The sequence below is a fragment of the Silurus meridionalis genome, chromosome 8 (genome assembly GCF_014805685.1).
Source record: "Silurus meridionalis isolate SWU-2019-XX chromosome 8, ASM1480568v1, whole genome shotgun sequence".
NCBI lineage: Eukaryota > Metazoa > Chordata > Actinopteri > Siluriformes > Siluridae > Silurus > Silurus meridionalis.
In genome coordinates this window covers 3,208,357-3,428,393 of record NC_060891.1, presented here as the reverse complement: position 1 = coordinate 3,428,393, position 220,037 = coordinate 3,208,357, and the positions used below count along the sequence as shown (strand labels likewise).

Below are 220,037 nucleotides of genomic sequence, written 5' to 3'. Positions count from 1 at the left end.
GTTTGTTTTGAGGCCCATGACCCACTTTCCATGTGTTATAAGATCTACAGTGTACACAATATATTTACAACAGTGGACACCTGAGCATAAGGTTGGTATGTGCTTGTTAAACAGCCCATTCCACATTTAGTCCCTATTTACTCTTATGGGTTCCCAGTCTTCGAGGTTTTAGCACATGCTTGTGGAGATTCGTGCTCTTTCAACCACAAGGGTGTAGTAATATGATGTAGGTGACAGGAGGCCTGGGGTGCAGTCAGTGTTTACATTTCATACTAAAGGTGTTTAATAGGGTTGGATCATCTGCTTCAACCCATGTAACGCATATCTTCATAGAGCTGGCTTTGTAATGCACAGGTGTAATGTCGGGCTGGGACAGGTTTGAGTCTCCTAGTTCAAGTAAAGGAATAATTTTATGCGTTCACATCTATATCAGTTTGGAAAAAAACACATGGTGGGAAAAAAAAATCAGGTGTCCCAATACTTTGTGATACGTTTCAAAATCATTTTGTCCAGCTATGGTGCATTGTACTGATCTGATATTGCAAACAGTTCCAGTCGTTTGCTGTAAAGCTCTTTTCGTGTACTTACAGGGTGTGGTGAAGTCGTTTACTAGATAGTGAACAATAACTCCGCTATTGGGTGGCAAAAGAGGACGGGGATTAGATTTTCAGGTGTTTAGAACATGTCTCAGGAAGTTGTCTGAGTCATCCAGGTCATTCTATATGTTCTTTATTCTAATAGTAAACAGAGAATCACTCAGGGCCGATTGTAATGAAGTTATTTACAGGGCAGGAGCTCAGGAGAAAGTCTAGGTTCTTAACTGCATACAGAATATATTTTGTATATACATATGCATATAAAAAAATATAATGGCTATGTCTAATGTTTGAGCATTAGACAATTTAGACAGAGCTTAAATAGGTTTATATATATATATGGGAGAGAGAAAGAAATACGTGTAGTTCTTCCACAAACTGTTCCCATGCATCCCATGATAATGCTTCTTTGCACAAAGCGCTCCATGAACATATTCTTGGGTCGGAGTGGAAGATCTTGAGTGGTCTGCTATAGAGCTCTGACCTCAAACCTACTAGGATGAATTGGACTGCTGACTGCACCCCAGGCCTCCTCACATCAACGTCTCCTGGCTCCTGGCTTTACTAACACCCGTAAGCCTGAATTTGCACAAATCTTCAGAAAAACACCCCAAAATCTAGTGGAACATTTTCTCAGAAGAGTTGAGGTTTTTTTATAAACGCAAACAGAGACTACTGTAAATGTAGAATGGAAAGGAATGAGGAAATAGTTGTATTTTAGCCTCTCTCTCTCTCTCTCTCTCTCTCTCTCTCTCTCTCTCTCTCACATACACACACACACACACAAATTAATACTATTTAGACGAATGCTATAAAATCATACTTATATACAATGTACTGCAAATATGTATTTTAATGCAGTGTATATAAATCTAGGACATGCATTCATTCCTAGTTTCATGTCCTGCAGGGTTGCCAGGGTTCAGCCAAATCTTTCCAAAAACCACAAAAAGATCGATCACCATCCTCAAATTCTTTTTCTCAGGTCAGGATCCAACCTGGGACCCAAGTTCTCACCATTGTGTGCACACATTTCTGATTGCAGTATCTGTAACTGTATCCATACCACAATCCTCTCTTTTTCATCCTGATCTTAATTAGGTCCTACAGAGGGTTGGCCGGTGTGGGTGCAGGTTTTTATTCCCACCAAGCAAGTCCACACCGAATTCTTTCTGTTTATATCTAATGATTATCATTTGTAATGACTATCAGGTGTGGCCCTTGATTGGTTGGAATGAAAACCTGCAATTACGATGGCTCTTTGTGGATTGTGTACCCCTCTTCTGCAGATTAGCCATAACTGATATATTTATAGTACTTTTTTTTCTTTAATGGCCATTTTGTGAGATTAGATAGCTCAGTGGTTAAGATGTTGGACTTCTTATCAGAAGGTTGTGAGTTTAAATCTTGCTGCCAATGCTGGGCCCTTGAGCAAGGCCCTTAACCTTTAACTGCTCAGTTGTGTGAATGAGAGAACTGTAAGTCGCTCGAATAATGGGTTTCTCCCAAGTGCTGTAAACGTGATGCATTTTAATAATAGCCTTCCCTCTGCAAACCTGCTGGCTTATTCCACACCTAGTCCAATGTGATGTAAAAACAACAACTCTGGCAACTTTCTGGCTTTTTTTTTAATCAATCTATTGGTGGACATTGATGGCATTAAAACATAAAATAAATAAGTGACACAATCCCAAAATAGAAACGTGTTGCTGAGATCCAATTTAAGACTCATTACTGCATCATGTCGTATACACAGGAAATGGAAAAATAAGATAAATAAGGTTTTACGATGTTAGATAAAAATCTCTCTCCAAAAAAGTTGAGATTTCTATCAGGGCATTTTTACAATTTATGGAAAGAGTCTCCAGCTTCAGCTTAGTAAGTCTATAGAACAGCAGCAGAAGTTTTTGGTTTTTTTTGTAATAGTAAATTTTGGTGTGTCAATGCTTATTCTCTATCTAATCTTTCTATTTCTTACTATTTTTTAACCTAGTATATAATTTCAAGTTTCACCCCCAACCCCCCCACTCAGATGCAGTTTACTTTCTGCACCACTGATATGATGTCAGAGGAGCAACGCAGCCCTTTGGTGTTATGTGACTGGAGAACTAGCAGGGGTGTGGCAAACATTCAGGAACACACACACATGCACACCAAACCACTTCTCCACAACACACTGAGACCTACTCTGAAAAGCAGCAGTACACTGCTCCCAGCAGTTTCGTGCTCCTTAACAAGACCCGTTCCAAGATGAAAGCGTCTCGAGATGCCACCATATTCATAGACCTGAGCTTTCTTTCTCCTGAGGAGGAAGCCGTTATCCAGAAAGTCCTGCTTAGAGATGAGGATCTGAAAAAGCTCGAGATGGGACGTGTAAGGTGAGTCAGGTGCAGGTTTCTGGACCAAGATTAAACAAAATAATATATATTTTTTTGTTCGTTCTGGGTTGCGATTGGATTTTCATTGTGAGGTTTTTAAGACTTGAGTTGTCAGTATGGGAATTTTCTATTACTAGATGTTGAGATTCATGTTACAACATGCATCATTAGGAATTTTACCTGCATGCCAAGTTCAAGTGCAAAATGAAGCAATGTGTAGTTTTTGCTTGTTTTATCTGATTTTGTAGACAGTAACATATTACACTATATTACTCCTTAAGTACATTTACAAAAAATATTATCAAATATATTATAATTAACATATGACCACTGCTCCCTGTAGTCCAAGAGTCTATACGTAATAAAAGTCTTAATTTTACATTTTAAACCAATTTTCCCTTTAAAAACATTCAGAACTTCAAATTTTAAGCTACAACCACTATGGCTAATCTACAGATCGTACCATGCATAGCTGTGCTCGAGGCTTGTAAACAAAGCATCTGTAATCATTCTCCAGAATTATGTAACCAGAAATGATCTTAAATATAGTAAACAGAAGACTTAAAAGTTAAGAAAATGAAATGTCTAAATGCTGGAGCTCTTTATCTTTTACACTATATTTCATTCAATGAAAATACACTGCAAAGACAAGAGTTTGTGGATATCAGAGAATAAGATACAGTATGTGTTTCTTTTTGAGAATCTCATTCCACTTTCAGTCCTGATTTACTTAAGAACCTTCACTCCTCTGGAAGATGTCCCACAATATTTTGGAGTGTGATTGTAGAGATTTGTATAAGATTAATGAAGCCACAAGGGTATTAGTAAAGTCAGGTACTGATATAAGTGAAGTGAGGTGGCCTGGGGTGCAGTCAGTGTTCACATTCATCCCAAAGGTGTTTATTAAAGATTGAGACCTTCCACTCCAAACCACATAAAGCATATCTTCATGAAAGCTGGCTTTGTGCACAGGCACACCGTCATCCTGAAACTGGTTTGGATCTCCTAGTTAAAGTGGAGGGAAAATGTTATTCTGCTGCATTCAAATACACCCAATACACTTGTATCTATAACGATGTGGTAAGTTTTGGGATGAATTACATATGGCTGTAGAAATGAGGTGTCCCAATACTTTTGTCCATGTAGTGCGTATAAGTGGGTATACATTCAACTTGTTTTCCTGAGCAAAGTAAAAACAAGGTACTGAAATTCCAAATGCTTGATTATATAAAATGCAATCACATATAACAGAATTTACTTTGTCACCTCCATGTTTTTCATTTTCTGGAATGAAATGTTAATACTGTAATATTTCTCTTAAACTTGTTTGTTTGTAAGCATAGTTACACTAAACACAGTTTAAATCCAGTTGTTTTTACTTGTTTACTTCAGGAAGCTGAAAGAGTGTGTTCCAGACCCGAAGCAGCTGAAGGAGTTATCAGGAGAATGGTTTGAGGATCTTAAGTCAAAGCGGCATGGCCGCCAGCCACACGTCTCGGCCGTAGTCCGCTCCTCCATGAGATGGAAGAAATCATCAGGTATCTGAGATTTAGAAAGATTAATGCTTAACCTGTAGCATTGGTACCGATACTGTTTTAACCCACAGCTCTTTCAAATTCTATGTTTCAGGCCTAAAATAAAATATTTTAACTATTTCAGCAAAAATACAAGTACAAAAAGGATCCACAATTATAATGTTACATTTTAATTATATACATAAAAAAATTAATATTTCTAAAATGTATGCTTTATTTTATTTACTATTTTTAGTTTTGCTTTATTAATTTTATTTGAACTTTTTTGACTTTTATTTACTTTAAAAAAAAAAACTTTAGTTTTATTAGATTTTACCTTAACGTCATTTGTATTACTAATTTATTTCCCTTTTTTAATAGTTTTATTTAGTTATTTAATAAAGTCACAATACCGAATATTGAATGTGTCATGTCAATCCAAAAACACACACACAGTAAATGTGAATTATGATCATCCTTATAACATTAATTTTGGAAACTACTGTAGCCCATTGGGTTATTTTGGTAAATAAATACATACAAAGAAAAGTTGCTGCTTGTGTTTACAGGCCAAAGACCAAACCCCTTCCTAAAGATTTTGCCTGAGGAGAAAGCTGGAGAAAAGAATGAGACTCACCCAGAGTAAGGCGATATATTAATATATTTTTTGACCTTGTAATCTGCCTAGTAAGACGGAGAAACATCGAAACGCACCACCCACTGTAAACACACAGGGTGTGTGCGGTATTAATCATTTACACTGAAACTCAACACAGGCCACTAGTTCTGTACACAGTAAATACACTATATGAAGAAAAGTATTGGGACACCAAACATTTTTTGTGATTCTTCTATAAATATATGGTTTAATTGGGTTGGAGTGGAAGATATCCCACTTCAGGGCTCTGATCCTTAACCCTATTGAACACCTTTGGTATGAATTGAATGAATTGTAACCCAGGCGTCCTCGCCTACATCAGAACCTGACTTTAATAATGCCCTTGTGGCTAAATGAGAAATTAAAAACAATTTCTACAGGCACACTACAAAATCTAGTGAAACATCTTCCCAGAAGAGTGGAGATTATTATAACAGTAAATGGGATCTAAATGTGGAATGGGATGTTAAAATTTGCACAACCCAACAAACTTTTGTCTATATATTGTGTAGTATGTGTATCTTCTGATTGATTGCTTAAGCATTAAACTAATTCTTCTTCTTCCTCTTATTATTATTACTTTCTATCGTCTCGTTACTTGCAATATCACCTCAGGTTGTCTTCGCTGTACAGTTGATTTTCAAAGAATCCTGTTGTCAAACACTAAAAATTATTTTTTTATTTAAAAGACATTTCACTGACCCCCGATTGATTCACCCAGCTCTCAGTGTACAGGTTTGTCACACTTCTTTCATTTTATTTGCTGTACAGTCTTAACATTTTCTTTTAGCTATTTTTTTTTCTCCTGCTACATGTGCAGCAAGACAACGAGGATGAAGCGATCGTTTTGGAAGGTGAGTTACAGCATCTAATCAGCTGTATATATTTATTGTACATAGTTGATGTCCATAGTTGTTTTCAACTGCTGTGGAATAAAAGGCACTGATTCTTTTAATTACGTCTTAATCTTTTTTTAATCATCATTTACTTCTGTTTATCAAGTTATCGAAGCAGGAAATCAATCAGGAGCAAAACTCCAAGACCCAAAACTTCTTGTTGAGTCCCCAAAACTAGAAAAGGAGTTGAAGACTAAAGAAATCAACAAAGAGATATTAGATCCTAGAAGATCAGCACTGAAAGAAGACTGGGGTGTGGAGACCAGACCAAAGCAGACAACAAAAGATTTCGAGATACGATCTTTCAGCGATGCCCAGGAAACTTCGAATTGGGAAATACGTCAACTTGATGAGTCCGATCAACCCCAATCAAATGTTGTCTTAATAAGCTCAAAACAAAGAACAGAAATAGGATTTAAAGATAAGCAGAATGACCCGAAACCTGGAGTGCTGATGAATTCTGGATTTGGATTTGAAGAAGCAATCCAGTCTCCGATACCAAAGAGAAAATTTGGGGAAATCAGAAACATCACCAACAAGCGAACAACTCCAACACAGACGGAAGAGTTGGTCATAGATGTGAATATAAAAAACAATCCAGATGTTCTTGAGGATCTAAAAACAAGTCCAGTTAGCAATGTAAATGCACCCGGGTATGTTCATGTGGATCCAAAGAGTTTGGAAACAGAAAAGAGAGGAAAGGAAAGAGTTGTTGAGGAAATCATAGTCTCTGACTTCAAACAGAAATCTACAGAGAAAATAATCGTTGATATAGATGTGGACAAGAATCCAGATTTTCTTAAAGGTCCAGTTCATAATGCATCAAAATCTGCCCAAATGGATCCAGTACAGAATGGAAAGGAAAGAGTTATGGAAGAATTCATAGTGAGTGACTCTAAACAAAAATCTCCAACAAGACTGAAGGAACTGATTGTTGATTTCGATGTGGAAAAGAATCCAGATATTCTTGTAGGCCCAGATTATAATGTGAACACACCAAATATTCTCAAATTGAACCAAAGTTTGGATCCAGAACAAAAAGGAAAGGAAAGAGATGTTGAGGAAATTATAGTCGCTGACTTTAAACAAAGATCTTCAAAAAGGACAGAGGAAATTAATGTGAAAAAGGATCCAGGTCTTCTTGTAGGCCCAGTTTATAATATAAATGCACCAAAATCTCCCAATTTGGATCCAGATCAGAAAGGAAAAGAACGAATTTGTGAGGAAATTGTAGTCGCTGACTTTAAACAAAGATCTCCCAAAAGATCGAATGAACAGATTGTTGATTTCAAAGTGGAAAAGAATCCAGATATCCTGAAAACTCCAGTTAATAATGTAAACACACCAAAAATTGTCAAATTGAACCAGAATTTGGATCCAAAACAGAAAGAAAAGGAAAGAGCTGTTAAGGAAATCATTGTCACTGACTTTAAACGAAGATCTCCAACATGGACAGAGGAAATGAATGTTGATATAGATGTGAAAAAGGATCCAGATCTTCTTGTAGGCCCAGTTTATAATATAAATGCACCAAAATCTGCCAATTTGGATCCAGATCAGAAAGGAAAAGTTTTTGGGGAAATTGTAGTTGCTGACTTTAAACGAAGATCTCCAACAAGGACAGAGGAAATAAATGTGGAAAAAGAGCGAGAGTTTCTTCAAGACCCAGTTTATACTATAAATGTACCAAAATCTACCAATTCGGATCCAATTCTGAAAGGAACAGAACAAGTTGTTGAAGAAATCATAGTCGCTGACTTTAAACGAAGATCTCCAACAACATCGAAAGAACTAATTGTTGATTCTGATGTGGGACAGAATCCAGATATTCTTGAAGTATCAGTTAAAAGTAGAAACCTAGAAAGACATGTAAATTGGGACCAAAATGGAAAGGAAAAAGCTATAGAAGAAATCCTAGTCGACAACTTTAAGGGAAGATCTCCAACCAGGACGGAGGAACTGATCATTGATGTCAATGTGGAAGCAAAACCGGACATCTTTGAGGATATTAAGAACGGACCTGCTCCAAAGTCTGAAGTGGAGTCTGAAAGTGCTAAAAAAGTGGTGGAAGAAATCGGAGAAGTGGAACCAGAAGGTAGTTCTAGAGACCAGGAGGAGGATGAAGGTGGGATCTCTGACAGCGAAATTCTGGCTAGCGTGTACGCACGTGCCACTAGGCCCAAAATGGGTGTGTCGAAGATCCAGTTCGCACGAGATCCAGTTCAAAAGACTGCAGACGTGATTCCGACTATAGTAATCGTGCCGTCTGAATCTGAGGAGCCGAGCGAAATGGAGCGTAAGTGCTTACTCGGGCATTATTTCAAAGGGGAATACAAAAATACAAATAATTTTTCTCAATTATTTATAAGTATTTTATTGCCATGATTGTTTATATGCACACAAATAACAACAAAAAATGCATTTTAAAATGTAAATAAAAATTAGATGATAAAATAACAGTGACCAAATTGCAAGTTGTCAATGTAGGCCAAAAGTATATGGGTCTCTCTATGTGTCCACATCTTTATTTTCTTTCTTTGTTGTTCACTGAAGTGTTGTATACTGTACCGCTCCCTTCTTATATCCTCGAGATCACATTTCCCACCTATGCACAAGGTCTTTAGAGTTAAATTTCTGTACACTTTCTAACAATCCAGTGCTCTTGGCACTGACACACCCAGGTGCATTACCTTAACCACCTTTTTTCTTATGCCGTACCTCTTTAAGCGAGTTAACGGTATACTCCGTTCGGCTTTCACAGGAGTGAAGAAGGAAACTCCTGGCCCTGAAGTGCTTGTCGAGGTCACAAAACATGTCACGGATACCTGGGAGGTTTGTTTTTATTTTATTTTTGCACCTAGTAATAAAACTTTGAATGGGAAATTGGGTTGCCTCAAGTTCAAGTTCTCTAATCGGTTCTCCTACAGTGTTCTCCATTCAATAAGTTTGAACATTCGACCACTTCATGTTCATGAGATATGAAGCTGAAGAGTATATCAAAGGCGAGGGAAATTAAATATACATACAGTAAAATGCATAAAATATGGTATAGACATATACACATGGTTCATAAGAGAGTTGAGAAACACATACTCTAACCTACAGTACTATTTCTGAAAATATACAGTACATGTCATATGGTATCAGGAATCTGGAATCCTTTTTCTGTACATGTCCATACCATCTCAATCTTGTCTCCAAAATGTCCATGTGCTGTCAAATAAACTCATTTTTAATCCTGTATATCGTCGTCACTCCCAATAAAAATCTCAACATCTTCAGCTCTGCTACCTCCAGCTCCACCTCCTGTCTTTTACTCAATGCCACTGTCTCTAAACCATACAACATCGCAGGTCTCACCACAGTCCTATAAACTTTCCCTTTTACTCTCACAGATACTCTTCTACCACATCACTCCTGCTATCACTCTTCTCCACCCACTCCACCCTGCCTGCACTCTTTTCTTCACTTCTCTAACACACTCTCCATCACTTTGCACTGTTGCACCTCAGGTACCTGAACTCGTCCACCTTCTCCACCTCTTCTTCCTGCAACCGCACCACTCCACTGCCCTCTATCTCATTCACACACATGTACTCTGTTTTACTCCTACTGGCTTTCATTCCACTTCTTTCCAGCGCATATCTCCACCTCCCAGGCTCTTCTCAACCTGTAGGTTTAGGAAATGAATCCATAGCGATCAAATTAGGGAATTTGGTACGATGTGTTAGAAGGGTGTAAGGAATAAAGTTGGAATTGAATTATAGGATGGAATCAATCAATTTCTAATACATAAACTGAGAAATAGAAAATATACAGGAATATATACTAGAGAAATTGTTTTTTTTGTAAATATAACCCCTATTCAGGATGAAAGTGTGGACTCGGATGGGGACAGCAGCTCAGTTTCCAGCCAGGATTCAGATATATCTGGAAAAAGGGGCCAGCTTTCTGCTAGTACCCTTTCAGTCACAGAGGTGAGACACTTCCAGACAAGTTCTTAAGTTCTGCTTTAATCATCAAGGATTGTAGGATTGTAAGGTTCAGTCCATAAATCCATTGAGCTGTAAGTGTAGTAGATAAGTGCTAGATTGCTTCTCCTTCAAACCAATGCATGTTTTCTACAGATGAAAGTGTGTACATTATTCAGTCATGTGTGTTAAGTATGATGTACTGGTTGTCTTAGCGCACTGCCAGTTTGCTCAGTGTCTACAGCGATGCTGGCGACTTCAGGAACGTGGCGGTGCGTGGATCGGTGGAGTTCGCGATCATGTACAGTCCACTCGGAGAGCTCGTCATTATGGTGGAGCAATGTCAGGATCTGGCCATCGCAAACCTGGGCAAACAACGCACAGACCCGTGAGTCCATCAAAAGCAACTCGACCGCATGATGGCAGTCGATCGCTGATTATGATAATTGGCTAATTTCTTGTAGACAATGTTTAGACCAGCAACAACTTTTATTTTATTTGGTTATTTATTCAAACTGTATACTAATTATCTCTGAACACAATCAGTATTAAGGTGTATCTAAATACAATCTAGTGCTGTTGGTAAATTGATTCAGTCTGAGATATTGGCTGCATTTCAGATTCTTAGGGGTCCACATAAACTTCAGTTCAAGAACTACATATTGAACTAGATCCAAATAATCTGCATATAGGTCTATTCTTATGAACTGCCCTGACTTAAAATGAGCTGTAAGTGTAGCAGATGAGTGCTAGATCAGCTTATTCTTTAAACCATGGCAATGTTTACTACAGGACAGTTAATCTACTTCACAAGTGTTAGCAGTATTTTGTTCATTAGACACTGAGTAATGAAACTGTGTGATAGAATAGCCCAAATCGCATACATGCATTATAATTTGTCCTCATCTTAGTATGTAGACTACATTGTTATATTGTGAAGTGGCACCCTATATATATGTAATAAAATAATGGGATTTGCTGTCAAGTGCTAATTCTGAAAGTCCATTTGAAAACCTTTCACGGTAAATACTGTAACTTTCCCTGCATATATACTGGTGCTACTAGTAATGCATTCTGAAGCAAAATACAATAATGGAAAGGAATTTGGAAAACTTGACACAGAAAAGGCTAAAACTCTGTTTGCTGTGGCATTTGTGTCAGATATGTGAAGACATACCTCTACCCAGACAAGAGGAGCAAAAGGAAAACTTCCATCAAGAAACGTACAGTCAATCCAGTCTATGTGGAATCTTTGAGGGTACATTCTTTTATACCTATGTTTTTCGACATATACATTACTTTTAAAACAATACATCGCTCTGGATTTTAAGACACATCCAAATATGCTGTCTGATTTTATTTTTTTTTTTTTGGATTCTGTACACAGTACAAAGTAAAACGTGAAGAATTGCATGGAAAAATTCTGAATTTGTCTGTATGGCACAATGACTCCCGAGGTAGAAATGCCTTTTTAGGGCAGGTTGAAATAATTCTGAAGGACTGGGACTGGAAACATGAAACACTTACATGGTACAACCTCCAACCAAAGGTATGTAGGTCTTTTTCGTTCAGATTGTTATTTTTAATCCTTCATCCAGATCACACTGTAACATTAATACCCATGAATATTTTCCTCATTCAAGAATGCAGATAATCAGGAATCGCAGGAATGCCGTGGCATTTTATTCATCTCATTGAAATACATATCTCCAGAAGCTACAGGTAGTTCAAAATGAAACAATTCTTGATATCTACAGTGTATTATTATGTTGCAAATTGCAAAATAAGAAAGTAAAAGCTCATTCAAAACATTCAACTCTTTTTTGTTTTGTTTGAAACGTTTACATTTTTCCCAAAAATATATTTTTTTAAACTTCCATTTAAAATCCTCTATGTTTGTAACTAAGTAGCTTGAAACCGTAATGGTATCGCTGCATGGCGTCTCTGTAGGTGGTTCCAGAGTCAGCCGGCCTACAGGAGAGATTCATATCTGGCTTCGTGAGGCGAAAAATCTACGTCGTCTGAAAGCCCAAGGAGTCGACTCCTTTGTGAAGTGGTAAGTAGAAAAAAAAAGATTTCCATCTATTGAACAGTCGTGATTTGGTGTTTGCTTTCAATGCGTCTTCCGTCACAGTAGATGACGGACAGAAACCGAGTATGGTGTTTGTTTAAAGGGCAAATGCAAACACTGACCTTAATCTGTGGCATAAAATCATTCATGTTCAGTCTGCTGGAAGTGACTGGAATCGGGATGAAGGAGATTGAGAGCGTATTTTTAAAGCTGAGCTGCAACCTTCTCTTGCCTGAAATATATAGAACAAAAAGTATGTTGAATCTTATGAGTATTTTGTGAACAATTTGGTCATGATATGTCATGTGAGTGACACTAGACGCATGAAACTAGGCATCCTGATTAACTTACTGCTCATACTGTTGCACATCTGCCTCCTTATACTTACAGGACCTTAGAGACCCCCATCATTGGTTATTGTCATTATGATTGGTAAAACAACAGCAAAATTTACATGATGGTATATGCTCTCTCATCTTTCTCACAGAATAGAAATGAATATATATTATTAATGTAGATATTATAAAAGAATTCAAATGAATTTCATGCCATTAGTGTTATCTAATAAAAAAAATGTATGTTGAATGTAAGTTCACAAGACTGAGCGACGATTTTGACAAGCGCTATTCCAATTTTCCTCAAGAATAATTTTAAAATACTAAAATGTCGAACGCCTTTCAATCCTCCCGATTTTTATAAAGCAAGAAAAGGATTCAGTGGAACAATTTATTGATATTGGCGATTAATAAGGTGGACAGGATGTGACAATTTGACTGTATGACGGAATATATTTTGGTGAAATTTTTAAAATTAATAAATTAAAAAACAAATTTTTTTTAAAGTGTAACAAAAGAGAGATCCAGTCTATTGCTATTTTAATATTAATGATGGCTTTCAGTAATACTGGTACTGGTGTCTGCATCAAAGATACTGATCTTGAAAGTACTCAGAAAAAAAAACAATGCTACCGCCTGTCCCCAGAGAGTAGGTCAGATTGTAAAACTAATTTGCGTTATTTAGCTACATGTTACCAGACACGAGTAAAAGAGTCGTCAGAAGACCCGTGTGGTGAAGAAAACTCAGGACCCTGTGTACAACCACACCATGGTGTATGATGGCTTCAGAGTGGGCGAAGTGAGTGAGGCCTGCTGTGAACTCACTGTGTGGGACAACAACAAACTGTCCAATCAGTTCCTAGGAGGAGTGCGTCTCAGCCTCGGCACAGGTGAACACGCACTCAGACTTCTTTACTGCTTTCTTGCCATGATTACTATTCTCCAGCAGCAGCTCTGATTTCATATAAACATCTACGCACTTATTTTAAAAGGTTAATGTAAAGATTTGAATAGCAATCAAAATGTTTATTTAGGGAATGAGTCTCCAGTGTTATCAGGGCTTCTTTAGAATCAGTCTTCTTCCTCTTCTTTTTCCTCTGGCTAAGGTGTCCATGATACCTCATGATGTCAGTTTCCTCTGTTGAATCCTACTACAGATTTTTTTTTTGGCAAAACTAATTTTAATAATAAACCTTAGAAAATATGTTAAAACAACTTTAAATACTACAGATAGTTTGCTCGTAATAGTCCAATCAATTCGGTCCACAAAGAAAGTGATTGTGGATATCAGCAATCCATTTGCGCGCACACATGAACTGAGGCTATGCAACAATTTTTGTGACAGTGCCACCTATTGGGCAAAGGTTAAAAAGACATGCTTGAGATACTTTTAAATGCATTTTAACACCCTGCTGCCAAACTGGTTATCTCAGCCTTTTCTCCTACAGTCGGAGAATTCCTGTGTCTGTGGTCTCAACATCGAGTGTTGAATCCTTTCACATCCTCAGAGCAATTTAGTTTTGGTCATTTTTGCTCTTTGCTTTTCCTCCAGGCTTGAGCTACGGAAAGAAAGTCGACTGGATGGATTCGGAGAGTGAGGAAGTGGAAATCTGGAAAAAAATGATGGCTAATCCGAACAGCTGGGTCGAGGGAGGGCTTCCGTTAAGGTCTTCAATGACACCCAGGCATTGAGAGTAATCCCAAAGACCAGCGACAACTCCGAGCAGTTTGATGATTACTTTCCAGAGCGTTAATAAGCTGTTGATTGCATAAGCTTTATAAATGGTCCGATTTCCAGAAGGATTTCTGGAGATTTCATGTAAAATGGATTCATATGATACTGGATTTGTAAATATTTGCTAATTGCTGCAACTGTTTCCAACACAGCGACTATTGGATCTGATTTTATAGGAGGAATTCTAAATGAAATATACTTTTTTAGAGATTTTCTGCTTCGCTCACTGAAATGTTCTTGAATGTAGTCACAAATAAATCGGTGAAAGGTGGGACTGTGTCCAGCTGAATGATTTCCAAGCACCATGTTGATCATTAATCATGTGTGAGAGAGTGCACCAGCCTGCTTTCAGGAACACAACCCACAATTTATTTGTAGTGCTTTCAGTTTATCAGATTCTTTTCTGAATGAACAGTTGCTAAGCGACTGAAATTATTCTATTCTATAAAATGGCCATTAAACTAGTTTAACTGCGTACAGGAGATCACTCTGATTACCAGTCACCAGTTATACACTGCTTGGCCCAAAAAAAGTCACCACCTGGACTGAAATAATGGAATAGGCTAAGAGCCTTCCATTGGATAATTACTGCAGTGATCACTATCGTTCAGCAGGCAATACGTTTTTTAACCCCAACTAATGCAGTGCTTCTCATTGAGTGCAGAGCTTCTCATTTCCTAAACAATCTTGTCAGAAGATGTACCCTACGGTCATGTAAAAGAATACAGTTGCTCAAGCTACTCAAATTGAGCTAAGAACAGACCAATGTAGTATTAAAATGATTTCACACATGGATTGGCCAGTTTAGTTCAGACCTGAACCCTCCCTGATGATCTCTGGAATGTGCTGGAGAAGAATTTACACAGATCTGTCTCTCCCATCATTAGCACAAGATCATGGCAAAAAACAACAACTCTGGATGGAAATAAATGTTGTCACATTGATTAAGCAATGGGCGTCCGGGGAGGGATGGGGGGGGTCCTCGGACTTGCCCTGATTGTGTGTGTGTGTGTGTGTGTGTGTGTGTGTGTGTGTGTGTGCATAATGAAAATAGAACAATAATGCAGAATCGGTTGGTCATCTTTTTCCTTCTTTTTTCTTCCTTCCTTCCTTTTTTTACATTTATTATTATTAGTTTTTTCCCAATAAATAAAACACCATGCAGGCTGTGGAAGTCAATAATGCAAAAAGAAAATAAGAGAAAAATGACCACTTCCGCCTGTGCCATTTTCACGCACTTGTTTCGGTGGGTCTCAAATGATGCGGGGGATCCCCGGTGCGTGGGGGCTCCCGACACGCTGACTAGACGCTTACGTCATAAAGAGGTAAATAGAGCCTATAAATAGAGGCGCGCGCTGGAGAACGTAACAGAGCGCTGCGCTCTTCCAGGGTGTTAAGTTCCTTTGTATTCTTAAAAACCAACAGCATCAGCAGGACCAGTAATAATACTCGCATGGAGTTGTAGTGGTTGTATGAAAGCATAAATAGTAGTATGTATGTAATAGTTTTATTACTTAAAGCCAGGACTTGTGACTTTTTACTAATTTTTAGCGTAGTGTGTGTTAATAAAAAAGTGTAATAAACATTCTCCCATATTAATATTAAGACAATATGTGAGCTTCAGACTCGACATGTGCTTGTAATGCGCATGCGCGCCACACCGCCATAGGCTCCCTTAAGTTTTTTTTTAAAACTGTTTATTAGAAAATAAAACAATTCCTATTATTAGATAAATTACAGTGTTTACTATTATACTCTGGGCTAATTGATAACACGTTTAGCATTATAGCATACACGAGTCTCACCCCTACTGTTACATATGTGTACACTCAAACATAAAGGTTGAATATTTTGGAAACAGAAGAACAGTTTAATTAATTAAAATTGATAAAGAAAATGACCTTTAATATAATATTTGTTGCTGTTAGGCAACAAATATTATATTAAAGGTACCTTTACTACTACACCTGACCAGGTATTGTGTATATCTGTGTATATCCTTTTTTTGTTTAGCCCATGATGACATTTTTCATTTGTGAAAATGCAAAAAAAGATAAAGAATTTCATAAAAACAAAGGGAGGATTTTAAAAATAAAAATAAAATTAAAAAAAGTCTATTGTCGTGATTTAGTCTGAATTCGCACTATATATTTGTCATTAAAACTTAAACTAAAAGCAACAATAACTACATGATAAACTATTTCACCTTTAACTATTTAATAAAACTAAGATTGCAACTAAATCCAAAAAAATTATATATTAACACACTGCTGCCATTTTACCTGCTGCATCACTTTAATCTGCGTATCAGGAGTTAATTTCATGTTCTGTTTTCTTTATGCAGAAACATGTCTCGTAAACTAATGCCGCATATGGACAAATCAACGCGATTGCTGCTTTCTGCAAAGACGATGTTTCCAAGGGACAGCACCATGGCACAATGTGAACTAGAGGCCAAGCAGGTGTACAAACTGCTGCAGGAGGTACACTGGCAGAATAAAGAGAAGGTGGTGCATCTGTTGTGTCATGGTGTTCCGGGTCTGATCAACCTCACCGAGCCGAAAGATGGGATCAGTGCCTTGCACGTGGCTGCGTTGAACAATTATCTGGAGATGGCTCATCTTCTCCTGTCTCTAAAAGCTCACCCTGACATCCAGAACAAAAAGGGACAGAGTTCAATCATGATGGCTGCAGAACTGGGTCATGTCGAAATGGTGGAGCTTTTGGCAAGTAATGAAGCCAGCATGACCTTGGTAGACAATGAGGGCAAAGGTGCGCTTGGGATTTTTGCATTTATGTTATGTAATAATACTAATAATGTAATAAGAATAATATGTATTATTTGCATGTAGTTTGAACGTTATTAATTCCCTTCTTTGTGACTGTTGTTCCGTGCAGGTATACTGTTTTACTGCATCAGCCCTACAAAAATGCACGAGCAGATCCAGGAAATGATTATGAAGGGCAAAGTAAATGCCAACAACATCTCATTCACTGGGAGATCCGCATTCATGTTCGCCTGTGAACATGCGGAAGACTGTGAAAACCTCTGCCTCCAGCTCTTAGAGAAAGGAGCCAATCCCAACAGAGCTGATCTGGTTTGTCTTAACCTCCTCGCCCATTTAACCAAAGGATTGCGCTCAACTTTTAATATAATACTGATAATATGCGTGTTTTCCAGGTGACCGGGTGCACCGCTCTGATGGCAGCAACCAGATCAGGATCTGTCCCGGTGATGAGAGCAATCCTACAGAGAGGAGGAAACCCGAATGCGGTAGACAAACAACAACTGTCTGCCGCCCACATTGCAGCAGCCAAAGGATTTATTGAGGTAACAGAGGGTTTTTGTAAACGAGGGAAATATTTAGTACAACAGCATTACTGCGCTTACTATTATTATTATTATTATTATTATTATTATTATTACATCAGGTACATTCTAGTGTTAATATTACTATTTTAGGCCCTGATGCTGTTGTCAGCGTACTCGGCTGATTTTAACTGGACGTCGTCGCTTGGGGACACGCCATTGCATAAAGCTGCAGCTGAAGGCCACGAACAGTGCTGCAGGTTTTTGTTTCAGAGAGGTGTGTTACAGTTCGTTATATTATCAACTAAATTTCTGGAAATATTATTTTCAAAATTGATAAATTTGAAAGACGTAGCCACAGCATAGTCCTTTCCAAAATGATCTACAAATTAAAGTCTGGGTTCTAAGTGTTTCACATCGGCCTTTATATCAATGTATTTTTATTATCGTATGTCTTCTATTATCAGGATGCAATGTGATGAGGAAGAACTACCTGAACCTGCTTCCGAGTCAAGTGGCTAAACTCAACCGGTGCAAAGCTGCTATGAAAGAACTGTCAGACGCAGAGAAAGCCCTAAAATCAGTAAACTTCATACCGTTCATCAATCAGGCCCGACTACACGATTGGTCTTTTGAAAATGAAGCAGTGCTCAGGCTGGCCTTCAAATCTGTGGAACGGGCAGACTCTGTAATGTTAGCCGAGACGTTTGTGTCTGTCCTGAAGGATCATCACGCCCCTATCGATGACGACAGCCTTCAAACTGTCGTGGATGCTGTTGCCCAGAAAGTCTGGCGCGAAATCAATGTCGACAACTTCTTCTTGGGGCATGGTTTCCTGCCAAAACAATTCCAGCTCTCATCCTTCAACTATTCATCGATCAGAGGCACGAAGGGTATGGCGAAAGTTACTGAGAAAGTTGCAGAGAAAGTTACTGATATGATATTACCAAAGAAATTGGATTCCCATACATGTCCTGCTATGCATGAATATATTCTGGACCCATCTTCCTTCTTTGAGCCGAAGGACATTTATATCAGCGTCAGCGATTGTGTAAAAATGAACGACTTTGCGTCTCTGCACTTAGCATTCAGCCAGAATATCCCTGTGGACGTTAGAGATTGTTTTTACAAAACGCCTCTCATGGTTGCCTGTATCTGCGGGAACCAGCAGATGGTTTGCTTCCTCATCTCACATGGGTAAGGAGAACCACGGAATGGGATGGAATCATATCAGTGCTCTTACTACACTACAGTAGTGCTCTGTATGCAGCCACTTTTTAGTGTTGAACATAATAAAATCTGTGTTGCCAGGGCGAACGTGAATTGTTACGATCAGCTGAAGTGGACTAGCCTACATCACGCTTGCTTTGGCGGATACACCAATATTGTTAAACGGCTCCTCGACCACGGTGCTGTTGTAAACGCCATGACTACCAACAACGTGACACCGCTAATGAGGGCCATCGAAAGTTGCAACCCCAGCTGTGTGGATCTTCTCATCAAGTCCGGCGCAAACGTCATGGCCACAAACAAGCGCGGTACTTACTCAATTATCAGTATAGATCAGTTAAATGGAACCTGAATTGTATTTTTGACTAGCCTGTGCGTGTGTGTGTGTGTGTAGGACAAGATTGCATGATGCTTGCCCGGAGGTACGGAAATCCACAAATCCAATCTCTGATTAAAAATGCATTAGAAGAAGTACAGAAAGCGAAACCCAAAGCGAAAGCAGCACGTCCTGCAAAGAAGGTAATACTGACGGGCGAAAACAGATTCTCATGTTACACTATAATACACTGGACTATACTATACCACATTCTAGCACCCCATACTACACTATGCCATCACAAAGTATGTAAAATATCGGTTTAATTAGCAATTTAGCAAGAAATACTTTTCAACCCTTTAGAGTGTGTATATTGGTGGTATTTGGTTCACTAGTGCTAGTTTGGAAGATCTATAGTGTGAGAGCGTACTATTTCAGCATATACTTTAGTCTAGAAAGCCGGGCACGGCCTAGTGTTTCACATAGCAGTATAAGGCTTTGGTAAATAAGCTATGTGTTTTTTTTGGGTGTGTGTTTGTTTTTTGCAGAAGGATACGACTAAAAGTAAAAGAATGCCGGAGGAGTGTAAACAAGCTATAAATGTAAATGTCGCTTTAAACCCTGACGCTAGAAACTACTGCATTACCACCCCCTCTCAAACAGTGAGTAATTACTTCCTTATTTATTTACCCCACTCTATAATGTAAAAAAATACTATAGACCTCAAAAGTGTGTTCTAAAAGATGTTTTTATGACAGATTATGCATTCTGGGTCCAAGCAGGATAAACATTTGGATAGTACACAGTGAAGTGTATAGTGTAAGAGTGTAGTGTGTGATTTGTGTAGGTGTTTGTGAGATATATGTTAGTCCGCAAGACACACATTAACAAATGAAATCTATGAATTTCTAATGTATGAAATGTGTGTATTGTAGGTCTGGGGGGAGAGGGTTGTAGCAACCGCTAAACTAAAGCAGAGGATGTCAGAGAGGAAGGTCCGTTTTGCAGAGGACATGATGAAAATCTCAAATAATAATGACAATGGAAGAGTAAGACGCAGACACCAGTGTTTCCCGGAGCATCCATAACGTTGGAATGACTTCAAGGAAACACAGGCTTTCAGGCTCTTCAAAGACTCAGACTGCATCTGCAAGGAAGAAATGAGCTCTTCAGTTTTAAGAAGTTGGTCTCTTCCAGTTGTACCAGCAGTCTTGTTTTGAACACACTTCAGGAAACCCAGTCCCCAGTAAATAGTGCACCCACCCAGTCTGTATAATAAAGTTCACACATTCAACGTGTGCAACAATAAGACTACCTTCTGAATGCGACAAATTCATTAAGTCAGGCGGGTTCAGAATTCATTTACAGAATGAAATTAAACAGAATATACCTTTTTTAGAATATTCCAGACATCGTTCAATATTTAAATCCCTGCCGCCAAAATCATGGAAAGTGAAACTTAAATCTGTCACACAGTGGCTGGATTTAATTATCCATGGTAATAAAAATGTATTACAACTTTTTTATGTTTTTGTCATGTTATTAGACAAATATTGATTCTGAACTGCTCCAGATGATGTAGGTGCACAGTTGCGGTTGTAGTGTAGAAGTTTGAAACTTGATTTAGTAAAATGGTATTCACCATCCATATGCAAAATGCCTCTCTCGCTGTAATGCCACACGTTGCTATATTGCGTAATATTCAATATAATTCAATAATATTCAATATCATTTTTTAGAATTCATATTCTATAAATTCTTTTGAATATTATTGAATTATATCGAATATTTCGGTTGAATATTCAATATGAAGCAAAAAAAAAGATTTTATTTTATTAATTAGATTATTTAAAGAAGAAACACATTTCTGTGTTATAAAAGAAACAGTACACTTCAGGACATGTTGTCGAGGTAAAACAAGACAAAAGGTTTAATTTTCGAAAGTATGACGTAATTCAATTATGCAATCAAACAGAAACTCTGAAAGCGCTCCCCCTTGTGGACAATTTTTAGGAAACGTCCCTAGAGCAATTTAACTGTTGGACAGTGTTATTCTTTACTTTCCATCAGGCCAAAGTTATGGAAAGTTTTTAAAATAAATACTGGATAAAAAAATCAAACAGTCCATTTAAAATAGTACTGAACTTTATTACAAAAATAAATTATAATAAAAACAGTTTACTTTGCATTTACAGCATTTGGCAGAAGCCTTTATCCAGAGCAACTTACATTTATTTCATGCATACTACTGAGCAGTTGGGGGCCTTGCTCAGGGGCCCAGGAGTGGCATCTTGGTGTGGCTGGGATTTGAACTCATGACCAATGGATTCAAAGCCCAATGTCCAATGTAGAAACTATTTCTAATACAACTTCTACTGAATCTGATCATATATAACAAAGAATTCTGCTAAATAAAATCTACTTTTTTGAGATTTTCTGCTTCCTCATGAAAATGTTCTTAAAGGTACTCACTAATAAATCAGTGTAAGTGTTACTGTGTGCAGCTGAATGATTTCTGAGCACCATGTTAATTATTAATCGTGTGTGTGTGTGTGTGTGTGTGTGTGTGTGTGTGTGTGTGTGTGTGTAAGAGTGCACTAGCCTGCTTTCACAAACCCAACCCAGATTTAATGTGTAGTGCTTCAATTCTTTATCAGATTTCTTTTTTTATTAACTGTTGCTAAGCAACTGAAATGACTGATTCTATAAAACGACTTTAAACTATTTTACTTGCATCACTTTTATGTGATTAAACAGTCCTGAACTGTATTTTACTTTTCTTTGTGTTTGAATTTTTATTTATGAATTGTGTTTTTGATTCATGTTTTTAGTTTCCTTTTTTCAGTTTTTAGTTAGATTTTTTTTCTATTTTCCTCTTTAATCATGACCTTTATTTAAAATGATATTTTCTTTATATTTTTATTAATATTTGTTTTGTATATAAATATTTTTATGCATATATATATATATATATATATATATATATAGTTTTATTTGTTTTCTTTGATACTTTATTGTCAAATTTTGTGCTTAATGACTATTTTCTTATTTTTTTTTATTTTGACTTTATATTTATTTATTTATTTTTATATATTTCTTTTTTATATTATTTTTGAAATTCTATTTTTTATTTTTTTTATATTTGTTTTCTTTCCTGTATTTGATGTCCTTTTTTTACATTGCTTTTATGCCCTTGTTTTTTTTTATTATAAAATTCTATTACTTTCTTTCTTCTTTCCCTTCTTTTTTTTTCCAAGTTCTTCTTTTATGCTTTCCTTTTCCACTTTCCTTTTTTGTGTTTTTGTTGTGTCTTGCTTCTATCCTCCAGATGGTGCTCCATTCTCCAAAAACCTTCTCTAAAAAAAAAAAAAAATGTAAAAACTCTGGCAGTCTGAACACATGTACAACTACTTCATTTGGTTAACATAGAGTTGGAGTGTGTATGTGTGTGTGTAAGAGTGTGTGTGTGTCAGATGACCACAAACTTTTTCCATTGCGCCTCAAATCTTCCGAATAGATGGAAAGTGCCACATTTAGGCCTGCAGTCCATCAAAAACCTTCGACTTACACACTTTCCTTCATTCTTATCCCTTGAGCTCTGTTTTTATCATGATTTGAAGACCTTTTTGTTTCTCCTGACACAGAAAGAACCCTCAGGTAAGAGGAGAAAACTTTAGCGACACCAGAGCTTTTTCTTGAAGACAGATGAGTATGATTTGGTTCTGTGTTTTGTGTTTGGTGTATTTTTTTTTATCGAATGTGGTGTTTCATTGAGGCTGAAACTGTCTACTCGATTTTTGTAGAAACATAAGAAGATGGCTTGAGTCATTTTGTTAGCATTTGTTTGTCTTATTTTTAAAAGAGAACTTTAATATTTGACAGGACTAAAAAGAAGAAAGGAAAAATACCAAACATTAAAAAAACCCAATTGTTTAATTGATGAGGTGGTGCTGATTTTGGACCAGACGTCTGACGCCCTTGTTTTGGAACCATGGGTGACTGGAGCACCTTGGCGAAGCTGCTGGATAAGGTGCAGGTCTACTCGACGGCCGGAGGTAAACTCTGGCTCTCCGTCCTCTTCATCTTCCGCATCCTAGTGCTGGGGACGGCAGTGGAGTCGGCGTGGGGTGACGAGCAGTCGGCGTTTGAGTGCAACACGCAGCAGCCTGGCTGCGAAAATGTCTGCTACGACAAATCCTTTCCCATCTCGCACGTGCGCCTGTGGGTCCTGCAGATCATCTTCGTCTCGGTCCCGACGCTTCTTTACCTCGGCCACGTGCTCTTCCTCATGCACAAGGATGAGAAGCTGAAGGTGAAGGAGGAGAGGCTGAGGAAAGCCGAAAGGGAAGGAAGCAACGTCCATGCCCGCCTGCACAAAATCCAAGCCAAGAAGTTCAAGTACGGCTTGGAGGAACCCGGAAAAATCAAAATGCGTGGCGCCCTCTTTTATACCTACGTCATAAGCGTGGTGCTGAAATCCGTCTTCGAGGTGGCGTTCTTGCTCATCCAGTGGTACCTCTTCGGATTCCGTCTGGCCGCCGTGTACACGTGTGAGAGGTCCCCTTGCCCGCATAAAGTTGACTGCTTCCTGTCTCGTCCGACGGAGAAAACCGTCTTCATATTGTTCATGCTAGTGGTGTCGTTAATCTCGCTGGCTCTGAACGTCTTTGAGTTTTTCTACGCCATCTTCAAGAGGATGAAGGATCACTTCAGAGAGACAGAGAAGCTCCTGGACATGGAGAACTCCATCAGGCCATGCCCTAGAGAAGACCTTTCCAGCTACGGGTACCACTGCTCGGCTCCTGCGTCGAACCTCGGCTACAATTTGGACACGGCCGACAAATCCAACTCTTCGGACAACTTTGATAAGCAGGCCAACGAGCAGAACTGGACCAACTACAGCACGGAGCAGAATCAGCTCAACCAGAGGGATTATTGCCTGGCGCAGACGTTTGTCTATCCGCAAAAAATGACTCTGGGTAAAGACCTCTTACTTCTTAAACAGCTTGACCCTCGACCCCAGAGTCGGTCAAGCAGTCGTGCTCGGCCTGATGACCTGGACATCTAGGAGTTAAAAATTTTAGTCTCTGAATATACAAATACTCAAAATGTCCATGTTTCTTTGCGATGTGTTCCAAATACTGTGAGCAACTCGGTCCTCGATCTCGCTACAGGGACAAGGAGTTACCGCTTTTACAAGATATTCGCATCTTAAAGTATCCAATTCAAAAGAAATCAATTTGGACAGTTTCATGCAAATGTACTATATTTTTTTCCATGTAAGTACTTTTTTTTTTTGATATTGCCTCTGTATTATCTGCATTATCATCCTAGGCTTTAGTTCTTATATACAACACCTGTGATTTATACAATCTATGAAGAACCTTAAATGCTACATTTTCTTAAGTTAAGTATAAACCAAATGAAAGCCATTTAAAATGACTTTTTTTTTGGTATAAAGTCAGTAAAATGTTTCATTTTTGACCTCCACTTTAAAATTTTTGCTTTTCTACTTAAAAAGTTTTATTTTATTCAAAATTATTTAATACTGGAACATGCTGGATAATTTTACTGGAACCTAAGAGCAACAGCACCACCAAAGGTCATACGATGTATTTGCAGAAGAGTAAGAATTATTGTTAGGGGGAAGGAAGGCATAGAGCTGATTTCTTTCTAGCCCAGAATGTAGCATTATAGATTTGATCTTCATTATCATTTCATTACTGTAATACTTCGGTACTCGGCGGTATTTCGTTCCCGGAACATGTGACAAGTATTTTATTTAATGCAGTTCTGTACTATATAAGGAATAAAGAAAATGCATAAAGGTTCTTAAAAATTGCTAATTTAAATTGGCAAATTGTACAATGATTTTTTGACAGGCATAACAAGCAATCCTGTAATCAGGTACTGTATATAAAATAGCATTTAACTTCACTTTAAAGTGGTTTCGAAGGTTCACACTTTTTCTTTTGTTCCCTCAAAGAAACTACTATAGGTACTATGTAAATAGTAAATGCAATACTTAAATAGCTTTTTTTGCATTTCTGTACTTTAATGAAGTATTTCAATTTGGGAAGACTTTTACTTTAACTTCACTACATTTCAAAGTCAAATATTTAGCTTTTTACCAACTACAATTTGCAAAATTATAAAAACGTAACTGGTCAAGTACATAATATTCGATTTAAAGTACAAATTCAATGACAAAATTGTAGGTTTGGAGGATTTTTGAATCTGTAATGCTTTTAGAAACACTTAATGATACCATATCTACATATACATGTACCTATGTATATGTATAATTCCGTATTTTCGGCTTGGAGAACAGTATAGGGAATAAGCTCAAAGACTAGAACAGTCAGGTGTCCCAATACTTTTGCACGTAACGCCATGGTTTTGCGTGTGTGTGATGTGTGCAAATGTTTGTGTGCATGTGTGTGTTGTAAATACTTAAATACAGTTACATTTAAACTTTGTTAAGTCTGAAATGTACCTACTATTAGACACAAAGAATCTTTCATAAAGCTATTTTTATTTTTTTCCACTAAAGGAAGGCAGCCAGCTTTTCTTCTTCTGAAGCCAGTGTATAAAAAAACATCCACTGACCCTCACCGACTTTCTCTGCTGCAGTTCACTGCCAGTGGTGTTTAACGTGAGGATCATGGGACTGTTTCGCCATGGTTCAGGGTGCTTGTCTAGTGTGAACAATTTTTAATCGACAAAAGTGTCTCTTGTGAATCCAATATCCAAATCTGAAATGAAAAGGTCAAAGAAGTTTTCCCAGTGCTCAGAGTTTCATATTTATTCGTACAGCTAAATGGAAACATGTGTTTAACAAAACCCTGTCGACCACATGGGGCTTGTTTTAAAGAGGGGGGATAAGCATTTGAACTATGCGTTTAGATTTCAGTCAGTAGTACGTGAAAAATACGTTCTAGCAAAATCTCTGTCAACAAATTGCCTCAAGTACTTATGTGACATGAAGGAACCCACACAATTGTATTGGAAGTGTTTGGATGCTGTAAAATTAATTCCGTTCACAAGAAGACCCCAAACCTGTTCCAGCATGAATGTATTATATATGGAAAATTGTATTTGTGGAAATTTGATTATAAGATTGGTATGTGCTTTTTAAAAATACAATTCCACATTTAGTCCCCATTATAAGAACCTCCTCTCCTTTGGGAAGATGTTCCTCTAAATTGTGCTTGTGAAGATTTGTGCTTATTCAGCCACAAGGGTAGGACCTGATGTGGGTGAGGTGAGGAGGCCTGGGGTGTAGTCAGCATTCCAATCAATCCTAACAGTGTTTAATAGGGTTGAGGTCAAAGCTCTGTAGAAAGAGATCTTCCACTCCAAACCCACGTAAAGTATATCTTCATGGACCTGGCTTTGTGCACAAGGGCATTGCAATGCTTTAACACGTTTTCATTTCCTTTGCTTCCATGGTTTCCATGTTGGAACAGGTTTGGGAAATGTAATGCTATGAATTGCAAAGACATCCTATACAATCATGTCCATCTACATTGTGGTAAAAGTTGGGAAAGAACCACAAATGGCTGGAAAATTCAGATCTCCCAAAACTTTATACGTACAATATTCACGCCCACACTTTTTTTTTTGCCTTTCTTTTGATTTCTTTAAAAAGAAAAGAGCATGCCTTAAGAAATCTCTTATGACTTATGTACAGTTATTTCTGTTTGGGTTTCTTAATGATGCTTATTATTAAACAGAGTTTGCAGGACCTTCGGTCTTCTAATCTCCTTTGGGACTGCGTGGATGTTTAGCTAAATTTTGGGGAAAAGTCTCAGCTGCACCAAACTTGCTGAATGGCGAGTATAAAAAAAAGGGAAAAAATTGCTAAGGAAAGACTTGTGTTTTCATGTAATGTTGCATTTGGACTCGGAGTTCAGAGAGACTTTCTTCCGCTCCCTTTATTCTTCATGAACACAACATTTAGGATTTATAAATACTTAAGAAAGAGCTCGAATTAGATCTGGGCAGATTGCCAAAGCTGATAGATCAACATTTCTTTTATAAGCCGTGCAGCAGTATTTCATTTAACTAAACAGAATTTTTTATAGAATCAAACGCAATTGATTTTAATGTCTAGCAACAGTCAATATTAATTTTGTGATCTCAAAATTGTAAGAAAATCTGTTAAAATAACCATTCACTACAAGTCCAAATAGTGAGTTCAGTACTTTCGAGTGATGTAGAGGATATGACCTTAGTGAACAAGTGGGTATGACTGTGTGGAACACCTGAATAAAGCCTGCATGGAGTGGGTGGCGATCCCTTTTATGCCACCTGGTATGACCAATCCAATACAAGAATCTACCCAATGCCATACCTTCCAGCTAATTTTAAGACTCCTGAGGATGGACAGATGATGCTTGTGTTAAAGGTTTGGCTGATCTAGTGCAATCAACCTTTAGTAAAACCTATAAGAGTAGAAGGTGTGGGTTATGCTGCCTTAAAGTCTGAATCTTGAGGTCATTCTAGAAAACAAATATACAACTCGTTGTACAGGGCAAGCTATAACATTTTAGAAAGAACAGATAGTCAAACAAGTTGGTAGTAACTGATGCCTGGTGTTTTGAATGTGGTTACTCTGGTCTGAACCCTGGTTCAAGTCTAGATTTTATGCAGTCCTCATGGTGGAAGTGATGAAGGAGAGGAGGTCTTGCCAGAACTTGGTTTTATCTGGATCAATGTTAGGGTAAAATCCAGTGGTAACATGGTAGGAGTTTTGGACAAGAGAAAATCCAGGATCTTGTAGAGAAGGTTGGAAAGATTTTGTTAATCCTGGAAAAAGCTGGTGGCAAAGTCATCACGAGATGTCGAGATGAATAGGTTGAAGTTTATCAAGTGTTGACGTATAAAAATCTAATTGTGTGGATCAGATGTTGTGATGTTTCCTGAGCAGAACCTGTACAAAAGAAAAGAGCATTAAAAGAGGAGATCGGCATCGTTTTTTTTTCTATCTTTCCCCCAACTTTCTTTCAGCTGCTCTTAATTCTCTCTGATTGCTGCGTAGCACATGCAGAAAGGGTTTACAACCTTGCAGTTTACCATGTTTGGTGTGTTCAGAGGAAACATGGCATAAACCCAGAGAGAAATTATGGGCTTAAAACATTTACAACTAAATAGAAATCATGAATGCAGCCGCCTGTTTACCTGCATTTAACAGTTTGTCATGCGTTCTTGTATATAATGCCTGGGATTAGACAGCGTGAGGCGTTGCTCTGCAATTTCATTCGCATTGTTGATCAATTGATCGATATTAAATGTCAGTCCTCTTATCTGATACAACCAGTCATCATGAGGAACCATTATACAGGTTTAATGGTTTAAAGTGAAAAGTATTTCCTTTTGCAAAGCTAAGCCCAAAAGTCACACACATGCAGGATTGTTCCGTTTCCAAACTGTAACATTGCTGTTCAATCGTAGCCGGTCTTTTTGTCTTTTCCTTTTTGGCAGCGTGTAAATCACAGCCAGCCGGACATGCCATTCTAACTAGAAGCCTAATTGGAAACAGCACAGTCTGCTCCTGCGTGAGCATGCTTACACTTAGCACCGAACAAGCGCTTAAATATGGCGGATTGGACTGTGTCAAACTCGGCTAAATGACCCATATGTAATCCTGGTTGCTTTAATGTGTCTATAAATAGCTAGTTACAGTGTGGGCCCTGAATGAATTTGGATGTATATGTGGAAGGTAAAATAAACATCGATAGGCCAACATGTCATTTAGCTTTTGTAGTGTAACTGATTCCTAAACGTTTTATTCTTTTTTTTCCCTCAGTTTTTCTCTCAACACTGACAAAAGCATACTCTGCTGCCTTCGTGGCTTTTGGTTCTTGGAACAACTCATTCTCAGCGTTTAGAGAAATTCCTCGAAAGGTTCAAAGCATGGAGGGACGTCAGCGACGTGGATTATAGCGTCGTTAAAGTGAACTCGGTATTACCCTTGACTTTTAATACTTCTGGTTCACTTTTTAAAGGTGCAATAACCTTGTTTTAAACTATACGCACAAATAGCTTGGGTAATATTCGAACGTGAGAAAATAAATAGTGTCTCATGTGGCTGAGAAAATGTGTTTGGTCTGAATTAGCCTGTTTGTCTATTTTTACATGCGCCTTGTGTCAGTCTGGTGAATCTGGTAATGGTCCATATTAGGGATGAAACGATTCCTCAAGTAACGAGTAAATCGAATACAAAAAATCATCGAGGCCAATTATTATTTTAGTCTATTTAATTACACACGGAGCATTGTGTTTCCTCACGGACCCTTATTACTGATGCACCACCCACAAAACTCTCTGGATAAGTAAACACTGACGCTGCAGCATGGAAAATTGAGGAAATGGAAGAAAACGGCGAGGAGCGAAAAGAAGATGCATATAGAAGCCGGTTTTCGGCACATTTAATAAAAGTTTGCCTAATTACGATTTTTCTCTCGCAATTCTGACTTTTTTCTCGCAGTTCTGACTTATTTTCGGCCAATCAGGCAGCGTCACCCCCTCTGTGGTGGCAGAAAGTTTTACACATTGGAAATGAAATAGTCTACAATCAATAGATTCACGTAGTATCAAACTAATCCTCTGATCCCTGGAGAGAACTTAAAAATCAGCTCTGGAGGAGACCGATGAAGCAGACAAGCCTCATTCATACACCAACAGCTTCAAACTTCAAACTTTCATTGCAAGAAATAAACATGGAATTGCGAGAAAACAGTCGTAATTAGGCAAAGAAAGTGACGATAAAATTTCCAAAGTTTGGGATCATTTTAAATCAAAACATTAAAGAAAACATTGTACAGTGCGTTTACTTTTTTTTTTTTTTTTTTTTTTTTGAGTAATCTGAAATGTATATATATTTTATTTATGTTTTGGTGCAACATGGCAATTAAATGTACTAAATGGGTTTAGTTTTCACAGATATTCTTTTATTCTATGCAATTTCAACAATAAAATGTAAATTTTTCTAAAAAGAAAACAAGTTACTTGTTCATATTAGGAGACCCGTCTTATAATCTCTTGTATATTTAGTATTGCTCTTTAATAAAGAAAAAGTACTTCTTATCCGATTTCTCAATTAATCAGTGGAAAAATTAGTAGAATATTTGATTTCTAAAATAATGGCTAGCTACAGCCCTAGTCCAGATACTTTAACATGGTCAAGAACCAGGATGAAATGAAAATATAACCCTGATGTGGCATTTTCAAGTCTGTTAATATGTTATCAAAAGTGTCTGGCAGGACATGATAATAGCAGTGTTGTTCATGAACATTAAAAAAAGGTGCTTCTTACTTTGCATGTACATTACAGCACAATGAAATATTTACTTTGCATGTCCGAGCGCCCCCTGGAGTACAGAGCGTTAAAGGCCACCTCCATTCTTCTGGCAAGATGTTCCACTAGATTTCTGGAGGGAGATTTGTGCTTATTTAGCCACAAGAGTTTTAGGGTGCATCTCAGAGGTGTTCTTTTGTGTTAAAACACTAATGCATCCATCCAGCTAACTAAACTTTACTAGCCAAAGTACGTTCTAGATTCTGGTCTTTGTGCTTTGTGTATTTTTGGTAGGAATTAGAAAAGGTTTCAAATGCCACCTAATTAGCCATTATTGCTAAAGTGTCGATGAATCAATTAAAAAATATAGCTAGTAATAAACATCATGGTGGTGTGTTTTTCCCTCTTTACACTCTTCACACAGATTCACTGTTAATCTTATTTATCTGACTCAAGGTGGACGTAGTGTGTTTTCTCCTCATCAGCCTCAACTCTACTACTTTATCAGACCGTATCATCTGCATCAAAGTCCTCACCAGATATGAGAAAGTTATGAGAAATGAAAGATTTCGATACTAATCTGTGGTATGAAATGAGTTTGGCAGCTCTTGGTCAACACGTTTTTAACTCCTGAGATGATGAGGGTGAAGCGGTGTGTCATTGAATCATATTTTTTGGGGAAAGACTGACCTCTAGTGGATTTTAGACGCTATGTACAGTTAAAACAGATTATTTCTACTACCACTACTACTACTAAAATAATAAGAATAAGAATAAGAATAATAAAAATAATAAAAATAATAATAAGAAAGAAATTATAATAAAGTTTCATATAATAGTCTATATTTTAATTCTTATAGCTTGACATTTTCCCTTTTTTCACCCACAAGTCATGTATGTATTTGCAATTCAAATGTACACTCATTGCCCACTCTCATTAGTACATCAACCTATTATATCATTCTTATAAAACAATCTGAATAAATTCTGCTTATTCTTTGACACTTTTTCGTTTCTCACTGTACTCTCCGAGAGTCTTCTTCTTCTTCTTCTTCTTCTTCTTTCGGCTTCTCCCATTAGGGGGCGCCAAAGCGGATCATCCGTCTCCATACCCCTCTGTCCTCTACATCTGCCTCTTTTAAACCAACTATCTGCATGTCTTCCCTCACCACATCCATAAGCCTCCTTTTCCTCCTTCCTGGTGGCTCTATTCTCAGCATTCTTATACCAATAAACACTGCACTCTCTGAGAGTACAGACCCTTTTTTACCAGCAGGGGGCGACACTCCCCTATATACTATTCAGACCCGTGAAAGGATACATTTCGTCTGTTTTTTTATAAAATGCTGTGCTGTGTGTATGTAATATGAGTGCAGAATGTTAACTGTGTTGGAATAATTGAATACCAATATAATAAAAAAAATGCTATATAATAAAAACATACATATATACGTATAGATAGTTAATATTTGGGTAGTACAGATGTGTATGTAACTGTGTGTGTGTGTGTGTGTGTGTGTGTGTGTGTGTGTGTGTGTGTGTGTGTGTGTGTGTGTTTTACATTTAATTCACTCCCTCAATGTGTAGAATTGTCAATATTTTTTAAGACAAATCTTAAAAGCTTATCTAAAGGAAGTCTACTGCATAACATGTGGTGTGTGTGTGTGTGTGTGTGTGGGGGGTAAAACATGCTATTTTACCAAATTGCACTGTAAAAAAGTTTATTTTGGACTCTTTATCTTTATTTAATTTTTGTTTTAATAAGGAAAATTACAGCGATACAATTACAACCTCAGTCTTTGTCTGGCTTTTTTTTTTTAAGACATGCAACAATGTATATGCAATACAGTCAAGCCGTAAATGGATTAAAGAGGCTCGACACTTATTGGATTATTACAAATGCAGGTTCTCACCATATATCTAAGCCAATCGCTGCTTGTTGAATTCCTAAAACCGTCCAATCAGAGGCAGAGGGCTGTGGCTTGGCCTCCTGTGTAGTATTAATTACACTTGAGTTTTACAGTTTGTAGCCAGTCTCCTGTGTCTGAACCATCTGTGTGTGTGTTTGTATGCGTATGCTGGTGGACTCACTCTTAAACTCTCAACATGGTTGATGCTTTCTGTGCGACCTGGAAGCTGGTGGACAGCCAGAACTTTGATGAATACATGAAATCACTGGGTGAGTTCAAAATAATTTCCTAAACTTTGACAAAATTCATTTCTGATATAACTCATGATTTGAAAAAAGACCAGATGTTTTAAACAAATAAAAACAAAGAGCCTGGATGGATTATTAGATCTATTAGATTAGATTTTTCAATGATATGCACATTAATTAGTTTGAAATCTGAGTGGTTTCATAATTTATTAATTTCTCCAGGTGTTGGTTTTGCAACAAGACAAGTAGGAAATGTCACCAAACCCACCATCGTCATCAGTCATGAAGGAGACAAGGTCGTGATTAAAACACTGAGCACTTTCAAGAACACCGAGATCTCCTTCAAACTGGGAGAGGAGTTCGATGAAACTACTGCAGACGACAGGAATGTGAAGGTTTGTATGAGCATCACTTTGCACTGGTGTATTGAAGTTAAATTGGTGTAAAAAAAAAAAAATCTTATTTGTACTTTTACAATTCAGGTTACAGTAAAATCACAAATGTTACTTTTATGTGCATATAATAACATTACTTGGAAATATTCGTCAAACCAGTAAATTACACTGTACATGTTTGTGTGTCTGAACAGTCCACTGTAACTTTGGACGGAGACAAACTTGTGCATGTGCAGAAGTGGGACGGAAAGGAGACCAAGTTTGTCCGGGAAATCCAGGACGACAAAATGATCATGGTAAAAGAATAATTATATCATATACATTTTCAATATAGAATTTACAATGTAATTTATTTTTTCGTTTCTAAACACAAAGTGGGCGTGGTCAGTATAGGAGGGGTTTTATTTATATGTGAATTCTACAACTATGCTGATGGAAATATTATCTATCTATCTATCTATCTATCTATCTATCTATCTATCTATCTATCTATCTATCTATCTATCTATCTATCTATCTTGATAGATGTTGATATATTGTTGAAAAATCTATCAAGATAGATAGCTAGATAGATAGATAGATAGATAGATAGATAGATAGATAGATAGATAGATAGATAGATAGATAGATAGATAGATAGATAGATAGAGATAAAAAAGTTTGTCCATAACCATATCTCTTTTCAGATTTAAACACAAAGGGGGCGTGGCTCAATATATTTTTTCCCTATGAAAGTATGTATAGTATAAGGATGTAGTACGGTCTATAACATGCTACAGTAATAAAGCATAGTAAAGTATTGTACAGTTAATGACAATCTATAAATGAAGGTAAATAAGTGACATGTCTGCTGCAATTATTACATTTTTTTACTCTAAAAACATCTTCACTCGCCTTTCAGACTTTGACCTTCGAGGGTATCCAAGCCGTTCGCACCTACGAAAAGGCATAACGATACAACTCAAGGATGCTTCCTTGGCGTCTACTCCTGGCAACTTGACAATGTCCGAGCAGCATTACTATGTTTTTTTTTCAAGTATAAACCTAGACTGTCCCCATTTTAATTCATAGGACACTTTTTGTTTAACTGCTTTTTATATGAAACGTGTGAGTGATGAAGTTCTGAACATTAAACAGTTTTGTGTAAAACTGACTCAAATACAAACTTGACAATATCTGTTGGTTCTGCATTGTTTTTTTGTTTCCACAAAACCTACACATTACTACACATTACCTACACATTACTAGCTAATCTCACTCAGCTGCAAAAAATCACACTGGTGCTGTGGACAAGTAAAAAAAAACGTAAACATAAAATCTTAACAGTGTGCCACTATAACTACAGTTACATAATTTAAAATAAATTAATTCTTACTATTAGTAGTATTAATATTTAACATTTCATGGCAAGAAAAAAAATCCATGTTTCAACAACGTCGCAATGTGATCACGAAAGGATTTAGTCCTTGGAACTGGTGGTTCAGTGGTTTTGGACTTCTGATCTGAATGAGTTAAAATCTCAGCATCTCCACAAATGCTGGACCCTTAAACAAGGCATTTAACAGCTCAGGTGTATAAATGAGGTACTTCAAAGTCACTTCGGTTAACGGTGTATGCCAAATGCCATAAATGTAAATATAGTCATACACTGCCGCTCCCATACCAAGATTGATTTAGGTTTATTCAATTTCTATGCAAACTAAATAACTACCTTTAATATATTTAAGCCTTTTTTGTAGATTAGCTCATTCTGATATATACCTTGGAGTGGAATCTGGGTTGAGAAGTCTGTAAATTCTCACAGTTTGTACACTGGCACGTTCCTAATGCACAAGCACTTCCTGTGTGTTATATGATGCTATGAACAAACAACTTTGTTATTCTTGTTCTTATTATAAGTAATATTTTTCCTTCATTGAATCCGAACCAAAATCATATACATTTAAACAGAAATGTCAAACAGAAAAGGCAGGATAATTCTACATATTCTCTAATGATAATTCTGATAATTCGCAGATCATTATAAAATCTATTTACACAATGACCCCCTACTGATATTTTTGTGTAATTGCAGAACCTGATGTGGATTTCTGCATTGTAGCCCATTTAGCATAAGTTCTGGCATTTTGCTTTTTGTCCATTTTGAGATGCTTTTCTGTCCACCACAGTTGAATAGAGTGGTTTTCTGTATGACTGTAGCTTTGTGGTGTGCTTGAACCAGTTTGGCAATTATTCTCTGTTGTCCTTTACCAAGATGATGTTTCCATCTGCAGAAGTGCTACTTAGTGGATTCTAGAAAATATAGTTTGAAACTCACCGAGATCACATTGCATCACATCATTTTGATTATATATATATATATATATATATATATATATATATATATATATATATATATATATATACACACCGTATTTTTCGAACTATAAGCCGCTACTTTTTTACCACGATTTGAACCCCACGGCTAAAACAATGAAGTGGCTTATTTATGAAGTTTTCCTGGGTTTTTCCCGGTTTCACAAACTTTAAGCCAAAAAACTGAACCCCATAACATTAGACCAATGACTTTCTTGGTCGGCTACTGTTTAGATACAAGCCGTTGTAACGCGTTGAGTCTGGGTGAAGGGAGAGCTTGCTAACTCCAGTTGCAACAGAAATCATATAAGCACAGACAGGTTTCCAAAACTCGTGCTTTTTTATTTTTCTTGGCAACAGCGTTACGGGTTAGTCAAAGAAACTTAGAAATGAGCATCAGAAAATAATCAGGACATATTCCTCGGTCTTGCACACATGCAGTTATCCAGGAAAAATATAGCGGCAGCCTTTTCCCAAAATACTGCTATGCCCCTAAAGGAAGCGCAACATATTTCACCCGTTACACCGTGTAACAGACACTGTCTTTCGTAAAGCCTGTGTAAAGTTCACAAGTTTAAGTGTAGACACCTGTGGCTTATAGACAGGTGCGGCTTATTTATGTTCAAAATAAAAATCTTTAGTGGGTGCGCTTATATATGGGCGAGCTTTATAGTCCGGAAATTATGGTATATATATATATATATATATATATATATATATATATATATATATATATATATATATATATATATATATATATATATATAGTAGTACTATCAGTGCTACAATTTATTCTTTGATTAGATTTGCAATTCTGTGGTGTTTTTTGTTTATTCTTTTTTTTTTACACTGGAAAACTACATTTGCATTTCTGTTCCAGTGCTTCAATCACGCTTTAAAACCAGTCTGGACTTAGGCCTTTGTTTTGCACATTGGCAACTAATAATATAAACAGCTCCATGACCATTTAGTGTTAGTCAACTTTATCAACTATTGAGCGTGCTGAAAAGGGCAGTCTGGTAAAGGACAATCTGGCCTCTGTGCCATGCATCTTCTCTTGACATCTGGGAATATAAACTAAGTGTTTGTGCTCCTGGTGTGCACTCGGTTCAAGGGGAATGTCCTGGAGTAACCTTTGCTTGGCTACGAGGCATTTTATTTTGGCTTGAAGGTACAGAAATCACATAATCTCCATTACACAGAAGTGTCATTTAATTGATTTTGGCCACGTGGTTCATTGTATCTATAAAAGTCTAAATTAGTTTAAAAAAACGGGGCTCACATTTAATTTCTTCCAGCTCATAGACATTATTTATAAAAAAAAATGCACATTCATAAATTCAGGCCATCTAGAAACTAGAGATTGTGGTTATAAATATAAATAAACATAAAATGTATATCTATATCTATATATATGTATATATGTATAATATATATATATATATATATATATATATATATATATATATATATATATATATATATATTTATTCTGCCAATGTACATAAGATTTATAATACAAATTGATATTTATGTCATAATGTGTCAAAGTAAAAAAAAGAAAAAAGGATATATGACATGACATTTGTGTCAACTGGGAAGAGCTTAAAGTCTTTGTCTAAGGCTAAGTTTTGGATAATGTAGTATCCAAAACTTAGCCTTAGACAAAGACTTTAAGCTCTTCCCAGTTGACACAAATAAATAAATAGAGAAATACAGTACAACAAACATTTTCCTGTTATGCTTTTAATACTTTGAATCCTACAGTATTATTAAAACAGAAGGCGTCTTATAGTAGAAATATATGTAGAAAGAAAAAAGAATACTATGCTCACTAATATCAGCTCGTGTGTAATCTAACATTATGTGGTAATGTTTTATGTTTCTTGAAACCTGTTATGGCATTATGGAATGCAACTAATGTGCTGTGATCTCACAGCAGGATGCTAATTCATTCACAAAAGCACTGTCACTGAACTGGAAGATATTTGGTCTACAGGACCAATGCAGGCCCTCGAATGGGGCAGAACGGTTTACTACCCGTGTTAACGTCCTTTAAAACGATCTATCTGTTAACCCGAATATGAACCGAATATGTAAGTCGGATTAGCAAAGGACATGATTGGTTGTAACACAATGGCATGCTTTTGAAGCGACGCCAAACGAGCGCTCATGTCCTCTTTATTTATTCGGATGGCTTGATGTGGGGTTGAATGTTGGCGCCATAAACTGTGAGTGTGTCTCCATGCATGTTAAATACTCAGTAGTAAGACTTAGTCAATGTTTTCCCAAAATTTATTCATGCTTCTGTAATACCAAACTATATCCAGATAAAGCAGTTGTATTGTTACTCTCAAGCACCCATCTGGGAACAGTTATAACAATGTTGGAACTATAAGGAATGGACATTTTGTGCCACCCAGATGAGGATGGGGTCCATTTTGAGTCTGGTTCCTCTCAGTGTTTTTTTCTCAGACTATCTCAGGGAGAATTTTGTGTCATCATCACCACTTGATTACTCATTAGGGATAAATGTATATAGACATTTTATCCCAAAGTATTGTAATGCTGCATTGGAACAATGTCCATTGTTAAAATTGCTGTACAATTAAAACTGATCTGAAGTGGATGTGCATTAACAAAACAAGGACAATGTGACCAAAAATGAAGGAACCACATCACAAAACACATCGACAATGTTCAAATGGAACGGGTAGGTTTTATTTGAACATCACATTAGCAGAGCTGATTGGACACTTTGAAAAATAGTTAAGAAAATGAAGTACATGAATCAAGACATGGGAAGATGTAGCTCAGTGGTTAAAAAAAGAAAAAAGAAGGCAGCTTTATACTTCTCACATGTACTTTACAGCACAGTGAATTCTTTCTTCACATATCAAAGCAATGTTAGGAGCTGGGGTCAGATATGGTACAGCACCCCTAGGGCACTGAGGGTTAAGGGCCTTGCTCAGGGGCCCCAAAAGTCACAGCTTGGCATTGCTTGAACCCTGACCTTCTAAACAGTAACCCAGAGCCTTAACCACTGAGCCACCACTTACCCCCACAAGATGTGGGATTCCTGTGACCCTAACCTACCACTGGTGGGCCCTTGTGCAAGGCCATTAACCCTCCAATTCTCAGTTGTATGAATAAGATAATTGTAAATCACTCTGGATAAGGGATTCTGCTAAATGCATAAATGCAAGTGATTTATATCTTCTAAACAACCCACCTTCTTTTAAATGGGTTTGCAATGTTCCTCTGATTTTTAGGTGAAATTTCATTTTTATTATTAGGAAGAGACCTAGTGATAAATGTAATTTAGACATACTTTACTTGGAATCTAGACATAAAGGAAAATTTGTAAAATCCCTGTGCAAAGTGTTCACAAGTGAGAACAATCTTAAACTCCTAAAGTGTTTATGAGAATATTTAGTTTGCTGAATATCACAATAGCCAATCGAATTACTATGAAACATCTATGAAAGTCTTTCCATTCTTTTCAACTACAATCTTTGGCTTCTGTGCCAGCCATGAGAAATGCATGCCTTTCCATGGTCTTTTTTTTCTTTGCATCCCGCTGCTTTAACTTTAAGCCGATTTTGCCTCCTCTTTATGGACTGAGAGTAGCCCGTTGTCTTGCAGCCAATAAGCTTTAAGCATGAGTCTGACATCACTGTCAGATGATGCTCTCGCCAAGTGGCATGAAAGGAACGAGCCCCTTCTATTCTTTCTGAAAAGAAAAGAGTCAGTGGAGGTCTGGGAAAAAGCTCGGGCTGCTCCACGTTTGCCATGGGAACTCCTGACAGGGAAGGAAAACTATTTTCAGACGACAATGGACAGATTGTAGTTGGTCTGTGGTTCCAGCACTCAGAATGTGTGTGTCTGCAATGGGAAAGTCTTTAGTATAGTGGCACATATTATTACACCCAAGCTTGAAGTGATTGATGGGACTGATAATGAGGTTGAAAACAAGGTATTACAGAGCAGAGTTGTGATCACTTGATCAAACCACTGATTATTGTTTTTGGGTTTTTTTGCTTGAACAACTGAACAACATTCATGTTGCTTAGGAAAACAAGATATTAAGAATTTTCATTTCAGACAGTTTTAATAAGAAACACGAGGGCTGTCTGGAGTCCTACAGAATCAGAAAGCAATGTAGAAATTTCCAGAAGAACTGTGCAGAAATAAATGTGCCTAGCTGAAAGCTCTGCAGGTCTAAAGAGAGAAATTCACACTGAATGTTTGACATTTATTTATTATTTTTATTTTGTTCAATTTTGATTTATGTACTTCTACTACATTTGTATAACCAAGTATGTATGCATATGAGCACACTTTTTGTACATGGTGAGCATGATTATTTATTTATTTATTTATTTATTTATTTATTTATTTATTTGGTATTTTTACAAATCTTCATCAGTTTTGGTGAGCCTGTGCTGAATGTAGCCTTACATATCACTTCTTAACTGTCAGAAAAAACCTGTAATGTTTTGACACCACTATTTAACAGGTTGCGTAAACCTGAAATGCTTACCCCGGTTGTAAACAGTGTTAACAAATAATTTTGAACTAGTATGCCCATCATTATTTCATTTTAATCATCAATGATGTGTTGATCAGTTTCATTTACATTACATTTACATTATTTGCCATTATCCAAAGTGACTTAAAAAGATCTCATTCATACAGCTGAGAAACTGAGGATTAAGAGCCTTTGCTCAAGTGGGATTTGAGCTCACAACCTTCTGATCAGAACTCCAACATCTTAACCACTAAACTACCTTTGCAACAGTAGTACTCATTTGATGTTTTTTTTGACACCATTCTGTGTGAACCTTTTTTTAAATATAAAATACTTGAATTACTCGAAACAGCATGCCTGCTATGAGCAACCAGGCGACTTCCAAAGTGACTGAGATCACTTTTCCTTATTTTCTCTTTATTCTGTTGCTTTTTGTATCCATTTACAGAAGTCCATGACTTGTGTGTGCATAGATATTTACTCTGCCACATGTTTGGCTGATTGGATGATTAGCTACAGGTGCTCCAATTAAGGTGGCATGAGGTTGGATGCTGCAACTAACCATTAAAATCAACCTATGTACCTCTATAATCAACATTTTATTAATTTGCTTTATATTCCAAAGCAGGTCAGGATTTCATACACCACAGCACTGCAGGTAGCCTGAAAAAAAGATGGCGGCTAACCATGCATGAAAGAAAATGCTACAGAAACAGGTCAGAAACATGTCATTTTACATGTTTTATTACAAATTATAGATCTGAATGAAACTATAGAAATCTAGACACCAAACCAAGGGACAGTTTAATAAGGAATTGTTGCTGCCAGAGCTTTTTGCAAAGATGTGTGCAAGTGCTTAGCATGCTAATAATTTTTCCTCATGAAGCATCCTGTTTTGCATACCAATTAACTGGATCTAAAAACACAGTATATATTTTTATATATATAATTCTTGATGCACAAAGAAAGAACAATTAAATTAACTAGTACCCAATTAACCTTTACGTTATTAATATTTTTAACTAATTACGTTTTATTGGTAATTTTTATTATTTTTAAATATCCATTTTGCATTTAAAATGCTGTGTACTGTCGCCACCTGCTGGTAATAAAGTTTTGTTACAAGTTGGTTTAAAATGGATGAAAATAATTTATAGAAATGTGTAAATGAAATATAGTTTAAAATAACGTACAAATACATAATTACATAGCAACTATCAACTAATTAGTTTGAATTCTACTATATATTACATTTATGCACTTAGTGGACACTTTGTCAAGTATATACATTGTCTATATATAAATATGGATATCTACAGTATTTCACAAAAGTGAGTACACCCCTCACATTTGAGCAAATATTTTAGAATATATATTCTCAAGGGACAATTCTATAGAAATTAATCTTGGATATAATGTCAGATAAAAGAAAAAATGATGAGAAACAATTAACTAGACATATACACTCAGTGACCATGTTATCAGGAGACACTTGTACACCAGCTATATTGAAATCATAACTCTGTATGTTTCGAAGTATTTATAACTGTTTATTAAGAGTAGATATCAGGCAAGACTTGTGAAATATGTACAGCATTTATAAACAGAACTTGTGCAGAAAATAATGACATAAATGCTGAAACATGATTTTAACAATCGATATATTTTAAATTTATAAATGTAGGTTGTGCAATTTTAATGTTTTAATGTTATATTTATAATAAGTATATTCATTTGTTAACTGTTAAATCAATTCCATAAACAGTGCATATTTTATTTCCTGAACATCAATAAAACAATAATATTTGTTATATATATTTTAGACCCATATCGATTTTTTTTTTCCTCAAATTCCCACAAAAAAAATAATTAGGTCCACTTATAGACCTACTTGTTCTTTTAGTTTGTGAAATAAATCGAGCAACTCAGCTTTAACAATGATGTGATTACCACACCACTGCAAATAAAAAAAGAAAAAGAAACACAAGAACAACAGGAGCTGTGGGTCCCCAGACACCACATTAAGATCCAGTGGGTTTTTCTAATCTAACAGCAAACTGCACTTGTATAATTAATGTTACATTCATTATTGATTGCATGTCATTCACTAGTTCATTTGATCAGGCTAGATTATAAATTTAGTTTGACACAAAGCAGCAAACACACCTCATGCACTTCTCTCCAATATCGGGAAAAATAAGAAACACAAACTCCACTGTTATTGTTATACAGTGTACCGAATTTGTTGAGAATGTGAAACGTCAAACAAAGCTTGGCGATAAACACCACGCCTTAATCATGCACTGTATTTTACAGCTCACATCACTAATATTGGCACTTTTGGTAAATATGAACAAAAGAATCATATTTAGAAATAAAGAAATAAAAAAAATTAAATAAAATAAATATTCTGCTTTCATAGATATCAAACATATAAACATAACCAACTTGTTCGAATTCATAGGGTGCCAATAATTGTGCATCACATACATTTCAATTCAAACTTTTCACAACCTTCTTTGCTCAGTTGCCAGTATTACTTCATTTCACTGTACACCTTCTATGTACACCATCATCATCATCATCATCATCATCATCATCACTGTGGCCCTTCCTTTTAAATAGTTTGTTTAAATGTAAAAAAAAAAGAAAGAAAGGGAAAAGAAATGCACCAAAAATATTTACCATTTCATGTGTGCCTTTTTTTTCTCAAGTACACAGTAAAGACAAAAACAATTCACAAACGTCTCAGTAAACGAATTCAGTTGTTATCTGAATCTAAGACTGTGTACGTTATAATAGATTCCGACATATTCAGCAAAATATATGCTGCGTTTATAAACTCAGCCAAATTACACCAATAATTCATATACAATCTCGTCACAATGTTCTGTATTTATAACTACATTTACCAATAATACCACAATCGATTTCTTTTTATAAAAATATGTATCTGTACCAAGCAGAATTTCTGATTAGACATTTCACTTAACAAAGATCTTAAATCAGTTGTTATACAAATATATCCTTCAGCTTACTGATATTCTGGTGATGTAAGTGTCTGTTAAAATCAGGTTTTAATACACTTGAAATCAGTTGTTAAAATCAGCCGGTGATTGTACCAGAATATTAAATCAATCAAAAACAAAAACAAACAAAAAAACATATGCACTCAAAGAGAAAAAAAAATGTATTGGGGAATTAGTCCATGTTTTAATGATACATTGACTAGTTCCTAAAAGAGCGCATGGGTGTCTTCTTTGGTTTCTGGTCAGTTTGGACCGAATGCTTGAAAATATTGGTTATCAGCACAATATTCATCGTAGAAATAACATTGACACAAAATGCTTGAAAAATGCAATTGAGTCAGTTATAATGTTCAGTTTGGTCGGTTAAACTGTTTTATATATATATATATATATATAATGCTTAGTACCAAGCTGAACCCGGCAAGGTACCGCATTTGTTGCTCAGTCATGTTGAGTACAGATATAACGTCTGTAGATATTCTTAGTAATAGTGAATTAGCAAGAATTAGCAAAGATTTGCAGATCTTTTCAATGCACTACACAGGAAAAGTCAGTGCTGTGTGCCAAAACCAATAGTAACGGTGTGGATAATGAACTTCCCACCACAGTGCTGTCAAATTCTCAATTCTAATTTGACAGTAGGTGTCTCATTATTTCCCATACCAGCATTTCTGACTTCCTTTCAAAACGTGTATATCCGCATACTCGACTCGTTTTATTCGTTTTACAGTAACAAATAAAAGGTTTTCCACCATAGGAAAGTCCTCAGCGTTGAGGAATATATATTTATATATATATATATATATATTTTTTTTTTTATTAATAAAGTGTCAATCTTCATTAGAGTAAAATAAATGTATATAGCTACAATACAGTATTAATAGCAACTAGTTTTGATTTAATTTAACATCTACATTGAAATGTATTTCTGTAGAACTTGCTATTTATTAAAATATTTTATCACTTCGGAAATTTCTGTTGTGAAATAAAAGGAATAAAAGTTTTGGTTAAGGCTGTCATGAGAAAAAATATCAAGTTAGTATATAATTTTTTTTTACCATAACAGCACACCTTGTTGTATTTTGTTCATTTGCATTATACCATATGCAGACTCACGTATTTCTAATGTAACACATCGGTTTTACTTTTGTTACTAGGACTTTGTTTAGGACTAGAACTCGAATCACAGCTTTGTGATTAAATTGTCTGATTAATAAATAATGATGGCTCTGGATGGCCTTATGAATTCAACAAATCTTCTAAGAAAATCTAATATCAAGGTCCCATAATCGTAAGAATATCCGTAAGAATTTACTAACTGATGTGAATAGCTAGGAATAAGGCGAATAATGTACAATAATACAAATTATAAAAATCCAGCTACAAAGATTCAATTGGGAACATCAGCATTTATCAAACTTTAAACATTACATTTACACCAAATTTACACTGACACTTTTCAGACAACTTGGTGGATATCACTAATCCACTCTTAAGTTGCGGTTCACTGATTTTACCTTTGGTGGCTGCAACTTATTTGTTACATAATCATTGGAAATATATTTCATCCATCATTTTGATAAAATGTAGCCGAAAGTTATGGCACTCGATCAAAATGAGGCACGGCTACAATGTACGTCCGGGTATTAAAACCTCGTCTTTGAACACAGTGCAAAGTTTTCTGTGGCCAAGCGAGTGTTTTTTTTCCTCCTTGTCACCATCGTTGTCTTCAGAGCTTTCATGGACACACAGTTCTGCTTCCGTTTAAGACTCACATTCAGTGTAAAAAACGTGAAACAGGACAAGCTGTTTGCTTTGAACTACTTCTATAGAACGCGACGCAGTTTCCATATTGACAAAACCTAACACTTAAAAAGTCTATAGTCTATAAACTTCGCTAAAACAAGGCACACGATTAGACCTTAAATGGAATTTCCTGTAATGTCCCGTTTTTTGAAAGCTCATCTAGTTCTTTAAACCCCCTCAACTTCAACATGGAAGAGGAACCATGTATAAGTAACCTTTGAAGGTTGTTGTGTAGATCACAGTCAAAGTTTCAAACATGGTGTTGCAGGTGACCCTCATAAGAAAGGTGGTGAAAATGGGAAGAAGGGATACTGGATGTCGTATTCATCCACGTAGAAACACTGAAAGTAGGGGACTTCTTCTAAAAATGAAGTGTTAAAATATTATTATTAAAGTAATAGAAATGCTTTCCGGCATAGACAAATCAGTAGACCAGGACAAGTTGAGAAATTTTGACCTTAAAGGATCACCACCAAAAAATCCATTTTAATACGTGTAACATTTTATCCAAATCAGATCTAAACATCTAAATCTTAAAATGACTTTATTTATCGTGTCCTATAAATACTAAAATGTGTAGACTTAAACACTGTTTCTTGAAAATTACTATTTAAAATGTCTTCTGTGATCCTTTAGCTAAATATGAATCTTGTTAATTAGCCTGTTGCAATCTTGCTAATTAGCCTCATATCACAAAAATTTGCTAGCTACTGACAAATTTGTGACACTGCATGTACACGTGTTAATTATTAGTATGAATGTTACTATAAACTGTTCTTTTAAAGGCTAGCACATGTGCTAAAAAAAAAAATTGCTAGACTGGATTGCTAGCGTTAAAACACAACGACTGTTTTGTACCACAAGTGAGACTGAACCATTTGATAAAAATGGAATGAATAAATAAGTAAATAAATACATTACCCTCTTCTGCTGGCTCAGGAGCCTTGGTCACCTCAGGTTCAGGTTCTAATAAAAAAATAAATAATAATTATATAGTGAATACATTTTATTGGTTTATTAGTGATTAATAATCTTCATTAAATCGAATAAATTTTTACATTTAAATAAATGATGCATAAACAATGCATAGAGCGTTGATATGATTTACCTTTTATTTCCTTCTCCTCAGGTAATATTACCTCAGTGGGTTTTTCTACAGTAAAAAAAGACAAATGTCACTGAAGATCTATTAAAAATAATATAATAATAATAATAATAATAATAATAATAATAATACAATAATAATAATAATAATAATAATAATAATAGTTAATGAATGAGTCAGTGCATAATATCATTATTCAATAATTTATATCATAATTCTAATTTTTATTTATTTATTTTAATTTTTTTTTACCTTTTTCTTGAAGCTTCTTCACTGGGGTGATTTTCTCTTTTAGAATTTCTTGTATTAGGAAAGAGATTTACAAAAATATAATTTCAAATATTTCCAAAATCAAAACCGAGAAGAAAGTGTAATTTGGTGGAATCCGGAAGAATATCTTTTATGACAATTGTTTGTTCAAAATAATGGGTAAATCTACCTTTCTTTTTAGGTTCAAGCCTGACCCTTTCTTCAGGAGCTTGTTTTTCTAGAACAAAACAGGGTTACTAAGCAGCAGATTATTTGATTTGAGCAAAAATAATTGAGATGACCTCTAACTACTAGTTTCTTTTAAACTAATTTCTTTAGTTAATAAATCCCATAAAATAAAATATTTTTATTATGTGAAATCACTTCTCAACAAAACCAAAACAAACCAATGTATAATGGTTTTAATGGTTATAAAAGGAATTGTCTTGTATTTTAATGGAAGCTGTAATACCGTAACTTTGTGCTACTTTGCTATTGATACCATAAAAAAAAAAAAAAAACAACACCTATGGCAACAACAGAAATTCTTATAAAAGAAAGCCAAATTGAAATGTGAAAAAGAAACAGAAACACTTAAGTTCACCAGTGTGCATCTTCTTATTGTTGAACTCCCAAAAATCTCCAAACGTTACTACGTTATATTTATCGTTACTACTACTACCAGAGAGTGTAAATAACATGGCTACCTTTCTTTGCAAACGCCGTTTTAGTGATGTTCTTTAGCACCCGCTCTGTACAGAAGGAAACTTCTTATCAGTTTTGTTTAATCTACAATTCACCACAACGTCTTTCACACCTGTTCATGTTTCATTATCCATACCTTTCTTCACAGTGGTTGCTTTAGTAATGTTCTTCAGTACCTCACGTCCTGAAAGAGGCAAAACAATTCATAAAGTACAAATTAGACGAACGGAGATTTGCATTTAGATTTTTGAGATTACATTGTACCTTTAACCACTGTAGATATTTTAAGCTTCTCTTTCAAGAGTCCACGTCCTGTAAGAAAATATATACATTATATAGCTTCCTTAAATTTGAGAGAATGCAATGATCACAGATGCAGGCATTCAAAAAATTATTTTTTAAAGAAAAACTACGGTAAGGAAATATTTTTGCCAAATATGTATCTTTGTATGTTGATGCATTATTACATAGCATGTAGCTTTTAAATGGAAGCCAATACATGCAAATATATTTACAACACATTTCAGAGGGATATTCAATTAACATAATTATAATGTCATCCAAACCAAGCATAACCTAAACTAATCAATTTGGCTCTTCAAATAAATTAAAGAATATACTTGTATCCATTTTATTAAAGCAACATTAAGTGTTTCCAATTAGCTTAAAAAACACAAATTATCTGTTGTGAGACTTTCCTGTGGTGGAAAAATGTCAAAGATGATTTACAACATTAGATAACATTAAATTCATTGATAAATGTATATTTAAAAAGATTGTCGTACATTTAAATAATGATCCAGTGTAATTATTGATGAATTGCTGTGTGAATGTCTGTAGATTGTGTTATTTATTAGTAGCATAAAAAATTTGTTTTTGTAGAAATGTTATGTGGTTCATTTTCATAGGTATAAAAAGTTGCCTTTAGTGTGATTAATTTATTTACACTAACCTTTCTTCATCACTGCAGGTTTGGCTTTCTCCTTGAATTCTTGAAGCTCTGCAGTAGGCAAAAAATCAAATAAAAAATGTTCAGAAATCTAATTGTTTCAATCATCAATTTATAACTATAAAACATTTTATTAGAAGCACCAGATACTGACTGTAGAATGATTTCATGCAATAATCTAATCTAATCCATAATTAATGGATACCAATACGAATCCATTCATATCCTGTGTAAGTATTCAGAAATAACTATTGTATATGGAAATACGTGATGTACTAAAAATGTTTTTTGAAACCTTTGAGCGTTTGATTGTCCATCCGTAATTGATCAATTTGGCTTTGAGTGACCTCCAGATCGGTTCTTATCTCACCGATATCTTTCCTCAATAAATCCAAAATGCTTAATTTTTGGTTGATGGCTTTTAGGAGCTCCACTTCCATGGCGATATCTAAGAAAATAGTTAAACAAATTTCATTTCCAATAGTTCATATGTTTATCTGAATATTCAAACTCCATACTGCATCAATTAAGTCATTAAAACAGTGTATAACTTTTGATCACATCAAGATTAGTTTAATTAGTGTCTACATCTGACCTGATCATCTTACTGCAACAAAATATCTAAGAATTTAATGAATGAATTAGCAAGAAAAGCTAAAAACATAGAATGGTACCTTTGGCACTGGGATACACCACAGGGATCGTTTTTTCTTTAGCAACTTGTGGCTCTGTCAGAGAGAAAATATTACTTAACCTGCTGATGCAGGACTTTTTTCATTCTATTTTATTCTATATTAATTATCTTGTCTTCTCTTATTGCGTTTGATCAAAATTTGTTTGCTTGACAGACGAGTGAGTGCATTCACAATAAAATTAAATAAAATTAAATATGAGCAATAAAAACACTAATACCTTTTTTAACTGGCTTGACTTTTGCCTTTGCTACTTCTTCTGCTTCTGGATAAAAAAATTAGAACATTTGTACAGTAATTCTTAAAAAAAAAAAAAAAAAAGACTATATACTGAGTATATACTGAGTTTATAAAAATACCTTTTTTAGATGGAATTGGTTTTGCTTTCTCCTTTATAGCTGCAACAACTGTAAGAATTTTTTTTATAATATTATATATAATTATTGTATGTAATAGTGAACTTTGTAGAAAAAACTCTTGTTTTCATGCATAACATAATACAATGCAGGTTGAAGGTACAACAATTATATAAAAGCACCATAGACAAATACTCTAGGTGAACATGGAAAGCTTCATGTTGTATAGACTGCTTTTAGAAAGAAAGCTTCATGTTGTTTAGACTGCTGAGTCAACATTTATTGTATGTTTAATAAGGTCTTTCCATTCCATTTCCCCTCTTACAAATTTGTCATCTTCAATGATAAAATATCTAAAATTAAAATGTGATATTATAATAATACCTTTCTTCACTGGGACCTCTTCTTTGACCACTTTTGCCTCTAAAAATTAAAAGAACATTTTGGAATTAACATCTTTGCAGTACAAAGTAAGACGTAGGTGGCATAAGTATGTATCTTATGCCCATACAAGCCAAGAATTCAAAAATTTACATTCATAAAGCTCCAAACAAGGGTCAAATCCAGGATCAAGGTTTTACAAATCCTGGTGATGAATGAAAAGGTCTGGAATGACACTACAAAACAACTGACTCAGTGGTTAAGCCTTTGGGCTACTTATGAAACGGTTTAAACCACTACTGGTAAATGCCAAAGTTGGGTACTTAAAAACAACTATTAACACTCAGTTTCTTAGTTGTATTAAATTAAAATTTCAAGCACACAATTATAGAGGATGTTACAGTTTTCCTTTACTGGAGGGGGTCCAAACTTATTCCATCTCAACAATCGCCATTAAATAAAGCAAGCACCAAAAAGACATGATTTGCCAAGTTTGTGGAGTGGAAGAACTTAAGTGGCCTGCAGAGAGCCCTGAGTCCACCAAACCTTTTGGGGAAAGGATAAATCTGGGTTTGATGCACATATGGGCTAACTGGTTAGGTGTCTACAAATATTTAGCCATATAGTGTTTTAACATATTCTCATTTAAGGCTGCTGGAACATTGATAATGTACAAAGGCCATTTGTGCAGTAAAGTCAACATTTGAAGGTCTCCATGCATTAACTACTAAACCAGGCATTAATCCACAATTCTTTTTTGTTCATTTAGATAAGAATTTGTTTATCCTTACTTGGGGGATAGTCCAAGGTTTATTGTGAGGTTCTTATTGGAAATAATTTCATTGCAAACTTAGTTCTCAACAAGAATGGACATTATAGAAAATTTAAAATACCTTTCTTAGGAGAAGGCACAAATTTGGCCTTCTCTTTTGGAGCAAGTTCTGGTTTTGCCTTCCATTTGGGAACAGGTGTTTGTTTTGCCTTCTCTTTTGAAGCAAGTTCAGATGTTGCCTTCTCTTTTGGAACAGTTTTGGTTGTTACTATTTCTTTTGGAGGAGGTTCGGTTTTTGCCTTTTCTTTTCTTGCAGGTTCTGGTTTTAGCTTCACTTTTGTAGCTAATTCAGCTTTAGGCATTCCAATTGTCTTCTCTTTCGGAACGGGTGCTGGTTTTGCCCTTTCTTTGGAAACAGGTGCTGGTTTTGCCTTCTCTTTGGGAACAGGTGCTGCTTTTGCCCTAATTTTGGGAACAGGTACTGGTTTTGCCTCCTCTTTGGGAACAGGTACTGGTTTTACCTTCTCTTTGGGAACAGGCGTTGGTTTTGCTTCCTCTTTGGAAACTGCTACTGGTTTTACCTTCTCTTTAGGAACAGATGCTGATTTTGCATCCTTTTTGAAAACAGGTACTGGTTTTGCCTTCTCTTTGGGAACAAGAACTGGTTTTGCCTTCTCTTTGGGAACTGCTACTTGTTTAACGTTCTCTATGGGAACTGGTACTGGTTTTGCTGTCTCTCTGGAAACTGCTACTTGTTTTACCTTTGCTTTGGGAACAGGTACTGATTTTGCCTTCTCTTTGGAAACTGATACTTGTTTTACCTTCTCTTTGGGAACTGTTACTGGTTTTGCCTTTTCTTTGAGAACTGCTACTGGTTTTGCCTCCTCTTTGGGAACAGGTACTGGTTTTATCTTATCTTTGGGAACAGGTCTTGGTTTTGCCTCCTCTTTGGAAACTGCTACTGGTTTTACCTTCTCTTTGGGAACTGGTACTGGTTTCGCCTTCTCTTTGAGAATAGTTGCTGGTTTTACCTCTTCTTTGGAAACAGGAACTGGTTTTACCTTGTCTTTGGGAACAGGTACTGGTTTTGCTGCAAGTGGTTTTACCTTCTCTTTAAGAACGGGTACTGGTTTTGCCTTCTCTTTGAGAACTGGCACTGGTTTTGCCTTCTCTTTGGGAATATGTGCTGGTTTTGCCTTCTTTTCAGAAACAGGTGCTGGTTTTGCCCTCTCTTTGGGAACAGGTGCTGGTTTTGCCTTCTCTTTATGAACTGGTACTGGTTTTGCCTCCTTTTTGGGTACAGGTGTTGGTTTTGCCTTCTCTTTGAGAACAGGTGCTGGTTTTACCGTCTCTTTGGAAACAGGTGCTGGTTTTACCTTCTCTTTGGGAACAGGTGCTGGTTTTGCCTTCTTTTCATGAACAGGTGCTGGTTTCGCCTTATCTTTGGGAACAGGTGCTGGTTTTACCTTCTCTTTGGGAACAGGTACTGGTTTTGCCTCCTCTTTGTGTACAGGTGCTGGTTTTGCCTTCTCTTTGGGAACTTGTACTGGTTTTGCCTCCTCCTTGGGTACAGGTGCTGGTTTTACCTTCTTTTTGGGAACTTGTACTAATTTTGCCTCCTCTTTGGGTACAGGTGCTGGTTTTACCGTCTCTTTGGGAACAGGTGCTGGTTTTGCCTTCTTTTTGGTAATTGGTAATGGTTTTGCTTCCTCTTTGGGAACAGGTACTGGTTTTGCCTTATCTTTGGGTACAGGTGTTGGTTTTACCTCCTCTTTGGAAACAGGTGTTGGTTTTACCTTCTCTTTGGGAACAGGTGCTGGTTTTACCTTCTCTTTGGGAACAGGTACTGGTTTTGCCTCCTCTTTGAGAACAGGTGCTGGTTTTACCTTCTCTTTGGGAACAGGTACTGGTTTTGCCTCCTCTTTGAGAACAGGTGCTGGTTTTACCTTCTCTTCGGGAACAGGCGTTGGTTTTACCTTCTCTTTGGGAACTGGTACTGGTTTTGCCTTCTCTTTGGGAACAGGTGTTGGTTTTGCCTGCTCTTTGGAAACTGGTATTGGTTTTGCCTCCACTTTGAGAACAGTTGCTGGTTTTACTTCCTCTTTGGGAACAGGTGCAGGTTTTGCCTTCTCTTTTGGAACAGGCACTGGTTTTGCCTCCTCTTTGGGTACAGGTGTGGGTTTTGCCTTATCTTTGGGAACTTGTACTGGTTTTACCTTCTCTTTGGGAACAGGTGCTGGTTTTACCTTCTCTTTGGGAAGAGGTGTTGGTTTTACCTTCTCTTTGGGAACAGGTACTGATTTTGCCTCCCCTTTTGGAACTGGTACTGGTTTTGCCTTCTCTTTGGAAACAGGTACTGGTTTTGCCTGCTCTTTGGAAACTGGTATTGGTTTTGCCTCCATTTTGGGAACAGTTGCTGGTTTTACTTTTTCTTTGGGAACAGGTGCAGGTTTTGCCTTCTCTTTTGGAACAGGCACTGGTTTTGCCTCCTCTTTGAGTACAGGTGTGGGTTTTGCCTTATCTTTGGGAACTTTTACTGGTTTTACCTTCTCTTTGGAAACAGGTGCTGGTTTTACCTTCTCTTTGGGAACAGGTACTGGTTTTGCCTCCTCTTTGAGAACAGGTGCTGGTTTTACCTTCTCTTTGGGAACAGGTACTGGTTTTGCCTCCTCTTTGAGAACAGGTGCTGGTTTTACCTTCTCTTCGGGAACAGGCGTTGGTTTTACCTTCTCTTTGGGAACTGGTACTGGTTTTGCCTTCTCTTTGGGAACAGGTGTTGGTTTTGCCTGCTCTTTGGAAACTGGTATTGGTTTTGCCTCCACTTTGAGAACAGTTGCTGGTTTTACTTCCTCTTTGGGAACAGGTGCAGGTTTTGCCTTCTCTTTTGGAACAGGCACTGGTTTTGCCTCCTCTTTGGGTACAGGTGTGGGTTTTGCCTTATCTTTGGGAACTTGTACTGGTTTTACCTTCTCTTTGGGAACAGGTGCTGGTTTTACCTTCTCTTTGGGAAGAGGTGTTGGTTTTACCTTATCTTTGGGAACTTGTACGGGTTTTGCCTCCTCTTTGGGAACAGGTGCTGGTTTTGCCTTTTCTTTTGGTACAGGTGTTGGTTTTACCTTCCCTCTGGGAACTGGTACTGGTTTTACCTTTTCTTTTGGAGCAGGTTCAGGTTTTGCCTCCTTTTTAGGAACAGGTGCTGGTTTTGCCTCCTCTTTGGAAACATGTGCTGGTTTTACCTCCTCTTTTAGAACAGGCACAGGTTTTGCCTCCTCTTTGGGTACAGGTGTTGGTTTTGACTTCTCTTTGGGAACTTGTACTGGTTTTACTTTCTCTTTGAGAACAGGTGCTGATTTTACCTTCTCTTTGGTAAGAGGTGTTGGTTTTACCTTCTTTTTGGAAAGCTGTACTGGTTTTGCCTCCTCTTTGGAAACAGGTACTGGTTTTACCTCTTCTTTGGGTACAGGTGTTGGTTTTGCCTCCTCTTTGGGTACAGGTGTGGGTTTTACCTCCTCTTTGGGAACTTGTACTGGTTTTACCTTCTCTTTGGGGAAGGGTTCTGGTTTTTCCTTCTCTTTGGGAACAGTTACTGGTTTTGCCTCCTCTTTAGAAACAGGTGCTGGTTTTGCCTCTTCTTTGGAAACCAGAACTGATTTCACCTTCTCTTTGGGAACTGGTACTGGTTTTGCCTTTTCTTTGGGAACAGGTGCTGGTTTCGCCCTCTCTTTGGGAACTGGTGCTGGTTTTACCTTCTCTTTGGAAAGAGGTGTTGGTTTTACCTTCTCTTTGGGAACTGTTACTGGTTTTGCCCCCTCTTTTGGAACAGGTACTGGTTCTTTTGGTACAGGTGTTGTTTTTACCTTCCCTTTGGGAACAGGTGCTGGTTTTGCCTCCTCTTCAGGAACAGGTGCTGGTTTTGTCTCCTCTTTTGAAACTGGCACGGGTTTTGCCTTTTCTTTGGGAACAGGTGCTAATTTAGCCTTTTCTTTGGACACTGGTACTGGCTTTGCCTCCTCTTTAGGAACTGGTACTGGTTTTGCCTCCTCTTTTGGAACTGGCACTGGTTTTGCCTCCTCTTTGGGAACAGGTGCAAATTTTTCCTTCTCTTTGGACACTGGTACTGGCTTTGCCTGTTCTTTGGGAACTGGTACTGGTTTTACCTTCTCTTTTGGAGCAGGTTCAGGTTTTGCCTCCTTTTTAGGAACTGGTGCTGGTTTTGCCTCCTCTTTGGAAACAGATGCTGGTTTTGCCTCCCCTTGGGGAACTGTGACTGGTTTTGCCTCCTGTTTACGAACCGGTACTGGTTTTGCCTTCTCTTTGGGGACAGATGCTGGTTTTGCCTCCTCTTTGGGAACAGGTGCTGGTTTTGCCTCCTGTTTGGGAACAGGTGTTGGTTTTGCTTCCTCTTTGGAAACTGGTACTGGTTTTAGTTCCTCTTTGGAAACTGGTGCTTGTACTGGTTTTGCTTCCTCTTTGTGAACTGCTACTTGTTTTTCCTCCTCTTTGGGAACAGGTGCTTGTTTTGCCTCTGTTTTGGCAACAGGTGCTGGTTTTACTTCCTCTTTGGAAACTGGTACTGGTTTTACTTCCTCTTTGGTAATTGGTACTGGTTTTGCTTTCTCTTTGGAAACTGGTACTGGTTTTGCCTGCTCTTTGGGAACAGCTGCTGGTTTTGCCTTTTCTATGGGGACAGGTGATGGTTTTGCCTTTTCTATGGGGACAGGTGCTGGTTTTGCACTCTCTTTGGGTAGGGGTACTGGTTTCGCCTTCTCTTTTGGAGCAGGTTCAGGTTTGAGTTTCTCTTTTGGTGCAGGTGATGGTTTTGCCTTTTCTTTGGGAACAAGTTCTGGTTTTGCCTTCCCTTTTGGAGCATGTACTGGTTTTGCCTTCTCTTTTGTAGCAGGCTCTTTTTTGGCTTTCTCTTTTGGAGCAGGCTCAGGTTTTACCTTCTCTTTTTGAGCAGGTTCTGATTTGGCTGTCTCTTTTGGAACATGTTCTCGTCTGCCCTTCACTTTTGGAACAGGCTCTAATTTGACTTTCTCTTCTGGAGCAGGCTCATGTTTTACCTTCTCTTTTGGAGCAGGTTCCTGTTTGGCCTTCTTTTTTGGAACATGATCTGGTCTGCCCTTCTCTTTTGGAGTAGGTTCAGGTTTTGCTTTTTCTTTTGAAGCAAGTTCTGGTTTTTCTTTTTCTTTTGGAGGAGTTTTGGGTGTTACCGCTTCTTTTGGGGCAGGTTCAGGTTTAGCTTCCTCTTTTGGAGCAGGTTGTGTTTTTACCTTCTCTTTTAGAGCAGGTTCAGTTTTAGATTCCTCTTTTGGAGCAGGTTCTATTTTAACCTTCTCCTTTGGAAAAGGTTTAGGTTGTACCTTCTGTTTTTGAATAGGCTCAGGTTTGGCCTTCTCTTTTGGAGTATGTTTGGGTTTGGCCTGTTCTTTTGGAGAAGGTTCGGGCTTTACCTTCTCTTTTGAAACAGTTTCATGTTGTGCCTTCTCTTTTGGAACAGGTTCAGGTTTGGCTTTCTCTTTTGAAAGAGCTTCAGGCTTTGCTTTTTCATCTGTGAAAGGTTTGGGTTTCTCAGTTGGAGCAGAATCTAGTTTTTCTCTCTCTTTTAAAATAGGTTCAAGTTTGACCTTCTTTTTTGGAACAGTTTTATGTGTTACCTTCTCTTCTGGAACGAGTTTGACTTTTTCTTTTGTAGTAGGTAAAAGTTTTACCTTTTCTTTTGTAGTAGTTTCAGGTTTTGCCTTCTTTGGAGTAGGTGCAGGTTCCGCTTTCTCTTTTGAGGCTGGTTTGGCTTTAGCCTCCTCTTTCGGAAGAGATTCAGGTTTTACCTTCTCTTTTGGAGCAGGTTCAGGTTTGACCCTCTCTTTTGGAAGAGCTTTTGGTTTTGTCCCGTCTTTTGGAGTAGGTTCAGGTTTTGCCTTCTCTTTTGGAACAGGTTCTGGCTTTATCTTTTCTTTTGGAGCAGTTTCAGGTTTTGCTTTCTTCTCTGGAGAAGGTACAAGTGTTGCCTTCTTTTGTGGACCAGGTTCTGTTTTTACCAGTTCTTTTGGAACAGGTTCATGTTTGACTTTTTCCTTTGGTGCAACGTCAGGTTTTGTCACTGTTTTAGAAGAAAGATCTAATTTTACACTCTTTATTGGACTATGTTCCACTTTTGCCTCTTTTTTCGGAGCAGGTCCTGGTTTGGCCCTTTCTTTTGGAGCAGCTATATGTTCTGCAAAATATTCACATCCTTAAAACAGTCGTTTAAATTGATTTGATAAGTTGATTTTTTTTTTTCATCTGCTAATCATCTACTTCCTAACTACAAGAATGAAAAAGAATGAAAATAACTAATAATACTGTTCTTTTAAGGAGGTTCATGTTTTATGCCTTTTGTAAGAACACAGGACGAATTATGGAATTCAGCTTAAAGCTTCTGCTCACTCTTTAAACATTAGCTGGCATTCCCTATTAAAAAATGAAAGAATATAAAAAAAAAAACATAATACCTAATTCTTGAGGAGTTTCAGGTTTTGCCTTCACTTTTGGATCTGGTTTATGTTTCATTAAAATAAAAATCAATGTTTTAAACTGGTTTATGTATGTTCAATATCAGGGTTTTTATAAAGGTTCAGGTTTTGTATTTTCTTTTAGAGAAGGTTCTGCTGCTACAAAAAAAGACAAAGGTTTTTGATTGGAAATTTGAAAATTGAGAATTGGATTGTTTATTAATTTATTAAGCTGTTTTTTTCTACTTACTGAAGAAGTTCTGAGTTGATCAAAATGTCTGGTGTTTAAGTTTCCTTGCCACTGCTAGGCACTTGAGTAAGGATGATCATAATGATTATAAATTTTATCCAAGATTGTCTCCAGTAATAGGTAAAGCTATAACTTTATTGTTTCCAATGTGGGAAAGTTTTCAGATTAGAGTTGCTATTGTCCAAGGTGCATGCATGTCCACAGATTGACTTATTTTTTTGTTCATGTGTATAGTTATAGTTTTAGCAGAACTGATTAATTTGCATCTACTTTTTATACTATAAACCTTACAAATTCCTTATAGCAAACATTTTTCAAAGGGGACAAACATTAAACATTTTGTCAAATGAGTATTTAAAACGTATTTTGAATACATTAATACCTTTTTTCACAATGAGCGGTTCTGCTTTCTCAATGGCGAGTTTTACACCTGCAGCACATGAAAGAATCAATAAAAGTATTAGTGCATGTCATAATGACCAACAGGACTAAAGATTAATTTGAATAAAAAACTAATATATTATGACATGAGAGAGCCATTAAAAATGTGTACATACCTTTCATTTTAACATTAACCTTCTTATCCAAGTCTTCAGCTTCTGCATGAAATAAGAACAAAGATTCAAACTAGATGAATTCAGAGCATAAAGTAGTTGACTTTGTGTTTGTGTGTGTCTACCAGGGTGTATTTTCACAAAGTTTTGTCTACTCAATCCAATCAAATTAACCAATTGATCAAACCGCAGAATATCAATTACTGTTTATCAGTAAACTATTTATTCTTATTTTTTTCCCCTTTTTTTTATTCCTAGATTTTTTCAAGTATCTTAAGTTTGACAAATATATATTTTTTAAACTTATATAAATGTGCATTTAAAAATGGGTGAATTTTGGCTGAGATTTTAGAAATAAAATAGAAAGTCTACATTTTTATTATTTTGGAATGCAGACACATTAATGGAGGGGTATTTGTAAAAATAAATACTCTAAAAGAACATATGATTAGTGTAAGATTGACAATTTATTATATACCATTTTATATTAGATTTAGCATTGTGGTTCTTACCTTTAATTTCTGCAATCTTGCTTATGTTTACTTCAGGCTTTTCTTTTAGTTCCATCATTTCCTTAATCAACTCTTCTTTCGTCTTCTCTTTTTCTTCATCTTTCTTCATTTGTTTCTCTCTTTCTTCTACAGCCTTTTCTTCTCGCATTTCTAGAAGAACGCACAAGTTTTCAGAATCACTGTCAGAAGTTGTTCCCACATTGTGTAAGCATAAAGTTAAGGTAAATAAATGACCTTGAATTGCTTTGTAGACTTCCTCTTGAGCTCTTTTCTCTATCGCAATTCTTTCTTGCTCTAGAACTAAAATTCACACACAAGTAGGATAGATGAGAAAGATGTTTTTACAAGGCACCTGAAATGGAGAAGTGTGTGATTTCTATATTGCTGAAATTCTTTGTATACAAAAAACAGAATAGACAGGAGGCTTTAACAAGGTTTTCTTTCATTTGAACAATAAGATTTGGAGCGGGATGAAAAACAATTATAGTAACAAAAATAACTGGGATTTGAAAAATGTAATAAAAAGAATATTTTATATATTGAAAATATTTCAATAAATCATTAAAATATAAATGATAATTATTTGTTTTCATTCATGACAAAGTGCAAAAATGGAAATATTATAATTAAAATAATATAAAATACAATAATTTTGAAAATTAGACACAACTAAAAAAACTGAAAAAATGTTTACTTAGAAATCTGCTAATTAACTAATAAACTTACTATTAAATAAATCATACAATTAAGTCTGGTATTTAGTTCTTGTAATAATAATTTATCTCCAAGATTCACATGTAAAATGTTTTAAATTATTGTGGATAATAATGATGAAAAAAAGTCCAAATTAATTGAAATTAATAATAAACAGACATAAATTAAATACTGTAGAAAACTGATATGGTAATTTCTTTTTTTATATTATCTCAGTCAGTGTTAATGCCATGAAAAATAGCACTTGGGGACAAAATTTTAAATAAAACTCTGTAACAGGTGACATATAAAGAGGGTATATAGATTAAATATATATATATATATATATATACATACACACACACCATTTTCTGAAATGGTATATATACTATAGCAATGCATTCATATATCTATTAATATAATGGTGCTAATGGTGCAAGAAAACATGAAAATGAACATTTGTTTAAAATGCATAAAAGGCAGAAACATTTGGAATACAATGAGTGTTGATACTAAAAAGTATATTCCATTATAACAAACAATGTTATGGAGGACAAACTGTATATTTTATATGTTCCAATTTTGTTTTGCATCCTAACACATCAACACAACAATCAATTTACAGCCCAGGTGTTAAAATACAAAAATACATCTCATCTAGACCAGATATATGAATAAATGTATAAAAATGTACTCCTTTTTGAGGTAAATCGTTTACCAAGGTAAAGCAAGGTTGAAATAAATTATACTTTGTAATATGTTATTCTGAGAATTTTTAGGAAACACAAACAAATCAATACAATTGAAACATCCATCTAAATAAGTTTTGACTTATTACTTCCTGTTTCTTAACAAAAATGAAACTGATTCAAATGATAAAATAAACACGTTTATACCTTTTTTATTCTCTTCTTGAAGCTCATCATTGGTTTCCTTTGTCGTTGTTTTTTGCATTACGTGATCTCTTTTGGCTGGTTGTCTCTTTATATCATTGTTGTTATTATTTACATCGTCGCTCTGAATAAAATGGTCCTCTGTATGAAACTGAGCACGGACTGCATTATCGTATGAGTCTACAATTTGGGGATCTGCACTTTTATCTTTCTTTGCTTTCTCAAACTGATACTCATTCCCCTCCATAATCTCATCTTCCTTTAATTTTGATACTACTGTCTCAGAACCATGTAGAGATGATTCAGTAGTTGCTAAACCCTGAACAACCGTCTCAGTATAAGCCTCCATTTTAGTTTCTTCATCCGTGTCTTTTGTAGGAAGCCATGCTGAGTTGATTGGTTTCTCTTTATCAACATCCAAAGAAACATTAACTGATTCCTTGCTAACTGTTTCCATGCCAAGGCTCTCGGACAAAGGTGCACTTGTTTTGGATTGGTCTTCATCAGTGTTTTTGGGTGAAAGTGGTTTTAACTCTTCAACATTTAAAACAACAGATTCTGCCATAATTGCACTATCTAAGAATGTGTCACCAGTTTTCGTATGGTCTTCATCACTCGGATTCGTCGCAGTATCAGGTAATTTTGGTGGTTCTTCACTACCACTGACACCAGAAACAGTCTCAACTTGTTTCATGGTTTCCTCCTCTGCATTTGAATCTGTGGTTTCACCATTTTGGTCTATTTCAGTTTCTTTTTGCACAGTATCAGAATTTTTTTCGAAAGTTTCAAGTAGTTCTTGTTTTACGGTAGGTTGTAATGTTTCCTTCTTGACATATGAAACTGCTTGTTCAACAAATTCCTGTGGGTTTAACATAGTGGCCTCTGAGAAAGTGTCCTCAGCTTTTGTTTGATCTTCTTCTGTCTTCTGGGTTGCACTTGATTGCATTGGTTCCTCTTCATCAATGACATCAAAAACATCAATATTTTTGACTGATTCCTCCTCATCAATAGCCTCTGATTGAGCGTCTATTTCAGTTTGAACTTTGGAATCCACTGTGGATGTTGATTTTATTGCTTCTTCTTTATCATCATAATTATTAACATTCTCCTCTGTGGAAATGCTGTCTGTTTGAGTTTGGTGTTCATCGATTTTCTCATTTTCTTCTTTATCATTCAGAGAAGCACTGACGGTCTCAACCTCCTGATCTGTTATATCTACCACTTCACCAATAGCATCAGGAATATCCTCGATGTCTTTGTCCAATTCAACTTCATCCGAGTCCATTTCCTCAGGATGTATGACTTCTTCCTTTACTCCAGAAGCCTTCTTGTCATCCATGTCATCAGCAACACCTTTCATAGTCTCCACTGGATCTTTATTGCTCACTGTATCCAGTGATTCTGTCAAGATGACATCATCATCATCTTCTCCAAGTGCCTTCATTTGTTCCTTCACATCTGTAGTCTCAAAGTCTTTTGTGTCCCATTGGGCGATATCAGCAATCTCCTCTTCCAGAAGCTTGCGTTTGAGACTAAGATAGGCTGCATCCCTTTTCCTGCTCAGCATCTCTGCAACTGTTTCACGAAGCCATTTTTGTGTAGTTATAAATTTTATAAAAATCATGGATGAGGTGCAACGTAACCCAGACTCATGCAATAAGTTGTAGGACGTTCAACAAGCACGGACAAGTAGGTCGAATTGAATTTGGACAAATCTAGTTATAGTATAAAGAACTGTTACAGTCTGTTACAGTGTAAATGAACTGGGAATGAAAACTAACATGTTTTAGAAATGAATGAATGTACAACACATCTTGAATTATTCAAAAAAGAAATTGTTAGTGTTGGAAAATTACTGCAGTAACAATAGGAATAAAACACCTCAGAACATACTGTTATTGGAAAATGAATCCTGATAGATTAGCACCTCTGCTTCAGCACACTGTTGGTGGATATTCTCCTATAATGACACACCAAAGCTAATGGCACACAGCAGTTTTTATTATTTCATCTTGGGCTAAATGCTCTCAGGGAAAGGCCATGCCTAGATGAATTACATCTTTCAGTTACGCTTCTCTAATGATGAAGCTGTTGGTGTTAACTCCTGGTGCTGTTTCATTCAATTTCTCATTTCTTCTTCGGTTTGTCAAAACTGGGTGACAAAATAACCCTATTACATAAACCTCATTCACAAATCTTCCATTAAGCTCAGGCTATCTCACTTTGTATAGATCTGGAACCGTATGTTACTTTGCTTATAGTGATTTTTTTAAAAGAAATTTTAATTTAAAGCACTGATGAAACTGATCAAAAACTCCCCGTGTGTTTAAGCATCTAAAAAACACACACCTTCTCTCCAGCTAATCCCAATCACAGTTGGTGATATTAATAAAAAAACCAAATGAAATCACAGCAATATTCTAGAATCTCAAATCGAATTGTTTCAATGGTGTTTACACTAATGCCCTTGTTCCAGTACGCTATTGTTTCTAGAATAACAAAAGGAAAACATATGGTCGTTGATTCGGGGTGTCTCTCTATAAGGAGATGTTTAATGATCAATTTAGAAAGGATTTACAGCCCAGGTGTTAAGGGTAAGTTTATCCTGCTCTAGGGACATTCCACAACATTAAATCTAAGTATAACGGAATTAAAAAATGCACGCTGCTGGTATAAGTGGAATAAACGACTTCGGGATGTGCCGTTACTGACAAATCGTTAACCACCCCAATCGCTGATTAGTTTCCTTTAACAGTATGCTGCTTTGTGTTTTATTCCTTGTTTAAGTAAAAGTGACAAGTTGGATGTTATAATGCATTTAAAAGGGTTAAACATTTCCAGTATGTACATTTTGACCCCAATTTAACAAATCCAACTCAATCTCACCTTCTGTTTATTCCAATTTATAGGAAACTACTTGGCTAAAACTTACATTTGTGGCTCAGTAACATTTACACTATATAAACAAATGTATTGGGACACCTGACTTTTCTAGGCATATGTGGTTCTTTACTAAACTGTTACCACAAAATTGGATGCACACAATTCTATATTCTATAGAAACATTCAATTTTCCATTAACTTGAACTAGGTGGCATGGTGGCATGTGCACAAAGCCAACTCCATGATCATATACTTTACATGGGTTGAAGTGGAAGGTCTTGAGTGGTCTGCTATAGAGCTCTGACCTCAACCCTACTGAATACCTTTGGGATGAATGGGAACACTGACGGCACCCCAGGCCTCCTCACCTCACCTACATCACTACCGTCTTTACTAATACCATTGTGGCTGAATGGCTCACAAGTACACTCCAAAATCTAGTGGAAGATCTTTCCAGAAGAGAGGAGGGTTTTAGAGCAGCAAATGGGGACTAAATGTGGAATGGGATGTTCAGAAAACACATTCCAAACTTGTGCTCAGGTGTCCACAATCCTTTGCCTATATAGTGTATAGGAATTGTGGGAATAAAATTATTTTCTTACACCTGTTTTCCTATAAACTATTGTTTACAGCTCAGTTTACATGAATTTCTACATATTTTTAACTGTGAGACCGAGTTGGAAAATTCTGTCAAACTTGAGTGAAAAAGTGATAATCAGAAAAGGAAGTCAAAAAGGCAAGGCATTTTACAAGGATATGTTTATTTTTTATATAGGATTTTTTTTTTTTTACATGCACAACCATTACAGATGTATATTAGACACGATCGAAAGGATTCACACTTTTAAAATCAAATGTAGTTTATTTTTTTCCAGCAAAATACCGTTTATGAAGTACAGTGCAGAAATAGAATCACAATCGAAAAAACAACACACTGTTACTTTAGGAACATTTTCATTTTTCCATGCACCATTAGGATTTATTATATATTTATTTACACATATTTTTGTTTAGCTTCTCATTTTTGTATGCTGTCCTGACAGAAACTAGAGATTTTCATTTTTTTATTGTAGATTGAATTAAATTGTGTTCATGCACGTTATTCATGCGGATTTTCGTTGGCAGTGCAGTCTTTTGACAGGCATTTAGGTTTTGGTTTGTTCTCCCAATTCAGGTAAATTTGAAAAACATTTTCTAAAAATGTATTCGTAATGTGGAATGTTACTAACCTTTTTCCTTTGGTGGTAGAAATTCTCCTGTGAAAAAATTCATGTGGGGAAGTAAAAAAAAAAAAAAAAAGTTAAATCGCAAATTGAAAAGAATTGCAGTTTTATACAGTTGAACATTCAAAACACATTGCTTTTTTTGTTAAATATAAATAAATTGTTGCTTGTTATTTCTAAGTAGTGAACTAGTCAACTGACATCACAATTTTATATTATTTTTACTAACAACAACTAAAATTTGTCAAAAATTAAAATGACAACTATCAGGACCATGAATTTCATTACTTGTGTTGGCCACTAGAGGCCCTCAGTGTTTCCACCCATGTGATTTTGGTCCCCACTGTCTGTTGTTAATTATGTTATTGTGTCTCACTCGTTGTATGTTTTTAAGTTGCTCTGAGTTTGGAGTTGTGTTGTTACTGTTCACTGCATCCCCATTTGAAATCTGTCTGAAAAAAACAATGCTTGTTCAGGCTACATGGTTAAAAAGGACGCACTGGTTCTATATGAAATGTGTTTTGTTGGACAAAATGGTGTCTCACGTGGCATTATCAATTCTGGTGCAGTCAGCAGTGAAGCTCATGTTCGCTTTAACAAAGTTCTTGTGCTGTTTGCAGCCTTCCTTGTCTAGAGGGTGCGAAATCTAAACAAAGGTCTGTGCAACCCCTAGTTTATACCTCAATGGTGATTTATATAATGTCTGTCCATCAATACTAACCTTTTCTCCTGATCACATGTGGCATCTCGTCTAAACACAAAAACAATGAGTGAGATAAAGACACCAAAACCTCGAGCCAACATTTTAACACACACACACACTCATACTCCCGTATATATATGTATATATATATGATTTACTAAGCCTGTTTACATACCTTTATTTTCCATTAAGATATTAGAGAGATATGCTAAAAACATATCCCTTCTGTCAGAGAATTCCTCCACTGTGTCTGTGACGACTTTCATAGGATCAAATTTAATGTCAGAAACAACGCCTGAGGAAAAAACAAAAACAGAAACAGCTTCAAAACGTGTCTTAGCTTTCTTATTTATTATAAACCCATATACGCTTCATCATGGTCATACCTTTATCCCCAGAGAACAGGTTGGACACATGTGTAACAATGTTTTGGGCTCGTTCAAGAACATCGCTGGCGAATTCCATGGGACTTGTGCGTGTTTTAGGGATCCAAACTATGAAAGACACGCTCAGTTCACCTGATTGTGTATTTTTAGTACATTTTTTTTTTTTTTAAGTGCAGCGTTTTGTTTTAATAGCATTTAGTTGGTTTTAAGCACATACACTTGTATTTATGACCCTGAAAAAAAACTCAGGGGAGAGAAAATGTGCACTAGACAAGCACAGAGAATTACTGAATCACATCACCACAAATGAAGTTGAATTAAATAATAATTCAGTCTTATTACTGCAATCCCAGTGCTTCTACATACATACACTGATAATATCTGACAGCAATTTCATCAATATTATTTTTTGTCTGTCTTTAACCCTCATGTAATTCACAAATGTAGTCGCAAAAGTCAAGTTTATTTCTATAGCGCTTTTCACAACAGACATTGTCTCAAAGCAGCTTTACAGAAATTAACAGTCAAGGTGAATGATGTGTGTTTATCCCTGATGAGCAGCCGTGGTGACTGTGGCAAGGAAAAACTCCCTTAGATGTTATGAGGAAGAAACCTTGAGAGGACTCAAAAGGGGAACCTCATCCCCATTTGGGTGACATCAAGAGTTTGATCATAAATCTTTCAACAGTACAGAACACTGGAGAGTGAAAACTAACATGAGCACTGGAGTATAAGATTATAAGTAATGTTCTTTCTACAGTCTTATACAGTCTTTATGGTTATAAAACTAGGATCAACATTTGTGATCATCACAGATCCAGCATCAGCTTCTCCATGCCAGAGCCTTTAAACACTCCAGGAGGTCCAATGTCAAAAACTCCACACATGTAGTGGGATCCAATTAGCACTGGTACGTCTCTAGATGGTTCGGGATGTTTGCGAGTACGGCATCTACTTCTTCAAAGGTCCATAATGTTCAAAAAGGCATTCCAACAAATTATTATGAAGCAGGAGTATACTTGTATCATGCTTGCTCAGGACCCTGGACTTGTCATTGTGTGTGTTGGCCACTAGAGCCCTCCTTGTTTTCCCAACAAGGTCCTATTTCAGTTGGTTCCCCCTTCTTCAGGAGATATTTCACCTCATCGATTTTCATTTCTTATTTGGATTTAACCCCCGTCTCATTCACCACTTTCTTGTTTTTTGCAGACCTAAGTTAAAATTCTGTTCCAGACAGCATGATGTCGAAATTACTGTGAATTTTCTGTGTTTTCATACAAACTTCAGGCTTTTTTTTCTTAATCAGACGACAATGACCCTGTATGACCCTGTTTTCCATTGGAAAAATGTCACTACTCTGTCGCAAAATAACTTGTTGATAATTGGTTTATTGAATGATTGACACTTTCTGTTTTATGGCAGTTTCCTATTCATGTTCGTAATGTACTGTTATTTAAGGTTATTGTGATATAGCGTTCCGTATCTATGCTTTAATTACCACATGACTCACACACAGATGCATTCTATATCAAACAGAACAAGGTTCACGTACCTTCAAACCCTTTGAACATTCCCATGAAAGAGCTCAGGTTGACCTTGACTATGTCTGAAATGTACACAGCTGCTTCAGCGACCATTTTCAGAGGACCGATGATTACAACATCCAACAGTTCTAAGCAGAACAGAGAGGAAATATATATGGTTGGAGTAATGTATACAGCTTGTATAGAACTCAAACTGAATATACAAATTTGCCAGTTTATAAGGTATGGAGAAGCTAATAAGCCAGCAGCTTTCTAAAGCCCTTTCAGGTTTTCTTGTTTCCTCACATTTTTTTTCTCTTTGTCTGGACAAAACTGACATGCCATTTGAGCTTTGGACATTAAATAAGGGCTAAAATCAACTGTCCTATTGAGCAGAGGTATAACCAGATGTTCAAATGGCAAAACAAAAAACTCATAGAGGATGAATGGAGAATAAGACAAGGGTGTAGCAGCTCAGGTGTTGTTCGGCTCACATGCTCCTATCAAATGTTCTCTCAAGAGAGTAGACGTGATTTATATACATATAACATTTTGGGAAGTTTTATCCTAATTATCTGGAAAATCCTGTTATTACAGCCGTATAGACATAATGCTCCTCCCCCCTCCCATATCCCACACCAGTGACATGAACATGACTGGCATGTCCAAGTGTTTGGCTTGGTCCAGAGAATCTGGAAATCCCATTTGGGAATTGTATTGTGGAATTTCCCGCCAGGTTTCGCAATACATACTAATGTAAAATGAGTCTAGAAGAGCAAACGGAGACGGTGTTTAGATTTATTATCTGCAAAGGAACTCTTCGACACCTAACTAGCCCCGGATTAGTAACGCGTTAACAAAAAAGTACACACGTGTACTTCCCCTACTGACCGGCAAGCACAGCTGGACGTTGGTGTCGGATTTTACACAAGGAAGCACCATTTAGGTTTACTACAAAACTTGTACACTCAATTTATTGCATTCCAGTTTTTTAGTTTAGAGCTTCACTTTAATATTTTTCTTTTGCAAGTATTCACAAACTTGTACCATAGTAGATCATGATCAGGATGAACCCTGTCCCATTATGCTGCAATAAACCAGGTCTTCAAGCTAAAATGTATTATATATATATATATATATATATATATATATATATATATATATATATATATATATATATATATATATATAAAATACATTTTAGCAAGGTCTGTCAAAATTAACACGCTAATAAAGTGTTAATGCAAATTCATTGTAACGGCACTTTTTTTAAATTGGGCGATTAATGCAGCACACAATTTCTGTTTGACCATTTTTAAAAAGATATATAAATAAATAAATATAAGAGGCGAAATTCAAACCTTCAACACAACACACAGTTATTCACGGCATCCCTTTTTTTTACTCAGATATAAAAAAAATTATAAACTCCACCAACATTAAGTTTATAATCACACAGCATTTGTTTTACTGATGCGCCAAGTCTCAATTCAAGCACCAAATCCGCCATGATGCGCACATCCGGCAATTAAAGCCGTCCGTGTGGAAACATAGCAAAAGCTCCGTTTGGTGTCTTGATGATTTACATTATTTATAACAGCATAATTACATTTGCATAATTACAAAAACATTTACAAAAATAGTTTTTCTTCATGCTCTATGTTGAGTTTGGTTTTACTAATAATAATAATAATAATAATAATAATAATAATAATAATAATAATATATAATAATAATATAACATCCATATTTGTCCATGTTGATTAGAGTATTAAAAACTTGAAAAGTATTAATTTAATGTACATTTAGAACAATGGTTATGTTGCAATTAAATATATTAATCAACTGACAGCCATATATATATATATATATATATATATATATATATATATATATATATATATATATATATATATATATATATATATTAATATTTCTACAAGGGTCTTCATGTTAGAACACAAAGTAAGTTAAGAATGCACAGATTTCATATTTAATTTCAACAAGCATTAATGAGAGTTCTTATTTTTTTGATAGTTCATGGCAGAGGGTTTTTCTTTTCCCTGCAGTAATCTGTAATGCTGAGTTACCTTCAAACATGTGGAATAAATATTCAGCCAGACTCCTAACCCAGTCATTCATTTCATCTAATAGATCACCTCCAGGTTTCAGGTAAGAAGCAATTCCTTCAGTTTCTGTGGCGAAACAAGTGGAAATTATTACATTTTTAAAGTATAAACGTTGCTTAGGGTTAAATAATTGATGTTGGACTAACATGATTATAAAGGTGGCCAATCCTATGTCCAAATACTTTACCATGTGTTCCTAACAGAAACGACATCGAGGCATCGGCCCACTGGTTAACGGCAGCCGTCGGATCCGTGATTACAGTAGGAAGGTATTCTGCGATTCAGAAATATATAAAAAAGATTTTTTCAATTGTCATTTTTTACATTTTCATTATACCTATAAAGCCTGCATTTGAGGTGATTTAAACTTACCATGTGCATTATTATAAATGTCATTTAAGTTGCTCATTTTGTCTGAAAATCCCTCAACAGCTTCGTTCACCGCTGTCATGGGATCTGAACTTATGTGCTGTAAATCTATAAAACACGATAAAACACGAAATCATGATTTCTAATTATCGACTACTATCTCAGAGCCACACGTAGGCGTGCCGTAGATACTTACGGGTCAGCTGCTCGTCACTCACAAAGTCGAACATGAAAATTCCAGCTGCTGACCAGGAGATTAGAAGAGCAATAATGATCAGCCACTGTGTAGGACGCGTTAAGACCCTCATGAAGCCGTGGTTTACGACCCCAGGAGGTGTCAAGTGCACACCTTCTTGATTATGGACGTCCATAGTGATGGGACCTGCTCCAGAATCTACAGTGCAGTAGGATAAGAGAAGTAGAAAATAATGGACTGTAGAGAATTTCAGTAATTTTGCTCATAAATTTCTTTCAGTCAAAATATTCTGGAATTTTACACCTCCTGTCTCCCTCTATGTTCTAGCTTAATTCTTCCAGGTTACTTTCTGTTTTTTAAAGTATACAAAGGCTTAAACTCTAATTAATAACTCCAAGACCTTGAATTTTCATCATTTGCCCTGTGATCTCTAATTGAATCAAGGGAACAATAAAAGAGGAGTCTTTTTGGATTAAGGATGCACAGTAATGCAGGTGAGCCTATGGTATAAATGCTCAGAATTTCTCCAATTTTACAATTTATAACAAAAAATATATCAAATCTAATTAAATCTTAACATTATTATGCCTTGCAAGGTAACGAGTGAGGAAAAGGAGTGATAAGAGGTACAATTCAAGAAATAAGGACCAACCCGAGTCATTGCGATTTAGATTTGCGAAGTTTCGCCATTCCCGGCGATGTTCACTCTGATTGCCATTACTGTGTCTGGACACTTACCCTGCACAACTGTAGACAGTATTGTGTCTAACAATGTTACCAATACAAGAGTTTGGATTTTTGGATTAATCCCTGATCATTTTCCAAGTCTTGAACATTATAAATTGTATACAACTGGTAATACAGATAAGACTTTTTCCTTCTGTAAGTTCTGTAAGCTTGTGATATGTTGTTTAGAGAGTGATGAGAGAGGCTTCAGATTCTACAGCCAATCATTAATAGCCTAAGTGTCTGGGCGTCCTGCCAATCTGACTCATATGGTACACATCTGTTAATTTATAGAGAAGAGGACAGTTAGTGCTCTTCTCCAAGAACATCAAACTCATTGATGTATTGTTTTCATGCAGTAACCATGGAGGTGCTGGTGGTGTAGTTAGTCGGCAGAAAGGGACACTGGCTAAAGCGATTATTGTGCCAGTAATGTACATTGTAGAAATCCACATATCATCATCACCGTGGCTGTGTGCATGAACTGGGGTGAATTTTCAGTAAAAAAACTTTACTAGCTATACCTTATAAACCTGGAAGACTCAAGTGTAAATTGATGTAAATATCTGGCCAAAGGATCGCCACACCAATGTCACATTGATTTAATAGTGTACTGTTTGCACTACTTGATTGTGTTTGGGGAGATCAGAAATGTATTATTACAATTAAACACACTACAAAACTTCATCAATTCCAGCTCAGCTAGAGATGAAGAAAAGAGTCACCAAATGTAACCTTATGTAGTGGACAAAATGAAACCTGGAACACTTGTTACCAGAGCAAGGTAAGAACCGGGATGAGTTGTTCTTTCAGATATTTCACTGAGAACTCACAATGAGTCTGGAGTGAGGTGGGTATTTTTTTTGTATCTGACTGCCTGTGAGCACTCTCACAACCAGTATACAGCATTCAGGCTGAAAAGCCTTGAGGTCAGTATGCAGCGAGATTGTCAAGAGCTCTCATTAAATCCCTCAGTGCAATGTAATAGATTAGTGACCAAATGCACTCCAGCCAGTACAGATTACCCATGATGCTTTGCAGTGCATGTAGAAACATGGATGGTTATGATTATTTCTGGCTGCTCATACACTGTAATTCTTATCCTGTTTATAACAATGTGCTTCTTCTAATGAAAGCTTTTCAGCACAACTTTTTTACAGAGACCCATAAGGCACCATTGAATTGGTGATGGGTTTTTAAGAAGTAGTTTACCGAGAACTTATAGAAGTAATCTCCAGTGTCAGCAATTTGTACCAGCAGAAGATTTCAGAAGAGTTTTCCTCCATGGGAAAGTCTTCATTTTGGTAAACAAAAGGGGGGGAGGGTGCCTGGCTGGTGAAGATAGGTGCTTGAAGTTCAGATTACACCACCCTTAAATGCCAAAGAAAGTCCGAATGACTCATCAGAAGTTATTTTTCCTAAACGTACTAGTCTATTTATTTCAAATGACTCGCCTCGGAATGAGCCAGCTCTAAGTGTAGGCCACATATTTCACACTTCTCAAATGTGCAGTCCAGAAACTATCTTTGGTATCATCTCGAACTTTCCAACTGTAAATGGATTTGGGTAAAAAAATATTTTTCTTTGTGATAGGTTGAGATAACTAGACTATTTTAAACACTGGGTCAAAACAGTAACCAGATCCTACAAGAGTGTTCTATTACATTTCTGTCCTTTTTTCCATGAACGTGGCACACACTACAGTGGGCTACTCTTCTGGAGGCTGTGTGTTTAAATCCCAGCACCACTGAGCTGCTGTTTGTCAAGATCCTTAACCCTCAGCTGTATTTGGTCTGACTTGTGAGTCTATTTGGATCATTATCTAATACAAATTACATGTATTAGATGACATGTTTTACTTTAAGGCCATGCCCCATCCCTGAAGTGTTCTACACCACAAACTAATTTTGTTCTAAATAGATTGTCATGTTACTGCATGTGAATCAAAGGCAAAATTAATGCAAGTTATTATTACCTAATGTTAGACAGCTTTGATACTGGAGACTCCTTCCAAAAAATGTTATGTAGACCTCTTTCAGAGAAAGCTTCAAGAATAGAACAGAGCTGTGGTATGATAGCCGTGTATGTAAATGCTATCTATCTATCTATCTATCTATCTATCATCTATCTATCTATCTATCTATCTATCTATCTATCTATCTATCTATCTATCTATCTATCTATCTATCTATCATCTATTTGTTACTATTAATGCCATGTGCTATATATATTATACGTGCTATCAAATCGTATTACATCATAAAAAAACCCAAACACATACAATGTGTATAGATGATACACACACTTTTCTTCAACTAAAATATGCATAAATAGAAATGAATAACGCAATACCTTCAGTTTCATTTGTCATAATGCGACCTGCTGTAGAAGCTTGTGCTGACCCTGTCCTGTCCCGTTGCGGTGGTTCCACCTGTTTGATGTTAATGCTGCCCGGCTTGTTAGTCCCCCCATACAATCCACAGTTGGAACCTCATTAAGCAAATCCAACGGACAAAAACAAAATAAAACCTTTAATTTTCCAAAGTATATGCGGTGAGCATGGTGAAGGGCAGTGTGGTTGAGATGGTGCAGGGAGGAACTCCGAGGAGGCACTGAGGTCCAGTTAAACAGGCAGGCAGCACACGCACTCAATAATAATTTCAGAAGGGTAATTGGCACCTCACATGGCCATGGGGGCAAGAAAACATGCGCTAGAGAAGCAAGGTAACCTTATCCACCACAGCCACTGGTTATTCTTAGCCGGTGCTCCTTCCACCTGCTGCACATGGCCTTGCCTTTTTAGGCTGCAGGGGGGTTTGGGGGGTCTGACCTCGTCGGCCATGATGATGTGATGATATGAAGCGTATCCCTAGTTTTCCATGTGTCATCCCTGTATATGTGGTTTATTGAAAATAGAGGCTCAGGTTTTTCTTCATTTCATCGCAAAAACTCAAATATTAGACACTAAAATTATATTTATTATGTGTTTCTACTACAGTATTCCACTATATTTAAAATAGTAATAAAAATCTATATAATGAACCTTAAAATATCCATAATATATACATTTCAAAAACTGTGCCCACCTTACACCACATTTAGTCCCCATTTGCTGCTATAATAACCTCAAAACTCTTCTGGGAATTTTGGAGATTTTGGAGTGTGCTTGTGGAGATTGTAGGTGAGGTGAGGAGGGTGCAGTCAGTGTTACAATTCATCCCAAAGGTGTTCAGTAGGGATGAAGTCAGTGCTCTATAGCAAGCCACTTAAGATCATGCTGGTTTGGACTCCTAGATCGATTTTACACAATTGTATACAATTGTGTGCTTTCATTTTGTGGTAAAGGTTTGTGGAAGAACCACACGTGGCTGGAAAAGTCAAAGATTCCAATATTTTTGTTCAAATAGTGTGTTTGTGTATACATATATAAATTTTCCTATACAAATAAATCTGGAGTTTACTTATAAATCTCTATGACAAATGAAAAGGTGGGTCCCCATAAATCGGGATGAACCTTATGGGGGAAAAGGTCCTGATAAACCACCCGTAGCAGTATAGGTGTGTGTGTACACTTAGATAAATATTTCCTATATAAATAACTCTAAATATATTATACAATATCTACAAGCTTTAGAAGGAAAGCAAATTGGAGCATCTCATGTACAGTATATATATCAGCCCTCCTCTGGCCATTGGTTGTATTACTAAAGATATTCCAGCAAGACCAGGGCTGAAAACATGTAAAAAATTAAAGATTCCACTGAGATGTCCTGCTGGAGATAAAGCTGATTTGCTCTGTTAGGGTTTAATTATAGATTATGCTTTACCTCACATAGAATTGTGTTTATATTTATATATTTTTTGCTGTATTTAGTCAGGGCCTCTCAAAGTTACTTCTTCATTCTATCTCAGAGTTTTTTTTTTCCACTGCCATCACTAGCTTGCTCATTAGGTATATACTTAATAAATTATAGGCACCAAACTTCCTATTGTTAAAAGTGCAACCTCCATTAGATGGGAATCAGTCATCGTGAATGTGAGAGGAATACAAGTGCTAAAGTAAATATAAATTAAGAAAAAATAAAAATAATTATATATATATATTTTTTTATTTACTTTATTTGTACTATGTAAAAATGTTTTAATGTAAGTAGTCACTCTTCTCGACCTACGACCTGATGGACTTACGAGCCCTATCTACCTCGCAAGTTGGGGTCTCCCTGTGTGTGTATATATATATATAGAGAGAGAGAGAGAGAGAGAGAGAGAGAGAGAGTATAATATATAATACAACACTAACTAAATTAACACTGAAACTGGAGGCTCCTTAACTCTATGAATGTTAAATAGCCATGTATCTGAACAAGTGTATTAATCCCAACTTGTCAATTTGCCTAATCAGCAGCATTTGACCAATCAGATTTGGGAATCCGTGCGCTGTGGTATAACAAATAAAAATCCCGAACGAAACCTAATTTTAGAAAATGTAAAAAAAAATAATAAAAAATCCAAAGAAATGGGCTTGGGTATGAGTCTTTATTCTACAAATATTTGTGCCCGACTGAAACAAAACAATTAAATAATAATAAAAAATGTCTATGAATTACTTCAAATGGATTACTAGAAAAAAGAGATAAACGGGTGAAAATAATGGGGTCGAAGTTGGAGCCTGTGTTTAAACAGCTTACTATGGTGCACACGATCCTATAGAAAAAGAACCTTCACAAGATATCCGAGTAAAGGCTGGAATGAAAACGAGGTGAAATTGGTCCTGTTGGTTCCGCCTGATAGACGAGAGCTGTGAGGGTGTTGATTGAGGTTAAATGCGGTCCAGAGATGAAAGTTTTTTTGTAGATCAGCGATAGAAATTCGAACCAGAAAAAAAGCTCAGCTTAGAGTTAATAATTTTTTTCCTTACTTACTTATGTTAAATCATAGCACTTTTTTTTTTACGCTTCTTAATGACAATAAATGATGTTAGCCATTTTTATTTTTATTTGATCATCTTCAATCGCTAGAGAGAGAGAGAGAGATGCAGGTATAGTCAAGCATAATGCCCACACAGCCTGATTACTATATCGATGCTTAGTTTCTTCTATCATTAATCCAAAGTGACTAAATAGAAAATGTACTAGCAAGAAAAAAAAAAAAAAGAATAAAAAAATTAAACTAAATGGAGACACAGAGAGCATTTTGCTAAAATCAGGTGCAAATAATAAAGCTGAGCAGAGTCACCAGTGCACACACACACACACACACACACACACACACACACACACACACACACACACACACACGAGAGAGTTTCCTTCGGTGAAAAAATTCACAAGTGTCAGTAACGCTAGCTACTGTATGTGCAGCTCAAACGGATTTCTCAAAGTTAAACAAAGAGGGTGTGCCATTAATGGAATAAATAATCAAGAGAGTCCCAGACGTTTTTAAAACAAGGCCATTTCCAGAATCAGTCGTCTTGTTTCAGCCTCGAGATTCAGACTTATTTCTCTGAGCAAAATATATTTCAAAATAAAACCTAAAAATAAAACCCTAAAATAAAATAAAAAGCATTATAAAAAGTAATAAAGCCTAAAACAGGGGTAAGTAAACACGATCATATTTACACTACATACAAACAGGCCATCCGTTACCCTTCATTCTTAGTTTTTTTTTTTTTCTCAGACACTCGTATGATGTTCTCCGAAATATGGTTTGGCTTTAGTGAATTTACACGTTTAAAGTGGCACGTCCTGTTTTTAATGGAAGATGATTCGAAATACTGGATCGAAATGGCAACGAATCTGGAAGCTTTAATCATCGTACGTGCATCGTATCGTCGTTCGGGTCGGTGTGTGTCGCGGGCAATGCGTTTTTCCTCTCGAGTTCTAAGGAGGTTTTCAGTCGTCCAGGTGATTTTTTTTCTTCTTCTATAATGTCTAACAGCGTTAAGAGGTCAAAATGACCGGATTTGTGTTCTAATCTGCGAGACTAAAGCACAAATACGCTCGCTTGATCTCTCAAGCTCTCGCTTGTTTGTTTGCGGTTTAGAGGTTGTCCCCTGGTTGGTACTGGGGCTCCGTGGCAGTGAAGTAGTCCTCCAAAAACGCCTGCAGGTACTCAAACGTGGGTCTTTCCTCGGGGTCTCGCTTCCAGCACTGCAGCATGAGCTCGTGCAGAGAGATCGGACAGTCCTGAGGGCACGGCATCCTGTAGCCACGCTCCACCTGCTCTAAAACCTCCCGGTTATTCATCCCTAAAAAAAAAAAAAGTAAGTGTATAGTAAGTGTACAAAGCATGAAAATGGAAAAACCCTTTCTATTGTTTTCTGTTTCATTTACAAGCTTACCCGCTGAATCATGTCCTATATAAGAGTCATTCTGCTTTATATCTCACCTGGATATGGCACGCGTCCTTTGGTCACCAATTCCGTCAACAGTATTCCAAATGACCACACGTCTGATTTAATGGTGAACCGGCCGTACAGCGCGGCCTCGGGGGCCGTCCATTTAATGGGGAACTTGGCACCTAAAACAAAATGCAGGTGTAAGATTGCAGCCTGAGCTTGTCTGCTCTACTCGTATTACAGTATGAGAAGGTGAAATCCAATGTAATGTACTGTTTAGAGACCACAGTGTTGTCTCTTAATGACTAACAACTGATACTGACTCAGCACACTCGGTAAGACTAGTCCTATTACTACTGCTGCTGCTTTTACTACTGTTACAACTACGATTCCTACATCTACACATATTACTACTGCTTTTACTAGTACCACTACTTCTTTTACTACTACGTCTCATACATCTACACCTATTACCACTACTTCTATTATTACTGCTTCTCCTACTTCTACACATATTACTACTGCTTCTACTAGTACTACTACTTCTATTACTGCTACTTCTCCTACTTCTACTACTACTACTACTTCTACCACTACTACTACTACTTCTATTACTGCTACTTCTCCTACTTCTACTAGTACTACTACTTCTACTACTTCTATTACTGCTACTTCTCCTACTTCTACTAGTACTACGACTTCTATTATTACTGCTTCTCGTAATTCTACACCTATTACCACTGCTTCTACTAGTAATACTACTTCTATTACTACTGCTTCTCCTACTTCTACTACTACTACTACCAGTACTTCTATTACTACTACTTATACTACTGCTTCTACTAGTAATACTACATCTCCTACTTCTACACATTACTACTGCTTCTACTAGTACCACTACTTCTATTACTACTACGTCTCCTACATCTACACCTATTACCACTGCTTCTACTAGTACTACTACTCCTATTATTACTACTTCTCCTACTTCTACTACTTCTATTACTGCTACTCCCACTTCTACACATTACTACTGCTGCTGCTTTTACTACTGTTACAACCACGATTCCTACATCTACACATATTACTACTGCTTCTCCTATTTCTACCCATATTACTACAGCTTTTACTAGTACCACTACTTCTATTACTACTGCTTCTACTAGTAATACTACTTCTATTACTACTGCTTCTACTAGTAATACTACTTCTATTACTACTGCTTCTACTAGTACTACTACTTCTATTACTACTACTTATACTACTGCTTCTCCCACTTCTACACATATTACTACTGCTTCTCCTACTTCTACTACTACTACTACTACTTCTATTACTGCTACTCCCACTTCTACTACTACTACTCTATTACTACTGCTTTTACTAGTACCACTACTTCTATTACTACTACTATTGCTATTAACACCACTGCTATAACTGTGGCTACTGCTGCTGCTACATTACTATGAAATGCTGAGAATAAAATGCCATTAGCCTCCGAACAGAAGTGTTCAATGCATTTGTTGTTCCTGGGAGTTCCAGCACCTGCTAGACTGATAGTACTATATATGCCCTTTCCTCCTTTCACTCACCTTGTCTAGCTGTGTATTCATTATCCTCTATCAGCCTGGCCAGGCCAAAGTCTGCGATCTTGCATACTAAACTGTCGCCCACGAGGATGTTGGCTGATCTCAGATCTCTGTGGATGTAATTCATTCTCTCGATGTAAGCCATGCCTGCAGCCACCTGCAAGACACCACCACGCATTCTTGGTATTCGATATCGCCGAATAGTTTTATCATCGAAGGTAGATTTGAGAGACGTTTTTCCTACCTGAGCTGCCATGTCTACAAGGTTTGGTAATTTCAGGCTCCGTCCTTCACCGTCCTTCAAAAAGTCCAGCAGACTCCCTGAAAATTTCATTTCATGGGATATCAAACATTTGGGATGAGAAATTTGTCACAGGTCAAACAAACCACAAATATTCATGTGTTCTACTTACTAGTGTGTTAATATAACAGACCCCATTTCACCACAGGGAAATATTATAGGAAAATATTTACTATTATGTTATAAAGATTGTAATATTTTTAATTATTATTCATTTTGAAAGGTTGTTTATTTCCAATATTGCCTGATTCTGAAGAGTTTTATATCACAACTAGCAGTGTATTCATTAAGGAACGATGTCATTGCTTTTTATCCATTTATAGCTACATTTAATGTTGTGGACAAAATGTTTTTGCAATTTTTTTTTTTTTGCAATTTCTTGTTAATATGATAAAAGCTGACTGTTGTGGAAATGTTTCAATGATTCTTTTTATTAGTTGTCTGTTTTTTCCTAATGTATAATAGGAATTTCACTTTCCCATCAAACAAATTATGTAAATAGAAATGCAGTTAAATTAAATAATGATTTTTGTTCTCTTTACCTTTGCCCATATATTCTGTAACGATGTAAATGGGCTCTTCAGAGACAACAGCGTATAGCTGTACTAGCTTGTCATGTCTCAGCTTCTTCATGATTTGAGCTTCCTCCAGGAATGACTCAGGGGACATGGTGCCTGGTTTCAAGGTCTTCACCGCCACTTTCGTGGTGCCGTTCCAAGTACCTGCAAATTTTTTGCAAAATCTGAGAAACAAGCCACTGTCTAACACAGACGAATAAAAATCCTCTTCTGGTCTGATGCATTAAAATGGCAAGGAATAAATCAGCAGTAATTCGCATCGACGGTATTTAAATGGACTGGGGCTTCAAAGATTAATCTGAATCCTGGATTAAACCAGTCAGAAGAGATTATCCACTGATGAATCTTTCTCAGCCTGGATTGAACCTATCGAGAATAATTACTACTCACCCATCCAGACCTCTCCGAACTGACCATTCCCCAAGCGCTTGATGAGCTGAAGCGACTCTCTTGGGATTTCCCACACGTCTTTGGTTTTGACGGACAAATCAGCAAGGCGAGGCATGCCTTTATGGCAGGGGACTATCAATCGACAGCATAGTCCCGCAGCCCTCGCTGTGAACGCAAACACAAAATGATGGCATGCTGTTAGAAATGTCACCGCGATATCCACGACAATGGCTGCTCTGTTTGCTTTTTTTCCCCACATACCACTCATTAAGTTACAGGTAATTAAATAGCGTATTTGGTCATTTGACACTGATTTACCAGAATAATGGTGAACAAGCTGTTGCAAAGTCTCAAACTGAGCCCGGGTGGTGATGTAGTAGCCTCCGTTGTCAAGCTTACGGATCTTATAGTGTTTCACATGATCGCCCTTAACGTCATCCCAGTCCTGTATGGATAAGGAATACGCTCCTGAAAGAGACAAAGGGATAGAACAAGATATCAGAGTAGGTCGATTATACAAAAGGTCTAGAACGATGTGTTTCTCCAAAGCACCAGTAACAAAACTCAGCTAAATGATGCTAGAAAATATGGACTACAAACTGGAAGATGGTGTGCTCAAATTTAAGCACTGCCAAGGTGGCATTGGTTTCTTGCATAAGACCTTTGATGCTTAACTATTAAGTTTTGGAATAAAGTGCGAGCCAAATCAGCAACTTTCAAAGAGACCTTCCACTGCCACTTTGCGTCGGTTGAACATATTGGATCTGTTTACGTCAACCTCCACCTTGTCTACAACGCTGCACCCAACCCCCAACTTGGCAACCTCAACGATGTCTCTGTTATGCTAATAATGTAATACAGACCACTGCTAAAAGCATGCCAAACCGGTTCTGAAACTAGTGGGAACCTAGCCTCAAGGCACTGTTTTGAGCTCCACTCTGGTATCTCCACCAACATAGAAGAGTAAACACATCTAACCTCACAAAACAGTGTATGTGTTTTGGCCCTGGAGGTAAATATGCGGCTTGAATTGGTGGCTCAAAGGTAAGCCTCTGGTTTACTGATAAAAGTTGGCCAAGCACCGCCAAGCTGTCAAGGGCACCGGATCATGGCTGTCCCTGCGCTCTGACCCTGACTTCTTAACAAACTGAGATACGCGAAGAAATATTGAGCTCTAATCTTATACTCTTCTGCCCCAGTATATCAAAAAACCAAATTGCCCAAATGCATGGAAATTCCAAGACCTTCCTGAATGGAAGTGATTACACCAGTCCAGATTGGCAGTACCTCCAATTCTAACCTCTTAATACCAGTAACCCTCAGGACTGTGTGTTCAGTCAGCAGTTGTCACTCTGCTGACTCACGAATGTGCTGCAAAGCACAAATACATCATCGATTTCTCTGATGACAATTCAGTCGTAGCCTTGTGAGTAATAACAAAAGTCAGCATTCCTGAAGGGAGTTACGGCAGCTCAAGGAAAATGTTTTGTCCATAGTTGCACAATTTTCTTGTTTTTGTGTTTGTTTGTATATTGCAGAAAACACCTTCTGCACCCTACAGACCACTTTCTCATTTTCTGTTGAAGGTGAGGAAAGAAAAAATTCAATAAATTCTACGGGAGGACTTTAACAAGCGTCCTAAGCATGAAGCTCACTGGTATAAAAACCAGTAGTGGATATTACGACATTTTGTACTCTAACTACCTACCCTTTGGGACAAAAAACACACCTGGCACTTCCCACATAGGTTTGCAAAGGGCAGGAAATTTCCTGTACATTTCCAGGAACTTTCTATGGGAATTTTGGGGAATTAATTAGAAATTTGGTGAAATGTATTTAAACTGTATTATATACAAACAGTTTTACATACAATCTTACCACAGACATTTTTGTGTGAGTCACAATGCATGTAGAAGGCATGGCCTCATTAGCCCCCATGGTATAAATTCAACTGAAATTGCTAGTAATCTGGATGTTTAAACCAAGATTATCCAGCAAGTTAAGATTTAATTCCCATATTTCCACTTAATTCCCATGGCATGTCTCCAGCCTTGAAAGTTCTCGAATTTTGCAACCCTGATCCCACCACCACTATTCTGCCCTATGTAATCCAATGTAGAATGCACAGTCTATTTACCTTTAGTGGTTTCACTTTCCCTGATGAGAAAAGTCCCCCGAGGGTTTCCATTAGACAGCAGCTGCCTCTCTGCATCCTTACGGCCAAGTTTCCCAAAGTACCAGCTGCAACGACAAAGCGGGAACGTCGAAGGAATACACTATTACCTTGGGAAATGCCATAAACGTCTATACAGGTTTTTATCATTTATCCAGAACGGGTCTGAAACTAGACCCAGTTTGCTATAGAGGTTACACTTCAAGGTGCATTATGGGTATTCTGTACCCATTTTGGATGCTAGTGAAATGCACAGTACATTCTTAACTATAATAGAATAAAAAAAAACAGATTCTCAAAATAGTGCCCTATGCTGCGAACAAGTGGTTAGGGCTTTTTTCAGAGCATACGAATTGAACTTACTCTTCGGCTTGGATCGAATCTACTGGAGCCACGTAATTGCTGGGTATGTATCCTGTTCCACCTGTAGTGAGGGAGCGAGCCTCCCACCAGTCTCCTTCCCTGTTAGGACAGCAAAAGAAACACAAATTACAGTATAAATATACTGGATATCAGAAAGATTCTATGGTCCGCGCTCACCAGACTGTGTACGTCAGGGTAGAGTTGTTGACCAGGAGAATAAACAATAAACTGTTCATGTTTAGGGTGTAACACAATCTGCGCTAGCCACACGGCACTTATTTCTCGTTCAGAATAAAATAAGAGAGTTCTCAGAATAGCAGAAAATCTAAATTAAGATTCATATACCAGCTAAATGTGAAGTCATCCTCAATAAGAAATAATGTAAAAAAAATTTTTTCATCTGTTTAAATTTTACATGGGGAATAGCAATTTTAAGGCAATTTTCCTTCTATGTTTTCTTTTCATTTGTGGAAACGTACAAATGGTGGAATGCCGTTCTACTCACGTGCTGTTGAGAATTTGGAATTTTTCTCCTTTCCGAAAACTGAGATCATCCTCCGTCCTCGCCTCGTAATCATAAAGTGCTACAAAGAGTGTAACTCCTGCAGATGTCAATGAAAAATACGAGATGTATATAAAAAAAAGACATTATATGGTGAAAGTTTCTGACCAATTAGAACTCAACATCCCTGTAGCATAATGATGCCTATTAATAGGTGTCCTGGGCGTGTGCCAGGGGACGCAATAACACAATACCTGCATTTATTAGCATATAATTCTTACAACGAAAAAAAAATTCATAATACTATGCGTATGATGAAATTGTCGAGCAATACGTTCACGACGTGAAAATTTGTCTCATCGTGAAAAAAACAAAGTGTAGTCCAAGATCCTTATAAAAAAAAATCACCTGTTCCACCACGTGAGCGCAGAGTTCCCGAGTGCGACGAGCTGTTCACGCCGCCGAACACCGTCACTGTGTTCTGACTGACAGGCGCGTGGAAGTTGTTGTAGTTGGGGATGGCGGTGACCCCAAAGCTGGGGTAGTGTTGGGGTGTTGGGTTGGCCCCATAGCGGTACCCAGCGTGCTGAGACACACTCGTCTCTCTCTCATCTGTCAGTTTAGTTGCCTCTTTGTCCTTACATTGTACACAGCCCATTATCTAGATTCTGATTGGAGGAGAGTGAAATCATGAACTGTAACCTGTGCTAGAGTTATGAATGTAGCTATGAATGTATGAATTGTACAGAAAACAACAATATGGTGTGGATATTAAACATTCCACATTGCAAAATTTTACCTAACATAGTTATTATTATTATTATATCAACGAATGAAAAGTTTTCTTCTGATCGCCTCAAAATTGGTGATGAATATTGCAAACAAAGTGATGCTGAAATCTCCCTTTTCCAATTCCCGCAATATTTTACACTGATTTCGAGAGACATCAATTTTCCTGAACTGGTGTCCAGTAGGGTTGAGGTTAGAGCTCTATAGCGGGTCTCCTAAGATCATGCTGGAATAGGTTTACGACCTCTAGGTCTAGTGAATTGAACATTTCATGCTACCACATCCAGATTATTGTGTACAATTGTGTGCCTCCATTTTGTGGAAAAATAAGCGGAATATGGCTGCAATGTGTTGAATTTCATTTTTAATGCTTACATTTCATACAGAATTAATGGCACTTTTTCTGCAATACTCTTAAATCTTTCATATTTGAAAAACTGTGTGTAATAATTTCAGGAACGTGAACGGATTCCCGTAGATGTAAAGCATTAAATTCACATCCAGACCTAAATAGTGACGTTTCATAATAGCCTGCTCTGTATATTTTTGATAAATAAGGATCACAGGCATAAGTAGGTAAAGCACGCTTTAAGACTATTTCTCTCACCAAGCCGCAGAATAATATACGACCTGATACAGATGTGGTTTCAGGTACAACGCCGAGACTCCAGTGTCTGCACTGGTCTACATTTGGTTCCTCTATGAATAAAATCAACCAGATGTGCGAGGCATTTTCAGAACATATCGAAGTTATGAATTTAGAACACAGGCGCAGGCTACGCCACCACTCTAGCTGTTACTATCGTCGCACTGCTCTTAAAAAAAAAGGCGTCGTCACTGAGACTCAGTCGAGCCTCTGATGGCACAGACGGGTGGAAAAGGGACACATAAGCACACAGCAAGAAAGAAAAAACGCAAACAGATGTCTATTAGACATACCGCGGCGAGCACTGGGGCACCACAGCCGAGTATTTGCATTCCATTCAATTAAAGATGGAGTAAGAACATCGACGATTGGCTCCTCTCAAATACCCAGGCCTGAGAAGGAAAATAATAATACAGTGGGTTTGTTTAATTCTTTATGCACATGTGGACCAAAAAAAAATACAGCCAGCTTAATATACAAGACAGCTCAATAATTAATAAAATAATCAGACAATGTTATAAACATGTTATAAACATAATATACTTGTTATATTAATATCGTATTGAAATAGTTTCAAGCTTGAAACACATTTGAAAATACAGACACAACGTTTATATTTTTGACAGACGTAACAGTGTGTCTTGTTTACACTTTGTGTCAGTGAAAACAATGTTTTTCTCGGAAAAGGCGGGAGAAATGACAAAAACCTGTAAGCAAGGAACGCAAGTTTGACTCCGACGACGTCGGCTGGTTGTCGTTTAGCAAACAATAGGACCGAGCTAGTACTCCTGCTAGCATTAATCATGGAATGAATTGGGGTCTGTGATTTCTTTCGATTTTGGAAATGAATATCTCGGGAAACAGCTTGTAATCAATGGCACCATTAGTCGAATTGTTTGCTTTTCACCTTCTCTCTAGAGCTTGATCCGATTTCTCAGCGTTATTCCCGAGGTGTTTCACAAGCTGCGACATTCCGTATCGTCAACACCAACATTTTTGCATTTTCCGTACGGATGGACGTATTAATCAGGTTGAAAATACTGTTTACATAGACACGGTTATTGTTTTTAAAAATGAAACAGCTGTGTTGTTAAAAATCATACAAGTTATACCAGTGGGCGGGGCTTCGGTTCCACATCAAATTGTGCTTATTTCAAGATTTGTCACAAATAGTTTTATAAAGAATTTTATACAATGGTTATACATTTATAATGACATCATGGCTATTTAGTTGTAGCAAACCTGCATTCTTCTCACAAAGTATTTTTCAACGTAAATATGCAAATCTTCTTCGGCTGCTCCCGTTATGGGTCGCCACAGTGGATTATCAACGTGGATATGCAAATGATTTGGCTTTAAGATTAATAGATATTAGTAGGATTGTTTTCTTACAGGTTTGTGTCAATCTAAATTTGTGTAAATAGGAAATGTTTTTAACATCCTACCACACCAAGGTGGTCCAACCACACCTTATGCTGAAATGTAATAACTGAAGTACTTGTTATTACTATAATTATTATTATTTTTACTATTATTATTATACAAAACAAAAAAAGAACGTATTATTCAAGATTTTTTGTCAGATTCAATTTAATGTCTGCAATTATATTTATAATCATGGATCCTTCATGACAGTCACTTGCCCTTCAAGAGAAACGCTGACTTGACCTTCACCGATAGTGTGAATATTTTTATTATTAAAAATAAACAATAAATTATGGATGAAATTCTTCATTCCTATCACTCCGGAATTTCCAGATGAGATTCTGAAAAAAACAATGATACAAATTCCACGTTTGTCAGGTGTCTTGATATCATATAAAATCTGGATTAGAAGCTTTTGTGCTTCTTTCAAATGAGGATCTAAAAATAGTTTATGGTTCATGAGGTCAGGTAGGAATAACGAGTGGCTAAATTTAATTCTTTTGCCGCGTGGTATAACGACGGAGTGCAGGATGTTCTGTCTGAAAGTACAAAAATTATAGCACGTATATCAAAACTTTAATTTGCACTCGTCTGAAGAACCGGCTTTCTGTCTTACTTTCTCATTTCGTTATAAAAACACACGTTTTGATTTGGCTGTAAAAATAGTAACGAGCTTTTTCTTCTTTGTACACGATCACAGTTTGTGGTATTTAAGTGAACTCCTATACACTCTCTCAAACTGTAGCCTTGTAGTAGCTCTGCGTAGCTTTCGTTCGAATCGATTCGACAATCTGTGATTCATTTCAGCGACCCTTCGAGAATATTTTCTGTCAGACTACACATGAGACAGAACCCCTCACCAAAATCCTGCCTGATGGAGCGTTGATGCATTGTCTATGTCAGAGTACATAATGAAGATCCTGTGATGATAGACACGTGGATAAATTGTTTACGTTCTGCTTACAATTGCCGTGATCGCATTTCGAGGTATGCGTATTTGTTTTCTATATGTAGTCCTCCTGTAACGTTTGCACAATTTAAAGCCTGGTTTCTATTAATTGGCTATAAGCAGCGTTTACATGGCGAGATGTTCAGCTGAATTGTGATCGATGCCAGGACTTTTACTGTCACATTGGCAGTAAATATCACCATTTTGGTACTACAGTTTCACATTGACACTAAAAAGGGTCTTGTTGGAACTTCACAGTGTTACATGGTATTGTCATATTGGCACTAAATTGTGTCTCATTGGTACTAAATACAGTTACTTTGAAACAAAATATTGTCTAATGGGCACTTGACAATGACACTGGCACTAAATAGTGTGTCATTGATACTAGAAATTGTTAATTTGGCATGAAATATTGTCACATTGGCACTAAATAGTGGCTAATGTGTACTAAATTTAATAGTATTGCCAACATCAAAATGGCACTATATATATATATATATATATATATATATATATATATATATATATATATATATATATATATATAATCAAATTGGCACTAGATTGTGTCGCATTGGTACTAAACAACATCACTTGCACTATATATATTTATATATCAACAATTTGTTACTAAATAGTGTCACATTGGTACTAGACAAAACATTCTGGCATTAAATTGTGTCACATTGGTACTAAACTATACTATACTATACTATACTATACTATAGATAGATAGATAGATAGATAGATAGATAGATAGATAGATAGATAGATAGATAGATAGATAGATAGATAGATATCACTAATTTGGCACTAAATTGTGTCACATTGGTACTAAACCACATACTTGCACTAGATAGTGTCACATTGGTACTAGACAAAACATTCTGGCATTAAATTGTGTCACATTGGTACTAAACTATACTATATATAGATAGATAGATAGATAGATAGATAGATAGATAGATAGATAGATAGATAGATAGATAGATAGATATAGATATCAATCACTACTTTGGCACTAGATTGTGTCACATTGGTAATAAACAACATCACTTGCACTATATATATTTATATATCAACAATTTGTCACTAAATAGTGTCACATTGGTACTAGACAAAACATTCTGTCAATTTGTCACTAAATTGTGTCACATTGGTACTAAACTATACTATACCATATATATCTCACCAATTTGGCACTAAATTGTGTCCCAACAGTACTAAACCACATACTGGCACTAGATTGTGTCGCACTGGTACTAAACAACACCACTTGCACTATATATATTTATATATCAACAATTTCTACTAAATAGTGTCACATTGGTACTAAACTATACTATATATCACCAATTTGGCACTAAATTGTGTCACAACGGTACTAAACAACATATTAGCACTCAATGGTGTCTTGTTAGTAATTGACATTACATTGGCATATAAATATCGTCATATTTTAAACACTCGGCTCACAACCAACTAATTATTTTACACTGCGCAAATATTTGTCTGAAATATTTTTGTTTCCAATATCCACAATTTTGACATGAAGGATAGAAACCAAAGATCCTCGAGCGATACGACAATGTAATATGGATACTGAGATATGGTCTATTTCGTCTTGTGTACATTTTTCAATCATATAAATCCTGATATGAGCTGATTTTATTCTTTTCTACTTTTAGATTACTGCGGTATTGTTTCATAAATATTGTGGTACATATCATGGGACGTATAAATATTGTGGTACATATCATGGGACGTATAAATATTGTGGTACATATCATGGGACGTATTATGATGTGGTACATATCATGGGACGTTTTATGATGTGACATTTGCGTGGAATAATCTCCAAGCCGTCCTCTAAATGTGTATTCTCCTACCTAATGTTCAGATTTAAGGATGGAAAAAAGCCAATGTTGAGTTGTTGCACCAGCAGCAGGCCTTTCAATCCTGCAGCCCAGTACACATCATCACAACACACTTCCTCCAAGAGATGTGCACAACACATGAATAATGTTTGGTGTGGTGTAGTGTCCAGCTCTGTTTATTTCCAGAGCACAAAAAGTAGACTGTCCTTATCAACCATCACCATCATGATCATCTACAATGCATGCACACTGATTCACACAAAGCACTGTGTGTAGCCTATATACGTGCTTAAATATGTATATAGAAAGCATGCAATTATGGGGTTTTGAAAAAAGAGAGACATTGTGCGCATTTCTGAGGCTTTTGTACGTCTAAAAACAGACGCTCAGTGCCATGCAGGCAGGGACACAGAGGCCTTTTTCTTTGCGATTGTCTCCCACATGAGGCCATTTCTGCTGCGCATCAATCCGTGCTGCAAAGACGATCAGGCATCTCTCTAACAGCGTTCTCCAGCGAGCACCATTTTCCTCCAAAACACGATCAGGGAGATCTATTCTACACCACAACACCCAGATGCAATGCACAGACCATCTAAATAACAAATATCTCGATCACCATGCTGGGCTTTAATTCATTTCAACGTGACGCCCGTATTTCCCTGCACCAAACACACACACACACACACACACACACACACACACACACACGCACGCACGCACGCGCGCGCGCGCGCTTACCAGGACAACGATCTCGTTCACTCCTGCGTAGAATCAACAAGAGGTGAGGATTTATTATGTGTTTTTCTCTGCCGTTATATTTCGGTTATTTCCATCGGGTTTCCGGAGTGGTAAAAAAATAAATAAATAAAACCAGATAAATATCACACCGCAGCCTGTGAACGCGCTCTTGGGGCTGCTCCCCGTCGCCGAAATGGAACAGACGTCGGCGAGGAGACCGAGGCTGTGATTGACGTACACTTCAGCCAATCAGATCCCGAGCGCGCTCTGCGTCGCCGCCCCGTCGGGCTCCGCCCCATTTTCTGCTTAGTCCCTCCCTCCCTGCTATTACGCATGCTAATGCTGGAGTCACGAAGAGGCGCGCGCGTGTGTGTGTGTGTGTGTGTGTGTGTGTGTGTGTGTGTGTGTTTTGTTTTGTGCTTAAAAAAATAGGCCTAATGTCGCCATTTTGTGCAGAAAAATAATAAATAATAATAAAGGATTATCCGAGATGCTGCTGTAAAACCTTGAGCTGGAAACTAGCGCAAAAAATAGATCTTTGGTCGCCATGGCAACCCCCATACCCATATAATATATATAATGATGATGATGATGATGATGATGATAATAATAATAATAGAGCTCATTGTAATTGTGTATGTATATATATATATATATATATATATATATATATATATATATATATAATTTTCAATATTGCATATTAATTAAGACATCCAAACTATGTTAGAACCAAAAGTCTCAGATTTGAACTCATCAGACCAAATGACAGTTTTCCATTGATCTAATGTCCATTCATTGGTTCTTGGCCCAAGCAAGTTTCTTCTACTTGTTCTTATGAAGTAATTGTTTCTTTGCCACAAGTCAACCATAAATGCCTGACTCACTGAATAGGGGATATTAATATATCTGCCACTTGAACTGCAGAAATCATTTTTGTAAATTAGCGGTTTCTAAATATGGTGATTCTAATTAACATATCTTCTGCAGCAGAGGTAGCTCTTGGTTTTCCTTTCCCATGACTGCCCTAATGAGAGCCTGTTGCAGCACATGTTTTGGAGACTGAACTTGGGATACATTTAAAACTCTTGAGATTTTTCCGATCTTCATGTTCATGATGAACCGTCTTTTCTCTTTACTTAACTGAGTAACTTTCCATAATATGAATTTTGATAATATAGATACAGTTGTAGTAGCACAAACAGGGCTGTTGACTCTGTACTCACCCTTTTCTTCGCACAAGACAACTGATGGTCTAAAGCACATTAATAAGGCAAGAAATGTCACAAATCAACTCATAAGCAGGTGAATTAAATACCATTCTCTGTGATTCTTCCTCGTGAATCTGGTGAGAGAATGTCATGAATGTGTAATGCATTTTTCAAAAATTAATGGAGCTACTTTGGACAGTCTAGAATAGAAAACATATGATGGGTTGTTTATCACGTTTTTGTTTACTACATAATCCCATACATGTTCTATCATAGTTTGGGTATCTATCTATCTATCTATCTATCTATCTATCTATCTATCTATCTATCTATCTATCTATCTATCTGTCTGTCTGTCTGTCTGTCTGTCTGTCTGTCTGTCTGTCTGTCTGTCTGTCTGTCTGTGCCTCTGTCTGTCTGTCTGTCTGTCTGTCTGTCTGTCTGTCTGTCTGTTTATTTATTTATATCACGTCAAGTCAAACCAAAGGCTTTATTGTCATTTCAACCATATACAGTGCAGTACACAGTTAAATGAAACAACATCCCCCCAGGACCATGGTGCTACATCAGACAACATAAATTAACAAAAAGGAACACAGACCTACACAAACTCAAAACTAACAACATAAAGTTGTTAGTTTAGTGCAAATGAAAAGAGACAACATAAGAAGACAGTAAACACAGTGATTGTCAATAAAGTGGTCACTGCGACACTGTGGTTCAGTTTATTTCAATTAATTTGAATTTAGTATAGCATTTTTCACAATGGACAGTGTACAAAAGCAGGTTTACAAATTTTATATTTTTATAATCTAATCTATCTATCTATCTATCTATCTATCTATCTATCTATCTATCTATCTATCTATCTATCTATCTATCTATCTATCTATCTATCATCAGTGACAGCTAATGCATAGTTGCTACAATATAAAGACAAAAGTATTTGGACACGTGATTTTTCCAGCCATTTGTGGTTCTTCTCGAAGTCTTTACCACAAAATCAGATGCACACATTTGTATAGGATGTCTTTGGATGTGGCAGAATAAAATTTTCTCTTCTCTCCAAACCTGTTCGAGCAAGACAATGCCCATGTACACAAAGCCAGCTCCATGAAGATCTGCTTTACATGGGTTGGAGTGAACGATCTTCAGTGGCCTGTTATACAGCTCTGACCTCCACCCTGCTCAACACCTTTGGTATAAATTGGAACACTGACTGCACCTCAAGCAGCATCATTCAGGAATTCGGTCAACAAACCATGGATGTTTTGCTGCACATACTATAGACAGTTTAAAAAAGCTAATGTGTCTCAAAAACATGGCACTGGATTTGGTGCAGGAAACCGGATTACATGAGGGAAAACGGGCAATCAAATCAAATCAAATCAAATCAAATTTTATTTGTCACATACACATACATACAGAGTACGACATGCAGTGAAATGCTTTATACGACAATATTTTACACATGCTGGGTGAAAGTGTGATTTGTAGTATAATATTAATGTTAAATTGTAAAACATACAACTGAAAGATCTATCTATCTATCTATCTATCTATCTATCTATCTATCTATCTATCTATAGGATATATATATATATATATATATATATATATATATATATATATATATATATATATATGTTGTATTATTAATTATTTGTGTGTAATTGAAATATAAACGTTATAAGTGAACCCTATCACTAGTTGCTTTCTCCTCCGCCCCCTTTACTTCCAAACCCCGCCCTCTTTGAAAACGCGACTTTCGATTGGTCGATGCCGCTTCTCTATACGGTGACGTCATTTTCGGGCGTTGTACCCCGCATCTCATTAAGAAAAGCAGCAATTTTCATTAGCTTTTTATTTTTTATCCCTTATATATACATCTCTCTCTCTCTCGCTGCTGTGCAATTATTTTCGGAAATATTTATTTACTACTCCGTGTGAACTCCAGGACCGGGTTGTTGTTTTGATTTTTTGGTGTCTGTAGTTGAAGAAAGGAGAAGAAAAAAACGAAGCAGAAGGCGATCGCGCTCTTTGTTCGTTCATTCATTCGGGGTTTCTTTGTTGCGCGTGAATATATTTTTTTCCCCACTCGGTGAAAGCATGGGAGCTCAAGCGGCTAAAAACGGCGCAAAAGAAGAAACCGCCGTGGAAAAGGCGAACGGACAGGTAATAAACCACTCAGTGGAGGAAAAATAAATAAACACACTAATATGCGCTAAATGTGTAGATCTTAGAACTGTGTGGGCGATGGGAGGGAAGAGAAGGGAAGCAGCATCCTTCCAAGACTATTGGGGTGGGAAATGAACAAAGACTCAATCACAAAAATATTATATGAAAACAAATTTTAAGCATGGGTTGTAAGATTCTTGTTTTTCCAAGAAATTCTCCATGCACGTGCATGTATGCGTGTATTCTTTATTCCCTTATTAATTCTAACGTGCATGCTTGGTGCGCCTATTTTTTAAATAAAAACAAGCTCAAATACAGGTTGTGTGTAGTATGCATCCATTTTTCCCTATCAAACAAACGCCTTTTCTCTCTGAGCATGATTATTGGAGAAGCAGAAGAAAGAGGGAAAACAGCTCCAGTGCTTTTGTTAAGGCGTCGCGCGCTGCTTGGCGTCGCGCGTGAGCCATGAAAGCACCACGCCTTGCCTTCATTCAGGATTGAAGCCCAGCTGCGAAATGAAAGAAGGATTTTGTGTTTAATTATAGGGAGGAAATGTTGCATACATTTTTTTTATATCTTGTGCAAGCCACAGGTTTGTGCTGGATCATTGTAGGACAATGCATTTGTCGATGATGTCTGGATTTTTTCTCTCTCCACCCCCCCAACCCTCCATCTTGCATGCATTCCCAATCCAGACATCAGGAGCTTCCATCCAGACACTATTTCACCCACGTGGCGAGCAGTGCAAATGCATTTGCAAGCCTATTTGGATAAGAAAATACTCGAGGTCTACTGAATTCATGAATCATTAAGAGATGATTTAGAAAAAGAGGAGTGATTATGATCTGTTCTTTTCACGGTTTAAACATGGAGGGTCCATGGGGGTTGGGGGTGGTGGTGGTGGTGTTAATTCTAGGGTTATATCAGCATTTGAATTGCATCATGGAGATCTTCAAGGAATCCTGATTGTTTGTACAATTGTAATCTTGCACATTTTATGTTTCTTTTATTATTTGTATAATGTAAATGTTTTATTGCCTCAGATGATCCTGATCAAGCCAGTCTGTCCTCCTGTGCCTTACTTGATAATTAGGGCTCATGGAGCAACCATTTGTTGCAACACAATCCCTCGAGGAATCTCATGGGCTCTAGTGGAGTAGCATTTTAAAGAACTTGTGATTGATTTTTTTTTTTTCACTGAAATACATCGCAAATCAAAATTCTACCCAAAATATGACGTATGGATCGACAGAGAGCGGACTTTACAGATGGTTGGATTGTACTTGCAGATTAATCGACCGATAGCTATTAAAATAGATACTGGATAAAAAATAGACACAACACTAATATGTAAAATAGTACCGAACTTTATTCCAAAAATGAAATGAAATAAATATATTAATTATATTAAATATTAAGGACAATAAAATGCATGCATTCAACTGAAATACTTCAAATAAATAGGAACAACTGAACTGAATAAAAAAACACTTCAGATAAACAGCTCGTACTGTATAATGCAACCCGGAAAAACTACCTGTATTGATTTTTTCAGGTATTTCAAGCAATCGGCAAAACCAATGAATCAGTCAATCTCTAGTTGGAAGTACAGTGACTGCAGTTTGTCTTTCTCATGGTTTTGGGTCATTATTATTTTAGAGGCATTTTAGCAGCTCCAGTTGGAAAGAAGCGTTCAGGAGTGCGTGGTTTGATTAGTCAGTTCTGACTTGATGTATGTAGGCAGGTAGAGCACAGAAGTCTTCCAACCAGGAGGCTTTGAAAGAACCGGTTTATAGTGTATAAATGTGAAAACATCTTATGGGCATCTACTTTTTCTTTCTAGGAAAACGGGCACGCCAAGACAAACGGTAATGCCTCACCCACGGCTGACGGAGCCGCCGAGGAGGTCCAGGTCAACGGCAAACAACTGGCTGAAGGTGAGGTAAAACCTGAAGATGGAGCAGCCGAAAAGCCGCCAGAGGAAGGGGCCACGGAGAGCTCTCCGGTAGCAAACGGCGAGGACTCGAGCAAACCGGAAGAGAACGGCTCTGCGTCCGGCAGCAGCGAGCCTGCTAAGCAGAAGAAGCGGTTTTCCTTTAAGAAACCGTTCAAACTCAGCGGCTTCTCATTTAAGAAGAGCGCCAAGAAGGAAGCTGAGCCCGAGGAGGCAGCTGCTCCGGCTGAGGAAGGCAAAGACAAAGCTGAATCCGAAGAGGCCAAGCCAGAGGCGTCCGAAGGAGAGAACGAAGAAGCAGCCGAGGGGGCCAAAGCCGATCAGCCGAGCGGGGACGAGGAGAAAAAAACGAGCGAAGAGGAAAAGCCCGAGACGCCTGCAGAAGAGAAACCGGCGAAGCAGCAGCAGCAGCAGCTGAAGACCCAGCGCCAACCGCAGCGCCGGCTGAGACCTCAGACGCTCAACCTGCTGTTGCTGCTGCCGAAGAGTAACAAGATAAACCAGTTGATGATGGCTTTTTAATGAAGTAATAAGGAGCTGAACCACTGAGGCTTTTTTGTACAAAAAAAAGCACCACCAATGACCTTTCGAAGTTGTCTAAACATCCCCTCCCCCCACACGCCTACATTATTCCATCCACTTCTCCTCCATCCGATGTCTCTGTGGTGCTCCAAGGAAGGATCTCTGATTGTAGCATGAAAGGCACCGTGCTTCAATTCCTACAACTGTGTTTGTTACAGTATTGCGTGTGTGATGTGTGCTTATGTGTGTGATGCAGTATTTTTTTTTTTTTTTCTTTTTTTTTTCCGGCTTTCATACCTGTAAACCTTTTTAGGAATTTGCAATGTTAGTTGAAGTATTTGGTGCCATATTATTTAGGTTTTTTTTTTCCTTTCCAGTGTGTTCTAGGAAAGCGGTGCTACCAAAAAGCAGACGAGGCGAGTAGACGAGTCACAAATCGAATCGCGGTCCTTTTACGCGTTCCGAATGGTTGCTCGGATATTACACCAGCAGCACCGCTCCCATCCGGCCACACTGCGTGCTTGTATAGGCTTCGTCATGTCTTTAATCTTTTTAAAAAACTTTTTTCCAGTCCTGTAGGTAAAGTCTGACCCTCTGCTAACCCTGCTGTAGATCCAACATGTTGACCTGTGATGACTAATAGTTAGTATTTTTCTTTTTCTTTTTTTTTTTTCTTTTTTAGATTGTTTCTTGTTTTTCTTACAAAGCTGTGCAAGTATATATAGAAGTTGCCAGTGCAATCAAATAGATTACAGTTTGCTGTAAATACTCAAGGTCTGACACTACCTGGTTTTTAAAAAGGAATGTAACTTTGCATACAGAAGTATGAGTTCAACTTCAACGGGCACAAAAACAAATAAAGGATTCAAATGAACAAGTGTGTTTGTCCTATTTCTCTCTATTTCATCAACACCCCCCCCCCAATGAAGTTTTGCACAAAAAGAATCATTTGAAAGAATCATTTATAATTAAGTCGTATCAAAAGCTCACTTCGACCTTAAAAGCAAAAATAGAGTTAAAAAAAAAAAAAGACAGGCCTGCTTAAATCAGCTACAGCTCCTATAATTATAAAATATTAAAAAAATATAGGGGGGAGGGTATTCAATTAAAGTTCATCAGAGAATTATACAACATAATTCACTTCAATTTAAATTTGTGGATTTGTCCCAGGTGAGCAAGCCTTGGCGATTGTGGTAAGTAAAAATTTAATTTATTGGTATGAGGAAGAAACCTTGAGAGGAACCAAAAGGTGAACCCATCCAAAGACACCAAGAGTGTAAATATAAATAATTAAAACAATTAACACACTGAAAAATCAGTTCAGCAGAACATCAGTGAAGAATTACAAACAAGAAGGTGCAAAATAACTATACAACGGTTGTTGATGTTCTTTTGTTTTTTTTTGCATATGGGATATTGGGAGCAGAACAGGATAATGGACATGGCTTTGGCCAAGTAAAAAGTAAATAAACAAATACAATTTATATAGATTTGAATTCAAGATGCCCCCACCAGGGCCCATGGGCCAAAGTTGGCCTTGTGGTTGAAATAACACAAATTTCCAGAAGTACAACATCTAAAGGAACATCCTCCTGGAGGAGTGGAGGTCATTATAATAGCAAATGGGCAGTAAATGTGGAAGGGGATCAGAAATCTATACATAGTTTAGTCTATAGCATTTAATATATATACATACACATGCTGCAGCGCCACCATGTGGTGGTAATTGAGTCAGCATAGTTAAGCTGATATATATGAGATATATTCAGGGGCAAGACACTGGGTAATGACCACCAGACAACCAACAGCTTGTATAAAGAACAGCTATTAACATACATTTCAAAATTCCAAATCTTAAAAAAATAAATAAATTAATTGCAATCATAAGGGCGGTTAAATAAGCTGGCAGAAATGCATAAATAGAAAGATTTACGAGGCCAAAGAGGACAAAAAATTCTGTATAACTAACTACGAGCCAAACCAGTGTTTTTGAACTAGGTCTTTATTATTAAGGTAACCACTTTATTATTTTTGTGACATTCCAAATCATATTAATGGATGCAATCTTAAAGGTCCAGAATGCATTGCAGCTGTATGTTGACGCTCTTAAATGGTAACCCTGGAGACGTTGGTGTTTTATTGTTTCTTTATTTTACTCTAACACACCCAGTTCAACCAGATAAATAAGGGTTTTTTTTTGTCTCTGGCAAATGTTGTGTTTTCCTGTGAGGAAGGAAAACAGAACACCCCACAGTCCATGGGTCAAGTGCATGAACCCTGTTGGTTGATGTTTCATTTTTAGATTGTCTTTCACTTTTTCCTTACTCATTGTGGACGTAATTTTGTAATTTAGGGTTTACGTCTTTTAGTCGTAATTTAAACCGAGGTGCTGATAAATCACTGGAATAGTAGTTTCCTGTACAAAACCAATGTCCTAAGTTTCTAAGAATAAATGCAATGACTGCAGACACAGCTGGGATTTCTTTTTTAGTCTTCCTGCCGTAAAGACATTTTTAAAACCTGCCATTTCTATGCCCCTGAATTAACCACACATCTCAGCTCGAGACCACAAGAAGGGTGTGTTTTCATACAATATTTCTGTTTCGCTGTTGTGCATTAAACATGCCTTCTGGCTGCTAACCTAGGGTCATCTCATGCTTGTGGCTTTCGTTTTGGTTGGCTGGTACCAAGGCTTTGGCTGTGGTCACAAAACTGTGAAAATCGAATTGGTTTAGATTGGAATACCTCTACCTTTTTTTAATTCTTCCCACCCCCGGGGTCTTCCAACTCAGCCGCATGATAGCAGTGTCTTACGGTTCCTGTGGCTTGTGGCCTCCACATGCATTGGTTAAACTCCACCCAGCAGCTTCTGTTTAACTGTCTGTCCAACCAATAACTTTTTTATCATGCTTACCAAGCAACACTCCCCACATCTTTCCAAATATTTGGTATATTCACATACACTCAACCCAAAGCCAGAAAACGTGTAAACTCTAACACACCAACATACAGTTAACTCTGCATTTGGGTTATGAAAAGTCCAGGTTAATGTTAAATTCGATTATTAAATTGTCAAAAGTTTATACATGCAGTTGGAATAAACATCTTGGCTGTTTTTCTGTGTAAAATGTATGTTAATTCATTCATTCATTAATAATTACACTAGTCAGTCAGAGGGCACAGAGGAAGCTGATTTCTTGAATGAATTTTTGAGAAGTTGGAAGAATCTGGAGAACCCACAGAAACCCACAATGACCCAAATCAACACAACAAACCAAATATCTTTAAGACAGTTTATTTTCATCGTTATGGTTTACAAAGTACAGGTAGGATTTAATGCACAACATTTGGATGTCTTGTAGGCTTTGTAATAATCAGTATGTTCCTTTCACAATTTAAGTCAAGAGCAAATAAGTCAGGAATTTTATTCTTTTTGTTTAATTGACAAAGAAAACCAAAAAATAAGAGGTTAAAAAATGTATAAAAATGAAAATCAATGTTTTAAATTTGAAAACAAAAAAAGAACACAAAATATGGTCAGGACATGTAATAATTATTGAACTTCACATAATTTCTTTACTCTAAAAGCAAATAAAGATGACTTTTTATGCATTTAACTGCCTTTATGTCCCTGATAGCCTTATTTCTTATGCCCTTCTTTTTGGCCCCCACTGCTTGGGATTTTCAAGTCAAGATACTTCTATTTCTCAATACCAAAGAAAAAACAGTTTGAACGTTTTTGTTTGTGAGAAATAGTAACAAGGTTTAAACGTTATTGTATGGTTGGTTGACTGCATCACGTGGAAGCAATCAAGAAACCACTGAAAGTGCAGTGGACATTTTCAGCAGCAAAGACACCATTTGCATCATCATTATGGATCTGGACATAAACAGTGTCCTGCTCATTAAGCTGAAGGACAGAACTACCAGACATCTGATCCAGGAAGCCCTTGTTGTACTCATCATAAGTGAACATAATTGGGTTTTCATTTTTGTACAGTGCCACCAACGCATTAGCTCCATTTACGTGCATGCTGTATGAGAAGTAATACACTCCAGGAACCTGGCAGGTAAAGATGCCTGTCTCAGGATCATAATGATTCTCACCATTGTAGATAATATGGTCAAATTTAATAGGGCTACCAGCTGGGGGATAAGGTGTTGTAGTTAAGGCACTAAAGGCAGACATTGGGGACTTCATAAAAGGCTCACTGACAAAAGTTCCCTTTGTTTCTGCAATAATAACCTCACCAGGAGGACCAGGTGGGCCAGGAGGGCCAGCTGGTCCAGGTTCACCATCGGCACCATCTGATCCAGGAAGTCCTGGTGGACCTTGAGGTCCAGGAATTCCTTTAGCAGCAAGACCTGCAGGGCCAGGTGTGCCAGGAAGACCAGGGTGACCTTTAGCTCCTGTTGCACCTGGTGGACCAGCAGGGCCAGTAGCTCCTCTTGCCCCTGGGGCACCTTCAGGCCCTGTTTCACCAGCTGGCCCAGTATTTCCTGTATGACCCTTAGGTCCAACAGGTCCAGTTGCACCTGGAGCACCAGTTGCACCTGCCTCACCAGTTTCCCCTTTGCTACCTGGAGCACCTGTAGGTCCCCTTTGGCCTTGTGGCCCTGTTGCACCTGGGTATCCTTGTTTGCCATCACCTCCCGGTGCCCCCTGATCTCCCTTATGTCCCTTAAAGCCTTGAGGACCAATTGGACCTGTTTCGCCCTTTTCACCTGTAGCTCCTTTCTCACCTGGGAAACCTCTGGGACCCTGAGAACCAGCTGGACCCACTGGGCCAGTTGCACCTGTGTATCCTGTTGGTCCCCTTGCACCTGGCTCACCTTTCTGACCGGTTGCACCAGGGCTACCTACAGGACCTGTATCACCCTTTGAACCGGAAGCACCTGGGTTACCATATCCTGGACTACCAGGAGCACCAGGAGCACCAGTCGCTCCCTGAGGACCTTTATGTCCCATAGGACCTGGCAATCCTGGAGCACCATTTTCACCTGGTTTACCTGGCATTCCAACTCCAGGAGCTCCAGTGTGGCCTTTTGGTCCAGTTGGTCCCATAGGACCGGGTTCTCCATCACGACCAGGTGAACCTCCCTTACCTGGCTCACCTGGGTAGCCAGGTTTACCGGGTTTACCTACACCAGGCTGACCAGGTGCACCTACAGGTCCCATAGGTCCAGTTGCACCAGTCTCACCTGCTGGCCCTTGAATGCCAATACCTCTGTCTCCTTTTTGTCCTGGGGCACCAGGAATACCTGGATGTCCCTTAGCACCTGGCTCTCCTTGGACCCATTGATCCAGGCAAACCAGCTGCTCCAGGTTTGCCAGTAGACGATAGACCTGCAGGCCCAGGACTGCCAGAAGGTCCAGGAGCACCCCTTGGTCCCTGAGGACCAGGTGCACCAGTATCTCCCTTAGGTCCAGGTGCACCATCTGCACCTGGTTTGCCTGGTCCACCTGGAGTGCCTGGCTTTCCAGGTGCTGAGTATCCAGCAGGTCCAGGCTGCCCAGGTGGTCCCTGGGGCCCTGGAAGTCCTTCACCATTCTGGCCAGGGGGTCCGGGAGGTCCTGGAGGTCCAGCTTCACCTGGCTCACCTGGAATACCAGGCTCTCCAGCTACAGAAACCACTGTAAGAAAAATGAAGGTATCTCAGTGTGTATCAAATGGACAATCCAAGCATTACAATACAATTTAATTCCTAATGCAGCCCCCAATCATTTCGCCAATTCTGGTGTATTTTTAATATAATCTTTGTACTTTGGTGTTTGAAAATCTTCCAACTTCCAATCCACACCATTCCAAGTCTGGTGCTGCCCCTTTCCTGCACATAGTATTGTTTTTTACTTTTCCTACTCCCATTAAACCAAATTTAATAATTCAGCTATTTTGAGCAGGGAGTTATGAGGAAAAATGTGCAGGGACAGGGGGTACTCCAGGACCAGGGTTGGAAATCTGTGGACTGGTGTGTTTAAATTAAAGGCACTCCAGAGATCATGCATCAGTTTGAAATGGACAAGGGTTTATATATTTTTATATATACAAACCCTTCAACAAACATGCAGAGGAAGACATTGGTTAAATAGTATTAGAATACTTATGTCTGTCTTTCAGCTTGATGCTTATATCCTATTTATAGGATCAGTAAGGCTTGGATTAATGTTTAACTTTAATGCTAGCATTTTTACAGTTTTTCAGAAATATTATGACTGGGATTCAGGTTCCCAGCCTTGCTTTTACATTTGGCTTATCAATCTTGAGGAGAGGTTATGCAGGAGGGTTCCTGAACCATGCTAAGCTGGGCATTTGTATGAAGAATAAGAAGACACTGCATAGCTTTTCGAAATTGAAGGCTAAATTTGCGGAAAGTGCATTTAAATGTCTTTGCACTGTTAAATTGATGGAAAGGTTGCATGGTCATAATGAAGCCTGAAACATCATCAAATTGCATTTGAAAATTGAATTCAGATATCAACCGAATACCTTTCCGAGAGCTTTAGAGAACTTTGCTTGCTATGTAAACTGCAATGCTAGTTTCAGTGTTTTTAGCACTGTGTAGAACTCTATAACTTGCACCATCTCACACTGGAAATTCACAAATAATACAATGACTTTTTCTTACACCCTCCAGCATCCACTTGTTTCAACAAATTATATCAGACTGTATTTATAATGTGGGATGATGAAATTGTGGGCTCATGTTTTTATAAGTGCCTTGATGTGGTCACGTCCACTGGTGTGCTAACTACATCAGTCCCTGTGTCATTCTGACCAAAACAGCTGTGCGAGGTCTCGACAATGACACACCCTGGCAAATTGTTTTTCAACATGTGAAAAGTGAGGTGTTCCAGAGTGCAAGTTGTTCATAGAGTTCTAAAGTTGCTTATCCTGACCCTCTGACACACCATGTGCATTTTATACACCACAAATCCGAAGAGTTAGCCTTCATCCTGTCACCCTAGAGTTCAGATTCTGAGCTGAATTGAACACACCTGCTTAATTAATCTAGTTAATGAACACATTTCTTTAGTTCATGGCACTTCAGAAAGCCAGTAGAAACATCTCCAGGTTGGTAATCACAATTGTATTTCATACAATGATTATTTGGTGGAAATTTGCACATTATTTTATTCAAATATAGCAACCTATATTGTATGAAATGTGCAATTTAAATGGAATACATTAATATTATTATTATTGTATTAATCCTGTTGTAAAGTCAGATACATTTCTAACAGAAAATGTGCAAAAAAAATGCAAGGAATAAAAAAAAAAAGTGAGGGAGAGAGAAAAAGGAATATTATGTTCATTATTGTTCTGATGCAAGATTGAACTCTGCATTAAAACTGTTAAAGCTTAAAAACACACAGAATCTGTGCAGAAATCCTTCAGTATTCAGAAAACATAAAGCACAAGAGTGTTGTGTTAAATGTTAAAGAAATATGCAATATTTGTATGTAATATATGCCCTTCAGAATACTATAAAACATGCAACACATTTCTTACTGAGCTAAAGCTCACAATGTGCCAATATTCTGAACAGTAGTCAAGACAACCCTCAGCATTCATTGGTCAAATTAGTGGGTGGCTGTAGCCAATCGCTGGAAGACGCTCGCCACTTGAACTCGCAAATACCTTGTGCTCTGTATAATGCATGTGTTTGCTACGTAAAACAAATCGAAGCTATCACTTACCATGACTTTTCACGGCATAAGGGGCCTTCACCACTTTCTTCACCATGTATCTCTCGCCATGGCCGGCAACCAGGGCCACCAGGAGAAGGAGAAAGCTTGCTACTCGTAGGTCCATTTTCTGAGGTTAAATCTGTGTGGTGATGGGTAGAGAGTCGAGTTAGATGAGGATCATAGATTACGATGACAATGTTTCAAAACCAAGAAGACTATGATGAGTAATATAACCAAAAAACTGAAAAAATTTAATGTTTAAAGTTTTTAGCACAATTTTTCCTCAAAAATGTTTTCGGACAACATTTAAAGCATAAACCAATATACTTTGAAAAGCTAAGTTTCTTAAAGTCTGGCTCAGTTACACAAAAAGAGAGAAAGAGAGATAGATAGAGATACATACTGGCATACTTGGGTTCCAAATAAATAAAGTTAGCACCACTGCAGCTCCTACTGCTGTATATCCTCTTAAGACAAGCACCTTAGAGCATCTGCTGCTCTCCTGCTCAGTGACCAGGGTTTTTATACAGTATGTGGCCCATGTCTCATTAAAAAGCACCCACCGCACGAGTCCCTCCTCCTCTCAGGCTCCACTGTAATTAAGACACCGATCTGCCCAATCTCGGCATGGCACTTCATGATGCCTGTTTGCTTTCGAGACCCATGATTAGTTTCCACTTATTACTAAAAGACTGCTGAGCAAAATGTGTGCATAAAGTTTATATATAAAGTCTGTATTTTATGTGTTATGTGTTATTTTATATTATATAATATATATATATATATTAAACATTTGTTTTTTTAATGTCCTAAGTCTTTTGTGAACGAAGAAGAGTAAGATTGAGATAAATGAAATATCATGATAAAAGACAATCACTTATAAAGAAAGCTTGAATGTATGAAACGAAAGATAAAGCATTTTACTGCACAATTTGCAGAAATGATAAATGATAGATCTAAAATGATACTTTCATGTTCCATGCTTTAGACATAAATGCTTTTCTCAACACATTTATATTGAATATTTTTGGAAACGTATTTTTGCGAATTACATCTAAAGTGTTCGTTTTGTTTAGTTTTTTTAAAAAGGTGTTGACAACCCATACATTATCCAAACATTTCCAATTTCATCCCTGTCCTCTAAATAAACTTTTCCCCTGTATTGACCGTCTGGCCCACTTCAATTCCCCCCCACCCCACAAGAAGCCAAACAAAAACACGCAGGTTTCGAGCTGGAGCAAGAAGCTGCGTCTGACTTTTCATTTTTGCGACAATCGCGATTAAACCTAATAAACCCGCTGACCGTCGGTCAACACACGTCGCTTTCTTTTCGTCCCGTCTTGGACGACACTTTTGCTCTGGGTTTGTGTGTATGAGGCATAGTGAGGCCTTTATTAAACCGACTATTTTTGGCTTTAGTAGTTTATAGTGTAGTACTTGTGTATTTTTTGAAAGTGCTTCTCCCTAGAAGCAGCTAGTAAAAGATATAAACAGATTGTCTGGAACATACATCTGCCTTTGAGGGCCGTGTAAAGAAGTTGTATTACAGATGTCCACCAGGGGGCGCACGTTAGGAGGCGTGAGCAGGCGCTCTCAGCATTTTCTTTTTCTTTTGCAGGCTGCTTAACTCCATAAATCAGTCATATTTTATTACATTTCAAACTGATGCATGATCTCTGGAGTGCCTTTAATGTCTTTTTAACCTTTATGTAGAACACACACATCAGTAACAAGTAAAATGATTGAGGCATGTAGAGTGTAAATCTTGTCACACATAAGAGATACAAACTTCGCCTTCTTCATCTGAGTGACTTTTTTTCGTGTCCTGGATGATAAAGTGGAGGGAAAAGAAATCTTCCACAGGGTGTGTGGAAGTTCCCTGTTCTTCAGATGATGGAGAATTTCTGTACCACAGGGGTATTATTAACCACCCCTAGACACATTTCAGCATCCACAATTTTTAGAATTAGACTCAATCAAGTGTAATTTTCCAAAGCGCCGTCTCAACACACTGTGTAGTTATGTAATATAAATAGACTCGTAAGTATTGTTCGAGCACGTTCAGCCCGTGCAACGAGCTCGCGGACATTTCTCTCGCACACCGTAACGCTGCTTGATAATGAGGAGACAGGAGACAGCGGGGAATCAAATTGCTTAAAAGCTTGGAATAGCAGCTGCATCGAGTGCATGATTACAACTTGGGTGTCAGTGCCTGATTTCTGCCATATGAGATTTTTCGTTTTCCTTATTTTTTTTCATCTCACGTGTGCATTGTCTATTATGCAACGCTTGGATCATCTCTGCCTGCAAACCTGCTTCTTTTTTAACTATCTTTGTGTTTACAACCCACAACGGAGGCTCAAGACTCAAAATGCTACTAACATTTAGTTTAATGATAGAGCAGGACCGGGTGGAGCCTGGGCCCTCTTTTCTTTTTTTCAGGATAAAAGCTGTGAAATAAAAAAAAAAAACTAAACAACAACAACAAAAAACCCTAAACAGCTTGTTTTTCAGTGAGCTAAAACGTACTTCTCTCTTTCTCTGCAGATGGAAAATGTGGAGCATCTTTTTATCAAGCATTTCTTTTAATTAAAAATGGAAGTTGCAGCTCAGTGCTTAGGGGTCAAATCTCCGCACAACTGCTGGCCCCTTGAGCAAAGCTCTTCACGATCAACCACTCGGCTGTATAATTAATACACTTGTGAGTTGCTCTGGATTAAAAATATCTGCCATAAATATAACTGGTATTAGGCACGCTATGCTACTTTTTAATTTTTTTTAAAATGGCATGCAAAATGTGAACAACAAAAAAAAAAAAAAATCAAAGCTGTGAACGCTTTGCCATTGCATAAAACAAGCTAACTGTGTAGTTAGGAGTGGTGTATGTGGATGTGCTGAAGTCATTACTGCTCCCGAGCTCTTTGTTGTGGCCGCCATCCTCTTTTATAATAACCATTAGAGGTCACAGTAATTGTCAGCATAGATGTGCAGATAGATTTTACTGCATACTATCTAAAGCTATCACATCAGGGCCGTAAATAGGAACCAGACATTAAGATGAAGTAAAACTGTATATGTTGATTTATTTAGAAAAAAACACACATCAGGGATAAAACGAGAAAAGTTTGGAATATGGCACAGGATGGAATATTGGTATGAGTTGACAGTGATAAAGAACCCAGACAACAAATCCAACGAGTTCTGGTTTATTACCGCATTGGAATGGTGGTAGCCGAACTCAACCTTGATGAGCGCGTATTTCCAGCAAGTTATAGACCAAAATTTGCAGTTGGGACACTTTTGGCTCGAATTAAAAATGCTTCAGAATCATTGGAGACGCTTGGTTGCTTTCGGGAGCTTTTTTTGGTTTAAGTTACAAATTCCAGAGAAAGCGAAAATATGCTGGTTCGCAATTAACTTGGTATTGCGACCACTGATTCGGTGCCCGTGAACCGAAAAATCATTTAAGGATTTTCTGGTCTTCTGTCTGAAAAAACACTTCCCTGTGAAGTAGAGTTCCTCCAGGCCAACAGGTAAATTTGTACACATAAACATCACCGGTAATATTGTGTGTGTTTGTGTGTGTCTTAAAATTTGTTAAAAGTGGTTAAAATTTTTTTTACTAAAAGTGTGGAACCCAAGATCAACGCAATGCCCAAACACAACCCAGCATATTCAAGATTTCAAAGGTTTGGTCCATAATCTCAATGTACCTCATCATCAATGTCAACATTACATGAATTAAACCTTAATCTGGCCACTTTTGGTTTGTAAGACAACCAAAACAGCAAATGGTTGCAATTTCATTGGCACTTAATGGTTGGTTGTGGGAACACCAAATGTATTCATCTTGCCTATCCAAGGGAACCCATAAAGGCTTTGCGTAGAAGCCACAACATGTTTTTTCCCTAACTGGAAGGCCTTTCCAAAAAGACAGCCAGAATACCATTAAATGGTTGTAAGGTTTAATATTAGTGGCCACATTAAGGTCATTCATGGTACCATCAAACATATTATGGGTCAAAAGTTTCACAACGCACTTGCTATTAACCGGTGGCTAACAGTAACGAAGTAAATGTAATTTGTTACTGTACTTAAGCAGCTTTTTTGTGTATCTGTACTTTTCTGAAATATTTTATATTTTTTATATTTAGGGAGACTTTTACTTTAACTTCAGTCCATTTCAAAGTCAAACTACATTGTGCGAAATCATTTTTTTTTTAGTTTACATTTAAGTTGTCTACTTAAGGGATCCCATCAATGTTCTATTTAAAATCCTAAAACAGCTCTTCAGTTAAATACTTGAAGGTTCTAGACTTCTGAGCCCATAACTGCCATTTGTGGTAACACCAAGCAGAGTTGTTAATATCTGAATTTCTAACAATGCTTTCTATCAAAGGGTTTCAGGTTAATGCATTTTGAAAGCTATGAACTTTTAACCAACTCAAAGAAATCCTTTTAAAGAGCCTGGAACTATGAAAACATATATGGTCTGATGTTGGACATCATGCAGAAATCATTTATTTTGTGCTGTGTGTATCATTGTGTATCATTTTTAATAACTGAATTATTTACCATTTGAAATATCGATGCATATCAAGTGCTGTGTACCAAAATGTTAGAAGCTTTATGCAAATACAAAGTAAAAAAAAACAATTAGCATGTCCAAGAATCCAAGGATTTAATCCAATTCAAGAACCTTGTACTGCTACGTTGTGCACAAAATCTGTTTGATAATACAGTAATAATTGAATTTAATCATCCGCAAAATAACTTTAAATTGAAGACTATTTGGAGCTAACGTGCTGTCCTTTAATAACATAATTATCAAAGTTACAATTAAAGCTTTGTCAAAGTTATAATCCAGAAAATCTACAGTATATGCTAGGGTTAACTAAGAGTAATTTAGCTACAGTGATGCTAGATCTATCCTGCTAGTTAATCTATATTTTTGTAGCAATGTAGCAAAATATTAACAAAAACTGTGTCAAGGATGACCCTAACATCTAAGAACTGAGACCTGACAGGGACAGCCACAAAGTCCAAACGCTAAGAAGCTGCCACCTACATATTGAAGGCACTCATTCATTTGAAAATACCAATTACCACTAGAGTCAATGTATTTTTTTCTTTTTTTTCCTCATAAATCCTGGATGGATTAGCATAAACCTTGAGTCAAATGTGCTCCAACAACCGAACGGTTTCCTGACAATCTACATGGTTATCTCAAACTTCTGCTTCAGTAACAACTAATTTATTGTTGGGACTACCGGGACAAGGCTCCTGACAATTCCTGTTAGTTCTATACCTATATATAAATTGTATATTTCTTTCCTGACTAGTGTGTGATTTAAGCGCTGGATGGAAAACCAGATCAGTCATGCTAATTTTGTATTTCAGGACCCATGCATAGATATTTCTGTTTTTTGCTTGCCGGTAAGCACAATCTCCCACACCCAAAAAGAGTACAAGTTGTAATTTCTGGTTAATGCAAGACGCAGCAGGCGCAGCGAGTTTGTGCTAAAGATATCTCATCTAGATTGGGAAACAAATTTAAGCTTTCAATAAACTCACTTCACCACTAAGAGCTGGTTTGAGTTTTATGAATGGAAGGGTGCACGGTCCCCTCTCAAACTGATTGTTGGGGAAATTACAGGGTCATATCTAGAAATGTATCCGGAAGTGAAGACTGTCTCAGGGGTGGTATTCATGAGCAGAGGATGTGTAACCCCTAATGTACCCCTCATTACATTTAGTCATGCATCATGGGTAAAATGATAGCCGTGAACCGTATGGTGACGCTCTAACTGTGTACTAACTCGTGCACTAACCGTGCATGTAGTTGTTAAAATCAGTAATGACTGTTTGGTTGAATGCTGAAGAACCAAAACATTGAGGCAATCGCGCAACAAAAAAGAGAGCTGCTGAGCAAACAGACCGGCTGATCTTAATGAGGCAACTGTGAAAGATTGAAAGGTTCATTTAAAAGCCTTCTATAAACAAAGGTGTGTCAAGATATCATACCTTGCAAGATCTCATTCTATTCTGGTGTGAGGTGTTGACCATTACGAAGTGCTTTCTTTGTAGTCTATGTGCCTGTGTCTTTAGTAAACAGCTTGTTGTCCATGATTTCCCCTTCATTTTATGACAAAATGACAGCCCATTGAATCAACACTAAATAAACATGGCGTGTAAATAAACAGTAGAATGAAATTACTTTCTTCACAGATCCTAGCTTGAGGTCAGTGTACAAGGTCAGCCATGATGCAGCTTCACTAGAGGGCCTTGTTTAGGTGCCCAACACTGAGAGGGACTTGAACCCCACAACCTTCTAAACATTAAATGCCTGATTCATAAAAGCTTTTTAAATTCCCTTTGCTATGAATGATCTGAACATTAAGAGTAAGAGTGGCTTAAATCCATACAAGCGTCTTAGATTCTTCCTGTGGTAAATGATATGAAAGTTGCATTCAACTAACCATTGCCATAACTGTAACCCCAAGAAACACTGTGGATCTTGATTACTTTAGAATCGAGTATAGACCAACCTGGTGTAGCTCTAAGTATCTGTGTAGATCTTTGACACCACGGAGAGTGAAGCAATCTGTGAAGTTACTTTCTTTACCAATCCTAGATTGAGGTCAGAGTACAGGGTCATCCATGATGCAGCATCAATAGAGCACCTTTTTTTAAGTGCCCAACACTGAGAGGGACTTGAACCCCACAACCTTCTGATCATTAAATGCCTGATTCATAAAAGCTTTTTAGATTCCCTTTGCTATGAATGATCAGAAAGGTGCATCAAACTAAGCACTTGTATAGGTGAAATGTTGAGATCTGCGATTGTTGTTCACTGACTTACACGACCTTGAAACTTTTAGTGTAAAGGTTATGTGCAAAATTACCTGATGGATACAACTGCAAATATTTAGATAGCTCAAAGCTGCTTTTCATTTAAATTGGACTAAGAGTGTCAGAATGTGAAAGGCACAATCTGGCAACCCTGAGAGAAATGCATGGAGTTAATTTAAGTAATGCAGTGGAGTGTTTAACCTTCAGAAAAGGGCAAAGCAAATACTTTGTGGCTTCAAAACATCTGTCTTTTAAAAGATAAAAGTGGCTATGACATCGAGATTTGGTGGATGTGAATGATGTGTAAAGCCAATAAAAATATTAGAAAGTATTTTTGAATTGTAATATATGTCACCTGTTATACAAGTAGATAAATAGTTGGTTAGATAAGAGCATAATGGTGAGTGCACTTCCTTCACACCTCGACCCAATGGGTTTGCATCCCATGGATGGATGGATGGATGGATGGATGGATGGATAGATAGATTCCAAAACCCTTTTCCAAAACCTATAGTGAATCTAATTTTAAAACAAAATTTCTTACCACAATTGCCTATTCACAGTGAGTCTTACATCGACATGTAATATGTATGTTAATGCAGAGGGCGAGAAAAGATAGTCATAGACTGTGCTAATCTAAAACCTTGGCATTACCAATCAAATGAAAAAGAAGTCTTCAGAGTTTTGAGTTATCTCTGTAATTTCACTTTGTGCTAGTGTTGCACTTAGGCAACCACAACTGAATATGTGTTCGCCATTCAGATCCACAATTAAGACTTTCCAGTTCTTAGCACACAATAATTAGAGCGTCATTTCTGAGCTTTCGGTCTCATCTATAGCAGTGATGGCACTTATGGTTATGGTAAATCGTAGTAACCCATTTTGGGATTCGACCTTGGATTTGATATACTGCTGCATGCATCTATTTTAACCCTGGATGAGTTTAATTGCTGTAACAGCAGCCTCAGCAGGTTTAGATCTGAAAGTCAGCACATCGGCGATTTTCCTTCAAAGGGTTGCTTTGACTACAAATGATGGATGTGCTTTTGTTTTAGTCCATATAAAAATTCAATCGTCTAAATACTAAGCTTTTTTTGGGGGTTTTGCTTTCGAGCCATTAAGGCCAATGGACATTTAGAAAAAAAAAAAAGCACTCACCCTATTATGTTATTGGACAATAGTGAATTTGAATCCCACATTGTCAACCACCACAGGGATGGATTTAATGTCTCCACCATGAATCAGAGCAGTAAAGACCATGGGCTTCTGTATTATCGTGCATGCAGAAGAGGCCAATTAGCAACTTTTGGGTGCCCTGTGACATAGATAAGCAGCAAGCTAGCTAGCTAGCCAGATAGATAGAAAGACCTCCAGATGTTCCACTAGATTTTTTAGTTTGCTTGTGGAGATTTGTGCTCATTCAGCCACAAGGGTGTTACTAAAGTCAGATACTGATGTAGGTGAGGTGTGAAGGCCTGGTGTGCAGTCAGCAATCACATTCATCCCAAAGGTGTTGAATTTGGTTGATTTCAGGGTTGTATAGCTGGCTACTTAAAATCTTTCACTCCAAACCATATAAAGCCTGTCTTCGTGTGCACAGGTGCACTTCATATTATATCTTCATGGAGCTGGCTTGTCATGCTGGAACAGGTTTGGGTCTCCTAGTTTAATGGAAAAGAATTTCATTTTAGCATTTCCAAAGACATTCTATGCAATCGTGTGCTTCCAAATTTGTGGTAACAGTTTGAGGAAGAAGTACATTTGGCTGGAAAAGTCATGTCCCAATACTTTTGTCTATTTAGTATAGTATGGGGTAAGACAGACAGACAGACAGGCAGTCAGACAAATAGACAGAGATAGATAGATAGATAGATAGATAGATAGATAGATAGATAGATAGATAGATAGATAGATAGATAGATAGATAGATAGACAGAGAGACAGACAGACAGACAGACAGACAGATCTCATTGCCATTACCCTTTCCAAAACCTATAGTGATAGAGCATTTTGGTTTTCTGCTGTCATCCATGTGTGTATGGGTGAGACAAATTTAACATCTTGTACATGAGAAGAAGCTCTGTTTTTTTGGCAGACACCTCGGCTATTTGTACTGATGTTTATAAATTTAAAACGAGGCCATTTTGTGGCAAAACATCGAGATTTTGTGGGCAAATGTTGGGTAAAAAAGGAAACTCAAACAATTTACTAGACTTTTCCTCCCAGCAGCTTTGGCCCGGCTTTTAGTATATATTCAACAATTGGTGGTAGAAATAAAACTCCAGACTTCCTTTGTTAGTGACATTCCAACCAAAAACAGACAATTGCAGACAAATCGCCTTTAAAACATTTTCTCTCTCGCTCTGTTTCATTTTCGGCACCTCAAAGCTTTCAGGGGCCCGAAAATGCAGCCTTGCACTAACAGAGAATTCTTTGTGTTTATCTGTTTACAAGTCAAACCAATGGGCTTGATTCCAAAAACCTTCAACAAGTTTAGATGTCGGTCTCCCTCGTGACCACTTGAGAGAATTAAACCGCTCTTGTGTACAAGTTGCTTTCAAAACATGTCAGTCGCACTGAAACCACATATCAATCACGATATGGATTTTTTTCCCGATTGTATCAGAGTCGGGATCTTCAGTGTGTGCTATCATGAAGTGTTAGTGCTATGAATAGATCTTGTGGCCTGCTCTGAGGGAAAAGCCAGAGGAAACACATCATTTTGATTCTTTTTTTGTGTAAGGTGGAGAAAAGAAATGATGTGAGAGTAAGGGTGGGATGATTTATTGAGATGAGAAAGTCTGGATTGGAAATCCAAAACAAAATAATTGATTCAATTCATTTTATTTGTATAGTGATTTTAACAATGAACATTGTCCCAAAGCAGCTTTACACAGATAATGTGGTGATAAAAATGAATACGTTTTTTTAATCTCTTTATAAGAGTAAGTTTGTCTCTGATGAGCAAGCCGGTGGCGACTGATTGCGACTGTGGATGCCTGTGGAGAGTTTGGAGCACATCAGTCCTGATAAATAATCACAGCTGGTCTTGGTATTGATTGATAGACACAGTACAGAACCATGGAAGAGTTGCTGCCAGGTCGCAAAAATGTTTTTAGGGAAAATGTCTATAGAAATAAAATTGTGGTGTTGTGCATTTTGCCCTTTAAGATCTACTATCTCTTATAAATTTTTCACATTTTTCTTTAATTATTTTGTAATTTTTTTTGTTGTTATTGCATGCAATTGCACTTTCCACTGATTTTTACACTGCCCAGGGCCTTTATATTTATTTGTTGTACTTACTCAACAGTTTATGCAAATTTTTTCACTGCCATAACCTTTACATTTATTTCCTGTACATTAATCGTAGTATATTACAAGCTGTACATAGACTCTATTGCTAAAAGTTTGCATCTCCTAGTTCAAGTGAAGATAAAATGTCATGATACTGCATCCAAAGACACCCTGTACAATTGTTTGCCTTCAGATTTGCGATAATAATTTGGGAACGTTTGGAAAGTCCGGTGTCCCAATACTTTTGACCATATAGTGTATATTTACATATCTATCTATCTATCTATCTATCTATCTATCTATCTATCTATCTATCTATCTATCTATCTATCTATCTGAATCAAAAACCTACGTGGATCTAGTGAGTTAGTCATTTTAAAACGTCATTGCACAAACTACACGCTTTCAAAAAAGAATTTTTTCCTCACAGCCATACATCATGTACGCTCTTTAACCCGAGTTGAGGTTGGCAATTAAACGAAATTATAATGAAATTAACCAAATTATATATTCTATAATTTGGGAAGCTGCTGTAATCTATACATTCACCCTCCATTATCTTTGAGGCTCCTTGACATTTGTGTAAAACACCCTTTTTTTCCAAATTAAAGGACAGCACTGGGCTGGAGCCTGAGATTATGAGCTCTGAGTGTGTGTCTGTGTGTGTGTTTTGTTTTTTTTTTGACAGAAAACTGCCCAGTCTTCACATTCTACATATGAGATCACCAAGATCAATGTCACGCTCAAATGTTCCTTGGGCACAGTCAAGTCAAGTCAAGTTTATTTCTATTGCACTTTTCACAACAGACATTGTCTCAAAGCAGCTTTACAGAAATCAACAGTCAAGGTGAACGGTGTGTGTTTATCCCTGATGAGCAGCCGTGGCGACTGTGGCAAGGAAAAACTCCCTTAGATGTTATGAGGAAGAAACCTTGAGAGGAACCAGACTCAAAAGGGGAACCCATTCTCATTTGGGTGACATCAAGAGTTTGATCATAAATCTTTCAACAATACAGAACACTGGAGAGAGAACTAACATGAGCACTGGAGTATAAGATTATAAGTGATGTTCTTTCTGCAGTCTTATACAGTCTTTATGGTTAGTAGCTCCTAGTTTTATGAGCTCAACATTTGTGATCATCACAGATCAAGCATCAGCTTCTCCATGCCAGAACCTTTAAACACTCCAGGAGGTCTAATGTCAAAACCACACATGTAGCGGGATCCAATTGGCACTGGTACATCTCTAGATGGTTCGGGATGTTTGCGAGTTCGGCATCTACTTCTTCAAAGCACAGTGAGCTGGTGGAATGAAAGTCCAAAATATAAGAATGATTATAAAATGTATAAATCTGTTGAATGGAGACACGTACAAAATCCATAAACCTTATATACTGGAATAAGATAATATACTGGACATACTAGAATAACTAAGACATACTGGAATGGCAATACTTGAAAACCTAAACCATACTGCATTGGCCATACTGCTAGCCAAACTGGAATATTAGCCAAACTGGAATGACCCTATTAAAAGAGCCATAGTGGAAAAGCTAAAGCTATAATTAAGTGGATAAACTGTAGAGCATGTACTGCTTTATTTCACTTATAAATGCAACTTAACAATATTCAATAACAAATGTACATTTATTATAGAGCATGCTATCTATACTAAACAATACTTCAGTCGAAAACTTCTCCTGTTTCCTTCTCTTGAATTTTGATCATTTAAAAAAATGATGCTTGTCGTGCAGAAAAGTCCAGAAAACATCAAGCTACAGCTTTACAGTTAAATAAACGCTGACACCCAAAACTCCACGGTGACTAAAAATACATAATAAGCAACTCTATCCATAAAAAAAAACTAAACAAAACAAAAAATGTACCGCATCAGCTACACTTTTTTTTTTTGTGCAATGTTTCATTAGTGCTTTCTTTATAAAATATGTTTATGACTCTGGAAATGATAAACTATTAAAATATTATACCTGTGAAATTCCTTGGTACCAGAACTAGAAAAAATTAATGAACACCCTCTGACTAATCAGAATCAGGAGATCAACAATGCTGTGGAATATGTAAGTGATAATTCACAGCTCGGACCTCGACCTATCGATTAAAATCACTATATTCACTATATCAGTCGGCCGCCACACAAAAATCCTCCATTTATCTCAGTACTTTGGTTAGAAAATGCTTATAATAGCTTTCTCACTCTGTATGGTACTGGAACTGAATGTTACTATGGTTATAGTCTTTTTTTAAATGCAGTGCATTCATTTATAACACGATTAAACAAACTGTTGTATAAATGAGTTAATTGTTAAGTTGCTCTGGATGAGGGTGTCTGCCAAAATGCTGTAATTGCTCTTGCATAACACATCATATAATGAACGTGTCTTTGTTTTCACTGATAGTTTGGAGCTTCGAAAAAGTTTTTATGCACTTTGAGAGATTTAATTCGGTTTCACAACCAAAACGATTTACAAGCCAAGATAAAACTACAGGCTTTAATTTTTCCACCCAGCCAATGGGGAAGACTAAGTGTCTCTGCTACTAGTCTATGAGGAACAGTAGATAGTAAGATGCAGAAACGAGCATTATAACACCTTTAAATCTTAGCCAGCTTTTGGGTTAAATAGTTAGGAATGTAATTTTCAGATTGCATTGATATGTTGTATAAAAACCAAAACTTTCTACAAATATTACTGGAAGCTGAATAATGCAGTTTCTCACAGCACTTTCTCAACATTTTTTTTTTAATTTCTTGTTGTTTTTCATGTTGTGAGACATTTACATTTGCGGCATTTGGCAGACGCCCTTATCCAGAGCGACTTACAACTGAGCAGGGATGGTTTTAGGGCTTTGCTCAAGGGCCCAGCAGTGGCAGCTTGGTGGTGGTGGTGGGATTTGAACCTGTGACCTTCCGATCCAAAGTCAAATGCCTTAACCACTGAGCTACCACCTCCCCACCACCACATTCCACCACCACATTCACTAAACAAGTTCCTGTAACCATTTTACACACATTTCAATAACTAGAAATATTCCCTCTCTAGACACGTTCAAATTAGGAAAGTGGAAAAACATTCGGACATAGCAGAGGTGTAACACTGACTGTAAAATCTACTTTCTTCTTAGAAGTTTTTAGTTTATAGGAACAAAAGTATTAGGACACCTGAAGTTTCCAGCCATGTTTTTTTTTACCAAAACATCACCACAAAGTTGGAAGCACACAATTGTCTTTGGATTCGCATGAAATTTTCCCTTCACCTAAACTTTTAGACCCAAACCTGTTTCAGCATGACACTGTGCACAAAACCAGCCCCATGAAGATATGGGTTGGACTGGAAGTTCTTGAGAGCCTGCTATAGAGCTCTGACCTCTATTGAATACCTTTGGGATGAATTGGAACGCACCCCAGGCCTTTTCACCATAACTACATTAGCACAAAATCTAGTAGGTCATCTTCCCAGAAGAGTGGACATAACTATAATAGCAAATGGGGACGAAATGAGGAAATGGATGTTCAAAAAGCACAACGATCTTATAGTCAGGTGTCCACAAACCTTTTGTGTATATACAGTACGTCAAAATCAACTTTCTTTAAACTGTCTACGAGTGTATTGTATATAAAAAAACAGGCTGTGTGAAAATATAAATGTAAATGTGTAACTTTCACAGTTCTTCAGTCTCAAATTAAGCCCATCTGCAGCGAGGCCGACGGACGATTTCCCTGGTTTAACACGCGCATCTGTAGAGTTTGGCAGCGTCGAGTATCTAATTACTGTATGTGTGACGTTAGGTTTGTAAGAACTTGATTGTAACTCAGACGGCGTTAAGTCTGTAATCATGAAAGCTACGTTCCATATGGCTTTAATCCTCATATTTACTGCCATGCGACTAACGTTGAATGACTGGCATTAAGTGGGTAAAGACACATCAAACACAGCAGCTTCGACTCGTAATGAAGTTTTCTCTTAAACAGAAAGACACAGTTATTCCTGCTTAAGGGTTTAAGGAACGATTCCGGCCTAAGTTTAAGCACTGAGACAAATCTGTCTAGAATGAGCGAAGGTTTAACGATAAATTGCGCATGTGCCCCTTGAAGTATTGAAAGAAAAAAAGAAAAAAAAAAAAGATCTGCACTTGCTGCTTATGCCGCTACCCCGTCTGAAGCAGACACACCTCCGAGAAAAGAACCGCAAAGTGCCTGTAATAGAGCAGAAATAAAGCCACAGTGTGGATATAGCAGCCCTCATGAGTCAGCAGCAAAGACTTGGACTTGCTCCCGGAACGACGAATGAGGCGTAGTAAAGGAGAGCTTGTATACTACTCTCAGGTCTGCTAGTTCAAGGTGCAGCATTCTGGGGCGAAATGCCTATAAATGTTTAAAAGCAAAAAAAAAAATTACTCAATTGTCAAGAGTGAGAAGTTATTCTGGACATCATTTAAACCTTATCTGGTGTTTCTGAGTGCCTAAGGAGCAGTTCATTAAGTTAATAGCACTTAAGTATCTCGTTCTAGATGACTTAAAGTCAAGCGCAGAACAGCAAGCCTGTTCCTATGTCTATATTTACCTGCTCCCTTGGTACGTATATTTGGATCAAGAAAGGGTCATTTGGAAATATTCATAAGCGCTTTCAGGAAAGCTGCATACACTTTCTGTGGTGGTTTTATTTTCCATCTGGCGTTTAGCAGGACTGAGAATAGCACAATCTAACACTTGCATTTATCTGTACTGTACCATTATATACACTATATGGACAAAAGTTTATAAACACCTGACCATAAGATTTGTGCTTTTTGTACATCCACATTTATTCCCCATTTGCTGTTATAATAACCTTCACTTTTCTAAAACTTTTCTAGATTTTGCTTGTGGAGATTTGTGTGAGATTCATTCAGCTACACGGATGTTAGTAAAGTCAGATACTGATGTAGGTGAGTTGAGGAGGCCTGGGATCTTCCAATCCAACCCATGTAAAGCTTATCTTCACGACGTTTTGTGCACAAAGGCATTGTGATGCTGAAACACTTTTGGGTCTCCGAGTTCAAGTGAAGGGAAAATGTCATGCTACAAAACTCAAACATATTCTGTACAATTGTGTGCATTCACGTTTGTGGTAACAGTTTGGAGAAAAACCTGACTGAAAAGGTGAAAAATCAGCTGCCCAGAAAAATCCCTTACACTGGGATAATTTGATCATTTCTATTGAGGTCTAAACTAAAAACTACAGACTTTTCTCTTGTGTGTGATCTCAATTTAAACAAATCTTTTATACAGTATGACTCTGGACTAATGAGTCCGGAGTCATATAGTCATATACAGTACTGCTAAAACTGGGGGAGTTGTAGCGCAGTCGTGAAGGCTTTGGGTTACTGATTTGAAGGTCGAGGGTTCAAGTCCCATTATCGCCAATTTGACACATTTGGGCCCTTGAGCAAGGCCCTTAACCTTAACCTGCTTCAAGGGCTCTGACCCCCAGCTTCCTAACATTGTTAAAAAAAATGTCTGACGAGTAAAAAAACATTCTCTAAGCAACTTTGGTACATCGTTCTGGATGAGTGTGTCTGCTAAAGTTGACTCAGAGAGCGAATTGTGAGAGTTTTTGTGTTTTTTTTGTGTTTGTGTTGATATTGCTGATTGTTACTGCGAAAAGCCCAATAGGTTTTGTAGAGACACTTTTTAGAGTCTTTTGATCCAAATCTTTCTAAGTTTCTGAGTGTGTAAATGAATCCTTTCTGTTTTGCATCATTTGTCCTTGGCTGGTCTTTTTGGAATACAATAAAAAGAAAAATTGCATAGGTAGACGTGTTGGTGGGAGTTTGATTCTGCTCAAATGAAATCAAGATTCAGCATCAATTTAAAAATCTAAACCAAGATTGCTTTTGATTGCTCTAATTCGCATTTTATTTCATACTTAAAATGTATGAATACAAATATCTAGCTAGTTGATTTTTTTCCAAAAGTATTCATGATCAGGAATCCTGATATTTCTTCAAGAATGTCTGATTAACTACCACTTTATCATTATCAGTATCAAATATATTTTCTCATATTTTCTCTTATTTTCTTTTATTTTTCATATTCTCTCATATTTTCTCATTTTTTTAATATAGTCCCTTTTATCTAATGCACACTTTTCTGAGTAGCAAATCAGGTTTATGTTTCACTGCAAGTTGTATTCTGTATATAACTATGTTTTGCCAAATAAAAAATCTTGAATCGTTTTGAATTTTGAAGGTCCTGCAAATGGAGTTCCAACCAGTTTCTTTGGATTCTTGAATTTTCCCTAAGAATCAAGCACATATCAAAAAATGGATTTGTGACTCCTAATTTCCTAGAGTATGATCGAGTGAAGTGAACCAATCAAACCAAAGTCAAGATTCTGAAGCTTTGCTACCTAGAAATGTACTTAAATAATCAGATAACAAGTACTCAGTTGCCTGTGAGCAGAGCTTCAGAGCTTGAGTGTATGAAGAAGCCTATTATTATAATAGGAAGATTTGTGTCTGGAAATTGCACCTCATAGACACGTTGCATTCAGTGTCTGAGGAATAAATGAAACAATTGCATGGTAGTTGCAACATCAAGTAGAAAACAATACAAGGCAGCCATGCAGTCAGCAGTAAAGCTGCAGAATATTTGTCTTGCATGTAACTCTCTCCAATGACGTGTTTGTCGCTGTGTTCTGTGACAGATGGTAAAGTGCAACTTGTAAAAACCTACTTTTTTACACCAGACATTACTTACCACACACCCTATTTGATTACATTCATCTCTTAAAACAAGGCAAAAATGCTTGCTTGGTGTTTGGTGATTCCTTGTTTTCATAGCAACACCCTACATCTGATCACCCTACACAACCACGCCCCATGTGGACTTTCACCCAGTCAAAATTCACCTGAAGTCATGCTTCCTCGCCAAAATGCACTGTTAAAATTAAGTCTGAACAACTTGCTGTGGTTGCACTGTGTTTTTTTTTTTTGTTCCAGTGGAACGTTATGCGCAAAGCAGACGAATTCATCCCAAATAGGATCCCCGGAGAAAACCCACATGGTTGCATAAACAAACCGAGAACTTCTAACAAAGTTTCTAATGTAGCATGTCGACAAGAAATCAGCAACTCGCTATGAGTCAGGGTGTTAATCACGGTTAGTTCGGCTTGGGTTCTTTCCAGGGTGATTTACACCCTACTTTTCCTGTCCTCCATTGCAAAGTCTTGCAATTTTGCCTACAGAGAAATGAAGAGAAAAAACTTTCATTGGCTGGTAAATCAGAACAGGCTAATAAGAATAAACTGTTTCTATGGTAACGGTAAAGCTGCTTTGAATTGGTACTGTTACTGCTAGTTGTCGAATCTACCTAATAACACTAGATCAGGTGACTTTTATAGGTGCACTTGTTTTGCTAAGCTAGCAATTATATTATGTGGTAGACACCCACTTATCCAGAGCGACTCACAATTTCAGGATTTATACACCTGACATCTTTGTGATACCAGGATTTGAACTCATGACCTAAGTTCACCATAAACATTGGTCTACCACTTCAATGTTACCATAGAAACAGTCTATTCTTAGCAGGCTTTTCTGGTTTACCTCAGAACACATCTGGAAAAAAACCTGACACCTAAATTACATACTACCTTATAAAGGTGGACGCTATTCTTACTCCAGATTTACATCCATGTTCAGTTTAGAATGTAGCTCTGACAGAAGAGAGGCTGCTCACCAGCAAAGGGTGTGATCTTGGTACTTTAGGCTTGTCATGATGAGGGTTTGGCTACTAAAAGCCCTCATTGTTCCTTCATGTGAATTTCCCTTTCTGTGTGTTAATAGTGTCATTGACGCCACCTGTGTCTCATTCCTGGCGTGTATTTAAAGCTACCTCTACGCTAATCCGGATCAATATGAAAACGGCGTTTTTATCTAAAAAAGCTTACACACTATCATTTTCAGTCGTTCGCCAAAAGTTGCTCGTCCTCACTGAACGTCTGAAAACGCTTAAGTTCCTGCACTGCGCATGAGCAAAATGTAAGATGCTTCGACCTGCCTCATTTTTGTCTCTTGCTTTTTTTAAAATGCGTTTTTCTAGAGCCTCTGTTTTCTACAATGAGAAAATAGCGTTTTTAAAAGTATCCACTTTGGAGAGCGTTTTCAATAAGCTACGTTTTTGTTGACTGAAAACGCCATAACAGTGTTGAGTAAAACGTTTTCAAACAAAAGCGTATTAGTGTGGACATGGCCTACGATGCTTTGGTGGTTTGTTGTGCTCTTGGCTTTCTAGTCTTATTCTTTCTAGGCCTTTTTCTTGCTTGATTGTTGACTGTGGATCTTTTTCTTCAAGGAAATATTTTACATAGTGATTTCTATTTGTTATATTTTGCTAGATATCTCAACAAAACTCCATGGATCACTTTCCCAGAGTTTTTATTTTTTAATTTGGATTTTTATGAATGTTTTTGGTTTGGATTATGGCTTTGAAAATTGAGTTTACCTCCATCTTTGGTTCAAGGATAGAGTGGCTGACTTTTATGCCACAGGCCTGAGTTTCCATCCTGGCCTTCACACTCTGCCATTCCAGTTTGGTTCACTGAATGTGAGTCCGTTGTAAAGCACATTATTTTGATCTAAAGTCTTGCCAAACATTTTGCGCATTCCAAGCCTTCTTATTCTCCTGTAATGTTTGTTCATTTGCCCATTCTCCTGGTTTTGGCCTTTGGATCATACTCTGGCTGGTTTGCGCTGTGATTTCCTGTTTTATAACCACAGCCTGCTTCATAACTGTCTTTTTTTTTTTTTAATGCTGATGCAGTATTTTGTATGAAAAAATATCTCTCGGTGTCTGAATTGTTATTATTATTTGTCACATACATTACAGCTTGCTCAGAAGCTGGGAGCAGCCATGATACAGCACCCCTGGAGCACAGAGAATTAAGGGCCTTGCTCAAGGGCCCAAGAGTTGCAGCTTAAAGCTGCAAGAGCTTGGTGCTTGAAACCCTAAATCCCGAGTTGCTGTTTTTTTGTCATTCAAAACTTTGTTTCAAATAAAATTCATGGTTTGATTCATGGTCCATGTCAAATTTCATCTGCAATGAATTCTTCTGCTTAACATTCCTGCAACCCCAAACAGGAAAAACAGAAAATCGGATTTAAACAATAAATGAATAAACAGATTATTGTCTAATTTCCAGGTTGATTCTTTTCCGTAATGATTAAATGTTATAGACCATTTCAATTCCTTATGAAATACACTTTATAGACAAAAGTTTGTGGATACCAGACCATAATATTGGTATGCGTTTTTGATCATCCCATTCCACATTTAGTCCTCATTTGTTCTGGGAAGGTGTTCCACTAGATTTTGGAGTATGCTTGTGGAGATCTGTGTGAGATTCATTCAGCCACAAGGGTGTTAGTAAAGTCGGCTACTGATGAAGGTGAGGTGAGAAGACCTGGGGTGCAATCAGCGTTTCAATTCAATAGGGCTGAGGTCAGTGCTCTTTAGTAGGCCACTCAAGATCTTCCTCTCCAGCCCATGTAAATCATATCTGTAGGGAGCTGAAACATGCTGGAACAGGTTTGGATCTCCTAGTTCAAGTTTGTGGTAACAGTTTGGGGAAAACCATGTATGGCTTGAGAATTCAGGCATCTCAGTACCTTTGTCTATATAGTGTATATCAACCGTTATTGAAATACTGTTATTGAAAAATGAATCCTCATTGGGAGAGCAGCTATTGAGAGGAAACATCTCATTCCTCTTGTTGTGAATGAAAAAGGGTGACACTGCTCACACTGTTCAGGAAGCCGGCAGGGCAGCTGTGTGTGTATATTTGGTGAGTAAGTGTGTCCACGCTGTGGCTTTACTCCACACGCTATTCTGCAGGAGCCTGCGGTCTCGTCCCACCCCCCTCGTGTCTGCCGTGGTTTGCGCTCTTGCACTCCCCTGGTGGTGTGTGTTTTCCCCAAAACCAAAGGTAAAGAAAGCCGTGGAAATGACAGTGTTGCCTCTGGGGCAAAAAATAGCCGTGTTTTTTGATCATTCTCACAGCTATTTGTGCACGTGTTTATTCCTTTCCGTCTATAGAATTAGTCGCTTTAGGCAAACCGGGAATTAAAGTACGGTTCTGTCTTTAAGAACCCATCCGCTAACTTGCCATTATCGCAAGCCAAGGGTCGTAAATTACGACCGTCCTCCAAGACTGCACGACCAAAAAATGCGTCATAGGAGACACACTGCAATCACGTGCGGCCGCTTTGTTAAAAATGGACGAGACACGCTTCATCCTATAGTTCCCATGCCCATCTTAATATAGTGATATGAGTGATATGGTGCCAGGGTTTGTCTTACGGCCCCAATGCTGTCTTTGATTTAATTATACACTTTTTTTTAGTTTGTGCTTTGAAGCAGGGATACACAAAAAGTGTGCATCAGATAAAAAGACATTTGTATCACAATGCATCATTTTTGAACATATTTGCACTGGTAAAACTCTATTTATTTATATATAATTATTAGTAGATGCACTATACTTTTATTATATACAACGTATACAATAATTTGTAACCATCTTTTAATATGTAAATTGATTTCTCCTTGCTAAATAGTTTCTCGAGCGCCTTCTCTCAGCACCACTTTTGCTACGTGAATATGACGTGCTACAACACTACGGAGACCGAGGCGTGTCCTGAGGGTCATGTAGAATGCAGATTAACATGGCAGCAGCAGAGCTGCATCTTCCTGGAGACTGAACAGGAAAAAAGCGTCTGGTTTGATTAAAATCTTTTATTTTTTTGCCCTACTAAGGCCTGTGAAAGGGCCATGCGTTAGAAGTTAGAAGATACTTAAGTAAATTAATGAATTACTGTCTGTCTAAACCAAAGAAATAAAACAAAAATAAAGAAATCTTTACCATATTAAATTGCATAACATCATATATTTTCTATTGCACCGTGTTGCATTGAATCGGGTTGTGTTGAATCGAATTGAACTCGGATTGCACTGCATCTTAGTAGGGGTGAATCTGCATTTTTTTCCTTTTTATTATTAAATTGAGCACCCTAATACTGTGTATGAAAATAAACTGGATTACCTTCAGTAGGTTGCAGTAGGTTTAAAGCTAGCTATATATCCAAACTACACACACACACACGCCTCTAAAACTAATATGCCCCACTGTTTGTACTGCACCTCATTGCGGTCCTCAGAAACACGACCAGTTCCATTTCAGGTCCCCCCTTTTTTCTGTCGTCTGGTATTAAAATAAATCAGAAACAAGCTTAGGAGTGAACACTTCACAATTTGTCTGCTTTATATATTTAGCAAAGCGAAGGTTCTTGTTTTTCCCATTGCTTCTGTCTGTGGCTTAGATATTTATAAAAATTAAAAAAAAGAAGCATGTCTGCTCCGCTACCATAATTTTGTTCTCGTTTCGCATCTTTCGTGTTTCCTCAAATGTTAAATGACCATCTGTGGAGACGCCTGTTAAAGATTCGAAGAAACTTCTTTAATTCACATCGATCTCTGTTGGAGGCGATGATGAGAGTAGGTTTGCAGGTCACGGAAGGTGAAGATGTTTTTATCAGGAGTGTGTTTACTCATGAACAAGAATGTTGCATTGGGTGTGGGTTTTTTTTAAGTTCATAATAATCTTAATTTTTACATTAATATTTCGTTAAATAGCAATAATTTATTGCAAAAGTCATAGATCAAGTTTATTTATTGTTATGCTTCCTGTTGTAGTCCTGTCTCGGCTTCTTGTTCTTTCTTCGGCCTCTTACCCATTGTGTTCACCTGTACTGTGTTAGCTTTCAATAGCTTTAATCTGTTAAAACCCTGTTTTATCTGTTGTGTTGTGTTTTATTTTTAGTGTGATTTATATATGATCAGAGACGTCAAACAAAATGGATAAGCGTCGATTTTCTTGCAGGACAATCACATATTGAATCAAATTAAAACTGATTTTTTTCTTGGGAACCCACAATCAAATGATAAATATCTAAAATGATGTGCAAACGTTACCACGACGCGAGACCGGCAGCGACTGTCCTAAACAAAATCACAGTGGCTTTTCATTTTCTCAGAGTGTTTGGAAATGCTTCCAGGCTCTTAGTCACTGTAGCCAGTGGTGCGTTTCCTGTGTGACTCAGTAAAAAGAAAAGAGGACCATTAGTGGCCTGGAGAAGAGCCTGCTGGATGGACAGACCTCAAAACGAGACAGGTGTGGTGAAGGGAAGGGGTGATTCTAACCCTAACCCTAACCCAGCCTTGATGAGTCTAATTGACATCCATCCAATCCAGCTCATCCACTGCATATAGTATACACTTCATATTGACTCTTGGTTGAATTCTCCTGTTACACAGTGCCATTACTTTTGTTGGCATTTTTTATTGGTCTTAAATTTGGCAGGATGGGGTTGGGTACAGGACAATGACAAACAAACAAACACGACAGTGGCATGAAGCCAAATCTATATGACAGGTGATCAGCACACACCAGCAAAGGGTGTGATCTTGGTACTTTAGGCTTGTCATGATGAGGGTTTGGCTACTAAAAGCCCTCATTGATCCTTCATGTGAATTTCCCTTTCTGTGTGTTAATTGTGTCATTGACGCCACCTGTGTCTCATTCCTGGCGTGTATTTAAAGCTACCTCTACGCTAATCCGGATCAATATGAAAACGGCGTTTTGGCATTCTGGTGTTTTGTTGGCATTTTTTATTGGTCTTAAATTTGGCAGGATGGGGTTGGGTACAGGACAATGACAAACAAACAAACACGACAGTGGCATGAAGCCGAATCTATATGACAGGTGATCAGCACTCAGGGCGCTTGTGATGCATTTTTTCACGTTCAGAATTCATTAATGAAATCTAAAGGATTGTAGGCAAGATTTTTCAACTTGACAGAATTCTTGACAATAATCCATGTATAACTGAATAAATGATTGTTCCGTGATTTTTAGAATAAAAATACTGATAATTGAACAATGGAAATTCTTGTGTAAATGTCACTTTGAATGAACTATGAATAAATATGTTAGTATACGTCTTAAAAAATGAGACCCAGTGATTGTCCAATCAGAAATCAGCACAGCCCCAGATAAATCAGTCTGAAGCCCAACTCCTCAGTCTCAGAAGAAAGAGTAGTTTTCTTTTATTTTCTACTGGAAATAAAAGTAATACTTAACTTTCTACTTTATCTTCTAAGCAAATCATCACAAAATCACAAAATTCATGTACAGGAAACATAATTGAGTAGTTTATTGAGAGTAATTGAGTTATTTTATTACGTGACTCTGACAGATGCTGCACAATGCAACTGATGAGGTTTTTTTGGTACAAATATTGACATTATTGTTACAATAAATATGGGAGTCACGTGACTGGAAAGTAGGAAAAACTGTAACAACACGGACCAGAAAATATAAAAGGTGAGCTACTCATTTTGTTTATTATAATTTGTCCTTAGCTTAATATATATTCATTATTGGAACTATATTTAAAGTTCATGTATGTAGACGTGTTGGGGGATCTGCTTATTGAACATGTAACATTTGATATTACTTCTGATCAAAGGAACGAACTGAACTAAATGACTCAAAAAAAGATTTGTTCATTCTGATGAAATCGATTCGAAGAACCAGGTCACTACAATGATCCGATCTTCACATCACTAATACTTACGATGTTCTACCATGTTCTAGACTGCATGCACATCTTAAAGATGCATCGTTTATCACAGAACTTTTTATCATTTGCTTAAATGGGTCCAAAGTGGACATTTCATCCTGCAAAAAAAGACCAATGCTGTTCGAATTTAAATTCCAGGTTTGGATGTTGGATTGGAAATATGGTGGATCACATTTGACATTGTGAAGCTTTTTAATGCTGCACGTTGCGTAATTAAACGAATAGAGAAAATTGATACATTTCCTTTTTTTGCGTGTTTGAAACTGTTTTTAATATTAAATCAAAAAAGAAATGATGACATTGATTCCTTTTTTTGTTTTTTTGAATTACAAAAAATACAACGAATACAACGATTGAAGGCAACATACACTGATCCACCACACACACACAAAAATCAGATACAGTGTTTAAAAAAAACCCTGAAGGAACCCTGAAAGATAAGCAGTAAAAAAATTCCTCTATGCTTATAATAGTTGCCGATCTGCTGGAGGAACAGATACTGTAAACAAACGAATACAGCCTCCATTCGGTTGGCAAAATAAGCTGTGTTTTAGTTTATTTGGTCCTTTAATACACTGGTCCGAATGATGCACAATAAAATGAAAACACCAGGGTTGGAATAAAAACCGCTAGTTAACGTTCATATTTGTGTACACTAAGAGCTGTTGCATAATTATTGAATCCGCATGGTCAGTAGAACATTCCTGGATGGCCGAGTTTGACAGATTTTTCTTTTTTTTATGGAATATAGAAAAGGTCAGAATACTGATGTGGCTTTCTATAATGACTCTACAGAAGAAATAAAACTAGCTAACATTACCACAGGCTACGCAACTCATCCCTGGACACCTGGGGAGACATTTTTGTGGGATTTTGAATTTATTTTGCTGTTTTATATTTATATTGCCGTTTTTGCACTTATAAAATGTGGACTGAGATATTATACATGTCTATAGTCTAGCTCATAATTTAGCTCAGGCAGTGTTTTCAGTGGCTTTGGGGAAGATTTTTCTCCACACAATGACCCATGGTATGCTGCATTTCTTTCTTTAAGTAAGTTCCATTAAACATTAAAAAAGGGAAACCCAGCAAACAAAATAATGAACAAATACACAGGAATTGCATGCGTTATTTTTGTGTAACAGCCTAGCTCTGCGATCGCAGTATATTCAGGGAAAATAGGCGTTAATTGTTAGGGCATGTGCAGCTTGGCATGGTCAATGGGCTGCAAAGGAAAACATACAAGTGCAGATTTTTTGTTCACCCCTTCAGCTTCAGCTCACTGCAGACAAAGGAAAGCTCGACATACCATCGAGTGTGCATTTATATAAACTTTTTGCAGCGTTAATTATTTTTTCTTCTTTTCGTTTTAGTAATTTTAACCCTAACCCAAAATCAGCATCAAACTCCACTACCCAGAATGCACCATGGCCAACAAACAGGGCCATTACAGCCTACTGTAAAACTAAAACTTTCTTTCGGCTTCTCCCGTTAGGGGTTGCCACAGCGGATCCTCCGCACGTTTGATTTGGCACATGTTTTTACGCTGGATGCCCTTCCTAACGCAACCCTCCCCAATTTATCCGGGCTTGGGACCGGCACTGAAAGTGGCTGGGGATGGTTCCTTGACCGGGAATCGAACCCGGGTCGCAGCGGTGGGAGCGCTGCATCTTAACCACTAGACCACACTGTATGAATCCAAAAACACACACTCCATGTTCATTTTACACACATTTACTGATTGTTATTATTCATTGCAAAGCTTTGTGCAGTGTTGTGTATTCACCTGATGAACTAAATTCTGGTTTGTATCCTCTGATTGGTTCGTGTTCATGGACATGAATTTCCCTTTTTTTTGTGTTACTCAGGCATAGGATCATGGGTAATGCTGTCCGAAATGCCAAAGGTAATCTATATTTCCCCATTCAGAAATTATACGGTTAGTGTTAGGGTAAGGGTTATACTGTAATAAATGTGTGTGTCTCTAATAAACACAGTCTCCTTAATTAACCAGGAGAACATATTTACTATATTCTGACTAGAAGGAACCACTGACAATGGCGGAGGCACCAAAAATACTTCCTATTGAAATACATTGCATTGAAAGTCATCCTCAGGGGCACGGAAAAATACGGAAATTCATGTCACTGAACATCGAAGATTTTATTTGCATTTTTTGGTCGGAGGCAGAGGGCAAATCCACAGGGACATGTGGAGAACAATATCAGACTCCCGAGCTGTGAGGCAGCCATGCTTCGGTTCTTATTTCTTCCATACCAGACAAAAAATATACTTGCTTTAACAAAATCCTCCAGTACAGCTTTATAACCAGTTTATGTATTACTTATTAAAGGCTTTGTCCTCAGTAGTTTATTTTATATGCATGTGGTAAACTTTTGCAGTACAGTTTCAGCAAAGGATACAAACTGACACCCATTTTTACGAGCTGTTGTTTGTACTGTAGCAGTGTGTGTGAACAAGTTCCCCAGTAGACCAGCGCTGAAATTCAGGCCCAGTGAACGGCCTCCCGCAAGAATGGCACACCCGGGTTCTGTCCATCCTGACCATTCCTTGTGTTGCTTCCATCTGTAGGTGTGAGAAGCGTTAACGTTGTTGATAAACGCAGGACAGATGGAAATTGCTCAGCATTTTCAAAATTATTTGCTGATGGCTGTCCACAAAAGCACCTCAGAAAGAGGATACTTGTTATAAACTATAAACAGATTATTCAAAAGTTTTTTTATTTAATATATAATCATTTGCAATGAACTAAATAAATGTTGCATTTCTTACCAAATAGGGAGCAGAAAACTAATGTCCTCCTTACCCAGGCATGTCTCTGTCTGAGGTTGTCCATCCTGACTAGACTCTTCTCCAGGCCTTTCATCCTCCTGTCATGTGTCATCGCTCTCACTGCCTCGCACAGGAAACGCATGATCAGCTGCATGGACCAGGAGCCAGGAAGCACTTCCAATACCCAGAGTAGATTAAAAGCGGTAGCGTTTTGGTTCAGGAGATCCACCGCCATAGAAAAGTGAGGTCCGGATTCGAGGTAAACCTGAAGCAACCAGCTGAAGAGCTGCTGCATGAAGTCCCGGTTTCGTCCAGCAGAGGTCCTCCAGCAGTAATTTTCTGCTGCTTTGTCATCTCGTTCTTCATCGACAAGAAGCCGCAGGGCCTTTTTGTGTTCCCCGATTCTCCCGAGCACGATCGCTTTCTCAACATGGAGCACAGATGACTGTATTTTGGCTGCAGTGTAAATACACCAAGACATTAATTATGTAAAAGGCTGCGGGAGAGAGATGTGATTTAGGATTTTATGATTTTTGAGTTCAGAATCATTGAGTTCTGAAAATCTGTATTGTTTAGAGCTGAAGCAGAGACAAATCTCAATTTTCTGTTAAATTCTTAAATCTGACTAATCAGAAGATGTTAAATAAGTAAGGAGTAATGCTTTATATTGTACAATTACAAAAAAAACACACTGGTGTCGTGAGATGCAGCCTGACACGAGGGAAGGAATTGAGAATTGAGGGAAGGAGTCTCAAGTGTCAACATTTTCTAACAGTCAGAGGTTTTTAGCGAAAGGTGACTTTCGGGATATTTAACCTTGGAATTTTTTTTTTTTTTTTTTGGTAATTAGATCGGCATGTTTTGTTGTGGCTGTTGTTTTTTCACCTATCATTCATGTCATAGACTGTCTGCAAGACAAGGTAGTTCATCTACAGTAATATCACATGTCGTCGTAATAGTACCAAAAAACCCCCCAGAAGATTAGCTCTTCAGAAGATTTGCTAGCGGTGAAAAAACCTAATGACTGATTTGTTTTTTAACGCTGTTTATTTAAGAAAAACAGTCTACTTTGGAGTGGAAACTCCAAATTCGTTTTTGGACTTCCTATAACACCAATGCACCAAGCATTTTATTCCAACTTGCAGCTAATTTTATGGTAAATCACCACATAATTTGGCAAAGTGGACCCCAAAACACTACATAGGCAAATGTTTGTTGGCACCTGACCATAATGTGCTTATTGAACATCCTACACATTTAGTGCCCATTTACTGTTAGAAAAACCTCCTAGGAAGATTAGTTTTTGTGGAGATTTGTGCTCATTCAGCCACAAGGGTGTTAGTAAAGTCAGGTACTGATGTAGATGAGATGAGGAAGCCTGGGGTGCAGTCAGCGTTCACATTCATCCCCAAAGTAGTTCAGTCAGTTTGAGTAGAGCTCTATAGCTCAGGTCACTAAAGATCTTTCACTCCAATATATATCCAAAATAGTATTTTTATAGAGGTGGCTTTATGCGCAGGAATATACAAGCGTATATACAAAAGTTTGCCCCTAATTCTGTGGTAAATGTTGGTGGAAAAATCACATATGACTGAAAAATTCAAGTGTCCATAAAAATACTTTTGTCCATATAGTGTAAGATCCCAGTATATAGAAAAAGTCTAAAGACTAAAAAGGAATAAACCAAGAAATTACAGCCTCCATTAGCTTATTATCGAACTCATGGTTTGAGTTTTTCCCTGCTTTCCCCACTTTTATTTAATAATGGTGCAACCTGATCTCTACCTTTTATAAAATTAGACAAATGACGTGATCATGGGGCGAAGCTTTCATGGACTTGACTATAAGTAACCCTGCTCATGTGCATAGAAACATCCTGAACACTTTATTTCAATTGATTCACAATTCACTGACTTGTTGATTAAAATGTCAGGTAAAAAATGCCATAGTGATTACATTCAAACCTATTTAAAATGTAAATATGTAGTCTGGCTCGATGAGACCTTACTAAATAATGAGCAGAAGGGCAGACCTTCTTCAGCAGTTCTGTAGCAGTGATAAGTCTAAGGTGTCTGTGTACCGTATACAGATTCAGCGTCATAGAACGAGGATTGCCACAGGAACTGCTGCATTTTTTCCCTTATTTCCTCCATGTTTGTGTCATGATTCTGCATCTCTCGGTCAGGTTGAAGGATCAGAGCAGCGTATGTGTTGGCCAGCAGAGTGTGGTGTTTCTCCATCTAGGCAAAGAGCAGGTCTTGAAGAATATGATGCAATAATTTTTTAATTTTGAAAAAAGAAAAACAGGTAGAGTGTTTATTTTCTCTGGAACAACAACTCAGGTTAAACATGTTAGACACCAATCTGGAAATGTGTCTTTTTATAGGACAAAAGTTTGGGGACACATCAAAATGTAGTCCCCATTTGCTGTTATATTAACCTCCACTAGCATTTGCAGTGTGCTAATGCAGATTTGTGGTCATTCAGCCAAAAAGGCGTTAGTAAAGTCAGGAACTACGTAGGTGCCAGCGTTTGCATTCATCTTAAACATATTCAGTAGGGTTGAGGTCACAGTTCCTCTCAGGCCTCTCAAGATCATCCGTTTCCAAATACGCAAAGTATATCTTCATGAAGCTAGCTTTGTGCACAAGGGCATTGTCATGCCAGAACATGTTTGTTTTCAATTGTAATGTAAAATGTAATGTTTCCACATCCAAAGACATCCTGCACAATGTTGTGCCTCCATCTTTGTTTTTACAGATTGGAAAAGACACCAGATATGGCTGGAAAAGTCAGGTGTCCCAATACTTTTGCCCATAAAGCATATATAAGTTTATCAGTACACAATATTTAACCACAGTAGCTAACTGAGCTGCCATTCCATTTCTATTCACCATCTTATTTCCTGTTTCGCAGCGTTTGTGTACGAGTAAATGTACAAACCTGACTTTGCTGCTCGTTGATCAAAAAATCCAAATAGGAAACTAAAGCAACTGGATAATTCATTAAAATGGAAAGCACTTCTTGGGGTTTAAATGTGCCTTGGTCGCCTGGATTTCTCTCTGTGAAGATTAATACCCCGACCTGTATAATAAAAACAGGAATAAATACTTTAGGCTATGACATAAGTGCTATATATTGTAATATAATCCTTTGATTTTTTCTTCAAGGCTATACATGAAAGTGAACCTCAGATTTTAACTGTACTCTGCATTCCAACTAGTGTATATGTGTGTGTGTGTGTGTGTGTGTGTGTGTGTGTGTGTGTGTGTGTGTGTGTGTGTGTGTGTGTGCTTGTGTTAGAATATACTTTCCTTTTGGTCTTTTTGAAGAGCCCACTCTATAAACTTCATGATGATAGATTTCTCTTTCAACTGTGAGAGAGTTTTTACAATGTGCAGAAGAACATTTGGCTCAGAGGAGTCCACACTGTCATCATCCACCATCCACACCCAGGTCTGGCAGAATTACAGGCTTGGTTTTTAGATTTGTTTCAGTAAATTCTGCACTATATTATTAATATTTATATATACATTTTTTATTAGTAGTAATATTTTCTTGTGATTTTAATTGTTTATATTCATTTCATGCATTAGAGTCTTTCATCCTTATATGCAGAGTATTCAAATGCCATTCTTTACTGCCCTGATCTAATTTTTAACATTTGTTTGGTCCACCCACACCTTATCCACTCTAATTAAATGCCATGCTTTACCACTTTACTTGTACTTCGGCTCTTTCACATTACATTACCCAATGTGCATGCATCCAGTGCCTAAGCTCACACATTTGCTCTGTCTTGATTCACTACTTTCCACTTCCCTGGTCCTTGTTGCCTTGGTCTAGCTTTTAACACTGCTTTTGCCCAAACCTACCCACTGCCATTGTCACCCCTTCACATAGCCCTAGCCCTCTTCTTGCCACCATATTGGTTGACTCCTTTTGCTGCAGTTGCTTCGGTTCTTCCTTTCTCATGGCTCTGTTTTGCCCCATAGTAATTGCACAATTCGGTCACTCCTACCCCAGACCCCATCCCAACTGCATGTGTCAACTCAATACCCTGGTTCACATTTTCCTACTGTCATACTTACACCTTCTATGTTGCCTTGCTTAACCATGTTCTATATCTCTCCCTATGCCACTCTTGCACACTACCCTTTTCCACTATGCTGGTCCACTTTTCCCCACTCCTCTGGTCCACAATTTTTACTTCCCATTAGCACCTCCTGCCATGATCCACCATTCCCTCATGACCCCTTCTGTTTTACCCAGTGGTGGACAAAGTACACAAACCATGTACTTGAGTAAAGAAGAGATAACCTTGGTAAAATATTACTCCAATAAATATGTCCCTAAAAAAGTGTCCCTTTAAACTTTCCTTTTAGTCAAAGAACAAAAGTATTTGCCTTCAAATGTACTTAAACATCCAAAGTACTATGATTTATTATGGCTATAATGTTCCTGTTATCATTTTTATCACAAGATTTTTTGCTTAATCAACTCAGTTTGTGTGAAAAGACTCTGTTACTTTGTGCACACCAAACTATTAATAGAATGATATTAATGAGTCAAAAATAGGGCCCACATTTCTCTCATAATGAACTGATGCTGAACTGTATGCTGGTGATAAGTGCTGTAGATACGACCAAGCGCCAAACAATACAAGTTGTTCAAAACAGAGCATGCGCTCCACCCTGATTGGTGGCTTCTTCCCTGATCCTCCCTACCCCTCCTTTTTCCCAGTGCTCTGGTCAACCTTCCCCACCAGCCTTGCCATCATGCCCACTGTTTTGGTTACATGTTCAACCATAGATAACATAGATATTGATATTTCACAGTCAAAACCACACCTAAGCAATGCATGTTCATATTAGCAAGGGCACAACAAAGTTACATACTATACACATTTGCTAATACAAATATAACTATACAGGTGAGAGGAATTATTGAGAAATCTCAGTTTACTGAATTACAGACCTGAATTGCATCTAAATGTTGACCCTTGCTTTGATAGAGCAGTCCGATGGCGAAAAATCTGTAACATAAAATACAGTGATGGTTAAAAGCTAGTCCTGAGATGCTATTTCCAATTAAATAATTTCAGCTGAGAACCTTTTCTGATGTTTCAGATCTGGCACGCACATCTCCAGCACACAATCATTATGACAAGACACAAGCTGGTTCAGGTTATCAAAATATCCGAGCGTTAAGTAAACTTTAAGCAGGGTAGTATCGATGTCCTGAAGGAAGTTTTGGCCCAGATCGGTCCTCCGGATCGCATTTAAATAAAGGCACAGGAAGATCAGATACTTCTGAAACTCTGGCTGGGCTTCATTATTCAGCTTCTCCATGTCTTTAGCATTGCTTACGGTTGGAGGCTGAGGTTTAAAGCCGTCACTGATGACAGTCATGCCTGGGTAAAGGCTAATGAGTTCCCTTGGGTCCAAATCACCTTTACTGAGAAAAACAACATGTTTTTAGAGAAATTTAGAAATTCTGAATTGCAAATGCAGAAAATATTCATTGGGTAAGAGGGAAAAAACAACATTACATGAAAAGTTCTTTGGCCTCGAGAAACGCTTCTCTGTAAAAATTAATCCATCCGGAGGTACAAATTATACTGCTGTGGAGATTCTATGAGTAAAATATTAGAAAGAAATTAAACATTAAAATTCTGCAAACCTTTTATTAAACACATCAAAGATACCAATCATAAGGTTATAAGTCTGTGATCTGCATGAGACCAATTTAGCATTGGTAATGGTCCGGGGTTAAAGAGAAATTCATCAGGTTCAGGGAGGAAATTCAGAAAAATAAGTGTAATTGTACAACAGGGGCATTTAGATGTTTCTCCCTGGAGTTCTGAACCACCAAATATCTGTAAGAATTAAAATGACTGAGAAAATGAATAGATAATATGGCGGATTGTTGACATTTTACAGACAAAATTGTAGTATTCCACATATCTTACCTTTTTCAAAAGTAACCCTAACCCTACTTTTTTCATTTATTTGGCGTTTTTCTATCCAAAAGCTTGATCATAATCAGTAGTGATCTCTAGACCGTATCATTAATGTGGTAAGAGCAGAAAGATCGTAAAGCAGGCCATTTTTCTTCAGTTTTATGTGATAGCAACATCTAGTGTTCAAACCAGGATAGACAGACCATAACGTTTGAACACAACAAAATATTGGAGCTTGAACACTTTACTTTGGGAATTTTCCAGCCAGATGTGTTTTATCTCGAGCTGTTACTACAAAGTTGGAGGCACACAATTGTCTTCGGATGCAGTAGCATTAAATTTCTTCACTTGAACTAGGAGACTTAAACCTGTTTCAGCATGACAATGCCCTTTTAAAAATCCAGCTCCATGAACATATGGTTTACATGGGTTGGAGTGGAAGATCTTGAGTAGTCTGCTCTAGAGCTCTGACCTCAAGTGATTTTTACAAGCATTTTAAAAATGTACCTAGTATTTTTATTTTGAACTAGTCTAGTTGGCCTTAATCAATCTGCTGATTGCCCTATATGTTGACGTTTGTTCATTTTGGCTGACTTTTTTGAATTCCATAATAAAGCCCTGCGCTTCAACACAAACGTTATCAGTGCCTGCCACATTGCAGGTACTGAGTTAGAATCAGAATGTGAATTGGTGGGATTTGTTATTAAAACTTTCAACCATAGAACCTTTACTACTTCAGGTGATATTTTGGAAGACACTAAAGGTTGTACTCACTCAAAAAGACAAGAGTAATTACACAATATTTTCAGCAACTATCTTTAAGCTGGCTAGTGAATTTAAAACTGTATAAAAAAATGATATTAATAAAACATTAGATGCTTAGCTAGAACTTACAGTGTCCTAGCTACTGTAGCCCTAGCCTAGCCTGATGTAAGCTAGCCTTATGTAAGCAGTGGCTGAAGCTGTTTTTTTTTTTCTTTTTGTTTGTTTTTTGCATTATTGTTTAAAACATCTATACATTTCTAAATAAGTGTGTGAATTTTTTAATCAGTTTGCAAATCTTGCGTGATTAGCATTGGGCTGTGGCTAGCTCATTTGAGGTAGAAACAGAAAGGCTAGCTAGTCGTGCCAATTTTCTTGCTAATATTGCTAGTATATAGGTATAATTCAATACCAAATTTATATTTTTTAATAATGGGTGAGCTGATGAATGAAAAGTCTCAGACACTGGAATGTCTTTAGGTCAGAGCGCATCAAACATTGAACTTTTCTTCTGACTTTTTTCCTCAAGGAAGTGAGAGAGGGAGGAAAATAGAGGCCGGTAAAGTGATGACTATTTATAGCTGCTGTAACGTACGTGTTAAAACAAACTGAACATTCTGCAGTATTTCATACCGAACACATTTTTGATGTGTAAGCAACTCTTTTATTACTACCATATTCCTATAATAAGATTACAATCCATTCATTCTTTCATTTTCTTTTGGTTTTCTGCTGCTTATACCGCTGCAGCTCCTGCTTTCTCGTCCATGTGACACCCTTGTCACAAAGATATAAAAAAAAAAAGAAAGAAAGTGATGAACTAGCTGACGAACTTAGTCCTGTAATCCTGCAATCCGAATGTGTTCTATTACTTGAAGGCATATCCGCAGGGGGAATTAAATCTCTGCATTTCTTGTTTCCAAGAATCTATTTATAGGCAGCTCAAAAAAGCAGATACAGCATATATTTTACACAAAATCTGTTCCTGTCTGTTAATCCTGATGATGATGATGATGATGGTGGTGGTGGTGGTGGTGGTGTTGGTTATAATGATGATGTTGCATAAGGTCTAGGAACTGGGGTTACATAAGTTGACCATTTTGTAGAATATCTATTTTTCTCTCATTATTTTTTCTTCACGGTTTTCTATCTGTCCCCTATTCTATTTGTTTGTTTGTTTCCTAGAATGAGAACCAGCCAAAAAACACTTATATAACATATATTTTACATGACTGCAGCAGGGTCTGTAATCCTAATGATGATGCTGATGACAACAATCGTGTATAAACTGTACATGTGGTGACCATTTTGTGCTCTTTATTTATTCATTTCTTTGTTTCCTTAATGTATCTATTTATTTATTTAGTTAATTAGTTATTTAGTGAGCTAGCTAGTTAGCTAGAATTTTCCCCGCCCATTTACGTATTTATTTTTGTTTACTTTAATTATTTATTTTCATGTCTATGTATTTATTTATTAGTTTGTTTGTGTTGACTTGTTTATTTATTTGAGATTTTTGCTGTAATTTTTTTTTTTTTTTTTCGGTCATGTCAGGTGAAATTATTAGAAGATGAGTGGATTACAGCTGACTTACATACATCCTAAAAGGATGAGGATTAAAGCCGGCCTGTTCCTGGCTCTGTCATCACTTTTTTTTTCCCTTTAAATGTTATTTTTTACCTTGTAAGAGTCTTCAGGCAGAATAGACTGAACTCCTTCCAGCAGCGTGTGTGCTTCGTTCACTCGCTCAAGTTCGAGCAGCTTTCGGATTTGAACCTCCAGTGGACTCTGTGACAGACGGTGAATCTCCCTCTCCTCGACTACAAACACGGCGTCTATACAGAGTGAGAGGTGAAAAACTAGTCATGCTGTACAAATCACAGAGGAATTTAGAAACGTTTCACTACTGCATACTTAACAGTTAATTTTCAGGAGCTCAACAAAAAAAAATGACCAAAACAAAAAAATTGCTAGAAAAAAGACTGTGAAAACAAAATACTAGTATATTGAAATGAAACAATCTTATATTTGGAACTAGACAGATCTTCCATCTAACATAACTATCTATACAGTAAAATCTATACTATATGGAGTAAACGAGGGTAAATTTAGTTTAGAGTTACTATCAGGTAAGAATTAGCCCTTGAGGATCAGCACTGTGGAGGTTTGTAGCGTAAAATACATGTTGTTTGAAGGCTGCTGCTGTAACCAATCAGATTTCAGGTTTTGGGGCCATCTAGCAGGCATACAATAACCGACATGTTCACATTTCTTTGATTAGATGGTCAAAATTACATTATATTATTGCTAAGAGGTTGATCAGGTCAGAGGTGAGACTGTAACCTGTGGTGGAGAGGAGCGATTTGGCGCTGTTTAGGGGAACGGTTTGTTTGAGCTGCTGGTCCAACATGCTGTAGGCTTGGATCGATTTACTTTGCAGCACCAACACATATGGGAAGTGAACTACTGCATCCAATACTCCATCAGGAAACGGCACAGGAGGACGCTGGGATATACCACTATTCATCACAAACATGCCTGCACACACACACACACACACATACATACATATATACATAAAAGATTGGTTTGAGTTTTTTTTATTAATATTAATGTATTAATAGTAGTAATATTTCTCATTATATTTTCGAAATATCTTAAAAGACTTTTTGCAATCATTTTCAAATGATTTTCCCCAATGATGACATTTGGAAATGGTGTTAATTCCAGTTGGAATTTTGAACACCGTGCAGAGCCTCACCCAAGTTCCCTGGGCAGTTGAGAAGAAACTCTCCTTTCACGCTCTCCTTCGCGAGAACATTTTGCCTTCTCAGGTTATGTGTGAAAAGTTCGAGAACGCTCTGAGTCTGATAATCCTGGAGGATGTATCTGTCACTCGTGGCTATGCACAGGCAAGTCCCACGCACAGCCAAAGCCACAGGGTCCTGAGCCAGAGCCACGTTCCCTACACACTCCCATCTGTCAACACACACCTTGTATATGCTCAATGCTCGCCGTTTGGTGGAGGCAGTGAAGAGCTGTACGGAAACCTGCTGCGCGTGAACCACGGGTTCACCAAGGCGAAACAGAGAAACGTTCTGGAGCTTCTTCAGGGCTGCTATGGGCTCCAGAGAGAACATGTTTAACGCCGTGATGGAGCTGTCCCAAAGCACAAGGAGGTGGTTTAGGACTGGGACTGCTTTCAGCTGGCTGATTTCTCCACCTCGGCCCATCTGTCTCTTTCTTACCTCTCGCAGCGTCGGATGATCTCCCATTCCGTTCCTCGAACTCGGTGCGAAAAGCTGCAGGACTCCATCTTTACTCCCGATGTACAAGTTGTCACAGGACCACTCTATGCACTGAATAACAAACTTATCTTTTCCTTTGGCAGCCGCCACCTTTTCGAACACCAGCGAGGAGCTATAGACGTCCATCTGTGTGTTTTTTCCTCAGTTTAAAAAAACGTTTTCTGAACACTTGAACTTCAAGTCCCAGCTTGTATGAGCTGAGAAATACTTCTCCGACCTCTAAAGTTGTGTCTGACTTTTCTGTGAGCATATTTTGACCCTGCCATGTGACTCATCCTGAGAGGAAGCTAGTGTCAGCACTTTATAGGCTCTCAGAGCAGAACACTGTGTGTACATTAACTCCAGGAAACAGCTTTAAAATCAGACTGCACTTCTATATAATGTAATGTTTAACCAATGTCACATATAAATCATAAAATATTATAAATTTGTTGGGATGAGAGAAATAGTTGCCCCATTGTGAACAACAGTGAGAGGTGATTAAGATGTTGGATCATTTTCAATGGCATGCGTGAATGTAGAATTAAAACTACTAATATAAAATTATACATTTATTCTTTGGCCTAAAAAGGGGGTCACAAAAATTTGTTTAACCATTATTTGTTTTAATTATATTTGTAAATTAATATATAAATGTTAGGTGACTACTAGACTCAAACTCCATTTCCCATTGGACACTGTGGCCTTCAAACCTGAACTCCATTTCCCAATTCACATGTGGTTACCAGGAAATAGGTACTGTAATAATAAAAAGGTATTTAATTCTCGTAGCTGTACATAAAATTTAAAAAATCCAAAATGCTAGACTGCCGTTAAAAACGTTAACAGGAAGTGGCAGCGCTCAGTTGATTACCAAGCCTTTATTTTGTATTTTAGGGTATATCTGTAGGAGAATACTGAGGATGGAGCCACCAGGAAGGAGGAAACCAAGAAGAGGTTTATGGATGTTGTAAAGGAAGACATGCAGGTAGTTGGTTTGAAAGATGCAGATGTAGAGGACAGGGGGGTTTGGAGAAGGAGGATCCGCTGTGGCGACCCATAATGGGAGCAGCCGAAAGAAGAAGAAGAAGAAGACTTGACTGTAAGGAGGATTAGTCCAAATGTGACATTTTTGGGTCTAACAAGAACTTCTGTAAGACAAAGAACATGAGAAAAAATGTTTGCAGACTGCCTTACCCCTAGTGAAGTAGACAGTGGAAGCACAATGGTTTGGGGTTGTTTTGAAGGAGGGAAGGTTGGAGACGTTTTTCTGGGTTAAAGGAACCAACATGGCTATTATTCCATACTTCAACACCATGCAATTCCGTCTTGACTGTGGCTCATTGGAACTTCTTCAATGAATCCTCATCGCACCATAATGATTCAAGTAAGGTTTTTTTATTGTGCAGATTTTACATACTCACAAGGGACCACTCAATTCAAACAAACAAACAAAAAATAACTGTTTATTTGAGTATGGCATAAACGTCAATGGTTTTGCACATTCAATTTCTATTTGCTGTCATTTCAGATCAAAATATCACTACTAAGCAATTTCTATTCAAACGTAAAACTGTAAAAAAACATTAAAAACCAGCTGAATCAAAGGACGTTCCACGGGCTTAGGGTCAAAGTTCAGTTTTTGAGGTCGTCACTCCTCCAAATCTCATAGGGATTATAGTAATTATCTTTATGATGATCTCTAGTTTACATCTCCATGTACAAAAAATACATTCTTTTTCTAAAGTATAAATTTTTTTTCACTTATTGGACAAATGTACTGTATTGGGACAGTTTTCCAGCCATATGTGGTTCCTCCCCGAACTGTTGCCACAAAATTGAAGGCACCAAATCACATAAAATGTCTTGACGTGGTGGCATAAAATTTTTCCTTCTACTTAAACCAGGAGACCCAAACCTGACAGAGGCCAACGCTATGAAGATATGCTTTACATGCTTTGGAGTGAAAGATCTTGAATGGCCTGCTATAGAGCTCTGATCTCAACCCTACTAAAACACTGACTGCATCCTAGGAATACTCACTCTACATCATTGTGGCTGAATGAGCACAAATGACCCCAAGCACACTGCAAAAGTCTAGAGGAACATCCTCCCAGTAGAGAGGAGGTTGTTATAACATCAAATGGGGACTAAATGTGGAATGGTGAGGTGTCCACAAACTGAGTGTAGCAAAAAATTCATTAGAAACCTTGATTTCTTTCTTCAAATAACTCAAATTAGACAAAGTTGCTGAAAAAGGAACCTTAACATTAATTAGAAACGGAAATGTCACACCACATGCAAGATTTACACCTGGAGATACACAGGTTCTATTTGTAAAACTAATCCAAACAGGGCTTAAAAACAGCAATGAAACCCAACAGCATTCAAACACTGAAGACATGCAAAACACTGAGAATCACAGATCAAAAAACTGTTTTGCTTTGATTTTTTTGATTTTTTTCCCAGTCTTTCGCAAAATCACTTCTCGCGTCCACAGTCAGTGCACAGGATGTCGTCGCGGTGTGTTAGGAAACCGCGGCCTACAAGCGACACAGAGCACTGCATGCATGTAAAACACTCGCTGTGCCATTGACGCTCCTCGAATGAGACATACTTCGCTCCTGCCAGACCTGAAACACATAAAGCGCATCGTTTATCCAAATGAAATTTCTTTATTCGCCGATACATGGTCTCCCATTGTATGGGCTTCAGTTACATTCCAATAAATGTGGGGGGAAAAACATTTTCATGTTATATTTATATTGAGCAGAAAAAAAATCTGGCAAACTAGAAATGATGAAATATGGGTCCTAGGAAACTAGGTTGCTAGGAGACACGGGATCTAGGTAACACAAAATAATATGAGAAGTATGGAACTGTGGAGAAGGTAAGAATTAGGAACTCTGGGAAATAAAGGAATGCATGACATTCCAGAAAGAACAAGGGAAGTAATGATATTAGATGTAATGATAAAGTGATATTAGGAGGGCTTTGGAGATTCATTTGAAGAGACACTACATGGAGAAAAGTTTGTGGGCACCTGACCAAAAGATTGGCTTTTTAAACATCCCATTCCATATTTAGTCTGCATTTGCTGTTATAATGATCTTTTGGGAAGATGTTCTCCTAGATTTCCTTCCACACAAGGTCACACCTGGGGTGCAGTCAGCGTTCCAATTTATCCCAAAGGTGTTCAATATAGTTAAGGTCAGACCTCTATAGCAGGCCACTCAAGATCTTCTACTTCAACCCATGTAAAGCAGATATCATGGGCATTGTGACGATGGAACAGTTTTGGGTCTCCTAGTTCATGCTAAGGGAAAAATTTTATGCTATCCAAAGACGTCCTGTACAATTGTTTGCCAATTTTGTGGTACCAGTTTTGTGAAAAACCAAATATGACTGTAAAAGTCAGGTGTCATAGTACTTTTGTCCATATAGTGTATATGTAAATTATATTTTTTAGACTTACTAGTTATAGGTTTGGTGCATCCGACGCATTTCTTAGCATACAGGTTGCTGAAGCACTCCAGACAGTAGGGGTAGTTCTCTCGGGAGGTAAAGCGTTGCCCCGCCAGTTGTCTCTTACATCCGATGCAAGTGAAACATTCACGGTGCCACGGCTTATCGTTGTAGGTCACCCCTCCAGTAGTAATGGCCTTCAGAGACAAAAATAATAATAATGATAATATAGCTTAAAACAAATTACTTCCATTCCCTCATTATCAGAGGTCACGATCACTGAATTGCCATCCTGATCTTTTTGTCTGCAATACCGAGATATTTGCTACTATTTTTTGGATATACAGAAATGATTCGCTACAGACCAGGGGTCTTCAGTTTTATCTACAAAGGTCTTGCACTCATGCTTAAACACGTGGAATCAAGTTAGTAAGCTCCTGGTTGGTAGGAATGAAAGATTGAAGATATTTACATTACATATGCACTCATCGAAAATACAGCCTTGCAGCTTGGTTAGTCTGTGTTCAACCAAGGTTGCCAGATTTTCGCACAATTTTCATCCCAGGTACAACTCAAAAACCCACACAAAATGCTTGAAACTAGAGTAAAAATGGAATAGGGGATTGGAAATGGGAAACTCTATTTTATAGCCTTTAAAAGAAAAAATAAAGGGATGTTTATCGTCCCTGGCATTATTAATCCCCATTTCCCTGTCACAATCTCACATATTCTACAATATGTATATGTATACAATGTATACAATTTGATTCTAAATTTATTTATATACATCTGTAGAAGAATGCTAAGGATGGAGCACCTAGGAAGGAGGAAAAGAGGAAGGTTCTTGGTTTTAGGATCTTGGTGGTCAATTTGGCATAAATAATACTATATTGGCAACCCTGTTATCAGCTGTCTGAAAATTCTCGAAATGTTAATTTAGTGTGCACTGGTTCTGTGTGTGGTGCAGTACCCATTTTTGACCACTAGAAATAATCTGCAATGCAATTATAACTCTAAGTAGATAAGTGGGGTAGTAAATCGCTGAAGGATATTTATTTTAAATGCAATCTTTCTTTTAGAAGTTTGTGTGAAAGTGGTGCTCAATGTCTAAAGTGCACTCCTCACAGAATCTTGATTCAATTTGATTTTAAAATAGAGATATCAAATTCTAATGGAGGCTAGCATCACTCACTTTCTTGCAGGAGCAGCACTGGTAGGCGAACTGCTTCTCAAAACAGGGGACGCAGAAGTAGCTGCTATCTTTGGGGATGAAGGACTTGGTTCCTATCGGCTGCTGGCAGCGCTGACACAGAAAGCAGGTCTCGTGCCAGCTGTTCCCCTTGTACTCCATTTTCCGTGAGCCTGAAAAACAGTGAAGACAAACAGGAACGATATTATTACCGGGTCCCAGGACACACTTGCTTCTTCTAATCACCAGTACTTGCACTCTCGTGTTTATTCTCGATACTCATCCTGTTGTTCTGCAAAGTGCTTACTGTCTCATTACCCACAATGCCTTGAGTGATTAGCGAATTGTGATCGAACTTGTCCTTTCACAGCAACACCATCTGTTTAATTGTGTGTTTTGGGTTCTTTGGATTAGCCTAATATGCCAGAGAGCGCTATTTTAGTTCGATTTATTTTCCCACATTGATTAATGAGACGTGCAAAAGCGGGTGTGGCATTTTAAAAAGCGTGTCCATTTTTACCTTCAGGAGACCCCAGATTTGTGGGAATGCTAATGGTCATTTGCCATCCTGGAATATGTATGTGAATGCTTTTGAATTGAATTTAAACTTTTTTTTTTAAAGCACCATTTTCGCCCTCTTATAATGCGGCTACTTGCAAGCCTTTACAAGCTATGATTTGTGAAAAAACTGTGTATTTTTGTATCCTTTTATTGTTACATTTAGAGATGTAACCTTGTTTGTGTGTTTGTCCTACCAGGCAGGATTGTTTTTGTGCAGTTCGTGCATTTAGCCGAGTACTCGTTCGAGTAGCACTCGGTGCACAGCAGAAGGTCGTCTTTAACAGCGAACGCTTTCTCCGCTAAAGAGCGGTTGCATTTTCCGCACTTGAAGCAGTTCTCGTGCCAGTGGCGATCCTTGTAGGACAGATCCTGACATGTAACGACAAAAAATCATTGATTAGCTTTAAAAAAAATAATTGTGCTGTCTTTTTTACATGTATATATTTTTACTAGTAAAATGAGAAACGACACCTTTTGCTAAGTGTTTTCTTTAACCAGCTAATGTACTTCGGTGGTTCGCAGTTAGCAGACAATGCAGTTAACTGCTAACTTACAAATTCAATATCAACTAATTTAGTAGCTTAGCATGTATTCTTGTATTAGCATCTCTTGTATTCTTTTGCTTATCCAACAGTGATATTTGCAGTGAATGATTGTGCGCAATTTCTGGTCAACTTCCTGCAAAACCTTTGACCTTTGTGACTAGACTTTATAGAACCATTCCCATTCCTTACCTTGTTGTTGCACCCGATCGGTAAGGAACAACCCTCGCAACAGTTTGCAAAGAGGTTCTCGTAACACTTGGTGCAGTATTGGGTGTCCTCTTTTAGGATGTACTTCTTTCCCAGCAGTGAGTCTTTACAGTAATGGCAGTCGAATCGTTCGGTAGACATTGCTGTTTACAAAGAGCGGACATTATGCACCGTTCCAGCAAAATTGTAATTCTATATTCAATATAATTGCATGCTTTTTTTTTTTACCAGGCAGTTACTTAGGTGTACTCCAACATATAATAACACAGAAAGGACACTAACTGCGTTATACAGTACCTTCTGTGATGTTCTATGTTTCTTCTGCTCTGTGTGGAGTGTGTGGTGTCCAGGCGTTCGGGTGGATAGTCCGAGATTAATGAGATGCATTGAAAAGAGCTTCTATAAATACTGTCCCTTTATTAGCGGAAATCTCTGGGGACGGCGAGCATGCTGCACATGTCCACACCTTTTATGGGAGTTCTCTAAGAACCCCCTCTGTGTCTCGTACCTCTACGCATGACTCTGCTCTTTCTGTGCAAAATCACTTGAAACAAATCTACCCATCGAGCATTAACAGCATTACCTTCTACAGAAATTTGAGCTACAGGAGCTTATCTGTTGGACGGACCACACAGTCCAGCCTTCGCTCCCCACGTGCATCAATGAGCCTCGGCTGCCCATGACCCTGTCGCCGGTTCACCACTGTTCCTTCTTCGGAGCACTTTTAAAAGATACCGACCACTGCAGAACGGGAACATCCGACAAAAACTGCAGTTTTGGAGATTCTCTGACCAGGATGCCTAGTCATCAAAATATGGCCCTGGTCAAACTCGCTCAAATTCTTACAAAAGTATTAAGTATGTGGTCCTTCTCCAAACTGTTACCACAAACTTGGAGACCCACACTTGTACAGGATGTGTTAGGATGCTGTAACATTGCATTTACCTTTTACTTGAACTAGGAGTGAACCAAATCTGCTCCAGAATGCCCCTGGGCACAAAGCCAGCTTCTTCAGAATATGCTGTACATGGGTTGGAGTGAAAGATCTTGAGATCGACCACAACCCTACTGAACCACCCTACTTTGGAATGAATGTGAACGCTAAATGCACGCCAGGCCTCCTCACCTAATCAGTACCTGTCTTTACTAACACTCTTGTGGCTGAGTAAGCACAAATATCCACAAGCACACATTTCAAAATCTAGTGGAACATCTTCACAAAATAGTGGAGGTTCTTATAACAGCAAAGAGGAACTAAATTGTGGCATTATGGTTCAAAATCATATACCATTATCCATACATTTTGTCCCTGTAATGGGTGTTTTTTTTTACTATTATCATTTCCAACTATCCAATGGAAAGCGACACTACTGTGCTGCAAACATGCCAACCAGAAAAGAAACATCTAAGAGAAGATTTTTCCAGCACAGAAACCATGAAAAAGCAGAGGACATAAAAGAAATAGAGCAGATGGAACAAGGCTGTCATGCCATATGAGGTTGCTCTGTATTCCTGTGTGTTTCAGACAGAAAAAAAAACATGTTCAACCACAAGCCTAGACAACAAAAAAAACTGAGCATGATGCCATTGTGTAACAAGCAGTGAGTTATGAAACACTACCCTGATTATCTATATATCTGGAAGTATTTGTTCATAAATTGTTTGCATATGCATTTATACAAGAAATGGGGCATTGAATTAAAGTTTCATTTCGTACTGAAAAACACAAAACAATTAGATAAGATAAGAAAAGATATACGTTTATTCGTCCCACAGTGGGGAAATTACAGCAGTGTTACAGCAGCAAAGGAAAGAAATGTGCAAATATATAAAAAGTAGAGACATGATACAAGTTTATACATCACAGTGTATAAATACAAAAGAAAAAGGAACCACCAATAAAGTAGTTACGCTTCCGTTGTGTGCGTGCGTGTGCGTGTGTGTGTGTGTGTGTGTGTGTGTGTGTGTGTGTGTGTGTGTGCAGTGTTATGTAGCTAAAATGGTAATATGGCTGAGCTGCATGTAGCATATTTCACAGCTCTTTCACTGTTAAGTTGTCATTTGGTCATTTTCGCTCGTGTGTGCTCGAATGTGACAGGATTTTGTTGTTGTTGTTGTTGTTGTTGCTTGGTTTGGTTGCTAAACATTTACGAATGACTACATAACAAAGACATTCTCAAAAATAAGGCCCACATTATTATCGCTATATGTGCTAATGGTTTATAATAAACATTTTTCAATCAAAATCTACAGTAATGATTTCTAGCACCACTACCTCATGGAAGGTATTTGTAGCAACAGATAATGTATTGCCCCACCTTGGTGCAATTGGTACACTTGTATCGGCTTTAAAATTTGTCTCTGCTGTTTTAGATTTGACCCATAATGGCCTAGTTGTTAAATCTGCTCTGTGATATGGTCACCAATAGTGGAAACCAAAGTGAAAGCCTTATCTTGCTGTCAAGGTACACAATCTCTTTTACCTCAGGGTCACTATCAGAGACCATTATGGCTCCTGTAGGAATGGGAAAAAATCCACTATTAGTGACCTGGAAAACAATAAGTAGTCTATAGATTTTTTTTATCTCAGCATGGAAAACAATTATACACCTGTTTAACAAATCCAATATATTTGTCTGGGGGCAATAATGCAATTGTATAGCAGGTCTTTGGCTATGGTAATATTTAATTTATCCCTCACAGGAACTAGGTGACCAAAACCTGTTCCAGCATGACGATGCCCCTGTAGACAAAGCCAGCTCAATGAATATATAATATACATGGTTTGTATTGGAAGATCTTGAGTATCCTGCTAAACAGAAGTTTCCTCACACCTATTGAACATCTTTAGGATGAACTGAAACACTGCACCCTCACCTCACCCACATCAGCACCTGACTTAACTAACATTCTTGTAGCTGAATGAATCTCACTTATAATATGGAATGGGATGTTCAATTTTCTGATCAGGTGTCCACAAAATTTCGTCCCATATAGTTTGCTTATAACTTTTGAAGCACACTATTTAGACAATGAAGCATCTCTCTCGTGTTGCTTCTTGGTTTAATGCCCTCATACTCAAGCTTCATTTTTGACCGTTTTTCCAGAACTTGTGAACTTGTTTTGCTAAAGCCTCTATGATCTTCATGATATGGTATGTTCATCTGATCTCTAACAAACTCTAAGGCCTTTCAGGAACAACTGTAGGCCATTTGACGAACTGCTTGACTCCGTTCCAGTCTGCTAGCAGTTGGTTGCAGAACTAATTTTACTTCTGAAGTTTCACAGCAATAGAGATGAATATTTACACCAACATCTTTTACTTTATTTCTCAAAAAGGGGTTGAATACTGTACAAAGGCAAGACAGCGAGGCGCTTAGAAGATCAACAGCCGTCCCACTTTTCCTTTCTTATGCATAACAACGTAGCTGGAACAACAGCCACATAAAAAAAAAAAGAATTATGAAAGCCTTGAGATGGTCATTGTCTTTTTTGCACCAATATTTTGTCCTGTAAACATATAAACAATTTTTAAGTTTATTTTTATAGCACTTTTCACAATGGACATTGTCTCAAAGCAGCATTAAAGAATTTAATAAATAAAGGGAATGATATTTTTATCCCTGATAAGCAAACCTGGGGTGATCGTGGCAAGGAAAGGCTCCCTTAGATGTTATGAGGAAGAAACCTTGAGAGGAACCAGACTCAAAAGGGGAACCCAACCTCCAGGAGTGTGATTATAAGTCTTAAAAACAATACAAAACACTGGAGGGTGACAACTTCCATGAGTACCGGAGTGTGAGATTTTGAGTAATGTCCTTTCTACAGTCTTATACAGTTCGTTGACTGGAACCCGATCGGTTCCCGCTCTATTTGATGCAGATATCTGACATTTTGATAGCACAGTGTCCTCAGACACTCGATGCCCGTCTGTGCCTGGAGGCGGTCGCTAAAGGCTTAGCGCGATGCGGTGCCAAGCGTCGAGTGCATGCCAGGCGTCTTACTATCCACTGACATTGCTTCGGCTTGGCTGAGCATCAGCTGAACGGAGATGCGAACTAATTCGCCATCACCAGATTTCCGAGAGAGAAAGAAAGAAAGCGGGAGAGATAGAAATGCAGGAAATCTGCAGCAACGGCTGAATCAACATGGCTTCATTAAATAGTATCATGGAAAAGAGCATAAATGTCATTCTCGCTGTAATTAAGACAGAGCTAATTATGGCATTTACAAGCTGTTTGGTGTTTTTTTTTTTCCAAAGCGGTTTGAATAATATAAAACTAATTAAAAAACAACTATGAATACTTCAACTCGGAGAAGAACCGTTTTCCGAAAGGCAAAAATAACTCAAGGGAAGAGCGGCATGATAGATTTCACAACTTAAATCGATCACGTCTGCTCTCTGAGAGGTCATTTTCTTTATTTTTCTTCTAAATACTAGATCCTTTGTTAAATATCGGATTCCTCCTGCATCTCATTGCTTTTTCGTCTGCCAAGTGTTAACACGGCCTGCCGTGTTTGTGAAGTGTGCGCACACTCGTATCCATCGTCACTCGTGATTTTAGCTCCCGCTAGTCATGCAGTTGCCACCCGATTAATCTGCGTCAGTGGATTATAGCTACTGTCACAATAAACAAATGTACACAGTCAGAGTTGCTAGGCATTGCTGAGATGGATCTGTAGTACTTACCATTGTCATTGTGTGTGTGTGTGTGTGTGTGTGTGTGTGTGTGTGTGTGTGTCTAAAAATATCAGCATTTCGAAGTAACTCCAGTTCTTCAAACAAGGGCTTATGTCTTGCTTGTTTCCGCCCACTTGACTTATATCCTTTACGATGTCATAAATATAACTCTAATCTAAATTATAATCATCTTTAAGTGCATTATTGGAATGTTAAAAAAGATTATACTGTAACTATTCTTTAAATTATTCGTGATAAAAATGTGGATAGGATTCAATAGCAGTGTCTAAGTGCAAATCGTAGACGTTTGTGGATGCGTTTTGGAAGCATTTCATTTTCCCTTTACTTGAACTAGGAGACCCTGAAGACTCCATGAAAATATGCTTTCAATGAGCTGGAGTGGAAGATCTTAAGTGGTCTGCTAGTGAGCTTGGACCTCAACCCTACTGAACACCTTTGGGACGAATTGAAACTGCATCCAAACCTCGTCACCTCACGTACATCAGAACCTGACTCCTGTGAATGAGCACAAATCTCCACAAAAATCTAGTGGAACATCTTCCCAGAAGTGTTGAGTTGATTATAAGATTAAATGTGGAATGGGATGGTTAAAATGCATGAATCTTATGCTCAGGTGTCCACCAACTTTTGTCCATATATGCTGCAGTTATAACAAACATAACCAGCACAATAAACTAGGAATAATAGAAAATACAAACTAAAACTAAGCTTATTTGCTCTTTGTGCTGTATCATGCAACACTAAATACATTTAGAAGGATTCGGAGAGATTCATAGTTTTTCTCATGATGTTTAGGATTTGAACATGAGCATAATAGAATTCTCTGTAGGACTGTAGAAGAAAAGGTCTGGATGAGCAAATGGGCAGCAAGATGTCAAGATGATGCAAGCCAACTCTGGTGCAGTTTGGATCAAATGTGGAGGAGGAATTGCAAATATGGCAGATTGATCAAAGTATTTTGAGAATTTAATTGTCACTCTTCACCAGTAGGTGGCATGACATTTGTTGCATAGTTTACGGACAGTCCCGAAGAGAACGTTTTTGTTAGCGTGCAAAGTCTTTTTTTGCGATACAGTCTTATTTCCTGTTTGGTATGTTGGTCTATTACAAGAAAACCAAATATTTTGTACACATACAACAGAATATATTTTAGACATTTTCACCAGACAGTTTTACGAGCTGCGATAAACAAACCTAGCCAGATGAAGGACAGCAAAATAACCGGGACAAAAAGAACACCAGTTCAGTGCTTGGATTTATAATGAAATATAATACAAAATTACATTGTTCTTCTTTGGTAAAGAGCAGCACAGTTTAAAATATATATAATCATGCATGCTGTGCATGTGCTAGCTGTTCTATTGACACCATGGCATATTAGAACAAGCATTTATGCATATAAATAAACCTGCAATTTGGACTATTGTGAGCTGCAAATAATACCTTCTGACCAATCAGGACTAAGTATTCTGTAGCTTTTATAAATATACATTTAAAAACACTGTATTCAACCCATGCAGCTATTTGTTTGCCTCTGGGTTTTGAAAAAAATGTCTGGTTTGGTTTATAAAGTTTCAATGAAGGTCAAGCAGCTGAAAAAAATGCAAACTGCTTCTTTAACACTTACATGCATGAGTGTAAATGGTCCAAGGTTTTCTGATTTACGCCTATTAAACTTAGGCTCAAAGATGCACTAGTCCACCAACACAACAGCCTCTTCAACATGCCAGAATGAACTGAATAAATAATCGTACAAAATCATGTTACAAAAGGAGAAGAATTATTAGAATTGAATTAAAGTAAACAATTTTAGATAAATAAATACAAATATTCAGAGCTTACTGTGATTTGATTCACCTCAGTCTCAAAGTTTTGGGAATTTTGCTCTTTTCGGACTGAAAATGAGGACACAGTGATAAAAAGTCGCTCACAGGCAGTAGATGAGGACAAGGGCAGAGCCTTAATGACATTTTCGACAAAGGTGGAAAATGTAATCAGTAATGATCATTGCAATTAAAATATAGTGGAGTAAAATGTACATCTATTGAACCCTAAATGTGGTTGAGTAGAGTAAAAGTTGCTTATATCTTTGATACTCCAAAAAATGACTTAAGTACAGGAACGAAGTACATTTACTCAAATGTACTCAAATACACCACTCAAATACACCACAGCTTATATGTGAGATAGTATTTAAAAGGCATTTTCCCCCCCTTCAATAACCACATGAAACTGAGAAAAATTTAATGATAGTGATGAATAAACATTTTTTAATTTTATTATATACGTATTAACATTTTTACCCATGTTGACTACCTTATGCATATTAAGTGACACATTACATAAAACTGTTTATCTCGTTCCTCAACCGTTCCCTGGGTATTAAAAGAGCTAAAAAAAAACATGAACAAGGATGCAGAAATGAGGTCAAGTTTGCAAGAGAAATTCTTGGGGAAAAAGGGAATATTGGTTTGTGGCTTGGGCTGTTATCATTTGAGATCTCTTCATCTCAAGAGACATGAAAGGAAGAGATCTCTAGTTTCATCACCATTTCAAAGAACGAAATGTGTCTCTCAGTGTTGGACCGAATAAAGAAATCTGATGAATTAGCAGATTTTTTTTTTCTTCCGATGACAATTATTTGAGCGACACTAATGCATCAGATTCTACGGTCTGATTATGTGCAAAATGAGCAGCGTTTCACAGTTTAACATGTCCAACAGCTGCTTAAGCAGGTGCTGACAACATAAATGAAGAGCCATTGGATTGAGATCGGGTGACCGGACCGACACAATCCGCTCGCTCAAAGTCGGGTAATGGCTTTAGCCGGCCATCTGGAACGGGATACGCTCAGGAGAGATGAACACAAGGAGGCACAGTAGGAAAAAAGAATATGATCTTGCAGAGAGAGTAAAAACCCTTCAGAGACTCTGGAGAAACCATCCAGACCCCCTGAGAGCTGCTCATACAGAGAGTGTGGGACAGTGACAGGAGAAGCTGGGATCATCAGTGATGAGTGTGTGACCTCTGATGAATAGAACAGGGTTTAGGTTGGGCATGCGCTTGTGTGTAGCTTTATATACAGCACACACAAACAAGGATATTTATTTATACCCAGTTATACACCTTTTCATTTCAATACATTTTTATTTGTATAGCGCTTTTAGCAAAGAACATGGTCTTAAAGCAGCCATGACTTTTTGAAACTCTTGAAAAACAAATCTTTAATGAATAAATTCATCTGGACTGAAAACAGATATGTTCCGCTTTACGGTTTTAAGTGCGTAAATGTGTATGTCCTTTGTGTACTTGTGTATTTTTCCATCCGGGGTGTATTTCCGCTTCAACACCCAACACTCCCAGAATAGGAAAGCTGACTGGGACGGTACATGGTGTATTTATTTATGCCTGTTATTTATCAAGGGTGCCAATAATTTTAGACCTTTTCTAGTGAGGTCAAAACCAATCCAAGAGAGTAGTTGAGGGCTAAGGGTAATTACACCATGGAAGATATGCAAGGGTAGAAAGAATACACTGACTCGAGATGAAGGTAATAATTACTATCTGTAAAAGTGCAGTGTTCAGTGCAGGAAATTATGCGCATATAAGAGTAAACAAGATGTTGGGTCACCCTGGCAACGTAAAGCACACACACGGCTAATCTGAAAAACGTTTTTATTGTGTTCTAACTAATTAAATAAGCTATGAATTAAACACTGCCTCTATTTATCAATAGAACACTTAACCATAAGATTGTTGTGTGTTTTGGACATCCCATTCCACATTTAATCCCCATTCTGAGTTATAATAACCTCCTCTCTCCTGAGAAGATGTTCCACTAGATTTTGAAATGTACTTGTGGAGCCACAAAAGTGTCCTGGTCGGATACTAAAGTAGGTGAGGTTAAGGAAGCCTGGGATTCAGTCTGTGTTTCAATTCATCCCAAAGGTGTTCGATAGGGTTGAGGTCAGAGCTCTATAGAGCAGGGGTCACCAACATGGTGCCCGCGGGCCTTTTCTAATAATAGTTCACCACAGATGCAGCTCACTGGTAAGTGGCGCTAATATTTTTTGTTGCTATTCGTTTTTAAATCTGTCACGGATAGACCAAGAGTGGGAAACCAGAATATGGTTAAACACCTTGCCTTTATTTAGTCTAAACATATACAAGGCAGAGGCAGAAGTACAAACCGGAGAGACCTTATAAGGGGGAAAGGTAATGGGGAACAGGTGTAGGTGATTTAGAGCAGGGAGAGGCTGAGTGAGAGTTAGAGCCTTGGAGGGAGGCATTAATCGGTACCCAAAAAGTAGCTCTCAGTTTCAAAAAGGTTGGTGACCCCTGATATAGAGTATCTTCATAGGTGTTGGCTCACGAGTTGTAATTTGTTGCTTGTTTTCATGCTAGTAAAGCAGGTAAAAATGGATAAAATGAATGAATTGGTTCGGGGTGCCAATCTGCGTCCACTGATTTATTTGAACTTGATCTTGGAATTGTTAAGATTTGCACATTCTTTTAATTGGCTTACAGTCTTTCAGGTTTAGAAGGTTGCAGTATGATAAACTGAAAGCTAACATGAACTGATAGCGGTGCAGGATTATGGTCCTGGATTAGGTTTCTCAAATGCTACTGCACTAGCACATCACATGACTTTTCTGGACCTGTTTCAGATTGACAATGTTTAGCACTTAACACCCTTATCTTTCAGTGCGCTGTTTGTCTTTTACTTGTCGTCAGTTTTTTTTGTTTTGTTTCTTGTCATACACATTTCTTTGGCATGTAGTTTCAGTGGAAAAAAACAATGCAAAAAAAAAATAAATTGGAACCAGTAAGTTGGGACTCCACTTCCCACAGAGTCCAACATGTTTACTGTCACTTCTATACTTCAAGTTTTTGATCAAAGATCACCCTGTAAGTAAGAATTTCAGAGGTTCATACAGTACACCAGGATTTTGCTTGGCTCCAAATGCCAGAGTATCACCAGCTCCTCAGGTCCTCAGCAAACAGCCGCGGAATTTGGCTGTTAGCATGGCGATATTGTCTCCTTGGTGCAGTTTGTCAGCTTACAGTGTATGTGTCGAGCTATTTATACCAGCCGAAAAAGCGCACAGCTCATCGCAGGATTTCAGACCGTGCTGTTTCAATGCTCAGCACCTCTGATCTCCTGCACATAAACACCTTTGAATTATTTTTAGAGATCGCTAAAACCTCTCCAGACGTTTGTCGGTCACCGAAAAGTGACACCTCAGAGGGCGCACGGCTCAGATCGATTTTGATTATCGTGTTCTACTTCAGTGAGGCTGAATTAAGTGAAGTGAGCAACGCAGCGCTGTGTTTCTATTATCGAATCGTTTCTATAGTAACAGCATACTGCACAAAGGGATGTGAATAGATTTTTATAAAGTCTCAAGTGGCAGCCGGAGTATCCTCTGAATTGCTTTTGGATCTTCTGCATTGTATTATTACTTAAGCAAAAGTGCATTCAGATTTGGGTCACATGTGTTTAAATGTCTGTATGCACCAATGTAATTTTGTTTTACAATTTTACACAAACCGGATTTTCTTGCCTATAATTAACCTGAAAATAGAAAATGGGATAGTAATGTGGAGCGCAATTAGAAATAATGTGTTTTTTCCTTGATGTGATATAGTTAACATTAAATCAAAAGATAAAGTTGAAGCCAAACAATAATACTTGAGGAAGCCCCAACCCTGTTCCAGCATGGCAATGCCCCCGTGCACAAAGCCAGCTCCATGAAAATATAGTACACATGGGTTGGAGTGGATGATCTTCAGTGGCCTGTTTCCTGAATTGGAACTCTGACTGCCCTCTAGGCCTCCCCACCTCACCTACATTAGTACCTGAGTTATGTATGTATATATCTAATGTAATGCATAATATAATTTCAAGTTGTGTATATGTGTGTGCTTACATTGCCACGTAATGTATTTACACGAAATGCAATGTCACACAATTTAAATTTGACTTTTTTTTTATTTTCAGGACACTAACAGACATCAGACATCTAAATCATTTGGCAAATCATGTTTTGGTAAAATATCTTGCCATGAACAGTTCAGAAAAATCTGTCTAGTTGCACATGTTGAATGCATAATGCATAGAGAAACACTCTGTACGTGGTATATTATGCAGCATGGGCACTCAATTGACACACACACACACACACACACACACACACACACACACAATTATCACACTCTCGAAGAAAAGACAGTTTGTTAAAGGGAACCAAGACCTCAAAGAGAGAACTAGATTGAGTGTAGAGAAAAAGAAAAGCAGGGCGATACAGTAAAAAAAAGCAGTAACATCCTTGTTTTCACAGAATTGTTTTTTCCTCAAACACAAGACCAGATATAATTTTTTTTCCAGATCACATCACTGCTGGGGTTTCCTTTGAGCCAGCGTTCGAGCTCAGCAGGTGCAGTAATAAATAAAGCCTGTCCTGAATCCATTCACATTTTACTCAAGATTAATATTTTGCTCGAGAAAGATGTCCAATCAGCTTTCATGATCGAACTGATCTTCTCCGCTTTACAGTCAGTTTCAGTGCATGTGTTTGTGCTCAGAGCATCCATCAGCTGCATGCTTGACCACTTCACACTCCTTGCATGAGTGCTAGGCAAAATCACATTTATTCTCTATATAAAACTTTGTACATTTGTATTGTGCACTATATATATATATATATATATGTGTGTGTGTGAGTGTAAAACAAGTGTAACCTTTTATTTCAAAGAAAGGTCTTGCATCGAATTGACATTAAATCACAAAATACAGACACAAAAACGGACACCATAAGCAACTGCACTGTTAAAAACACATCGGTTTGAAACAAAGTAAAAAAAAAATGGCAGTAAGAGAACAGTGTAATGAGGTTATGAAACCAAATGTGCATCCAAAAATATGTGGGGTTGAAACTCTTTACATCTGCGTTGGTCTGCGCTCTATCTCTGGCTCGTATAATGTGTGTGTGTGTGTGTGTGTGTGTGTGTGTGTGTGTGTGTGTGTGTGTGTGTGTGTGTGTGTGTGTGTGGGTGATTCCATGATTAGGCTGCCATTTGTTTCTTACTAATATTACATTGGCCATGGTTTAGATAAATAATATACAATAAAATGCAGGTTTAACCGTTCTAGTCCAACAAAACTGTATTTTTGCCTGTCTCGGTCCAACAAAAGCGTTTTTACCCTTTTACATGGCAACGGGTTTTTGTTTATTTTAGGCCAATAAAATAGAATTTTTACAAATGCCAACCAAATAAAAAGGACTTTTACCTATTTTATGCATTTCTTTGCATAACAAAACTGTATTTCAGCTAATTGCAGGTCAATGCAACTAAATGTTTGTCTATACTAGCTCAACAAAACTGTATTTATGCCAATCTCAGCATAACAAAATTATTCCAGCATAACAAAACTGCCAATTCCAGAGCAATACAAATATTTTGCCCATCCTCTTCATAATTGCATCCTCTTCAAATTTCATTTTTGCAAACCTCTGCCAAACAAAACTGCATTTCTGCAAACCTCTGCCAAACAAAACTGCATTTTTGCAAACCTCTGCCAAACAAAACTGCATTTTTGCTTACTCCAGTGCGCTATATCTATATTTCACCTTGTAATTATTTAATCATGACTTTAAAAAAAATGCATTTTGCATTATGTATGAATCTCATGCACACCCTTTTCCATGAATGATCCATCACAGGTTATACAAATGTTCGAGTTTTATCTAACTGTGTTACCTGCTAAATCGTTTGGAACATTCCAATAAGTCACATGTTCAACAGGAAGTCATCACCTGAGTTTCCTGAAGATCAGGACAAAAAGTAAGTCTCATTCTTGTGATATTGACTGATGTGGCAGCTTTGAAGAGTACAATCGTGTTAATCAGATCGGATTAGATTAGATTAAAATTTTTCTGTCTCACAAGTCCTATCATTAACACCTTCATGGGTGATAGTTTCAATGATAGATAAAAGCAAGCAAAAATGCAGCCAGAAACCATAGTAAAAACAGAATCCTTGCCTGAGATTGGTTTAAAACAGTTGGTAGAATAATTAAATGCATGTGTTTTATATCCAGTGTTAAAAAAGGACCACCACCATCATGGAATCTCCAATTAACAGTGAACCAAAATGAGTCGAAAACAAAGCGCAGCGCTCGAGTAATGCTCAAGCATTCGTATGATATTCCTTCCTCAATTAATTATACAGTACTTGGTAGATTACACTTATGCAAAAATAGCCATTCACTGCAAAAGTAGAACACACAAGAAAAAAATTTATAAATTAAGGGGAAAGCTTTGGCACTGAACACATTTGCTAGCATTTATGAACAGAGCAGTAAAGAGCTACACTTATTTCTTCATAAGAACATTATCTACAATAAAAAAAAAAGTCCACAGAGTTAATGATCCCTCAAAAAAAAAAAAAAAAAAAAACACAGGGCCTCATATAATAAAGTGTGCAATCCAACACACGTGCATACATTTGCATAATGTGTTTGTGCTCTTCATTTCACATTTTTCATTCTGCTCGAAAAAAACAGAAAGAACAAGCACAGCTTTTGAATCAAGAGTGTGCTAATGGAACGGCGTGATCGTATACAGTGATATAAATAGATCTAAAATGCTACAAAAAAATTGATAACAGTGCATCGAACTGTCGATTGCCAAATGTTTCTTTCTCACGTTTTGTTGCAGGCTGATTATTGATATATACTTATTTTCATTTGAGAAACTATAGAATTATATCGATGAAATTCATATCTATCACTCAAGGCCAATACACTGATTCATCTGGCGTTCGACTTTTTCATTGAACTATTAAAATGTGCATCAATTGTTGATTGATTTTGTCCTGATGATAGAGGCGAGCTATATATTTAGCCACGATTCCATCCCTTTTAGCATCCTGTGGTTTGCGGCTCAGTGTTCAGGGAGTGGACAGAACGATATGCCAAAATAGACAAAAAATTTGGAAAACAGTAGATTGGTAGATTGGTTGCATCATGGTAGCTGCACAACCCTTAATGTTGACGGTGATATTTAGACGTATCGTTAATTTCACACATTTACATGTTAATGGAGACGTAGCATAAATTGGCCATATGTCACATGGGCACATATAGCACTCTACAAATGACATGATACTCAACAAAAGGTCAATTGGACGGTGTTTAATACTGTCCTGTTTGAAAATAAAACCGTAGTTTGTCCTCTACTTTTAACCAATAAATGAATCACAAAGTAAAAAAAGCTGGTGTGGCTGAACGTCATTTTCAAATAAGCGCATTAATCGGTCAGTTACATCACAGGACTTTAATATTCAGATCTGTCTTTTGTTCCCTGTACATGTGCATATTCCTGCGCTTCAGCTGCTACCCCCTGCAAGGTACGACATTAGCTAGCTCAGTTTTATAACTAGCTGACTGGAAGTCAGTAAGCTAGCTCATTAGAAGCTGTAGCTAATAGATAAAAGTCGAAATAGAGAATGGCTGGTTTTTATTTTAGTGTAGAATTAGTTGCCGAATAGAATTTATTTCTTGCCTAGCTAGCATTTGCTGCGGTGCTGCTAGCAATAAACTCCTTGTGCTTGTTGTTATGTTTCGAAAGTGTTTTCAGGTTAGCTGTATTGTAGAAAGCGTAGTCTTGAAATGACACAGACAACTTTTGATATTGCTATTATGATATTTTGATATCATAGTCATCAGATATGAGAGTAAAACTGGTCTCTGGGTCTTATGACATTGTTACACTTATTATTTCAAAGAAATTTGAATATTAGACCTTTTGGATGTGTATGATATGTGTATGTGTTCACATACATACATACATACAGACCTTTAAGCTTTTCTGTAAAATTCCCGCAAAAGATCCTGAAAAGTAACTCGATTTCAGTCACTACACTATAAACTGCGAAGGACAAACACGTACACGATTCATAGGTCTGTAAAACACTGCCTACTTGACATACACCGATATCTACACTATACCGTACTGAAATAAATAATACACGACTATATCCTATTCGACACATCATTTCTCCCGCCGGAGTCGTTTACGATTCGGTGAGTTGGATGTGAGACGAAGTGGAATAACGACTTGAAACAAATCACCAAATGTGATAAATAAGGCATTAAGAAAACAAACCGGTCCACCGCGAGGGTTTATCACATAATAAAATATGTTTTCTGCATTCATTCAAAATGAATAAATATGGAAAGTGCTCAGCATGACTATCAAAATAAATTAATTCAACCGCTTCATTTGTTTTTTTTGTTCCTTCTTTTTTTTTTTTTTTTTTTTTTTTTACAAAAATAAACCAGAGCTGTCTAATCAGATCATGCCACTCCTCATTCGGGGTGGCTTTACCATATTTTCCGGACAATAAGCTTCACTTACTAATGTATGAATGACGGACATACCTGAAATTCTGCGGGTGCCAAATTAGCAAGCCAATTATATTTTCATTATTGTGAATACATTGTTTTTGAAATGGACCTTTAATAATATTCAACAACACTTTGTGTTAATCCAGTTGCACAATCTGAGCTGTTTTGCTTTGGCTCTGATCTCTTTAGTGTCTAAAAATATATCTTGCATTACACTAATTTGACAATGGATATAAAGGTTGTAAACGGCAATAGAATCCTTCATAGTTTAAAATATCAGTGATATGATTGTGATTTTTGGTCGCACAATAGTCGTGCAATGTATTGATGTTACAAGACGAGGTTCTGCTTTTTTCAGCATTGGTCATATTACACAAATTTGGTCCGAAATTTATGACATTTTTGCTCGCCAGCCTGTGGTCATAACGTCACTGTAACAGCTGCTGAGGCAACACCGTCTCGCGGCTTCTCGTGATTCAGTCACCAACTTCATTCTATTGGTTCGTGTTCATAGACACGAATTTTTCCATGTGATTTAGCATGACTACCTCAGTTGCTATGGAGATGGTGCCAGACAAAGCCAGTCATGTAGCTAAAGCAATCAAAACAAAGATAAAATTCAGCAAATAAGACACTAAAATGTTAACAAATTCTCTCAATAACAGAGGTTATTTGCGTCCGTCTAGTGTCCTGATATACGCTTAACCGCAAGGTAACTGATTATGCCCACACAATACTGCAGTTGATATTCTGACATGTTTAGTGCAGCAGGCAGTAAGATTACAAAACATGCCATATAGTCAGTTTGTTAAAAAAATAATCAAACGATATAATCAATTAGTTTTTTTGTAAAAAGGAAAAAATTTCTGGTTGTTTAACCTAATTGTCTGACAGGAAACTATGATAAATGATCAAGTATGAACAAAACCTCAGGCTAGTAATATCCCACCCCTACTAATAACTACCCCTGATAAGCACAAATCAAAACCTTATCCAGGTCTATTATAGAAATTTTCCAATTTTGGCACCTAAAAAAATAACAGATGGCAGTTTGTTGTATTCGTTTTGCTTATTAAAGGGGAAACAATGTGTCTTATAGCCTGGAAAATATGGTATCAACCTTATTTCGCTCTTATTTCACTCTCGACCAATGAACACATTACCCGATTTAACCCCAGTACCATTTGTCGAGGTTATTAAAAGCTTTGTACTCGTTGTGTCTTCTGACATAATCACACGCAAGACAAGTGTGTTCAGCCCAGAAGTAGGCTTTCTTTACCTTGAAGTGTTTACGCCAGTCAAAGTACCTCAAGTATTTTTCCTCATTCTTGTCCAGAAATAAAAGGTATTCAGCCAGCTCTTTGGGGGACGAGAAGTCATCCACGTGGATAAAAGCATCGCCCTCGACGAAATTCTGATAATTCTCTCTAGGTGGGCCCAAAACTACTGGCACTGTGCCGACTGAGAGGGGGTTGTAGAGTTTCTCCGTGATGTAGTCCTTGTGAATCGAGTTCTCAAACGCCAAGTAGAACTTGCAGCTTGCGATGGTGGGGAAATAGTCCTGGTCCGATATGTACTCGCCGAACGCCTGGCCATAGGCGTGGATCTCCACGTGCTTGTACAGTTCGTTATAGTACTTCACTCGGACATGCTCCGGGTTCCAGTTGCTTACTATCCAGCAGATCAACTTGCTCTTGCTCGGGGGCACGAAACCTTCCTCGCCTTGCGAGGCGACAATGGCGCCGTAAGGCACTTCGATATCAGCATCCTGGCGGTAATTCAGGGTCAGGTTGAACAGGTTCTCGATGCCGGGTAACTGGGATGAATGCGAGGGTGACTCGAGGTTCATCCAGATCCATTTTTGCAGAGGAGGTCGATACGCTGGCGGCATATTCGACAGATCAGTGCTGATGTCCCTGTGGTGGATGACGACTGCATCGGATTTGTTGTAAAGGTTGCGGTCAGCAGTTATGAAACAATTGTCTATACTGAACAGGGAGCTGCACACGTTCAGGTCATAGGTTTCCCCAAACGGCCAGAGCCAGACGAGCACCGTGGTCTGGTTCTGCTCACTTCTGTTGGACAGGAGACTCTTTACTCGAGCCGTGGATGTTTCCGACTCAACCGGGCCTGATAACCAGCTAGTGGACGGCTTGAAGTACATCAAAAATAGAGTCACAAAACAGCCCAGTAAGAAGGTGCCAATCAGGAGCGGTCGCAGGATTCTGTGTGTAGGTGCAGATGGCATACTCTGGCCTTTAAAAAAAGAAAAACGAAATGAAATTAATATTGAAAATGTTGTGGTAAATAAGAAATGAGCAAATAAAAACTGTTTACCTGGTAGTTTTGCAGTCATTCAGAAATACTTTTGCAAAGCAGGTGCTTCAGCCGATTATTTCCTTTCTAACAGTAACAAAGCAAAATGTAGCTAGGGAGAGTTTGAAGCTTCATTTGGCCCAGTCTTGGAAAAGGTGTGTAAAGTTCTCTCAGTGTAGGTCTCTATTGAAAACGTGACACAAAAGTACACCATCAAATAGTTAACTTAGACTTAGACTAAACACATCATTTATTTAATAAATATACATATATGTATACAGACACCTGTTTATGAAAGGGCAATGTGTTAGAAGGTCCGTCTGAACCGAAAAAATAAAAGCGAACCATCTGTACCTTATTAAATTGCATAGCCTCATATTTTTTCCATTGAATCGCATTATGTTGAATCAAATCAAAAACGGATTACACCACATTTTGTCATAATTGGGGTGAATCACGTCAGTAGCCACTTCATATGTATCTTGAATATATCGTATCGTTGGCGATGCATCGAGATGCGAATCGGATCGGCTTCAGTTACAGAGATGCACATCCCTAACATATAGTGAAATGGCACACAATATGGCGCAATTACACCGTTTCGCCCATTTTGTTTTGGTCACAAGGCATTTGCTTTCAGCACTACCGCCCCCCCAAGCACTGGCTCCAGGGGTAGGTCTTTTCAGCCCTATGGGGCTGTGTACAAGATGCCCCCATAGCCAGTTAGACCATGAAGATTTTGGGCCAGAACCAAAATCTGATAGAGTGAATGTATCTTACATTTGACTCAGCTGTAGTTAAGGATAAATTAGTCTAGACTGACCCTCAGTGGATGCCACAAACGGATATCTTTCGTGCGCTTTTTTTGGCCACAATCTTCAGACTCCTGAAGGCTGCAACCCTGATGGCTCTCTGCAATTCCATACATATTGGTTTGCAAAAGCAATACAAGTGTTCACTAAAAGTCCACACAGAAAACTTAACCATATTAAGGATAATACATGAATCTATGGTGAATAACATGAAGAATACAACAAGCTCTGGATGAATTGGCTCCCAACCATCAGTGATTTGTATTTTCTTTCTAATATCAAGGACTGTTATCTCTTAATTCCTTATATATTACATACATAACCCTGCTTGTGTCTATTTGCACAGTGCGTCCTGGATCTGCTGTGTTACTCTGTGATTCTCAATATTTCCTTGCACATCAAGATGGGTGACAATGAAAAGGGTTTTCACTTGAGTAAATGGGAATACTGCCATCTTCAGGAAACCCTGACAGCTTGCACTGTTCAATGACATCAATGCATTTCCAAAATATATGGAATATATCGAATAAATGATGCTTCATATTGTCCATGGCTTGTTTCAGGTCTAATATATTTAGCTTGGTTTTGTCAGGAGCTTAATTTTGCTTCCAATGCAGCAGACATTGACAGACACAAAAAAATTTAAGATTAGCGTGCAAGACTTTGAACCTCAAAAACCACAGTCTGTGCCTGTGCATCAGACTGTTCCGTTTACTGAAATACAGCGTTGTGATACATCCTGTTTTATTGCTTAATGCACACACACACACACACACACACACACACACACACACACACACACACAAAAGTAGCCAGTGTGACATTGGTAATCCTTGCCCACTCTGTTTTTTTGCACTTGTCTAAGTAGTGAAACCTGATTTGGTACGGTTCCGTGCATTATTAAATGCTTTACAGCTCAGCGTGCTTGTAAAGAATTATGTGTTGCCATAGCCTTCACTTCGATTCGAACCAGACCGGCCAATTAATTTCCCTCTGACCTCCTTCATCAACGAGGTGTTGATGCCATCAGCTGCAGGACTGACTCACTGGGGGTATTTTGGTTTGTGTGTTTGTTTTTCCCCAACATTATGGATACTGTAGGTTTTTTTGATAAAAATCAGCTGGTTTTGAATTACACAAATCAGTCACCAGCAACCATACCACCTCATTGTTTTCTCCTCCATCTGATGTTTGATATGAGCAACAACTCAAGCACTTCACCTGTACTGAATCTACATGAAGCCATGCATTGCACTGCAGATGATCAACTCAAATCAAATGATTGCAAATGTATTAAGGAATAATAATTCAATTTGCATTGATGCTGTACACGTCTCCCTTTCAGACTAAACAGTAACTAAGCCTGCTTGCATCAAGTGCACCAGGATTCACTAGTGTTAAAGAAAGCAAGAAAATCAACCCTGCTGATTGTATTGTAAATGCATAATTTTGTGTGTGTGTGTGTGTGTGTGTGTGTGTGTGTGTGTGTGTGTGTGTGGGGTGCATGCAGTATACTCACGTGAGTTTTTTTTTTATTTTTTTTTATGTTTGGTTTTTTTTGGGGGGGGCAGGGGGAAAATTGACAGAAGAGCATGATAGCGACTGCATTTCATTTCATTACACTGAGTGCATGAACCATTTCATTAGCCAACCCTCACATTGTTAGAAGAAAAGCGATTATGATCTTCTGAGAAGGTAGCGCGTGCACGGGGGGATATTTTCTACTCTACAACGCAAATATTATATATAATTCATATATTATATATAATTCATTTGTAAAGATTTACATCTCTTTCAAAAAAAAAAAAAAACCAAACAAACAAGGTCGCGTCTTCACGTGCGCGTTTTCTATTTGCGACATGAACAAATAATTATTATTATAATAATAATAATACTGTTACTATTAATAATGGGCGCAAAACCTCTACTCACCATCGCATTGGATTGTGTCTGAATGAAAGCCTAAAGGAGGAAAAGGAGCAGTAGAGGCTGCAGCATCATCATCATCATCATCATCCGTCCATTTCCATCTCTGCGGCTCTCTCCCACACAGCGCGCGCATGCGAGTGAGAACTCAGGCGAGGTGGATTAACGGTGCATACCCTCATCCAGCATCTCCAAGCCATGCTCTTCCCCTGCCTCTCCGAGCAGGACATGTGGACTGTGATGCACAGACATGTCGCTGTCGATGCGTCTATGGGGGGAGGGAGGGGAGGGTGTCGGGGGTTGTGCCTCTGCCTTTGGTGCGCGGTTGTTTGTGTCTTTATGGTGTCCAATGCGGCTCTCTGAAGATGCGTTCTCATGCAGAATTTAAAGGGGGAAAAAAAAATGGAACACACCAACACAAGGTATCATAAAAATGCTGATATTCTATCATTTCCATTAACTAAAGTCCTTTAGAAGCTGATACACACTATATTGGTATATATGAGTTGCTCGTTTTTAGAAAACCAAGCACCAATGGTGCCTCCTATTGTTAAACCTGCTTATTATTCTACCTAGGATGTCTCGCAAGCCTTGGTAGAAGCCTAGGTACAGGTACAGCCTATGTACAGCAACCATAGTTCCTCCAAATCTAGGTGGGTCTAGGGCAGGGGTCACCTACATGGTGCTCCAGGTCGCCCGCAAGGACCACATGAGGAGTCTAAATATAGCTGTTTCCTACTTTGTTAAATCATTGTTGATAATTATTATGAGAAATCATTAACATGATCAGTGTCTTCACATAGATGAATATCAATAATTATTAATAATAACATAATAAAAGGTCAATTGATCAAATTTGTTATTTCAGATCAAACTGAAAACTGTGTGTATCAAACTGGTGGTCCTTCACATTAATCAGTACCCAAGAAGTAGCTCTCAGTTTCAAAACGGTTCGTGACCCCTGGTCTTAGCGCCTTAGCGCCACCACTGGTACAAATTTTGGCCATAATTTATAAGCACTTTATGGCCATAACCTTGAAACCAGGTACACCAAATTAAGAAGCCCAATGTCCTAGTGCCAAATTTAGAAGTACTGTACATTTATGGTCATATATTTTAAGCCAGGTACACCTAATTGAAAAGCCCAATGCCCTAATGCCACCACTGGTCCAAGTTTGGCACCTAATTTTAAAGTAAATGTTATGGTCATAACCTTTGAACCAGGTACAACAAATTGAAAAGCCTGGCTTCCAGGATCTATGCACACTATGACATCAACTTTTGTCTAATTATTTATATTATTCTTTAAATAAGGTTTGCCTTTTTAGGATTTCTGCCATCTTGGATTTTCCCCCATTCTCCTTCCTGCCACAAATTCTTTCCAATCATCACCAAATTGGGCACATGCCATCTTCTCAGTGAGCCTCACAAAAGTTCAAAAAGGTTTGGATAATCCAAAAGGGCCAACAAATGATGATTATCGTAATCATTACTATTCAACACCACACATTACCTGGTCACAATCACCACATTCTTGAAGGATTTATGCACCAACAGAGGACAGGAAATAAGAATTTGGTCATTTCTATGTCTGCTCTGAATACAAGCCCTGGCGGTTCTTTAGTACTATTCCCCAGTTACTTTGTGACCGTCTTTTCTGGGTCTGCTGCTTAAAAATAATTACAGGTCACTGTTCAAGTGCAGCATTACTCATAAAATAAACATAATACAGCAGAGATGTTTTGTTGAAGTCTCTTGAAAAGCTGCATTGTTTTCCATTCAAATGCCAGTACTATTTGGGCTATTTGGGCGAAAATATAATCAATATTCTGCCATTTTCTTATCATAATTGTTTGCCTGCATGAGAACTGAATGGTATTGGATTGAATGGTCTCTTATTTAGGATAGAACAAATACATTATATTTAAAATTCTTGAAATAATACATAATGGTTTTGAGCTAATGGAATAAATGCAGTTTGAGCATTATTATTATTATTATTATTATTATTATCATTATTATTTCCACATTTTCTGGTAAGAATGTGCAGAATTGAATAGAAACTTTATGCATTTATGAGCCTTGCCTACTTATGTGGTGGCATTGTATTGTTTACTTTTCATTAAAAAAAAACCCAAATGCATTAAAAGTATTTTTTGAATTAATTAATGACATTAATGAATTCATTTTTCCTGGTCAGGGTCATGAAAAATCCTCTAAACTCAAGCGAAAACATCGTGGACACCACGTGGCACTCGCATATTACAATGGAAATTCGCATTACAGAGTAAGACACTTTGTTTTAACCAAATAATCCCTTTATTGCAGCCCTCAAAGCCGGCGAGATGGACCTTAGAATGACCACCACAGTATTTGTAGGGTGTAGTCTCGTTTGATTGGTTCTCAGGAATTAAAATGCCGTATTTTATTGATTAGGATGACAAATCAACGAGAATACCCGGTGGTAACTAATACACTCCATCTGTATCTATCTATATGTATCAATTCTTATCCAATGAGGACTGTGGCTACCCTTTAAGCTTTACAAACATTTCTATTCACACACACATTTCTAATATAAACTTTTTTCTCATGTTAAATAATAATGTTTACACACTTAATATAATTTATATTCAGAAACTTTAACACTGTCTGGACAAAGGTTTGTGGACACCTATAACAGGCTACTCAAAATCAATTCCACTCCAACCCATGGAAATCATATCTTCATTAAGCTCACTTTGTGAATAGAGTCATTGTCATGCTGGAACATGCAGCACATTTGGTGTAAAAGTTTGAGGAAGAACCACATATGGATGGAAAAGTCATGCGTGCCAATACTTTTGTCCATATAGTGCATTTTGGCCTGTCCACCTACTGGGAAAATCCATGCAAACATTAGAGAGAATAGACAGTAACCTGAACTCAGGATCGAACTGTGGACTGTGGAGCTGTAATGCAGTGAGTGAGTGCTGTGCCAATACATAATGATTTATTTATTTATTTATTTACAGGCTTTATTGGATTAAATTCAAACACACACATTAAATATTCAGCTGTATCTAATACAATCTAAGAAAAATATTCCTGAACAATGTTAGCACTTCTGGTGTGTTACAGATGGAAGGTACACCAGATAATATTCTGTAGCTAGATAATGCCACGACTTTCCTATTCAAGTCATTTTAGACTTTGACACAAGCAATGATTTCAGGGACCAGAGACGTTTTTAACGTTACATTATTATCCTCAAATCAGCTCTGTCCACTGTCTTTTGTAATTTGCTCTGCTCATATGTAGTACTGAAACATTGTGGGTTGACAAGTGTCAGAAACTCACATAGAGAACGACCTAGTTTTATCAACGTCTGCTTCTCCTTCCTCAAATGTAGGAAAGGAAAGAAAGAAAAAAGGTGCACAGTCAGCTGTCTCATCTCTGCGTATCGGCATCACAGCTACATGACGACAGGTGAAAATGAGCCCACAGTCATTTGTGAAATGAAGCTGATTGCATTTGTGCTTCATTTGAATTATTTATTTATTTATTTTACTAAACAGAGTAAAGGACTTTAGCTGATGCTGACCAGTGTGAAATGTGGTTTTCTCTACTAATGCTGTGAAAATTTTGAGGAAGCTCATTCGACTTTACCATAATCACATGAAATCTTCCTCGTGTCTTTATCTTGTGGACACCAGACCACAAGATTCATACTTTTAAAACATCCTTTCTCACATTTAGACTCCATGTGCTGTTATAATAAGCTCCATTCTTGTTATTTACAGCTTTGGCTAGCTAGTTATCAAGCTAGGCTAGAGCTAGCTAGCATACTGTCGGCTCTGTCCAAGCAGCTAATGTTTTAGCTATACAACTTTTCCGGCAGTGTTTTAAATTTGCCACCTCAACTACATCTATTTTGTTTTTCAAAAACGTGCCTTTTTATAAGCAATGGAATAATGACTTCCTGAGTCTTTTTTTTTTTAAGAAGTACAACTTTTAGTGACCTCCAAAACATTGTGTAGAGCTAGGCTTTTAGTGAAAAGGTTTACTAGCAAATCTAAGCAATACTTGAACTGATTCCAACTAAATACTTGCTTGGTGAAATTCATAAATAGGGTTTAGTCAAATCAAATTAAATTTTGTGTGTGTATCAGTGTAGTTCCTTCATGCTGAGGAGTCTGATGACTTGTGGGAAAAAACTGTTACACAGTCCGGATGTGAGACCCGAATGCTTCTGTACCTCTATCCAGACGGCAGGAGAGTGAAGAGTGTGGGAGTTAGGGGTGTCATCAACCACAATTCTGGTGGCTTTACGGATGCAGCGTGTGATGTAAATGTCAATGATGGAAGAACGCGAGACAATGATTATCTTTTCAGACGTCCTCACTATCCGCTGTAGGGTTCCCAAACCAGGCGGTGAAGCAGTTGCTCAGGATACTTTCAATGGTCCTTCTGTAGAAGGTTGTAAAGACTGTAAGATCTTTACGATGTGAATACAAGGTATACGTGACAATACTATCTGGGCTAGCTATGGTTTACTATGTGTTATTAACAAATAGGCAATCATTTTACCTCAGGTTTTGTCCAGAGTGTATATATACTTGTCTGTTTCCTGCATTAAACCAATGTGTGCTGTGTGTTCCTTCCTAATATCAGTCAGGACACCACGGGCTTCGTAGAGCACATCGGAGACCTCTTCTAAACCTCTATGAATTCATTTTAGTTCGGGCATTATAAAAAGTCAACATGATAGGCTAAATAGGATTGCTCAATATAACTAATACATACCAGGTATATAATGACTGTGTGTACCCTTTTCTATTCAAATTCACTAAAGAAATATCCAATTTGAAAAATCTCATTAGATTTCGAATGCCATTGTATAGAATGGGACAGGCTCTGGAGGCGTAAAAGTCAGTAAATCTTCTTTTAATGATTGCAACACATGTCTTAATGCTGCAGTATGTAAGCACTATTGTCTACTATGATTGGGATTCACTTTCTGTGGTTATGCACCATTCTGCTTATTTAATCTCACAGCTCTTTCATTGATTCTGCTTCCGCATGACCTTCTATTGAGTTTTGTGGGCTACTGCATGCATTTACTGTGTCATCATGAGTACTGTGTCCATGTGAGTATGAAGAGTTTCCAAAACTTGTGTATATTCAGAGAAACAATTTTCAGCCTGTTTGGACTCCGGAATCCAGGAATAAATGTTAAAATGCTAAAATGTTTTTCGCTTTGATTCGCTGCCTGAGGCTTTTGTTTGACAGACTGACATGATTTTTTTTTCTTCCAAAAAAGATGCCAAAGGTAAGGTAAGATACGCTATGCAGACAAAAGTATTGGGACAGCTGATATTTCCATCCGTATGCGGTTCTTCTACAAACTGTTCCCACAAAGCCGAAGGGACACAATTGTATTTCTTTGGATGCGCTAGAATGAAATTTCCACTTGAATTGAATTAGGAGACCCAAACCTGTTCCAGCATGACAATGCTCCTGTGCACCAGCCAGCTCTATGAATACATGCTTTACATTGGTTGGAGTGGAGGATCTTCAGCTATAAAGCTTAAAACCCATTGAATACCTTTGGGATGAATTGGAATGCTGACTGCATTCTACCCTCCCCAGGCCTCCTCACCTCACAAATGTGGCTAAATAAATCTCACACAGATCTCCACACACACTCCAAAATCAAGCGAAACATCTTCCCTGAAGAGTGGCGTTTATTATAACATCAAATCAAGTGTGAAATGAAAGTTTTCAGAACGCACATAACAATCATATGGTCAAGTGTCCACAAATTTTTGTCTAAATAATGTAGAAGCCTAAACAAAACATCTGCATGTCATCTTTTTATTATTATTATATTTAGATTTCTGTACATCAAGTCTATTATTGAGGAGGAAAACATTTCTGACCTCCAAATCCTGGTCCCATATGAATCTTTCATCTAAAGTGTTGAATAATCAGACAATCACAGAGTGAGCGATCTTTACTTTCACAACTGGAATCAACAACGATGTTTATGTTTGTTTGTTATACAGAAGGCTATTTTTTTCTCATTTCATTAAGGACGTCTGACAGACATCTGCTGAGAGTGACATCACCATCCATTGACTTAACCCAAGCGGGATGGCTGAATACTTGGCGAAGTTCTGTGTAAATATTTAGCGTTTCTTTTTTTCCAAGTGAGTCAGCGCAGCCATTTCTCCTGCTCTTGATGGAATTTCTCCGCCCACCTGCGTGTAATGTCTAAATACAAAGTCGGCTTGTAGGGAAGATAATCCAGGTAAGCGTTTTGCCTCTCATTTTCGGAATGGCCGTTTCGATCTGAGTCCCTTCGTGCCACTCGTTGAACGATGTCACAGAGACGATCTGGGGCTTGGTGTCCAGCGCCGCTTTCAGGGACGTCTCGTAATACTTCCCGTTGATGCGGTTCCGCTTGTTCTGCCCGTTCCAGGGCCGGATGCTGGTGTCGATGTAGCCTGGACCTACGCTGGGGATGAAAATCAAACTGTTCTGATCACAGAAAGCCTTAATGGACTTCCAGTTACTTTGAGAGGAACCGTAGGAAAAGCTGTTAGTCGCGAAGTAGGTGTAGACGCCATCGAAGCCGGCAGCCAGGATTTCGGATTTATGTTTTTCCTCCACGAGCAGGCCGATGAAGATGCTATCGTACGGGGTGTTTCTGATGCTGGTCTTCCCAGTGCTCTTGAGCAGCTGTGCCCAGATTTTTGGACTTTGCAAGTAGGAGTCATAAATGTAGAACAAGGGTAGAAGCTTTCCAGTGCTCGACTTGTATCTGAAAAAAGCAGGATGCTCTCCGTACCTGTGTGCAGAAATCGTACATCGTAACGTCATAACACTAAATCATTCTGGTGGATTTTCATATGTGCAGGTGCTACGAATCAGACTCTGGTATACAAATCGCATCATTTCTAATAGCCAGTGATTAACATTATTACCATAAAATTGTTCAATTCAGTTAAATTCACGTGTAAAGCACTTTGCCTTAATGCACAGCGTCACAAAGGAGCTCTGTTTTGAACTTGTTTTGATTGGCGCTTGCTAGTATTTACTCAGCACGAACCTACAGTTCAGCCTTTTCAGTATGTTATATTTTTGTGTTTCTCTAAAATCAGTGCTTTTCCTCTCTATGTCTAGGCGGCCAGAATAATTTTCTGCTCCTTCAGACTTTCATGTGGGAAAAAAATACAAAATCCGAACTTCAGCTGAACCTGCACATCCCCTGCTGCTTCCTTCATCCAACTCTTCAAAGCGGAAAACCCGTGTCTGTAAAACAGAACCTGCGTATAACCCACAGCAGCCCACACATGACCACATGTCTGGTAGCGCACCTGCAATTTATGCAAAAAAGAAACCCCAAATCTGAAGCAAACAAACTGTAAACCCCTTTACCACGTACCAGTGTCTAATATATTCAACTTCACATGCCTCACTCTGTTCTTCACTAACTTGGATTGTATTTTGGTCCAATTACTAAAACCCTGTATCCCGTTTTATCATCAAACGTCCTGTGGTTCAATTCCATTACCTCGACTGACTCCTGATTAAAGGCACATAGATCTCAAAGGGCTTCCATTTTGATTTTGCATAAGCTGCTATTGATTTGTTTGGCTCAGCGCCTGAGAATCGTTTAAACGGAGTTTCGTTTTTTGTGCATTTTGCATGATCGCTGCTGGTTTCGTTGATTTACTTTGCGTTTCTCCAACCCTGGGAATCTGCCTGCAATTCTGAACCTTAATCATCTACATTATTACGACTATCTCATGTAAAACTGGCCTGCTGAAAATAAATAAATAAATGGAGATCTATGAAATGTCGCGGCTCAGTGGTTAAAATGATCGGAAGGTCATGAGTTCCAATCCCTGAATCACCAAACTGCCACTGCTGCTTCGACCAATCGGAGCTCGTTTGGGACAGCAGCCGGCGAGTGCACTTGCGTGTAGGGAGGACAGGGTGATTCGAGATTTGACCCACAATAAATAACAACAATTAGATTTAAGGAAGCTTTTTGATTAGTAATCCTTTATGTTCCTTTATTAATCTTTACTTTTCTTTATACTTCATTATTTTCCTTCATCATCCTTTTTTTTTCTTTTTCCTTTCTTTTCCTTTTTTTCTCTTTATATTCCTTTTTCTTTATTTCCCTTTATTATCCTTTATTTTCCTTAGCATCCTTTATTTTTCCTTTCTTATCTATTATCCTCATTTATTATCATTTATTTTCCTTCATTATCCTTTATTTATTTATTCCCCCTTATTTTTCTTTATCTCCCTACAATTATCCTTTATTTTCATGATTATCCTTTATTTTTCCCTTTATATTCCTTTATTTTTCTTTATCTCAAATCATTATCCTTTATTTTCATTCATTATCCTTTCTTTTCTTTTTTCTTCATATTCCTTTCTTTTTCTTTATATTTCTTTCTTTTTCCTTTTTTTATCCTTTATTTTACTTTCTTTTTCTAAGCTTGTTTGAGACGGTCAGAATGCTTCACCTCCTGGTTTTTGAAGTAATACGTGAGTGAAGATAAACCAGAACGGACCAGACCGGATCGGACCAGACCAGACCAGACCGGACCAGACCAGACCAGACCAGACCAGACCAGATATGCAGGATTAAAAAAAAGGGTTTGAAAATAAAGTCTGTGTCGTTGATACTCACTTCTCAATAATGTATTTGATATTTTCAAACATATTCTTGTCATTGCGTTCCTGGTATGGCTCGATATGAAAAACCACCTGAAAACAGAAAAAAAAAATGAACCGCATTTTCTTTTCTTTCTTTAAAAAAAAACAAAAAAAAAAACGTCCTACCTTCACTTTGTATTTCGCAGCTACTTCCAGAATCAAAGGCACAATGTTTTCGGTCGGTTCGCCGTTCTCGTCCTTCATGCCAGGTGGGTACCAGGACACCGCAAGAACACCTGAAACGCAAACGTCAAAACAATACAAAGCGCTGACACTGGAGACTCCTTCCATCAATGCTACAGGTTGTTCGATCTTACCGATGGCTGCTGTCCGTAACTGCTGCATATGAACCTCGATAACGGAAGGGTCCCGAGAGCTGTATGCCCCCAGGGCCGGGTAAAAATTGGCGCCGATGTCGTCCGGAGGCTCGTGCGTCCCTGTCGCGTAATTCTGCGCTACATTGGCGTTCCAGTGTGGCAGAAGCGGATGATTCCAGTGAATGTACTTCCCGTCGAAGCGAGGGTTCCCGTACCACGTGTAGTAAAAGACGTGCACGTTGTAGTTCGGAGGAGGAAGATCTTGATCTTGAGAAGTTTTACGAAACACGCTTACAACCTTCTCCTGCCAGATCTTTTTGATCACGCTGGGCTCTGGCAGGGCGTCGACCTGCACATCTTCCTGCCTTTCTTGAGGAAAGATTTCGAGTCCAAAGCCACCACCTGAGATCCTGTCTTCTGGAGACAGGAGTTTCAGAACGACCAGGATGAAGAGGGACAACGCAGACAGGGCCAGGCATATTTTGCGGCGAAATCGCGTCATTCTCCGGAGAACCAGGCCTGTTCCACAGACAGGGGCTCGGTCAGGAGGTCTGCGCTAATTCTGACATCTGTGTCTTCAAGTCTTTGCTCGGTCATTATGCTGCATCCTTGGGAAACAGAAGAACAGTGGGCTAATTTCCATGTGCCATTGGCAACTCATTTTTGCATACAGTATGCCTTCGCTGAAACATTTGTTTAACCAGCGAGACGAGATTTTAACACATTCTCATCAGTGTTCTTTCATTATTCACAGCCGAATATCGGCATTTAACATTACTTTATAGTGCCTTGTAAATATCTACTTTCTCTCTGCTGTGATATCGCCCTGATGTCTTTTCCTCATCGTCTCTGACGAATCTGTTCGAACTTTTCCAAAAAAATGTATCAGCAGTAACACACCACTGAGGGGTGACATGAAGAACACTGGGTGGGGGTACTGTATTATATAGCAGCTGAACAGTCAGATCTCAAGGAAGATCTCAAGGAAGGAAGGAAAAGGACAGGAGAAAGAATGGTAAAGAGAGAAATTAAAATTAAAGAAGGAAGGATGGATAAGAAAGGAACAAAAAATAAGTCAGGAATGAAGGAGTGAACAAATAAAAGAAAAAAAAAGAAGGATGGAAAAGAAAAAGAAGGAAGGAAGAAACGAGTGAAAAGGAGAAGGAAGGAACATACAAACAAAGGGGGGAACAAGGAAAAAGAATGGAAGGAAGGAGGAAATGAAAGAAGAAGGAAGGAAAAGGTGAGAAGGAAGTGCAAGGAATGAACAAACAATAAGATGAAAAATAAGGAGGAAGGGGAAAAAGAAAGGAGGAAAGGAAAATGAAAGAAGGGAGGAATAAGGAAAGAAACAAAAGAAGAGGAAGAAAAAGTAAAGAAGGAAGTGAAAGGAAAGAACGAATAAAGAAAGTAATGAAAAATAAGGAAGAGACAAAGATTGGAAAAGAAAGGAAGGACAGATGGATGGATGGATTTAAGTAACTACTGTCATTGGACAAATGGATGAGTGTAAAGACTTGAACAACTCCAAGGACAAAGTGTGATGGTTTGACGATGCGTGTTCTTCTCTCTGAGCAGTGATTAGCGTCAACTGGAAGGACAACCAGTGAACCGACACCGAACCGACACCAGGATGAACATCATCATGGACTCCCAGGGTTCATTATATACATTTAAAATGCAAATATCATCTGAAGAACAGTAACCGTGTGAGTTTATTAAACTGTTGTTTCGGCTTGGCTGATAATTAAGCATGTACACAGATACATTTAATAATAATTAATAAGCAATAAATAACAGTAAGAGTACCTTCAGTTACATTGCGGTATGTGAATCTGATGTCAGTATTATTAAGCGTTTACCCGGAAGTGTCAGACCCTGAATCCAAATCAGCTGCAAATTCCACATCAAGGGCACTAAATAGTCTACAACAGCCATCGTTATATAAACCAACAAGTGCACTTGAGCGTAGGGAGGACGGGTCGATTTGAGTTCCGACTCACAATAAACAACAATACGCTGAATAAGGCTGAATCTGATTTAAAGACCCTTTGGTATCCTTTATAGTCGCTTGTTTGAAAAAAAAATATTTAAAAAATCTACAAAAATTATTTCTTTTATATGCCATAAATGAAATATTATTTGAAATAATTATAAATAATATCAAATATATAATAAATATAAATTTCCGTATATTCAAATTCGGTATAAAAACGTGTAGATATTAACGATCAGGCACATAAAGAGCTACCTAACTTGCTGATTTAGGGGTGTGCGGTGGGGCTTCGATTCCTGGAGTCGATTCCTGGAGTCGATTCCATAAACTAAAATTTCCTGTTCCAAAATAATATTGATATTCTTTATGTTTAACATCAGTAATGGTTTGGATAAAGTAGATTAGTTAAAAAAGTTTAACTGGGTAAGAATAAAGCAACGTGTTTTATGACTTTTGGTCATAAAAATGTTTTTTTTTTCCTGTATTTCTCTTGAATTTCTATTATTTTTACCCCCTATTTTTTCTTTCTTTTCTTTTTTTATTTAATTTACTTTATTTATCTTTTCCCCCTGTTCACTTTAAGGTTGCTGATTTGGTGCTTATGAAGCACTTATTACCCTCAGTAAATAAATAACTTACTGCCCAGTGTATACATTTAAATCCTTTTTTTTTATTAATCAAAACCCAAAAACGCAATCAAAGCATTTTATTGCAAATCCTATTCAAATCCAATGGCAAGGTGAACTAGGTCTATAACTAGTATTATTCATTTAAAGTACAGTGTGTGTGTGTGTTTCAGTTCAGTTCAGTACATCGTATGCTGCTGCTTGTGCCTGTTGCTTGTAGTTTTAAATATTCTTACGATTTTGTCGTATTGCTCTCGTCATCGTAACGTTCAGTTCTGTCAGGCTGCTTTTGCGACAGTGCCCTGTTTTACAAATCAAATCGATGCTAGGAATTAACACTTTTACTGATTTGACTGAGCTACAAATTTGCAGAAGTTGTCAGACCATCTACAGAGGTATCAGCTGGCCATTTCTAAAACACCAGTACAACAATATGGAGAATGCTTTGTTTTTGCTCTTTTGCATAAATACATGATATACATTGTGTTCAGGTTGGAATGGAAGAACTCAAGTGTCCTACACTTGGCCTCCTTAACCCCATTGAACACCTTTGAGAGGAACTGGAATGCAAACTGAACCCAAGACCTCCTCATCCAATATTCAACCTTATTATTGTCCTTGTAGCAACACGGCTACACTAAAAAGCCTTCCAGATGAGATTGGAACTGCCAGTCTGGGACTAAACTTGGACCTGGGCAAGAAAAATCCAGACCAGTTTCCAACACACCCGTTTGTGTTGTTTTTAGTCTCTATATCTTTGGCTGGGTTTTTTTTTATTTTTTTTATCATGTTCTGCATGGCAGACCCTAAACACAAGAGTGTGTTTAAGGCATTTTTATTTATTTCAAATCACTGACTCACTGCAGATTGGAGTTTATTTCTGTCGATTCTTGGAGGATGGAGAGGCAGATGTGAGCGTTGCCATGGTAATAGGCATGGAGAATATCTTCTCAAATATTTCTTACCAAAAGTCTTTGGCAGAACACACACACACACACACACACACACACACACACACACACATACATACATTTAATTGGATTCATCGTCTCTTAACTGCTCTTTTATCTTTTTTTTTTCATTCTGATCAGTGATGAAGGCTGACCAGTTTTATCCAAGAAAGATAATTTCCATTATTGTGTTTATTTTCAGATTGGTGAGCAGCACGGTGAAACCCATTACAATTCTCAACTCTGAACCTTTCGATAACGTGCCTCCCTAGTGGTCAGAGGAGATTCCTGATCAGAGAGTATCCACTCAATTTTGTGTATATAAAAATAACCTTCTAAAACCATTCTTCTTTTCATTGTAAAGTCATTTAGCAAGTGCATGGGTTTTGGAGTTGTGGTTGTTGAAAGATTTTTTGATCATTTGAAAGATCAAAACAGGATAAGTGCTAAACCTCCAGCATGAAGAGCTGAAACCAGGCTATCATCTCATCTTCCAATGAACATGTTGTTTTGTTTGTGTGTGCATGTTTGATTTTTGTTGAGTTTTTCCGTTATGTAGAAAACACTGCAAAAAACTTTCAACCACAATTTTCTGTGATCGAGGAGCACCATTACCTCACCGTTTTATAGCAGAAGAGCAAAATTAAACAAGCAAACTAGAGAAAATCACAGTAACAGATGTAAAATCTGAACATCCCAACTCAAAACATGATCACTACCTAATAAAAAGATATAGCCTTAACCCTCTGAGCTACCAGAGATGACAGAGTTAACTGCTTTTTTTGGGGGGAGACCCAAATGACACCAACAAACTTCCATTGAAAACATTTAAAGTGTCCACTGCTTATGTCCCAAACTTACAACATGCACCCTAGAGGTACAGCTATCTTTATAAGACATAGTATCCTAAAACAATGTAGTATAATCAATGGCTCAGTTGTAAAGCTTTCTCTTTATAACCCTTAGCTGCCTGGTTCAAGTCTGACCGGTTCAAGGGGTCTGTTTCTGTGTACTGACTACTGGTCAAAGGTGGGAAGTAACGGAGTACAAATACTTTGTTACTGTACTTAAGTAGATTTTTTTGGTATCAGTACTTTACTCCACAATTTATTTTTCAAACGACTTTTTACATTTACTCATTAAACTGCCTGTGTCAGACCACAGGCAGGACATCTACGGCACGCGGTGCAGGACCAGAGCCAGGAAAATTGTGAAGGACCTCAGCCATCCCAACAATGGACTCTTTTCTCTGTTGTGTTCGGGAAACGCTTCCGCTCCCTGAAGGCGAACACAGAGAGAATGAGGAGGAGCTTCTTCCCGCAGGCCATTCGGTGTTTAAACCAGGAAACACCCAGGATCTAAAAACTGGCCCACTCTCTCCATCATCACCCTTTTTCCCCTGCACAATCACACTTTTCGTGCTACGGCACATTATACACTGGACTTGCACAGCACAGTGCACTTTACATTTCATATTTTCTTTTTCATATTTATTTCATATTTTTTTATATTCTTATTTTTATACCACACCATTCCGACAAGGACACTTTACACCACACCTTACTGCACACGGACACTCATGGACAATCAAAAACCATGCCTAACTTGTTTACTGTTGTTTACTGGTTAACTGCACACTGCCATAAACATTTTCTGTGTACATTTTCTGTGTATGTGTATATATATGTATATATGTATATGTATGTATATATACATATATATTTGTATATCTTTATATCTTTATTTATCTGCCTTCTTTTTCTTATTATATTTTTCTTTAAATTTTGTTATTATATTTATATTTTTATTCTCCTTTTTACCCTATTTTATTCCCTCATGCCGGACCGTCGTTAAAAGCATTTCACTGCATGTCGTACCCTGTATTTGCGGCATTTAGCATTTGTATGTATGTGTATGTGACAAATAAAATTTGATTTGATTTGATTTGATTTGATTTGAATTTTTACACAAATATCTGTACTTTTTACTTCTTAAATTTTCAAAAACAGACTCGTTACTTTAGTTTTAATCCATTGATTTGGTGAAATATTTTTTTTATTTTCACTGTGCGCCGATTTCAGCCAAACAACCGATTTCCTGTCATTGCGTCTTTTTCAATCCACTCATTTAGTAAATGATAGATCATTAAGAGTCGCTCGGGATAAACACTTCCAACAGGAAGTGGCTATATCTCGCTATCTTTGTCTCTCTATTTTCTCTATCTAATTGTCTCTGTGTCTCTTTTAGTAAATGTCTCTGCCTCACTGTATATGTCTCTCTCTTGCTGTCTCTCTATTTGTTTCTCACTCTTTCTAAAGCTGTGTCTGTGTCTCTTTGTCTTTGTTTCTTTCTTTCCTGCTTATTTACATGTCTAACATAGTTTTGAGTTTTGAAGTAATGCCTTTAGTGATCTATGTGGAAAGACTTCCCTGGTTTGATTCTTACCTCTAGTTTTATATTGAACATTATAAGAAGTTTTTAAAAACAGAACAATAAAAGGTCATTAAAATTGGTTGCTGGTAAATCATGGTATATCAGTGGTGCAGGTTTTGGTGATTTGGTTCTTGTACCTGAGTCACTTCTCATAGACTTTGAGTAACTGAGAGAATGTACAGAAAGGAGAGGTTTTGACCCTCTACCATCATGATCTAAGAGAAAACAGTGGTCTCTTAACTATAGAAAAACCAAGAGTCCAATAAGCAAAGCCTTGTTTGCCTCCCCTGTGGTAGTGTAGTGGTTAGTGATGCGGCCTCTGCTATCTGACTCACCCGGTTCAATTCCTACCCCTTAGCTTTCCTTTAAATTGTTTAAAAAGTTTTATTAAAGAACCAAAAAGAGCCTAAAAATCAGGTTCTTGCAGGAGATCCTGTGGCTCAATTGGAAGAGCTTTACCTCTGGGTTGAGAGGTTGCCGGTTCAAACCCCGGCCAGGGCTCAAAGTTAAGAGTGTGGAAGGTTCCAGTGACCATAGTAAGGAAGGTGTCAGAAATGGCTGCACGGAAGGTCGGATGTGGACAGTTTCAGAGGGCGAATCCTAAACCAGGGGGGCAATATTCAGGCGTCTGCCCCCCTGGCATCTGAGAAGCTGAAAAGAAGGGGTTATGAAGCAAAAACATCCAAAAAAGTTTCAACATAGGCTCCAGCCAAAAAAATTTATATACTTAAACTTCTTTTCCCCTTAAATGCAAAACACTTATTTACCTATTTTGAGGCTGTAACCAAGCAGATCTTCACAGCCTTTGCTCAACCACTCCATTGCTCACCCACTCCATTGCTCACCACACACTAATTTCCACACAATTTATCCAGTGTAAGGACAAGCCAGATTTGAACCAGCAACCTCTGAGCTCAGAGGCAAGGCTTTTACCACAAAGCCATCAAGTCCCACAAGTCACCTTCTTTTTTTGGGGGGTTTTATCCTTCGTTTCATGCTTCAAAGCAAGAAATTCAGACCAGAAAGAAACACAGAAAGCAGGATTCGAACCCTGAACCAGTCTTAACCCACTGAACCATCCAGAAGGACAGGCTGCAGTAATTGTTTTGAGCAGGTCTATCTTTTTTTAAAACCATCAACGCAAGACTATAATGCTAAAGACTTAGGAAGTAAACCGATATCGTGAAAAGCAGGGACAATGCAGGATTTGAACCCTGATTCATGCCATTAGCGAGGCACCAGCATTAACCCACTGAACCATCAGGAAGGACAAGCTGAGAAGCTTGTTTAGAGCAGGTCTATCTTTCTTTTTAACCCATCAAAACAAGAACATAAAGATGTAGGTATCAGGAATTTAACCTACCTCATGACTAGCAGACAGAAAGCCAGGTTTGAACCCTGACCACCAACATTAGCAAAGTACCAGTCTTAACCCACTAAGCCATCAGGAAAAAACAGGATGGGAAGCTTGATAAGAACAGGTCTATCTTTCTTTTCAAACCATCAACACAAGAATTTAACGCTAAAGAAAGATGTAGGAAGCGAATACAGATGTAAGGAGCACAAGTTGAACCCACATTGTAAATAGCAGGAAAATAGTAGGATTCGAACTAAGATCCACCACCAGCGAGATACCAAGATTAACCCACTGAACCATCAGTGAAGACAGGCTAGGAAGCTTGTTTAGAGCAGGTCTATCTTTCTTTTCAACCCATTAAAAACAAAATATATCACTAAAGAAAAATGTAGGAAGTGAATCCTGATCGTGACTGGTAGGCAGAAGGCAGGATTCGAACCCTGAACCCCACCAAAAGCACGACACCTGATTTAACCCACTGAACCATCAGGGAAGAGAGGCTGGGAAGCATGTTTAGAGCAGGTCTATCTACCTTTAAACCATAAACACAAGAATATAAAGCTAAAGAAAGCAGGAACATAACCAACATCGCAACTAGCAGACAGAAAGCAGGATTCAAACCCTGATCCTCACCATCAGCAAGTCACCAGCCTTAATCCGATGACCCATGGAAGAGATCAGACTGGGATGCCTGTTTAGATGAGGCACAAGCCTTAAACCACTGAGCGACCACTGCTGAAAACATGTGTGCTTTTTGGAGGGTTCATACTTTGTTTCATGCCAGCGCAGTAAGAAAGAAGGCATGTAGGACTGGCGTTGAAACCTTATCACCAGCATGGACTACAGGCTTGTTCAGGCACAAGCCTTAACCCACTGAGCTACCACAGAAGTGCTTTTTTATTTTTTTTTTTTTTTTTGGTGGAGTTATCTTTCATCAAAGACCAGGAAATCAAGAAATTAATCCAACACAGAAAGGACAGAATTTCAGAGTGGACAAGGTCCAGAAGTTTTATTTACCAACACAGCAACCAGCTCGACCAGGAATCCAACTCTCAAACTCATCCTCGTGGGGACTCTGACATTAACCCACTAGGCTATCACATCTATCTATCTATCTAATATGATGTAAATCTGAGGGTTAGGTGTTGTTTATTAGTATTATCACCAAAAAATAGAACAATCAAAGGTTCTCTAAAAGCAAAGCTGCGTTCGAGGTCCTGTGGTTCAACAGGATGAACGATGCCCTTGGATTGAGAGGTTGCTGATTCAAATCCATAGCTGTGTATATACAGGATATCATAGGAAACACTGTTCTGAAAGGACGATTGATGAAGCAGCTATACACTGAATGGTAGATGAGTTAAATAATTGCCTGGACGAATGCTAAAAGATGTTTTTAATGGTAACTTGAAAGAAGGGCACAATATGTGAGTGATTCTCCAGAGGTGTGATTAGAAGCAGAGTTTTGACTTATTTTTGTACATATTTAGACACAGCACCTATTCCTTTTCAAACCTCATACCCATTACATCACAGCCTTTGAGCAGAGGTTCACTTTTCAGACTCCTGTTCACCCAGCCAGTCTTCTCTCCCCACTGAGAGACACCATATCCATTTGATTCCCCAACACATACCCATTCCTTGTGTGGGGTTGTAAAGCAGTAGCTTCACTAGCTTTCATCCACCATTAACACCCGTTCACCACACCATTCCATACTTCAAGGAACGCAACCAACGTATGGACATGCCAGATTCAAACCAACAACCTCTAAGCTTAGAGTCAAGTATTTTACCACAAAGCCACCCAAGTACATCTTTTCTTGGTGAGTTTTATCTTTTTTTTAAAAACCAGCTGACCAGGAAATTGTTGATATAGAAAGAGAGAAGCTTGAATACCAGCAAAATTGGGACATGAAACATACTTCCCAGCCACCAGAATGCAACAAGCTTTTGTTGCATTTTGTCTGACAGCATTAGCCTTATTTTTTATGAGGTTTATATTTCATTATTATACTACTATCACTTAAGAAAGACCAGGTATGAAGGAGTAATGCAACAACTCAGGTCAAATCCTGAAAACTAAATTGATCAATGCACTTGAACCAAGGTTCAGGGCTGAGACCGGTGTAGATGTTTAACTCATTGAGCCATTAATTTAGTTTTAAACACCCCGCTGTTTGATTGGATGCAAATGCTTACTTATCTTGATTTAACAGCTTGAATTTTTAAATCAGGAAACACTTGATCAGTGGTTCCTGAGATGCAGCCTTACTTCCTGTGTGGTGTTTCACTATTAGATTTAGGCACATCATTTCAAGTATTAAAATTTTTTTGTGATGTTGAACTGCTCTGGGATAAACGGGATCGTAAATAAATCTCTATTAATAAGCATCTTTGCCACATTTTACAGGAGGCACGGCAAAGTATTTTAGCTGAATACTTTTATTTCAGTTGGAGAAACAAACTGTCCGGATACCGAGAGCATGTAAAGCTGTTCTTCATGCTAAAGGAGGATTTTCATTGAAAATAAAGTTTAACATCTGAACATTTATATATATTTGTTTGATCATGGTAAGACATGCACTTGTCCCTAAAAAGCGATAAAAGACTTCATGTTTCCAAACTTTTGACAGGCCCTGTATAAGGGAAGAAAAAAAAGAAAGTTAGTTCAGTTCTTGGCCAGAAGGTGGCACAATCACAAAACAGCTTTGGTCCATTCTGAGCATGCGCTTGTATATAATAATTGTGATGATACATACATAGATGCATTTCTGAAGAACACAATCACACTGTTTATTTTTTTTATTATTATTATTGATCAGCACTTTACAAAAGAATGGTTTTGAATATTGAAATTCCTTCAATACCTTTCATTCAAACAGCCTGAACGTGATGTGAGCCAAATCTGATGATGAAGATTTGAAGCAAAATAGCATTAGTTATTAGCAGTAAGCGTTTCTAACATTTTATCAGCATGCAAAGTTGTTTCGGATGCTCACATCCTATGTGGTGGCTTTGCTTTTTGTCAGCTTTATTGTCCTGAGGATTTGTGAGAGTTTGAGTTTGGCATATGTAGCGACTTTAGATAAAATCCCAAATGGTGGAAATTGATGTCATATTGTGTTTAACTGATTTCGACCATGGAAATGCAGGAATGTCAGGCTTTTGGACACACGATTCAAGTTCTGACCACAAACTTGCTTCCAAATTAGTCTAAAATGTGACCAAATGGTGGCGCTACAGCATAAGAAGTACTTGGTCTAAATGTTCCTCAGACCCTTTCCAAGCAGTCTTACAAATTTTAAACCCTTTTTACCAGACGGTTCTATGGTCCGCCTGATTCATCCCAGCCTAGAAGATGAAGAAGCAAAATCAGAATAAGAAGAAAACAAAAAGAATAGAATTCCCAAAGCTTTCAGGATCATTATCGCCAACAATGACCGCATTCTGCATTCAAAACAATAATCATTTATCTCGTTTTCAAGCAAAGCCATTGGTCAATTACACAAAATGTGGTTAGCGGGTATTTAAATGATATTTACTATATGATTCACTTCGAGAGTATTTATTTATTTTTGTCATGAAATAGAAAAAAGGATCAAAGAATGCACTTTTCTTACTTTCCATGATCTTCAGGAAATCTGGTTTATTTACTTCCTGTTGTATTCCTGACTTTTGGAATATTCCATATATTTACTATGGGTACAATTGTTTATGTAATGATTCTAGTGAACCTCGGGGAACGTTTTTTCATTACTTGACGTATTAGGACGTTTTATCGTTATAATTATAATGATAATATTTTAATAAATACTGTATATTCCTTCATTTATTTATCAGGTTACTTTAAAGGACACTTTGCCTCGAATCTAAACAAAGTATCTTATTATTTTACTGTCCTACCTCAGAAAAGCTTTTTAGCCTGATAACAGTTGTTCAGGTCTCCAGTCGCAGATGCTCATGATAATGGTGATGATGATGATGATGACAATATGCCTTCATCGACTTTACCTCAACCTTCCTGTCTGACAGCCCTACTTCCTTTTTTTTGAGAAATGAAGTGACTGTTAGTGGCATAAAATTGTGTCACTGAAAGCCCCAGTCTGTCACAGTAACCTTATTATAGTGATGGAAAGAATAAATATAGAGCTCGAGCCCAACAACGGAGGACTGTGAGAAAGAGAGGTGGTGGAGAAAAAGAAAAGAAAAAAAAAAGGAAAGATAAAATCTCCAAGCTGCATGTTTCACTCACATTAGGCTTGAAGAAAACTGCACACTATTCACATATACAAGCAAAAGTTTGTGGACACCTCATCATAAGATCTTTTTGGAGATCCCATTTCACATTTAGTCTCTGTCTGCTGTTATAATGACCTCTGCTCTTCTGGGAAGATGTTCCAATAGATTTTGTGGAGATTTCTGCTCATTCAGCCACAAGGGTGATGAAACATACTGGGTAAGGTGCTCATGTAGGTGAGGTGAGGAGTTCAAGTTTCACAAAGGACATTGTCTCAAAGCAGCTTTACAGAATTTGAAAAATTGAATCGAATGATGTGTGTTTATCCTAGGGTGACTGTGGCAAGGAAACACTCCCTTAGATGGTATGAGGAAGAAACCTGGAGAAGAACCAGACTCAAAAGAAGAACATATCCTCAGGAGGAGGCCTGGGGTGCTGTTCAGAGTTCTATTGCAGGGCAGTCAAGATCTTCCAATTTAGCTAATATAAAGCATATTTATATATCATGCAGCTGGAACAGCTTTGGGTCTTCATGTTCAAGTGAAGGCAAAATTTCATGCTACCACATCCAGACATCCAATAAAATTGTGTGCCTCAGATTGTGTGTGTTTCAGGAGAATATACAGTATATATGTGTAATATATACCTGGAAAAGTCAGGTGTCCCAATACTTTTGTCCAATTAGTGTATTTCTAGAGTGGAAAACATTTATTTTATACAAAGTAGGATCATAATTGGACACATTTTCAAGCTTCTTGTTCAAGAAAGAAAAAAGGTACAAAAACGGACTGCAGCGCCATCTTGTGGTCAACAGTCATAATAGCATTTTATCGTACATATTGTGTAATCAATATGGCACACACACTCATACACTGTGCATTCATTAATTCATGTCATATCTAAATTAATTTTCAAGTGTTTCATTATGTTTAATTCTACTTATGTTATTCTTAATATTATTTCCAGATTTGTTTGTGTCAAGGTGAAGAAACAAGTTTATTTTTCTTTTTAATGAGCAGTAAAACAAAATAATATTTATAAAGTACATACACACTAAACTAATTTATTTTGTTCCGAATTGCAAGAACTGTACAGAGCATTGTAAAGAGCTTTCTGGTGTTCACACATTCTTCCATCTTCAGCCATAGATAATATTCAAAGCTATTTCACCATTCTCTTTTTCAGCATATTCCTTTGAAGACTTTCTCCTTTTGGAACCAATTTTATCAGAAAAAAAGATAGAGTCATATTGGGTTGATGCCCCAGCAGCGTGTCCTGTAGTCCCCTGGATCTTTTGTAAATTTTTACTTTTTCATGAGAGAAGAAATATCCAGGAATACACTCTGAAAGACAAAAGGTAGTGTACAGGGAAGGAAAACAGTGTTGGAAATATTAGTCAAATCATTTGAATGTCAAGATACATTACGTCATCCATCTGCTTCAATCTAAAGATTTTGATCATATTTGTAATTCACAAATATTTGACTTTACCATAAATAGAGGTCAAGTAATGAATCTTTTTTTGCTGATTAATTAGGAATGGTTGATATTTGCTGGAACTATCGGCAAAAATCCATACCGACAGTTTTTCCGGGTTGCGTTATACAATACGAGAGCGGCCTCTAGAGGTGAATCACTGACACCACGTCTCATTTTATTTGTAGTTTTTTTTATTCATTTAGGATGTAACTGTACTTATTTATTTGGAGCGTAACTTTTTGTTTCAGTTTGAATGCATCTTTAATTTTCCTCAATATTTGTTGATATAATAAATATATTCATATTTATTTCATTTAGCACATTTTCATGATTAAGTACTGCTTTTTTAGTTTGTTTGTTTTTTTAAACAGGATCCAACCTAGCTCTGGTATTGGAAAAAAAAACGATTATCGCTGGACCTCTACTAAAAAGTAACTCAGATATTAGTGGCTTTATCAACTTGTGCATTAAATCACATTGGTTTGCATAATATTTAGAAATCAAACAAAAATTGCACACCATTCAGAACTCACATATAACTATATGTGACAAAACAGAAGCTAAAATTTTTTTTTTAATCTAGGGCTTGGGTCAGTGTTAATCCATCAATACGGACTAATCCGAGGTGTACATACACTAAACAAACTGTATTAAACACATGACACTAATAATTTATTTAAGTACTATTGATAATATCAGGCCTTCAAAATCCACTGTGATTATAGATATTTGATCCTGATGATTGTATGACCTCAATTTGTTATCTCGTGCCTATATGATGTTTTGTAAGGATGTCAAGATCTAAAAATTGGTGAAACAGTTTTAATATCAAGTGATTATGGCTGTATTTCTGTTTGTGAAGGCCTACTTTGGCTAAAACCTCGAAACTAAACAACGAGGTAGCCTTGTCATAATACGTAGCAAAGGAAATATTCTAGTTTTGTGTCTTTTAAAAAATCCTTGAGAATTTGAACAATAACTGGTTTGTGTATCTAAAATTTATATTATAAAACTTCTCTGTCTTACAGTGGTTACGAGCTACTCACAGAAGACTGAATTACTGAGTCTCTAAACCAGCAGGTCAGAGGCCGTGTGTCTTTTGGCTCTACTTGCCATTGACATCCTCCTTCCTCCTTGCGGTGTGTTCATGGGTAGGTCATTAAGTGAGCCGAGTTCAGACTCAGAGCTCCTTGTGCTGGGGCAGGACGGGCTGGCCGAGGCGCTGTCTGAAGGCATCCGTGCCATGAAGCTGGCTTTTCGGGGGGCAGGGTAGAAGTCACTATCTGAGGATTCTGCGTCACCCTCAGTTGGTTCTGGTATATGGCTTGGTCGGAGCATAATGTTCCGAATGCCTGGTATCTCGCTATGGCTTGGCCTTTGAGTGAGCTGACCTTCAAGAGTTTGTTGGCCAGAGTTTGAAAGTCTGCTGTCTTTGCATGAACCAGTGCTGCTGTCTGGAGGCAAGTCATCATTTGGATCATCCTCAGCATGATGTTGCTCTGTAAGACTTTGAAGGCGTCCATTGTGGATCAATCCTTGGCTTTCCTGGCATGCCTGGATTATGCAAGACACGGGAAGAGTCGTACCTGTAAAGATGCTATGTCTCTGCTCGGCTATTATGGTATTTGTACCCATATTGGATAAATACAGAGGATTCATCGGGCCAGAATGAATGCTGATTTTTGCAGTTTTCCTCATTGCTAATTCCGCCATTGCTGCCTGCTTTGCTTTGTAAAGACTGTCATCCTCTGCGAAGTGCAAGCCAGATAAAGCCTGTTTGATTTTCTTTGTCCCTAAATGAGATATCTCGAGGAAGTTCAGGAACAGAGAAACCCCAGAAATGACCATCATAAACACCATAAAGATGGTCTTCTCAGTTGGTCTGGACACGTAACAGTCCACAGTGTTTGGGCAAGGCAGCCTGTCGCACTTGAACAAAGGATCCAGCCCTATTCCATATAAGATATACTGGCCCACAATGAAGCCAACCTCCAGCACAGATCTGGTAAGGATATGGATGATGTATGTGCAGAGTAAAGAACCTCTCAGAGGAGCCTTTCTGATTTTTTTATGCTCCTCCAGCTTGCGAATCTCTCGCTCCAGACGCTTGTGCTCCTCTAGTAAGAACTCTGTCTCTTCCAGCTCAGCTCGCAGTTGAAGTTTCTTCTTGTGCCTCTCTTTATCCAGAGCTCGGAGATGGTACAATGCATGCCCCATGTACACCAGCGAAGGAGATGAGACAAAGATGATCTGCAGCACCCAGAAGCGGATGAGTGAGATCGGAAATGCCTGGTCATAGCAGACGTTCTTGCAGCCTGGCTGCTCCGTGTTGCAAATGAAATCGCTTTGCTCGTCCACCCAAACGTCCTCTGCCGCCACACCGAGCACGAGCATCCGGAATATGAACAGGATGGTGAGCCAGATTTTGCCCACGATGGTGGAGTGAATGTGCACCTCCTCCAAGATGCTTCCTAACAAGTTCCAGTCTCCCATTTTTACAGCCACATGTTCAGGTTATATTAAAATAAAGCCTACCACAAGTGAAGCTTGACGTAAAAAGTATCCTTGCTTCAGTGTCTTGTTGATTTATGATTTAAAACTGAATTTTGTCGTTATCTTTAACCAAATTTCCAAACACGATCAGTCGATTTGCAACCAGCATTTGCAAATCCATTTCTTTCCCAAGTATTTCGAAGGTCTTCTTTTTAACAGGTTTCAGAAATCTCAAAACAAAATAATAGCATCCAAATTCACACAAAAATAACCGAGTTACTTCTCAACAGGGCGCATCCTTCATCTTTCTTTCCAGAAAGATGCTCATGTTCACTGCAAAAAAAACAACAAAATCATGTTCCTATGAACTTGTCGTATGAACACAGTTCTCTCTGAGCATAACACTGGCCACACTGAATGCTCCACACGCTTGTTGAATGCAGAGTTTACGGGATGAACAAATTGATCTGCAAGGACCTGGACAATACCCAATGGCAGATGACAACCAACAGAGTAGCTTTTACACCATAGTGTTACTGCCCACAAAACCTAATGTAAAAAAAACCTAATTGTCCTATCATTAAGATCTTAGTATGGTGGCTCAAATATAAAAAGGACTTCTTATTTCTGTGCATTGCTCAAATATATTTGATTCATCGGATGTATAATCTATAAAATAAGTGTTTTTTTATAGTTGACTGAATCATCCGACTAGGTGTTAAACTTTCACTCGAAGAGTATAAATCACAGTAAACAGTTCTGGATGAAGACTTTGTACCAGACTGAATCAGGCAGCATTTAAAAGCATACCAAATTTACCTTAATGTACTGTAAATGCAACAAAAAAGAGAATACCCTCTATTAAATCAATGTGTGCAAGTGAGTCTGTTATCCTGACATGCCCTATGTTGGATACACACTCATAAAAAACGACCATGCCCAAGGCGTTTAATTAGCTTTCCATCACCCTCTGACAGAGTCAATGAAGAATTGATTTGATTTTCCCTCACGAGTGCCAGAGGTCACAGTGGATGACCTCTTACACAACAGCTTCAGAGATCTAATGGTTCTGACTGAAAGACAAATCAGCTCCAATGGGACGGGTGGTCGTTGTATATGCACACCATATTTTTCTCTACCACAAATATTGCTTTATGTTCGTGCACAGCTTCAATTCACAATTAAATGGAACAATACTAATACATTTTTATGTAATGTGATGGACAGTGCAGCCGAACTGGACCATTGCAAAGGGAACTAAATTTAGGAATGTGACTTCACCAAGTGGAAAACCTGAATTGGTGTTTGAGATGAAACGGTACGTGGATTAGACATAATCCAATTTACGTCAGGTGTAACATTATGGCATTATAAAATTATGACTGGTGAAATGTATAACACAGTTTTTTTTTTATACAAGTGAACATTTTGTTTTCAAAGTTGACGTGTTAGAAGCAGGAAAAATGGGCAAGTGTAAGGATTTGAGCGAGTTTGAATACATTGTGACGTCTAGACGACTGGGTCAGAGCATCTCCAAAACTGCAGCGACAGGGTTCGTTGATGCACGTGGTGAGCGAAGGCTGACCCGTGTGGTCCGATCCAACAGCTGAGCTCCTGTAGCTCAAATTGCTGAAAAAGTTAATGCTGGTAATGCTCGATGGGTCAGAACTGTTTTGGCAGCAAAAGGGGGACCAACACCAAATGAGGCAGGTGATCATTATGTTATGCCTGATCATTGTATAATCAACATACAATAATGTGTCTGGTACTAAACCTTCTGATCAAGTACCTCCACAAAAATAAGCTCAGGCAGGTTTGGGGGTACATACTAGTCCAAGCTTGAGGGGCTCACTATTTCCTGCCTCAAGAAGAAAGCCTTGGACTGCATATGCACCAAATAGTAATGTAAGGTGTTGCAGGTCTTTGAGAGGGCATCTCCTTTAGCCTCCTACGAGTTCTATAGATATTCTGTAGATATTTTAGGAACTGCATGCTGGGACTGTGGTTGATTTATGGGACTCCTTAACCTCGCTAAAAGCAGGGTTACCCAGAAGGTTCTCCTGGGTGTTCCTCAAGTTTTCATGTGTACAGACCTGGTCCATTGTTCTATCTCCTTAGTGGAACAATGGACCAGGTCTGTACACATGAAAAAACTTGAGGAACACCCAGGAGAACCTTCTGGGCTGATTGGGAGCATCTGACAGAAACTTGTCCATTTTGTTCTCTTTTAAATAAAGTCCCAAATATAATTTTTTTATTTATACTTTGGTCACACACACACTAATAAATGATGAAAAAATGAATAAACGCAGTGTTTGATTTCATTTTTTTTTTTATCTCGTGCGTCCATGTGCAAGCGAGGTGGACAGAACTACGTTTCCCATGATTCCCTGCATTCCAGAATGAGGGAAATGGGGGGGTGCATGTTTCCGGAGAGTTTTCAACCCTGGCAGCTTGTTTACAGAGGAAACTCAGGCTGATCAGGGAAGAAGCTTTTCGTGTCGTTGCTGCAGGGAAGTTTTTAAATTATTTATAGCGGGTTTGTTGTGTAAAATGGATCCTGAATGCAGGAGGGCAGAAGGGCAAGAAGGAGGGAGGGAGGTGAAAGGTCACCATGGCTCTCGCTGATCAGGTGACAGATGTTTCAGAGTCGGGCTGCTTGGAGACTTTTCACGCGAAATTGCACTAAACTTCAGGGGAAAAAGGATGACAAGCCAGGGGAAGTCGTACAGCACAGCGGAGGAGCCCGATGAAGCCATGTCGTTTGGATATTATGATGATGATGAAGATGATGATGATGATTTTGGGGCGTTTGTGGAGGATGGAGTGTGTGGCTGCGATGAAGGAGGTCAGCCCCCTGCTTTTACACTTCTAATGGTCTCTGGAAAGGTCTGTTGCAAGGCTATTGTGTTTCCTCAAGGACAACCTTGATGCATGCAAACAACATGAAGTTTCCCAAGTCAGAATCATTCATGCATAACTTACATGCCTGAACTTTTCACCCACTCACTTTTAGTAACGTGCTGAGGAACCACACCAGGAGGTGCCATCAGGTCTGAGATGTACATTGCATTTCCCTGATTGATTTTAATCGCGGTTGTAGAGGGTCGCGTGCTGGGAAAAGCGTGAAATCTGTGTCACGTGCTGCACTGGAAAGCATCGAGCTGGTCTCGAGATGTCTCCAGATGACGTCATCAAGTCATTAAATTTGTATTATTGATTCTAGGTTAGAAGGTTAGGATGTTTGTAAACAATGTTTGTAATCAGTGATTGGTTGTTAGGAAACAACATTGATCATTAATTGGTTGCTAGGAAACCCCAATAACTTGTCATTGGTTGTTAGGAAATAACTATAATCAGTGATTGGTTGTTAGGAAACCCCAACATCTTGTCATTGGTTGTTAGAAAATAACTATAATCAGTGATTGGTTGTTAGGAAACGACATTGATCATTAATTGGTTGCCAGGAAACCCCAACAACTTGTCATTGGTTGTTAGGAAATAACTATAATCAGTGATTGGTTGTTAGGAAACAACATTAAAAATTAATTGGTTGCTAGGAAACCCCAACAACTTGTCATTGGTTGTTAGGAAATAACATTGGCTATTGATTTGTTTTTAGAAACAACTGACTAGTGATTAGTTACTAGGATAAAGCTATAATCAGTGATTGGTTGCTTGGAAAATCAATAATCACTCACTAGTTTCTAGGAAACAACTATAGTCAGTGATTGGTTGCTAGGAAACAACAATAATTAGTGATTTGGTTACTAGGAACCAACAATTGCTAAAGATTGGTTGCTAGGAAACAACAATGATCAGTAATTGGTTGCTAGGAAACACCAATGATCAGTGATTGTGGGTTTTTTTTTTTTTTTGAAGAAGAAGTGGTTATTGGTCCAAAAAAGTCACAGAAGGTTTTGCTATGTGTTTGTGGATGTCACACTGAAACCCATAACCTTTATTGCACCACTGTTTTTATCACGACAGCATTAAGACGAACTGGATTGTTCTGTATTCATGTAATGGTGTAAAAGTACACACACGCTATACTGTGTTTCTACTTCTGCTACCTCCGGTGTACAGTATGTTTACTCCCTTTTCCCAGAAGTGTTCCACTGACAAACATACCATGAATTGCAAGGGCAGTATTTTGGGCCTGGAAGTGTCTGTGAAAAGCTCTCCACATTCCTCAGCCAAGAGCTGCTGGACATCCCAGGGCTCGAGTGAACATGTGATCGGGAGAGAGTGTGTTTGTGCTGGCTGTGTGTATCGGACATTTTGAAACAACAAAGTTTTAAATAAAAAAAAAGTACAGGAGATATGTGTATATATATACAAACATACATACGTACATACATATACGTGTGTGTGTATATTCCATACATATTCCATACATGTTGTGCTCTTTAATTCAGTTGAGCTTTAATTTCCTGGTTTCCCTTTTTTTGTGTGTAGTATTGGGCTTCCAAGATCCTTTCTGCAGCGAGGTGAAGCCTCGGATCCTGCTGATGGGTTTACGGCGCAGCGGCAAGTCTTCCATCCAAAAAGTGGTCTTCCACAAGATGTCCCCCAACGAGACTCTGTTCCTAGAGAGCACCAATAAGATCTGCAGAGAGGACGTTTCCAACAGCTCGTTCGTCAGCTTTCAGATCTGGGACTTTCCCGGGCAGATCGATTTCTTCGACCCCACCTTCGATTACGAGATGATATTCCGGGGCACGGGGGCACTCATTTTCGTCATTGATTCTCAGGTGCTTTATTGACAAAATCATTTGAAGTAATTGACCCAAACCTGTTCCAGCATGACAATGTTCCTGTGTATAAAGATAGCTCTATAAAGATATGCTTTAGATGTGAGTGGCCTGCTAAACAGTTAGGACCTCAACCCTTTGGTATGAATTGGAACAGAACCTAAAACCTCCTCACCTCACTTACATCACCACCTGCCCTTGTGGCTGTACGAATATCTACAAATGTCAACAAGCACACTCCAAAATCTAGTGGAACATCTTCACAGACCTTAGAACTTAGAACTTTTATTCATATAGTGTATCTATGAGGAAAATGGTTAAAGATGAAATGAGTCGATTTTATTCATTTTTATTAGTTAAATAGAAACACGAGCAAGAATAGGGTTTTCAGACAGAACACGACATTTTGTCGGTGGCTTCTTTCTCATTGGTCGTTTGAAGTTATACTTTGACCTTCATCCCAAACTACCAACACTGGAGACTCCTTCCATAGGTGTTCCATAAACATCTCACAGAACTCGTCAAATCTTCAGTGTGAATTTGTCACATGATTTACAAATTTTTTTATGGACACTTTTTTGTTTAGGATGACTACGTGGAAGCATTGAGCAGACTCCACCTCACTGTGACCCGAGCCTACAAAGTAAACCCGGATATCAACTTCGAAGTGTTTATCCATAAAGTGGACGGCCTGTCCGATGATCACAAGATCGAGAAACAAAGAGATATCCTCAAACGTGCCAACGATGACCTGGCAGACGCCGGCTTAGAGAGGATCCACTTAAGGTTGGGCTCGTGTATGGTGTTTTTTTTGTGTGTATATTTGTGTTTTGTATTAAAAAATGCCCCATAAGGTAAAAGGCAACTTCTATCAGACTGATACTGACAGTATGTACGGTGGAACCTCGGTTCCAGATAAGTGTACTCAAACCAAATCATACGTATAATGAAGTAAATTTGATTTGAGAATGTTGATGGAGAAGTATAGAGAAGGTCAGAAGGAGTTGCATTGTCTATTTATGGATTTAGAGAAAGCCTACGACAGGGTGCCGAGAGAGGAGATGTGGTATTGTATGTGGAAGTCAGGTGTATCAGAGAAGTATGTGAGGGTGGTGCAGGACATGTATGAGGACAGTGTGACAGCAGTGAAGTGTGCAGTAGTTCAGTTCGACAGACTGGTTCAAGGTGGAGGTTGGACTTCATCAAGGATCGGCTCTAAGCCCTTTCTTGATTGCAGTGGTGATGGACAGGTTGACGGACAAGGTCAGACAGGAGTCTCCGTGGACTATGATGTTTGTGGATGATATTGTGATTTGTTGTAAAAGTAGAGAGCAGGTTGAGAAGAGCCTGGAGAGGTGGGGGTACGTGCTGGAGAGAAGGGGAATGAAAACAGAGTGCATGTGTGTGAATGAGAGGGAGGGCAGTGGTGTGGTGCGGTTGCAGGGAGAAGAGGTGGAGAAGGTGGAGGAGTTTAGGTATCTCCACTTTGGACACAGTTTTGACATGTTCATTTAGGGTGTACTGACTTTTGTGATTGTTTTTATTTTATTTTTCATTAATCTTCATTTATAATTTCCTCTATAGAAAAATTAAGTTCTTACACTTCAAGCAACCGCAACCAAACAAGGTCAAATAAGGTCATTAATGCAAGTACATTTGTTAGGGTACCTCACACACTTTTTTTTTTTTTATTCATTCCATTTTTGGAATCCCGCTCTAAAGTGGGGAATGGCAGGAAAACGTTTAAGAATCACTGTCGTAGTTCAAGTGAAGTAAAAATGTAATACTACGAAATCCATAGAGACCCTATACAATTGTGTGCCACCAACTTTGTGGTTACAGTAGGGGGCTGGAAAAGTCAGTTGTCCCAATACTACAATTGCTTTGCGGTCCATAATAAACAAACTACAATTCAGATCAATTAAAATCATATGGTTGGCACTGCAAAGAAAAACCTGTTTACTCTCACTCTCGTTTCAGCTTCTACCTGACCAGCATCTACGATCACTCCATTTTCGAAGCGTTCAGCAAAGTGGTGCAGAAGCTCATTCCACAGCTCCCAACTCTGGAAAATCTACTCAACATTTTCATATCTGTGAGTCCTAAAAACCCACACCGACTCCTTATCCCACCTGTAGAGAATAGTCATGATTGAGTATGCATGTGCTGAATGTGTGGGAATCAAATGTTTTATACCAGCCAGCTGATGGCAGCAAAAATTCAGCAACGAACTCAAACAAGGTGGAACAAATCATGTCTTTATTTCGATGTTTTTTTACACAAATTACTGTGGATATTTGGTAATTAATAATAAAATTAATTTAGAGCAATCCAACAAATAGATAATTAAAAAACAAATTTTTTTTCTAAGATATCGTGCATACAAAAGTATTTGAACACATGATCAGCCATATGTAGATCTTCTTCAAACAATTGCCATAAATTTGAATGCATGCAGTTGAATAGAAGGCTTTGGATGCTGTAGCATTACAGCTTCTCCTCATGTGAACTACGTGACCCAAACCTGTTCCAGCATGACGATGCTCTGGTACACAAACCCATCTCCATGAAGATCTGCTTTACATGGTTTCAGTGACTTTCTATAGAGCTTTGATTTCAACCCTATTGAACTCCTCTGGGATGAATCAGAATGCTGAGAGCGCAGCAGGCCTCCTCACTCTTCAAAAGTCCCTGACTTTACTAACACCCTTGTGGCTGAATGAGCACAAATGCCCCACTTTAGTGGGACAATTTCCCAGAAAAAATGGATGTAATTATAACAGCAAATAGGGACTAAATGTGGGATGGGATGTTCAGAAAGCATCTCCGATCTCCACAACCCCTGGTCCAAATAGTGCATTTTGTATTAAATTGTATGAGTGCTTATATCCTTTCATTGTACACAGAAAAATGTAGTATAATCTAAAAGAATCCTTGAGTTAAAGTTACATTTCAAACTTAAAAATCGTAATTGATATCTTGTATTAGCCAAACAAAAATGAAAGGATACGTAACATAAACGAAAAAACCTTCAAGTGTAATTTATATTAAAGATTGCATAAAAATGTTGCATAATGCTCAAATAGTAACAGTTCTTCTGGCTCTTCTGTGCGCCTCAGCAAAGCGCAGTGTTTTTCATTATGAATATTTCATTATGGTAGTGGAAAAAAACAAATTGTGCTCTCTGAGATTTTTTTGGGGTCTGGCGTGGTGATTAAGAAAAGGAAAAAAGAGAATCGGTTCCTGTTGAAAACTCAGACTCTTCTGAACTAATATAGAGTTTGAAAAACAAATACCATGAGATGAAACTCTCAACCTATTAATAAAGCCCACCTGGAAATATATGAATCCGTGAGCATCTTTATTTATTCACATTTCCTGAGATTTTCGGAAGACAGATGGCGATGTTTGAGATAAACATGGGACTTGCACACAGATTGTACACATATGGTTGGCTCCCGGTAAATGGCATCAACTAAATGGCACCATCTATTCACGCACCAGCCAGCCCACCCAGCCCACCCACCCAAGCCAGGCTGAAAGTGCAGGGAAAAGCACTAGACAAAAAGCAATAAGACATCTTATATTGCACAAAGCTCTGTAGTGTTCCTTGCTGCGTTAGTGGTACAATCATGGATACATTGTTATGCCCTTTGGGGTGTATCCTTTACCCCAGTAGGAACAAAACACTGAAAAGTGTACCATTTATTTGGCACTCCATGGAATGTTGGAGTACTTTTCTAAGAATTTGGTCCTTAATGCAGACTGTATTGGTACCCAGTATTAGACAAACAGGAACCAAATGTAATCGATCTATAGGAAAGCCATCTTTATTATCTGTACGCTACCCTTCAGACTGTGATCTAGTAAGTACACCTTGGGTGGTTCCATGAAATTCCAGCGTAAGAATGGGAGCTTTGAGGATGGATTTGGACTGTAGTTAATGTTAAGAGTCTCCTCTGAATACCATCACTGCACCCCGCAACATCGTTTATCTGTAAACAATGGACATTCGGTGCAACCCAGATGAGGATGGGTTCCCTCTTGAGTCTGGTTCCTCTCAAGGTTTCTTCCTTATGCCATCTCGGGGAGATTTTCCTTGCCGCAGTCACCACTGGCTCGCTACTCAGCGACAAACTTACACTTATAAAGAACATTCATTTTTTATCACCACATTATCTGTGTAAAGCTGCTTTGAGACAATGTTCATTGTTAAAAACGCTATACAAATAAAAATGAATTGAATTGAATTAATTGATCAAAGCCTACCATTGGGAAATAAGTTGTTGCTAGCATATGGCCAAAAAGTTAACAACACCTGACACTCAAATTCAAGTCTGCTTGATAAAAATCTCCTTTCAAAGCATTTAATCTTTTGGGAAGACTTTACACTGGACTTATGTTCAGAATCAGGTTTATTGGCCAAGTGTGTTGACGCACACAAGGAATTTGGTTCCAGCTGTTCGAGACTCTCAAAAGTACAGACATAAATAACACTATAATGTGCTTATTCAGTCTATTGAAGAATGAAGGCTCCAATCATGGGTGAGAAGTCATAGGAAATATGACTTGTGACCACCTTAACAGAAGTCCATCATCTTAACCACTGAGCTATTATATCCTTAGTGCTCAATTCAGGACTCACTTCAAGGCTTCTTGTAGGATTCTGTATAAGACACTTGTTTTCACATGATCTTAGAAAACTTTGTCTTAATAGGGTTTGATTTGTGCACAGGTGCATTGCCTTGCTGGAAAATGTTGGTCTTTTCCCAATCCAAAATATTCACCTTGTGTTGATTACATGTGCATTAGTATTATAATAATGCAATTACACTGTTTTGCCCCAGGACCCTGTTTTTACTTGTGAAGTGTCCGAAAGCATGATAATGTTGGATTGCAGTAATCATAATGCATTAAAACACTTCCACGACCACATTACATTACTGAAAAAAAGAGCTTTCAAATAACACCATAGTGCCTGAGAATGGTGTAGCGGAAGTTGGGCATTTTAGCCGACTTTGGAGCTCTTCTTCTGCTTTAGGCCTCATTTATATTTGATTATTTTCACTACCTACGTGAGGCCCTTTGTGTATTTATTCAAACTGTTTGGCGAAATATAACAAAGTAGTTTCTTCTTTTCAATTATAAGACCAACTGTTTATAAGATTGTACACATATGGTTGGCTCCCGGTAAATGGCATCAACTAAATGGCACCATCTATTCACGCACCAGCCAGCCCACCCAGCCCACCCACCCAAGCCAGGCTGAAAGTGCAGGGAAAAGCACTAGACAAAAAGCAATAAGACATCTTATATTGCACAAAGCTCTGTAGTGTTCCTTGCTGCGTTAGTGGTACAATCATGGATACATTGTTATGCCCTTTGGGGTGTATCCTTTACCCCAGTAGGAACAAAACACTGAAAAGTGTACCATTTATTTGGCACTCCATGGAATGTTGGAGTACTTTTCTAAGAATTTGGTCCTTAATGCAGACTGTATTGGTACCCAGTATTAGACAAACAGGAACCAAATGTAATCGATCTATAGGAAAGCCATCTTTATTATCTGTACGCTACCCTTCAGACTGTGATCTAGTAAGTACACCTTGGGTGGTTCCATGAAATTCCAGCGTAAGAATGGGAGCTTTGAGGATGGATTTGGACTGTAGTTAATGTTAAGAGTCTCCTCTGAATACCATCACTGCACCCCGCAACATCGTTTATCTGTAAACAATGGACATTCGGTGCAACCCAGATGAGGATGGGTTCCCTCTTGAGTCTGGTTCCTCTCAAGGTTTCTTCCTTATGCCATCTCGGGGAGATTTTCCTTGCCGCAGTCACCACTGGCTCGCTACTCAGCGACAAACTTACACTTATAAAGAACATTCATTTTTTATCACCACATTATCTGTGTAAAGCTGCTTTGAGACAATGTTCATTGTTAAAAACGCTATACAAATAAAAATGAATTGAATTGAATTAATTGATCAAAGCCTACCATTGGGAAATAAGTTGTTGCTAGCATATGGCCAAAAAGTTAACAACACCTGACACTCAAATTCAAGTCTGCTTGATAAAATCTCCTTTCAAAGCATTTAATCTTTTGGGAAGACTTTACACTGGACTTATGTTCAGAATCAGGTTTATTGGCCAAGTGTGTTGACGCACACAAGGAATTTGGTTCCAGCTGTTCGAGACTCTCAAAAGTACAGACATAAATAACACTATAATGTGCTTATTCAGTCTATTGAAGAATGAAGGCTCAATCATGGGTGAGAAGTCATAGGAAATATGACTTGTGACCACCTTAACAGAAGTCCATCATCTTAACCACTGAGCTATTATATCCTTAGTGCTCAATTCAGGACTCACTTCAAGGCTTCTTGTAGGATTCTGTATAAGACACTTGTTTTCACATGATCTTAGAAAACTTTGTCTTAATAGGGTTTGATTTGTGCACAGGTGCATTGCCTTGCTGGAAAATGTTGGTCTTTTCCCAATCCAAAATATTCACCTTGTGTTGATTACATGTGCATTAGTATTATAATAATGCAATTACACTGTTTTGCCCCAGGACCCTGTTTTTACTTGTGAAGTGTCCGAAAGCATGATAATGTTGGATTGCAGTAATCATAATGCATTAAAACACTTCCACGACCACATTACATTACTGAAAAAAAGAGCTTTCAAATAACACCATAGTGCCTGAGAATGGTGTAGCGGAAGTTGGGCATTTTAGCCGACTTTGGAGCTCTTTTTCTGCTTTAGGCCTCATTTATATTTGATTATTTTCACTACCTACGTGAGGCCCTTTGTGTATTTATTCAAACTGTTTGGCGAAATATAACAAAGTAGTTTCTTCTTTTCAATTATAAGACCAACTGTTTATAAGATTTTTTTACAGACAAAATGTTTAGTCATAACTATTGTTGATTTAATATTTAGTGAATTGAATTTTTTTGAATTTATGAGTTTCGTTGAATCTCCTAAATAACGCTTCATTCTAATAAAAGAAAGCCAGGAAATTGTTAGCCAGCAGACCGCTTGTATTAAATCTACAGTATAGTGGATTCATTCTAGTATTACACCTGCCATGTTTTGAAATTTGAAACAAATGGAAAAGGTGCACTGTTAAAGGAAAAGCATTAAGGTGAAAGATGAATTCCTCGTTGGCTCTCGTTGCAGAATTCAGGGATCGAAAAGGCGTTTCTGTTCGACGTGGTCAGCAAGATCTACATTGCCACAGACAGCAGTCCAGTGGACATGCAGACATACGAGCTGTGCTGCGACATGATCGACGTCGTCATTGATATTTCCTGCATCTACGGGTAAGTGGAGTTAATATGCAAACTCATCGAATTGAGAGTTTTTGAACTCTTGTAGCAATTCTTCAGTCGGAGCTTTAATAAGTTCAATCTGTTGCGATGCAGAAATGAATGAGTCTTAGGCTCATATGTGTACACTAATCCAGATCCATTTCAAAACAGTGTTTTCTGCATTCACACTTGCATTTTCAGTCGTTTCCAAAAAAGTTGCTCATCCACACTAAAAACGTCTGAAAACGTTTACGTCAAAAACGCAAGCCTCTTGAACCTGCGTAATTTCCACCTGCCGTTTAGTTACGTCTCCGGCTCTTTGAGTTTTCACATTTATCCACTTTGAAGAGCATTTTTAAAAAGCTACGTTTTCCGACAGAAAATAGCGCCTCATTGTGGACGGGAGGCCAAAACCAAGAGAAAAATACGCGTTTTCAAACGAAAACGTATCAGTCTGGACATGGTCTTAGGTGTCAGTGCTTTTTAACAGTCAGTTGTTGCATTTTGTAGTTTTCTCATGACGTGAACTACTTTATTTAACTTTATATCTGCTAAAAAATAAAAGAGATAACAGGAATTTTCCTCAACAACATGCCAGATATTTTAATACAAATAGTTAAACAGTCCAATGTATCATAAGTTTCTATTAAAAATCTAATTTTTATACCATGAGAGGTAAAAACTCTTGCAATGTTTTTTTTATTTGTATTTTTTATACACATCTTATGGATAAATTAACAAGTTAAAGCATTCCCTGAAGTTTGCAGTGAAACTAAATGTATAAAATTAACATTCAGATCAAAGCGTAGAGATAAATCAGTGCCGTAAAAATGGCATTGAGTTAATAAATAGTTATGAAGAGAGAATGTGTGTGTGTGTGTGTGTGTGTCTTGTCAACTAATAATGAATGCTGTTGGTGTTAACTCCTGGTGATGTTATTTAACATATTTCTCAATGGAACTTTTTTTTTCTTTTCAGTTGGTCATGGTAATTTTGTTAATTTTATTCACCATATAAATCAAACCCCACACAAAAATCCTCCATTTACAGTAGCTCGATGAGGTCATTAGGAAAATGTTTAATAACTGAAATTGTGTGTCACTACGGCTACAACTGTTTATAAGCAGCACATTCATTGGGAACGCTGAATAAACTGACCGCAGCCCACCTGTGTGATCATCCAGCCAATCACAATCCAGTATTTTGATTGACCATGATATAACAATCTATATTTGATGTAATCAGCAGACTTTGGACTGCTGATGTGGCAAGTGCAAAAACCCTAGAAGAATAGAAAGTACATATACGCATGCTAATAAACCTATAAACCATAGTAAATATTGGATGTCGCAAAAAAACCTCGAGTTAAAATCGGCAAAAAAAATTGTTTGTAAAGTAACTCAATTCTCTCATTTACACAAAATCTTTTCTTCCCTACCAAAATACAGTTTTTCATGAAAAAAATAAAATAAACACCAGGCTAATCTTATTCTTCTTTGGGGGATAATGAATGTGGAAGTCGACATGAATGGAGTATTTGGTATGCAGTGACCATTTCTCTTCTCTGGCCTCATTTCAATTTAAGCCCCACTGGCAGTGTGTTTGAAAAGTATCTGTAAACAGAAGGGCGAAGTGGATCACCTCGGGCACCGTTGACCCTGTGCAATCTGGACGCTGACGCGCAGGAAGGTGTGGGTTTTCAGGCGCGACTTGGGGCATGCCAGCTGTCTGCCCACACTGACCTGCAGAACAGATGAGTCTAGGCCTATGCTTAAGAGACCATACAGAACATCATCGAAGTCCTGTTGTTCTGCTCACTTTTCAACAAGTTGTACAACTAAAGCGAAGTGAAAAGACCCAGCAGTGCTTCTTATTCGTATAGATTACAGACACACTTTAACATGATCCTGAAATAAAACGCTTAATGACATAAAGCCATTTAACCAATGCGTATACAGTTTTCTGAAAAAGAAAGTTAAACCATAGACATCTAAAGTCTATAGATTTACATATCGGGTAATAATAATAATCTTCTCCTCTAACCAGGTCTTAAAATTAGTTTAATACAACCTTGGATGAATAACATATTACATGGTGGCACTATTTTTTACCAAAAAAACAAAAAACAAAGTTCATCTGTCTACATATATATATAAAAACGCCTTTTATAGATTTAAAGCCAAATTGGATGACAATAGGACCAAACTTGTATCCCAAATCTACCAGTCATTTTAATAGAATCTCGAGAATGATCAGGACTTGGGTTTGACTCTTTGGCTTAAGAAGTCACACTCAATTTTTTTGGCGAAAGCTTTGTTTAATGAGCATATTAAAATTGCATAAAAAGCAAACAAACAATTATTATGGAGTTCCAGCCATGGCATTGTTTTTAGATTTGTTTTGTCATTTTTTTTCACATCCGAAATCGAGCTGAACACATCAACGAGTTTAATACTGGCGAGAACCAGTTATCGCTTTGTATTTGGTGTGGAGGTGGATCTCAGAAGATGAACAAGGACTGATATGTTTACTTGAGCCTCTTTCTTCATACCCTGGCAAGCACAACTCATTGAAATTCACCAACTGGTGCATAGATCACATTGACTTTTTGTATGTTTTCTTTACTTACCAGTAGGTATCTTATTGAATATCAGTTATAGTGATTAATTTCGGCTCGTTTTGCTTTAAACACTATATGGACAAAAGTATTGAGACCTCTGACTTTTCCAACCACATGTGGTTCTTCCCCAAATTGTTGCTACAAAGTTGGAGGCACATTTATGGATGTTGGTCAGGTGTCCACATACTTTTGACCTCACTGAACCGTTTCTCGAGCGCGTTTCTGCTTCTACGTGAATATGACCTTCGCAACACTTCTGAGACCGAGGCGTGTCCTGAGAGTCACATAGAATACAGATTAACATGGCAGAGGTAGAGCTGTAACTTCCTGGATCTTTTTTATTTTTTTGCACTACAAAGACCTGTTTGTATTAGAAGTCAGAAGGCATTTTTTTATTATTATATGATTTGCTGTCTGTCTGACCCAAAGAACTAAAAGCGAACTTTCTGCACCATATTAAATTGCATTATATCATATTTTTTCCATTACATCACATTGTGTTGAATTGAATCTAATCGTATTACATCGGTAGCTGCTTCATATATATCGTAATATATCGTATCGTTGCCTATGCGCTGAGATGCGACTCGCATCGCTCTCAGTTATGGGGGCTGCAGTGATGGTTGTCCTTCTGGAACATTGTACCATCGACCAGCTCTTAGAAACGTCCTGATTGTGCCACACATTCCTTTTGAGGATAACGGAGGCCACTATGCTCTTGGGAATATATTTAAATAATCACCTGTGTACTGTATATAAGTGTCGGTTTGTCTTTGCCTTCAGTGTTTCTTTCTTTTCACTCTAAAAGCTCTTGTTAATGTAGAGAGGTGTCTTTTTTCCTGTGTCACATGACAGACTTGTAGACATTTAATCTTGAAATTTCAGTACAAGAAAATAGCACTATTAGCTTTAAATTAAACACTAAACACAAGTGTCTGGCTAGAAGATATTAGAACGATTGAACATTAAACATTTAATATTAGAACATTTAAGAACATTCTTTCCATTGCCCACATTTTCTCATCACACTCAGAAAGGGGAAAAATTAATTATACTATATTTTATATTTATTGGGTCACCTGCACTTTTCTGCTTTATGTGGTTCTTTATCTAACTGTTACCACAAAGCCGGAGACACTCAATTGTACAGGACGTCTTTAGATGTGCTATAATAAAACTTTGCATTCACTTGATCTTGGAAACCCAAAACCTGTTCCAGCATGACAATACCCCCTGTGCACAAAGTGAGCTCCTTGAAGATCTGGTTTACGTGATTTGGAGAGGAAGATCTTGCTTCTATAGAGCTCTGATCTCATCCCTACTGAACACCTTTGGGATGAACTGGAACGCTGACTGCACCCCAGGTTTCCTCACCTACATCAGTACCTCTTCTGGGAAAAGTAGAAGGAATCATAAGAGCAAATTGGGACTGAATTTTGAATTTAATGCTCAAGAATCACATACCGTACCTTTGACCAGGTGACCCAATACATTGGCAATATAGTGTAGATATTCCAGAATTAATGTTGCTAAGTGAAAGGATCTGTTGTACAATGTGCCTTCAGTGATGTTGAATTATATAATCTGAGTGATTCCACAATTGTGATTCCAGCCATTAAAAATCTTTTAAAAAACCTTTTCATTTTTTTTCCCTCTTTGTCCATGTCAGTCTGAGTGAGGATGTAGCCGTTTCTCCGTACGATAAGGAATCCATGGCCATCATCCACCTCAACAACACCACGGTCATGTATCTTAAAGAGGTCACCAAATTCCTGGCGCTCGTCTGTTTTCTCAGGGAAGAGAATTTCGAGAGGAAAGGTGAGCACATCAAATCTGATAATAATTATTGCTACTGATTTAGACTAAACAAAAGTTTGTGGACACCTGACTGGAAGATTGGAATGTGTTTTTTGTACACCCCATTCCACATTTAGTCCCTAGTCCCAGTTATAATTCCCTCCACTCTTCTAGGAAGGTGTTCCACTAGATTTTGAAGTGTGTTTGTGGAGATCTGTGGATTCATCCAGCCCTTGGGTGCAGTCAGTGTTGCAATTCATCCTAAAGGTGTTAAATAGGTTTGAGGGCAGAGCTCTAGCCACTCAAAATCTTCCATTTCAACCCATGATTTCAACTCAAATTTAAAGACATCCTATACAATTATGTGCCTTCAACTCTGAGGTAAAAGTTTAGGAAAACCCATATGGCTGTAAAATTCAGGTGTTCCAATACTTTTGTCAATATAGTGTAAAGTTTCTTAAGGAATTTCAATTTTTGTGTCATTTGTAAGCTGAAAATACAATAAGCACCCCCTGGTATTTATGTGGAAAAAGTTCTCAGCATTGCGTCAGTATGCACGGTCGGGTGTTTGGCACGCCGTGCATCCTGGGTAATCAACATATCTGAAGTATAATGCACTGCCCTTGAATATAAAGCATAGTGTTTTTTTGTTGCGTACAGTAAATATTGTTTGAAATAGTTTGGAAAGTGGCGTACTTCCGAACTTATCCTGTGGGACCATAGTTTAGAGTTTCAGCCGCAACTGCTGTGCTGTTTGTTGAAATAAATTTGGGCCAAAAACGTGGTAGATCTGCTGCAACCTAAGAGCATAACGTGGTTCCGCTGAGACTCGAGAATAAAAGTATTATAACGCTAAAGGATTTTCGGGGAGTTAATGATTGCTGAAATATTCATGTGGGGATCTGGCAGCACTGCAGGAGAGACGGCGAATCGAGGAAGTTTCATGGTCACGCTGATTCGCCTGCACGTTCGGAGCTCAGGGCTCGATCTGTATACTTCTTTTATTTTTATTTTTTTTTGCTTTTTATTACGATCCCTTCAATTAACACCATGCCAGCGAGGTGCTAACGAAGGATTTTAGAGTTGTACCAGTTATTCTCAATTTAAATTCCAATTCCTTTAGACATATTGTTGTAGGTGAACACAGATTTTATTTATTTTATTAGTAGTAATATTTCTTTTATAGATCATACAGCTATTCAATGGCATCTGTTCCTCATAATCTAGATAATTAGAAGAAATCCGTGGGAGAACATTTACATTTGAGGAATTTGCCAGATGCCCTCATCCGGAGCGACTGACAATTTATCTGAGCAGGGTTAAGGGCCTTGCTCAAGGGCCCAGCAGTGGCAGCTTAGTAGTGTTTCGATTTTAAATCTTGACCTTCTGATCATTAATGGAACGTCTTAAAAACCAGGTAAGTTGCCTTGACTCTACAATGAGTGTTTGAATAGAACAGAATGCAAGTGTGTTATTTACAATGAGGGCTTTCGGTTCGGTGCACATGTGTACCAATTCTTTTTTTCCTGTGTCCCGTCACATTACCCTTAATGCTATTCGACGACCTGCCGTGAAGACTGTGCTCCATTGGGAGTTAGCCTTCATTTTATTACTATCTAAAGAGAGCGATGCAGCGGCACTTTAGTGCTCTTATCCGTTTTTTTAGTGCCGTGTTTTTTATAGCTCATAGATCTTGCAATATTCAGAGAATATTTCTCACTAAAACTATTTACCTTCACTGATTTAACAGCTTTAAAATTGTAGGTTCTTTTTGAACGCCGATTGGCGTCCCTTCGCCAATCGTTAAAAGTTTATTGAACTATTATTTTTTTATTATTTAGCTAATGCGTTTCCGTGAGGCAAAGTCTAAGTTGCGGCGGCAGAATCTTGCCAAGAGCTAAAGCGCTGAGCTGCTGAGGGGTCGTGGTCACAGTGGTGTGTATATAAGCACGCAAAACCTTATCATTATACTCACCCGTGCTACTGTTAGCATCAACCTGCAACTTTTACAACTTTTATCTTTTTTTAATTATTAAATCCATTTCGGGACGATTTATCTGAGGGCTCAGAATAAAATTATAGGTTAATAAAAAAAAAAAAAACTGAGAAATATGGTACGGTTGAACCGGGAACCAAAATGACATCATTAACGTTCCTGTTTCTTTTTTGTGACTTTGACAGCTTTTTTTTGCATATTTTGTGTAAACACTAGCAGATGGTGATTCTTCACTGCAATGTAAAAAAAAAAAAAAAAAAAGGCTAGGTTGGCTTTCGTTTTTTAATCAAACCCGCAGATACGCCAAACAGCATATGACTTTTTAACTCGCAAAATTTTACTTGATACCAAATGGTCAAAAAAAAAAAAGTTTTTCATTTGTTAGTTTTAGTGCGCAGAAAAAATTTTATAATTAATTAAGAAATTAAAAAAAAAAACTAAACCAACAATGTAGTACTTTTTTTTTTTTTTCCTTATTTTTTTTTTTTGCTTAATTGTGTTTGTTTATTTGTCAAGTATTTGGTCAAAGTATTTGGTATAACCAAAAATAAGGAAAAGGATAAAAGTTTTTTGAAAATTGTGAGGAAACGATCTGAGGAAAATCTTGTTTGGTTGGACTTTCTATAAGAACCCGAACAAAACGCAATGAGTGGTGAAACAGGGTTGGACTGCGCTTAATATTAGTGGTTTAGGAATACAGTTGCCATGAAGAGCTTTGTTTCTCCATTAGTGACTCTTTCATAATCTTAGCAACGTTATGATGATGTTATAATAACCTCCAATCTTCTTGGATGTTCCACTAGATTTTGGAGTTTGCTTTTCTAGATTTGTGCTCATTCATCCACAAGGGTGTTAGTAAAATCAGGTACTGATGCAATTGAGGTGAGGAGGTCTGGGGTGCAGTCAGTATTCACGTTCATCCCAAAGGTGTTCAATAGGATTGGAGATTTATTGCAGGAGATCTTCCACTCTAAATCATGTAATGCATATCTTTATTCAGCATAGACATTGTTATGTTGGGACAGGTTTGAGCCTTTATTCCAAATAAATGGAATATTTTGTTTGTCATTTTTTGACTGTGAGAATATTTGCCACTGAAATGGTTTGTTGTCTGAAGCTAATTGACGTGTTAATTATTCAGTAACTTAATCAGGACTTGCGTACTCTTTGGTGACAACACACTCGGATTCAGATGTTATTATACATGTACAGAGCTGAACAAATCCGGGTTCAATTTAAAGGCCCGGCAGTAGTGACATGGTCATTAGGGATTATATATGAATATAAAAATGTGTATTGTCGGTATGCTTTTCTTTAAAGCTAATATCCAGTTATAATAAAACTGCAGTGCTTTAAATGGGGAAAAAAAGCAATCTAGCAGTCATTATATGAAAAAGAAAAGCCTTCAGTTTAAAATCCAGCATAATATTCAGAAATGTCCGGCTTTATTCTTGTTTTATTTTGTTTGTTCGTTTCCCCACAACTGTTAACCCGACCTTCGTTAATTCTTCTCTTTTCTCAGGACTCATCGACTACAACTTTCACTGTTTCAAGAAGGCCATCGAGGAAGTGTTCGACCTGCGGCTGAAAAGCCAGAGAAGGCGCAAACTTTGGAGCCAGAGGAGGTGGAGCAAGCAGAGCGTCCCGAACGGGACCCACACTCAGCAGCACTGACTAAACACAATGTTAGGAATAAAACCAAGCCAGAAGATTCATACAAAATAGATTCACTAGCTATTTTAATTCTGGGTGTGTTTATCAGATTTTCTAATATCAGTCATTATTTTTATATTAATATAATATTAGTTTTGTCAGTGTGTGGTGGTAGTAGATTGTTGAGGGTAATGCAAGTCAATGTTAAGAGAAAAGATAAGAATTGTGTGTGTGTGTGTGTGTGTGTGTGTGTGTGTGTGTGTGTGTGTGTAAACAGTATATACATATGCTATATGGACAAAATGTTGAAACACCTGAATCTTCCAGTCAAATTGCAGGCACACGATTGTATAGGATGTTTTGGATGTGCTACATTTACATCTTCTTTTTACTTGAACTCCTAAGCACAAAGCCAGCCAAGGAGTTTGCATGGGCTCTTATAGCGCTCTGACATCACTGAACACCATTTTATGAATTTGTAAAATCCAAAATATAGTGGACCATCTTCCCATAAAAGCGGAGGACAATATAAAAGCCGACAGGAACTAAATGTGGAATGAAATCTTCAAAAAGCAAATACGAATCCCATAGTCAGGTGTCTTCAAACTTTTGTCCATGTGGCTTTAGAAACTACTCCAACTGAATTGCCATATACAAACTGATTTCAGGAGAATTACCTACAAAAATTAATTTGTTGGCACGTGAGCAAAGATTAACGAAAGCTTATAGCTAACAGTGTACCGTCTAGCTTCAGCTGAAGCCTGGATCAGAAAAGTAATTTGCATCTAAACAGTCACACAGAACAGTTAAGATAATTGAGCGGTAATTATAAAAATTGTCATCTTTTTTGCAGCTAAATCACAATATTATTGATATCAATTTTTTCTCAGGCACAGTTGAATGTACTTGTCAAACCAGAAATTCTTTTTAAGGCTGCTGTGAACAAGGAATAGAAATATACCAGTGCAATAACAATACTAATAATCATTATCATCAAAATAGTAATAATAATAGATGTCTTGACAGATAGTGTATGATCTGAAAGTACATTAGATGAAGAATCCTTGATATAAAGCAGCATTTGGAAGTTTTTTCCACCATTTTAGCATCTGGAAAAAAAAACAAGATCGGCTTAGCCCTGGATATGAGCTCAAAAGCGATTCTATTGCAGGAATTGATAGCAAACACTGCTGATTAATGAAGTATTCAATCTTTAAAATACTCAATGTTTGCTTTCAGTCTGGTGACATCCTTTTGTACAGGTTTAATGATATCAGTGTTATACAAAGCTAGAAATTTAAACAAATCTGACACAGAATTCATCAGATGTTAAGGAGAACATGTGGCAATGTGTTGTATTTGGAACTAGTGTAGAGGTGACAGAAATTTCTTGTGTTAGTTACTTGAGTCGTGTGGCTTCAAAATGAACAAATTTGGGCACAAAGCCTATATTTATTTGTTACAATTGGGAGAAATCAGGGTTTGTTTTTGACAAAATTGTAGCTTGAAGATTGAAAAAGAAAATACTTAAAAAGAAATGTTTGGAAAAAGTCGAATGTTGAAAGTACATCGTTTTTTTTTTGTATAATCTCTTCTTTTCTACTACTTTTGCTCTTAACAATAAACTTCACTCCTGTACATATCTGTCATATACAGTATTTGTACAGTATCTAAAATAAATAAATTTAGTACACCCCTCACATTTCAGTAATCATTTAATATGTTCTCAAGGAACAATACTATGTTTGCTGAAATTTGAGGGTGTACCCACTTTTGTAAGATACTGTACATATACTGTATATATATATATATATATATATATATATATATATATATATATATATATATATATAATATCCTTTTTTTCTGTTTTCCCATTAAAAAGTTGTAAAATATCCTTCAAGAAATGTTACAGTAAAAATTCAGTTACAAGGAAGTAGAAGTTAAAAAGTTTGTAAATGAATATTTATTTAGGATTGTGTGAAATTCTTGCATTTAGTTAAATGCTGATAGAACTGCTTTAGTACTGATGTCTAATTTTCGGTTGTTGTTGTAACACTATATTCAATGTTCAAATGTGTGATTTACATAGTCACATACAAAGCCTTAATTTAAGTCGTTTGTCAGTAGTTTTTTGTTGGAAACTAATTTGAAACGAAGTATTTTTAAAACAAATCTGTGTTCAGCTCTTTATACTCTCTGTTTATTAAGCGCTAAATCGTAAAAAAAAAAGTTTATTTGTACTATTAATAAAGAAGATCTTTATTAATAAAATGGTCCCATCTTGTCATGTAATGTAAGTGCACATCATAGCGGATTGCGTGTGCAAGAGCTAAAATTCCCTGTTTGAAGTGCTAGAAAATTTAGATTTAGAAACTCTTCTATACGGTTCCACATAGAAATTCTCAAGCTTTCGCCAGAGGGCAAAACATACGTTTTTTTTTTTTTTTTTTTTATTTATTTATTTATTTATTTATTTTTTTTTTTAACCGAAGCATTGAGCCACAATAATTGTTTTTTTTTTATATATCTTTTAATATAAAACGATTACATTTTAACAATATATGATAAAATGCTATCTTGTTAATATTATTTTCAAGATAGTTAGATATGATTAATCTTCAAGATAGATACATTATGCTGTTATTTTAAGTTAATATTGTCATTATGATAATATCTTGTTTTTGGACTATAATAGTTTGCTCTTTATTAATACACTATATGGAAAAAGAATTGCAACACGTGATTTATCCAGCCATATGTGGTTCTTCCTCAAACAACAAATTTGAAGGCACACAATTGTATAGGATTACATCTTCAAGTCACTTGAACTAGGAGACCCAAACTTTGTTCCAGCATGGCAATGCCCCTGTACACAAAGTCCGCTACATGAACACCTCCAAAGTCTTTCAGAACATTTCCTTAGAAGCGTCGAGGTAATAATACAAAATAATTTCATGGGAAGTCAAAATAGTAACCTAGTAGGTATAAATAATGAGATATGAGGTCAAACGAGCAATGTTCTATTTTGAAATAATGAGATAGTCAAAATAAGTCAATCAGTCAAAATCACAAAATATAATAAATACAAAATTTGATTGGAAATAAATTAACTACATGGCAACATACAAAATGGCAACATACTGCCTTCAGATTGTAAGTCAAAGTAACACCACAATATCTTAAAATATTAAAATAAAAAAATAGCTAAATATTATGAAATAATGAAAGATGGGTTCAAAAAACATAAAATAGCAAGACTTTGTTTCAGTATAGCCACTTTTTTATAATTTGATATGAATGTAAAACTACAACTTAGTAGCTTGAAATAATGAGATAGTAGGTAAAAGGCAAATTTTATAATAATGAGATAGTAGGTAAAAGGCAAATTTTATAATAATGGTATATGAGTTTAAAAGAGCAACATTTTATGTTGATATAAGGAGATAGTCAAAGTAGCACCACAAAGTATTAAAATAATGAAATAGTAAGTCAAAGTAGCAGCACGATATCTTGAAATAATGAGATAGTAAGTCAAAATAACAAAATATATAATAAGGCAACACAAAATTCAAAAAAGTATGAAGGAAAAACAATTTAAAATGACAACAGTAGCTGCATAAATATAAAATAGAGATAGTAAGTTAAAGTTAAATTCTATAATACTGAGATATAAGGTCATTTCATTTCTTGAAATAACAAGATCTATAGGCAAAAAATACCAACATACAACTTGAAATAATGAGATAAAAGGAACAATAGTTTGATCAAATGAGCCCCAATAACAACTTGTAGTTTCTGTTCAAATTTTTTCTTGAACAGCCAGCAGCAGTGTTCTGCCATGTTCTTTGTACAAAACTAATCTCCCCACACACACACACACACACACACACACACACACACACACACTTACTGAGCTGCAGTCTCAAAACAGAATGACCTTTAACCTCCAGCGGCTGAGCTGACAAACCATACATAATAAAATAACCCTTAACCTGGATGATTGGCAACACTCCAAGGTTTCAGTGCACTGAGTGATGGGTGTGTGTGTGTATGTGTGTGTATATGTGTGTGTGTGCCTGTATAAAGCACTAAGTGTAATCCCCAGCGAATCTTTTCCTTCAGCACAGGAGCCAGTGACCCTGATGAGGTCAAAGCTGCTGATGTAACAGCTGCTCCTCTTGGGACCGATGCTAAATTGTGTGTGGTGGAGCCGCAATAGGTTATGTAAGACAATTTCGCGTTTGGGGTTTATAATCTCCTAAACTCCATTTACACGCTCGCAGGAGTTTGCGTAAGCTACAGCCAAATCTGATGCTAAAACCAGTGCACTCATGTTTCACAGAGAGTTCCTCACGATTTAGTATTTGATTTCCGACGTATTCGGGTATTCAAAATCCTTTTTCGCTTTGGCACTTGATTGTCAGAAAAACTTTCCAAGCCATATCTTTTCCAGACTGTGACCAAAACCCAAAACTTTGAAGCACCAAATTGCATTGGGTGTCTTTGGATGAACTTGCAAGAAATGTATCCTTCACTTGAACTAGGAGAGCAAACCTGTAACATGAACATCTGGTTTACATCGGTTGAAGTAGAAGTTCTTGAGTGGCCTGCGAAAGAGCTCTGATTCAATCCTATTGAACACCTTTGGGACTATTTGGAACCCTGACTGCACCCCAGTCCTCCTCACCTCACCTCCCCAATAACCAATAACCCAATGAAATGCAAGGAAATGTAGAAATGATTTTGCATTAATGTATCAATCATTATGGCATTTTTGTTGCAGATCAAAAAAAATGTTATACGTTCATTAGTTCTCCAAAGAAACACAATAGGAAATTCACGTTTTTCCTGACTTTCAGAACACTGAGACGTGACTGATCTCTCCCTCAAACCCCTCCCATGGATCTCACACTCCTCCAATTTTGGAGAAAAAAAAAGTCTGCACAGTCAAGTCTGACACATTCATGAACAGTATCTTCTCTCAGGCCATCAGACTTATCTGCATAATCTGTATCATGTGTATGAGACTCTGTATGAGAAACACATCACACCAATTCTACACACATCACATGTATTATAGTGTCTATTAGGTGGATTCGTTCCACATATCCAATGCACCTTCCCTCACTTTCTTCCTGTTGTAAACAAAATAACGAGATGCAACTGAGACACAGCAAAGCCGAGCTACACATGGTCTCGCAGAAAACATATATTTTTTACAGTTTCACCAACGATACAGAAGACTCTTGCAAGAACTCGTATATATTACTGAGCCGACTTCAAACTGAGGCTGAGGGTCCTGATTCGGAAAGACATTGTTTCACTTTTCTTGTTTTTCTTGAATATTTCATAATTGTACAGCAGGGGGCACAACAATTGACTCTGCTGCTGGAGGAGGAAGAAAAAAAAAATCTAGAAATGCCTTTGAAGATGAGTTTCAGGCAGAAATTTTTTGGATAAGTAAACAGCAGATCTGGCATGTGAGCTCGCATCCTGCTGAGATGTGAATATGTATAACGCAGGCATGAAACATTCACTTTAATCAACTTGTTTACTGGCCTTATACGGCACCACGAGGTTTCCGTGGCGGAAAAAAACTGTTCAGGAAATACTCTGAAACTGGAGACTCCTTCCGTGAATGTTAAATAAACTTTTGGAAACCAAATCATCCTTTTTATTTTGATTTTGTTCATGTTTTAGAGGAACACTTGAGGCTTGGGGCGACTGATCAGAAGGTTGGAGGTTGGAGCTGCAGTACTGCCAACCGCCACTGTTGGGCCCTTAAGCAAGACCCTTAACCTTATTTGCTGCTGGGGTGCTGTATCATAGCTGACCCCGTGCTCAGACCTTTTTTTAACAAGCTGGGATGTGAAAGGAGAAGAATTCCTCTGTGCTGCAATGTAAATGTGAGTCTACATTTTTTTTTTTTCTTCTACTTAGTTTAGGTGGAACATCATATATATAAATTCCTGTGAGCGAGTTTTTAAATTTAATTTGTCACCCACTCTAACCTGAGATCTGTTCTATCTAAATTTCACCATAATGTCTCCTGCTTTGCTGGAGTAGACAACACACTGGATTAGGTACATACAAACATACCTAAGGCCTACATTTCCCTCCCCTATTTGAGTCAGTCTGATCACCTCTGATCAATCAGTCTGATTGTTCATGCTACCCAAATACACACCACTGATCAAAAGGGTGAGAATTTCAGGACACACGACTGCAACAGAGCCAGGACCAACCTGAAATGGGGTATAAGAAGAGCCAAACACACATAGAAACTCCATGTAAAAGAGCACTTCCACATCTCTGACCCCCGTCGCATGTGGAAAAGCATCCAGACCATCCAACCCAACACCTCGATCTCCACCAAACAGCAGTGCCACTTTTTTGCTTGTTTCAATCAGGACATTTTACCATAAACACTGACTCTTCTGCTGCTCACAGTCCACTGTTACTCTCAACATTCAACATCTATTCAGCATTTAGCAGAGTGGATGCATGCAGGGCAGCTGGTCCAGACGGCATACCGGGACGTGTTTTTAAAGCATGTGCAGGACAACTGCCGCAGGTCTTCACTGACATTTTCAACCTGTCACTGGCCCAAGCCACGGTTCCTACATGCCTGAAGGGTCATGTAGTTTTGGATTTTGTTTTCCCTCAATGATAAAAACCTTCATTTAAAACCTGTATGTTGTGTTCACTTGTGTATCTTTTACTAATATTTAAATGAGTTTGATGATCTAAAACATTAAAGTGTGACAAACATTCAAAAAAATAAGAAATCACACCACTGTATCTATCTATCTATCTATCTATCTATCTATCTATCTATCTATCTATCTATCTATCTATCTATCTATCTATCTGTCTGTCTGCCTGCCTGTCTGTCTGTCTCTGTCTGTCTGCCTGACTGTCTTCCTGTCTGTCTGTCTCTGTCTGTCTGTCTGCCTGCCTGCCTGTCTGTCTGTCTGTCTGTCTGCCTGCCTGTCTGTCTGTCTGTCTGTCTGCCTGTCTGTCTGTCTGCCTGCCTGTCTGTCTGTCTGTCTGCCTGCCTGTCTGTCTGTCTGTCTGTCTGTCTGCCTGCCTTTGAGTCTGGTTCCTCTTCCGGTTTCTTACTCATACTTTCTAAGGAAGTTTTTCCTTGCCACAGTCACTCCAGGTTTGCGCATTGAGGATAAATGCACATAGTTCACTTATTTCAATTTCTGTTCTATAATTCTTACGTTCTATAAAGCCGCTTTGAGACGACGTCCGTTGCGAAAAACGCTTCAGAATAAACTTGAATTGAACTGGTGTCCCGATTCCCCCAATCCAATTTTTTTTAGAATACTTTATAGATAATTCTTATCATATTCAAGCAATGTAGGAAGCAGGTTCGGCCATGTTACAGCGCCCAACAGAGGGTTAAGGGCCTTGCTTAAGGGCCCCAAAGGTGGCTTAAACCAAAAACTTTCCGCTAAATAACCCAGAGCCTTAACCACAGAGCTACCACCTGCTTTAGTATAGATATGTTGGCGAAGACATATACGAATAGAAAGGATTATGAATCCATTCTGTATAATAAGATACAAAAGTGTGATTGTGATCAGTCTATTTTTTGGCTACATGCTCCTTTGGCCTGGTTAAACTCTACACTGTCTTAATCGCACATTTGCGTATTCACTTCCTGCCTCGTAAAACAGCACATGCCACCCAGCCTTTCCTTCCCGAGCCATCGGTGTCGACGAATCCCGAGTATTTCCCTTGTTAAAGTGTTTGTTGTCACAAAGAGCCTTTTTGTCCTTAACTCACTTTACTATTTGCCCGAACACGCTCTTCATTATCATTCAGGCGCCTGCTGCGTTCTTTTCTTTACTTTTTTTTTTTTGATAGGGGGGTGCGAAAGACAATGTCATTATTCCGTCAGCAAACACGAACTTTAATCAAAAGAACGGGATTTAGAATTGGGATGTTGACCTCTGGGCTAATTGGAAAATATAATTTGACTTCAAAAAGACTTGTGATCTGAACCATTAGACATCAAACAGCAGGCGTTTCTCTTTTAGCGTGTCTTGTTAGAACAATTTAGGATTTGGTTATTGTGCGCCGGGAGAAAGGGAAAGAAAAAAGATTAAAGTAGCTTCGGGAGACGAGATAAAAAATCGTGTTGCGACGGAGAATGCCATCGTTACTTATTGCGGGAAGTGTCGGTCGTACGGTGCGTTCTTGAGAAAGAAAAGACACGCTGTTGTCGTTGTGAAGTATCACATAGACCACGCTCAGTGATGTCTGGTTATATAAAAATCCTCGCTTTACTGTATACCATGAACATTGCTGAATGGCGAAAAAATGTGAGAGCTTTTCTGTCACTTTTGTTTTGCGACGTTAAACACCTTTGGAATGAATTGGAATGTAGCTGAATGAGCACAAATCTGCACACTCCCAAATCTAGTAGAACATCTTCCCAGAAGAGTGAGAAGAAATGGACGAAATTGTTTTTTCTATATAGCGTAAATAACCAACATGAATGCACATGATTGAAAGCCTCGGCATGTTTTGAAAACCGAGAGTCATTGAATGGCAGGCATTTTTTTTTTTTTATACTGGCCGGCAGCCACCTATTTCTCTGTCGAGTAAACATCCCCCTGAGCTTCCAGTGTTCCAGTCCTTTCTTCTCTTCAAATCTGCCTGGTTCATCCTGACGTCTTACCTCTGGAAAGAGTCCTTAAATGAGATCACTCCGTGCAGCTGGGGATGGTTCCACACAGACTGAAGATTTATGAAGCCACTCAGCCCCCCAAGCACTTTGAGGATTGTTTCGGACTGTAATTAATACCAACAGTCTACTAAAATGTTTCAGGACCACAGGTTGCATGAATAGTTCTACATTTACACACTTATTACTACACAACTCATAGTTTCTTCCTACATCTCAGGGAGTTTTTTCTTGCCATAGTCACTCACTACCTTACAGTATACACAATAAATTTAAAATGCTTTTGAGTCCATTGTAAAAAGTGCTATGCAAATAAAATTAAATTGAATTAAAATTATTTGCCATTTTGTATTTTTGGATGCTCATGCAAGCCCTTGAAACACTCTGTGGTAAAGTCCAACCTTTAAGCAGATTCTTGTCTGAAAAGCATCTTAAGAATGTAAGATCCAGACACAACAAACAGGATTGTTTGTGGCTGAGGAAATAATTAGGATGCAGCAGAGGTAAAAACCGACCACAGAGTCCTAAAGTGTTTTTCACAAGGAGGTCATTTGGTTTTTTGCCAGAGACAAAAGAAATAGAAGTGATGACAAAGCAAAGGGGGATCTTGCGCCTTCGATTTGCAACGAGATGCTAATGCGTTTCCATCGTGTTTCATCATTCCTTTTTTTTTCTTTTTCTATAAGCCAGCCAAGGGTCATTTCATTCTCATGTATTTTTATTTCAGCTTATTTGTGACTGTATAGACCCAGAAATCAGACCAAAGTGAAACAGAAAATGTAATCATCATCATGGAAGATGCTTCACTAAAAGTCTGCAATTTCTACTGAGAACTTTTGTCTTACTCTGAAGACGCCTGCCAAATGTAGTGACGATTGGACAAAATCTATAGCAGGAGTGATGGGATATTTTTTGGACACAATTAAAAATGGTGGAAAGTAGAAGAAGTAGGTGAATAATGACATCTTTGGCTGCACTAGTCTTAAATCCAGGCTATAACTGGCTTTAAAATTCTGGACACACATTTCAAAGGTTTAGATCATCTTCCAAATTAGGCCCAAATCTAACTGATGGTGGTGCTAGAGTGATGGCAGAACAAGAATTTGGTCAAAATCTTCCTTACTTTCCAATCAGTCATTCAAATTTCATAACTTTAAGAAAATGTAGACTAACATCAGGGTTCCTATGAACCTTTAGTGGGAAGATGTTCCACTAGATTTTGGAGTGCGCTTGTGGATAGTTGTGGAGATTCTTTCAGCATTCCATTTCATTCCATAGGTGGTCTAGAGGGTTTTCTATAGAAGGACACTCAGATCTTCCACTCCAATCAATGGAAAGCATATCTTCAAGGAGCAGGCTTTGTGCTCAGGGGCATTGTCATGCTGGAAGAGGTTTGGGTCTCCTAGTTCAATTGAAGGGATAATTTCATGATACCCCTTCCAAAAATCTCCTATACAGTTGTGTGGAAAAACCACATATGAGTAAAAAATTCAGGTGTTTCAATACTCATACTCAATATTCATACTCCGACTACTACTTGAACGATATTTTCATCCTGTAAAAGCCTATGAAAACCTCCGTTTGTCACTTTCGGGACGCGTCTTGTTTAAAAACACGGGTTCTCAAGTTCTTCTGATTCCCAATAAGTATTTATTTGACTTCTTTCATCACACTGCAGGCATGTGGGCCCTTTTAAACTCTTTCTAATTTAAATAAGACTTCGTGTTGCTTATTTCCAGTCAGTGGACACTTTACTAATGTGTATTCAAATAGTGTGTGAAAAGTTTGCACACCCCTTTGAAGTGAAAAGCAGTAAACACAGCCTCTAAAGCAAAATGTACATAATTCATCAACAGTCCATTTATATTTGATGAACTTACCAATAAAAAAAATGATTATTATGATTGTGGCATGTGCAAAAGTTCACATTTGTAAGGTCTAAACTAAAGCACTAGGCTATAATTAAACCTTAAAACATTGACCTTGTCAGGCCAGGAATTTGTTATTTGGAAAAATTCAAGAACTTAATACATTTTCTGACTTTTAACACACCTTTTCTTTGGAAAACAGGGGTATTTATTAGGGTTTAGAGTTTAGGGATTAGGGGTTAAAGTCATGTTAGAGTTTGGGGGTAGGTTCAGGGCTTAGAGATTAGAGTTTTGGTTTACTCTATAGTTAGGCAGTAAGGCTTAAGAGGTTAGGGTATGGGTTTGGGGTTTGGGTTTAAGGGGTTAGACTTAGGGTTTAGGGTTAGGGAGTTAGTTT

At 37.8% G+C, this 220,037-nt stretch overlaps 14 protein-coding genes and 2 long non-coding RNA genes across 20 annotated transcripts; 8 read left to right on the top strand and 8 right to left on the bottom strand.

Annotated features, from left to right (window-relative positions):
* Positions 1–2,724: 2,724 nt before the first annotated feature.
* si:ch211-266g18.6 lies at positions 2,725–14,425 on the top strand. Its single transcript, XM_046855506.1, is given in 16 exon segments — positions 2,725–2,974; positions 4,367–4,512; positions 5,058–5,130; positions 5,836–5,881; positions 5,967–6,000; positions 6,149–8,338; positions 8,804–8,874; positions 9,912–10,019; positions 10,229–10,401; positions 11,175–11,271; positions 11,401–11,562; positions 11,657–11,735; positions 11,964–12,069; positions 13,105–13,127; positions 13,130–13,309; positions 13,972–14,425. Coding segments are annotated over 16 exon segments (3,756 nt in total). The 5' UTR covers positions 2,725–2,846; the 3' UTR covers positions 14,112–14,425.
* A 1,110-nt stretch (positions 14,426–15,535) lies between these two features.
* On the top strand, positions 15,536–20,534 carry LOC124390235 (ankyrin repeat and EF-hand domain-containing protein 1-like). Of its 2 annotated transcripts, none has more exons than XM_046856060.1 (10): positions 15,536–15,644; positions 16,499–16,926; positions 17,053–17,252; positions 17,336–17,485; positions 17,618–17,741; positions 17,932–18,661; positions 18,776–19,002; positions 19,089–19,213; positions 19,559–19,672; positions 19,946–20,534. In XM_046856060.1, the coding sequence occupies exons 2-10, from the start codon at positions 16,503–16,505 to the stop codon at positions 20,096–20,098; spliced, it is 2,247 nt and encodes a 748-aa protein (XP_046712016.1). In that variant the 5' UTR covers positions 15,536–15,644; positions 16,499–16,502; the 3' UTR covers positions 20,099–20,534. The 2 variants fall into 2 exon arrangements, with proteins under 2 accessions (XP_046712016.1, XP_046712015.1); XM_046856059.1 differs by having other exon boundaries at positions 15,536–15,648.
* A 1,840-nt stretch (positions 20,535–22,374) lies between these two features.
* gja1a (gap junction protein alpha 1a) lies at positions 22,375–24,994 on the top strand. The gene is made up of 2 exons (XM_046856613.1): positions 22,375–22,667; positions 22,893–24,994. Exon 2 carries the CDS (start codon positions 23,002–23,004, stop codon positions 24,076–24,078), a length of 1,077 nt encoding a protein of 358 aa, XP_046712569.1. The 5' UTR covers positions 22,375–22,667; positions 22,893–23,001; the 3' UTR covers positions 24,079–24,994.
* Positions 24,995–32,327: 7,333 nt separating this feature from the next.
* Positions 32,328–34,040, top strand: fabp7a (fatty acid binding protein 7, brain, a). The gene is made up of 4 exons (XM_046854928.1): positions 32,328–32,491; positions 32,693–32,865; positions 33,060–33,161; positions 33,767–34,040. The coding sequence occupies exons 1-4, from the start codon at positions 32,419–32,421 to the stop codon at positions 33,815–33,817; spliced, it is 399 nt and encodes a 132-aa protein (XP_046710884.1). The 5' UTR covers positions 32,328–32,418; the 3' UTR covers positions 33,818–34,040.
* A 9,667-nt stretch (positions 34,041–43,707) lies between these two features.
* Positions 43,708–72,013, bottom strand: si:ch211-266g18.10 (titin). The gene is made up of 29 exons (XM_046855736.1): positions 71,679–72,013; positions 68,601–68,798; positions 68,408–68,512; positions 68,223–68,309; positions 67,997–68,101; positions 65,936–66,055; positions 64,384–64,491; positions 64,173–64,292; positions 64,016–64,045; positions 63,301–63,327; positions 57,837–57,902; positions 57,603–57,752; positions 57,094–57,135; positions 56,919–56,966; positions 49,917–56,009; positions 49,027–49,065; positions 48,646–48,693; positions 48,507–48,551; positions 48,269–48,322; positions 47,890–48,042; positions 47,598–47,645; positions 46,910–46,957; positions 46,782–46,829; positions 46,648–46,692; positions 46,131–46,178; positions 45,944–45,991; positions 45,695–45,739; positions 45,508–45,552; positions 43,708–44,947 (listed from the first exon to the last, which is right to left on the bottom strand). The coding sequence occupies exons 1-29, from the start codon at positions 71,695–71,697 to the stop codon at positions 44,862–44,864; spliced, it is 8,118 nt and encodes a 2,705-aa protein (XP_046711692.1). The 5' UTR covers positions 71,698–72,013; the 3' UTR covers positions 43,708–44,861.
* A 1,835-nt stretch (positions 72,014–73,848) lies between these two features.
* Positions 73,849–88,224, bottom strand: LOC124389707 (tyrosine-protein kinase fyna). The gene is made up of 13 exons (XM_046855152.1): positions 87,987–88,224; positions 83,288–83,386; positions 81,968–82,227; positions 81,563–81,659; positions 81,058–81,156; positions 80,659–80,762; positions 78,840–78,989; positions 78,522–78,686; positions 78,096–78,275; positions 77,497–77,573; positions 77,256–77,409; positions 75,714–75,845; positions 73,849–75,573 (listed from the first exon to the last, which is right to left on the bottom strand). The coding sequence occupies exons 3-13, from the start codon at positions 82,215–82,217 to the stop codon at positions 75,365–75,367; spliced, it is 1,617 nt and encodes a 538-aa protein (XP_046711108.1). The 5' UTR covers positions 82,218–82,227; positions 83,288–83,386; positions 87,987–88,224; the 3' UTR covers positions 73,849–75,364.
* A 2,802-nt stretch (positions 88,225–91,026) lies between these two features.
* On the top strand, positions 91,027–94,725 carry marcksb (myristoylated alanine-rich protein kinase C substrate b). Its single transcript, XM_046855163.1, has 2 exons — positions 91,027–91,372; positions 93,219–94,725. Exons 1-2 carry the CDS (start codon positions 91,307–91,309, stop codon positions 93,849–93,851), a joined length of 699 nt encoding a protein of 232 aa, XP_046711119.1. The 5' UTR covers positions 91,027–91,306; the 3' UTR covers positions 93,852–94,725.
* Positions 94,726–97,130: 2,405 nt separating this feature from the next.
* Positions 97,131–102,098, bottom strand: col10a1a (collagen, type X, alpha 1a). Its single transcript, XM_046855151.1, is given in 4 exon segments — positions 97,131–99,142; positions 99,144–99,486; positions 101,551–101,680; positions 101,945–102,098. Coding segments are annotated over 3 exon segments (1,953 nt in total). The 5' UTR covers positions 101,666–101,680; positions 101,945–102,098; the 3' UTR covers positions 97,131–97,647.
* Positions 99,493–104,295, top strand: LOC124389715. Its single transcript, XR_006926612.1, has 2 exons — positions 99,493–100,924; positions 104,089–104,295. It is a non-coding gene; the product is annotated as an uncharacterized LOC124389715 (long non-coding RNA).
* Positions 104,296–119,603: 15,308 nt separating this feature from the next.
* Positions 119,604–120,761, top strand: LOC124389716. Of its 2 annotated transcripts, XR_006926614.1 has the most exons (3): positions 119,604–119,730; positions 120,212–120,295; positions 120,578–120,613. It is a non-coding gene; the product is annotated as an uncharacterized LOC124389716 (long non-coding RNA). The 2 variants fall into 2 exon arrangements; XR_006926613.1 differs by lacking the exon at positions 120,212–120,295 and having other exon boundaries at positions 120,578–120,761.
* A 6,771-nt stretch (positions 120,762–127,532) lies between these two features.
* On the bottom strand, positions 127,533–138,464 carry si:ch211-266g18.9 (transforming growth factor-beta receptor-associated protein 1). Of its 2 annotated transcripts, XM_046855150.1 has the most exons (12): positions 138,154–138,351; positions 137,667–138,064; positions 137,249–137,443; positions 136,586–136,740; positions 133,733–133,815; positions 133,294–133,638; positions 133,159–133,216; positions 131,496–131,639; positions 131,125–131,265; positions 130,262–130,421; positions 128,216–128,637; positions 127,533–127,974 (listed from the first exon to the last, which is right to left on the bottom strand). In XM_046855150.1, exons 1-12 carry the CDS (start codon positions 138,219–138,221, stop codon positions 127,828–127,830), a joined length of 2,316 nt encoding a protein of 771 aa, XP_046711106.1. In that variant the 5' UTR covers positions 138,222–138,351; the 3' UTR covers positions 127,533–127,827. The 2 variants fall into 2 exon arrangements, with proteins under 2 accessions (XP_046711106.1, XP_046711105.1); XM_046855149.1 differs by having other exon boundaries at positions 137,667–138,464.
* Positions 138,465–139,602: 1,138 nt separating this feature from the next.
* Positions 139,603–144,838, bottom strand: fhl5 (four and a half LIM domains 5). The gene is made up of 6 exons (XM_046855162.1): positions 144,457–144,838; positions 144,142–144,302; positions 143,602–143,776; positions 142,850–143,019; positions 141,668–141,854; positions 139,603–140,825 (listed from the first exon to the last, which is right to left on the bottom strand). Exons 2-6 carry the CDS (start codon positions 144,298–144,300, stop codon positions 140,674–140,676), a joined length of 843 nt encoding a protein of 280 aa, XP_046711118.1. The 5' UTR covers positions 144,301–144,302; positions 144,457–144,838; the 3' UTR covers positions 139,603–140,673.
* A 14,304-nt stretch (positions 144,839–159,142) lies between these two features.
* fut9a (fucosyltransferase 9a) lies at positions 159,143–164,817 on the bottom strand. The gene is made up of 3 exons (XM_046855160.1): positions 164,333–164,817; positions 161,610–161,771; positions 159,143–161,528 (listed from the first exon to the last, which is right to left on the bottom strand). The coding sequence occupies exons 2-3, from the start codon at positions 161,626–161,628 to the stop codon at positions 160,441–160,443; spliced, it is 1,107 nt and encodes a 368-aa protein (XP_046711116.1). The 5' UTR covers positions 161,629–161,771; positions 164,333–164,817; the 3' UTR covers positions 159,143–160,440.
* Positions 164,818–170,020: 5,203 nt separating this feature from the next.
* Positions 170,021–175,363, bottom strand: manea (mannosidase, endo-alpha). Its single transcript, XM_046855157.1, is given in 6 exon segments — positions 170,021–170,632; positions 170,635–171,158; positions 173,019–173,095; positions 173,171–173,280; positions 173,362–173,969; positions 175,171–175,363. Coding segments are annotated over 5 exon segments (1,323 nt in total). The 5' UTR covers positions 173,864–173,969; positions 175,171–175,363; the 3' UTR covers positions 170,021–170,522.
* Positions 175,364–185,799: 10,436 nt separating this feature from the next.
* Positions 185,800–189,341, bottom strand: gja10a (gap junction protein alpha 10 a). Its single transcript, XM_046855156.1, has 2 exons — positions 187,486–189,341; positions 185,800–186,303 (listed from the first exon to the last, which is right to left on the bottom strand). Exon 1 carries the CDS (start codon positions 188,930–188,932, stop codon positions 187,508–187,510), a length of 1,425 nt encoding a protein of 474 aa, XP_046711112.1. The 5' UTR covers positions 188,933–189,341; the 3' UTR covers positions 185,800–186,303; positions 187,486–187,507.
* Positions 189,342–191,300: 1,959 nt separating this feature from the next.
* Positions 191,301–211,346, top strand: rragd (ras-related GTP binding D). 2 transcript variants are annotated; one of them, XM_046855158.1, is made up of 7 exons: positions 191,301–191,780; positions 193,391–193,686; positions 194,273–194,472; positions 195,667–195,781; positions 200,872–201,014; positions 205,292–205,440; positions 208,938–211,346. In XM_046855158.1, exons 1-7 carry the CDS (start codon positions 191,639–191,641, stop codon positions 209,087–209,089), a joined length of 1,197 nt encoding a protein of 398 aa, XP_046711114.1. In that variant the 5' UTR covers positions 191,301–191,638; the 3' UTR covers positions 209,090–211,346. The 2 variants fall into 2 exon arrangements, with proteins under 2 accessions (XP_046711114.1, XP_046711115.1); XM_046855159.1 differs by having other exon boundaries at positions 191,687–191,821.
* The last annotated feature ends 8,691 nt before the right edge of the window (positions 211,347–220,037 follow it).

Bases quoted from the DNA above. Each gene is read 5' to 3' on its own strand.
- LOC124390235 (XM_046856060.1), top strand. From the start codon at position 16,503: ATGTCTCGTAAACTAATGCCGCATATGGACAAATCAACGCGATTGCTG. The intron at 16,927-17,052 runs GTGCGCTTGGGA...TGTTCCGTGCAG, and splicing joins GGTAGACAATGAGGGCAAAG to GTATACTGTTTTACTGCATC. The intron at 17,742-17,931 runs GTGTGTTACAGT...TTCTATTATCAG, and splicing joins CAGGTTTTTGTTTCAGAGAG to GATGCAATGTGATGAGGAAG.
- gja1a (XM_046856613.1), top strand. From the start codon at position 23,002: ATGGGTGACTGGAGCACCTTGGCGAAGCTGCTGGATAAGGTGCAGGTC.
- fabp7a (XM_046854928.1), top strand. From the start codon at position 32,419: ATGGTTGATGCTTTCTGTGCGACCTGGAAGCTGGTGGACAGCCAGAAC. The intron at 32,492-32,692 runs GTGAGTTCAAAA...TAATTTCTCCAG, and splicing joins TGAATACATGAAATCACTGG to GTGTTGGTTTTGCAACAAGA. The intron at 32,866-33,059 runs GTTTGTATGAGC...GTGTCTGAACAG, and splicing joins CAGACGACAGGAATGTGAAG to TCCACTGTAACTTTGGACGG.
- si:ch211-266g18.10 (XM_046855736.1), bottom strand. The intron at 68,513-68,600 runs GTAAGTATCTAC...CGTGTTTTATAG, and splicing joins GAGTGACGAGCAGCTGACCC to ATTTACAGCACATAAGTTCA. The intron at 64,492-65,935 runs GTACGTGAACCT...TGTCTTTCATAG, and splicing joins AATGTTCAAAGGGTTTGAAG to TTTGGATCCCTAAAACACGC.
- LOC124389707 (XM_046855152.1), bottom strand. From the start codon at position 82,217: ATGGGCTGTGTACAATGTAAGGACAAAGAGGCAACTAAACTGACAGAT. The intron at 75,846-77,255 runs GTGAGTGAAAGG...ATTTTGTTTTAG, and splicing joins TGAATACACAGCTAGACAAG to GTGCCAAGTTCCCCATTAAA. The intron at 75,574-75,713 runs GTGAGATATAAA...TTTTTTTTTTAG, and splicing joins AGGACGCGTGCCATATCCAG to GGATGAATAACCGGGAGGTT.
- marcksb (XM_046855163.1), top strand. From the start codon at position 91,307: ATGGGAGCTCAAGCGGCTAAAAACGGCGCAAAAGAAGAAACCGCCGTG. The intron at 91,373-93,218 runs GTAATAAACCAC...TTTTCTTTCTAG, and splicing joins TGGAAAAGGCGAACGGACAG to GAAAACGGGCACGCCAAGAC.
- si:ch211-266g18.9 (XM_046855149.1), bottom strand. From the start codon at position 138,339: ATGGACGTCTATAGCTCCTCGCTGGTGTTCGAAAAGGTGGCGGCTGCC. The intron at 137,444-137,666 runs GTGAGGCTCTGC...GTGTGTGTGCAG, and splicing joins CAACTGCCCAGGGAACTTGG to GCATGTTTGTGATGAATAGT. The intron at 130,422-131,124 runs GTTTGTACATTT...CTCTTTGCCTAG, and splicing joins TCAACGAGCAGCAAAGTCAG to ATGGAGAAACACCACACTCT.
- fhl5 (XM_046855162.1), bottom strand. From the start codon at position 144,300: ATGTCTACCGAACGATTCGACTGCCATTACTGTAAAGACTCACTGCTG. The intron at 143,777-144,141 runs GTAAGGAATGGG...GTTACATGTCAG, and splicing joins CGATCGGGTGCAACAACAAG to GATCTGTCCTACAAGGATCG. The intron at 140,826-141,667 runs GTAAGTCTAAAA...TATGTGTTTCAG, and splicing joins ATGCACCAAACCTATAACTA to GTCTGGCAGGAGCGAAGTAT.
- gja10a (XM_046855156.1), bottom strand. From the start codon at position 188,932: ATGGGAGACTGGAACTTGTTAGGAAGCATCTTGGAGGAGGTGCACATT.
- rragd (XM_046855158.1), top strand. From the start codon at position 191,639: ATGACAAGCCAGGGGAAGTCGTACAGCACAGCGGAGGAGCCCGATGAA. The intron at 201,015-205,291 runs GTAAGTGGAGTT...TGTCCATGTCAG, and splicing joins GATATTTCCTGCATCTACGG to TCTGAGTGAGGATGTAGCCG. The intron at 205,441-208,937 runs GTGAGCACATCA...CTCTTTTCTCAG, and splicing joins AGAGAATTTCGAGAGGAAAG to GACTCATCGACTACAACTTT.